At 40.7% G+C, this 288358-nt stretch overlaps 2 protein-coding genes, 1 long non-coding RNA gene and 1 pseudogene across 13 annotated transcripts in view; 3 read left to right on the top strand and 1 right to left on the bottom strand.

Moving 5' to 3' along the window:
* Positions 1 to 84420, top strand: part of cdin1 (CDAN1 interacting nuclease 1) — a 175811-nt gene extending 91391 nt beyond the window's left edge. For all 3 annotated transcript variants that reach the window (XM_033026960.1, XM_033026959.1, XM_033026961.1), the window contains 3 exons: positions 10664 to 10729; positions 38663 to 38768; positions 81665 to 84420. In XM_033026960.1, coding sequence (XP_032882851.1) covers positions 10664 to 10729; positions 38663 to 38768; positions 81665 to 81818 — 326 coding nt within the window. In that variant the 3' untranslated portion in view covers positions 81819 to 84420. The remainder of the gene's footprint in view (positions 1 to 10663; positions 10730 to 38662; positions 38769 to 81664) is intronic.
* LOC116976908 lies at positions 36358 to 37337 on the top strand (annotated as a pseudogene).
* Positions 84421 to 107364: 22944 nt separating the features above from the next.
* Positions 107365 to 231701, bottom strand: meis2 (Meis homeobox 2). 9 transcript variants are annotated; one of them, XM_033026955.1, is made up of 14 exons: positions 230496 to 231143; positions 229977 to 230206; positions 229199 to 229340; positions 228832 to 228882; positions 228090 to 228140; positions 227021 to 227170; positions 215886 to 216003; positions 197818 to 197868; positions 181458 to 181603; positions 152291 to 152367; positions 114875 to 114933; positions 112363 to 112473; positions 111963 to 112058; positions 109519 to 109694 (listed from the first exon to the last, which is right to left on the bottom strand). In XM_033026955.1, exons 1-13 carry the CDS (start codon positions 230505 to 230507, stop codon positions 112000 to 112002), a joined length of 1257 nt encoding a protein of 418 aa, XP_032882846.1. In that variant the 5' UTR covers positions 230508 to 231143; the 3' UTR covers positions 109519 to 109694; positions 111963 to 111999. The 9 variants fall into 9 exon arrangements, with proteins under 9 accessions (XP_032882842.1, XP_032882840.1, XP_032882841.1 ...); XM_033026956.1 differs by having other exon boundaries at positions 112363 to 112452; XM_033026951.1 differs by lacking the exons at positions 111963 to 112058; positions 230496 to 231143 and adding an exon at positions 231585 to 231701 and having other exon boundaries at positions 107365 to 109694.
* A 266-nt stretch (positions 231702 to 231967) lies between these two features.
* LOC116976906 lies at positions 231968 to 236884 on the top strand. Its single transcript, XR_004413071.1, has 2 exons — positions 231968 to 232783; positions 234792 to 236884. It is a non-coding gene; the product is annotated as an uncharacterized LOC116976906 (long non-coding RNA).
* The last annotated feature ends 51474 nt before the right edge of the window (positions 236885 to 288358 follow it).

Genomic DNA, 288358 nt, shown 5'->3' with positions numbered 1-288358 from the left:
CAGATATCAGATATGCAGAAGGCATTCCAGAATGAAAATAAATTACAAGTTACTTGGTCCATTCCTTGAGTGAAGGTGGAATCTTTCAATGTTTATATTAATAGAATGTTTTTAATTCTGTGATAATTGAGTACTTATTAAAAATTGTTCTGAAGAGACAATTCTGTTTTCGTTTGTCCTACTGCCACTATAAACGTTTGTCATTTAATACACATATAAAATAAATAAAACAAATTTTGCATTGCCTTGAAGTAAAAAATGATCACAACGTTGCTGTATTACAGCCACAAGACGTATTTCCGTACTGCAACATATGGCAAAAGTCATTGAATTTCTGTCTTTCCTTTTACAACATATTCCATTGCCTGTTTGTTGGTGTTGTCTCGTTGTATTGAGTAAAGGTTACATATTTTCTTGATTCTTGATACTTCCCTACTTATATTGTGCTTCCAGATTTCTGCACCTCAGCACATACTTACAGTACATTGAGCAAGAATGGTCAAAAGTAAAGGCATGGTTCCTTGGGATATAAGATAAAGTAAAGCATTGGATTTATTGAGCACTAAGCATGATGAAAATAGTGTATATCAGTGCGTCTGAAATGCATTTTTCTTAAATTAAAGGATTTTCTTCCACTGTTGGGGATAGAATATATGACTGTAGAGGTACCATTTAAAACACTTCTTCTCTCAACTCAATCACCCAGATCCTTCCATTCTCGACATTCAAGAGATCATCTTCCATCGCACGTGGACAAAAATGCTGGAGAAACTCAGCTGGTGAGGCAGCATCTATGGAACATCCTCACACGCTGAGTTTCTCCAGCATTTTTGTCTACCTTCGATTTTTCCAGCATTTGCAGTTCTTTCTTAAACAATCCTCCATCGCGCTGTCATTTCTAGCACAAGGCTATCAATTGGCACTATTTTCTCTTTGCAACAGCATCTATATTACCTTGCCAAACTCTTTCCTTTCACATTCAAATGCTGCCAATGCAAATTTGGACGTTTTATCCCATCCCTCTTCCCATGGCATTTAACACTAATTCCAGAAGAAGCAGCATTTTGCTAGTTCTACTGTCAACTTAAGAGTAGGTTACTGACCTCACAGGCAATCCCCTAATGAATAACCTTGATTAGTGACCCAACTCTATGTGTAGGAAAGAACTGCAGATGCTGGTATAAATTGAAGGTAGACACAAAATGCTGAAGTAACTCAGCGGGTCAGGCAGCATCTCTGGAGAGAAGGAATAGGTGACATTTCGGGTCGAGACCCTTCTATGTATTTGGTTCACAAAAAAAAAATAATGGATTCAGATTCAAAATTCATTATTGGCCAGGCATCAGTTGTCATTTACCAAAGAGTGCCAAATCTTTAGCACTATATGCACATGGAAACATTTCCAAACTTTACCTCTGGATGTCTTTCCTCTAACTTCTGAACTATGTGGCCGCCATAGTTTCTTCAACTTAAACAGCTTCTCTTCATCCACCCTAATAATCCACTTAATGTTTTGAAAAATTAAATCAACAATTACCTCTTAATCTAAATAATGTATAAAACAGTAGTAATCTGTGTGAGGTTTTCTTTAACTTTATTATTAGATTATTAGAAAATAGGTGCAGGAGGAGGCCATTCGGTCCTTCGAGCCAGCACCGCCATTCATTGTGATCATGGCTGATCGTCCGCAATCAATAACCCGTGCCTGCCTTCTCCCCATATCCCTTGATTCCACTAGCCTCTAGAGCTCTATCTAACTATCTCTTAAATCCATCCAGTGATTTGGCCTCCACTGCCCTCTGTTGCAGGGAATTCCACAAATTCACCACTCTGGGTGAAAACGTTTTTTCTTAACTCAGTCTTAAATGGCCTGCCCTTTATTCTAAAACTGTGACCCCTGGTTCTGGACTCGCCCAACATTGGGAACATTTTTCCTGCATCTAGCTTGTCCAGTCCTTTTATAATTTTAATGTGTTTCTATAAGATCCCCCTCATCCTTCTAAACTCCAGTGAATACAAGCCTAGTCTTTTCAATCTTTCCTCATATGACAGTCCCGCCATCCCAGGGATCAATCTCGTTAACTTTCTCCTTCTCAAATTGCAGATTAATTTATTATGATCACTACCTCCAAGCGGTCCCTTTACCTCGAGTTCTCTTATCAAATCTGGTTCATTGGACAACACTAAATCCAGAATTGCCTTTTCTCTGGTTGGCTCCATTACAAGCTTCTCTAAGAATCCCTCGGAGGGACTACAAACTCTCTTTCTTGGGGTCTTGAAGGAACCTGATTTTCGCAGTCTACCTGCATATTGAAATCCCCCATCACCACAGTGGCATTACCTTTGTTGCATGCCAGTTTTAACTCCTGCTGCAACTTACACCCTACATCCGGGCTACTATTTGGGGGTCTGTAGATAACACCAATTAGTGTCTTCTTGCCTTTGCAATTCCTCAACTCAATCCACAGTGACTCTACCTCGTCAGTCCCTGTGCCTTCCCTTGCAAGGGACTGAATTCCATTCCTCACCAGAAGAGCTACCCCCCCCTCCTCTGCCCATCTGCCTGTCCTTTCTATAGGATGTATAAGCGAAGAGGCTGTATGGGCAAAAACTTAATAGCCACTTCGAAAATGACAAAGACACACATCGCTTGTGGCAGGGATTTCATACCATCACTGACTACAAGCCCCCCCCCCGCTGCGGATATGCCAAAACGACCCCTCTCTACCAGATGAACTGAACGAGTTCTACGCACGGTTTGAGGTTAAAAACAGCACCCAGACACGTGCACTACTGCCATCTCCCAGTGACCAGTCGCTCAGGCTGTCCGCAGCCGGAGTTAAAAAGGCCTTTGCCAACATCAATCCACGCAAAGCTGCAGGGCCGGACAACATTCCTGGATGCATTTTAAGAGACTGCGCCGAGCAACTGAAAGATGTCTTCACAGACATTTTTAACATCTCACTCAGCCAGGCAGTAGTGCCCAACTGTCTTAAGAGTGCCACCATCGTCCCTGTCCCGAAGAAACCAAACCCAGCCTGCCATAATGACTTTCGACCAGTGGCTCTAACACCCATAGCAATGAAGTGTTTTGAGCGACTGGTTATGCAGCACATCAAAAAGAGTCTACCTGCCGACCTAGACCCACTGCAGTTCGCCTACAGAGCCAACCGATCCACAGAGGACGCAGTCTCAACAACACTGAACCTCGTACTGTCACACCTTGATCGGAAAAATACTTATGCCAGGATCCTCTTCATAGACTTCAGCTCTGCGTTTAACACAATCATTCCGCAGCAGCTGGTGGAGAAGTTGGAGCTATTGGGGGTTGATGCTGGCACATGTAACTGGGTCCTGAACTTTCTATCACAACGGCAGCAGACAGTCAGGGTGGGCAGTAGGACATCAAAAACCATAGCCGTGAGCACTGGCTCGCCCCAAGGCTGTGTCCTAAGCCCCCTGCTGTTTAGTCTGCTTACACACGACTGTACTGCTAGACTCAATAACAACTTCATCAACAAGTTCACTGATGACACAACAGTGGTGGGTCTCATCAGTGACAATGATGAGTCGGCGTACAGGATGGAGGTGGAGCTGCTCACAGGATGGTGCAAATCCCACAACCTCATTCTCAACGTGGGAAAAACTAAGGAGATGGTGGTTGACTTCAGGAGGGCGGGAAAACAACACCATACACCTCTGCACATCGATGGAGCTGATGTGGAAAGGGTCAGCAGCGTGAAGTTCCTAGGACTCCACCTGTCAGATGACCTGATGTCCACAACCAACACCACAGCACTGGTCAAGAGAGCCCAGCAGCGACTACACCCTCTCCGAAGACTACGTAAAGCAGGTCTCCCCACTACACATCTACGAACTTTTTATAGGGGGACAATCGAGAGCACATTAACCAACGGCATCATTTCCTGGTTCGGGAGCTGCAAGGCGTACGAACGGCACCAACTTGACAGGATTGTGAAGACCGCCAGCAGGATTATTGGTGCTCCACTCCCTTTCTTGCTGGACATATACAGGAAGAGATGTATCAACAGAGCCATCTCCATCATCAAAGACCCCTACCACCCATCGCATCACATATTCTCCATCCTGCCATCTGGGAAGAGGTACAGGAGCATTAGCTGCAAAACCAGCAGGATGCTCCTCAGCTTCTTCCCGCAGGCTATAAGACTGATAAACGGACTTAGCCCCCTGCCAAAGTATCGCGCACCAACCATCAACCTGGACACACTGCAGCAGCTGTCGATCGGAACGCCTGTTGATGTTTAGTAGAGAGTAGAGTGTTTAATTTAATTTGTTCATGATATATGTTTTTTTATTTCTAGTTATTTGTTGTTATTTGTACTGCACACTGAATGAGCAACGTTTTTTTGTTTCTTCTGGGTATGTGAGTACTCAGGAAAATGACAATAAAGATATACTGATACTGATACTAACCCTGAATATTAAGTTCCCAGGCCCGATCCTCCTGCAGCCATGTCTCGGTAATCCCCACAATGTCATATCTACCAACCTCTAACTGAGCCTCAAGCTCATCTACTTTACTTCTTATATTTCGCACATTCAAATACAATACTTTTAATTCATTACGCATTTCACCATTCACATCGATTCCTATTACACTTGGCCGTACTCTCCAATCCCTTTATGAGCTTTCTTTCCCATTAATTCTGGGGTCATTAACTATCCCTTTACTCCCTTTCCCTTTAACTCCGTCCTTGACTTTCCCATTTGACACACCCCCCCCCCCCCCCGTTAATTTGGAGCGCATTTACCATTCCAGTTCATGTGTTGCAATCTCTTTGGGTATATGGTGCAAACTTCCAGAGGAAGTAGCTGAGGTAGCTAGTAATAGCATCTAAAAGACATTTCGACAGGTTCATGGATGGGAAGGTTTAGAGGGAAAAGGGCCAGGGGTGGTTAAATGGCTTAGATGGGGCATCTTAGTCGCATGGACGATTTGGTCCAAAGTGCGGAGAATTGGTGTGGAGCAACTGTTGAAGGCCACAGTGATATGGGTCATCTGTTGGCTGACACAGACTGGAAGTTTTCAGTGGAATAGCAAGGCACCTGATTTGGAGGATTTTTCACAGATGCATGGGGGTATCTGTCCAGTGTTTAGTGGTGCCTACTGGAGATAGTCCATGAATCATAAATGTACAGGGGATGTCTGGCTGCTGCCTGGTAGACTTGAGCGTTGTGCTAATCTCATCATGCCAAAGATAGCAACCAATTTGCTGGCAGTTTCACATTTTTTCTTTCAAACCCTATTTTTGAATTCACCAGTTTCCAACTTTTACTTATTATTAAACCCTAATCGCCATACCCCACATTAGTTCTATGATGCAGTGTTGTATTGAACACACACAAATAATTCATCAGCTTTCTGCCATCAACTTGCCGTTTTTTCCCACTTGTTAAAAACTTGTTAAAGCTATTGAATTTATACTAAATTTCTGGAAATACCTTATTTACACATTTTTCTAATTTGCAGATTTTTTGGAGATCCACAGCAACTCACATTATATATTTAAATCCTTTCCTAATTCTTAACAGCATAATGTCATTGCCATCTGCTTACTTTTCATTATATTTTCTATATTCATTGAAGTTTAGGAATTTCAGAAGAAGCAGCAATTTGCTAGTTCCACTGTCAACTTAGGAGTGGGTTACTGACCTCACAGGCAATTCTCAAATGAAGGTAAATCGAATAGCACTGTACCTTAATTGGTACACGTGACAATAAAAGACCTTTGAACCCTTGAAGTTTTCACTTTTATTCACAGTCAATTCTTCTACCCCACGTCCTTATCATTTTCTATGACAAACTAAGTGTGTCACTATATCTCAACCCAATATGAATCTTATATTTTATTTCTGGAAGTTTCCAGTCCTAACCATCGTACAATTACGTCCCAACGATGCTGCAATTATGTTCTCCATTTTTAATTTTTATTCCAGCAATTCATTTCATTTGTACGTTCCATTGCTTGAAGCTGTAGAAAGTATTTTACTTGGTCTGCATTCCTGATATTTTACCCATTCTCTTTTTAAAAAAATTCCTTCATAGTCCTTTTGTTTTGCACAATTCTGTATAGTGCTCACCCCACTTTTATTTATTTTGCAACTATTATTCATATTATTGTTTTCTTGCCTTTGTTTGTCAGTTAAAGGTTCTTGTTGCAAGTCTATTTATCCTTCTCACTGGAACTATGGTCCTAGTCTAGTCCAAATCAGGTATTGCCAACAGTGTATTTCCAGTTTTCCCTGGTATTGGTACCATTGTCCCATAAAATTGAACTCCTCTCTCCCATTATAACTTCTTTAATCACTGTTTGCCATTCTGATTTGTTTGTCTCGACAATAATAATCAATAATAATCCTGAGGTTAGAATCCATGAGTTCTTTAGCTTAGCTCCCAGCACTCATCACAAAGCTGTCTTGCTGACTCTGATCTACAAGCTATGACTAAGATTGCAAAATGTCCATATATTTTACCCAGTCTGAGCTGGAGTGTTTCCAATTCAATGGCATTCAGCCAGGTACTACAATCCACATAGCCTGCTTTACCACAATAGTGTCAATATTATTTATACATAAAATTCATGCATTTATCTATGTTTTATGGTTTTTTGATATTAGATAAGGTTAAATGAGTGGGTGATGTTTTGGCAAGTGAAATAAAATGCAGGTAAAATGCAAAATTATCAATTTTGGCAAAGGAAAAAAAGACATATTCCAGAGCTCTCCAATGCAGAGGGATCCGGGTGTTCTAGTGCATTATTCGCCAAAGGTGTGTGCAGATGCAGCAGGCAAATGGGAAGTTAACAGTTTGGTGTCAAATGCTGGGGAAATTGAATACAAAAGCAGTGAGGTTATGCTTCAATTACATGGGGCATTGGTAACACCTGATCTTGAGCAATGATCGGCCAGTTTAGAGAAAGTTTACTCAACTAATACCTGGAATGAATGGAGGAAAGATTGAACAAGCTAGTCTTGATTCTGAAGGAGTTTAAAATCGAGATAGATGACTTGATACAAACACAAGTTTACAAAGAGTTTTGACAGCATAGATGTGGAGAAGATGTTTTCTTGTGTGAGAGAATCAAGAATTGGATCACTGTGTAAAATCCAGGGATTGCCTATTTAAAAAAAATAAATTAGGCAATTTATCTATCTATAAGGGTTGTAAGCCTTTGGAAATTTCTTCATTGAAGAGCTATGGGAGCAGAGTCTTTGCATATTTTGTGGGTTGAGGTTATTAGATACTTGATAAGCGTGAGGGTGAAAAGTTACCACAGACTAGCTGGAATGTAGTTACAGTCAGAACAGCCATGATTTTCTCAAATTAATGAAGCAGGCTCGAGGAGCCAAGTAGCCTATTCCTGCTCCTACTTTGTTTGCTGGCCAGCACCAAAAGCACAAAAGTTTAATCATTAAAAAAACAATCAACAGACCAGGTAACTGCGTTAATCACCAGCAGCATTGACTGCCGAACACCTGCAAATGCTATTATTCAACTAAATGCATGTATAACGTTTCATCCTTTGCTCTTGCTGATTACATGCTACAACTTTTCAAAACCTCTATCTGTAGCACACTTGCTCACTTTTCCCTCAGGCTTGCTTGTATTTGCGTTACTCGTCTTCCTGACCTTGATCTCCACTGAAATCCTACAAAACATCAGAAAACTTCTTTTGATTAGGTACTTTACAACTTTCTGCTTCAAAATTGAGTTCATTAATTTAACATCATAACCATAAGTTAAATCTACTTTTATCTTGTTTCATTATCATGCACTTTTGTACATTTGCTATTATTTTTCATTTTCTCCTACGTTCCTCTGACTTTGTACATGCTTAAAAATCCATTAAATTACTAAGTTTTAATATTTCATCAGAACAGAAAAAAAATAACTTCTATCTCCACAGACGTCGCTGGATCTACTACATTTCTAGTATTTTTACTCTGCACGTTAATTTGTGTCTTTATACTAAATCATCATCACGATTCATGTCAGATGTTAATCAAATGTTTTCGGTTGGCCTTCTAAATTATTGCAGGGCCCTTATGCAAAATGTAACTCCAGTCAGATGACCTGGGGAATAAATGAGTAATTCTTGCTTATGTGGCCAATCCAGATGATGGGACATGACCCGAAACAATGACGTGTTAAAATGATCATATAGTTAGATGTTCAGAGGTATGTTGACACATTTTTGTAATGCGAGATAAGAGAGATCTTATAGAATTGTTCTGCACTGTCGGAAAATTGGTAGAATCTTTTTCCATAAGGTCTGTACTGATTCTTTGTGGAGCAATCCTAGTCCTGTTTTCCTGGTGTTGCTTCCAAATATATATCCAATTCTATTTTGAAAGCTATGATTATATTTGAAAGCACCAGGCTTGCTGGCAATCTATTCCAAATCATAATCACTCACTGCATTAAATCATGTTTCCTCACTTCAGCCGTGGATCGTTTACTAATTGTCTGTGTTCTCTTTGAATACTTTGCCAATGGGAACAATTTTCACCCTTAATCCATGTGAGTTTATTTCAATGCGTTCCCTCTCATATCTCCTCTCAACCATCTCTTGACAAGAACAATCTCAGCTTCTTCAGTCTACTCTTCCAACTGAAAACCCTCAACTCTGAAACAATTCTTAATAAATGATTTATGTATCTTTTACAAGACCTTGATATCCTTTTTCAAGAACTTGATGGCCAGTATTGGATGCAATACTACTGCTCTGTCCAAACCAATGTTGTATGAAATTGCAACACATATATAGGCTTTGAGTACACAAGGAAAGGAAGTAAGTTATGAAGCTTTGGAGAAGGTGCAGAAGAGGTTGACCCGAATGCTGCCTAGATTAGAAGGTAGTAGCTATAAGGAGAGGTTGGACAAACATGGATTGTTTTCCTGGAACATAGGAAGTTGAGGTGAGCAGGGATAGAAGTATCTAAAATCATAAGAGGTTATGGATAGAGTAGACAGTCACAACTTGTTTCCCAGCGGTGGAAATATCAAAGACGAGAGGTCATTGTAACCATGTATGGTCTTTTCTTTGACTGGATAGCACGCGACAAAAAGCTTTTCACTGTACCTGGGCACACATGACAATAATAAACTAAACAAAATGAAACGGGTTGCGATCAGCATGGTATTCTTGAAAAACAGGGAACTAGTGCTTATTTATATAGTTGTATATAAATTCCTGGCTTCGTCATGCATGAAATAATGTGGCAAAGAATGCTTTAATCTGCAAACCTATAGGTGTAATAATAAAGAGATTATTTTCTGCATAAAATAATTTTTTGCACAGTTGTCGGGAGGATGGGTGAGAGGAAAGATCTTAGCATTTTAACACATAAGTTCATCAGTGTATTAAATACAATCAAACCATTCGTACCACAAGTTGACTGGGAGCAATGTCAAAATGACAAATACTAAATATTTCCTGATTCAAAAACACAGGAGTTACATTAAATGATTATAATTTATTTAACTTAAAATTGTTTTGACCTTGGAATTCTGTCACAAGACAACAAAACTGTCAGAGTTTCAGTACAATAGCCATGAAAGTGGTGTCCTCTACTGATAAATGGATTGGAAATTGGCTACCCAGCAGTGGAAATGGGCCATTAATTTTAATCAGAGGTGATGTGAAAAGGAGAGTAGGCTGTACCGCAATGTCAACAGCCCAGTAGGTGTTAAGAGAGACCACACAACCTTCTCTGTTACTTGTTTTAGCTATTAGTTTAGGTTGGGTGAAGACAGAAAGGCATGTCTGGAATTGAATGACCAGGTCAGCCAAAATATAATGGAGAAATCAGGTGTTGCAGAAATAATAACAGAGAGGCATTTAGATGCAAGGACGCTCTACTGACCAGACAACCACATAGCATAATGACAATTTCCAGTTGCAAATATTTTTATATTTAAACAGTATATAGACTTGCATGCTTCTGTATTCTTAGAATTGTGAATGCAAAAGATAATGTTTTGTAAAAATACGTCATTTTCTATCGTACCACTATTGAGTCAATAGGAGGAAGCGTTTTGATATGTAATAGTGGCCCAAAAGGTGCCTAAGAATGGCTTTCCAGTTTATATCCCTCAGGTTCTGAGAACCTTCATTAAAGAGATGTTATTTATTTTATTTGGCTATTTTCCAAAACTTAATGAGAGATTTTTCTGTTTCTGCTCTCAGGTGCACAGTATCACCTGGACAATGTGGATATTAGCAATTTGTCTCAGTGAGGATAATGTTGCAAAATTAAGCAAATTCATTCAATGTTGAGCACTGTAATCTTCCTGTGTTTTAACCTAAAAGTCACACCCTGGGGAAAAAGACAAGAAGCAGCCAAGATTAATATTTTATTTCCAAAGTATCATAATACAATTCCACACAAATTACTTGAATATGTACTTTGGAGGTTTAATAAGCTGTTCATACCTGTCTTTAATTTCATTCAATAAATCAGCTGTTTTTCTTATTGCGAAAAAAAGCTGGATGTAGCAAGAACATTTTGTTTCTGCTTTGATGTATCTTCTTCGTATGTTTTAGATATTTACCTAAATATTCATGTTTTACCTTTAACTTCAATATTCACTTTTTTTTTCAAATTTTATTTTGGCCAGATGAAGATCAACTGCGCACTAAAGGCTATGACAAAACACCTGACATTATTTTGGAGGTACCAGTTGGTAAGTTTCTGCAGGTTTACAAGCATCCAACCGATCATAAAGTTGTGACATGTGCGTATTTTCCAGTTGTTATATTTTACACATGATTGATAAGGTAGAAAATTGCATTGGAAGAACCATTATGAAGCTGTGACAATTGTGGTCACAATCAAACGGATCTGCTATTCTCTGCTCAGTATACCCTAGGTTATTAGTTCCCCTTACCCTTTGTAACAGATTTTTTTTGCACATTGAATGGTTACGGTCTGGAATACACTGTTGGGGATAGTAGTGAGAGGTAGATTGAATTATAGTATTCAATTGGGAGCTGGATAAGTACGCGAGAGTAAAGGATTAGCATGTGTAGGAAGAAAATGCAGATGCTGGTTTAAACCGAAGATAGACACAAAAAGCTGGAGTACCTCAGTGGGACAAGCAGCATCTCTGGAGAGATTAGCATGCTGTGGGAACAGGGCAGAGGAGAGGGTTAGCTGGTTTTGTCTTGAAAAGAATCTGTGCTGACTCACCTTGCCACACCATATATCTTCTTTTGTTGTACCATTTGTATTGTCCCAAAAATGCATTGAGTGTAACAATTATTAAAGATGTGCCATAAATGAATGCATGGAAAAGGGCAGGGAATTATATAATGTTTGTGTCTTTAATATAAATATATTTTTAAATAGCAGCTGGAAGTTATTTGAAAAAGGTACACAAAATTGCTGGGGGAACTCAGCGGGTGCAGCAGCATCTATGGAGCGAAGGAAATAGGCGACGTTTCGGGCCGAAACCCTTCTTCAGACTGATAGGGGGTGGGGAAAGAAAGAAGGACAAAGGGAGGAGGAGGAGGAGCCCGAGGGCGGGCGGATGGGAGGAGACAGCTAGAGGGTGAAGGAAGGGGAGGGGGGGAGGGGAAAGCACGGGCTAGCCAAATTGGGAGAATTCAATGTTGATGCCAAGGGGACGCAAGGACCCCAGACGGAATATGAGGTGCTGTTCCTCCAATTTCCGCTGGTGCTCACTCTGGCAATGGAGGAGACCCAGGACAGAGAGGTCGGATTGGGAATGGGAGGGGGAGTTGAAGTGCTGAGCCACCGGGAGATCAGGTAGGTTATTGCGGACTGAGCGGAGGTGTTCGGCGAAACGGTCGCCCAACCTACGCTTGGTCTCACCGATGTAAATCAGCTGACATCTAGAGCAGCGGATGCAGTAGATGAGGTTGGAGGAGATACAGGTGAACCTTTGTCGCACCTGGAACGACTGCTTGGGACCTTGAATGGAGTCGAGGGGGGAGGTGAAGGGACAGGTGTTGCATTTCTTGCGGTTGCAACGGAAAGTGCCCGGGGAGGGGGTGGTGCGGGAGGGAAGTGAAGAATTGACGAGGGAGTTGCGGAGGGAGCGGTCTTTGCGGAAGGCAGACATGGGGGGAGATGGGAAGATGTGGCGAGTGGTGGGGTCACGTTGGAGGTGGCGGAAATGGCGGAGGATTATGTGTTGTATTTGCCGGCTGGTGGGGTGAAAGGTGAGGACCAGAGGGACTCTGCCCTTGTTGCGTGTGCGGGGATGGGGAGAGAGAGCAGCGTTACGGGGTATGGATGAGACCCTGGTGTGAGCCTCATCTATGGTGGCGGAGGGGAATCCCCGTTCCCTGAAGAACGAGGACATTTCCGATGCCCTGGTATGAAATGTCTCATCCTGGGAACAGATGCGGCGTAGGCGGAGGAATTGGGAGTAGGGGATGGAGTCTTTACAGGGGGCAGGGTGGGAAGACGTGTAGTCCAGATAGCCATGTGAGTCAGTGGGTTTATAATGTATGTCGGTCAGGAGTCTGTCCCCTGCGATGGAGATGGTGAGGTCAAGGAATGGTAGGGAAGTGTCTGAAATCGTCCAGGTGTATTGGAGTGCCGGATGGAAGTTGGTGGTGAAGTGGATGAAGTCAGTCAGTTGTGTGTGGGTGCAGGAGGTGGCACCAAAGCAGTCGTCAATGTATTTGAAAAAGTTGGTTTGAAACATTTAACCAGATTGTGTCATTGCTAGTTTGGGATAGCTGGGTTTGAAAGCAATAAACATTTTCTCTTTTTGTTTTTGTAGTATTTGCTCATTGGCAAGTAGTAGCTGTAGATAATGTGCTGGAGTAACTAGGTGGATCAGGCAACATCTCTGGAGAAAATGTATGGGTGACGTCTCGGGTCGGGACCTGACCTGAAACGTCTCCCATCCTTGTTCTCCAGGGATACTGTCTGACCTGCTGAGTTACTCTAGCACTTTGTGCCTGACCTGCTGAGTTACTCTAGCATTTCAGTATATACCAGCATCTGCAGTTCCTTTCTACACACTCAAGTAGTCGCATTTTCAGCTTGTCTTACCAACAAATATTTTGAATTTACAAAGAAATATCATTAATGCACGATATCACTAACTCAAGAGTGATCATCACAGCTTATGATTTTGATATTTCTGTCATCCTGGAAAGTGACATATTGCCACAATCAGACAAACTGTTGAAAAGTCAACACTGGTTGAGTTTCTTTTGACTGATGTTGAGTACAGTCACTCTCTATGAAGGGGCATACTGTATCTAGAAAGTTTTGGCACAAGTGTGTAAGACTTGGGAGATACCCCAAATATTTAGAGAAGGACTGCATTCTAATTAGCTAACATTAGTTCAAGTTTACATTTATTGTTACATGCACCAATTAGTGCATTAAAAATTGAGTTACCATACAGCCATACGAATAAAAAGAACACACACATGATAGAATTTAACATAAACATCCCCACACAGTGGAATCAACGTTTCCCACTGTGAGGGAAGGCAATAAAGTTCAGTCATCTTCCTCTTTGTTCACCCTTGGTCGGGGCCTATTGAGGCCTCCACAGTCGCCGCAACAGCGGCCCGATGTTCGGGCCCTCTCGCCGCATGATGGAACTCCGGCGTCGGAAGAACACATTCAGCGGCTTGGAGTTCCGAATCAGCCGCTTCCTACCGGAGACCACGGCTCCCGAAGTCCACAGGCTGAGCTGGACGGAGCTCCAACACGGCAATCCTCGGCGAAAGATCCCAGGGCCCTGCATTATTAAAGTCAGTGCCGCCCGCGGCTGGAAGCTCCGCAGATCACAGCTCCACGGTGTTAAAGTCGGCAGTCCCAGCACTCCGCAGCTCCAACACAGCAACCCCAGTAAGGCATCGCCCGCTCAGCGATGGTACTTCAGTGCTGTGCCGCTGCTGAAACTGAAGCTCTGGCCGGTCTCCGGCAGGAAAAGGCCGCTCCAATCCGGATGGTAGGCCGCGAGGAGGCGAAAATGCGGCTCAGAGGACAGACGCATCCTCGACTAGGTAATGACTGAGAAAAACAGTTCCCCCTCACCCCCCATCCCCCAGATAAAAAGACTAAAAGACCTCCAAAACAAAACTTTTTGACAGACTAAAAATTTAAAAACGAATGAAAGGACGAACAGCTGCAGGCGTGGCTGCCATACTAAACGGCGCCCCCTAGAAAGCCCCTAGGCAGTTACCAGCAGAATCACAAATAAACTTCCTACTATTTTTCTATTGCCTATTCCACATTCATGTCCAAAATGTGCAAGGAAAGGGTGAAACCATTCATTCAACTACCTCTGCCGCTTGCTTCCACAGCACACCTCTCTCAGGAAAATTTCTAATGCACCTCGCATCCTTTAGACTTTAGACATTAGAGATACGGCTTGGAGACAGGCCCTTCGGCCCACCGAATCCTTGCCGACCAGCGATAACTCCTGTACACTAGCACTATCCTACACCGAAGAACAATTTACAATTTTTACCCGAGCCAATTAACCTACAAACCTGCACATCTTTGGAGTGTGGGAGAAAACCAGAGCACCAGGAGAAAACCCACACGGTTACAGGGACAATGTACAAACACCGTACAGACAGGACCCGTAGTCAGGATCTAACCTGAGTTTCTGGCGCAGTAAGGCAGCAACTCTACTGCTGTGCCACTGTGCCTGGAGTTCATATTAGTTTATGTACTGTACTATAACCTCTGTGAGCTCTCATTGCTATATCCTTATTCCAGCTCTAGGTTCCCTCAACACTTTCTCCACTATGATGCTGACCACCCAACCATCCTTCATGGTCTCTATAATCACCTAATTTGTTGACAGTTCTCTGTCCTCTCTTTATCAAATCTGTCATGGAACATTATCCAACATGGACTATGCCATAGTTCATTTACTGAAGTATTTATCCATGCTTTATTACCCCCATTTCAATGTATTCTTCGATAGCCCACTGTCCCCCGCGGTCTTCCATAACTTTGCTGCTCATGTCCTTCATTTTATCCATACTGTTTTTTAATCAGGCATCACTGGCAAGACCAAAATTTATTGTCCATCCCAAATTGTTCTTGAGAAGGTGATGGTGGGCCGCCATTTTGAACAACTGTATACTTAGTGAAGATACTACACAATACTTTTGGGGAGGTAGTTTAAAGTTTTCTACCCTGCAACAATGTATGAACAGCACAACATTCCCACGTCAAGAGGAGCTTGCAGGTGATGATGTTCCTATGAACCTGAACGCTTGTCCCTGATGGTGGAATAGTTTGTAGTTCATAGAAATTTAGTCAGAGTAGCCTCAGCAAATTAACTGCAGGGCATTTTGTAAATGATTTCACTGTGCACTGCGAATTGAGCAAATACATGTTTAGAATGATAAAGAGAGTAACAATCACGTGGGCTGCTTTATCATGCATGGTAATTAGCTTCTTGATTGTTGTTGGACCTGCACTAACCCAGACAATCGAAATTCATCATGGTTCTGACTTGAACTTTGTAGATTGTGGAAATAGTTAGGGGTGTGAGGAAGTGAATCAATCACTGCAGGATACCTAGCCTCTGAACTGTTCTTGACTTCATTGTATTCATGTGACTTGTCAGTTGAATTTCTGCTTCATGGTGATCTTTAGGATGTTGATGGTGGGATCTCTGCAATGGTGATGGCAAAAGTAAGTGGTTAGACTCTTTAATGTTGGAGTAGTCATCGTCTCGAACTTTTGTGGCACTAATATCACATGGCACCAATTAATGCACCCTAAGTCATGCTGTGTGCATGGCTGCTTCATTTGCTGAGAAATTGTTAACAGAATTGGGAAATATGCAAAGATAAGACACAAAGTGCTGGTGTAACTCAGCGGGTTGAGCAGGATCTTTGGAGAAAATGGATGGGTGAAGTTTCGGGTCGGGACCCTTCTTCAGACTGAAATAAAAGGGGAGGGAACTGGAGGTAAGAAAAGGCCAGAACAAGGCTGGGCCGGCAACAGATGACCAAGGATGGGTGGAGCCCATAATGTCCCATTGTTGGCTGTGGAAGAGATGATAATGAACAGATACATGGATGCGAACAGTGGAACTAGTACGATGACTAGGGTGGGGGAGAGGTAGGTACATGGGACGAGAATTATGCAGTACAGATAAAGCCTGTGTTACGGCTGTTCAGATAACAAAAATCCACATTTGCAGAATTCCCACATCACTTCCCAAAAATTTGAGGTAAGGAATAAAATTTGTTCTCATTGAATCTGTGGGGGGCGAAAAAAATTCCATAAATAAATAGCGGTTTTTTTCAACACTCATTCCTTGATGCATGTGCAAATGACACAGCATTACATTATGGAAAATCACACATTTTCTACGAATGCAACCCCCTTGAATGATGAAAATCCAGCAAATATATGGATTAACTATTTATGACAAGGGTGGTGATGCATTAAGAAATTTGAAGGTAAAAATCAATAAACAAGTACAGAGAAGCTGGAATCATTATAAAACTGATCTACTGAAATGTTTATTTGCAAGAATATAAGAAATTAGCTATTCAATCTTGAAGGTGAAATGCCCGCTAAGATGTATATAAACAAATAGGTAAAATGTTATGTATATCCTGCAAAAAGTAGTGAGGTGGTATGAAAATTAAAAAAATAGATCAGTAAAGCAAAAGTAAGAAATTAATAGAACAGAAATTTACTGTGCAGAAGGAGGCTGTTCAGTCTGTTGTGGCTATGTGATATCTTCAACAGAGCAAACTATAACTAATTCCATTGCCAAGTGGAACGGTGGACAGAGAAAATTGGAGGAAAATAAAAATTATCTTTATGCTATGAGGATGCAGGGTGACTTCGACAGGTGTGTGGGCAGATGCAGTTTAATGTGGATAAATGTGAGGTTATCCATTTTGGCGGCAAAAACAGGTAATAATAATAATAATACATTTTATTTTCGGGCGCCTTTCAAATCTCAAGGTCACCTTACAAAGATTAAACAGAAGAGAAAAAAAAACATATAGTCGGAGAAAAATAAATAATAAGGACATAATCAATACACAAATTAAAGATAGAAAGCGCGCCAGCGTCCACTCTCTCTTCCGACAGCCATCATGGACACAGACTAACAAAGTACCTTACAGACAGAAAAATCATCCCCCCACAGTGGTTACCACTGTGGGGGAAGGCACAAAAGTCCAGCCCCCAACACCAGTTCTCCCAAAAGTCAGGCCTATTAAGGCCACCGCTGTTGCCTCAACGGAGGCCCGATGTTCCTGGCCATTCTAGCCGGGTGGTCTTGCCCCGGCGTCAGGAGAGTCCTCACAGCGGCTGGGCCACCTGGAACTGCCGCTTCCTAGCAGGGGATTGTCGGCTTCCGAAGCCGACAAGGACGCACCGAGTTGGAGCTCCCAGGCTCCCGATGTTAATGTCGGCACCGCCCGCTCCGCTCCGCAGACCCGCAGCCCGGAGGTGTTGCTCTCGGCGGTCCAGCTCACCGGAGCTCCAGCGCGGCGACCCAGGCAAGGCATCGCCCGCTCCGCTCCGCGATGGCGCTCCAGCGCTGTGCCGCCACCGAAGCCGAGGTGCTGGGCGGTCCCCACCAGGAAACGGCGCTCCAAGCCCGCTGGTAGGCCATGAGGACAGGTCGACGGGCAGCCCAGAGAAAAAGCTGCCTCACCGACCAGGTAGGGACCTAGAAGTAAGGTTACCTCCTTCCCCCCACAATAAGAAGTCTATTTCTCCGAAAAAACGACAAACAAAACTAACTAAAAACTGGGGAAAAAATGAATTAAACGGACGGCTGCTGGTTAGTAGCCGTTTCCCAAGATGGCTCCTCCTCCAATTATGGAGGAGGAGGTAGGGAGATTATTATCTGAATGATGTCAAGTTGGGAAAGGGGGAAGTACAAAGAGATCTGGTGGTCCTTGTTCATCAGTCACTGAAAGTAAGCATGCAGGTACAGCAGGCAGTGAAGAAAGCTAATGGCATGTTGGCCTTCATAACAAGAGGAGTTAAGTATTGGAACAAAGAGGGCCCTAGTGAGACCACACCTGGAGTATTGTGTGCAGTTTTGTTCTCCAAATTTGAGGATGATCATTCTTGCCATTGAGAGAGTGCAGCTTAGGTTCACGAGGTTAATTCCCAGGATGGCGGGACTGTCATGCTGATACAATGGAGCGGCTGGGCTTGTATACTCTGGAATTTAGAAGGGTGAGAAGGGATCTTATTGAAACATATAAGATTATTAAGGGATTGGACATGTTAGAGGCAGGAAACATGTTCCCAATGTTGGGGGAGTCCAGAACCAGGGGCCACAGTTTAAGAATAAGGGGTAGGCCATTTAGAACGGAGATAAGGAAAAACTTTTTCACCCAGAGAGTTGTGAATCTGTGGAATTCTCTGCCTCAGAAGGCAGTGGAGGCCAATTCTCTGTTTGCTTTCAAGAGAGAGTTAGATAGAGTTCTTAAAGTAGGTATGTTGCAATACTTACCTTCAGCAGCGCTGCAGTTCTGCCACTGGCCGTGTGCGCGATTTTGGCGCGTTTGAGGGGGGGCGGGGTTAAAACGCGATTTTCTCTTACCTTGTCCAAGCGTTTGCTGAAGAATCGTTCCAACGTCGGTTCTGTGTCTTTTTTTTTTTAATTCGCCCGACAATTTCAACGCTGGAGTCATTTTAAAATCGGCTTCTAAAGCCGTAAACGCCGACAACGGGGACGGATTTCATGTAGGTGACAGGTAAAAGAAAGTCGTTTATTTTTATGTATACGAACCGGCATGCCGATCTGGGGGTATAAATCACCACAACCTCAACGTTCCAAATGGTCCCGTTCCAGTAAAATCAACTCGCAAGTTGATTTAAATGGCCATTAATTTACAGGTATTAAACATTAAATTCCTTCCATTTGGCCTATAAATCCATGACAATGAGATTTTAAAAACATGTTTTATTGTGAATTCTTGTGTGAATGTTATTTGGACACTTAGGCTATTTAAAAATGTTAATCTATTCTTAAGAAATTGATAGATGTTTAGATCTAGTAATTGAATTTTGTAATAAGCTACAATTAGGTAACTAACTAATTATGTGCATTAATTTCAAGTCATCTAAGTAAGATTGTTTGATATTTGTTTCAGAATGCTTCAATCTATAATAACTGAACATTTCTTTCAGTTCTCTTAATTTTTAATAAAGTTATAGGCTTTTGACTGTCCTCGATCACAGCTTTTGTGTTCAGTCAATGGAAAAGCAAAGCTTATTAAACTCCCATTGTTAAACAAGATGCTTATTTCCGAGTATGAAAATGGCCATAACTTTTTTAATACTGAAGATATGAAAGTGAATTAGGTATCAAATTAAACTTCTTTTTATGTTTTATCTGATGGGATAAATTACAGACTTGATTTTTAAAATCTCAAAATTTTGTAACATTGCTATTTAAAGATAGTGGAGTCAAGGGGATATGGTGAGAAGGCAGGAGCGGGGTATCGAATGTGGATGATCAGCCATGATCACAGTGAATGGTGGTGCTGGCTCGAAGGGCCGAATGACCTACTCCTGCACCTATTGTCTATTGTCAATCTCCCATATGTAGGCATGAAACTACTTAATTTGTAAATGCTTTGATCTATAATTCCAGGTGATAGTTGCCTTCAGATTTAGTATATTTTACGCAATAAGAACCCTTGAATTTGGGATTTGTGTCTGGAATCATTGATGTATGTATGTGGGCTTTCAATGCCTTTTTAACTTCACAGAAATGGCAAATTTATGGATAAATGTTCCTTGAATTGTTCATTTTCTTTTATTGTTTTCACCCAAAACAGAGATTAAATGTGATACTTTACTACCTTTGCTATTTTGAGTAACTGTTATTTTGACAGTTGGTATTGCGTACAATAGTGTGTCAGCCATTGGACTTGTACCCAAGGCAACATAGAATTCTGGCCTGTCCGCTGCATTAGAACAATGGGTAGGCTTCAAAAGAACTGTGAAAGATTAGGTGGACAAAGGACAAAGAACATTTATTGTCACATATACCAATTGGTGTAGTGAAATTTGAGTTGCCATTGCAGCACACCAATAAAATAAACACAACATTAAATAATTTAACATCTATATAATTAAAAGTCTAATCTTGACCACTTCCTGTTTGCGCTGTGTATTGATTTTAGAAATAACGCTACCACGTACGGCTGTGATTTTTGGCCATCTTACTCAGAGTCCCCCTCCGTTCATCAGGTGCCGAGGATTTTTCCCATCGATGAAAAATTAGTGATTAGCGATGAGTTATTAGTGTTTAAAAAATGTTGAGATTCTCTCTCCTGTCAATCATGCCGTGTAGGCCATGCCCCTTCCGGTGGGAGGGGAGGGGACTATAAAACCCGGACGTGTGTGCGTGGCTCAGTCTCTGCAAGATGGGGGAGGGGGAGGTCACGACTCTCTGTCTTTGGTGGCTTTGCACCCTGCTTGAAGTGGTATGAAACTGCACTCGAATTTGGTGGCCTTGCACCCTGCTTGAAGTAGTAGGAAACTGCACTTGAATTTGGTGGCCTTGCACCCTGCTTGAAGTGGTAGGAAACTGCACTTGAATTTGATGGCCTTGCACCCTGCTTGAAGTGGTAGGAAACTGCATTTGAATTTGGTGGCCTTGCACCCTGCTTGAAGTGGTAGGAAACTGCACTTGAATTTGGTGGCCTTGCACCCTGCTTGAAATGGAATTTCAAGGAATAGCCGTGAGTCAACTGCCAGCCCTCCAGCCGTGAGTGAGTGAGCTGCCAACACACCAGGCTTGAGTGACTGAGCTACCAGCCCAAGAATCCATTCGGCCCTCAATGTCCATACTAGCCCTCTGGAAACCAGTCCCTTCAGCTCACAACACCCATACTAGCGCTCCAGAAAGCCTCCCCCCACTGGCTACCAATATGGGAATTGGTGGAGAGGTGGAATATTGCGTTGGGGGACCAGCCCTCTCGTGTGAACATGGGACCCAACGGGTCCCACTTAGTCTAGTTAAACATAAAAACATCCCCCCACAATGTTTCCCACTGTGAGGGAAGGCAGCAAAGTTCAGTCCACTTCCTCTATGTTCACCCATGATCGGGGCCTATTGAGGCCTCCGCAGTCGCCGCTACGGCAGCCCAATGTTTCAGGCCCTCTAGCAGGAATGATGTAACTCCGGCGTCGGAAGAACATTCTTCAGCGGCTTGGAGTTCCGAAATGGCCGCTTGCTACCGGAGACCGCGGCTTCCGAAGTCCACAGGCCGCGCTGGTCAGAGCTCTAACACTAGCGATCTCGGTGAAAGATCCCAGGCTCCGTGGTGTTTAAAGTCAGCGCTGCCGTGGCTGGACGCTCCGCAGACCCCACAGATCCACGATGTTGTAGTCGCCAGTCAGCAGTGTAAGAAAGAACTGCAGATGCTGGTTTAAATCGAAGTAGACACAAAATGCTGGAGTAACTCAGCGGGTGAGGCAGCATCTCCAGAGAGAAGAAATGGGCGACGTTTCGGGTCGAGACCCTTATTCAGACTGATGTCAGGGGTGGGGGCGGGACAAAGATAGAATGTAGGCGAAGACAGTAACACTAGTGGGAGGAAGGGGAAGGGGATGGAGAGTGAAAGCAAGGGTGAAAGATTAGGGATGCCCTAAGGTTTGAAAAGAAATGTGCAGCAATACAAACTATTCATTAAATTCTAATTTTAAAATTGTTGTTTTGTTCCAGGACAAAATGTTCTTGTCTCCTCTCATAATTTCCCTAATTTTCTTCAATATTATAAACATCCATTAATTTTCTCACCTCGGGTAAGCATAACCCATGTTTACCCAGTTCATCTGAGCTCACCTTTTTTATTCTTGCCATCGTACACTCATTTCCCTGATGTTTTTACAAGAAAAATACAACCTTCTTGGCACATGCTATTCTCAGTCTTTAAAATCAGTGATGACCCTTGAACTACAAAAGGCTTATTTTATTGAAGTTCTCAATATCTTATGATAGAATGTTGCATCCTAAGAGATTTAGTAATTTATTGTGATCTACAAACTAGATGCCCTAATGCCATTTATCTCGATCCCCTTATTGAAATATTGGTTTACCAAAATGTAATACCTTTAAGCTGTATGCAAGTTACTGGAGTGAATTCTCGGGGATAAGATGTAATTTGGTTAGACGGGCTGATTAGGGATGGTCAGCACGGTTTTTTATATGGGAGATCATGTCTTATGAATCAGATTGAGTAACCAAAAAGATTGACGGCAGTTAAACTGTAGACTTTGTCTATATGGGCTTCAGTAAGGCTCTGCTTGGTAGGCGACTCTGGAAGATTCGATAGCATGGGATCCAGGGAGAGCTAGTTAATTGTATAGGGAATTGACATCATGGAAGGAAGCAGAGAGTGATGGTGAAAGGTTTTGTTTTTCGGATATTAGTCTGTGACAAGTGGTGTGCTTCAGGGATTAGTGCTGGGTCCCATTGCTGTTTTTGGTTTATATCAAACAACGTACAAGGGATGAGAAGTAAGTTTGCAGATGGCACTAATGTAGGTGGTATCGTAGATAGTGAAGATGGTTATAAGTTACAGCAGGATTTTGATCAGCTAGGCAAGTGTGCTGAAGAATAACAATGGGAGTTTAATGCAGATAAGTGTAATGTGTTGCATTTTGGGAGGTCAAGCCAGGGCATACCTTCACTATGAATGACAGGGCCCTGAGAAATGTTGTGGAGCAGAGGGATCTAGGAATGCAGGTACATAGGGGGTGGTTTGGGTGGGAAGGAACAAATTGACCAGGAAGTTACGGAGGGAATGGTCTCTGCGGAAAGCAGAAAGGGGAGGAGATGGGATGATGTGACCAGTGGTGGGATCCCGTTGGAGGTAGCGAAAATGTCGGAGGATTATATGTTGTAGGACGACAGATGGCACAATGGGCTAAGTGTTCGGCTGGCAACCTGAAGGTGGCCGGTTCGAATCCTGCTTGGAGTGTGTACTGTCGTTGTGTCCTTGGGCAAGACACTTCACCTACCTTTGCCTGGGACTAGAGACGGAAATTAGCTACTGATTGGCTACAATCTCGCATATTTACATGCAAATGTTCATTAATATGCACTGTCCCTATAAACAAATTAAAATTAAAAATTTTTTTTTTAAAGTATGCGACGGCTGATAGGGTGGATGGTGAGGACCGGGGCAGACTGTCCTTGTTACGTGTAGGGGGATGGGGAGTGAGAGCGGAGCTGCGGGATAAAGAGGAGACCCTGGTGAGAGCCTCATCTATAATAGAAGAGGGGAACCCCCTGTTCCCTAAAGAATGAGGACATCGATACCCTGGTCTGGAACACCTCATCCTGGGTGCAGATGCGGCAGAGACGGAGGAATTGGGAGTAGGGGATAGAGTCATTACAGGAAGCAAGGTGGGAAGAAGTGTAGTCCAGATAGCCATGGGAGTCAGTGGGTTTGTAGTAGATGTTGGTCAGTTGTCTGTTACCTGCGATGGAGATGGTGAGGTCTAGACATGGTAGGGAGATGTCGGAAATGGTCCCGGTGAATTTGAGTGCCGGATGAAAATTAGTGGTGAAATGGATAAAGTCAGTGAGTTCTGCCTGGGTGCAGGAGGTAACACCAATGCAGTTGTCTATGTAGCGGAGGTAGAGTTTGTGGATAGGGCCACTGTACGCCTCGAACAAGGATTGTTCGACGAACCCAACAAAGGGGCAGGCATAGCTGGGGCCCATGCGCGTGCCCATAGCTACGCCTTGGATTTGGAGGAAATGGGAGGAGTCAAAAGAAAAGTTGTTGAGGGTAAGGACCAGCTCCGCTAGGTGGAGGAGAGTATTAGTAGACGGGGATTGGTTAGTTCTGCGGTCGAGGAAGAAACGGAGGGCTTTAAGACTCTCCTGGTGGGGGGTGGAGGTCTAGAAACAGTGTTACCTTGTGTTATTTTATGCAATTGACAATGCCAAATGGAGGGAAGAATAAGTTAATGAAAATAGAGAGTAGGCATGATGCTGGATGTACTTAGAATATATTTCCATCTGTAGAATTCAAACATAATTAATAAATCCAGAAGACATTGCTCCATAGAGTAATTCCATAGAGGTGGAAAAGCACATTATAATGACGGAATGGAAGACTACACTATTTGTCATACATTTTTCATATATATGTGAACAATGGGATTTCTACATGGTTGTGTGCAGTATATTTAAACTTATCATGCGAAAGATAACATATAGCATGTAAAGCCATAGGACCCAGATATTTTAAATTTGGCAAAATCACCAGAGTTTGCATAGAAACTCATGTAAATTGATTACCTTTGACCTTGATTTTCATCTATGTAGGTTTGCAATAAAACATGAAAACATAAACACAATTTGCATTACAGAAATAAAATCTGTGATGAACCTGATGTTCTGTGGTTTTGAAATTCTCATTAAGAAATTTTAAATAACCATTCCGTTCAAATTGTGCTTTGTGTACATAATGCCAGAATGGTCATTGTGAAATTAGAACAAATGAGCTATAAACTATCTTTCTAGAGAAGAACAGCTTCAGTGCATTACTATATATGTAATATATATGTAATATATAGTAATGTGTTTAAGAAGGAACTGCAGATGCTGGAAAATCGAAGGTTCACAAAAAAGCTGGAGAAACTCAGCGGGTGCAGCAGCACCTATGGAGCGAAGGAAATAGGCAACGTTTCGGGCCGAAACCCTTCTTCATACTATATATAATATATAGTAATGCACAAGTTTGAAAATTGAAGTTTAATTGCCAGAGTGATGAATTTGCAGAGACTGCAAGAGACCAAAAAACACTGCTGTTGTCTTTTGGACTTTGCCCATAGTGTAAATATTCCCAAAACACATTCAGATGGGACATGGCAGGTATTGAACAAACCAGGCATCAAGTACTTGCCATATTGTCGATGTGAGGTTTACAGTTATCAGCCATATTGCACAGTTGCTGGATCTCAAATCCAGAAGGACTAACATACTTGGCCAATATGGCTTTCAACAGCTATCAGAGTGCAACATGCAACTTTTTCTGTCATTGGTTGCCTTTGCCTGCCTATCTGAACAAAATAAATCGTATAAATGACAGAATGCAAGTTTTTTTCTCATTTGGAAGATCTAAAAGTAAATACTTCAGCATTGATTACTTATATTATTTGAAATTTCTTTGAATGAGTTGAGAAATTATCATTTTCTGTTGGCCAAAATTGACATTTAATCAATCATTACATTGAAATACCTGATCCAAGATGGTTGGGTTCCAACCGCTGTTGAAGCCCGTGACCATCCTACCCATTGAAATTCCAACTCGACGAGCACACATACTCATCAGGTTTCTCTTTTTGCCTCACTTATTCTAGCAATGTTACAACATTTTGAGATTTTAAAATTCAAGTCTGCAATTTATCCTATCAGATAAAGCATAAAAAGAAGTTTAATTTGACACCTAATTCACTTTCATATCTTCAGTATTAAAAATGTTATGGCCATTTTCATACTCGGAAATTAGCATCTTGTTCCCTATTGCTTTTTCATTGACTTAACACAAAAGCTGTGATCGAGGACAGTCAAAAGCCCATACCTTTCTTAAAAATCAAGAGAACTGAATGAAATTTTCAGTTATTATAGATTGAAGCATTCTGAAACAGATATAAAACATCTTACTTGGATGACCTGAAATTAAAGCATATAATTAATTAATTACCTAATTGTAGTTAATTACAAAATTGACCGTTGTGACGGAAATAGTAATAAACACCCAGACTGCCTTGAAAATTCAAAAATATGATATTCTCAAGATCAGAACTTTAATATTATTGTATTATATGCTGTAAATCCGTAACAGGTAGGTAAATAAATTACAATTTTTAGCAATAGACCAAGTCTTTATGGAGAAGATCATTTGCTAGCTGGTATATTGGCATATCATAATCAGTGGCATCATCATACTCCTCAGATTGTAACCAATAAGCAACTCTGTACACCTTGTTTTTCCTCAACTTTTCAAATTTGGCATTGTAAACTACAAATGTTTGCTCTTCACACCACACATGACATGCCTTTCTGCCCACACTTTCCCATTAAGAATGTCCTGTAGATTCCATTTCTTCAGAAAATGATTTTTTTTTAAATAGCCTAAGTATCCAAATAACAAACTAATCCCATTCACACAAGAATTCACAATATAACTTGATTTTTAAATCTCACTGTCATGAATTTATATGCCAGATGGAAGGAATTTAATGTTTAATTCCCATAAATTAATCTAGAAACATCCACTCAATATAATTAAAAAAAAAATTTTTTGCACAATACATGGGACTAAAACTGATATTTAGTTAAAAATATTGACTATGGGTAGACAATAACACAAAATATAGACGATTTAGATGCTCTTATGACATGATTGTCCAAAAAAAAGCATTTAAATCATCTTGCGAGTGTGTTTTTCTGGAACGCGATCGATTGGAACGTTGCATTTGCAGTGAATTTGAACCCCATATCGGCAGGAAAAGCACTGCTGGTTCGTATGGGGCCCAAATCACATTTTCGCACCGTAAAATTTGATTAAAGCCATCCCAAGAAGCAGGTTTATATGTAAAATATACGACTTACATTCTGTTTTGTCCCGTTCATGCGATCCGTCACGTTGTAGGCGTTGAGGGCGTCAGAAGTTGCTTTTTATTTTAATGCAATTATTAAATTGTCTCGCTATTAAATAAATTAAAAAATCGGGAACGGAAGTCCGATCGATTGTTCTTCAGCAGCTAGCTGCCCGAGGAAGTCCGCCTCCGATAAGCAGGAGAAAACGGCTTTTTAATCCCGCCCCCCCCCCCCCTCAAAGGCGCCAAAGTCGCGCACACGGCCAGTGGCAGAACTGCAGCGCCGTTGAAGGTAAGTCTTGTAACATCGCTACTTATTCATTTTTCAGGATCAGGATGCTAACAAGGCCAGTATTCATTGTCTACTTAATTGCCCTTAAAGGTAATGGAGTGCTGCTGCCTTGATCCACTGCTGCCTTGAACTACTGTTGAAGGTATTCCCACATTGCCGTTAAATTCTGAGACATGGACCCATCAACAATGAAGAAATTGTGAGATATTTCCTAACTGCAGACCTAATATTTATGGCAGTGATGCTGTGGTTACGTTATTGGATCGGGAACATTGAGGCCTTTATTAACATTGCAATTATCAGAATTCAAATCTCAGCATCACAGCTGTAGAATATAAATTCAGTTAGTAATCCAGAATTAAAACAACCAGTTTTACTGATGATAACAGAATGCCCTTGGTTTTTCTTGATATCATGTGACCTTGTTTAAGGTTCTTGGGGGAACGCTGATCTATCTACTTGAACATGGTTGTGAATACTTCAGACTTTTCTTTGGCACTCTTGGTCCTTTCCATTTTTGTGGATGGGGATGTTTTTGTATTTTCTCTTTATCGATAGCTGATTATTGATTTAATCAAATTCACAAATTGTGTTTTAACATACTTCTTACCAGTCAAAGAAAGACACCAAGTGCTGGAGTAACTCAGCGGGTCAAGCAGCATCTCTGGAGAACAGTGTAGGTGATATTTCAGGTCAGGACCCTTATTAGTCCAGCATTTTATGTCTTTTTTTGTAAACCAGCATCTGCAGTTCCTTGTATCCACTGCTTACCAGTCAGTTATAGTATCAGATTGTGAAATCTACATTGAGGGTTAATTTTGATTTAAGATGTTATCAAAATATGTTTTATTTTGTAGTCACCTTAATATCAGACTAAACTATTTCAGAATTATCAATCAATGTTGAATCCAATTTTCATCTTTTTCCAAATGGAAAGTAGGTACCTTTTAGAAACATAGAAAATAGGTGCAGGAGGAGGCCATTCGGCCCTTCGAGCCAGCACAGCCATTCATTGTGATCATGGCTGATCGTCCCCTATCAATAACCCATACCTGCCTTCTCCCCATATCCCTTGACTCCACTAGCCCCTAGAGCTCTATCTAATTCTCTCTTAAATCCATCCAGTGACTTGGCCTCCACTGCCCTCTGTGGCAGGGAATTCCATAAATTCACAACTCTCTGGGTGAAAAAGTTTTTTTCTCACCTCAGTCTTAAATGACCTCCCCTTTATTCTAAGTCTGTGGCCCCTGGTTCTGGACTCGCCCAACATTGAGAACATTTTTCCTGCCTCTAGCTTGTTCAGTCCTTTTAAAATGTTATGGTTCCAAATACAACTAAGAATTGCTTTTGGACTTCCAGTGACTTACCCCCTTAATGATGACATAATACAGGAGCATGGTAGACTACTATCTACCTTACCGAAAGAAAGAAGCTCCAAAAATATGCAATCTGCTCAATATCATATAGAACATAACAAGCGATCTGATATGCAGTCGATCTGCGCCTATAGCACGCAACCTCTGTAGAATGTCCAGGCTTCCTCGATTGTATCACAGAAAATCACACTCAGCTACCAAGAGGAACGATGCAACAAGCCCAGCATAACACCATCTTTCCAATTCGCAATCAATCTGGATTTATAAACACACACTTGTTCTCACTGCTCAAGATCTCAGAAGATTCTACCTAAACGCTGTTTCGGCATACTTCCATTGTGCCCACAGTTTTCTCAAGAGCAGATGGAATTGATAATAAATATTGGCCTACCAGCAATGCCTGAAACTAATGAATGAATTAAAAATAATTACAGAAAATTGCAATATGTTGCATTTAAATCAATCTGATTCTTTGGAAAGGCAGGAGAAGAAGAAATGGCTTGACTTGAGCTGAAACTGGAGTCACTAATTAACATTTAATCTGCATTATTGGCTATCACTTTTCCAAATTTGTGCTGGCATATTGTTACTTGGGTGTTTTGGGTTAGGCAGCACTAATGTCTCAGAGTAATGATATCTTAAGCCCGAGTATTGAAACTAAGAGGCATTTGAATGGGAACATCCGCAGCTAGAGACAGATCCAGAGCACATTTTTATTGCATTACTGAGCGGAAAATGGCTTTTAAGTGCATTCGGTATTATTTTCAATTCATTACTACAATGATCTGAAACAAGGCATGACACGAGAGGCGAGTTTACTTGAACAGCCAGGGTATTAACACCCATGTAAAATAACTCCAATATTTCAATGTTTTTTTAATTAATTAATTTAAGAACTCATCTGGTGCCAAGGGAGAGACAAATTCTTTCTGCTGAGGTAAGAATGATAAACATCTAAATCGGGATGTAGGTTACTATAGAAGTGACAGTGGGAAATGGAGATAAAATGTGAGGGAGTTATTGAATTGAGTTTTTTTTGGAGAGAAGGGACCAAAAGAAGGATCTTCCTAATCAAGTCAGCAAAGGTTGAACTTGCTAATTTTACTTTGCCTAAATACCCACGTACTAATTTTACTTTGCCTAAAAATCCCCAAAGTGTTTTTTTGCCTAGCCTTCTGAATTTACTACATTTAATTTTAATTGTTTTCTTGGGATGTGTTAGTTTGTGAAATCTAAGAATGGCTATACCAGAATTCTACACAAGGGTCTCTAAATAATCCCAAATACAGGGGCTCTAACACTTATACCTAAACATATAATAAAATATGGCCTTTGACCCCCCCCCCCCCCCCCCCCTTGCCCCTCCTCCCCCTATAAACACATTTTGGAGCAGATAACCAGATACATAGTCAAAGATAGAAGTTTTTAAAGCATTTCAAACAGAAGGTGGAGATACACATCTAAATTGTATCATCTCTCAGTCTCTTTAATCATTTTCATAGTAAAGTTTAGATAATGCTAATCTAAGATCCATTGGAGGACCCAATTGTTGGGATTTAGTTTTTATGGTTTTCCTGGAATGAATATCAATTTTGAGCCATTGGTCCTTATAACATTTTCAACTAAATTTAAACTCCAAACTTCAGTTTACATTCAGTAGAAATATGAAACTGAACCATATGAAATAGTAAGATTAAACGAGAACTTACCAGTTTGAAGTTTGATCTGTATTTTATGAGGAGTTACGATGAGGGATTACGTGAAGAACCCGCTCAGTGCGCAGGCGCGGCATACTTCCAAGCAGCGGTGTGGAATCACAGATAGACACAGTTATTTGAAGTAAACATAGTAAAGACAAGGAGACATCAGTTTATTAGTTTGATGACACCATTGTGCAGATGCCGAGAAGTGTGTTCAGCTCTGGCTGAACAACTTCTATTCTTGTGTGTGGACTCGATAAGAAGAAGATTAGTTTGATCCATATAATGAGGGTGGGAGCGGAGGGCACGTAATCCCTCATCGTAACTCCTCATAAAATACAGATCAAACTTCAAACTGGTAAGTTCTCGTTTAATCTTACTATTTTACTTCGGAGTTACGTGAGTGACTACGTGAAGACTTCAAAGCTCTGTGATTTCAAACCGTGTAACAGTTTTATTTCACTCACTGCTGAAGTTCTTGAGGGAGGAAGTGTTATCGTAATCAACCAAAGAATCTGTTTGTAGAAAAACACAATGGTATTTTTTTTTAACAATAACAACAAAGAATTAAATTGCTCCCCTGGGCTTAAATTAAATATTTGCAGTCCGTAAATCTTTGCTGCAAATAAAACAGGTTTTGCCAACGGCTTATTATAAAATTTCTGAATGTCGTTTCCCTCGACCATCCTGCTGTATTCAGAATATGGTCAACCGGTACGTCCATTCTCTCGGCCGTTGACGTAGATGCTGCCCTAGTGGAATGAGACTTAAATGTATTAGTATCTATTCCGGCAGCCTTCAGTACCTGTTTGAGCCATCTTGAAATGGTTTGGCTCGTTACCCGGCCATGAGATTTCTTGTGGCTGACACATAAGGCTTTTTCACTCCCTCTGATATTGTGGGTTGTGTCTATGTAATGTTGTAGATGGGTCACGACACACAACCGTGGCTCTGGTGGGTAGGCCCGGAATACCACTACTGGATTAGCTGTTCCTGGCCTGCTTTGTTTCACCAGACCCTGTATGATGAATGTGATCTGATCTGGGGTGGCCACCATGTTGTCCAGCCTCAACTTGTGTAGTGACTGGACCCTCTGAGCGGATACAAGTGCCATTAACATGAGCGTCTTTAGTGTAGCTTGCTCGAGGCCGAGGGATCAGGCTGATGGCCATTCCCTGAGATATGTCAGGACCACACTGATATCCCAAATATGGGTATACCTGGGCTTAGGGCTTGATATTGTAAATGCTCTTCATCAGTTTTACCACCAGTGGATGGGATCCCATCGCCTGTTGTCCTGGCGCTGGTTTGAGATAAGCAGAAAGAGCACTCCGTGCTGTGTTGATGGCACTGTAGCTGATCCCTTCATCGTGGTGTAGATAGGCCAGGAACTCCAGTACGTTGGTGGCTGTGGCTGTTGCGTACGTTGTCCCTGTTTCCTGGCAGTACTTCTCCCATTTTTTGATGCTGGTTAAGTACTGCCTCTTGTTGGATGTTCGAAGGGATGCCGACATGGTGGTGATGGTTTGTTCGGACAATCCTAGTTCCAGGTAAGGTCTGTTCAAAACTTGCAACCCAGGAGTTTAATTTTCTCATGGCATGGGTGTTTAACTTACCTGGTAGGTAAGTAGCTGATAGCCAAATATGTCTTTCGACACACCCTTTCCAAATCATGTTGACCAATTTGTCGCATGATAACGATTTTATGCCGCCCATATGGTTAATATAAGCCACCACCATAGTATTATCAATTTGTAACCGAACATGCAAGTGCTGCATATTAGATACATATGCTTTTAAACCATAAAAGGCACCCAACATCTCTAGATAGTTAATGCCCAGTGTAAGTAGTAATGATGACTCTAGGTTAGTCCATCTACCACCTGTGCTGGATATGGAGTTAGTCGCTCCCCAGCCTGAGCACTGACATCTGTTTGAATAACTAAAGTAGGGTTAGTGATGATGATAGGGCTGAAACTATGCCAAACGTTTTCTGCCCACCACTGTAGCTCTGATATTGCTTCAGTGGGTAATTTCATGACACGATCATAGTGACCTGTATGTCATTTTAGTGCCTGTACCTTTGCCTCTGTAAATTTGATAGTGCAAAGGTCCGAATTGTGTAGCCGGAAATGCTGCTACCATTTCCCCAATTACTCTTGCTACTTGTCGAATAGTTGGTCGCTCGTTGACCATTAAATTGTTGCATGATTGTGCTAATTCAACCATTTTTGCCTTTGGCAAGGTAACAGTCATATGGACTGAGTTAATTGTGAAGCCCAGGTAGTCCATGATAGTGGATGGCTTCAACTTAGATTTATCTGGATGTAGGACGAACCCCAGAGTTTCGAGGAGCTGTTTTGTAGCTGATACTGCTGCCACAGCCAATTCCATCGTTTTCCCCTACTATCAGAATATCATCCAGATATGCCATGACAATATGTTTTTGTTTTCTTAGTATTGCCATGGCTGGTTTCAATATTTTGGTGAATAATCTTGGGGCTGAAGTTAGACCATTGGGCAATGCTTTGTACTACCATAGCTGTCCCATCCAGATAAATTTTAGGTATCTGCGATGATCCTTGTGTATGGGTACTAGATAGTAAGCATCTTTGAGATCAATGCTTGCCATGAAGTATCCTTTGGAAATCAGTTGTTTGGCAGTAACAAATGTCTCCATTTTGAAATGTATATACTTAACAAACTAATTTAGTGATGTTAAATCAATGATGATGCGACATCCACCATCTTCTTTTTTTTTTTTTTTTTTTTTTTTTTTGTCTGACGTGCTGGCGATGTTGGGGGGTGGCGCATTTTCCATGGGGTCCGCTCTGGGCCCTGATCTAAACAAGATCTTTGGGGATAAATGCGGTCCCCGAGCTTTCACCAGTCCCATATTGAGGACGTCGACTGGTGGATGCCGTGGGGTGCTGCCGCTTGGGTATTGTGGGGCCTGCCCTCATGAGGCTGAAAGTTTTCGATGCCTCTTCCATGTCCCTTACCTTTTTGGTGAGGTCCTTCCCGAATAACAGAGCGTCCGTCTCTGCAGCTGGGGCTTTGCATAACCCAGCAAATTTGGGATTGAGGGCAGGTCTTATGATATCCCGCCGGAAGTTTCAAACTGAGTGTTGCACATCAATGCCAGTACATCCTGCTGGCAGGTATCCATCTCCGTGCTGTCCACAGAACGAGCAAAAGGCTGTGATGGCCAACGTCAGGAGCCTTAGGATCCGCTGTAGCTTGAGTTCATGGTTACGAATGTGTGACCCCACATGCCCCCAGATTTGGCTGTTCACAGTCAGCACTCTGAGGCCTCACAGTTCTCTGGTGCTGTGTAAAGATCTAGTGCCTCAGAAAGTACCTTCCTGCAAGGGCTTATTCGAAAGATGATTTATGCTGGCCGTGTTTCGGTTCCAGCAGTCTTCCAGCACGTGGGGTTGCTACATAGCGGTCCATCACACCCAGCAGCTCTTCCTGCTCCTGCACCCCTTGCATACTCCCGATCTCGTCCGCCAGCCCCTGTTCCAGACCAGCCCAGCCCTGGTCACCAATGCTAGCCTCCAGTAATGAGGGAGCAGAGGGCAGTGCACAAGACACTGTGGAGGGGGTGCCTGATCTCCCTCCGCGAGAGCGCTCTTTTTGCGCATCCCGCTGGAGCTGCTCCAAGAGCCATTGGATGCAGCTCAGGCGGCTGTCTCTCCTCCGTTTAGGTGGAGACATGTCCCCGTCCGACGAATTGGGAAACACCGGCCGGTTGGTTTTCCTGGTGGATTTTTTCCCCCCAGTCCGCTGTTCAGGCGTTTAGTGGGACTGGGCTTGGCTCGGTGTCGGGGATGGTGGAGCGCTCTATGAGCGGTCCTGCCGCCTGCCGCTCCACGGCTCAGGCGGCTGTCTCTCTCCCATGCGGGTGGAGAGACGTCCCCTCCGATAAGTCGGAAGCTACCGGCCAGATGCCTCTTCGGCTGGCTATGCATCCAGCCCGCTGCTCAGGTACTAGCGGGCTGGGCTCAGCACGGTGTCGGGGAATAGCGGAACACCGGACCCGGTAATTCCTACCGCCTGTTGCTGCCCCCCCCCCTGCAATGGAACGCTCCTCCGCTGGAGTCGAGCGGGGGACAGGTTCTTCTAGAGCTTTTGTGCCTTGTAGAAGCGAGAGCGCCCCTCAAGCAGCGCGTCTCGCAGGCACCTGCTCCGAGAGCCGCTCCAGCGGCTCAGGCGGCTCTCTCTCCCCCCGTGCGGGGGGAGAGACGTCCCGTCCGAATTCGGGAAAACGTTCCTCCTCGAACGGGGGACAGTTTTGTTCCAGAGCCTTTTTCTCTGCCTGTAAAACACAAGCAGAAAAGGCTCCACTGTAATAGAAACCCGGCCTCAGGGTACTCACCTGACGGTCCGTTTCATTCTGTAGCGGGAGCGCCTAAATCCCGTTGCAGCCGCTGTTGCACTGCTGGCGTAATGCCGCGCCTGCGCACTGAGCGGGTTCTTCACGTAGTCACTCACGTGACTCCGAAGTAAAATCAGATATCTTTAATGCTAACTGGCAACAATCTTTTATAAAATTGAGAGCTATTTGTTTAAAGTTTGGAAAACTGAAGCGAGATCAGAATAAATATTTTCTCCACCCAGTGATGGATATCTATGTATAGAATAGAATTGCAGAGAATGAAATTATTATTCTATTAATTTAACTCTTTTCCAAAAAAGGGAGTGATAGGTAACAAAGTTTAAAATGGGGTTGGCTGGTACAGTGATGCACACAGTTTCACATAATCAAGCTCTATCTGTAGAAATGGTGGAGAGGTCGTTTTTTTTTAGACTTGTGAATGTGACGTGCGCAGCAGAGTGATTTGTAAATATTATTAAATGGAATTTAATCAGGAAATCGATTGCATATTTGCCATGTTAAATATAAAGTTTTTGATTTTGCTTCAGTGTCCTCCCCGTTCTGATACATTAGAAGCCCATCATGTACAGAAGGAGAACTTTACTGCAAATGAGAGATCTGGTTAGCCAGTACTGAAGGAGAACTGCATGAGTAGGGTCAGGCTCTTAGGAGTCTGAACCACCAAGACCTGATCCATTTCTGATCCACAAGGTCCTGGTGTCCCTATCTACCCAGCCTTGACTGACATTTTCCTTTCTCCCTCACCTCCAGGGCATCTCTATACCACACGAATCAAACCTGCCACTTGCTTGTTTTCCTCTGCTCAATCTACAGTGGCAAAAACAACTGAATATAGATTTATCGTGTTCAACATTCATTTGCAACATCTAAGGTCCCTTCTACTTATGAGGCCCTTATGTAAAGCACACTTGGCCTCATGGACATTGCTTATTCATATGTTTCTATACTGATATTTCAATATTATCTTGTTGTTAAATAGTTAGGCTGTGGAGGTGACTACAGAATTTAGGCTTTTACAAAGAATGACTTACTTCTGAATGCAGCATCGTGTGTGTTATACGAGAATTTTGCCCGAACAGTCTGTGACCCATAGCGCTGTGGCATTAGCTCTATGTTTAAAGCCCCTAGCGCTGTGGCCGGTAGTGCTATATTTAGAACCCATAGCGCTGCAGCCGACAGCTCTTTGTTTAAATTTTGACATGCTAAACCGACAGCGCTCTGTTTAAACCTTTGTGTGCCAAACTGGCAAAGCTGTGTGTATTGCTTTGCGTGCCGAGACTGTAGCGCTGTGTGTATTGGATTGCGCGCCAGGTCGGTAGCGCTGTATATTGCTTTACGCGCCAGTCTGCGGCTGATAGCGCTTTGTTCCCAAAGGGGGGGAGGGGCTTGCTCGGATGATGTTCCCTGCAATTGGTTATAGTTTGAATTTGGGAGCAACGCTATTGGCTTGGACTTACCGGCGGTTATTTCAACGGTTGATTTCTTACCTGTATAAAGGCAGGTGCCAGGATGCCATAAGTTAGTTTATGTACGAGAGGGTTACACCGAAGGGCTGAGTCGCGATCAGCGCCGCGGACTGAGGCAGAGAGAGAGGTGTGCTGCTGTAAAACGGACCCTGCGCATACCAAGACAAGTAGTGTTTTTGTTCGCTCTCGCCAATAAATCTGATGTGTTCATGTACGAGAGGGGTTCACCGATGGGCTGAGTCGCGATCAGCGTCGCGGATGGATGCAGAGAGAGAGTGGTGTGTTGCTGTAAATCAGACTCCACGTATACCAAGACAAGTATTGTTTTTGTTCTCGCTTGCCAATAAAACTGATTTGTAACTAAACAGAAGAGTGAGGCTTTTTCTGTTCTACTAGTCAGATCCTTGAACCTGTTCCCTTGTAACATTTGGCGTAGTCGGCAGGATCTGACGAACAGAATAGAAACTAAATAAATAGATTGAAAATAGCGGGCGGGATGGCGCTGGTGCAGGCCAAGCACCCCCGCAACAAGCTGCTACCCTCGGTGCAGGGGAGCCCGCAGCAGGTCATGCTGCAGGTGGGACCAAGAACCTTGAGTCTTTAAGCTCCTCTAATGCTTTTACAGGGTCACGAGGGAGAAGTTTACTGTTGTAAATTTCACTCATGTGGATCAACACTGGCATCTGCAGGATGCGATAATTTTGCTAAATTGGAAGGTCACAGTGGAGCAGTGATGGAATTGCATTATAACACAGATGGCAGCATGCTTTTTCCGGCATCAACAGACAAAACTGTAGCAGTGTGGGACAGTGAAACGGGTGAAAGAATCACGAGATTTAAAGGTCACACATCCTTTGTGAATTCATGTTATCCAGCCGGACAGCGACCACAGTTGGTCTGTACAGGAAGCGACGACAAAACAGTGAAGCTATAGGACATTTGGTAGAAGGCTGCAATCCATATATTTCAAAACATGTACCGAGTATTGGCAGTAACGTTTAAAGCAATCAGATTATCTCTGGTGTTATTAATTATGGCATTAAGGTTTGGGACCTCCGACAAAACAAGTTAATTTGTACCATGCGTGGTGCTACAGATTTTGTGACTGGTTTGAACCTGAGTGGGGTAAAAGAGAACATCACCAACCTCGCTGACCACATCCAGGAAGCCGTAGAGAAGATTTGAAGGGTCGGAGAACAGTAGCACGACTACAATCTCTCGGGAGGATGGTGGACAACTGTGGTGTACTGGGGACTATCCATTGGGACAATCTTGTTGGCCATAATATTACGACGTTGGATGTGCAGATTGGCATCACGACCACGTGGACTTTACTACAGCCTGTGGGCTGGATGTAACGAGTTAATCCCTGCGGGCCGGATGTGACGGTAACCAGACTGTTCGAGGGGTGGAATGTTATACGAGAATTTTGCCTGAAGTCTGTGACCCATAGCGCTGTGGCCATAGCGCTATGTTTAAAGCCCATAGCGCTACGGCCGGTAATGCTATATTTAGCGCTGCAGCCGGCAGCTCTTTGTTTAAATTCCCACGCGTTAAGCCAACAGCACTCTTTTTAAACCTTTGTGCGACAAAGTGCTGTATGTATTGCTTTGCGCGCCAAGACTGTAGCGCTGTGTGTATTGATTTGTGCGCCGTTTGTAGCGTTGTGTATTGCTTTACGTGCCAGTCTGCGGTTGATAGCGCTTTGTTCCCGGGGGGGGGGAGCTCACTCGGATGCGGGCCTCTGCCATTGGTTATAGTTTGAATTTGGGAGCAGCGCTATGGGCTCAGGACATATCGGTGGATATTTCAACGGCTGATTTATTATCTGTATAAAGGCAGGCGCCAGGAAGCCATAAATTAGTTTATGTACGAGAGTGGTTCACCGACGAGCTGAGTCGCGATCAGCGCCATGGACGGAGGCAGAGAGCGAGAGAGGTGTGTTGCAGTAAACCGGATCCCGCGCATACCAAGACAAGTATTGTTTTTGTTCTCTATTGCCAATAAAACGGAGTTGTAACTAAACAGACGAGTGCGCCTTTTTATGTTCTACTGGTCAGATCCTTGAACCTGTTCCTTTGTAACATTGTGTCAATTCTTTGTATGCAGCCTGTTTCTTTAAGCAGCAGTTTGATTGGCCCAACTCCGTATTTTAGTGAGGATGACTGGGGGATAAATGGCAACGTAGACACCAAAGATGATGTGTCGTTGCTGTTTCATTGAATCTGCATGTTCTGATAAAATGCAAGTTATCATCTAAATGTTCTGAATAACACATTGTTTCTTCCTGTTTTCTTTCTTTTGGATTTTCTTCTTAGATCGTTATTTAATTGAATTTCTGTTGCTTAAAAGAATAGATGATTGCATCTGAGGGGTAATGAAATAGAGCAATAGATTTAATTCAGTTTAGAGATACGGTGCAGAAACAGGCCCTTCGGCCCACTAAGTCTGCGCCAACCAGCAATCTCTGTATACTAGCACCATCCTACATTTACAGAAGCCAATTAACCTGCAAACCTGTACGTCTTTGGAATGTGGGATGAAACCAGAGCACCCGGAGAAAACCAACAGGGTCACGGGGAGAATGTACATACTCCAGACAGACAGCACCCATAGTCAGGATCGAACCCGGGTCTCTGGTGCTGTAAGGCAGCAATTCAACTGCTATGCCACCCTAAAGTATAGGATGTCAATTGTACAAAGCAGATGGGTTTCTCTGATAATGTAATGTTCCATGTAATGTTAAAGTATTTAATTGAAAATTGAGAAATACTGTATTAATATATTCCATTTATTTATAGCTGTTGAAGGTCATGTGATTCATTGGATTGAAAGCAAGGCCTCGTTTGGAGATGAGTATAGTCACCAATCTTACTTGCAAGACCAATTCTGGAGCTATTGGAACAGGTGCCCTGATTATACAACATTTCTCGTACAAACTGTGCTGTTTACGTGTTTTTTTTAGAGAAAACACTTTCCTAGCATAACATGCTAATTATGTTTGAAGGTTAAACCTAGTTTTGTTGAAATCTGCTTTGAAGTTAAATTCACCATATTTTATAAATCCCTGTCTGCAAAGTTGGCAACCATCATAGGTAAATGCTGTACAATAATTATTACTGGGATCAAAGTCTTCCAATCCATCTCATGAATTCTGTTAATCCTAAGAAACTGAAACAGGGAATATTTATTTCAGTTCTAAATGAACTTGCTTATACTTCCAGAAAAGTAGACAGTGGCCTACATTCTGTAGTTGTTGTGACAATGAAAACTATTGGTATTCACCATCATTATGCGTTGAACCTGACATCTTTGAGATTTCCATGCATGCTTGGTTTAACACAGAAATCCCTAAGTTGCTGTCAGTAATTCAGCCAGTTTTACCACGCGTGTGTTGCTTAAATTAAACAGAAGAAAGCTTATATGTGATTCCATACATGCAACAATAGAATAGGAATAATATTTGGAAACGGCAAAGAATCGGTCTGCACAATGCTTTGCACTGGTAAAGGGCAGAATTCAATATGTGGGAAAAAACTGTTTAAATTAGTTCCAAATATATCACACATTGCAATAGCTACAATATGAAATTAAATTAACAATCATTTAATTTTTATTGTAAAAAGCATGCATAACACAATTCATGAGTTTTGTCGTATTTTAAATTGGGTAAATCTTCTTTACAAAAAATGTAGTGTTATCAAGGTTAGAGATTAGTGAATTAAGAAGGAAGCTTGGTTCTTTTCCATTCAGCTCATTCCATGTTAGTGTCTTCAAAACAAATTACTTTCTTGTATAATAACAATGTTTATTAGCCATCAATTATTTTATTTCAATCCAAGATCTATTACTCTTCAGTGTTTGATGTTTAAGATTTTTTGATCTTTCAATATAATTTAACAGCTGAAAATTAGTTGGTGTAGCTTTGATCTTGTGGTTAACTCAAATTGAATGATTATGAAGATGAGTTGCAATAAGAACGTGGTTTATTCTTAGCATGGGTAAAACATGACCGCAAGGTTAGTTGTGAAGAAGAAATAATCTAAGAATTGAAAATGCTCAAGGAGTGATTGCAGAAGTATTTACTATACCACCAGTAGCTAAATCTAATGACAGGAGATAAATCTGTACAATGCACAATTTGCCTCCTCACTTATTATTTTGTTAAATGTAAATATTGGAGAAGGATAATTTTTGTATTGAAAAATGTATCTTTTGCCTCCTGGCATTAAAACATGCAGATAGGTGACCATTTATAACAAATTAGTTGACCATAATAAATGCAATCTTCACAACATGCTGGAAATAAAAGCAATCAAATTCTTGTTTCATGGGAGGAGGAAAGATGCAGGCATTGGGGGACAAAGCGTCTGGTGATGATCTTAAATGTGAGCTCGGATGATAAAATGAGGCAGATTATATTTTTTTGTGTCCTTATTTTATGGCCAAGATCTGGTTCTTCATTGCAAGTGTCTGCAACATGGCCATGAAGAATAGAATGCTGCCATGTTATGGAGTATGAAAGAGAGGGAGTAAAGCACTATGATTTCTAACACTTTCAGGATGATGAAAGTTACTACTGGGTGACAAACTATTTCACATATTCAATAATTAACTCAATAAATAAAGCCCTTTTCTTTAATGCCTCACTGTTTTCATATAATATTTGTGAGTTTACAGCTTTTGTTAAATTGGTGTCCTGGGCAGTATTTTTTTAATAGATGTCATAGTTTAAATTTACACAAAGATGCTTTCAGTCCAGAGTTGCATGCATAATTACCCTTGCAGATAAATCTGGGATAGATACGACTTCTTGTTAACATTTTTTACTTTCCCTGTGACACTATATTTTTCTCCTTCATTTCCTTTGCAATTTATTTTTCATGTAGTCCTCAAATCCCTCACTGCATTTTCCAGATTTTGGTTCTGATGGAAGCAAAAATTAAACATTAAAATAATCTATCATTGCATCACAAAGAAAAAGCTGGACTTTTTAGTTTGCCAAAAGATTAAGTAAGTCTTTTCAAAAGTTTGCCGCTTAGTTATATGCCCTGTCAGTGTTCTTAAAGACAATATAGAATGTTTACTATAGGAAACATTGTCAAAGTAACAGAATTCCTTATTTTTTATTTTGATAATTTTAACAATTCTCAAATGTTTAATGATTCCACTCATCTCATAATTATTTGAACAGATTTTGTTTAATACGATAGGTGTTTACTCTTAAATAATCAAGATCCAAAATCATCAAACTGCTGGATGATATCTCTCGATAGTTGTCAGTTTTTATATTGCGACCAATAGAACTGTTTCTTTTCATTGAGCAATTTATAATTTTGCTTAGAAGTAGCAAACTCTATACCAATTTAGCCACGCCGTAATTCAACTAAATGAGACTCTTCTGTTGGTCAATTGAATAAAATGTATTTTCGCTTCTTCCACTGCAGCCACAAAATTTTCTTTTTAGAAATATAAGAAGTGCGCTCTTGGTTTGTGGTTTGGTATAATATCTGGCATATTATAAAGTGCTACACAGTTACTGGCTCCTGAATATCAATACAATTTCAGATATAGAGAACATCAATTTAGTTATGTGTTCAAATCTTTCCATTTTTTTGAAAATATGTATTTCAGTTCATTCTGAAGGCACATACCAAGCCAAAAGAATTAGGATTTTGCAGTTAACCTCAAAATAAGGCCACTGACTTTAAAGTAAGCTGCCTTTAAAGATCTAATGATCCCTGTGACATTGACTTAAGGCCTTTGGTGCCATTAATGTATTAGTTCAAGGCAATAGAATTTTTAAAACTTACAGCACAGGAGTCTTCGGTCCATTGTTCCAATGTGCACTAAGCTACTTAAAATGTTTGCTCCAGAACCCCCATGGATTGTAAATTTTCAAATGCCATTTAGGATTTTTCTGCTTCCCTTACCCTTTTTAAGGCACTATACTTTAGACCACATTTGTTGAGTGAAATATTTTCTTCAACACTCTTCTGATTCTTTCCCAAAGAAAACAAAAAAAAAACAAATGTCTATTATTTGCCTTATTCAGGCCTTTTATAGTTTATACACTTCAATGAAGTCTTACCTCAGGCTACTTTGTACCAAAGAAAACAACCCCTGTCTTGATGAGAGAGACAAAGTATAGATGCAAGAATCTGATGCAAAACATCAACTGCTGGAAGAACCTGAAATGCCAATTTTGCCTCTATGGATACAGCACCGTCTGCAGAGTTCTTCCAGCAGTTTATTTATTGTGCAGCATAGATGATGTTCATGCATCCCTGCCAACATCCTTGGTAACTCTTCTCTGAATCCTCTCTATTGCCATCACATCTTTCTGATATCTACTAATTGAGACGCCACATTGGACTTTAGCTGTAACTGAGCCAATGTTTTGTACAGTTCTAGCATGACCTGTATTACTCCACCTATCAGCCAATCAAAGCCCCCTCACTTGTATCCACCTATCACTTGCCAGGCTTTATCCTGCCCCCATCTTTTTCTAGCTGTCTTCCCTGTACTATCTGTCTGAAAAGGAGTCCTGCCCCGAAACGTCACCTGTCTATTCCCGCCAGGGATGCTGCCTGACCTGCTGAGTTGCTCCAGCACTTTGCATTTTACTCTAACGTGACTTCCTTGCCTTGGTATTCAATACCTTGGACAACAAAGGCAGTTTGCTCAGATGCCCACTTTATCACATTACTACCTTGCCCTGCTACCTGATATGCACTCCAACATCCCTCTATTCATCCACACATTACATCTTTCCTTTTATTGTTAATCCCTTGCAATTTTGCACATTACTGTACCCGAGTTTATGGAAGTATTATTCAGAGGGGATGAAGCTGTTTTTGAGCCTGGTTGTATGTGCTTTCAAGCTTTTGTACCTTTTGCCCAATGGGAGCAGGAAAGAAAAGGAATGACCGGGGTGGGTAAGATCATTGATTATGTTGGCTGCTTTCCCATGGCAGCATGAAGTGTAGATGGAGTCAATGGTGAGTAGTCTGGTCTGTGTGATTGTCTGGGCTACATATCTGCAATTTCTTGTGGTCTTGGTCAGAGCTGTTCCCAAACTAAGCTATGATGCAACACAAGTATGCTTTCTACAGTCATCTGTTGAAATTGGTAAGAATCGTTAGAGTCATGCTGAATTTCTTCAGTCACCTGAGGAAGTAGAAGCATTGTATAGGGTTTTTTTGGCTGTAGTTCAATGTGCTTGGTCCAGGACAGGATGTTGGTAAAATTTATCCCTAGGAACTTGATGCTCTTGACCATCTCCATTTCAGCAATATTGATGTTGATTGGGGGCATATACTCCACCAAGCTTCCTGAATTCAATATCTAGTTCCTTTGTCTTACTGACATTGAGGGAGTGGTTGTTCAGCAGATATCATGCCACTAAGCTCTCTCTCTCCTTCCTGTACATATGTTCATTGTTCAAGACCCATCCCATTGCAGTGGTGTCCTCTACAAACCTGTAAAAGGAATTGGAGCAGAATTTTGCTGCACAGTCATGAGGGTGTAGGGAGTATAGTATAAATTGGGGTTAGGTAATCCAATATATGGTAAAATTGATAAAATCTGATAAGAAATTTATTGGGGTGTGTTCATAAGACCTGTGAGCTGATTATGTGGTGTTATTTTCTTTTTTTTAACTACAATAGTGCCTATCCAGTACTATCATTCATTGGGAGCATTTGATTTGATCAAATTATATATTCTCAACAATTGGCGTTGGAGTTTGAAATGGGTTTTCTAATTTACCCTGTAGATTTGCATAAAGTAGAGTTATTTTTTTGCTGCATATTGGCTCAATGTAAATACTGTGAAAATACAATGTACAGATAGATGTATGTTAAAGTCGCACCGTCAAACAATTCATTATGATAAATGCAACCCCAATGGTCCTTAATTGCAGTGCATTAATGGATGCCATCAAACCAGTAAATCACAATGAAGAATTATCCTGGACAGCAAAGCAGGAAGTAAAAAAGTTGTTTTTTTAAAAGTACTAAATATATTGAGGGTTGGGGGGGGGGGGGTGGGGGGCACAATTGATGAGAAACTGCAGTGTAAGCAGTTATTATTATTTAATCCATTAGGTCTTAAAGGAAAGTACAATCTATTTTCATGGGTTTTCTTAGGGCCCGAGAGCTTGTAATGCAGTAATTATGGTTAATTCCATAAAAATAGAAATTAACTTCATACGCAACAAAATATGACATTTTCAAGGTATTGTACAACAAGGATAGTTTGTGAATAGTTGAGGATTTCTGTCATTTTACTGACTTCTTGAGATTAACTGGAAAGGATTGATAACTAAATCTATATTTCCCCTTTGATCCTTTTTGCTATCAATCTGCATGAAGGGGCAATGTTATAGAATAGAACATGGACCAGAAGGGCACAGCAAAGGGCCCAGCAGCCTCTGATGTCTGTCAAACATGACGCCAAATTAAACTTGTTCCCTTTTGCTGCACAAGATCCATATTCCTCGTAACAGGCATATCAATATGCAGATCCATGCCCTGCGTATTGATATGCCTATTTAAAGGTCTCTATCGTATGTGCTTCCGCCACCACCCCTGGTAGTGGTTTCCGTACACCTACCACTCTCTGTATTAAAAATAAACCTGTCCTACATATCATCTTTAAACATTCCCCCTCTCACTTGAAAATTATGCCATCTAGTATTTAACATACTGGGGAAAATCTGGGATAAAGGTTTTGACTCTCCATCGTATCCATGCCTCATAATTTTATGAACTTCTTGCATGTCTCCCCAAACCCTCTGATTCTTCAAAGGCAACCGCTTTGTCAACCTCTCCTTACAGCTAATACTCTTTAATATCGGTACCATCCTGGTAATCTTCTTCTGCACATGATACTACAAATGCAACCACAGTTTCATAAAGTTGCAACATGACTTCTTGACTTTTATACTCAATAACCTGAATGATGAAGACAAGCATACCACAAACCTTCTTTACCACAGTATCTAGTTGTGTTGCTACTGTCAGGTAGTTTTGAACTTGGACCCCAAGATGCCTCTGTACATCAATTTTGTTAAGGATCCGGTCCTTATTTATAACGGCTAATTAACCTATGACCATGTCTTTGGGGTGTGTGAGAAAACTGGTGCACCAGGAAGAAACCTTCATGGTCACTGAGAAAATGTGCATACTCCATATAACCAGCACCTGAGGTCAAGATCGAACCTGGTCCCTGGAGTAGTTCAGCAACAACACTAACTGTTGCAACTCTGAGCAGTTCTAGGAAAGGTGTCCATCTTTCACTATACATACAGTGGCTTGCAAACGTTTTCATACCCCTTGAACTTTTCCACATTTTGTCACGTTACAACCACAAACGTAAATGTATTTTATTGGGATTTTATGTGATAGACCAACACAAAGTGGTGCATAATTGTGAAGTGGAAGGAAAATGATACATGATTTTCAAATTTTTTTACAAATAAAAAACTGAAAAGTGTGGCGTGCAAAAGTATTCAGCCCCCCTGAGTCAATACTTTGTAGAACCACCTTTCGCTGCAATTACAGCTGCAAGTCTTTTGTGGTATGTCTCTACCAGCTTTGCACATCTAGAGACTGAAATTTTTGCCCATTCTTCTTTGCAAAATAGCTCAAGCTCAGTCAGATTGGATGGAGAGTGTCTGTGAACAGCAATTTTCAAGTCTTGCCAGAGATTCTCAATTGGATTTCGGTCTGGACTTTGACTGGGCCATTCTAACACATGAATATGCTTTGATCTAAACCATTCCATTGTAGCTCTGGCTGTATGTTTAGGGTTGTTGTCCTGCTGGAAGGTGAACCTCCGCCCCAGTCTCAAGTCTTTTGCAGACTCTAACAGGTTTTCTTCCAAGATTGCCCTGTTTTTTGCTCCATCCATCTTCCCATCAACTCTGACCAGCTTCCCTGTCCCTGCTGAAGAAAAGCATCCCCACAGCATGATGCTGCCACCACCATGTTTCACAATGGGGATGGTGTGTTCAGGGTGATGTGCAGTGTTAGTTTTCCGCCACACATAACGTTTTGCATTTAGGCCAAAAACTTCAATTTTGGTCTCATCTGACCAGAGCACCTTCCTCCACATGTTTGCTGTGTCCCCCACATGGCTTGTGGCAAACTGCAAACGGGACTTCTTATGACTTTTTTTCAACAAGGGCTTTCTTCTTGCCACTCTTCCATAAAGGTCCGATTTGTGGAGTGCACGACTAATAGATGTCCTGTGGACAGATTCTCCCACCTGAGCTGTCGATCTCTGCAGCTCCTCCAGAGTTACCATGGGCCTCTTGGCTGCTTCTCTGATCAATGCTCTCCTTGCCCGGCCTGTCAGTTTAGGTGGACGGCCATGTCTTGGTAGGTTTGCAGTTGTGCCATACTCTTTCCATTTTCGGATGATGGATTGAACAGTACTCCGTGAGATGTTCAAAGCTTGGGATATTTTTTTATAACCTAACCCTGCTTTAAACTTCTCCACAACTTTATCCCTGACCTGTCTGGTGTGTTCCTTGGGCTTCATGATGCTGTTTGTTCACTAATGTTCTCTAACAAACCTCTGAGGCCTTCACAGAACAGCTGTATTTATACTGAGATTAGATTACACACAAGTGGACTCTATTTACTAATTAGGTGACTTCTGAAGGCAATTAGTTGCACTGGATTTTATTTAGGGGTATCAGAGTAAAGGGGGCTGAATACTTTTGCACGCCACAATTTTCAGTTTTTTATTTGTAAAAAAATTTGAAAACCATGTATCATTTTCCTTCCACTTCACAATTATGCGCCACTTTGTGTTGGTCTATCACATAAAATCCCAATAAAATACATTTACGTTTGTGGTTGTAACGTGACAAAATGTGGAAAAGTTCAAGGGGTATGAATACTTTTGCAAGCCACTGTATGTATTCTAGCAATTGAAGTCAGTATTTCAGTGTACTGATGCTGTATACTGACTATCTTGCTGTCATTACAACTGCAAAATCCAGGTCAGTTTTGTTTTTCACTTTAAAATTTAAACCTTTTTTAAGGAGTGAAACTTGCTCTTCAAAATATATTCGATTTTAATGCTAAGGTTTTATAAAATTATAACTATAAGAAATAAGATAATTTATGCACTTGTGTTAAAATGTTATGCATCTGAAAAGCACAATAAATAGGTTAGAATTACCGCTTAATTACCAGAGTACCAAGATACAAATATTCTCTCCCAAAAAATCTAAAGTCAGTACCCAATGACTACAACCAATTTTCTGATGGGAAATGTGCTACTGGAGCGAACTGAATTATGACAACTTTTGATATTTTACTTTAGGTTAGCATAGTTGAAAATATATTTTTGGAAATATGTCACATATGTATAAATGTGGTAATGTTATAGAAAGTTGGAGTAGCTGTATTTTACATTTGTGCTTTGGAAAATACACTGGGGAAACCTTTAGAAGTTGAGAGTGTCAAGCAGTTTGGAAAACTGCTCATGCATACCTAGCCTCTGTTGGTTTTATCAGGACTCTGTACACGAAGAAATGAAAGGTCATTCTTCTTCCTGTAGTGCGGATGGTTTGTTGACATATTTTGACACACTGGTGTAATGCTGGCAGGGTTTGACCTTAGAATAGCACCAAGGAGCTGTAGGTCAGTCCAAGGCTGCATTATTGGCAGCCAGGGTGAAGAAACCAATCGCAGGACTATTAATTTTCAATCGGAATTGGTGAATGGATGATAAATGTTCAGTCAGTGTTAGAAAGTTGTGTGGACACACACTTCAAGGATGCTTTTTTTTAAAGAATGTTTTTGTCGCTTCCAATCAGACAGCAGGAAATAGTTGGATGGGATAAACATTTCTAGGCCAAGAGGTTATTCCTATTAGTTGTCATTCGAGTATTAATTTATATTCAAGCCAGTCCTCCATTTCTTAAGACGAAGGATGGGGAAAAGAACCGATTTTAAATGCACTCATCATGAATCAGAGACAGATTTTTTATTTTGTTTTCAATAATCTATTGGATTGACATGAAATCCAGTTAAAGGATTGTGCATTGTGTTGCCGTGAACTAAAGAGGGTGCCAAGTGTCTAGAGTTTGTATAATTTTCTATACATTTATGAGATGTTTTGAATTTTAATGTGTTCATTTTGCATGGCAGATTGATAAAATAATGAGGCGGGGAAACATCAAACCAAAAACTGTCTGTTAGATACCAAACTGGAATAGTGCAAATGTCGGTCTATTACTTGGAGTTTGGTTAAAGAAATGATTTCCTACATTGTGTTGAATGCTCAATCCTCTAACTAATGTATATGTTTTAAGTTTTATTATCTTATCTCTTTCCTGCGTAGATGTAAGGGAAATTTAGCTGCTATATTGTTACATTTACAAATTATTTTTATTTAAAATCTTATCTAAACTATTGTGCTTGCTTACCTGAAATGATGTTTGTGTCCACCAAGGTGTGATATTTACTTCCTGTGATCTTAAATTCATGCTGTTTAATACCATGGCAATTAGATTTTTTTGTTTTATTTTCCCCCTCTGTAAATATTTGTCTATGGCCTTAGTGTTTCAATGTAGTCCCGTTACTGGAAGCTGTCACATGGTACAGAGAATGCCTTCAGCTTCTACTGCAAGGCTTCAGCTCCAATTTTCATGTTATTTTTCATTCAGATTAGACAAGCATCTGAGTTTCTGTACGATATGAGCTGACAGCATAGATCCTGTTGAGTTTGCCAAAGGCCTGGTCACACACACTCTGCTATGTCAAAGAATGTCAACCTCCAAACCTTACAATTCAGACCTATATGTAATTTTTAATTGACATTTACTTCTGACATTTTGAATGCATTCTTCATTGTTAAAATCACATTTCTACAGGAACAGTTAAAGATTGTTCCTTGAGGCTTGGTGCACTGCATCATTTCATTTAGACATTATGTCAGGTTAACTTCTGGAAGTAAAAGATGACATCCTTTTCTCTTGATTGGATAGATTATTTTCTCTAATATTTAAAAGGTATGGGATGAAATGTGCATAAATAGTCTGACAACATGAAGGGGTGGATATTTTGTACACCCATCATGTGCAAAAACATAATATAGTGACTTCAGCATCTGGTACTTTGTTTACAAAATATATTTCCTTTGATCGCTGCAAGAGTATAATGCATGTCCACTTTTAGTGCATGCATCTAAGGAAGAATCTTTACCCGGTGATGTTTGCAAACTGTCGACCAGATCCTGTGAACATTTAAATATACAAAGCGAGTCGTGACCATGTCTTCCTCTTTTCCCAGCCCAGCTCTAAATGGTGGTCACACGCAGGAGTACTATATTGGTGCCTCTAAAATCCATGCCCATTTTTCTCACAGCTCCATGTTTGAATCCACTCAATCGGGTTTTCTCTCTAGCAGCAGGACTGAAACAGTCCTTTCAGAAGGTTGTGAAAGCTCAGTTGTTGAGTATATTGAAGTTGAGATGATAGAATTTTGGACACTAAAGCTGGTAAGGATTGAGCAGAACGGTGAATGAGACACAGGACAGGCTATGTTAAATAGCAGTGAAGGCTTGTGTTCATATATTGTGCTCCTAATTTCTAATTTGGTTCTCTTAATCGTCCATCCAATATGACAACATGTAATCTGTCTGTCTTGGACCTTCCCGTCCATCCAATATGACAACATGTAATCTGTCTGTCTTGGACCTTCTCAATCTGTCTGCAGTTTTGACAGGTCTGACATCACCATGCACATCCATTGGCCCCTCTCCAATGTCAATCTATCTGGGTCTACCTTCAACTGATTTCAATCTTGCCCATGTGGTCTTGGCTCGCGTCTAACCAATTAAGGTAATCCATTAAGGATTCCCTTTTTTCCTTGGCAGCTCTACCTCTAGATTCTCTTGGGTATCTGTCTTTATCCCTTCCTATTTCTCAGTGATGTGGGCGCCTGGGCGCTGAGCCTGGCTCTGAGGGCGCCGACGGCTGATGCTCCTCTGGGGCACGCAAGAAGGGAGAGAAGCGGCATCCTCGAGATCCTGGGGAGGTGAGATGGGAGGGTGGGGGGATTGAGGGAGAGGAGGGAGAGGGAGGGGAAAGTGGGGGAGGGGAAGGTGAGGGAGAGTGGGGGATAGGGGTAGGGAGGGGAGAGGAGTTATGGGGGGAGGGAGTGATTGAGGGTAGGGGAAAGGAGAGATGAGGGAGGTATTGGGGAGGGTAGGAGGAGAGGGGAAAGAAGAGGGAGCAGGTGAGGAGGGAGTATGGGGGAGGAGGGGGGGAGTGGGGAATAAGGAGGGGGAATGGGGGAGGTGAGGAGGGATAATGGGATAGGGAAGATGAGGAGTGGGGGAGGAGGGGGGTAGAGAGGGGAGAGGAGTTATGGAGGGAGGGAGTGACAGGGTAGGGGAAAGGGGTGGGAGAGGTGAGGGAGGGATTGGGGGAGGGGAGGAGGAGAGGGGAATGAAGATGGAGGGTGAAGAGGAGGGGGGTGGAGTGCTTTGGGATGAGGGGAAATGAGCCGTGCCTTCGCAGTTGGGGGCTACGGGTGAGTGGTGGAATATTGCGTTGGAGAACGGATTGCGTTGGGGGACCCAATGGGTCCCACTTAGTCTAGTAAATCAATAAAAATGTAATGTTTTATTTTGTGTTGATAAGGAAACATTTTTTCACATACAAACACAGAGTACAATTTCAAATGCATAAAAAGTCATCAATTTAAGAATATAATTTGTGTTCTGTTAGCCATGAACAAGATATAACACTCAATAGAAAATCGACAGTTACCTTTTTATGGTTGTGTATAAAAAAACATGCAAAGTACTTTGTGTGACATATTTTGCCAGTCTTATCCTGCATCAGTATCACGCAAAGAAATATGAGGATACACTTCTGCCATATGCAAACCAAAAATGCTAAGCTGGAGAATGAAATTAAACTATTCATTTGAATTACAGAGGATCATTTTATATGTGCTCTTTTTTTTTGTACGAGGGGGGAAAATCTATCACCGTCCAAACTTATGCACACTGAGATGAGCTGATTGTGTTTTTAATCATTAGTTATTAAATTAGAATCAGCGGCAATATTTTCTCAGTTTATAAAGTGTTTCATTTTCCTACTGCTACAAACACTGTTCCTTCCAACATCCATCATTGAAACTATAGTTTGGCAAAATGGTAGCCTCATAATAACAAGAAATCGGTGGAGTGATGGGTAATGAAGCTTTGCGTGTGAAGACAGCACAAAAATGCTGTCGGGCCCATTGCATGAATATTATGGCAAGGGAATCAGTGAACTTTCTCAGCCATCAATCTTCTTTGTTTCCTTTTTCACATCCAAATATTTTGATAGATGTTCTGCTAATTGAGTTATCTATCTTTGTAACTATGAGAGTTGCATAAAAATTGTCCTCACATGCAACTGAATTTTAAGTGTATTAATGGACATCCCATGGATTTTTGTGAGATATAATCACCTTGTTTCCTTTATTGCTATTGTATTTTTCCATACTATCAGACAGAGCTCTTTAAAGTGTCCAGTGACTATTCAATTCGCTTCTTTGGCCTGAGATTACTACCATCACCATCTATCATTACCCTTTGATTTTGCCTTGAAAATATCTTCCTTTGTTTTAGGTATTAAATATGCTTTCTTCCCAGAATGAATGTTTCAGATCATGATATTTACATCTCAATTGTCAAATTATTACTGCATAACTCCTTTGATATGTTGCATTCTTATTCAAATAAAGAACTTGTGAATTCCTCATGGGTTGCACGTCAAAAGATGTCAGGAAAAAGAGATCTGAGGACTGATGCTATGGGGAGATGTTACCTACGCAACAATTTTTTGAATATGTGGCTCTATGATAAAGAGGTTATCAGTTGCAGAAGCGTCTACTCTGACCTTCCTGCGTCTGTTGTTTGAGTGTCTGCTCAGTTTTCATCACTAAGTTTTGATGTTTATTTAGACTTTATCAAAACTAATACCTCTGAAGTACTATACTAACAGTAATCACATGATCAAGATCATATTGAATATTATGAAGACTGGCTTGGGTTATGTACTGCAAGCAGTGAATTTGCTGGATGATTTTGAAGGCTATAGTTAGATATTTAGAGGAGAGAGGGATTTACCAGCACTGTTGTGTTTAGAGCATTTGAGAATATGAAGTTCTAACCACCTTGAAGCAGTCTGCTGCTGTCCAGAGTTAATCAGCTGCAGAATTTGTAAACTGCACATGTGTCAGAGTTGAAAATGTTAGCAGTCAAAGAGAAGCTTGAAAAGGTTATATCTGATAAAAGCCGTCAGCAGTTGACTGAAGTGATTTATGGGAATGTAATGGCACAAAATGCCTCATTTATCACTCGTGTGGGTAGGTTAAGGTTTCTAATGTCGTATGTTATAATCATTGACCACTTGGAATTGTCAAAATGGTTCAGCATTGACCTTCTTACTTCTCACTTCAAATTGTTCTTGTTTGTTAATGTAATTTTCACAGAGATTATATTACAGGCAATTTTTGTATGTTTTCATTTAAAACCATTCTCACTAAGAAGTTTTAAACAGTCCATCATTGAATTCAAAGCATCATTGACTATAGTTATTGAAATTTTAAATTAATTCTAATGTTTTTGAATTAATTTAATGCCATTAATGACAAAATCCTAGATGTATTTTTACATAAGAAATTATTCCGACAATGTTTACCTTGCTATTTTGATTTACTCAAAAAAAAATTCCAGATATTTCAAGTAGTTATAACTGATTTACTGAAGTTATATTGCTTGCAGCGAATTATCTTGATTACATTGGCTGTAGTCAGCTGCATTCAGCCGTTCAAACTGCATTTGCTGTGAAAAAAGGAATCTTGGGACTTACTGACATATTCAGAATATCTGGTACAAGATCTGAAGCCCCACTGATTTCTAGGGCCAGATTTAAGACACTTTTGAAAAAATATTTTTCTGCAGTTTAATATGTTATTTATCAGTGTTGTAAAAAAATCTCAGGATATCAAAAGCATTTAAAAACTCTTAAAATGACTTGCAGATTTCACAGCTGACAAAACTCTGCACCCCTCCTTTCTCCACTCATCTACCTTACCACCCCACCTCCAGATTTCTGGCTGTTAAGGTACTTTGGGGAAGGGCCTCCTCTCTATTCCACTGATAGTGCAGACATCTGTCACATCAGAGCCGCTGGACCCAGTGGAGTGGAGGGACACCTCCAGTCCAAGTAAGTGCAGGTATGCGAGGACCCCAGCTGGTAATCCAGGCGATGGAACAGTTCTGTTCTGCACAGCCTGGCCTGATTTTACATTAAACTAATGGTGGCACTAAATAAAGAAGAAAGTCAAAACCACTGCAGCAAAATTAATGAAAAGTCAGCTGTATAATCTTATCCAAAACTATTTACAAAAATATATTGAGCCCCTGATGGTTAGTGAATGCATCTGTTATTATTATTATTATGAAATTTAAGTTCATGTGACAGTGTACAATGCAAGTGAATACGTAATCAAAAGTGGAAAATAATATTCAGTGAATTTCTATGTGTAGAGATTGACTTCTGGACGATATAAAAGTATGATTTCTAGCTTTCTAATTTCAAAACTGTTTCTGTGGGGATATACTTTCTACACATAGTATTTTCTTGAAACCCATAATTGTTGAAGTTGCTGCCATAGCCCAGAACTACATATATACATGACCTGTGTGGTGAGAATCAAATTAGGATGATTTCCATTCTTAAGTAATTCAAATGCACCACAAAATCTGTATAGATTTCTAATAACAACCAAAACATAAATTGGAATAAGTAGACACAATAAACTGCAGATGCTAGTTTACAAAAGATTGGAATAACTTGGTATAAAACTATTTACACTTATGAAGTACCTAATTACATGGTGTAAAAATAACTTAAACAAAATGTCTGCAAATGCAAGAAGTTGAGTAAGTTTTAATCTTAACTCTTCAAGCAGGGAAAAATCTTTTCAGTATCCAAATAAAAGTTAGGCAAATAAAATCTTGTAATTTAATGCATTACAGAAGTTAAGTATGAACATAAGGTAACATTAAAATAATTATGGATTACATCAATTGCTCTACATGAGGACTGTTGTAAATTACTGCAATGTAAACAGAAAGCACGTTAGAAGTTTTCCTAGGTAGAGTTTTCCTGCTGCTTTTTTTTAGCAAACTCAAGGTTATTGCCAATGCCTAATTGGCTCTGCAATGATCAAGAAATTAAGTTTGATTCTTAATGGGGTAATCATACAATTTTTTCCTATCTCAGCCTAAATAAAACTCACTCTTTAATTAATTGAAGAAAGCTGCAATCCAAAATATTTCATCACATCTCACCATCCAGTGGATGTTGTCACACCTCCAAACAATCTACTTTATCATTTCAAAATGTCACCTGTACAGTTGATTTCACCAGATAGTGGATACCAACTTAACATAATTTATCTACTATGGCATTTCATTCTTATTTTTATATAATGTCCAATTTATTTACATTTCATTCAATCAAGAAAACGAGGGAAGCCTACCCAAATTAATCCATGTTCCATTTCCTTATTCACACATTTTTGTGTTGATACCTCAAATCCATGTCTATCTTGTCTACAACTCCCCATTAGTTTACTTTGCCTGCTCACAGCACTAAATTGGCCCTAACCAAAACTAATTCATAATCTCTCCCATCTGTCTGCATGATTTGTTGTTTCATTCTTTAACAGTGGCACTCCATTGCTTTAGACTTCAGAGATACAGCATGGAAACAGGTGCTTCGGCCCGCCAAGTCCATGCAGACCAGCGATCATCCCGTACAGTAGCACTATCATACACACTAGAGACAATTTACAGAAGCCCATTAACCTACAAACTTGTATGTCTTTGGAGTGTGGGAGGAAACCGGAGCACCCAGAGAAAACCCATGCAGTTACAGGGAGAATGAGCAAACTCCATACAGACAGTACCTATAGTCAGGATCGAACCCATGTCTAGCACTGTAAGGCAGCAACTCTACTGCCATTGTGTTGCTGTTCAGTTCAACGTGATTACTGCCTTTGGTTGTATCCTTACCAAGCCAATCGTAACCAGAACACTGTCAAGAAGACTTTCTGTTCCTGCTTCTCCATTGTTCTTCCAGAGTGCCCTGGAATGTTTCATTGGGCTTCCCCTTAACCTGATCTACATCTTGTATTTGAGCAATGTCATCTTGAGCATGGGATCACCTTTATTGTGCATGTTGAGTAAGATTTAGTTGTTTTTCTCCACCATCCTTCTGGACCCTCCCTCTGTTTTTCTCATTTTTTCTCCATCTTATAGTGATATGGTCATTCACGGATAAGTGGCAGTTTATTGCAGTTAATCTCTGAGATTACTAATGTTATCATTTAGAAATACTATGGCATCTGCGCCAAGGACTGGCAGATGGAATTTAACTCAGGCAAGTGCGAGATGTTACATTTTGGCAAGTTAAACCATGACAGCCTTTACACAGTTAAAGGTAGGGCCCTGGAGTGTTTTATAGAACAGAGACACCTTGGGATATTGGGCCATAGTTTGCTGAAAGTAGCGGCGCAAGGTGGTGAAAAGGTGTTTTCGGTCTGAGCATTGAGTACAGGAGTTGCGACACAATGTTGCAACGGTACAACTGAGTGGTGAGACCACTCCTGCTCTCCTTGACATGATCTGAGGTTAATGTAGAATGTTTAACCCTAATGGCTTCATGACTCCACAGATTCCATTGATCTCCTTGACATTATCAGAGGTTCATGTAGACTGTTTCAATCTTAACATCTCCAAACTGATCTTCCATTCCCAAATACTATCCATGCCCTGCATTTGCTGCCAGCTAGCTGTAAGCCCTCCTGCACCTGCCTCCTCACCCCATTATATCTGTTGCTTAAGCACTCATTTCCAATTTTTATAGTGCAATTCTCTTACAGCTGACATCTCTTTTTTGTGCAAGTATAAACTCATCGAAACTTTTGCATCCACAAGCCATTCCAAAAGAGAACAATGTGTTTAGAATTTTCTGAACCATTTATATTCATGAATTGTACCACAATGGAATAGTTTTCAAATGACTGCACATGTAACTTTCTTGAAAATTTACGCTTGTTGCCATTTTTTGCCAAATTGGCCTTAAACAAGATTTAGATGAGGCATGAAGATCAATGAAAAAGTTGTTAGAATAAAAAGTTGCTCTGACTGCTGGTAGCATGAAAGAACATGACATATTGCAGAAAGATTCTGCTTGGGAAATATCATCTGGGATGAGCTTTGGATGATGAAAAATCAGCATTGATACTCCACATATAAAGAAATGATTGTGCAAATTGTGGCAATATCACAGCTTGCCACAGACACAAGGCATCTGACAGTAAATACTTTATCTTACTGTACATCCTCAAATGAAAAGATATTTCTGATCCCATCTCCGAATGCTGCCTTGCCTTTCCCCTGAAGCAGTTCCCAGCATCTCTTTTTCTTCCATGTAGAACAAGAGGTCGCAGGCTGCCAGTTTACGGAGAAGTGGTATCCATTAACCGCTTAGAGACAACGGATGTAGAGTCATAGATTACACAGCACAAAAACAGATCCTTTGGCCCAAATCGTCCACGCCGCTTGTCCCATTTGCCTGTATTTGGCCCATATCACTCCAAATCTTTCCTACCCTTGTACCTGTCCAAGTATTTCCTCTCCAGCTTGTAAAAACATTGGTAAGATTTTATTTCATTTGATTTCATAAAACAAATCAGGACCACAAAGCACCCTAAAGTGTCCTGTTGCTACTTCTTTTGAAGTGCAATATCTACAATGTTGGAAGCATGGCAGCTAATTGTATTCTGCAAAATTATATATAAATTATACATAAACTATACATAATTTGCACAAAAAATTCTTAAAGAAAAACTGTGCAAAAGAACAACACATTAGAGCAAAAACATAATTAGAAAAACAGCAGGTCCATTGTAGTGCAAGAGTGTTCCATTGTCCAGATGGGTTTAGGGTTGTGTAAGTAGATAGTCATTGAGGTGGAGATGTCATTTTATATAGAACATTTTAGTCTACATTAACGTATATATTCCTGTTCATTTGGTGATGATGTCCATATACTTTAGTCTGTCGTGATAATTTGATGAATGGAAATAATTTGTCAGGTGAAATTTGCCCGATCTCTGCATATTGACCAAATATGGAGAATCGTGGAAAAGCTAGTTATCATCGCTTCTGCAAGATAAATATTCACAAACTACTCTTCCTACCTTCTGAGTACAAAGCGTTTCATCGTGAAGCTGAAATGACTGCCTTTAGATTTTATGCATTTTGAATGCAGTTTCTTTGTGAACTCAATCCTTGCAGTGTTATAGATAGTGTATTAAGATAAGATCTACAAAAATGATCTATTAAATAATTGACATACAGCCAATTTATATGGGTTTACCTGTATACTTGGCAAAATCTTTGCTTGAATAATTATCATAATTTAAAATATTTTAATTTTTTAACCTGGTATACTACGAGCTTCTGCTATATATTGTATTAGTTTTATGTACTATCAATTTTATTGAAATGAGCAAAATTTGACAAAAGAAAATCACTGTTCTCATGAAATAGTTATTGCAAAAAATATTTTAAAAGGAACTCATCTCCCATTTAAGTGGTGTAATATTTAAGTCTAGCCAAGCCAAATAAAGTGTACAGCCTTTCAAAATATGCATAAATCCACGTTATTGATTTGAAATACAACCAACTGAACTGCATCTAAACTTACACGAGTTCTAACAAGTAACAACAAAAATTCTTTGGAAATAAAAATCCTTAAATTTTTTTTAGGAATTTCACTTGCATGGATTCACATGGATTCTTAAGCATGTCGTGTTCAAAAATTGTAATTTTAATGCTGATTTTTAGAAAGTGAATAAAATATCAAAGATATAAGTTTTAGTTATTCAAAATATTTTAAAAAATAGAGCATACTTTAAGGTCTCAATATATTTAAATATAAAACATTAAAAGTTCTTAGGGGTCAATGATAAATATTATTACGTTTAATTATATCTGTTAATTTAACTTTGGGTTTCTAGATAGGCAAAATAAAATCTTATGTTTTAACATAGAGACAATTCTCTGCCACCTGCTTTTCATTTTTACACTCCTTAAAATGTTGAGGGGACTGAATGGTATTCTAACACATTTAAAACATTTCTCAAGTTAAATTCCTTAAGTGGTTCATTTTATGTATACACACACACAGTTAGCTTTGTAGTAAGTGACAGTGAAATGCATTAAAAGCCTTAATTACAGGGCAAGGGGAGAGAGAAAAGTGCAAGTCTCTCAGCAGATGATCATTCAATGGTACACCGAAGGTTAAAAATGAGCATTCATGCGTGATTCAAAGAACTGCCAGGAGTAATATAATGCAATGCTCCATTTTGGGTCTTTGAAGGCTTTACTGTAAAATATATTTAATTAAAGTTTAATCCATGTTCTATTCTGTAGATAAGCCCCGGAATGCCTTTATGTTTAACTTTGTCCAAAATCCCATTAAAGGACTAAAATCTTGCAGAATAGGTATGGAAACAAGCTGTATACATACCATAATAGACGTATTTCTTACGATTGCAGTCTGTATGATAGAAATCTGATCTGCAACACCTTTTGTTTTTATTTCTTATAAATAATTCAATAAAAAGTCAAAGATGTGCTTTTTTTCTTTATTGCTTTTAGCTATGGAGCACCTTCAAGTCAGACTAATTGATAGGCAACTGCTTTGGTGTGGTTTGAATGGTATTGCTGTTGGCAAGCTTGTAGACAGCACAGTCTGTTGTTTATAAATAACCCTGACTTATTCTTGTTTTAGAGCCCAATGTCCCTTCCACAACCTTGTCCTTTCCTGTGTAGGTTTGTTAGCACTGTTTGCCTTCACCTCAGTGCACAGCAATCAATTACACTGGCCAGTTTGTTGTCGCGGTGAAATACACAAACTGCAAGCTCTTACAAGACGGCCTCTTTTTCTATAACAAACTCCTCTTATTAAAGGTGGAATGCCGCCAATAAAAAAAAGGACCTCTGAGTCCTTTTAATAAAGATTTTTAGCAACTTTTTTTTATTGTTAAGCAATTCAATCTTTTTTTAGTGAATTGACTTTGTATCTAATAAAGCACAGGGGATGTTGCTGAATAGCAATGTACCCATTGAGCACGATTAAACAGCATAAACAAAAGAACTGATATTTTACTGGATTCCTTTTGCAACCAATTTTGTTTCATTACCTCGTCAAGGAGTTGTCATATTAAATAAAAGCATGAAAATGTCTTGGTGCTCAAAAGGTTAAGCAGCCAACTTTGTTGAAACAAGAGGTCAACTAATTGCAACTTTTGATTAAATCATTCAGTATCGTATTGTAAGTCGCCAACTGCACAAAATGTGGACTTTCATAGTTAACGGTTGTGGACAAGTCTTAATGTACTAATCATTGTAACCTCCTGAATCTGGTTTGTCTGCTTTCCTGTTGGCCCGAATATCAACTTTAACCTTCAACCTTCTCATTCATGTATCACTACAAATAAAACTGCAGAGATTTGACAAGAGGATATAAAATCACTGTGCCTGAGATCTACATATGATTTTCTTTAAGTTAAATTTAAAGGTTCTGTTACCTGTTTTAAAATGTATTCATATAATTTTACTTTTTTTGGACTTATTCTATAGTAGAATTAGATTTGGTCTGGTAAATATCCTTGTGTATACTTTGATACACATCTATCCAGATGCTTAATACTTTGTTCACAATCCTATTTAAGTTTGCATTCCCAGCAGAATCAGACAGCCACATGTCTGAAAGGTTTTATCACCTATCAAGAAGACCAATGAATTTACAAGATGGAATACATTCTCATACTTGTATGCTTACTACATACTGTACAGTTTGTTACATGAATACTGCATTCTAGCACAGAAAATCCAAAAGGCTCTGTGAAAAACAGTTTTTGATCAGATCAGTGACCAGGTCTGTTAAGTGTTTATAGATAGAGGTAGTGAAGCAGAAACTTGGGATAAGGACCTCTCATGTCGACTGCCTGACCACTAACAAAGCATGATCTGTGGTCAACATGCAGCAGCAACATGGTACATGCCATCTAGAAGTATGCACCTAACCTCGCCCTCCAGATGAAAGATATGACATGTTGGCAAAGGCCCAGTTGGACCCTAATTAGGCAGGAGATTTATTTAAAAAGCACCGTTACTTTTGTTGTATTACCTGCGTATGTTTCTACATTTGCCTCTAGACGGTTGCAGCTGGACGAGTGTTAACAGTTCTCTTGTCAGACGATTTGCCTTTGCATCATTATTTCTTTCATGCAATAAAATCTCAATGAAACCCATGGCTTATGCCCTTACTTTTTAAAAGTGAACAAGTTTTTGAGGTGACCATGTGCTTATGGGCTGCTAACAAGATTTATCAGCCCAAAATGCTAAAAATAATCATCAAATATGGCCAAAATATTGCTTATGATATCAAATCAAAAGTTAGATTTCATTTTGTCTGCTAGCTCTTGTTCTGACAAACTTGTGGGTCACATTTATCATGGATGTATACTGAAATATTGAAAACACAATATGTTTGGTTTCAAAAATGGGGTAACTATACCAATACATTTGCAAATGAAAACAATAAAATAAGGGTACATAAATAATTTCTTCGCTATATTTACTGTTTAAAAGCTGATGGTTAATAATCACACTGGCTGATCATGTCTTAATGTTATCATTATACATTATAATCATAAATACCCTGTAAAACCTTGAATTTTGATTTACAGAGCAGAGCAAAGCATTTGGATTATTTAGGTAATAGAAATGAAAATGAAGTGGAGAGGAAAGCCTGTATAAAATCTTTCCTGTGAAATCACAAAAATGATTGGTATTGTTGCAACAGTAGTTTGACTGGGTGCATCTTTAATGTCTATGAATATTTGTGATGCATGCACAACACATCCCTCTTTGAGATTAATGAAGATTTCTTTCAGATATTTAATTTTTATTTTGGATAACTTCATCAAATGAGCTGTAACTAATAACTTTTCTTAACTATCCATTGGCAGACCACTGTTGGGTATTTGAGCTTTACTGTGCCTTTACATTACTCTATGGCTTCTACAATGCTAATGCAGTTCACTATGATCTATATTAGTACTTTATTACCCCTTTTGAAGCAAACCTTTTTTTGCTGAAATATTGACAGTATTCACATTTACATAGATGACAGCCCAGAAACTGAACAATGACTTCTGCAATTGCCAAAGTATTCTGAAAACTGATAAAAGCAGAAATATAGCTTTTGATGGATATGGTGTGCATACATGATTTGTGAAACATCTCCTGCTGTCAGAAGCTTGGAATTCACTGAATATTTTTTTGTGTGCTTGGAGAACCCGAGATTAACATCATAGCCATCTCTTTAGATTTCAGCATTCAAATCTTACATTTAATAGCTTTTTAAAGTTTTTTTCTAAACAGCAATTAGTCTCATTTATTGCAATTTCCAAGTGCCAGAAGTTCCTCATTGAATTGCTGTTTTGTTCATATTTGGCTTTGGCTTTGCTGCATACTCATTAAAGGACCAATTAATGTCACCTTTAGCTGAAGACTATTCATTTTTATTGAGAAAATGACAGTTGCTGCCATGAGTGGTGCAGTGTAATATGCATTAATTGCCCTGTAACACTGGTAATTACAAGTTTTTCAGGGCTCTCGGTTAACTGTCACGTCCAGACTGGAATGCACCAAAATAGATTACTCATTAAAGAAACCTGTCCTGTTTTCCATTCTGTTCCCAGTGTTAGTTTAAAAAAAATAATAATTCTGGTTCTTGTACAAATAGTTGCCATGAGCAATTTCCTGTAACAACTTCCCTCAGATAGGTTTTTCAGCCATCACTTCATACTATGGTCAGCAAAGAGACAGGATGCAATTGGTGCTGGCGATCATGACAAAAAGTCAAATAGCAGTAAATGGAGAAGGCTTTTAAAAAAAATAAATTCCAACTTACAAATTTAATTCCGATTATATTTGTTGTATAATGCGGAGAATATGTATTGATGTAATTATATTATTAATATAGGTATAAATGGCAGTGCATTGTTCACATTGTTTATGTGGCCTAATCGAAAAAAATACAATGCATTAATGGCTGTTTTGCAGTCAGTATTGTTAAAGTGTTCGCTTTTTTCCTTCCCTTGCATTTGAACACAACAAAGAAATACAAGTGGAGAGACCTTATCTTTCTGACATCTGTGAAATTCACCAGCAGCAGTCATAGTTTCTTTTTATCTCCGCATAGTACTGAACTAGCAAATGAAAATCTTTATTTTAACACCTGCTTTAGGCACTCCAATTTTTCTTCCTTTAAATTAATTTTGTCACGGCCTTTCAAATTCTCTTTCACTGATGGGATAATGAAAGTAGAAGGCACAATTTGTGCTGACCAGGTACCAACTGCCAGTGCACAGCTGAGCATAGTTAGAGGAGAAGGAGCATCATATCAATGATTTAATCATTACTGTAGTCATTAATATAAAAAGACCTTGGTGTATTTATCTGTTTTTATTGGCATGTATTTATCGAATTGTTTATGACAAGAGTAATTGGGGTAATTTTAGACATTGAAATTACCTGTCAGCTGTATGTAACCACACTCCTTTCCCCTCTGACAAATGGTGACAACTGAGGGACCCATAGCATTACTCATGATGGCTTCTCTAGTGGTAATAAGGACAATAGGGGCCTGGATAATTTGACATGGACAGCCTTCACAACAAGAAACCAACTAAATGACTGTCAGTGGGGGGAAAGGAGTTGGAAAACTAATGGAGTCCCCCATGGCGCTCTGACAGGGAGATGAGGCAATTTGAACGGAAAGTGAAAGGCCTTCAGTTTGTCAAGTATTTAGGGCCATCAGACAACAGCTAGAGGCTGGAACCTGACAATATATCTGAACTGTGGTAGCAGTTTCATATAGGTCAGTTACATCATAATGACTGCCCCACTTCCAAAGCTTCTACTTTGGTGCCATACTTCACCCCTGACCAGGCACTGTGATCTTGCACTCATGCACAGTTATACACAGCAGGGGTAATGGCTAAGGTTGCAAAGAGCCAGAAGAAGCGATGTGTAACTTTAAAGCATTATTCAGACAAATTTATGTAATAAATTACTTGATATAATGGTTTAGGAATATTGTCAGAAGACACTGGTTTAATAGAAAAGAATGATTCATGGTAATTACACCATTTCTGAGTGTTAAAGGTATTTTATTTGTACTTTAATTAGGAACCTTTGCTTATATTCCACTGTATACTTAACTGTATAAAATGAACAAATGCGGGAAGTATGTAATTATGTAAACTACTGGTCACAGGCAACAATACATTAACACTTTATTTCATGTTATAAGCTAACCATAGAATTTACACTTTCCAATTGCAAATTATTTGTATGTGCGCTTGCTGCCGTCTTTAAAACTGAATTGGGAATCTCATGATATAACAACATGGAAACCTGGCTAATGAAACCAACCCATGTGGAAAGAAATTGACCTAAAACTTTCAATAAAATCAAAACATTTGCAGCACATTCAAAGATTTCCCTGAATAATTATTAAAAAGCACTGAATACCCAGGAGTTAGAGCAAAGCAAAAACCAAAATGAGTAAATGGAGAAATAAAAATAGCTTGTTAATTCAGATGTCAATTATAGACTTTTAAGTTTGATTCATTCTCTAGAATCTCTTTAAATATATTTTCTATTTGATATGGAGGAAACTATTTATAATTTAAGTCTGGGTTAAAACAAGCAGGTGATTCAATATCTAAAATAAAGTTTAATTCATGATCTTGCATTTAACACCATTGCTAAAATGCTGTTCCAACATTGTTTTATTTTGTAATTTTATAACATACGGTTTAAGAGCCTTGGGGCATTGTAATAAACTAAAGACTTTAATACAAATCTAACCGTTGGTTTGTAGTGCAAAATTAGAAAGAATGTTGTCAATAGAAAGTATATACACGCGTATAGTGTTCTGTGTGTTCTGCTATTTCAATTACTCTTTTATAAATAATAACTCTGTGTCTAAATAGTTAATTATTGCCTCCCAGTAGTGTGACTTTACATGCAATATAGTGAGTCGTATTAAGTGTTATCATCAAAGCTGACTTGAACATGTCGATGCTTTTATTGTATCATACTTGCAATTAACCAACAAAAAAATTGTGACTGTGGTGTCTAATAGGTATTTCAGATTAAGTACTGCTTCAGAAACAAGACACAAGATGTGTAACTTTCCCACAAAGCAATACCGTCTGAATCAACTAGTTTTGTTCTTGTTTCTTTTAACCAATGTGTAGAAATAATTTTGTATCTGACACTAAAAAATTTCCTTTGCGCAAAATAAAATACCCTGTAATAATTTTTGATGACCTTCTTGACATTTCCATTTTTATATAATTTTAAAGCGTTTAAGTTGTAACATTTAACTTACTAATTTATTTCTGATTTAATTTTCCAGATACTGTATATCTCCCAGTTCTAATAAATGACATGTGTCTTTAAAAGACCTACACCATCTTTTTCTAAAAGGGCTCAATCAGCCATGAAATGGGTAATTGAACATTTGTTTCCACAACAAATTCCTAAAAATACATTGAAATTGCATTTATTTAGCAGCAGCTAAAATGTTAACTGCATGCGTGAAATACATCCACAAATGCTGATAATATCTGGCTAACATCTTCCCCCATTTTGTTATAATAATATCCTGGAGCATTGCTGAATAACTGATCTGTGCAGTGCCCCTCATTTCTAAATTATGGTTTGAATTAGTTAAAAGCACGTGTTACTGATTTGAGCCAAGAATTTTCATTCTAGTTTACCAGAATGCCAGCCTGGCACGAACAAGGTCTTAGCTAGGTCAATGCTTAGGGTAAACAGCTTTCTAAATCCTGCCCATGTGAAATCTTGTATAGCTTAGGTCAGGTCAGTTGGCTGCTGGCTTGTAGTTTTCTCAGCCACTGATTGGATTAGCAAAGCATTTATCAACTAAAAAGAGTCTAATACTTGACCTGCGTTACTCCATGTTCAACTCTTTCTGAAGTTACATTCCATATTTACTGCTATTTGTTGAGTGCTGCATAAGCACTGGTGTTGATTAAACTAAAGGTTGGAAAAGATTTCAAAATAAATTGAAGCCAGATTTGAAAGGAATTAGACTGGCTAGTGATGTTTTGACCTATCTCAAAAAAAGGAAATGGCAAAGTGTGTATTGAAGACCTACTGCTGTCCTCTAATGGATCAATAATGATAGCTGAAGCTGTTGGTTCTTCTAATCGGAGTAGAGGAAACCCCCTAATGCCAGCAGCAGGCTAGCCCAGACCAGTCCTGCAGCCTTGTCTTCCAGCACCAGGTAATTTTACAAATTACCTCTGCCCATGATGATGGGTGTTTGTTGGTATTGAACATTAGAGATGAGTGGTTAGTGGCTGCAGAAGCATTGCAGCCTAAAACCACTCTGTAGTTAGTCTATTTTATGTGGGGAAGGATGATAGAGGGATGATATTATTGAAAAATGTTTTTATTTTTGTGACACATAATTTAAACCAGAAGAAGAATCCGATAGTGGAAAAGTGAACCCGGCTGTAAGCTGTTTTGGCCACAATTCGAATGGTGATTGGAATCACTCTGAGCAATAATCACTATTATTACAACATAAAGAAAGTCATTTTTTTCCAAAAAGATTTGGTTTACATCAGATTTGCTCTAGTGCTCTAAAAATATTTCCTATTTCTGTTATTTATTTTGTAAAATAAAGTACATTAATACTTTAATCTATTCAATTCAATGCTGCATTATTGTGATTTAAAATGTTGGCATGATTACCTTTGTTCTATCATAATTTCAGTAAATACTATTTTCCTTATATTTGAAAAGTTCCATCTTTCCAATACAAGATACCTTTACCTTAAATGTAATATTTTGTCTATTTAAAATATAATTTTCTCATTATTTAAAAAATCAGATTATTTTTCAACTAATATAATAAATGTGAACAGTGCAAGGTAAACGATAACTTGATAATTGATAACTGCATATATACAGATTCATAGAAACATAGAAAATAGGTGCAGGAATAGGCCATTCAGCCCTTCGAGCCTGCACCGCCATTCAATATGATCATGGCTGATCATCCAACTCAGTATCCTGTACCTGCCTTCTCTCCATACCCCCTGATCCCTTTAGCCACAAGGGCCACATCTAACTCCCTCTGAAATATAGCCAATGAACTGGCCTCAACTACATTCTGTGGCAGAGAATTCCAGAGATTCACCACTCTCTGTGTAAAAAAATGTTTTTCTCATCTCAGTCCTAAAAGATTTCCCCTTTATCCTTAAACTGACACCTTGTTCTGGACTTTCCCAACATCGGGAACAATCTTCCTGCATCTAGCCTGTCCAACCCCTTAAGAATTTTGTAAGTTTCTATAAGATCCCCCCTCAATCTTCTAAATTCTAGTGAGTACAAGCCAAGTCTATCCAGTCTTTCTTCATATGAAAGTCCTGACATCCCAGGAATCAGTCTGGTGAACCTTATCTGTACTCCCTCTATGGCAAGAATGTCCTTTCTCAGATTAGGAGACCAAAACTGTTCGCAATACTCCAGGTGTGGTCTCACCAAGACCTTGTACAACTGCAGTAGAACCTCCCTGCTCCTATACTCAAATTGTTTTGCTATGAATGCTAACATACCATTCGCTTTCTTCACTGCCTGCTGCACATGCATGCCTACCTTCAATGACTGGTGTACCATGACACCCAGGTCTCGTTGCATCTCCCCTTTTCCTAATCGGCCACCTAAGATTCCTAAAATTGTTCTCCAGTGATGCTGACTAACCTACTGTTACTGCAGCTCTTTGCATCTTTTGTTTTGTAAGCCAGCATCTGCAGTTCCTTGTTTTTGCCTCCTAAGATTGTTTTGGTACTGAACATTTGGGAGTATGGCATCTGAATTCTGTTCCTAATTGTGAACGTTTTCTTGGCTTCTATCTCTGTGTCTGTTTGTAGGGTTCATTAAATTCTTACCTGAACAGTTTCATAGTGCCATTTTACAATTCAACTTGATATTTGTATCTTACTGGCTATATTGCATCAAAAGCAATCTGCATTCAATCATTTGTTAGCTGTAAAGCTCTTTGTTGAAAGAGATGTGAAAGCTACCGTATAACCGTGTCTTTTTTTTAAATTCCACTAATAATTCTACTAATGAAGGGGGGCACAGTGGGAGAGTTGCTGCCTTACAGCGCCAGAGACCCAGGGTCGATCCTGACCACGGGTCTTGTCTGTATGGAGTTTGCACGTTCTCCCTGTGACCACGTGGATTTCTTCCGGGTGCTCTGATTTCCTTCCGCATTCCAAAGATGTGCATGTTTGTAGGATTTAATTAGCCTCTGTAAATTGTGCCTGGTGTGTAGGATAGATCTAGTATAGGGGTGATCACTGGTTGGCATGGGCTGAAGGGCCAATTTTCACTGCATCTCTAAATTAAACTAAACTAATAAGATTAAATTCCTAATTGAATATTTTTCAAGCTTGATGTAGCCATTTCTAAAAGAAATTACAATTTCCTGCAGTAGTTATCATTGTGAGTTTTGTGAATAAGATTCCCAATTTGTGTGTTTGTGATGATGAACAATTGGATTGCGATGCTCCGGTTGCAGAGAAAGAAGATGCTGACTCCCAAGCAGAGCAAGGTGCAAGACATGGAAGAACATTATTAACCTTGTTGTGCCATGTTACACCAACTACAAACTAGTTAAAGCTGGAATTAATCATTATTGTACTGAACTACACAATACAATACAATTTATTGTCATTTGAGCCTCAGTGAGGCTCAAACGAAATTCTGTTTCCACAGTCATACAAACAAAGACAATTTCCTAGACATACACACAATTTAATTCACACAAACATCCATCACAGTGGACCCACTGTGATGGAAGGCAAAGTCTTTTCTCTCCCCTGTTCTCCATGTCTCTCCCGATGTCCAAGCCCCAGGCGGGCAATGATAAGTCCCACGGCCATTTTAGGCCGTGCCGGGCGATTTATAGCCCCGCTCCCGGTCTAAATGTCACAAAGTTGGAGTCCCCGGTGGGCGCTGGAATGTCCCACGGCCATGAAGACGTGCTGGGCGATGTACGACCCCGCTCCAGGTCGTTTCAACCCCGCGACACGGGCTGGAGAAGTCGCTTTGCGGGAGCTCCGGGAAGCGGTCTCTCTCTCCCCCCGGACCCGCGAGCTCCCGATGACCCGACAGTCCACCGGACCTGCGGCTGCGGTGCTGGAGCCTCCGAGCCCCAGGAGTCGAGTCGCAGCAGTGAGTCACCACCGCTCCCCACGCTCCGAGGCCGGCCAGCCCCACGATGGTGAGTAGTCCGCAGCTCCGCAGTCTCCTGAGCCCCCGGGTCGTTCAGGTTGGAGGCCGCTCCACAGTGCTAGGCCCCAACGACAACGGAGACCCGACAGGGAAAAGGTCGGGTCTCCCGGACAGGGAAGAGATTTTAAACGGTTCCCCCCGCCCCCCCCCATATACACATTTAAAACTAGTATTAAAAAACACCAACACTACATTTAACTAGACAAAAAATAAAAAAAGACAGACAGGCTGTAGGGGCCGCTGCAACGGGTGCGTCGCGCCGCCACATCATGTCCATTTATGATATATAAATATTATGATATTTATGATATATAGATTACAATATGCCCTAAGAAAACTTAGCAGGTTCCATGTACATTATCCATAATTTAGCAAATGTGCAACAGAGCTATAGTTTTTATGCCTGCTTAAGATAAAGATAATACCATCTCTACACCCAAATGGAAAATTGTGTTAAAATGGAGAAAAAGTTGCCAGTCCACAAGTTGCAAAATTGCACACAGATCAATGAAAGAGATGACCAGATTTATTTCAGTGCGAAAACAAAATGCTGAAATCTAAAATAGAAATGCAATATGCAGAAATGAAAAACAACTAAATGCGATGAAAGGTCCAAACAAAACATTCACTGTATAGGTACTGTCTGCCTTGCTCTGCATTGTCAGCAATTTCTGCATTTATAACCCGTTTTAGTAGTGTTGGTATTCTGGCACCCACCAGAGTTATGTGATACCGATATAGCAGATATTAGACTATTTTCTTCCAGTTGATACTACAACACATTTTAACTTGTTGTGTTGCAGATGTTACACTGTAATGTAAAAATGCATCAAGCGACCCAGTGAGTTTCAAGACAATGCAGAAACAGGATCCCAGTGATTTCCGAAGGACCATGTGAAACTGACCAAGTGTGTATTAAGGGAATGTGGGGAAAGAGGAACCAGGTGTGCTTTTTAGGAAATGGAGGATACAGTATCCCAGTGGATTTCAAGGAAGTACTGGAGCTAGGGCCCTGGCATGCAAAACGATGAATGGGAATCTGCACACAGGGAGCCAGATGCCGTGAACCATCAGGATTTCCAAAAAAGATGGTATGGTAGATTATTGGAATTGTCCTGCCATTGTTGACCTGAACACTGAGGTATGAGGGAAGTTAACTACTCCCCTGCAAATAATGGAATGAAGTCTTACATTTCTTAACATTTCTATGTTATGTGACTCTTCTGACAGTATTTTAATCACTGAATAGTAAATTGTTGAATCAGCACTGCTTGTACAAGTCCCATGAGTTTAGTCTGACTCAATGGCAAGATCTCTCTGGCTGAGCCAATGCCAATATTGCCTCCCCCTGCACCTCTCTGCCACCAATTGCTGGTAATTTTTTTATTAATATCCATTACAAAATGCTACTGCTTTTATTTCTTTATCTACGTAATTCAGGGAAATGTGCTTTACTGAAAATGTCATGCATGCTGGTTGATTCCTTTCCCCAACTCAAAGAACTATGGGAGTGATCAGAATTTGATTTTCCCTTTCTTTGCTGATACATGTCTTGAGTGCTAAATGCCGGAACCTGGGAACTTACTGTTCTCATAAAATTGAGTGCTACATCAGGCAACGGGAAAGGTAGGCTTAGAACTCTGGCAATGTAGATGCTTGAAACAAAGTCTAGATCCATAGGGGAGCTGAAGATTTAACCTGAGATTTTATAAATATTTGTGCAAAATTTCTTGAAGCGCCGTTGATTTAGTACCATCTTGTACAACGGTTGCATCATTCAGGAAGTTGCCAAATGTCAACAAATCAGGTGTTTCGTATTTTAACATTCAATCACAGTGCTGACATGGTCAGCATCAATCTTTACTATTTTTAATAGTTTGTCCTCTCTGTCCTAAACCCCTGACAGTCTCATATTTATATCCTTTTAGTTTGGAGCACTCATGAGAAAAGTCTGTTTCGACCAATTCTAATCTGTCTCTGTTCAGATATATAAAACACAAATAGAAATGTGTTGCTTCTGTTTGTTTGTTCTGAATACATTACTCATTTCTTCTTCCCGAATAAGTACAGAGCAGTTCAACATTCTGTATGTTTTTGCATTTTCAACTAATTGAAATTGTGAGTTGATAATCATAAAAGATTTTCAATTAGCTTTTTGCTATGTTTTTTATCCTGGAAAGGGAATGAAACCCAAATTGGACAAGAGCTTTTGAATGTCCACATGAGGAAGGCAGCATCTAAAATTCTCATTGTTGTGTTCTTGTCTCCTGCTCTCACAACAGCAGACTCCCAAGAAATTGTTGATTTTATATGTGAATTGCATTCCTCCACATTTCTGAGCTTTATGGATGGCTTTGTAGTCATCTTGCTTGTTCCTTGTAAGGGGGAGGAACTGAAATTCTCCTGCGACTGTTATTTTTGTACTATTGCCTATTCTGAGAAGAAAATAAAGTGGCACAAAAATATGCGTAAGACTCTGTTTTTTATGGACGTTGCAGATCTCATTCTCTTCTGACGGTATGTTTAGCGGTTTTCACAAGGCCCCATGTCAAGATTCTGTGCAGGAGGATTGCGTTTTTTTTCGAGGGTCGTTGAATTTTTCTAGTTTCATAAAATAATTAGGGTCCAATGTTATCATGCAGAATGATCCTGTCAATTTTTTTTTCAAAAAAAAATCATAATTTGGCTATTCACCACTTGGAGCACCCATTATTTTTATTATTTGGACGTTGGGGCAGCCTGAGTGTTGTAGCTCGCATGTAATGTTTGCGTGAATTGATATGATTATCTGCCACAGTTTCAAAAACTCCAAAGGCAAATCCAGGAATGTGAAAACTTATTTTAATCTGCCAAATATATCCCCCTAATTGCATTATTTTCCATAGGATAACTCATTGTCAAAAGTGGAATATGCTCACAATTAGAATGCAACTTCTCTGACCTCTGGGGTTCCTGCTTGCCATTCATTGAGCTTGTGCTTATTCAAATGGCACATCACAATATAGCTCTTGTATCTTCAAGCCAATCCTGAAGGAAATAAACTATATCTCTGTATTCTCTTGCCTCACGTTGTACCCTTGGGGACTGATCATCTAATTCAGCTCTCCAATTAATTTTAACTTTTGTTTATTTTATCATTTAAAAAAATCTTTAGTCTGCTTAACTATTGGAAAACTGTCATAGACCTGGTTCATTCTCACTCTGTGTCCCATCATCTAACTTCTGTTTAAAATTAGAATGTTTTTTTTAATCATGTGAACTCCAGGATCAGATTCTATTGCTGAGCTATGCATGATTATAGTGGCAGTACATGGGAAATATTCGTAAAGGTAATGATGCCTGTCACTGCTGAATGGGTTGTGGTCCTACTAGGTGGTCTTACAGATCTGGGATTTGTAATGGTTGTGGCATCCATTTAAGGGCCACATATATTTTGGGTGGTAACCTGCATGGTACGCATGTCTATTACTTGAGACTAGATTGACTTGAGCCTTACATTGACACTTAGATTTAGTGAAAATATAATCCTTCATTGTGCAGCATTCTTTGAATGTTGAGAAGCTAAGGGTTTTGCAGGGGCGGCACAGTGGTAGAGCTGCTGCCTTACAACTCCAGACACGGGTTCAATCCTGACTATTGGTACTGTCTGTACAGCATTTGTACCTTTTCCCCTTGTCCGCATGGGTTTTCTCCGGGTACTCTGCTTTCCTCACGCATTCCAAAGACGTACAGGTTTGTAGGTTAATTGGCTTCAGTAAAATTGTAAACTGTTCTTAGTGTGTAGGATAGTGCTAGTGTAGGGGGTGATTGTTGGTCGACACAGTGTCAGTGAGCCGAAGGGCCTGTTTCTGCGCTGTACCTCAAGTCTAAAGTAAAATCTAATATAGGGGCCCTACTAACAGCTAGTGAGCAGGTACAAAACCAATTTAAAAAGCTGATATGCCGTTACTTTGTGGTTGATGATATCTTGAGGGAAAAGCTGTTTAAAGTTTTATAAAGTTCTGGTCAGACCTGACTGAGAGCACTCTTCCCTTCAAAAAATTGTTGAGGCTGTTTGAAAAGCTTTCTAATCTCTAACTAAGAGATTCTTATTACGTAAGAAATATTGAACAAAGGGAGGTAAATTGGGTTGAATTACCGATCAGCCACGATGGAAATAAATGACAAAAAAAGGATGTAAGTGCAAAATTTCTATTACTACTAATTTACTGAGTTAACAATAATCTCACTTGGTATCCGTTTCAAATTGGAATTTGTTAATAAAACACAAAATGTCCTTCTCATGACAGCATTATTAATTTCAATTAGTGTATTTTATAAGAATGAGCTTCATGACATTATAAATATCTTCCAAAACTACTGTTTAATTAACCAGACCAATATACATTTTTTTTAAAGTGCAGTTTGCACATACTGTTCAACAATATAGCAGTTTATAGGGAGGGCAAACATAATGCAAGTGACAAAACATGGCCACATTAATGTTTGAAATGAGCATAAAGCCATGCTGAACAATGTGAGCAAGTATGCGTTGCCTATTATCCTGATAAAACCTCTGTTTAACATTGCAATGTATATCCACATAATGCACTGGCATACTGTGTGGTGGTCCCCTCAAGGGAAGCTTTTGACTTTGGGTTCTTTAGGAGATACTTTGTGTTCCCCATAGCAATGCTTTAAAGCTTCTTTAATTCTGGCAATTTGGATGCTAGGGGGCAGTGAAGGCTGCAGCTTGCTCCAGAGACCATGGAGGTAGTTTTCAATGAAGACGGTTTAAATTGCGTGATGTAGGAGGGTTCAACGCATTTCGAGAATATTGTAGAGGACATAACTTCCTGAAGTTTTCCTTTCTTGCTTCTTTACACAAACAGGTCTGAATATCCTGTTTGTGAATTTATCTGGCACTTTTAACTGCCTGTGTGGATAACAGCCAGGTCCCAGATGTCAGGGGAAAAGGTTGTAAACGTGCAAGGCACTCTCCGATTATGTAGATATCATCTTGCAGTGGCCTTGAAATGGCCTTCCAGTTCAAACCCTAAAAATAAACACCTATTAATCATCTGATGGTAACATTCCTTGACCACTGCTTTGAGTATGGAGACCCCAAATCAGCTTCCTGCAATAGCTGGCCTCATACACCCTGTCACCCAGGATAAGAAACAGTTTGCGTGGCAATTTTTTTCCTGTAAAGAGACTGGCTCTAACTAGTTGTTTTCAGCCATCTCTAAATGGCCTTTCACTGATATATGACGCAAAGTCTTTGATACTGCACAATTTACGCTTTGTCCATATTCTTTTGGAGAAAAAATAGCAAGGAAAAAACAAACTTTGTCCTAAAATTTTGTGACTAATTTAATCTGCTGGCAGGAGTGATACTCAGCCTTGAAAATAAAAAGCTTTTCTGTTGAGAAGGCACACCTTTCTATTTCTCTTAAGTATGTTTTGATTGATTTTTTTTCTCTCTTTTTTCTTGTAAAGGGCACATTTGACTTGGGTGGTATTTCAATGCCATTTTTCTTGTGTTGACGTTATTGTAATTAGTGATTCTGTGTGTAACCACACAATTGTTTTGCTTTGAAATCTTACTAATGATGATAAAGGCCATTGAAAACTCGGTCATTAAATAAAAAGCTACAAAAAGGAATGTTAAGGCATAATGCAGGTGCATGTATGATGTATCTATTCAGTACAACACGGTGTTAATCAGGGAGAGAGAGATGTGGCTTGCTAGTACATAGAGGCATTCAAGATTTTTTTACAGAACTGTAAACTTGAGAATTATTTGGTGAGGAGATGGATTTTTTGGCTTTAGCATGGAGAGTGTTTTAAGGACATTCTCTGGTATTAAGGGACATGAATATCTGGCAGTGTTGTAGTTCTAGAGGAAATTTTGACAGTCATGGTGGTGATGGAAATGTTTTTCACATATCTGCGACTTTGAGAAAAAAAGCTTGTGGTCTACCGAGGGAAATGTGTAATGCTGTGGAAGTGCTGTTTCACTGAATGTGTTGTACCTGTGTGATAGGCACAATTCTTCAACAGTTTGTACAGTGAGTTCCTGATCTCAACCACATTATTGGATAGCTAAGTGATTCAGGCTGGGTGAAAAAATATGGTGGTCCATTCATGCTTGCTAGCTAGCTAATTATAGAGGTTAAATGATGAAATAAGTTTTCCAATCTAATCTTTCTGCCGAAGAATACCAGGCAACTTAATGAACACTGTGGAGAAAATAAATAATATCAATGTTTTTTATTCAAAGTGCGGCACGCTTATAAAATAGATTCCTTAGTATTTCTGTTCAAGATCACAACACAGTTGGCTAAATCATGCTGCTTGTTTAATATCATTGTGTTAAATTGATTCTTAGTGCTTTGTTTACTCACCGGAGAAAGAAATCTAACTTTGGTTTGTTTAAAGACAGTTCCCTTTTGAAGTAGCTTAGAAAGTGATTGTGTTTCATTTTATTTCTTGTTCTCGTAACCTGCTCGTGTAGGATGTGGCTTGTCGGTGCTTTTGTGTGTCAATTCCCAGATTGGAACAAGCCATATACAGACCTTCCATCTTTAAAGCATACTGGATCCATGTGAAGACTCCACAAATTATGAACAGACCAAACAAAATTCCATCTTGATTGCACTTCAGCATGTAAATTGACCAGACGCTCGCCATTTGAAAGAGGGCATAAATAACGCTACTGAAAAGTTCATAGAGTGTGCCACAGATGTAAACGTTTGAGACGCTGTTACATCTTTTATGAAATAATGTTTTATTTCATAACTTACCTACTGATATCAGTAGAGTTGTGCTCAATTTTTTTTAAGGACATTTCATTTCTTAGATAGGTAATTTTCAAACTCGCTTTTGTTGATAATAACATCAACAAAAATATGTATTATTGAGTGCTCAGGATATGGGTTTATTGAAGCAAAATAGTGCACAACTCATCTCATTTGACAAATTTTATTTGGCTAAATTTACCACCTATTTTCTTTCTATTACATGCTTAAAGATTTGTCTGCAAATTTGCATTGTATTCTGGCAGTGAACTCAGTTCAGTAAGTGATTGAAAAGTACTTATCTGAAAACCCTCCAATTGCTGCAGATTAACTTATTCCTGAAAAACTTGACACAAATTTACCCACTTTCTCCAAAATGCTCACTCCATTGTCAGTTGGTTTTGGTCTTGCATTCCCAATTTGGGCCCTTGCAAACACTGGAGAGCTTGGCAGTCTACTACTAGTCCTAGTTCTTTGAAATTACCTGCCAATGTTTATCAGACTGCTTCACCGCTCTTTTTATTCTGTCATCCCAAAGGGAACTTGCAAGTTTCTGTTGAAAGGTCACCGCAAATGCTGCCTGACTTGCTGAGTATTTACAGCATGCTATGTTTTATTTAAGGTCTGTGGTAGGATAAAACATAAGTAAAAGTTGAAGGGTGTGGTTCAAAAGATCATGTGATAAGAGTAGAATTTGGCCATTTGGCCCCAAGTTTACTGCGCCATTCAATCATGGCTGATCTATTTCTCCCTCCTAACCCCATTCACCTGCCTTCTTCCCAGAGATGGTTATGGTGCAACAAGGCATGAAAGATGTGTCTAGAGATGTAAAGGACAATAGAGTGTAAATGAAATTACTTAACACAAGTGTTGATTCCAGAAGGCTATTACATGCCTAGTCAAAGGTTAAGGTGCTGCTTGCCAAGCATATATTGCACTTTATTGGAGCAGTACAGGTGCCCAAGAACAGAGGCAGAATTCAAGTAAAAGGACTAGAAGCTCAAGGTCTTATATGCGCACTGAATGAATTTGCAAAATGATTATCTAATCAGTATTTGGTTTGCTGAACATGAACATATTATCACCAGAATGCCTAGTGGAAAGGGCAGGATCGATGGAATTGAAGGTAGCATCATGCTGAAGTGTTCAAGGATAATCCTTTGAATGGGGTGGCTGGTGGGAAAGAAGATGAGGTGCTTCATTTCATGTGTATTTACCTCTTTGACCAGACTGCCATGTGAAAATGAATCCAATGCTCTCGTTGATTCCTTTGTTAACTTAAAAATTTAAGTGCATAGCAATCCCTTAAAAAATCCATGCCAATTATCACAGTTTGATCATAGTATAAGACGCTGACGATGTTGGAAACTTGAGCAAAAAAATCAAAGTGCTGGAGGAATTGGGCAGGTTGGGGGGTGGTGGGGGGAATTGTCGATGTTTCGGGCCATAAGAGCAGAATTAGGCCATTCGGCCCATTGCGTCATTCTATCCCCCCTCAACCCCATTCTCCTGCCTTCCTGTAACCCTTGACACCCTTACTAATCAGGAATCTGTCAATCTCCGCCTTAAAATATCCAATGTCATGGCCTCCACAACGGTTTGTGGCAATGAATTCTACAGATTCACCACCCTCTGAGTAAAGAAATTCCTCCTTATCTCCTTTTTGAAGGTGAGTCCTTTTATTCTGAAGCTATTCCCTCTGGTCCTAGACTCTCCCACTGGTGCATCAGGTCTACTCATATATTTCTTAGTCAATTTCCAAGGATCCTAAACCCTTTAATATATCCTCTTTCACTACGTTTTGCATGGGTTGATACCATAATCTCAGTTCAGCAATATCAGCATCATTCCTTTTTCTGAACAAGATCACCAACTATTCATGAAGAACATCTGCTTCCACACACAGTTTTTGATTTGCATCCTTATCAATGTTTTATGATTCCTTGCTTTTTATGTACTTATAAAAGATCTTTGAAAATTTTTATTTTACTGGGTAATGGTATTTAACATTTCATATTTTCTCTTTGCTCTCTAAGCTTTCTCTAGTATTAGACTCACCTTCAGTCTTTGAGAATGAGTAGGAAGGAGCAGTAATGATGGCCTGGCCCAGGTTCACCAGGGATATATGAATAGAACAGATATAATGACTATCTGATGTATGGAAACACAGGAGGTGGTTATATTTTGTAATAAAATATTACAAAGAGTTTTGATGAAGTGCATCGGAAATGTTTATTTCCACTAGTTATGGGTCATCAATTTAGAGTCACTGTGAGAGTGACGTGAAAACCTAGAATACATTTCTTTACCTAAAAAAATTGTCATTAAGAGTGAAAAGGTAGAGAAAGTAAAGACGAAAGCAATTGACAGTCGGGGGTTTGAGGAGGGGTAAGTGAGTTATGGATAGTGGAGAGCAGGGCAGTGGAATTATTTTTGACTTGCACTGGTGAAATGCGAGCCCCAAAAAAACCAAGCTGAATGACTTCCTTTTCTCACTTTTCTTTCCAGTGAATGTGAACTGCTGTTTATTTGGATGCCGACAAGCTCAGGCTGTTGCAATTTTGGGCAAGCAATATTGAAAGAAGTACTAAATTGCAGCAATCAGAGATATGTCTTTCCACAATACTGACATTAAACCAAAATGATATTTTCTGTTAATTTTAATTCACAACAATTTTTATATGACACACATTAAACTCCAATTGTTTGCACTGTGATGAAACCTCAATCAGCTTGAAATGTTACTGTGAATACAAAGCAGATTTTGTACACCAAACGCTGAATAATGATTGTTCAGATTATAGAGTTAATAGAATAAATACTTTAAGTTATGTGGAAGCCTATGATGCATAGTTTTACTCAGCACCAACCACACCCAGACCAAGTAAACAACTTGCCACAATTGAGTCAAATATAGTCAGCTAAAATTAATTCAGCAATGAGTGTACACAAAGTTTTTTATCATTAACCATTTTTTAATTGAAATCAATAGTTTAAAAATTCCAAAAGACACAAACAAAAAATGCAATTGAAGCACAAAAATCTAAACTAAAATATGGACAGTGTTGCACTCTACATGGCAATGCAGTCATTATAAGAAATTGACTTGCATGTTCATCATGATTCAATACCTGAGGCAAGATATGGACAGCCAACAGTATTACTGAAAATATGATAAGGTAAGAAAACTACTGTAGTTAGCCTTGGATGAAATGGACGGCGATTATTCTGGTGCAGTTGTGGCAGCACTGATTAGGACCGCTGTACTAAGTTACAGAATTGTATTGAGAAAAATGTTCAATATGAATCGCAAGTCACAAAGTATAATTATTCTTTCAATACTTAACTATTTATTGCTATTTATACAAAAAGTTAACATTAAAATGTGTGGTTCTCATTTGCATTTCAGGTGTATATTTGCCAAGATCGTGAGTTTGTACAAAATTAATCTAAAAGGGATTTATCTGGAATATCTGTGCCACTGAAATGCAAATTATTTGAGATAGAGGTTAATTATTCGTTCTTGAGCAAAATTATGAGAGACATGAAATGAAGAATTGATGCAGCAAAACTTTTTGTACATTGAGTGATATTTCAAACCGAAATAGTGATCTCATAGTTCACATGCAATTTTTAAATGCTTAAGTTTAAATAGTCTTATATTTGACTGACAAAATCGTCTAGGACGTAAATCAAACAATCATTTCCAAAGAAGGCGTGTTCAAAAGTATTGTTTGGACATCAAACTATTTTAAAATGTGCTGCTGAAAATAAACTTTTAAACTGGTTGAGACTTGTTACGCAACTTTTTGAATTGCATTTTGGATTTTGATTACTTTTATTAGACTAAGATGTATTAAAAATGTTGCTCTGACATGGCATTATTTGGCATTTTTCTTTAATACTCAAATTTAAATTATCACTAATTTGACTATTAGCGATTTTGTACAGGCAGAATTCTTCTTCTCGTGTGGTAGATTGTGTCTAATGTGGCCAGCATTTATACGCACATGGTTCAATTGCTCTAAGCAGACGGCCCTTGAGATGGGTAACAATTACTATTGGACACATCATTAGGATGCTAATTCATGTTTACTTATTTGTATTTGGTTAATCTGTAGTAAATAATCACTGATACATGTTTTATACAAAATGTTATACCTGACATGCTTACTTTAAAACTTTCAAAGATGTAGTTATTGATTATTATTAATTGATACTTGACCCCTGACTTGCAAAATACTTAGATCATTAGTTGATCGTTCCAGCAATTATTTATAATCATGTTTCTTTGATATAAGCAGAACGGACTGGAACAATTTTTTTTTTAAATAAATTGCCTTGTGTCATTAATTGCACAATTGCACAACAATTGCATGAATAGATATTTTCGCTTCAGATTTGCTGTGTTATGCATTTTGCATTTGTTCAGTGCTGTATTTTTGCACTGGAAATTTTACACAATACTAGAAGACGGCTAGAAGTGTGAAGATTTCAACAGTAACATAGCATTTCTGTCTGATGACCTCTGATTAGCAAGGATGTTTTACTAATTTGACTGTTTGTAGTTGAGCATCAGAGAAAGAATTCACCAACTTGTTTGGTTGCTCATTGGTAAAACAACTCTGATTCCGAAGTACAGACCAAGTGGTGACATGTTCTGATTGATAGTGATTGCATCTTTATGAACTCTTGCTGAAGGTCCTAACTTCCTGATGGGTCAACTATTCCACAGGGCTACTTCCTGAGATTGCCTGGTGGGCTCAGCATATCCATTTAAAGGCTATGTCACAGTTCCGAGATTTAGAACATGTTTTTTAACCACCACTCTAGTCAGTTGGTCTTATGTACAGTAACAAAATTGCTAGTTGAGTACAACACTAAGAAGGATTGAAAATATTGAAATATTTTAATTTTTATATTTTCAAATATTTTTGTTTATTTCCATGCTTTTGGTCCCAAAATATATTTGTGGAGTGTGCAAAAGGTAAAACCCTTTCAATTTGGCAATAAGTCATGTCTCAGTACAGTTTCTTGCTGAAGTTCAAAGTAAATATGCAACCCATTAACTTTTATGTTATTTTCTTACTTCCCCCTTCACAATGAAGCTGCAACATTGTCGTACTAGTTTACTGTCTTCACAGAAATCCTTTGGTTATAATTGTGCCTTTTGGCACACTTTCCCAATAGTTGGGAAGTCACAGCCAGTCAGGCAGATTATTGTATCCTCGTGCAAGGAGCACAGAGAGACTTCATTTTCTTGGAATACTAGATGTGTTTGAGAGGGGAGAAAAAAATGTTTCCAGGAAATTCAGTGTTGACGAACATGCTATAGCACTACAAAAGGAAAATTCTAACGTTGCAAAATGACCCGGAAACTATCCAAATGGCAATATGACTTCAAAATAACACTGCTGGACCTATTATATTGGCCACTGTTACCTTGCACAGGATGAAACATTGGTGAGATTTAAATGTTTGTTGATCTTGGCAGAAATAGCTGAGGTTTTGAGTGTACTCTTTAATTACCCATTTTCATGGAAGATGATCTTGGGCACTTAATCTAACTCATCAGATTTAGTAGCTGCCAATAATGTTGATTAGTCTGAAACACCAAATGGTGGAGTTGTGCCATCTAGCATTCAAATTCTTGTCCCAGATAAGACCCTTGATTTTATTTTAAAGACAAGAGATAAAAGAGATGTATATCCTATTGCTTTAAGTCCATAAATACAACCTCTGCTTTGCAGATTACAGTCAGACCTGGCATGATATTATTGAATTTAAAAGCAGGCTCGAGGGGTTGGGTGACCTACTCCTGGTCCTAATCTGTACGTTCTTGTATCAACTGCCCAGATTGTAATCGCAGGTCCACAATCCTGCCAACTAGGAATCCTTTGTCCACTTGTCAGGAATCTAACTGCCTTAAAAATATCTAAAGACTTCACTTCTGCCACTCTTCAAGATATGAATTTAAAAACTCTGCCCTGAGAGAAAAAATCCAGGACAATGACTCCTGATTCTGGATTCTCCCTCAAAAGGAAATATCCTCTCCACATCCACCCTATCAAGGTCATTCAAGATATGCTGTAAAAAATGTCATTTTAATTCTTCTAAACCCCAGTGGACACGAGCCTAACCTGTTCTATATTCTTCATATGGCATCTTGCCCATTTTGGTTATCCATGGTCAACTTTCTCACAATGACTTTTTCTGTTTCTTATTAGCCAATCGTCTATTTATGCTGAGAAGTTGCCAAATAAATCATGAGCTTTTATTTTCTGCAGTAACATTTGATGCAGCCCCTTATCAATACCTCTTGGAAATCTCAGCACAGTACATGCTTTGTCATAGGACAGCAACTTGCATATGTATATTTTCACTTTGGCAAAGCTTTCACCTTCAACGTGTGGAAAATGTAAATAAAGCAGCCAGGGAAGTTCAATTAATACAGCCAGACTTTCTGAATGGAATTTAACATCTTTTACATCTAATTTTCAGATTTGGACCCGGATTAGTGATCTACTGGTGCGGATTTATTAAGGAGTTGGACTGTCATCGTGAACGTGGAATATTATTAAAAGATTGCTTCCCTGAAGACATTATAACCTTCCACCATACCAGAGCCAGCATTGACAGTGGAAAGAAGAGGTGAATCCGGAAGTAATTTTGCCTTCCTGCAGTGCTAACTACTGGCAACATCTCTCCTGAACTTTAGTTGAACTCCTGCTGCCCTGGGTCACCATAATACCTCTTTAGAAAAACACATTGTGTTTCTGCTTTACTTCAGCAACACACTTCTGTGAGCAGCCAAGAACTGCAGACACATACCTCCCATTATCGGCATCCCAGTCCGTGTCAAGACTTTATAGATAGTTTAATCTTTCTACATCCGAACTCTTTCCTCCACAGAGAAGAGAAAAATTCTGCCACTGCAAAAATAATTAATTGAAAGCTTTGTGCGAGGCAGACAAATGAAATCGTTTATTTTAAAGGTTTGTTTAATTAATTTTATAAAAGAAATGTTGCTCCATTTTATCTGTTCCACCGCGGGAGAAAATCTTAACTAGCATATGCTGTTCTGAAAAAGATTGCCAGAAAGACGGAAGAAAGTGTGTGTTCAAAGCCTCCTTGAAAATAGGCAATATCCCCTCCCACTCTTGGTCATCCCTGGTCTATGACCATTCGACATAGAGAAGGTGCACTCAGGATGATATTGAGGACCTTATGTCCATGTGTCAGGACCTCGAGGAGACCCTAAGTAGGTGGCAGAAGAAATATACCACCTCACAAACTACCTGCACATCCGCCTCCAGACAACATTTACCCTATCAGTAGAAGAATCTGCTAACAGCCACCACAGAGCCCACAAAGAGTGAAAGCGTCATCCTCAATCCCAAAGAATTGTAGAAGAATGGGAAAATTATGATATATTACATAACCTTAAAAAGGTTTAAAATTCTTTATCCTTATTCAAATTGGCTAATTAAAACCTCAGTTAAGATCAATTTTGGTTTCATGTCAAAGTGATAGATGATGAAAATGTGATTTGAATGGGTAATGTAAAAAATGAAGGAATGAAACTGCAAACAAGATACTTCAAGTGAATTTACCTGTTCAACGGCAGGAATGTAACTTAGGTTTTCAATTTGAGCAAACTTTAAACTATCTAAGGTGCATGACAATGAATATTTGAAAATCACGTTTTTTACATCAATTTTAGTTTCCTTATTCAGTAAAAGTTTTATTGAGCGATTGTTTGTGATAAGCATGTGCGTGTTAATTATTGATCCTCTATCCATTGGAAAAGCATGATTCCTAAAATTAAAGATTGCCTGAAGAAAGGTAATTACGATACTGGTCTCTGTGAGTTTGGCAAAATATTCTACTGTGATCCAGAGCAAAACACTTTCCACATTTTTGACCACAAAACTCAACAAGTGGAAGAAATTGGACACTGTACTTGCTTCATAGTATCAAACATTTACCATGGTAAAACCGCTATAGTGCACTGCTTGTAGTCATCTAGTTTAAAGAGACTTTGAGATAAACATCAAAAAATGCTCTGTGCTTTCTGATTTTAATTGGCTTTCTGATTTTAATTTATCCTGAAGTTACAACCTCTTGACTTTCTTGCCAGCTATTGATTGTAACTGTTCTATTGAACACTATGACTGCTTTTTATAGACAATGTGTTCTGTTAGATCTAAGTATCACATACTCGTGAGTTTGCTGTCTGCTATGCCTTTTTGCTGGTCTGTTTTATAAATAGAGCTAAGTGTAAGTCTTGTACACTGTAGTTAATACACTTAAATGTTTGGTACTAACCCAGACTTGTCCTTTGACAAATTATTACAATTTTATGCGCAAGTGATGTTTATGGAGAAACTGAGAGCTTACTAATGCACAAATGTAAAATTGCCCAACCTCAGAGAAGTGCATTCTGATTCCTTTGGAAAGACAAGTGTTGTACAATTATAAAAGAGCTCCTCGGAATGCCAGTGAAGTGCCTTTGCTCCAGAAAGCTGCATTCATATCATGTCAGTGTTTAGAGGATGTGTTGGGACTGCTAATGGAATAAAACCAAATGCACTGTTCTGTTTTGCATGGTGTGTTGACTTATCCACTCCAGAGAAATATGTAACAGAAACAAAAATGTGTGTCAATTTATTCAATAGATATGATCTTAGTGTGGATATTCCTTCTGAAACTTAGATCCATTGCATTGAGGGCTTGTATTAAATCTCCTCCAGCCCGTGGCTGCCCATTATGAAGGAATAAAGCTGCAAAAAAGTTGATTCAAAATTGCTACATTTTATCCTCTGTTTCTGTATAATTGTAATTTGCCTTTTTTTTTGCTAAAAATCACTTTTCTTCCACAATAAATAATTTTAATTTTGCTTGTGAATTTGCCTTGAAAGCATTTAACGCAAGTGGGTAACAAAAAGGCATCTATTATGTCTTTAAATGTTGGAATACTTCAAGCCTAGAATTCACAAAGATTTAACTCATTCAGGTTACAATTTTAAGCTTAAAGCTATGAGGATATGAACTTCAAATAAGAAACTATTCCTAATTCTGTAATCTTTTAAACCATAATTGTAAATTGTAGTGCATTATTACAAAACACTTTTTAAGAAAAAAGTTCAGTTTGGTCTCTGCCTTTCCTCTTATTGTTTAAATGTGGCTTCTATATAAACAGCAACTCGGGTCATCTGTTTCAGCAATTGATCATTAAACCTTACTTAACACTGTAATGAATCATCTCAATTTGTTTACTTTTTCTTAACTTGAGTCTGATTACTCCCATTCCCTTTTCTTCTGAAGGCCTTGATTATGGTTTCATAGAAGCCAGTGCCTTCCAGTACCAGACCCAAGTGTGTGCTATTCCTCTTTGAGCCTCAACAATCTATTGCAGTCAATTGTGCCACTGTTCTTGCCAAACCCAATCTTGACCTCACAGCAGGAGGTCGCTAGAACAGTGCCCATCAGTCAATACCAAGACTGATTGGTCTCTATCCATTGTTCCTTCCGAATGAGGAATGATCTATCACCAGGTAGTTCTCAGCCTACGCTGCTTATCAAATCTGGTTATAGCACAGAAAAATGCTATACACCCAGTGAGTGCCGACACCCTCTAATGCATCCCATTCAATTTTATTTGCAGCTCTTGTGAATATTTCCTGCATTTTTTTTCTCAACAGCCTATTCAGTTCCCTATTGAAAGTCCTGCTTGATTCTCTTCCCAGCATTCCTGCCACAGTGTATTCCTGATCCTATCCCCCCCCATGTAAAAAAGTTTTATGTTCCCATTCTCTATCTTATCGTTTCTCTTAATATCCTGAAAACTTTGATTAAATTAGTCCATAATCTTCTACATTTCTAGAGTTGTAACTGTAGTTTGTAGTATCAGTCCTTGCACTTTAGCCCTTGTCAGCAAGGCAACATTCCTATATGTCTGTATTGCACTCACTCCAGATCTGGTATATCCTTTGTAAGAGTGCTGCTCAAAACTGAACCCCATATTCTGGCAGTGGTCTAACCAGAGCTTTATTCAGCTGTAACTTAAAGTGCAAATTCTGGAAATTAAGTTTTAGACTGAAAAATTTAAAGTCTAGTATTGTGCATGAAGATGCCAGAATTTCATTGGCTATTTTAGTTATAGTCAATGCCCGTCGAAGATAGTTTCATGAGTTATGCTTGTAGAACTTGTAGATTTTAAAGGGGTGGAACAGTGGCACAGCAGTAGTGCTGCTGCCGTACAGAGACAGAGACCCGGGTTCGATCCTGACTACGGGTGCTGTCTATACGGAGTTTGTACGTTTTACCCATGACGGTGTGGATTTTCTCCAGGTGCTCCGGCTTTTTCCCACACTCCAAAGACGTACCGGTTTGTAGGTTAATTGGCTTTTGTACGAATTGTAAATTGTTAGTCTGTAGGATAGTGCTAGTGCACAGGGGTGATTGCTGGTCGGCGGGGGCTCGGTGGGCCGTAGGGCCAATTTCCGCGCTGTACCTCTAAACTAAACTAAATTTTCTCTCCACTCATGTTTTTAAAAGGGTGACCAAAACATAAGAATATCACAAAATAGGAGCAGAATTAGGCCACTGGGCCCTTCAAGCCTGCCCTGCCAATCAATGTGTCACGGCTGATCTATGCTGGCCTCAACTCCTGTACGGATACCCATAACCGTCAATTTCCCCATCTTTCCAGAAATAAATTTAGTACGTCTTTCCAATAAATATGCTTTAACATTCCTAGTGCATGAGTCAAGGTTGCCGTCACCATTAGTTTCAAGCTTCCCTTCACTTCTGCTTTTCACTATACAGAAAGTACTTTGTTCTGTCTTCTAGGTCCACAAGGTGAATTGCATTACATTTTTCTTCATTGAAAGCTATTTGCCAAATTTTTGTCCCTTCACCTTATCCCTAGGAATTTCATAGTTCCACATATACTGCTTTAAAACCTACTATTCAAAAAATTAATAGCTATTACCAGTGGTACTAAGATTAATGGTTTGAGAACGGTGGCAATAGGCAAAATAATTCAATGTAGTATTGGAAATCTGAAAGCTTGCATATGTTATTAATTAACTTCCCTCAATATCTCACCATTATCATTACTCACTCTGGATTGATTTTATTTTTTGCGAGGAATATCTGAGTTGTAAAGAGAAGTATATTTTTTCTAAGAACAAAGTCAATATTAGCATTTTAACCACCTTCTTAAAAGTGAAGGGTTCTATCTTGGAAAGAATTCATGTTGATTAATTTCAGATTCTATTGAACACCTACAATGTGAAATGAGGCTGAATTTGTCGCAAATTGTTTATGCTTAAAGAAGGATGATAGAATTGAATGCAAGTTCATTGGACTGGGTTTTGCTGCCAAAATAACTGGTCAATGTGGATACAAAGGATACAAAGGACATTTATTATCACATACACCAATTGGTGTAGTGAAATTTGACTTGCCATGCAGCACACAAATAAAGATAAGACTCAACATTAAAGAATTTAACAATAAACATAAAAACATCCCCCACAATGGTTCCCACTGTGAGGGAAGGCACAAAGTCCAGTCCCCATCCCCTTGTCCACCCATAATCGGGCCTATTGAGGCCTCTGCAGTCGGCGCTACGGTGGCTATGTGCACACCATTAACTAGTATAGTTTAGTTTATTATTACATCTACCAGGAAACAGTGAAAAGCTTGTTTTGTGTTATCCAGTCAAATCATACAGTACATGAGTACAATCATAAGCAAGTAAAAAAAGAGAAACAATTATAGGTAGATCATCTTCTGGAAGAGCATGCAAAGAGTCACCCTGTTCTGGTGCCATCTTGCAACTTTCAAGTGTCTAAAGTTTGGTCAAGGCCTACGGAGATGTGTAATTTCTTATTTTCTCACTTTAAGGCCTGGTGTCCTGGCAGCACTGGCCCAGCACAACGCTGTTGGTTCCTTTTACCACTGCTCCCTGCAACTGCTGCAGGTTGTGCTCTCTCTACTCGCTGCCTAGTTGCTGTGGGACGTCCATTGGCCACCTCCACCAACACCGCGATCTGCGTACATTGCAAATGCGCTATCCATGGCCTCCAGCAGCCACCTCAATGCTTCCGTGCGCAGAGGTCGCCACATCCCACTAATGTTGCTCATACATTCTACAACCTCGCAATCCTTTGTGCCTAAACAAATTTCTCACACTCTGTCCTACTTTTAACAACAAACCCATGCCTCTCCATCTCTGCCCCTCTCTATCTCTACCAACAGTTGCTCCCAGTCTCCTTTATTCTTTGGTTTCTTTTTGCCTATTGCTAAGTTTCTGCATAATACTTTTTTTAGTCAAAGACACAATATAACAAAGCAAATATCTGCATTTAATATTGAGATCGGGCAGATAAAGAGTTATTCATGAATCTCACTTGAATCTGATCACGACTTTTTCAAATTGAAAGGGGGCATCAGTCTTGCACAAATTCTCATTCTCAATCTAAGTACCGGGGTAAGTTGAATGTAATTCTCATGTTATTGAGGATTTGGTCGATTTCAGTCCAGTTCTGCTTCAGGAAAAATTGCAGAAAATGTACACCTGGTGCTTCAGTCTTCTCTCTGATTATTAATCTCAAGGTAATGGTCTAAGGATTTTAAACATTAAAATCAAATGTTTAAATGTAGAAACAAGGAACTGTAGAAGCTGGTTTTCAAAACAAAGACACAGAGCTGGAGTAACACCATCCCTGGAGTACATGGACAAGTGACATTTTGGTCAGGACCCTTCTTCAGACAAAATCAAATCTTTGATCCCTCTAATATTTTAACTTCTCTATCCTTTTGCTTATACAATTTTGGAAGAATTTTGCACATATCAAATTTTAACTTGGAATCCATTATCTTTAGTCTCACCTGTTTCTTTCTCGAATTGTATTTGATTTCAACTCTGCACTCATTTGCAAGGTTAATCATTTTCCCGCTTTGCTTTTTTTTCCTTTGATCCATCAAGGCATATATAGATTAAATATATTTTGTTGCATTGAATTTTGTAAATATTAGTTCCACATATATCTTGTAATGTTTATGGAGGACATCCATTTATACTCATTGATTTGATTCTTGAATAATCCTGTGGTCAGCTCCAATGCTCGTACAATGCACCCACCAGGGGTTGTACGATGACAAAAAGGCAGCATATATAGTTAGACTCCAAATTCAAAGTGATCAGTATTGTGTACAGATTCAGACTTCCAGAATTATCAAGATGCATTTTGATAACATACCTGATACCTACTTGATATATAGAGCTTGATAGCGAGATATTAAATTGAAACTTCATATCTTCAAAGCCAGCTCGATAGAACTATCTGCAGCACCTTATATAATTCAAGCCCGATTGTAAAGTTATTTAGGCTATGTAACTCCAGAACAGTTTACCGACCTCTAGAAGTAACCAGAAACTATCTCAAGCTGCAATGCATGGTAAATTTCAGCAGGATATTAAGTATAAGTTTAGGGTGACATTGTTTACAGCACCAGAGATGATCCAGACTTGGGTGCTGTCTACAGAGTTTGTACGTTTTCCCTGTGACTGCGTGGGTTTTCTCCAGGTGCTCCGGTTTCCTCCCACACTCCAAGGATGAATAGGTTTGTGGGTTAATTGACTTTGGTAAAATTGTAAATTGTCCCTACTAGTGTGTAAGATTGTGTTAGTGTACAGGGTTATCATGGACAGCACGGATCCGAAGGGCCCGTTTCTACATTGTATCTCTAAAGTCTATAATTGCAGTGGTTTGGATCTTGTGGTTGGATCTCTTTGCTATTCATTCTTATTACAGCTGGCCATAATTTTGAGCAGCCACCTCGTCTCTGTTCTAAATGGCTTACCCCTTATTCTTAAACTGTAGCCGCTGGTTCTGGACTTCCCCAACATCGGGAACATGTTTCCTGCCTTTAGTGTGTCCAAACCCTTAACAATCTTATATGTTTCAATAAGATACCCTCTCATCCTACCAAACTCCAGAGTGTACAAGCCCAGCCGCTCCATTCTCTCAGCATATGACAGTCCCGCCATCCCGGGAATTAACCTTGTAAACCTATGCTGCACTCCCTCAGTAGCAAGAATGACCTTCCTCAAATTGGGGGACCAGAACTGCACACAATACTCCAGGTGTGCTCTCACTAGGGCTCTGTACACTAGGGCTCTGCAACGTTTCGGGTCGAAACCCTCTTCAGTCTGTATTGGGTGAACGTTTTATATCCTTCATGTATTTGAATGTTGAAGCTTTCAGCAATATTTTACATGACAAAGTTGCAGGGAAGCAGGGTGACTCAGAGAATTCCACTGATTCTAGTTGCACAATTTGAATCCTGATATTGTTGGCCAATTTCTACAAATAATTATGAGTGACTGACAATCTCGCAATTAGTCATCCAGCAAATCCAGGCAGAATTCCATAACTAGAATTAACAATCTCATCATGCAACATTGGAATATTGATACACAACCTAGCCTGTTTTGCTTTGTTAGAAACGGCAGAATGCTTTCAAATAACAAGCTTGGCCAAGATATTAAAGATTCCATTGGTAATACGAGTGAAATATATAGAACAAATAAAGGTGCATCATGTATATGTCATAAAGCGTGGAAACAGGCCCTTCGGCCCAACCTGCCCACGCCGACCAACATGCCCCATCAACAGTAGTCCCACCTGCCTGCTTTGGGCCCATATCCCTCTAAACCTGTCAATGTTTCTTAAACATTGCGATAGTACCTGTCTCAACTACCTCCACCCACCCACCACCCTTTGTGTAAAAGAGTTACCCCTCAGGTTCTACTGCAGTTGTACAGGGTCTTGGTGAGACCACACCTGGAGTATTGCGTACAGTTTTGGTCTCCTAATCAGAGGAAAGACATTCTTGCCATAGAGGGAGTACAGAGAAGGTTCACCAGACTGATTCCTGGGATGGCAGTACTTTCATATGAAGAAAGACTGGATAGACTCGGCTTGTACACGCTAGAATTTAGAAGATTGAGGGGGGATCTTATAGAAACTTACAAAATTCTTAAGGGGTTGGACAGGCTAGATGCAGGAAGATTATTCCCGATGTTGGGGAAGTCCAGAACTAGGGGTCACAGTTTAAGGATAAGAGGGAAGTCTTTTAGGACCGAGATGAGAAAATCATTTTTTACACAGAGAGGTGAATCTGTGGAATTCTCTGCCACAGAAGGTAGTTGAGGCCAGTTCATTGGCTATATTTAAGAGGGAGTTAGATGTAGCCCTTGTGGCTAAAGGGTTCAGGGGGTATGGAGAGAAGGCAGGGATGGGATACTGAGTTGGATGATCAGCCATGATCATATCGAATGGCGGTCCAGGCTTGAAGGGCCTACTCCTGCACCTATTTACTATGTTTCTATCCCATTAAATCTTTCTCCCCTCACTTTAAACCTATGTCCTCTGGTTCTCGATTCCCCTACTCTGGACAAAGGACTGTGTGTGTTTACCTGATCTATTCCTCTCATGATTTTGTATACCTCTATAAGATAATCTTATGTAAGATTTGTGTTGACCAACTAAGAGTTGTGGTTGTATCTTCCAAAAAACATCAATAGTTCGCTAAGATTGTTGCTCATATCTGTAGCCAGATAATTGTAGTCTATATTTTTATGGTATATTTACATATTCTTCATAGCAACCAGGTCAAAATATGGGTAGTTATTAATACAATTTGCAGAACAATTGCAATTGTATATAGCAACACTTATAACAACCAGGACTTGAAAATGGCTCTAAAAACTGGCGACTCTGTATACTGTCGCAGTGTATAGTAGAAACATAGAAACATAGAAAATAGGTGCAGGAGGAGGCCATTCGGCCCTTCGAGCCAGCACCGCCATTCATGTATAAATGTACTACATTTGTACTCTATCTGAGGCATTTATCTAAGATGTATCTAAGTGCTTATGTATAGTGATACGTACCGATCTGTATAGAAAAATGAATTTCATGGTACAGGTGGCAATAAAGTACCATTGAACCTATAAGGATTTATAACATCTTAAATTGTGGTTTTTAAGTGCAGTTAAATTGGTTTCATCAAGATGTGGAATTTAAAGCATAAAATTATCACACCCTACCCTAGTGGCAGCCAGCCCACTGTATAATGCTAATTGTACTTTTAATTACAACATTATTAGGCATTAGCTAGGGAGAGTAAATTGGGAGCAGCTGTTATTGAGTAAGTCCTCATCTGAGATGAGGGAGTCGCTTAAAAACCAACTGATCAAAGATCATGACTGGCATGTTCCAGTCAGGAATAGGGACAGGGATGCCAATGTAACGGGGCCATGCATAACGAGAGAGGTTGTAAATTTGGTCAAAAAGGGGAAAAAAGCATACATAGGGTTTAAGAAGGTGAAATCAAGCAGGACTTTTGAGGAAGCAGGCAGGAAGGAATTCAAGCAGAGAATTAGTAGGATTGAAAGAGGCCATGAAACGTCTGAAGCAAATAGAATTAAAGAGAATCCCAAGGCTGTTTATACATACGTTAAAACAAGAGGATAACTAGGGAGAGGATAGAACCACTGCAGGTTAAAGAAGGCAATTTATGCTTAGTCAGAGGGTGTCGTTGATGAGTACTGAATGAGTACTTTCCGTCAGTATTCACCAAGGAGAAGGTCAGAGAGTCCATCACACAGACCAGACTCCCCACCATTGACCCCATCCACACTTCAGGGTACCTCAGGAAAGCAGCCATCATAATCAAAGACCTTTACCATCCCGATCATTCTGCCTCATCCCTGCTCCCATCGGGTGAAGATATAAAAATTTGAAAACTCATGCCACCAGCCTCAGGAATACCTTCTTCCTCTATGTTATTAAACTTCTTAACAAGTCCTCCCATAAGCCAGAGTACAGTCCCAATTTCCCACCCTACCTCATTGCAGACATTGGGCTTTTTCTCTAGAACGATTATACTACCATGTAGAGAAACTATATTCTGCACTCTGATATTTTTTCCTTTGTTCTTACCATTATACTTCTTTGGCTTGATTGTATTCATGTATAATATCTGATTTGATTAGATAGCACGCAATCAATAGCTTCTCACTGTATTTTGGTGCACGTGACAATAATAAACCTAACCCGAAACATTGTCAAGAATGTACCCTGGTGGCACGGTGGCGCAGCAGTAGAGTTGCTGCCTTACAGTGCTTGCAGCGCCAGAGACCCAAGTTTGATCCCGACTACGGGTGCTGTCTGTACGGAGTTTGTACGTTCTCCCCATGACCGTGAGGATTTTCTCCAAGATCTTCGGTTTGCTCCCACACTCCAAAGACATATAGGTTTGTAGGTTAATTGGCTTGGTATGCATAAATTGTCCCTAGTGCATGTAGGATAGTGTTAATGTGCGACGATCACTGGTCGGTACGAACTCGGTGGGCCGAAGGGCCTGTTTCCGTGCTGTATCTCTAAACTAAACTAAAAAAAACTAATGTAGATACTCTTGAGATTATTAAACAAAATGACTATTTCCAGAATTCCAGACTTAGGAGAAGGACAATCAAACTTGTTCTCCCAGAAGGAAGATAAATCAGGGACTTCAATGCAGTGTTTATAATGTTGCCGGTCATAAGGGGATAAACAAGTCATAAAATTGAAGTTGTAGTAATGGAACTGAGAAACATGATTGTTAAATTGGTAAACTCTGGAAAGATCAGAAATTGGAAGAAATTTGGTTACCCAATAATAAAGTTGTCTCGCATCAAAAATGGTTCATGAATTATTTCTTGGGACAATGAATTGTATCTATCCCAAGGTGGAAAGGAACCTTACAAGGATAAATGTATGCATATTAAAAACACAACGTATGTAGCCTATAAACCTCCTCGCTTTTTGTCCCTGAGAAGCGTCATCTGTGGAATGCAGTCAGGCAGCTTTTGAATATGTGCTGTGCTTGGAGCTCAACATTTTTAGGTGCTACATGACCAAGAAGTTTTATGTTTTTAAATAAGTGTTAGTTTTCTGTAAATTGTGCAGAACGCTATGAGCCCTCATTGCCTTTAAGAAATTAAAATATATTGGTGAGAATAAATCACAGTTTGTACTGTGTTGGTGTGTTTATAAGGGACAGGTTAAGCTTGCAAATTTGGCTCCATCAAACCCCCCGCCCCTGTGTCAAATTAAAGCGCCTAATGAACAGTGAGCAAACATGGGCAGAGATCCCTGACGATCAATGTTAACCAATGTTATGTATTTGCACTTCATTTGAGACATATACAGTCATACAGCGTGAAAATGGGCCCTTTGGCCAAACTTGCTCACACCAACAAACATGTTCCAGCTACACTTTTCCCATCTGCCTGCGTTTAGCCCATATCCCTCTGAACCTATCCTATCCTGGAATCTCCTACCAGAAATGGGTGAGAGCTTTATAACAACTTAATGGAATTTGTACTGTTTTCTGAGCTGAATATCAAATATATAATGGCATATCGAATATTAGCTCTGCTCAACTAAATTGTTACGTAAGTTTGTTTGTGTCTTACTTATTAATATTTAAGCAATCTGTGATGAAGCAACTCTGCTCTCCAATGACTTTGAAGGAATCTGCCCGCAAATATCTAACCATCACTGAGTCAGACTTTCCTGCCATTAGCTGTTGCCAAATGTCAATCAAAGGGGTCGTTGGTGAAGAACAATGCTGATGTCGTCAGGCCGACTGAGCAGCCAATTGAAATACTCTGATAGACCATAAATATAGAAATAAAAGGTACATTTCTTCAGTGAATAGTTTAGTTTAGAGAAACAGCGCGGAAACAGGCCCTTCGGCCCACCGAGTCCGCAGCGACCAGCATTCCCCGCACATTAACACAAGCCTATACACACTTGGGACAATTTGCACTTATACCAAGTATACAAACCCACTATTTCTTTCCAAACTCCAGCAAGGAAAGCAGCCATACCTATATATATGAGCCTTGAAGCTAGAAATAAAATATTACTAGCCTAAGTGGGACCCGTTGGCCACCAAATTCAAATGCAATTTCATACCATTTCAAGCAGAGTGCAGGCCACCAAATTCAAATGCAATTTTATGCCATTTCAAGCAGAGCGCAGGCCACCAAATTCAAATTCAAATGCAATTTCATACCATTTCAAGCAGAGCACAGGCCACCAAATTCAAATGCAATTTCATACCATTTCAAGCAGAGCACAGGCCACCAAATTCAAATGCAATTTTATGCCATTTCAAGCAGAGCGTAGGCCACCAAATTCAAATGCAATTTCATACCATTTGGGCTTTCTACTCCTGCCCCCCCCCCCCCCCCCCCCCCCCCCGGAAGGGGCGTTACCTTCATCATGGTGATTGACAGGCGAGATGACCAATCAGCTGATCTCAAGATTTGTTAAACATTCATAACTTTTTTATTTTTCATCGATCGGAAAAATCCTCGGGGCTGCCTCACTGGAGGACGACTGTGAGTAAGATGGCCAAAAATCACAGCGATATATGGTAGCGTTTTTCCTAAAATCAATATTCAGCGCTGACAGGGTCAAGATGAGACTTTTGGTTATATAGATTACATTTTACATTAGTTTGTTTTAATTTTTTTTTAATTTTCTGTGACAGTGGCACAACGGTAGAGTTGCTGCCTTACAGTGCCAGAGGCCCGAGTTCGATCCTGACTAGGGGTCCTGTCTGTCCAAATTTCTGTACATTTTCCCTGTGACCGTGTGCATTTTCTCCAGGTGCTCCGGTTTCCTCACACACTCCAAAGGCATACAGGTTTGTAGGTTAATTGGCTTCGATAAAATTGTAAATTGTTCCGAGTGTGTAGGATAGTGCGAGTGTACGGGGTGAGCTGGTTGGTGGGCTGAAGGGCTTGTTTCCGCACTGTGTCTCTAAAGTCCTAAGTTATGCTTTATGTTTCAATCTGAATGGAAACCAATATCTAGTTCGTGCTAGAGTCCAGTTTTGCCCTCGTGTTTTATGCCTCTAGCTCCAATCTAGGCTGCCACTGGGGACATCAGTAAATCTGCAGTGCACAGATGTATAGAGTAGGTGACTGATGCATTGTTTGCCAGAGGTAGCACTTAACTTTCCCCATGGACAGCCAACAACAGCATGAGGGGCCACAGCATTTTTCAAGTAGCAAGGTTACCCAAGGTCCAGTGTGTTATTGATGGTACCCAAATGGCCCTGTGTGCTTCAGTGTACAATAATTGTTCATTCATGACTGCAAAGGATTACCCCACTATTAATGAGCCACCATCTGCACAGAAGCATGCAGGTAAACGTCTGCAGCTTAAGCAGCATTTCTCATCCCTTTGTTTTAAGGCAATATGCAATGCCACCCAGAAAAAGAGAGTGTAAAATTAGTTCCCAGGAGATTAATTTTAAGGCCTGCAGCTCAAACTCATGAGTCTCCATAGCAACTATGTCCAGGTAAAATAAGGTACGCTCATCCACCAAATTTATCCTCCAATATGCTATAGTGTTTGGTAATAACAGAGACCCTGCAACACAGTATAATAAAATAGATGTTGCTGAGATGAGAAAGTTATGCAACTGGAAATACCAGACAATGATCAGCAAAGATATGACATGGTAGGAGAATATATTGAATTAATTGCTACTGAAACATACTGTCAGGTACTTGTTTGCAGGTACTTGAGGAACCACATTACCACATTCTCAGTATCTATCCACTCATTAAGGAGCAGTGCTTCCAATTCTTCCAAATCCTGAAGAATACATCTTCACCTACAGTAACATGACATTTACTGAGCTGCTGCATGTGTCAGCCCTTGGCAAAGTCCGACTCCATAGCAAGAAATATCTCCAGAGACAGTTCCACTGAAATAAATGCAAGTAAATGTCCATCCTGTGCTTATGAACTGTCTGTTTAGTTCCCCATACAGTGTGCATTTGGTCTACCTAAGAGTACCTGCATAATACATACAATCAAGACTATCTTTCCAAAGTCACCAGCTCCAACATTTCTCCATCTGCAGTAATTGAACTATTCCTGACAACTTCACAGCCAAACACTACAATGAACATAGTGATGGAAGAAATTGCCAATACGTCATTTATCTAGCACTTGTTCACCCCCAACCTACTTACTTATACTTTGGTTGGGCTAGCCCGTTTTTAGGTCTTGGGTTAATATTTAGACTTAGAAGCTAGATGTCAAGAAGGGAAAAGAATAGCCCTTGCAATCAAGACAGCTTTCAACCAAGTGCTGCAACGAGGTACGAGAAAGATATGATATACATTGGAAAATCCTTTAATAGCCGACAAAGGAAGATAATTGTCATTGTTGGTGAATCAGAGAAGCAGAATATTGGTGTTGCAATGCCATCTTGTTGAAATCTCTTCAGCTATCGGGGAACCCAGAGTAGGGAGATCAAGAACCAAAAAGACATAGGTCTGACGGGAAAGATTTAATATGAACCTGAGGGGCATCTTTTTCACACAAGAGTGGTGGGCATATGGAACGAGCTGCCAAAGGAGGTAGTTGAGTCAGATACTATAACAACATTTAAAATACATTTGGACAAGTGCATGGATAGGAAAGGTTTAGAGCGACATGGGCAAGTGCGACTAGTGTAGACAGGGCACCTTGGTCAACATAGGCAAGTTGGACCGAAGGGTCTGTTCCCATGCTGTAGGATTTTATGTAGCTTTTGGCATCATGGGTTTAAGTTTCACTGGACAGTTGGATGCAAATAAGTGAATAGGTTCAAGAAAAATTAGACATGAAAACAGTAATGAATCGGGGTCATCTCACTCGCTCAGATGTGTGTCCTCTTCAAAGTTTCGTTTCGTTTATTGTCACATGTATCAAGGTACAGTGAAAAGCTTTTGTTGTGTGCTAACAAGTCATGCATGATTACAATCGAGCCATCCACAGTGTCCAGATGCATGATAAAGTGAATAACGTTTAGTAGAAGATGAAGTCCAGTAAAGTCTGATTAAAGATGGTCCAAGGGTCTCCAATGAGGTAGATAGTAGCTCAAGACCACTCTCTAGGTGTTGGTAGGATGGTTCACTTGCCTGATAACAGCTGGAAAGAAACTGTCCCTGAATCTGAAGGTGTGCATTGATGATAGTTTCCTCTCATTTCGTGGACTACCTTCTGCGAGTCAATTAGCAAAGGTATGAGTGAATACATGAATAAGTCGCACAGTCGACTAAGTGGACAGAACCTGTTACAGAGGAGACTATTTAAGAACCAAGGGAAGAGAAATGTACAAGGGAGTTTTCTTTTCCAGTGCACCCTTCTCCACAATAGCCAGTCATGAGAAGCACTTAAGGTTCTATAATCCCATAACTCCAATATCAATATATGCTTTGTAGATGGCAGATGGTGGAATTCCTTCTAAAATGCAAGCTACCAAAGAGAAGCATTATTGACACTGAGAAGCTTGACTCCAGTGTGTAAATTAGGCTGACCCTGGAGACTGAGGCAAGGTCAACAAAGTAAAGGTTAGATGAATGCCAATGACAAACTGCCAAAATGAAGGCCTCAGACCAAAATTAGAGCTTCACTGATAGGATTGTAAAAAATGTTGAAATATCCATTGCACAAATGTTCTATCTGTATTTGCATCATGCATCAGCTAAACCCAGCCTTTAATTATTTAGCACTGTTTCCACACAATGGTAGATTTAATCCAGATAAATAGTAGTATAACTATGAAATTGGTTGCCACCTGCCTAGCTAATGGGTTGGAATGAGGAAACAATGGGAACTGGCCCTGTTGAAGTTGTATTCAGTTTTGGGAAAGAAATATAAAAAGGTGTTAGCAATATTACTAATTGAACATCTTCAGATGACAAGAAAGTCGATTCAAAGGGAGAAGAGCATGCAAACAGGAAGGTGATGAGTGACTATGAAGTGATGACAGTGAGCCGAGCTAGAAAATGGAGAGAGGGAAACATACCCGTACTTCCTGAATACCAGCAAGTTCTGTAGTGAGCAGATTAAGTTGCAGTGGGCAAAAAATGTTCTTCAACATGGATCAAGTTGGCTGCTGCGGATTATATTTGGGAAGCTAAAAGGTCATTCGCAGATTGGCAGATGACCTTGAGGGAGCAGGTAAGGCCTGAGCTGGTTTTTCCACATTCCTGCTTACATTTTCTGTTGCCTTCATGTCGGTACAGGATGGTACTCAAAATGTAGCAGAGTATTCTTGAGACAACTTTAAATGCATAAATTAGAAAAATGAAATGCAATTGTTGGCAGAGAAATATGCACTCGGGAAGGCATATTTATGTGATATTTGAAACTTGGCGGTTGCAGAAGTAGCCTCCAGTAAGAAATGATTTTCACTTTAACTAATATGATTAACTCTTTCACCACTTATTTAGTAGAGAATGGAAAAGGCAGATAGTATGGGCGCTGTAGTTTTAATGAAAGGTATGCATATGAAGGAATCCAGCCCTTTGTTTTTATTTTTGTTTTCTCTGCTTGTAGATTAGGTAAGTTAATTGAACAAGTCACTGACTGCTGTTAACATGGGGGGTGGTAGGTGCAGGAGAATGGGCAGGGTTTAACCAGTTGTTCAAGCAGCTGGGCATTTTTCTTCCAAAAACAGTCAAAAGTTCAAGTCACAGCAAGCCTGTCACTCACTGTCCCTCACTTCGGGAGCTGGCTCTGGTCTGCTTTCTGCCTGATGACCAGATGACTTGTCTCTGGGTCCTTTCTTCTCCACTGGTGACTGGGGGTGGGTGCTGCACAAAACTGAGTGAATGGTGGGCTCATGCTCTGCAGACCCCAGCTCCTTTGCACATATTTGCAAGAGCACCGTGGAGTAAAGGGTTGCACTCAGTGCTGTAGAGCGCACGCGTGAGAGGAATTAGCTCCATCGGTCTCACTCCCACAAAGTTCCCATTTTGTGGTGGCTGCATTTTGCATAACACAACAGCCCTGGAGAACCCGTGGCTTTTTCCCAATGTCCTACTTCCATCTGCAGGTGTGTGGTATTGAAACCAAAGAGTAAATATTTGAGAGTGTAAAATAATCTTCAAAGTTTTACTTAAATGCGGATTCTTTTTTTTTCATCCTTAGGAACATTATTTGCAAACATTTGCACAATGCATTAGACATTTCCAAATACCTGAAAGTCGAAAGTGACATAGGTAGATGGAATATCACTGAGTAAACCTGGATCATTGAAAAGATGGAACTAAATTATTGAGAATTGTGTCCTTTAGTATGACACTATCCTGGTAAATGATTTAATGTACTTCTGTGCTTATTTCCAACTCCATTACTCGATTCGTTTATGAAATAGTCATTTAAGATTAATTCACTATGGTATCAAAATTGTACAAGCTATGTTCAGTGCTACTTTTCATGAAGGGTGAACTATCCCCTGCCACTAACTGTTATTACACAACTATATATTGCTGTCAGCTGCAGTCTTCAAAGCTTAAAAAAGTTCCTGACACCAGCTATTGCTTTTCAGCACCAATGCTTCCAGCTGCTAACTAGATCTCCTCATTGCTAAATATCTCTTCCCTGTAAAACTTCCTCTAGCATCCATTTTCAGTGGATTAATATCTCCTGTCATTGTTACTGAGCGCTGATACTTAATATTGCTACCTGAGACATTTTGCTTTAAAACATTCTTTTCAACATTAAATCAAAGGTGCAAGCGTTGTTGCTATTTAAACATTTCATTTAAGGCAAATTGCATTATTTTTTCTCAAAAATACAGGGAGTTATTTGCATAATGAATAAAGTTTTTTTTTGTCAATGAAATACTCTGATCTCTCATTCTGTGACTGTCCTGGATTAAGGCGCATCAAGGCTCCCAACATTTTTTTAAACTCCTGTGCCTGGATTATGTGTTTCATTCAACCCTTAAATTGCTTACTTAAATTTCTCAAGCAGAACAATCAGAACTGTGGAATTCAATCACATAAAGCTGCTAATATAGTTACTATGGATCACATTTTCCACTGATTTTTTGATTGTGGGAATATTTTTCTAACTAACACTTGATGCAACTTTGAATGAAATGGTATTTGGAATTGATTAATATAAATGTCACAAATAACTTACAACATAACTAATACAAGCAATTATTATTTGCAATAGTATTCTCAGCATCACAGTAATATTCTGAACGTTACCTGATCCCACCACCCATCTTTGTCCAATAATGTAAGTGCATCTCACTCTTGTATTATCGGATCTGCAAAATCATTGATTCTTATAATTTTCTGAGTTCTTGATTCTTATTTTCTGATTTAGATTGTTTGTTTCTGGTCTCCCTAATATTAGAAGTGTACTGATATGTTCATGTTGGATCACTTGTGACAAAGTTGGATTTTGAGCATGATTGAGAATGAGTTAAGTTGAATTGAACGTTAATATTTTTACAGAATAATGTTTCGTCGTACTTTGAATCGTATAATTACCGGGGCTGAGGGAGATAATTCTACCGAGCACTTCCTCGGCCATTCAAAGGATAAAACATGCTGCATCTAAGCTGTTAAAAACCACAGCAATCTTGGTATTTGCTGCAACCTTGTTTGCTTCGCGAATACTACGTTACAAACTAGTATGTGACCGTTAACAAAATAATTTACCAGACATACTGAAGAAGGATCTCGACCCGAAACGTCGCCTATTCCTTCGTTCCTTAGATGCTGCCTCACCCGCTGAGTTTGTCCAGCTTTTTTGTCTACCTTCGGGTTTTCCAGCATCTGCAGTTCTTTATTAAACAATTGAGCATGAGTAGTGTTGTGACCCATCCACTTTTAACCAGCGAGGGTATTGTTAACTGGTCAGGATATTCGCAGAGAAGTGCCCAGACTGATATTTCAACTCAAAATACCGATAATGTCCTCACTATTTGCTGAATATATTAAGACAACTTGATGACTGATTTTGCCTGTACATTGGGAAAATGATTGGCATCCTCTTTTTAATCGGTAATATGAATGTACTTTAAACATTTGAATCCATTATTAAGATTGCATGCAAACAGATCTTGCAGGTATTTTTCTAATCGTGGTTTAGAATTCGGGTCTATTACTGGTTTATTACTGAAACCAAACGCAATGTTTCGTGCGATTTGTTGATTCGTGTTCACGGCAGTGTTGTTGGAATTTGCACTTTGCAAATAACAGGGTTTTAATAAAAAAATAAAGTGAAACTGTGCTCCCATCCTTTCAAAGACGTCCCCTCTAAGCAGCGTACCGCACCAAGCATTACTCGGCTAGATATGCATTTTATTGATAAACTATATGTGGACTAATTGCACAGGTAAACACGCCACCCCCGGAGACTCGACGGCACTATGGTTCGCTGATGTTCCAGAATATTAACTTTCAGCTACGATGCCAAGGGCAGCTTTCAGGTACAATATCAGTAACTTTTGCACCGAAACAAACCGGTCATGCGATTTGCAACCAACCACCCCTCCGAAGCCGTAGCTTGCAAAGGATCGGAGGGTTTGCATTTGATTGTAAGCAGAGTCGCGATCGCACCTTGATATGTTTCCACACATGCGAGTTTGTTTGGAAATATAAAACCGCAATCAGTGGGAGGAAAACCAAATAATCAAAACTATTTAGGATAGTTAAAGATAGATACTGAAACAAAAGTGTTGCATTTGCAAAACCTGCATCTACATTTTAACAAACTTGTGCATGCATTGTCTGATCGATTTGTACGTGCATATTCCAGCCCATGTGTGTGTGTGTGTGTGTGTGTGTGTGTGTGTGTGTGGGTGCACGCACGTGATTAAGAAGTAAAGCTGCCGCGATCGCTAGCAATAGGGAACGCGGCGATTGCTCTCACTCCCCCCCCCCCCCGCCCCATGTGCTCGGCTGCGGGTCAGTTTCACGGCTCGGCTCGGCGGCGCAGGCCCCGGCAGCAGGGGGCGCTCGGAGGCCGCTGCCGCCGCTCGCTCTGCCCCGCTGCCCGCTGACTCCCCGTCTGACTCCCGAGCAAAGCCAAGATTGTTACTTACAGTTATCATGAGATCTTTATGCAATTAATACCCGCATTAGCCACCAACTACCCGCGGGATATTTATAACCTTTTTTCCCCCTGCATTGAGGGATTAAAAAAATGAATGCTTGGTAGGAAATAACAAGGATTTGAAACGATAAATTATCAACATTTTTGCGCCTGTTAGTTCCGCTGGTTCGAACACGATTTATTTGCAGTGCCCTGCGACTCCCGGAGCTATAGACTGTGTTTATTTTCACGGAGTTGGTCAAATGTTGACAACCTTTTAAGCCAACATAACACCCAAGATTAGTGATGAGAAACTAATGAGGAAAGAGAGGGTCTTCATGCAAACCTCGCGCCTGGGGCTTCTAATTAAACCTTAGATTGGAAATAGCCAAGATTCCTCAGCCGCAAGCTGCAGGCTCAACTTTATCTCAAGTTTTAGACGATGCTCCTTTTATTTTATTTTTGCAAGATATATTTCCACCACCAAAGCAAAAAGGGAAGAAAGCTGCAGCGTATTTTGCTGAGCGGGCGGTTCGATCCGTCGCTCTTGCCTTGAGCAAGTGTGATTTACTAATTAGAATATTTACATCATTAAGTCGAGGAGAGCGATGAAAAATATCCGTCACTCATTCTTCTCCAAGGTAGACGCACTGGAGAGCGTGGAACTGTCTCTAATTCAAAAAGGCAGTCGGGCAGAAAAGGCTATGAACATTATCCTGCTAGTTATTAATCAGTACTTCTAATAGCCCGACGTTTTGCTTATTCCAGCAGACTTTAATATTTATTTGTAATATTGATTGTGAGTATCCTTCACACGAAATAGCATACATTTTTGATTGGCCGTGTGCGATTTTATAAATCAAATTGCTAAAGGGAATTTTTTTAAACTTTATTTGCATTTCTTTACAAAAAAACATATTTTCAATTCTCGGTTAAAAGACCGCAGTCGGATAGCGTGTATGCTTAATGAGTCAATGCAACGGAAGCTTTTTGATGATATTCGTTCCCCTGCATTTCTTGACTGTGTTTGTTAAAACTCGAAGTCTCCTCAGAGTCAGAAATGTTACCTGCAAAGATAGAAAATACTGAAAATAATAGCCGGGATTTTATCATTACCACCACCCCCTCCCTTGGGCCCTGGTCATCAAAAGCAAATAAGAGTTGGCATTTACGCACTAGGGATAATTATGCAAAATATTTCGGAGCTTTCTGTGGGGAATAATCTGTTGACGCTTTTTTTTTAAATAACTTTTTCAGAATAAGAACGGACGTACAGTAATCTGATTTATGCCGCCAGGAAATCCACATTTACTGATGAAGCTATGATTGCAGTTTAAGGAATACAGGGCTCTTTCAACATTCCTACCATTTGCCTCTTATCTTTACCCTAACGGTTTCAATTACGATGGCGCAGTACATTACAAACGCCGACATCCCGAATCATATTGTTTACATCCACATTGCAAGGTAATGTATTGCAAAATGTCTTCATATATAATCCGTTGGATAAAAGCTTATCCAGCCTTCTTAAACGGATAAAGGAGATAAAAACGTGATTCAAGTCAGATCTGTTCCCCGCAAGCCTCAATTGAATGGCTTACATGATAGAGGTTGTCCTTTGCACTGGTTTCAATATTTCTCAGTGCGTTTGCCTATGTTGTTACACGCATACCTCTTTCCCTGTAAAGGTGTTGCTCCAGAACAGAGACAAATACAGATTGACGTCACTTATATTGATGTATTTTATGACCGATACACACTCCTATCAGTTTCAATGTGTATCGTTTCCATTACTTTTTAATGAATCGTGCTGTGGTACCCGAAATGTAACGATATACAATGTTCCTATCGTTACCCACCGGGATATAATCCATGGTGTTCATGGTAAAATGATGAGAGTATAATTTGTTAGGGGGGGATGAGGTGTGGACTGATTTTGAAACCGATATATAATGTGTAGGCTGAAGAAAGAATGAGCTGGAAGCGAAGCAAAACCTGGTCTTAAAGACATTCTGACATTTCCGGGAACAATCAAAATAAGCTTCGTTGCACAGCGGAAAAAATACCAATAAGTCTACAAGGTTCATCTTGGGTAAACATGAATCATAATTTACCATACCGACGCATATATAAAGATTCTAAAGCACATTATGGCGAAGCTGAAATTTGGATTTAATACAAACTTATAGCAAACCTCAGTTTCCCCATTGACAATTCTTGCTTCTGACGGCTTCTGACTGAATGCAATTCGTTGTTAAATATGATCGCACAACAGATGCAAAACTTATTTTTTTTAAAGGACGAAAGGTACTCATTTTTATCTGCATTACATTGATTTCGCTTAAGGGAAGCGACATTGAATGGTAATAATATAGACACAGTGTCCACCAATGTGCGACAAATATCCATCGCAGATTTTTTCGGTAGGATTTCATTCAGACAGCAACATGGTCCAAAAACATAGTATTAATCCGATATTTGTCTGCGCTGGCGCTTTGGACCAGCAATCTAATTAGGATGTATTTTCAAGTGTAACTTGTCACAAAGTCAAACTTGTCGATTAGTATCAATAATTTTGAAAAAGAAAGATTCGCATTCGTTCTCAACTGGTAAATATTTTATGGAAATTTATCAAAGTACCCCCGAGGCCAAAAAAGAAACCTTCCTTAAAATAATTAAAGAATACACACACTTAGAGAGAGGTTGGAATCAAAGCTGACATTTTAAAGCACAACAAAATGTATTTCAGACAATCGTGCATATGTACAGCGGGGGTCACACAAGTGCAGTCGGAGCATTTATTGCATTGATTTAGTCGGACTCTGAGATAATAGCAAGTATCCTCAGAGAAAGCGTTCACAGGTAATTTGTCATAACTTCCGTGAGAGGCGGTAACACAATCCGAATTGATTCTTTTTCTCCTGTTCATATTGGTTATCTGCGGACTTTTTCAGACGTCGGAATAGTAACCTTGGATTTCTGAAACTGAGGCTGAATCCAAATGTGAATCGAGTTTGTAAAGAATCTTTTTTTTTGCTTATCTTTTGAAAAGAGTAAAGAAGTTTTTTTTTGTTGGAGGCGTTCGCCGATTATCCCATGCCTGGCTCCCGTTTTCATTGATCATTCCATATGAGATAATGCAATTATAAACATCAATAGGAGGTTGCTGCGGGAATCATTATCTGGTGACAGTGATAAATGATCTCCAGAAATAGCGGCGTTTTCTCTGACCCACTCTGGGCTCTAGGGGTTGGGATACAAGGAGTCTCCATAGTAACATGTTTACAGCTAAAATGGTTGGTTAAAAATTCCAAAATGCAGAAAAGTCTTTATACGGGCTATTCAAATTTACAACAGCTTTTTTTTCTCCTTTGCTGGTTTTAAAACATTCTTAAATGTAAACGAGTCTGTAGCAAAATAAATTAAGCGCTATTGCTTGGTCATTTATTTCAGTATAATTTATTTGGGTCTGGCTCTGGCAATCAATTCTTAAGAAATGTGATGACTTTTCTTGTTTTTTTAAATGTGAAAAAATATAGTTTTGCATTTGCAGTTGTCAATTATGTAAATGGTATTTTTGTTGGACTTGGCTTTTTTATAGATTTCCTCCCTTAAATTACTTTAGTGGAACTGCTTGTTTCATTTTAATCAATTTCCCCAAGAATACATTCAGCCGTGGAGTCGATACCAAATCTTTATCAAACTTTCCGCTTTCTCAAATCCGACCAGACAATCGAGAGAACTGCTTCGTTTCCGTCAGCACAAAACCCCGTGCTCTGACGTGTTTTATTGTTCATGGACAAATATATATATATATCAACTCTGCTTTTGTAAACGTGAAATCTTCAGTGTCCCACGTGCACATTTTACTGACAAACAAATAAACCTCTGATAAAAAAATTGCACTCTGCTTCTTTGTTTTAAAAATCAGATGATAATAATATCCAAGAAGCAGGATTAAAACACACGGGGAGATGCAATAGAATGCCCTAATACCGGACTTATTCGGTATCCGTGTGGTTTTAAATTTAAGAGCATCTGGATCTCGGGACCTTTTCAGAATTGAGCGACAATGCAGTTGCTCATTTTGCATCATTCATTGAAATTTGTAACCCAGCCAATATGTTATAGAAACGTGTAGCAAATGGACTGCACTCCGCACATGAGTCAGAGAGATATATTTTGTTTAAATGTATTAATTACATGCACAACTGAAAATCTATTTACTCCAAGTAACGACGGGTGAACGCTCAGTGTCTCCCCCGCCCACCATATTTTAAAGGTCCCTTTCAGCAATAAAGGTAGAGGAGCAATATCTCACCTAATTGGGCGCAAGCACCGTTCTTTCAACCTGAGCTCTTGCGGCGGGGAGCCCGGCACTTTAATGGGGGGGGGGGGGGGGGGGGGGGGTGTGAGGCGACACCAGCAGAACAGTAGGAGCATTCACAAATGCATTTGAATGCAGGGGGTTGATGAGGGGAAATGTGGAATCGAGGGTGGAAATTTGGCCTCCTCAAGATTGACCACTTTGTTTAAAACAAAACAAAAAAAAACCCTCACGTTTCTGGAGTAAATGAGTGAAAGGACGTTCTCATGGCATTTGGGAGACTCGAGCAAAGACATATAGAGCAAAGAGTAAGCTTGAACAAGATTGACCACTTTGTTTAAAACAAAACAAAAAAAAACCCTCACGTTTCTGGAGTAAATGAGTGAAAGGACGTTCTCATGGCATTTGGGAGACTCGAGCAAAGACATATAGAGCAAAGAGTAAGCTTGAACCCGCGAAAAAGTTTAATCGCAGAGAGTGAGACCCGGGCTGGTGCAGAAAATGCAGCGTCTGTCCCGCAACTTTGCAGTTGCGACGTCGCCGGAGTCTCGGGTTGTGTCTGAACTGATGGATCCGGCAATGAAATGATTGCGACCGAAGTTTTCTAAACTGGGGAGTTTCTAACACGTTCTAGCCGAACACCATCAAATGGTCAGACACAAATTGCTGGAGTAACTCCGCTGAGTTACTCCAGCATGGTGTGTGTTTTTGTTTGTGAAGCAGCCTCTGCAATTCCTCGTGCCTACATCAGATGGTCAGATTGCAAACCCCGAATTGCCACAATGCCAACATAGTTCGCACAATTCAAAAGACTCAGCACATTATATAACGGCTAAACATCCACCCATTACCCTGTGCGGAACACATGTTAATGGTATCAACCCAGGCTCTGAATGTTTTTAAATAAACTTTTATTAAGAAGCTCTGTAAACAAAAAGGAGAAACCTCCAGGGTTTTAGATACAATATAACTCACTTCAAATGCTGGCCAATCTGATTTTCCATATTTTCATAAATACCATAATTCCCTCCCCACCCACCACCACGCTGACTTTGCAAGAGTTCCCGAATAGTTTGGTTTCACGGCCAGAGGGGACATGGAAAGAGGGAGATTCGGTTTGAAATTAAATTATACTGTACATCCTCACGCTGACTAGTAGATGGGAGGGGAGACTTCGAATGGGGAGAAGGTGTGCGCTGCCCCCTGAATTTAGTTTCCACGACTTTAACCAGTGAAAGCAAATCCAGGAATTTGTGACGGATGTAATCATTGCAACACGCAGAGAAAGTAAATTCTGCAAAGTTGGATTTGGCAGCTGGTATCATTTAATAAAAAGTATTTTCATGAAATCCCAAGCCTTTGACTAAGATATTGATAAATTTAGTAGGATTCTTTATTCTCTCCGTGAGTGTTGGTGTACAAAACGCTGTAGAACACTTAGAATTATTTTTTTTGTACAGAAGATACCCTGTTTATATATTATATAAACCCTCTTAAATACGCCACAGGTTTCTTTCAAATGAACCTAGGTTTCCCAGTTGCTGTTCTACAGAAAGGAAATAAATGTTTCCTTCTTTTAAATCGAACAGTGGCCATGTCTGAACAAGTGGCAAACATATCTTTCAAATATGACCATTTTCTGGGATTAAACATAAAATAAAAACCACATCAACTGCTTGCGAGCAGCAGCAGCAAATAATGTGAACCGTACAGGACTGAATGAACCCAACATTATATTAAAAACAAAAACAAGGAGTCCTGTAAATGCAGACACTTCTGGTAGAGTCCATTGGAAAGCCTCGAGAATGGTGAAGTCATTACAGGTGTGTTATCAAACAGAAAAAAAAAATCTAAAAATGAAATATTTATTACGGCATTTGTGACTGAACACCTTTTAAACATACGTCACAGTCTTCATACAAGTACTTATGTCATCTGACAAAGCTCGCAAGGGTAACAGCATTTTCTTCTAGTGACACGTGCTGATAAAAGTAAGGAATTCATTGACATACAATACCAATTCCACAGCAGATTTGATACTAGCAAAACATTCGTTATTTCTCATTGAGGTAAACACATAGATATCTAACATGTAACAATTAATATACTGAACTCTCTGTACCAAGTATGTTACAGTATTTTTTTTGTTGTCTTTGCTTGTTCCAAGCAGTTTGAGTTCATTTAAAAAGGTCTTTCTTTTGGTGCAAGACCAGCTAAAGGATATTTCATTTAAGAAAATTCCACCCAAGAGCATTCTGAATAGTTCGTGTGACAACATTTTCTCAATGCTGTGACCCACAGCCATAGGAGGAAGCCGCTACTTCATCTTCAGGGGTTCATCGAACAAGCTCTTTGAGGAAGAGTCAGTCCAGAACATAATCAGACACAGGCCATTCATTTGGATTGAGCGGGCCTTATTTGATCCAGTAAAAATCAGTTATATGAGTGCATTCTTAAAACTTGTCACCTAGTGCTGCATCCAAAAAATCTCTTACGGATCTTCACTTTAGCTTCTTCCTCTATGGCAGCTTGGCTGGACTTGGGCAATCTGGTCGGAAACATGACTCCATTTGCTGTACGAGGACAACCATTTTGGGAACAACACACATAGTGTGGAAAAAGGATAACTTTCTTTCTAAAAACTATTGGAAGCAACAGAAATAGAGTGATCAACAGAAATGTACAAGTTTAACTTAGTTCCTATATTTATGCTACAGTAGTAATAAATCTTTCAGTCTTTTCCAGAGGAACTTTACATCGGAGATAAGTTCGGGTGAAGAATGCCTTTGGCTTCACGTCAGCCTTGGCCTGTCATTGGTCCTCTGTCGACGTTGAGAGAAAACAAAATCACAGCTCATCTGGAATTCCATTAAGTGTCAACATCTGTTGAAAGGTTAAAGTCTTACATTTGTGGTTTTCTTTTTTTATTCCCTTATACTATTGGGCATGAATGTCCATAACTTGCCCCCCCACACTGGGGTCTACAGGATTTAACATTGTGGGGCTCTGTGCTGACATTGGCATTCCAGGGTGAGGTGGGGGTCCACCATGCATCATCATGGCCGGGTGATGTGGGTGACTTGGGAGATAGGGATGCATTGGGGGTCCATGTCTTAACTGGGCAGGGTGTGGGGTCATCTGGGGAGGAGTGTAACTTGGCTGTGCCATACTCATACCCATAGGACCACCCTGAGATACATAGTCCCCTGGCATGCCTTGTAAACCTGAAAAGACAAGAATAAACAAACACAATGTGTTAACATTAAGAAATAATTCTGCAAAAGCATATCCTTATGTCTCATTACTGGTTATTTGTACATGTCTCGACACATCATCTCTATACGCATTGGATTGCAGTAATATTGATGTATTACGTATCACTGTATTACATAATCGCATGTGTTTTATAATAATAAATCACACTGGACAAGTCAAAATGATTAATTTAATCACCATGTGTTCAATTTTACTCATGGGTCACAGGTTCATGAAAGAATGGAGGATCAAGTTTCGGGCAGAAAAAATACAGGAAACAATAGAAAAAGTGAAAATTAAGTAGAACCAGAGAAGATGTTATTAAAATGAACACGGCAAGTGGTCAGGAAGGCATCAATGTGAAGAAAATCTCTTGCACGGGATCTCTCTTTTTCGTACATGCAATGTCTCCTAATTGTTTTTTAAAATGTCTTTTTAGGAAATTCGGTGAAATTATTTCATTGCGTTATTTGAAATGTTTCAGGTGGAGTTGTGTATTATGATCAGACTGCCGCTACAGATCTAGCCTTGCAGCGCCAAGGAAGTTGGGGAGAGGGTCAAACCTGAGAGCGTGGGATGTAGGCATAAGTGCGAACGATCTGTCAGTAAATGTCAATCAGATCATAGTGTCCGTTCATCTTGCTAGAATTAATTTTAATATAAAATGGCTATTAATATAATGTCTAAACCACAGGATATCAACTTTACCTCTATTCATCCACTTGAATTTGCCAATAGAATTGCATGCAGATGGTGTTTATACCATAAACTGGTAAACTGAAGTCCTATAAATTGTTGCCATTGTGTTAAGTGATTCTGCAGATTATTAGTAACCATGCTGGCATAACCATACTGAGACAATAATACAGTCTGCACCGTGTAATAAGTCCCACTCAGTCCTGTTTATTCCAGCACAGCAGCATGCTCACTGGTTGATGATAATTAAGTACCAAATATACCATATTGTCTGGCTGCATAATCAAATAAAGGGAGGATAATATTGTTAGTATTAAGCCATTAATGTAATTGGTTATGAAGCATAAAATATGTTATGTAATTAAATAGGCCAGAAATTATATGGCCTACATTAAGAATTACCCAAGCTGAGAAAATGCTGTTTCAAATACTGTTTTAGGGAACATTGTTTTTAACGTTCCATTTTGACTGCATTAGAGAAACACTGTAAGAAGGAAGGAAGGAAACTGACTGTAGCTGGTGCATCGTGGTAACCCCCGCAAAGATCATACGTGAAACTATAAGATCGTATTTTATATAACCTGAAACAATCCTGTTAGGTGACTGCAAGGAATGTCATTTTATTGACAGTAGAATATACAACTTACAATACAAAAAGATTGAAGGCGATTTAATAACAAAATAATCTGCCACTCTTTTTAAATGTAAGCATTCTGCTCAATGTGTGCAAGGAGTTTCAGTTATTAAATAAACCTTATGGTCGGATGCCTCAACGATGTGATGTATTGGTGTTTGCTGTATCCGAATCCCTCAAACATCACATGCATTGGACACACTCCATCTGATGGATTATTTAGACGGTAGCCAATCAGCTCCGCTGGCAATTCCATTCCTTCACTTGCAGTCATCTCTTAATATCTGCCACTGCTTCTTTTTACAGTTTCCTGACTCTTTTTTTAATATAAATCTCACACAGGAGGTGATGGATATGCCTAAACGGGGGGGGGGGGGGTGGGGGGGTGGAACCTCAATGAGGAATGTTGTGTTACCAGTGCCATACATACATCCAGACTATAGATTGCAAACCGCAACATTTCATCTTTACATAAGATAATTCATGCATCGATCGTTTCCTGACAGATTTATGTCACTCAAAGGACAGTCTCACTTCTTGCTTTCATCGTTTCATGAAGCCTGGTTAATTTCTCTTAAGTCAATTGGGTGCCCCGAAGATGTTTCTTTTCCCTTAAACGTCCCGATTGTTCATTCACTGCTCGCGTTTTTATTCGCTGTGCTCCATAATTAAAACAAATGGCTTTGCAGACCTCATTTGCACTGTGTATGGTAAATGAGCTAGTTGACCTTCTGCAGTTTGCGGGATAGGGTTGAATGTTCATGGGGCAAACTATTGCACTGGGCCTTCGTTGGAGCAGCATGCAAGTACGGGCAAGGCAAAAAAAAATTTGGAGGAATGGGTGGGTGGGAATTAAAAAAAATGTAACTACAGTAATAGATAGAATAAACAGCCCGGTCGTACTTACTTCCCCGGTGCTTTGCGATTGGTAAACTAGATGAAGGTTACATGTAGTGCCATTGCCCATCCATGCCCATATTCATGCCCATTCCACTCATAGGTCCTAGAAGGGAGATAAAATCCAAGAAGATGCCAGAAAATCAGCAAGGTCGACTATTAGATAGTGAAAGAGACCCTTAAAAAATTTTTTTTTTTTGTATTTTAGGATCCGTGGGGTGGACAAATTCCTCACAAATCTCTTGTCTGCAAGATTTGTTTCCCCATGGGTGCAAAGAAGACAGGCAAGGCAGGCAGCAGGCAAGGAGGAACCCCCTGTGATGATAGGGCATGAGAGGACATGTGGATGGGAGGGGGAGGGGAGGTGATGACGCTACACTTAGGGTGTGGGCCAAATGCACTCAGCTTACCAGCGGGCCGAATTCCCATATGTTGCTGGCCATCCAATACAAAGCTTCCCATTGGTTGGCCTTCTGGACTGTACGCCGCTCCTTGGCTTACTGAAGGATCAAGAAGAAAACCTGATTGTAGTCAAACGTGGACACAGAGGAGAAAGAAAAGACATACCAAACAATCAGCAGTTACTCCTGAAACAGCAGACACAGTATGTTGTTGAACAAAACACATATACACGGAATTTTAAGAAATAAATCAAGCCATCGTCCACCAACCCAACGACCCCCAGATTTAAACATTCCCAGCAGCAACAAAACATATCAAAGGTGCAACTTTATATCGCAAAAGCAGAAACAATGGAGTACTCCAAAGTACAGTTCCTCTCTCAGTGCCTAGAAGATCTGAAAACTTATTTTGTCCAAGAATGAGGTATTCCTCTGCTTGTGCAGCCAATGTCACTTAAATTAAAGATTACTTAGTCGGGTATTGTGCCCTGATTGTCCCATGATAATTAACTGTGACTATTGTCTACACCTTCTCTAATTGCACTCTAAGCATGAAGATACCCAGCCAAACATTTAATGGATTCATTCAATCAATACTATCAAATTACATAAAACTAAGAATAGTGTTATGAACGGCATGCAATTTATGATGATTAAAAATAAATTACACAGGCAGTTCCTTAAGTCCTTAATTTATTAAATGCATGCTGCAGTGTGGGTCTGACATTTATAGATCAGATTGATGGGATCAGGGAATTTCACAGCGAAAGGGAAGGCCATTCAGCCCACTATGCTTGTGGCAACTCCCTGTCTGTACCTCTATATCTTCATGGGTTTTCGTTTTAAGCTTTAAAGCTGTAGCTTGAGGTGACTTCTCTCAATTTAGGCAAGGAAGGTGACACTAAAAAATATTTTTCAGAGCTTGAGAATAGGGGAGAAAAATGAAAAAGAAAACAGCCAAGCCTACCAGTCTCAGTTTCTTTCCAATATGCTGTTCTTGATTGTATGTAAGTAATGATTTGGGGAAATGAAAGCATTGGGTTTTGGCAGCTATGCCTCTCCCACGCATGAAGACATGAACTCGGGCAAGGTACTCAGAAGGCACCTGTAGACCCAAATCCCAGTTAGTCAGTGCCTTCAGCAGAGTGAGAGAGGAAATGTTCCTCGCGCTAGCTAGGATTGACTGAATTTTGTTATGCAGCACTGACAATACCCTGACAAATCAAACCAAATTTCCCTCTGGCTGTCACAAAAATCCAGACGTTAGCTCTTGCCCAAACTACTCTGTGCACACCACGGTATCATTCCTGATCCCCAAGAAGCACGTTTGACAAGTTGTACACAATTCACAGAAATAAAAAGCACTTTACATATTGAAGTAAAGCAGCGGGTGCAAATCAACATCAAATCAAAGCAGTGTGAGTGACAATAAAAGGCTTCAATAAAGCTTCTGGCAAACCAACACAGAAGCATACAACTCCATGGTCGGCACAACATGCTTGTAGATACAATTTTGTGTATAAGCCAAATTAGAGCAAAACTGTCCCAGACTGAAATTAAACATTTTTTATCATGGGATTAACAGAATCTAAAAAGAACATAATTTTACCCTGGTTATTTAGGTGGTTATTTAGTTTAGTTTAGTTTAGAGATACAGCATGGAAACAGGCTCTTCGGCCCTCCAAGTCCATGCTGACCAGCGATCCCCGCACGCTAACATTATCCTACGCACACTAGGGACAAATTACAATTTTACTGAAGCCAATTAACCTACAAACCAGTACGTTTATGGAGTGTGGGGGGAAAACAGAGAACCCGGAGAAAACCCATGCAGGTCACTGGGAGAACGTACAAGCTACGTACAGACAGTACCCGTTGACAGAATCGAACCCATGCCTCTGGCGCTGTAAGGCAGCAACTCTACCGCTGAGCCTCAGTGACGCCTCAGTTAAGGGCTATGTTTTCTGCCATGCATCCAATGTGGCAATAGAGCAATAAAATGTATGACATGGAACACTATGCAATACTCAAGCTTACTTTTTACTTTAGAATTACTAACTGGAGCAATATGTTTCAGAGGACTTTAACAGTAATTATTTTAAGGGACCCACCGTTATTATTAACAGTAAAACAAACAGAAGCCAGGGCATAATAACAGTGTGTTTACCTAGGAGTTGTGAGCAGTTAAGAAAGGCATCAGTGGCAGAGAGACAACCAGTGATTTCTGCAGTAACGGCACCCAATCAGTAAGTTATTTGTGGTGCGAAGATATTTGCCCAATTACCCTTATTAACCAGAGATAAAAGCAGCCTTGGGAAAGTGAGGGTAGGGAATTCCAGTTGGCATCGGTTAGTGAGATTTCTCCCTGCACCAGAATTCTGGATAGTTAGCTCTCCCAGATGGTGGCCTGCCTGCCTGCCTGCCTGCCGGGATTATTTACCAGGTGAAGGGACTCCTGATGAATAACTTGATGAAGATTTGTGCCTGCAGGACTTGAATACAGTTACTACTTGAGACTTGCCTGCTCGATTGGACTGGTCGATCATGGGTTGTACTATTCTTCTCCTGGCATTAATGAACCTAAAAGAAAACAGTAAAAGGGTAGATTTTACTCCTCAATTAAAAAAAAACAGAGTTGCTTTCTCCCCCCACCCCCATCCCACTCATTTTGATTTGTTGAAGGCACAGAAATAAAATCAGCTGTCCGTTGTGTCATCTCTTGATTTAAAGTCCTCTTACGGTCAACCATTTTAATATATTTAGTTGCCTGAGATGGAATGTCTGTCGGGGCAAAGAGGCACAAACATGGTAAAAGTTCATTGCTTCAACCCGGTTGCTTTCTTCCGAGAGTGGTTGTAACACCCCTTCCAGCTGTCCATAAATGAAGACCAGGCTTTGCCACTCTCTGCTTTCACAAGGTATTGTTATGTCAGCAAGCCCATCAATTAGGTTGTCTGAAGTTTTATCACCACAGCAGCAAATAAGTGCTGGTACAGAAAGGCTCCTGCTTATTCGCAGCCCCTGCAGTTTTAGACTGTAAAGTCAAAGGGTCATTTGGAGGTTAGTGACTGGCAACGCTGACCTTTTCAACTGAGATTTCCACACCCAGGGCACAAAAAAAAAGCAAATGCCCATCAGAACGAGGGGGGGGGGGTACTAAAAGACATGTGCTCAGAAAAACAGACAACTTTTTTTCCACGAGTCCAAACATACGCTTTTGATTTTATACTGAAAGATACATCTACGCTTATATATTTGTCATTCTGGGAGATAAAAAGGTGGAAACGTATCCGAAATGGAGATGGGGCACCATGCACTTCCATTAAGGGCTTTAAAATTAATCCTCTTCTAGACAACCTACAGTTGCAGACTGTTATATATTTTTTTAAACGTTTAACAATCATAGTGCATCCAGCGCACCATCAAAGTGCCGCAGTTATGAAAAAATTGTGACAACCTTGGATTTTGCTTCTGATTTGACAAATTATGATACAGCTTGACGGTCTGTCACTGTTACCAGAAAATTGCCACATTCTTGTTCTTTCCAAAAAAAGCCAGATAAAAATCGTTTCATAAAAGCTATTTGAAATTAATCATTGCAGGTCTGGTTTTAATTTAGCAGTCCCGCCTCCCAGCAGAAACTGCACTCACTCCACCTCTCGAAAAAAAAACCCTCGTATTTCTTACTATCTAAAATGTTCGCAAACTCTATGCAGGGGCCAAATGTTTGCATTTGAAATGAAGCCAAACTGCTCCACTGTCTTTTATGTCCAACTTAGTGCAAGAAACACAACTCATGCGAATGGCATGTAACAAATGTCTCATGGCTGTGGAATTGGGGGATGGGGAGTAAAAAACAAGAATGAACCAGGAGCCCAAAAAAACATATGATTCCATGACTGATTTTTGATGCAAAATAGTCATAGACAAATAGCTTATTATTCTAAAGTAAACATTCTTATTTCAGAATGGACCTTCTAACTGAATTGTAATAATCTTGCCAATGTTTTAGCAAGTGCATTATAAAATATTTTCTATCTATATACCGATTATTGAAGGGAAGAATCCTCTATAGATTTGCATTTTATCTTGTTGTCAAAAAATGTCACCCAACACAATTACTTGTCTTGCCTAAGCTCCAGTTGAAAAGCTGCTTCAGGCATTAAAACTAGCTAAGCAACTGAAGAAAGAGATGTTCTTCAGGGAAATAGCGAGGGTCCTTTTAACAAGCAGCGCAGATATCATTAAATCAAATCATCAGTAAACAAACATCTGTTCGACAGTCAGAATGCACAAAGTGACCCTGTGCAGAACGAGAGTGTTTCAGTTACGATTACCAGATCCAAACGAATTCAATTTACCTCATGTTCACACTTGCCATCAAACTGAATGGCGGTAAAGAACAAAGCAATATTAAGTTTGTGAGCAACCCCGGATATCTGCAAATATTTTTTTGACTTCAATCGATGGACTTTGAAGGCACATCTAAATGGAGATCATGTGCAAAGAAACAGATGGATCCAAACAAGCCCTCACTCTGGACATGAGGACGATTTTTGAGTTTGAGTTTCATTTACTGTCACGTATGCCGAGGTACAGCGAAAAGCTTTTGTTGCATGCTAACCAGTCAGTGGAGAGACTATACATGATTACAACTGAGCCATCCACAGTGTACAGGTACATAATAAAAGGAATAAAGTTTAGTGCAAGATAAAGTACAGTAAAGTCCGATCAAAGATAGTCGGAGTGTCTCGAATGAGGTAGATAGTAGCTCAGGACTGCTCTCTAGTTGTTGGTAGGATGGTTCAGTTGCCTGAAAACAGCTGGGGGGAAAAAATGTCCCTCAATTTATGGGAGGTTTTGCGACAGGAATTTTCAAATGAAAACTCTTAAACAAGGCATTTGTTTTATTTTTGGCTGGATGGAATTGAATTGTTGGCGGTTGTTAGACTCCCAATCAAAAGTTCCAAGTCTGAAAGCTGCCTTTAAACAAGGTTGAAGTGGTTGCTCGTTCTCGATGAGGCCAGTAGATGGAGCATTTGGCAAAAGCAGGGTATTTTCATCCATGTGGGCAGAAAAAGTGGAAGAATGGACCGATCCACTACATTTTGACCAGTCACGGAGCAGCAACAGCGAAGCCTACAGTTTAGTCCTCTCAACCCTTGGCCGCCAGCAAAGATGCTGCAAAAAAAGTGCAAATGCAGGCCATGCCCAAGTTACAGCAGCATTCCCTTGCTGTGAAATGTTCGTAACCCGGACAGTTCACAGGTCGGAAAGATGGCCGCGATTCGCATTTCCACATAGCAACCCCTCGGCAACTGGCAAATCCAAGCCACCGGTCTCCCAAAAGGTTGTCCGTACGTGAGGGCTATACTTGGGGGACCATAAGCTGAGAAGGACCTGTAGTGATGGGCTGAGGAGGTAGCAGAGAGACAGACTTGGCCAACGTTCAATACAACATGAAGATCTCGCAGTGGTTCTTAACCTAGGGGCCGGCACCCCCTATCGGGGTCGTTTGGGGCTTTGCTGGAGGTCATGAAGAGGACACAAATTTGTTGAGCCCATGTTTAGGAACCTAACAAAGGTACATACCACATACCACATACAGCATTTTGTTCATGTATGTGCGTACTGGTGCTAAAAAGGTTAAGAACCACTGAGTGAAGGAAGGAACTGCAGATGCTGGTTTACACCGACGATAGACACAAAAAGCTAGAGTAACTCAGTGGGTCAGGCAGCATCTCTGGAGAAAAGGAACTGAACCACACTGGGCAAGTGCATCAGTGTCCGCTGAACAAGAGGGTGATAGGAAGTGGGAGGGGGGGAGGGGGGGAGGGAGGTGGGGAGGAGTATTGAGAGAGGTCAGCACTCTGTCAATCCAATTGAAGCGGATTCAATGTTGAATTTCCGAGGAGAATTACATACTTCTGAAGAAGGCAAGAATTGCAGAAATACACGGGCAGAGAAGGGTCCAACCAGTCAGGATGCTACTGCACTGCAAGTTACAGCAGTCTGAATAAGGGTCCCAATCTGAAATGTCACATATCCATGTTCTCCAGAGAAGCTGCCTGACCTGCTGAGTTACTCCAACACTTTGTGTTCCTTTGGTGTGAACCAGCATCTGCAGTTCCTTATTTCTGCATGTTTCACTAACCTCTTGTTGAAAAAAAATCAAAAATAACTCTATATAAAATGGAAGCAGTTATCTCTCCCTTTTGTTTTACAACTGATACCCTTGTTATAAGACCCGATATTCCTTTCCCCGGAATCACCTTTGCAATTAACTAGGAAATAGCCCCAAGTGAGTAGAAATGGAGTACAATCTGCTCCTTGGCCGTTGGTGACTTTAGTTCCTGGTGTAGGGCTCAGAGAAACAAGGAGATTAAACCTGTCTCTTTAATATTCAGTGACACCAAATAGCTCTGGTGTAACATGTGATACCAAAGCATTATCACAGCCCTTTGATTTATTCAGCATGCATCGTATCATTATAGATAATACCACCTGAACAGACTGAGCAAACTGTTATCAATAGAAGGTTACCTCCTCACATTCTTTCCAAACTGAGCCCAAACTGACACTAAATGGTGTATATTTTGAACTCTGGGCTAAGATTCAAGTAACACAGCCATTAGACTTTAGAGGTTTAGAGCAAAAACAGGCCCTTCGACCCACCGAGTCCACGCCGACCAGTGATTTCCCACTATCCAAAACACTGGGGACAATTTACTATTTAACAAAGCTAATTAACCTACAAACCTGTACATCTTTGGAATGTGGGAGAATCCAGAGAAAACCGCTAAAACCCATGCGGTTACGGGGAGAATGGACAAACTCGGTACATACAGCAGCTGTAGCCTAGATCAACCCCGGGTGTTTGGTGCTATACGGCAGCAACTACCGATGCGCCACTGTGCCGCCCATCCACTGATGCTAAAAGATGTATATTTTGTACTCTGTGCTAAAATTCAAGTAACACAGTCATTAATGATTTTTAAAAAAGTGCTGCAGTAACTCAGTGGGACGGGCGGCATCTCTGCAGATCATGGACAGGTGACGTTTTGGGTCAGGACCCTTCTTCAGACTGATTGGTGTGAGGAGAAGAAAGCTGAAAGAAAAGAGGGGACAGGAAAAAGTCTGGCAAGGGTGAATATTGGTTTAGATAGGCAGATGGTTGAACGAAGGCCAGCGATGATGAAAAGACAAAAAGCATGAGTAAGGATAGAAGAGACACAATTGTGAAGCCAGAAGAAATAATATAGATGGAAGGGGATTGGAGGAGGGGGAGTAGAAATGGATGTGAATCTAGGTGGAGGACAGGAAAGAGAGGGGGTAAACAGGGAGGGGGGAGGGAGAAGTGGGGACGGTTCTTTGGAGGTTTGTTACCTAAAATTAGGGAATGCATGATGTCCTATGTGGCTGGGACAAAGATAATCTATCCCTCTGAAGAAGGGTCCCAACCTGAAACATCACCTATCCATGTTCTCCAGACTGACCCTCTGAGTTACTCCAGCACATTGTGTCTTTTTTGTAAACCAGCATTTGCAGTTCCTTGTTTCTGCACACTGTCCTTCCCTTTTCTTGACCTTTGACAGAATTGACACCATTTCCCTTTAACCCATGTTCAATCGAATTCCATTCTTGTATCTCTATTTATAAGCAGAGGAACACCTATAATGATTGTGTGCCCACACTGTTACTTCTGTGACCTAAGTAGCTATTTTTGTTCTTTGCCTATTTCTTATTGACCCCCTGATGGCATCACCTGGAGGCAAGTGGTCTGTTTCCATGCATTCATTGAGAACAATCATCTCCTCCTCACCCTTACCTCTCTTGCCTTTCAGTTATCAGTGCGGTTATCCAATATCCTGGATCACATCACAATTTCCTCCACCTCAATTTTCCGAGTTTTGAAGTCCATCTTTGACTCCAGTCAGAAAACTTTCATTCAGGCACTACCTGGACAATGTTTGCAATCATGATGCCTCTCGAGACGATTGTCCAGCTGCATCTTTGCCATCAACTAGACTAACTATTCCACCTCCTTAACACTCATGAAATCATAAGACATGCAAGCAGAATTAAGCCATTTGTTCGGCCCCATCGAGTCTGCCCCACCATTCACTCATGGCTGATCTATTTTTCCCTCTCAACCCCATTCTCCTGCCTTCTCCCCGCAATCTTTGACGCCCTTACTAATCAGGAACCTGTCAATCTCCGCTCTAAAAATACCCAATGACTTGGCCTCCACTGCCGTCTGTAGCAATGTAGTCAACAGAATTCACTGGTCGACTCGATCTCTGCCTCAGCTCACTCACATTGTTCCTTAGATCATAGAACAGTAGAGCACAGGAACAAGCCCTAATCTCCTTGCCTGCACATAACTCATATCCGTCCATTACCTGCATATTCATCTGCCTATCCAAAAGCCTCTTAAACGCCACTATTGTCTCTGCCTCTTCACCCCTGGCAGTACTTTCAGGACACCCACCACTCCTTGTGTAAAAAGCCTGCCCCACACATTTCCTTTAACCATGTTCCCTCCCACCTTAAAAATATGCCGTCTAGTCTTTGACAATTCCATGCTGGGGAAAAAGGTTCTGACTATCTACCCTGTCCACTCTACTGTATGCCACTCAGAATTTTATAAACTTCTATCAGGTCTCCCCTCAGCCTCCGATGCTCCAGAGAAAGCAAACCAAGTTTGTCCTATCAACCCTTATAGCTAATACCTTCCAATCCAGGTAGCACTCTGATAAACCTCTTCTGCACGGTCTTCAAATCCTCCTTTGTAACCTCTACACTTGAATATCACATTCCTGTCCATTATTCCTTGTTCTAACCTCCAGAAATTAGTTCATCCAAAGTTCTATTACCTAATGTTGTCGTACAGACAAGTCCCGTTTGCTCAATATCCCTATTCAGGCATTAGCTCCTGGCTGTGCAATGCCTCAATTGTAAAGTTCTTATCCTTATATGCAAATTCCTCAATACCCTCAATCCTTCCTACATCTGTAATCTCATCCATTTCGAAAGTCCTATGATAAATGTGTGCTCTTTCAATATTTGCCCCTTGGTCATCCCCAAACTTAATTGCTCCACATATGGTTGTCATGCCTTCAACTGTCAATGCTCTAAGTTTTAAAATCCCTTGAGGAATCTATTGAGACCTTCCTTGAAACCTATATATGTGTTTGAACAAGCTTCTGGTCTCTTGTTCTGGAGTCTCTCCCTAAGTTGTTAGGTCCTGTGAAGTGAATTGGAAATTTTGTTATGTGAAAGGTGCCATATATTGTTGCTGTTGCCTTGATTAACACAGGACATGCTTGACGTTTTGATTTGAAACAGCAGGAACAGTAATGCACACTGGTGTGTGATTATCTGAAAGCTAGACCCGTGCTGTAAAATCCAACAGGTTTCTTGCATCTGAAGAGTTCATAAATTCATAAATTATAGGAGAAGAATTAGGCCATTCGGCCCATCAAGTCTACTCCGCCATTCAATACTGGCTGATCTTTCTTTCCCTCTCAACCCCATTCTCTTGCCTTCTCCCCATAACCCCTGACACCCTTACTAATTAAGACTATGTCAATCTCTGACTTAAAAATATCCATTGACTTGGCCTCCACAGCCGTCTCTGGCAATTAATTCCACAGATTCACCACCCTCTGACTAAAGAAATTCCTCCTCATCTCCCTTCTAAAGGTATGTCCTTTTATTTGGAGGTTGTGGCCTCTGGTCCCAGACTGTCCCACTAGCGGAAACATATTGTCCAGAGCTTTGGTCTTTAAAAAAATATTCTTTATATTTTATTGAGAACATTGAGAAACGGTTATTTTTTTTAGCAGGAAGAAGTTTTACTAGTGCTCAAAGAGTTGTAGGCGTGGTATAAATAACACCTCCGATCTTGAGCAATGCAACCTTCTTCATGTACGAGACTCACTAGCAGGCTAATGTGTTGTGTCCCTTTGGGAGTTGATTCAAAGCTCTGTAGCCACACTCCCTTTTATCAATCAAAATATGGCCAATTGAGATTATCAGACCAGGCAGATAAGACTGTTTTCTCTCCTCCCAAGAGCCACTAATGGTGTGGGCACATGGGGAACAAAAAAAAACCTCCAGATGAGGAGCGCTTGATGTGCTCCTATATCACATCACTAAGTAATGCACCCTCCTCTCACCCTTCCCCCATTCATTTCTCCCTGGCGTACTCCGTGTAATGGGCTGGACTAAATTACTAGGTTTTTCTTTTTACCCCCAACCATTTTTATTATTTACATCTGGTAGTCTCCTTATTATAAAGTCTCTCTTGCTCCCCTTGTACACAATTGCACACAGAGCTGCAAACCATTATAGTCCCTCTCAGCATGAGAACTTCATACTGTCTTCAAACAAATAATTACAGGCAAGGTTAAGGGGTCACATGGAGGTCATATCTTTGGATACTCATCAGAATGTTTACATTAGTACCAACAGAGGCTCATTTAACATGCAGAGATTTAAAAAATGTTTTACTGATGTACAAAGGTAAATGGAGCAATTTTAAAATACGGGACAAAATTTGTAAGGCCAACTTCCAAAACCATAATACTGAAAAGTTTCCATATCCTCATGTTTAATGTATTCACCAAATGATCTCGACAACACTAATAGTTCCTCTGCCATTACCATTAAAAAGGAACACACAAATCTGTATGGTGCCTTTCTCTGTATGTAGGGTTAACATTCCCATACATTTGTGCCCAACTTTTATTGAACTTAAATCTCCTACAACCCTGTTTTCTGCTTCACTGACTCCACACCACACCTGGCAACATGCTCTTATTTTTAGCAATCTTGCCATGAGAAAACTTTTTTAGCCAAACCTTATTTATCTGGAACAGAGCCCAAATTAGATAGTCACTTCTTAAACAAACCCTCTTCCAAAACTAGTTGTTTAACCGGTTTGTCAAATCTTGCTGATAACCGGAATCCAGCCTACAAATACTATGTTAATTGTTCTATCACAGAATGAAAAGCTTAAACCGATGTGCTTTGATATTTTAAACAGCACTGTTCAAATCTATGGTAAGCAAAATTGTTAACTGATCATGTTAAATGTTAACGCAAGCTGATTTCTTGTTACACTAAAATTGAAATGTTCGAAGTTGAAGGAAAGTGAAAGAATTATTGATTTTTTTGGTAAATTTTCTACTGAACAGGCCTAAATGCAGTTCAAACCAAAATGACATGCAAATATTATTTGCAGATTTAACAGTCTCTGGAGATGGATGCACCTGTCAACTTAATCCTTCTTGCTGCTTCTTGGAGAATTTTTTGAGAATTAGGAATACCCAAACTCAGAAATATTATTGTGCAGAGTGGACAGTCTTTCCAAATGTCCATCCTTGTAAATTATTTCACAAAAATTTGGAGAACTCCAATGAGATTGATCCAAATTCCCTTATTTGTTATATCCATGCCATCCAATTCGTCCCACCAATCTGTTGTCACAAACTTGCCTTGCAATTTTCTTTAGACTTTAAAACTTAAAAGATACAGTGCGGAAACAGGCACTACACTAACACTATCCTACACACTAGGGACAATTTTTATCTAAGCCAATTAACCTACAAACCTGCACGTCTTTGGAGTGTGGGAGAAAACCGGAGGACCCGGAGGAAGCCCATGCGGTCACAGGGAAAACGTACAAGCTCTACACAGACAGCACCCGTAGTCAGGATCAAACCCGGGTCTCTGGCGTTGTCAGGCAGCAGCTCTGCCACTGCGCCGTTGTGCCACCCCAAGTAATCCTGTAGTTTCCTGTAGTCTGAACAGATAGGTTGCATAAATAAGCATCCTACCTAGCAAGACAGGCTAAAAGAGTTGGGACTCCACATGTTAAAGATGCATAATTTTAGGGGTGAACTGTTCAACTTTTATAAATAGACTTTTGATTATGGCGGACTCAAGGTTTAAAGGGGTCAGACAGGCAATGGAACTTAGATCATACCAGCTACGATCCTACCAAATGGTGCAGGTGCCTTGAGGGCTTTCTTGGCCGATTCCGAGCCCTACCTCTTAGTAGACCAAGCAACTACTATGGTCAACTATATGGTTCTTATAGTTGGCCAATATGGACCATATAGTTGTCCATATCAGAAACTAAGTTGAACGCTTGTGTGCCTGTTGACAGTTGATTCAATCTTTATAGATAAATCCAATGGAAACATTGCAAGTGTTGCTTCTCTCTGGAAGGTATTATTTTGCTCTGCATCATTTAATTTTCCTCTTCCCGTGGCCGAGCACCCTCATGTGAGTGATTTCAGTCACTTTGACAAGATAGCTCAGGTCGATCAGGAATCCAAAATGTGGATTCCATTTTCCCTGTTTCCCAAGAGAAAAAGGAATAATATGCCAAACTGTCACATCACATTTAAGAAATATGCCCTTCTACAATTATATAAGGTTTTGGTGATAACACACCTGGAGTATTCTACACAGTTTTGGTCTCCTTATATAACAGAAGGAAATGCTTGCGACAGAGAGAGTGCAGCAAAGGTTCACTAGATAGGTTATTGGATTGCAACTCTGTCAGAAGAAGAGAGCTTGGCAGTTGGCTTCCATTCTCCTCCACCCCCCTCCACTCTCCCCCCTCTCCCTTCTGGACTCGCACCTGTTTCTTCTGTCCCACTCCCTTTCCACCAATATTCCTTCCTCTAGCTTCACAGTTCAAAATTGTTCAATCCCTTTGTCTCACACCTTCTGTCTTTTCATCTCTAACCTATTACCTGCCATGCGTTGTCCTGCTCCTCCTTTCTTCCCGCTTTCTTTTCCCACCCATCGACAATCAGTCTGAAGAAGAGTCCCGACCTGAAAAGTCACCTATCCATGTTCTCCAGAGATGCTATCTGACCCGCTGAGTTACTCCAGCATATTTAGTCTTCTTTTGCAAACTAGCATCTGCAGTTATTTGTTTCTACGTGTCTTTTTTCTCCATACATCATATCCAAATAGAACTCCTGAATCACAATAAACTGCTAAATATTATTTGAGTTTGAGAGTATGCTCTAACGAGTGTCAAGCTCATCACTGTTATTCTAGGGTTGTATAGCATGGATTTCATTTACCTGGTGCTTTTTTCCCTTGTTACCCAGCAGGGGGGTGGGGTGCCTGCAATCATGTGCAGTGGCAGCCTGGTTCGCCGCTGTGAGAAGATAAGACTGTTCGAAAAGCTTTTGTAACTTAGTGGGCACCAGGAATGTGGCGACTCTTTGTATACTGCCTAGGTGAGGTCTGCTGTATGATTTCACCGGATTGTATGCAAAAACAAAGAATTTCACTGTACCTAGATACATGTGGTAATAAAGCATCATTGATTCATTGGAGATTGAAATATGAGGCTGAGGAATTCGCTCCTGGTTCGCTGAGGTAAGGGATTAATACACATTTTCATACCCATCTCTAGCAATGACCCAGAAGGTGTTGTGCACTGTAAGTGATTCCCTACATGCCCGTTGTACATTACACCATCTCAGTCATAGACCACACCACGGCAACCCGGTGGCATCCAAAGGTCCAAACCAAGGTTAGTGGGGGTGGAACAATTGGAGCTCATTGGGGAGGGGTTTGAAACAGATGTGGCATCAGAGAATCAGAGACCAGAGAGGGCTGCTTGTGGAAGACTGCATTCAACCTCAATCAGGTCCAAGGGTGAGTCGAGTTCAGCTGACTGGAGACCAGCACCACTGGGTTAGTAGGAAGTTGGTTAAGAATGGGCTCTTGGGTGTAATAGTGTTGGAAGATGTTGTTAATTTAAGTGGTTAAGGTGTTTGTGAAAGATATTGGGGTATTTGGAGATTTGTGGAGGTGACAATTATGGAATCAACTAGGGAATCAGTGAAATGCTGGTCAGAATTTCAGATGATTGTGGGAATGGGGCCGGGGGATGGGGAATATGGATTGGCAGTCCAAAAAACAGAATGTAATGGGACTGCTATCAGTCCAAACCCAGTCGGCCACAGATGCGCATAACTAAGGCAGTCACTTCTCAGAACAACCACGTGCAGGAGAAACATTTGACGCCATTCAATTGTTCATGGCACCCTGGTCCTTTGCACAATGAATCTTGCAGTGAATGGTTCTCCAGCATAACATTGAGTGGGCCTATAGCAGTTTAACTATTTAATGCCCCGTGACAGTCACTGCTCAATGTCTGGCTAGGGGTCCCAAAACCATGCAATGAACCGATCAGAATGAAATAACTCAGACCATAACAATTTTCTCCTCAGGAAACAAGGTTGCCGGTTTAATGAAAGAGTAGGATGCATGCTGCAATATTCTCAGCCTGGAGACTGACAAGGCACAGCTTTGTTGTTTTGATCCCCCTTTCTGCCGTAGTTAAGCAGCCTTGTTGCACCAAACCGGCGCCTGACTGAGTACTCCTATTCATTTACTGCAACTTTTTGATGGACTGCTCAGTATTAAGGGTGTATCATATTTCTTGGTCCAAAGTTAGGATGTTCTGCGCTCCTGTTAGTTGCTGGGATACATTCAGTTTTGACACTAATAACAGGTCAACACCAATAGTGCCTTTTTGCGGAATGCCAGATGTACATTTTAAACAAACTACAATCTAATTTGCTCTAACACTTGATGCCAAATCACAAAGGGGGAGGTCCACCCACGGAGCAGGAATCCCTGGAGCCACTTCTAAACCAACGCAGGTTTGAGTTGTAAATGTATTTTTTGAAAAGTAAAAACTGGCTCATGAAGTGATTTAAATCAAAGAAGTGATTTAATTTTGGTGTTGTTCCTTATGTTATGCTTTTATGTGGCCATGAACTCTTTGACACAGGTTAACACAAAGCTAGCAACATCTCCAGAGACAAATACCTTCTATGAGGGTTTCCCACCACCACACAAATCATTACTGGAAAGTGCTGGGGAATCAGTAACCGTTTCTCCAAGGACTAACAGTATGGTTCACACTACTGAGGACTGAAGGGTAATTATCAATGGGAAAAGGCAAGAATAAAACAACAGCAACAATTTCAGGGATGAGGCCTCGGCGGTGGCAGCGGTGAAGCCTCGCGACGACGATGCCTCGGCGGTGGTGAAGCCTAGCAGTGGCGGCGGCGATGCCTCGAGGGTCGACTTGTGGTCGATGGTCGATGAGAGCGTGGAGAACCACCGTGAGGGAGGAGGGGAAGAACAATGGAGGACCTGGCGTGGGGGGGACTGCCATGAGGGGGGAGGGGAAGAACAATGGACAATGGGGGGGGGGGGGGGACGGACAAATGGACAATGGGGACCCGACGTGGGGGAACTGCTGTGGTAGGGGGGAGGGGGAACAAAAGGGGGAGCTGGCGTGCTTTGTAACTTTGTCAGCGCCGTAGGTGGCTGCTATTTGTATACATTGTGTATGCAAGCAAAGAATCTCACTGTGCTTAATATTCCTATTCCTATTCTTTGGGCAGATCCATGGGATAGCAGAACATTCCGCTCATTCTTGGCTGACCCCAAATATGGTAGATACAGTACTCTACATCATGAGTGTATGATTATGCGTTTTCCTACATAAATATAGACTTTAGAGATACAGGATGGAAGCAGGCTCTTTGGCCCACCGAGTCCACGCCGACCTGCAATCACCCCATACACTTACAATATCCTACACACGAAGGACAATTTACAATTTTTAGAATTTTACCGAAGCAAATTAACCTACATGTTTTTGGAGTGTGGGAGGAAACTGGAGCACTCGTGGAATACCCACACCGTCACACGGAGAATGTAAAAAATCTGTGCAGACGGCACCCGTAGTCAGGATCGAACCTGGGTCTGTGGGGCTGTAAGGCAGCAACTCTGCCGCTGTGCCACTGGGCCACCCGTGCAGGTTACTAAAGTACAAACGGTGACAATATACAAGTTTACGTATAGAAAGGTGATTTTGAATCGCTATGGTGGTGCTTCACATAATAGACACAGAGAATTAGTTCCAAAGTCTATTAACAGTCTTGGGCTTGCATTTTCTCCATAAAAGTTGTTTGCGAAGTTCACTCAAGATGGGTGTACCGCCAGTATGATTGCCACATTCAAAGGAAATGTGAGAAATTGCACCACGAGTTTTTAAGTGCAGAATGCCAGAATCAGAATCTGTCAACAGCCCCAATGCTAACAGCAATTTCTCCTATATTTGTCAATGCAGCAACAGGGAAGGTACCCCATTGTAATCCATCATATATCCCGAGAGACGAGACAAGGTGCTATATAAATGCAAATTTTTTTTATCTTTTACTTGTGATATATATCAAGCAAGAAATCAAGATGACTAGCATACTTTGGTCAGGTCCCAACTTGTTCTTGATTCATTCTGGTACAGCCTTTCCTGTTTTGTGCAAATCTGCGTTTGAGCAATGATCCTGTCTGTCTTCCCCCTGGGATATAGGGTGAAACTAGTGTATGTCAGCAAATTCTTTAACTCATTGTGGGTGCTTGAATTTTAACATGGGATTATATTGAGAAAATATCAATTTAAGCACCCGAAAAATTGAAGTAATTTCCAGGCAAATATTTAGTATTTTTTAGTTTAGAGAGATAGCATGGAAACAGGCATTTCGCCACCCCATTCACATTAGTTCTTAAACCTGTTTTTTTTTTTTTTTTTGATTCCCTTACCCTGGTTAACAGACATTCATCCTATTCCCCTCATGAATTTATACACCTCTATAAAATCACCCCTGAGTCCCCTATGCCCCAAGGAATAAAGTCCTAGCCTGTCCAACCTCACCCTAAAGCTCAGGTCCTCCGGACCTTATAACATCCTCATAAATCTTCATAATATTCCAAATGTAGCCTCACCAACATCTTGTACGACTATAACAGAGTTTTACTTTAGTTTTTTGTCACGTGTACCGAGGTACAGTGAAAAGCTTTTGTTGCATTTCACCAGTCAGCAGAAAGACTATACATGATTACAATTGAACCATCCAATGTGTACAGATACATGATAAAGGGAGTAATGTTTAGTGCAAAGTAAAGTCCGGTAAGTCCGATTAAAGATAGTCTGAGGTACCAATGCGGTAGATAGTAGCTCAGGACTGCTCTCTAGATGTTGGTAGTATGGTTCAGTTGCCTGATGACAGCGAGGACAAAACTGTCCCTGAATCTGGAGGTACATGTTTTCACACTCCTGCACATCTTGCCTGATGGGAGAAGGGGAGAAGAGGGAGTGACCAGAGTGAGACTCGTCCTTGATTATGCTGGTGGCCTTGCCGAGGCAGAGTGAAATGTAGATGGAGTCAATGGAAGGGAGGTTGGTTTGTGTGAAGGTCTGGGCTGCGTCTATAATTCTTCGCAATCCCACCTTCTATACTCGGTATCCTCACTAATGAATGTACCAGCAGCCTTCCTAGCTGTTTGTAGATTAGGGAAGAAACGTGGGCTTATGGAGTATATAAGTGTATGATGTGAGCGAGCTCACTGGACTTCACCTTGGGCTGGGACTGGAATGGTGCCAGGACCCTCGAGTTCTCTACGCCAGGCTACAGTGAAGGAGTCCCCAGTGTGCAGAAGATTCGGGACGTTGCTACCAACTGCCACTCCTATCAGTGAAGACCGAATGAGCAGAAGACTTGCGATTAATTTAATCCTTTCTAAACCTTTTACTGTATTTCACCATACTTTAATAACCAGAATTTATTTGTAACTTTGGAGTGCTCTTTCTCCATTATTGACCCAAATCCTCAAAACCTGCCTGTATGATTACAAAGCCCAAATCATTTCTACATTCAAAGGAAATGAGTGGTCCCGTTACCAATCTTTTGGTAAGCTCCGCTGAACACTTCCCTCCAGACTGTGACACAATCTTTCATGGATCACATCTTGTTTCCTATTACCTGGCCAATTTTCCATTCCCATTGCCACCGTCTCTTTAACACCACAGACTTCAATCTTGATCAGGTGCCTATTATGTGGTATCTCTCGAACGCCTGATGGACTGATGGACATCAATATATACCATAACAACCACATTTCCCTCATCAACACTCACTGTAACTTCATCACATGAACCTATCACGTTAGTTGAACATGATTTGTTTTTAATAAATCCATGTGGCTTTCACTCATCAATCCACACCTGCCTAAGTGACTACTAATTCTGTCTGATTAATATTAGTTCAGCTTCGAGATATAGCTTCAGCCCACCGAGTCAATGCCGACCATCGATCATCCATACACTAGTTCTGTTATCCAATGTTCACAACCTACACACAAGAGGCAATTGTACAGAAGCCAATTAACCTATAAGGTTACATGTCTTTGGAGTGTGGGGTGAAATCGGGGCACCCGGAAGAAACCCACGCGGCCGGTCACAGGGAGAAATTACAAACTCCATACAGACAGCACCCATGGTCGGGATGGATCCAGGTCTCTGGCACTGTAAGGCAGCAACTCCACCGCCCTGCCACTGTGCACTGACACTGCTTATTGCCAGAACCTTCAATGTCATCCGATCTTAAGCTGCCCGGTCGGTTATAGTTCCTGCGGTCACCCTTTTTATATAAGGCTGTAATATTTGCAGCAAGTCACTGCTCAGCCATCACTTGTCTGGCAGTGTATGACCAGAGCCTCTGCAACTTACTCCCTCAGTTCGCTCAACAAGCCCAGGGCAGCACAGTGGCACAGCTGGTAGATCTGCCTCCCACAGCGTCAGAGACCCGGGTTCGAACCTGACCTCAGGTGACGTCTGTGTGCAGTTTGCACTTTTTACCTGTGTAGTGACAGATTTTAATATCGTTTCAAGGATTTAGTCCTTTAGTCACTTTAATTGAAGATAGGGGATCAGAAGATAATGGATACGCACCCACAAGCTCTCCACGAGACATTCAATGCCGTCGAAAGATAAATCTTCCAAACACAGTCTCTTGATTAATAGTTTCTTTATTGTAGTAGTAAAACCAGTAAGATATTCATCCAAACTTCTTCTTGTGTAAGTACATTTCAATTCAATCGTGGTCATGCTCGTGCATGGTCAAAAGCTATGACCTCTCCCCCATTCTTCTTCAAACTAAACTAACTACTAGGGAGTCTGCACTAGAATCCCAGCCGTAAACACGCCTCAGACTACGTATAAATCCCACCCACATAATTACAGGCAGATAAAATGTAAAGGTAACTGGTTATAGTTATAACATACTGAGTTAAGCTAAATGGCTTCTACAACCTATGTGACCGTGTGTGTTTCCTTCAGTTTCTCCAGTTTCCTCCCACATCCCAAAGACACATCCCAAAGGGTCGGTAGGTTAATTGGCTGCTGTAAATTGCCCTTAGTGTACAGAGTAGATATGAAAGTGGGATAACATAGAACCTGTGTGAACAGGTGATCGATGGTTACTGTAGACTTGGTGGAACTTGACCAGATCTTTAGACTGGTTTAGTTAATTACTGTCACGTGTACAGAGGTACAGTGAAAAGCTTTTTGTTGTGTGCTATCCAAACAAGACTATACCTGATTACAATCCAGCTGTCCACTGTGTACAGATAAAGGATAAATGGTGCAACATTTAATGCAAGATAAAGTCTGATTAAAGATATTTCAAAGGTCTCAAATTAGATAGTTGTGGGAAGGTCAGAATTGCACTCGAGCTGGTGAGAGGACCATCCAATTGCCTGATAACAGCTGGGAAGAAAATTTCCCTGAATCAGGAGGTGTGCATTTTCAAACTTCTGTGCTTCTTGACTGATAGGAGAGGGGAGAAGGAGTGACTGGGGTGAGATTCATCCATGATTATGCTTGGCCAGTGCCTTCTCATTACAAACTTTTAGCTCATCAAGAATCTCAATCACAGTTTCCTTTGTTGAGACTCGAGCTACATTTTACTCCGTGACTACTCATTTGGAACCATAGCCAATGTCCTTCGTCTCCACGAGTCAATTTCCTGTCCAATATCTTATCAGCTCCACAATCCTTTTTGATTTACTTACCCATATAATATTTTGGATTCCCTTTTATGTTTGTGGCCAATCTTTTCACATGCCCATAAATGTCTCACTTGTAAATTGCCCCTATAGTGTAGGATGCGAAACTAGGATGACATAGAACTAGTGTATAGGTAATCGATGGTGTGGATTCGCTGGGCCGAAGGGCCTGTTTCCAGGCTGTATCTCTAAACTAAATTAGAAGTAAACTAAGTGGAGCAAGTACTTGGTTTTCACTTTCATCATCAAGCCTGGCATCTGCTGTGCGCTTCTCTTCTCTGTTCTGATTTAATCTCTACTTCTGTTTTGGTCATCCACTGAGCTCTGACTTCAGTTTCCCTCATGGGAATCTAATTCAATTGTGGCTGAAACATCTGCACTTTAACAGGCTTCCTCTGTTCAATTACACTTTTTGCCTGCCCAGCACTGAATTCAATTCATCCAACCTAGATTTGTTCTCATGCCAATGAAATTGGCCTTTATCCAATTGATTAGTTTTACCTCAGAGAGGCTGAGATTATTTCCCATGGCTATTCTACACGTGATATTATGATCGCTCTTTCCTAGATGCTCCCCCAGTGGTACTTGTTCCACTTGGCCTGGCTCATTTCCCAGAAACAAGTCGAGCAATGCTGTCTTCCTCACTCAGCCAGAAACACACCGAAAGAGAATATTCTCCTGAACACCCTTCAGGATCTCATCCCTTACTTAGTTCCTTAAGTTATTGCTGCTCCAATCTATATTCATGGAGTTTGGGGTGGCACAGTGGCACAGCTGGTAAAGTTGCTGCCTTGCAGTGCCAGAGATCCGGGTTCAATTCTGACTACTCTCTGTATGGAGTTTGTACGTTCTCCATGTGACCACATGGGTTTTCCCCGAGTACTCTAGTTTCCTCCCACACTACAAAGATATATAGCTTTGTAGGTTAATTGGCTTTAGTAAATTGTAAATTGTCCCTAGTGTACAGGATAGTGTACTTCTTGTGTATTTGATCTATTTGTTTGTGCACGTCGGGTTGATTGCATTAGTTGAAACAGGGTGGACCACGTGAAGGTTCCAATCTCCCACCCCAGGATAGTGTTAATGTCCAGGGGTAATTGCTGGCTGGCGTGGACTCGGTGTGCCGAAGGGCCTGTTTCCATGCTGTATTGCTGTGAAGCAATAATGGAATGACCTTAGTAACTTTAAAGTCTCTTAACATTCCCATCACTTTAAACTTTAAAGTCTCTAAAGTCATTCCATCATTGCTTCACTGTGTCCATTGTGCATCTCGGCAATTTTCCTGCAGATTTGCTTATCAATATCCCACCAGCTGGTGATCTACAGAACAATCCCAATGATCGTAATGAACCTTAACCAGTGAATATGAGGTCCACCAGAGGGTCCAGGCATGATGTGATGACACTAGTGTAGATGGGGCATGTTGGTCGACGTGGACAATTTTGGTTGATGGGCCTGTTTCCACGCTATCTGACTATGGCTCTATTGATGTATTCATTGTAAGTGACCAGTGATCACCCCGTACACTAGCACTATCTTACATACAATTTTTACCATAGTCAATTAACCTGAACTTCTTTGGAGTGTGGGAAGAATCTGGAGCAGTGAAAACCCATGTGGTCACAGGGAGAACATGCAAACTCCATACAGGCAACACCCGTAGTCAGGATTGAACCCGGGTCTCTGCCACTGTAAGGCCGCAACTCGACAACTATTCCAATATGTCACCCCGAACCCAATCCTACCTGAACCCATTTCATTTCCCCCACATTACCCACCTCTAGATTCTACCCTTCATTAGCATACTGGGGGAAATTTACAGTGGTTAATTAACGTACCAACCTGCACGTCATTGGAATGGGGGCTGGAACTGGGGCGTCCAAAGTGCACAGTCACAGGGTGAACACGCAAACTCCACACAGACTACACCAGAGGTCAGGATTCAACTCAGGTCACTGGAGCTGTGAGGCAGCAGCTCTACTAGCTGCACCACTGTGCCGCCTAAATAGGGATGAAGTGAATGTGTCATGGTTTGAACAACCAGCTATGTCTGTAATTCATTTGTAGCATAATATTATAGCCCAATAAAGAACACAGTCTCCCAATTGACGATTTGGGATAATTAATCAGCAACATGCCACATTCAGTCCTTAGCTGGAACTATAATAGTGGATGCTAAAGACAGTCTTGAGACACTCGGATTAAAACTAGAAATGTTCATTTCACTGGAGCAGGCGATTAGCTACAATAATGGACAAACCCTGAGAAAATTGGGCAGGAATGACATAAGTACATTAATACAATAAGTGGCAGGACCCTGAGGAGCATTGATGTACCAATGTGTTTCACACTGTGTTTTTGATTTTCTGTTTTTGGATTGAATTCTGTTTTTAATTTGTGTCTCTGTGATGTCTTTTTTACCTGTTCTATTCCGATTATATGTTTTTATTCCGATTACTATGTAAGGTGTCCTTGAGATGTCTGAAAGGCGCCCATTAAATAAAATGTATTATTATTATTATTACCAATAGATTTTAGGGTGCAAATCTATAGCTCCCTAAAAGTAGCAACACAAGTAGATAGGGTGGTAAAGAATCTGGGTGCTTACTTGTCCAGCAGTCGGGGCACTGAGCATAAAGGTCGGGAGGATCTGATGCAGCTCCATAAAACTTTGGATATACATTTGGAGTATTGTGTTTAGTTTTGGTTGCCCCATTTCAGGAAGAACATGGAGGCTTTGGAGAGGATGGTTTGCATGATATTGTCTGAATTAGACAGCTATAAGGAAAGGTTGGACAAATTAGTATTGTTTTATTTGCAGTGTCAGAGACTGTGGTTCAACTGATGATCATATATAAAATTATGAGGAACACAAATAGGATAGATAGTCAGAGTTTTTCCCCCCCCCATTTTTACATTTTTAGCGTTAGTTTTTGTTTTAGAGATACATCATGGAAACAGGCCCTTTGGCCCACCAAAGACATGCCAACCAGCGCACACTTGTACACTAGTTCTATCCTGTACCCCAAAAACCTGCACATCTTTGGAATGTGGGAGGAAACTCAAGCAGTCACAGTCAGGAAGAACGTACAAACTCCGTACAGACAGCACCCGTAGTCAGGATTGAACCCGGGTCTCTGGCAATGTAAGGCAGCATCTCGACCACTGTGCCACCGCCTCGAAGTATCTCAGTGACCCCACCAGCCACCCTTCCCCTCAAGATCCCTCAGTGACCTCACTGATCGCCCCTCACTCAAGTTGCTTCAATGAGCCCAATCATTAGTCAAGTCAAGTCAAGAGAGTTTATTGTCATGTGTCCCAGATAGGACAATGAAATTCTGGCTTGCTGCAGCACAACAGGATATTGTAAGCATAAATACAGAACATTACTTTAATAGTAATGAGTAATTGGGGTCAAGGAAAGAGTGTTCACGTCACGGCCCCGTTTCCACCAATCTTTCCACCACCACGCACAAGAAGCGACAAGACAGACACCATTGTGTGCAGATGCTGAGAAGTGTGTTCAACTGTGGCTGAACAACTTCTAATCTTGTGTGTGGACTCGATAAGAAGAAGACTGAGTAATTCCCAGGGAGGTTGTTGCTAGTCACATGCTTGTTCTGCAGTTTCCTGTTCGCCAGCTCCGGGGGCTTTATGGGTGCTGTTGAATAGAGATGACTGCTGCCTATGTTGGGAATTCTGCCCCTTTGCTTCTGAGAGTCCCATCGGACCTTCACATGCTGAGACCTGCAGAGAGCAGTTCTAGGTTCATAAGTTATAGAAGAAAAATTAGGCCATTCGGCCCATCAATTGTATTCCACCATTCAATCATGGCTGATTTCCCCCTCAACCCCATTCTCCTGCCTTCTCCCCATAACCCCGACACCCGTACTAATCAAGAATCTGTCAATAGCCGCCTTAAAAATATCCATTGACATGACCTCCACAGCCGTCTGTGGCAATGAATTCCACAGATTCACCACCCTCTGACTAAAGAAATTCCTCCTTATCTCATTTCTAAATGTAGGTCCTGTTATTCTGATTCTGGTTCTAGACTCTCCCACTAGTGGAAACATCCTCTCCACATCCACTCCATCTAGGCCTTTGTTTTGTTTCGGATTACTCGAAGGTTGCAGCACAACAGAATCTAACCTTGTGAAAGGTTGTTCTAATGTATTTCTTCTAGACCTTAATCTTCAACCTTAATTTCCCTCCCCCATGGAGCAGCTCTTAAACCATGATACACTTTGCTGGTGGCACACAGCCCTGTTGCAGGGATTTGGGATAGGATGGAGATGATGGTCTGAGTGGCGGATTGTTCTATGTTTTACCCCGAGGCATTTTCCATGGATTATTTCCCTCATGGAATATTCAGCCTGTCTGCAATCATTTGATAGGTTTATATCTTGATATAATTTTTATTGATCAGTTGAAAATGCACAACTGTGGCACTCGATGTGAATGAAAGTTTGTGAATTGGCATGTTTGATTTTAACAACTGCATTTATCTGCATATTCTTGTCTTCATATTTAATCTCTTTCATTCATAAAGTAATTTTCTACCTCCCTAATGTACTATACTACCATAAATTAATCAGAACAATTTGGCTTGTTTAAAGAAAATAACTTTGAACGCCTATTATTTAATTGATCTTTTAATTAAATGTGTTGATATTTATATCTTCCTAAATTTATCAATACTTAGATATTTTCAAATTAGTTTTTTTTTTAAATTGGTGCATAATTACAGCTCAAATGCACCGATTAGACTTAATTTAATAAATATTTTGTGCTCTAATAAACTACTTGAACTAAAGTAATGAAAAAAATCATATGCAACAGTATTGAGGTAAAGTTAATTAAACTGTAATCAAGGGTTTTAGCATTAATTATTAATACGTTTTCAAAGAAAACATTGCGTTTCAAAACTTCAACGCAACTTGTAATTCGATCCAGTAAACCTTACCCTAGACTTGAAATGAAATATATTTAATAAGAATGGTTGCAAAATAGACTTTTGTCTGTCGCTTATTATCATTTAAGTGGAACCTTTTGCGTGGGCAAGTAGATATTTTAAAAATCTTGCCAAAGAATAGGAAGGTGAGACAGAGTAATTACAGTTGCAGGGAATACAACAAATTAAATAATGCCTTGACTGTGAAAGCGTGGGAGTTGGTTGACAAGTGAATAAAAATAAAATAATTTGAACCTTAACGATTGAACACCTTGCTTCATTCCAGAGGTAAACTTGACAATGGTTACAGTATGGCTTAATAAAAGAAGAATCACCTATTAGCAGACTAAGTTTGGAGAGAAAATAAAACAAGCTCAACTTGATGGTGCAGTAAAGGGTTTCACATACTGTAATTTACACTTCCAAGTTTCCTTCAGTTATTCCAATTAAAGTCATAGTACATTTTATTATTAATCTTCCCAAAGATATTATGGTCCAGTTATCATCAGCAGTAGGCCAGCTGTTAGCTGTCTATCAACCACCTGAAGTGGACAAGCTGAGCAGGAGCAAGAATGTCATTCCTTTGATCTGGCAAAGAGCAGCTGCTGATTTATGTACCAGGACTTTGTTCTTCTGTTCTATTTTACTTTCTTTCCTAAGGCAGAACCATGAAATCTGGTGGAAAACTGCATTGTTCATTGCAACATCAACAAGCTCTGACAACTGCAACAGGCTTTCGTTGGCTTCAAGACAGCTCTCAGGCATCTCTTCTGATGCTCACCTTTCTAGATTCAGTTGTTATTGTTCAATTTAACTTCTGTACATTGAATGGACTGTGGCCAACACGCCTGGGGCATAAACACACCTGTATGAAAGGAGCCTTATTGTGGCAACTATCTCGTCCAAACTACATACATACTCCCCATTTCCATACTAAGAAAGAATGCTCCATCCTCCCCTATGGCACTTCTTGCCTGAAGTGCACTTCATATTTCTGCTGACCTGTAAAGCCTTATCCACAGTCAAGAGCATTTTTCCTTTTTTATTTATTAAGGCTATAAGACCTAAAGAATGGGGATTAGAGAGGTAACTTTATATTTGGCTGTCTGTCAGTCACAAAACAAATATTCTCTCAGGATCCACAGAGCAAATCAGAGTGAAGTTTCCTTATTGGGGTTAGTTCCATTAGCCCAGACCCAAACATTTTAGTTTGACATGTATATTGCTGAAGTAAATTCCACTCTTCACCCTCCACACATATCACCAGCACACAGCATTCAGTAGATGCAGTGTTAGGCTGGCTTCTCATTTACAGAGTGCATGGTAGATGTTTTTGCAAAAAGATTTCTGGATGGACCAGTGAACGATTATCTTTGTAGATAAATCTGATGTGGTTAAGATGCTTCGCTATTAATCATCCATGATGATAAACTCTTAACATAATCAATACCTCACTTTTATGCGACGGTGTTAGATTACTTGATTGAATTAGAGATTATATTAATGGACTTAATAAATCCTGAACTCAACATGTAGAGCGATGAGTCTCAAATTTTATATTAAACACAAGACAATCTGGAGGTAATTATAGTTTAAAAAAACATTGTGCACAACACAAGCAACTTGAAAATAGCTTATTATTTTGAACATGGCTCTTCATATTACAGAGAAGTAAACCATATATTTGATGCCATCTTATAGTCAGCTGCTTGGTCTACCTTACAAATCTTTGAAACCACTAGTTCAGGTCAATAAACTGAAGTGCCTGACCTCCAACTACTCTTGCAAGTGTCATTTAGAATAAGAGCAGTGAATCACGAACAGAGTAGAAAATATCTCAATTATGGGACTGATTGACTCCATAGAGAGTTGTTGCTCTGTCATTACTGTAGACAGGGAGCAGCCTGTATTGTGTATTAGCAGAGCTTAAAATTATTTTCAGTGGAACAACAGCAGGGCAATTCTATACAAGGGTAGAGTGATAATTATTTAATCAATATTGTCGAACATCATTCCTACATTCAACAGCCTCCACTCAGAGATAACACAAAATACCAATTTCATTCTGCCTTAGTTTCTGTACTATTTACATAAGGATTTGTCTACAAGTTCTGATCTTCAGCAACCAAATCAAAATGTGCAACCACAGTTTTGCAATGAAATTAAACGGCACTTTTTTTTAAATGTGCACAATGTGAGATGTATTTTAGGGCACATCATGTAAAGCAAACACTCAACATGGGATTTGAATCAGTTAAATCTGTACCTACTGGTAGAGCACTGGATCAACCTGACTTCTTGCAGATCCCAAGGCAAAACCCACAAAGCCTAACTGTCAAGAAAACGCAAATGAAAGGAGATACTGGTTGTAGAGTGGTGTGTCAGGTTCATCCCTGAGGCCAGCGAATTGTGTTTTCTGAGTCGTCTGACATTAATAGTGCATAGAGCTCTCCCTCCTTTACACTCATGTTAGACCTCAAGTATGTTTGTGCGAAAGCCTCTATCCTCTGACTATTTGTTTCAATTAATGGAATGGAATTAATTGAACGGACGAAGTTCTACTTTAAATTATCCGTAGATAGCACTCTTTGTATGCCCAACTTCTAAATAGAAAATCATTCCCTTGTGTGATTTACATCACACATGATTTTACAATATTTTTCTTACTTGTACTCTACAACCTCTGTCACTAAAACCCAAGTTTATCAATTAAATAAAAATCCATGCTAGTTTGAAGTGACTTGCCCAAATGACCCAGTCTCAGAGCAGAAGGATAAATGTGATATAATGAGCTACCACTGGTTTCCTAACATCTTTATGACTGATGTGCATTTTTCAAAATAGCTTCTTCTCCAGTTGCTGAAATTGTATACAGTGGATTTACATAATACTGCCAAATATCAACATAATTAATGTGCACGTCCAATATCCATGCCATTAAACTATGTCAATACATTAGCTTTCCACAAAAAGCATGAATAATTTGTGCACATTTAGGCAAGGTTAAATGATGGTAGCAGAACTAACCTAAAGAGGGTGCTATTTGAAACTTGTCAACCTTCCCCACTGGATTTTTCAACTTTCTTTATCCCCATTGTGGCCCTGATTATCGAACAAGTGACTTATCTTTCAGCATTTACAGAGAGACAGAAGGAGTCGACCTACTTTGATAAAACTTTCATATCCAAGCAAAGATAAAAGATAATGGATAACCTTGAGGTGCTAGTTCCTAAATTTCTCAATATTTAACGATGTGAATTTTTTGGGCTGAAGAAAAGGGACCTGTGTATAATGAGAGGACTGATTAGTACTTTTTAAAGCAAATTCTAAAATATAGTTAATCATTAGGTGCGCAACAAGATTGGAATATAATTTGAACATTTGGCTCGTATTTATGGGAATATTAAGCTGTTCCATTCCCCTTTGCAGACCTATAATGGTTTGACCAATAGAGACCAAGGTTTCACACACAGGGGATCAAAAACTGATGTCTAGACCTAACCACTTAAGACAGGTGACTATTAGTCCTAGTCCCCATGGTGACTGCCTCTTAACTGTCTGTCTGGTCTACATTAATATCTTAAGATTTTTTATTTATAAACTCCAATTTAGAAAAGGTGCCAACTTAAGCCATTCCAACTGTGCTGCAGAGATTAATTTTCTGTAATACAAACATTTTATTTTAGTAACTGGCAGTCTTAAGCAAAAGTAAAGACTTCTCGAAGCAGCCAATGACAATAGTTTTCCATTCCTGACATTTAGAAATTATAGAGCAAATCTCAACCATTAATTGGCACATTCACTAATTACCATCCATATCAGAGGATCCAGTGAGGTTTGATAACATTAGCCCTTCTGTGGATTCTTCTTTAATTCAATTTATCTTCACCTTCTACCAAATATGGTGTTCCACCTTAAATGTCTGTATGCCACAAGCAGACTATATCGCTGCTTTGAGTGTTACTGATAGCCTTTATGAAATGTGTTCTCGCCTGTGAAGCCAGCAGGTCTTCTGTTTGGTAAACAACTACAAGCATTTCAAATCCCTTTTACACCATTTCTCTCCTTTCTTCCTGACATAGTGAGTGCTAATTACAACCCTTTGAAAAATATAGTATTTTTGCACTATCTATACCACAGGAACAGTGAAAATGGATAACATGCCACGTATAATGGAAGGAATCTAAAAGTGAATTGATCGTTCTGGGAATTCTGTCCAATTGTACCCCAGGAGCGGGAGAGACTTGAAACATTGCCAACTAGAACAGGTCAGCCAATGGTTTTTGCCCTGCCAGTTATAAAGAAGTCTTGCTAAACTCCCAGGGCTGTAAAGATGAGCGCTGGCTCGGAATAAAGTTTAACCATATTCTACCAAGGGCAAATTAAACAGGAAAATAAGGTGAGTTTAGTTTATTGTCACATGTACTGAGGTACAGTGAAAAGCTTTTGTTGCATGTGAACCAATCAGCGGAAAGGCAATACATGATCACAATGGAGCAATCCACAGTGTACACATACAGGATAAAGGGAATAACGGGAATAACGTTTAGCGCATGATAAAGTACAGTAAAGTCCGATCAAAGATAGTCCGAGGGTCTCCAATGTGGTAGATAGTAGCTCTGGACTGCTCTCTAGTTGTTGATAGGATGGTTCAGTTACCCCATAACAGCTGGGAAGAAACTGTCCCTGAATCTGGAGGTGAGCGTGTACTTATGTACATTTTGCCCGATGGGAGAGGGGAGAAGAGGGAGTGGCCGGGGTGCACTCTGGTCTCTTCAACAGAAAAACTACCACCAGTAAAGCTTACTCGCAATTCAATCATGTTTTGGAAAAGGAACATCAGCAACAGGAGAAGCCCATTCAGCCCATCTTCACTCCTACATTGCCCTTTGGTTAGATCCTATCTGGTCTTCATTTCAATTCCATTTATTTGACTTGGCTCCGTCTTGCTCAATTTACACTTCCCTTCCAAAGTTCTACCAATCTCAGTATTCAAATTACAGATTTACATTAGCTTTAGTACTTTAGTTGAGAGATACAGCACGGAAACAGGCTCTCCGCACCGACCAGCGATCACTCCGTATACTAATACTATTCTACACATTTGGGGCAATTCACAATTTTTCTGAAGTCAATTAACCTACAAACCTGTACGTCCTTGGAGTGTGGAAGAAAATCCACATGGTCACAGGGAGAAGGTACAAACTCCATACAGACAGTACCTCTAGTCAGGATTGAACCTGTAAGGCAGCAACTCTAGCCCTGCGCCACTGGCTGCCCCTCTACATTTCCCGATTTGATGGTTTTAATTCTGGGTTCCATCATTTTCAATACCCTCTATCAATGGACATAAGTTTCCTACATCACGTCTGTAAGCTCCTTCCAACATTTTGAACACTTGAATTGTCCACATGTCCATTTATACCACGGGTCCTTGTATCCTTTATAAAGGATAAACCCTAACAAGTAAAATTTTGAATTTAAAGTTACAGTGCTTTTTAATGCCAATCTATTTGAGCTTTTGTGTTAAAAATGGAATTAAATGGTTTAGAGGGATATGGGCCAAATGCGGGCTGGTGGGGCTAGTGTAGATGGGGAGTCTTGATCGGCATGGGGCAAGTTGGATCGAAGGGCCTATTTCCATGCTGTATGACTCTATGAATGTACAGTACCATGTACTACTGACCATGTAGATGCTCTGCATAAGGCCTCACCTTAAACTAATGTTATACTGCAGCAGATGTGAGTCTAAATGATGGGTGCTTCACTGCTAGGAATGGGCATACATCACAGGGTAGATTGGATTTGATGGCACCTTTAAATTATAGAGTGCAATTTGTGTTGAGACTAAGTTAGACCCTGTGTGCACTGAAGCTAACTGGATGGCTTAAACTATAAATCTTACACGATGGGCAGGTGCTGCCTTGAAGACTTCTGTATTCCGCATATAAAAGGGAACAGCGAGTGGGAGTTGCTTCAATTGGCGATTCAGTAAGGTAGTTCCTAAACTCAAGTGCAGAATACATGAAGACTTGTGATAATGCAGACACCATCAAAAAGAACATTTTATTTTACAAAATGTAATGCAGAACGCACACAAGTGAAAATAGATGCTCTTTCCCCCTCACTTAGCTGTTTAAAAGCGCAGCCTACCACATTGTTCTTTATATCTGCTTTAGCGAGTTTTATTTTGACATTGTTTTTAGTGATTTGCTGTGAAATATCAGACTGACTGCTCACTCCAACCCCTCCTCAACCGCTTCCCTCAACCACTTCCCCCAACCCCCCCCCTCCCACTCCACCCCCAGCCCCAATTGCTCCTTTTTATAGCCTTCGTTCGATGGCCTTTTCATCTCAGTGATGCTGTCGTTGGTCACAAATCTCACTGCTATTCCACTGTGACATCTTCACTCCTTTGCTGCTGCTCATTAACAAACAATACTGCTGTGAAATTGGTTTAATGACAAAGTAATAAAATTGCTATTCAACTCACAGATTGCCCGAGGCTCCTCGAGCTCCTACAAGGCTTACACTGTGTGCCAAGATGCATTAAGCTGCTTATTTGTGTACACTGCATCCTTCACTCTGTTTTAGTCTATTTTTCTCTGTCTATATTCAATACTGTTTCCTTGCTGCCTCCCACCTTAAAATTAACGTTGATTTATGCGTGTAACCTGTGCCACATTGACTCGCTGTGCTACATCACACGGCTGGTACTATAGATATTCATAAAGGAAACATGGGCCCTCAAACAAAGGAAACAAACCATTAAATATACAATTCTCTATTTAGATTTATCACAATATTAGCAGATAATTTTGACCTATATCTTCTCAAATATGTAATGTTTCCAATCTTACTTTTTTTACATCTTAATACCTTGCTCACAAGTATTTAAGGGCCTGTGTTGGAAAAGGCTTCATAAATTTTTGTTTACAGAACAGTGATTTGTGCCATTGATGCCACATAAATTTATGGTTTTAAATCGTCATCATTTAAATGGTTAAATTAAACCATTTAACCATTTATAAGTGTTTAAAATGCCACCATTTCTTGCTTGGCAGGGAATGTTGATGTTGTATTTACTATGCCTTGACAATTTTCTTTACAGTAGAAAGTGAACGTAAATGCATTATGGCTAAATCCCTCCAGAGAATGTTAAATATACACTGTTGTTCGGTGATGGATGAGGTTTCTCTGAACTGTCCCCACCATCATATATTGGCACAAAATGCTGGAGTGACTTAGCGGGTCAGGCGGCATTTCTGGAGAAAAGGAATAGTTGACATTCTTCAGACCGCTATCACCTCCCCGCTATCACCTCCACAAGATGACATTGCTCCTTTAAATATCAGTTTGCCTTCTCGCTTGGGCTATTTGAAGATTTTATTAATACAAGATGTACGTATACCTACAAAGCTGTTTTTGCTGCCACCTGTTTTTCATAACGAGTGCCCATTTTCTAAAACTACTTGGTTACCATTTCTAGAGGCCACCACCTCCCCCCTGATTTACTGTTGATGGACAAGAGTGAAATAACCAACCAGCTATGGAGCAGGTGGGTAATTCTAATTATAAGCAGCCAACATTTTTATTGCTATAATGTAAGGAACTCTTACGAGTTATTTGAGCTTTTTTTTTTTTTGCTTGTTTCCCAAAACAAGCCTTTTGGCTTTTTTGAAGCAGCGGTTTGGTTTGGAACAGTTCTGTTCAATGTGCACAAGGAATGCCTGGCAAGAGCTTCATGGGGGAGTGAAATACAATAGTCATGTGGCCACAAGAGGCAAATGGTTATTGTAGGGGGAGCAGCTGATGGGTAGGCATTGAAGAAAAGGGTTTTATAACCAGACAAGTCAAACAATGTGAGAGAGCAATCTGAGAAGGAGGTCACAAATAGTCTGGAGGAGGTGGTTCGAGAAGAGACAATTCATGGTGGAAATGGAGGAACAAAAATTAAAGCACAGCACACAGTGGTGCAGCACTAGAGACCCAGGTTCGATCCTGACTTCGGGTGCTGCAGTGAGGAGTTTTGGCGTTCTCCCTGTGACCATGTGAGTTTGCTCCGGGTGCTCCGGTTTCCTCACACATCCTAAAAATGACCGGCACGGACCAATGACCGGCACGGACTTGCTGGGTTGAAGGGCCTGTTTCCATGCTAAATCGCTAAGCCTAATAGGTAATGGGAGTACAGGGAGGATAGCTGAGGCAGGATGTGATGTTTCCAAGGAGCTATCCAATTGCCGGGTCTTGTCTATGTCTTTCCACATGTAGTCATGGACTGCCTCATGTACTGTGGAATTACAATGGAATTAAACATTGTGCAATCATCTGGGAACAACCCCACTTCTGACATCTTGTTGGAAGGAAGATGGTTGATGAAGCAGCTGAAGATGGCTGGGGCTAGGACATGGCTACGAGGAACTCCCATGGTGGGGTCATCATATAGGCAAGATTGGCCTCCGTAGCCACAACCATTTCCCCTTGTGTGACACATGACGCCAAGTACGCAAGTGTGTGCTGCCCACTTTGATGCAACTGCAAAATTGCCATAACTCAAATTACTCTGTAGCATCCTGGCTAATATTTATCCTTAAACTGACGTTATCGGAGAATGTGGATAGGTGATGTTTCGGGTCGGGACCCTTCTTCGGATGGATTGTAGGTGGGGGGCGGGGAAAGAAAACTGGGAGAGAGGAGAGGAAGGATAAATCATGGCATGTTTTTTCCTGCCTCTCCTCTCCCAGTTTTCTTTCCCCCTTCTCCCTACCAGCAGTCTGCGAAACTTATCCAGATTGGAAACATCATATATCCATGGTCTCCAGAGATGTTGCCTGGCCTGCTAAGTTACTCCAGCACTTTGTGTCCTTTTGTGTCAACCAACATTTGCAGTTCCTTGTTTCTATTTGTTAGAAAACATATTTTCTGATGATATTCAAATGGCAATTTTTGGGAGATTGTCAAATGCAATTAACTAACAGGTTTCCTTCATAACAACAGCAACAAAGAGTAGTAGCCAATTTTTTTCAGATGGCCTGATTTTGGAAGAGGTGCCAGTTAAGGGCAGAAAGCATTGGTACAAGGTTAATGTTTCAAGTGAATGATCTTTTATCCGACATTTCATCAGTTTGGATTTGAACCGCGTGTGGCTTCACTTTGCAGGGGTTCGTTGAGATGGGAAGACGGATTATGTCCACCAATTGTCTGCAGAAACAGTTCACATCCAAAGACAGTTCTGCTGATGCTGCACTATTTTGGATTAAAAGTTTTGGCTCATGTAAGGCTTATTTTCAGACAAGCAGATGAAATAACTGCCAGGGGTTTGGATAAAGAGGATGAAAGATGGATTTGAGTGGATATAGTTGATCTTAGTTTTCTGGATAGCATCATTGAGGGTCATAACACAAATGGCAACAGCAGAAGTAAACCACAGAAGGAAGGTAATAGTAAGTAAAATGATTGACTGTTCCTTACGAGCTACCAATCTTGTATTCAGTGATAATGTCTGTGTCTCTCTGTCAGAAGACTATGGGTTGGAGCAAATAATGATCTCAGGTGGAATTTACAAAATTTCACAATCATAGATTAGCCAACAAAGGCAGTAAATTTCTTCACATAAACGAGCCAAAATGCATCCCTCAGCCTCGACACCAAGTAGATTATCTGGTCACTTATGTCAAAGCCCTTTCAGTCAAATTGACAGCCACATTTCCCTAACATATTCAAATGCAGGCAAGGTCTGAGCTTCACGGGTGGCAAACTATAGATTTGATGAGGAAGTCTTGGTATGGATCAAATCTCAACACACATGAGCAGTTAGTTGGCAGGATGCAGCAAAGATTTCAAAAGTGGCAATGCTCGGGAGATGCGACGGAACATAATAAGCATCTGGACTAGCTAAGATCAGATGCTACAAGTTCTGAGAGAAAAAAGCACTTGAATTATGTCAATTCAAGGGAAAATTGGAACAGGAGCCAGCAACTGATTTTTTACCTTTATCTTTGTTTAGTTTAGGGATACCGCACGTAAACAGGCCCTTCAGCCAACTGAGACCACGCCAATCAGCGATCCCCACACACTAGCACCATCCTACACATTAGGGACAATTTGCAATTTTTACCAAAGCCAATTGACCTACAAACCTGTATGTCTTTGGAGTGTGGGAGGAAACCAGAGCACTAGGGGTACCCATGCGATCACGAGGAGAATGTACAAACTCCGTAAATACAGCACCCGCAGTCAGGATTGAATCCGGGTCTCTGGCGCTGGAAGGCAGTCACTCTACCGCTGTGCCACCGTGCCGCACCATCTGACTCAGATCACCATTAAGGGCCTGTCCCACTATACGAGTTTACCCAAGAGCTCTCCCGAGTTTAAAAAAAAAATCGAACACGTGGTAAGTACGTAGAATGTACGTAGCGGGTACGTCGGAGCTCGGGACGTCTCTTAGCGGCTCGTAACGCTAACGGCAGGTACTCGGGAAATGCGGTAAGCTCGAGATGTTTTATCACCATGTTGAAAAATGTCCACGAGAGTCCCGAGTACCTACGAGCGGCTATTACCGTGAATCTCCGAGTTCGAATCTGGGGAAACTCGGGAGAACTCTTGAATTACCTCGTACAGTGGGACAGGCCCTTCAAGATCAGTATTTGCGAAGTAGTGATTACAATGACATTGGATGTGTTATTCAAAAGAGAATTAATAGTCACTTGTTGCTACAGTATCTTCGTTAAAAAAGTCAGAGCCATCCCTTGGACAGCACAACAACCAAACAACAATGTTGGCAACATTATCAGCACAATGATTCAATTTTACCAAGTGCCTTCAGGTCACACAAGACACTAGTGTACAATTAAGGCGGTTATTATAACCTTTTGTGACTTTCCTCGCTATATGTTCCTACTTGGCAAATTCTGTAGTTGCAGCTCAGAAGTCAGTAAATGGAATCCATGTGCTGTTTGCATCATCTCAAGTTCGAGATGTAGCAGATTGCAGTATAAACACACTGGAATATAAGTCACTGAACTCTAGTGTTCCTCTCATAGCAAATTGATAGCATAATTTTATTATGCTATGAACAATGACTACAGGGAATGTGCAAGATCTGCACAGCTCTACATATAATCCATTTGACTAAATGTAACACTTCCATTAGATGAGTGTATAATGAAAGCAGTACTGGATGCCAGCAAGGACTATAACATTTCAGTTTTCAGATCTTGTCAAAAGGGCACACAATAAATCATACATATAGCTTATTAAATGTCATAGGCAGGTGATCCAACAGGGAGGACAAGGGGGGTGCTTATATTGCAAGATGACTTCCCTGTCATGTGATATGTATTCTTCAGAGCGCTAAGGTCAGAAATCCTTCACATGGATTTTAATAAGCTACTTATTACCGTCTTTCAATGCTAATTATTTGATATATCCTTTCGGTAACCATCTATTAATATTGAAGTGGTAGCCATATTTTAACAATGATTGGGTAATAACAATCATTGTTCATTTTTATATAATTGATAATGTAATTCCACTGAAGAAGTGGGAAGATTCTACTGTTGGGGCAGAATAAAAATCTAGAAAAATTTGGCTATTAATTTCCACTCTCGATTTTAATACGTTGTGAGGATAAAAAGGACCATTTTATTTTCATAATGAAATAAAGTGATTTCAAATTGCCAATGCAATAGCATACCCTTGTAGGAGATCACAAAATCCGATTAATTACAACATTAAGTATTAAAATAAGAATTTATTATAAATATCTAAAATTTCTTAATGAAAGCCAAATTTATAAGTAAATCAAACATTAATTTAAAATTATATAGTGGAGAAAGGTAATCTCGTAAGTTGAATTATCAACCAATATGTATGCTGAACGAGGCACGTGAATATTGTGGCTCTATGGACAGCTCGAAAGGTTGTTCTGCAGTAAATGATTCCCCAATGCCTTTTCACCATATCCTGTCCACAAGTCAGGAGTGTAATGGATATTCTCCTCATGTCTGATTAACTTAGCCCCAACAACATTTAAGAAATGCAACATCCTCCAGGTCAAGACAGACCATTTGATTGGCAACCTATCCATAACAGTCACTTCCTCCATCACTAGTGTGCTGTGAATGAATGTACATCATCTGTAAGATACACTGACGCAACTCACCGCGCCTTCTGACACGGCACCACCCAAGTCTGCAGCATCTTCTAGCAACTAGAAGTACAAGGTCAACAAACACATAAAAACACCACCACCTCCAACTTGCCCAGCAAGTCACACACTATGTTTAGCGGGATATGAACCTTACCCAGGTAGGTGGGACTAGTGTAGATGGGGCGTCTTGGTCGGCATGGGCAAGTTGGGCTAAAGGGCAAGTTTCCGTGCTCTGACTCTATGACCATCTTGACTTATGCAGCTTGGATCAATATTCTGTGACCTCCTTCCCAACAACTCTGAGAGCACCCTCACCAAACAGAACGCAATGATTCAAGTGGCTCAACATCACCTTTTTCAAGGGCAATTAGGGATGGGCAAATATACAATAAATTAATAAATAAAGGTCCTGTCTCTTGTGTCATGTCAGCACTATTTTAGGCCATTAGCAATTATGTTAGTATTAACTGAGACAAATACAACTGCAAGCCTTTAAAAAAAAAATCAGTTCATGATATGCAGTTTTACACTCAATAATGTACAGCACGTAATCCAGAAAGATATACTGAATCTGTACATTAATGCAAAATTTGGCATCTGTCATCATTCATCATATAGGATAAGATAAATTTCACACCATATGTTGATTCTTGCCAAAAGCCACCACAATATTTTCCCATGAGTCACAACTGAATCCAAAGATGTTTTCACAACAATCAGATAAACTTAAAGAAACAGTAATTTGACACTACAGAGGAAAACCTCAGTCTTCAGGTATCATGTGATTTCAAATCCCATACAGTACTACAATTCCTCTAAGTGAGAGTGCCCCAGAGAATTAAGTAAACCTTTCTTTCTAAATTTAGAACTGAAACAAAAGACAAAGCTAAAAATGCTGTTCATTGTACATAAAGTAGCCTTTTATCTTGCTATTTATCATTGCCCAGGAACATTTGCAACATTTCTAATCACTTTATCCTGAATATTGTCTAATATTCTTTTTTTTATTATTGCCTCTAGCAAATGAAATTAAGTAGATGGTAAGGAATCGCAAACACGTTTCCTGCTGATGGGAATGATGCGCCACTTGCTGTATCAAAACAGAGCTTCCTCCTGACCTCTCCAAGCCTTGATTGTGCTGCTGAGACAAAGGAATGATTCAGCATGCCCTTTCATGTGGCTGCCTCAAACTAACAGCGTCAGACCACTAGCACTGACCATTAATTTGCTGATATCAAAGAGGAAAATTCTACAAATTAATTGGGGCACTTCTGCAAAACACCCTTCTACTTGGGAAACAAGAACTTAATTTGACTGATTTTGGTTGAAGCTATTTATGAATCCTTTCCCATTTTTAATAGTGTGCAGTCCCTGCACTTTACGATGTCTAATGGGACTATGATCTGGCACTTGGTACCCCATGTCGAGTGTTTACAAACATAAATCCTTGCGTCCCCTTCGACTTTCGGTGCTGTATATCTAATTCTTGCTTCAAAATTGACAATGTCAGCTGATAGCTCTGAAGCTTTTGATGTTTGGGTGGCTGAGCTCTTAACGTTATCATTTCTTTAGGAAACATTAAATTATTAAGTTGGAACAAAATGTACCATATCTAGCATAACATAAACTGGCAAAATTAAAATACTTAACTGAAGCAGTAGCTTTAAATGTTATCTAACTCACTGGCTTCACGATACCCTTTCAAAGAAGGATACAAATATTGTACTTCACAAAATGTGTTATTCTGATATAAAACAACTTGGTAATTTTTTGATCTTCAATACAGCAGTTTATTTCTGCATAAGTCAGCCTGACAGAATGTGGGCAACTCAATTTTCTGCACTGTAGCTAGGCACATTGCCTTTTACGTAGTGCTAGCATGAAAAGGCCGTGGCTAAGCTTTGGTTACTGGTGTAATTGAAATGCTATCCACACTATAGGGTGCATTAAAGTCAGATAACAGCAGTTCCTGTGGCCAATTTAAGTAGCTTGACTTCCCTAGGAAAAAAAAAATTGCCTGACAGATAAGGCAGACAAACTGGCTAATTCTCCAGGCATGTCTCTCATTGTGATCCTAGAAAAATGAGAAAAAAATGAATCACAGAACCACAAAATCAATTGACCCTCAGGTTGCTCATCAGCCACGGAGTCCGATAAACCTAAAAGCTTCGTTAATGTCTGCCTGCCTGTATCCCATAGATAGAGCACTTTGTAAATGAACCTGCTTTGATAAATATATTACGGAAAGCTGCGAATAAAAGGAAAGTCTTCTCATTTGTAAATACAACCTCTGCTACATGGAATTATAATGATAAAATGGGGTTCCATGTAATTAAGTTTGTATAAGACCTGAAATCCGTGCAAATACCTTCCCTGAATTTTGAAAGGAAACTGTCAGTTCAATTAATCTGAACATCACCCGAGAATGTACTGAACAAAATTAAGCTGCAGATAAAGCCCGGGCCAGTATTTTGATAAGTAATTCCTGTATCATTTCTTTGGTACTGTGATCATTTCATTTAATCCAACCTCCCCACATCTCCCCCACTCCCATTCAAAGTTACGTGTTAAGCCATCTACAAAGGGACAACTAGTATTACTACTGTGGCAGTAATCCATCGTATCGCACATGTAAAATGGGAAAAAAAGTATACTTTTTTTTTTAAATGATCAAAAAGGAAAATCAATATCCCATTCTAAATATGGTTCTGAAATGGGACAATGCAAAACCTTCTATCCAGGCCGCCACAACCAAAGTTGCATTTTTACGTGTTAAATAGTTTCGTATCACCCAAAAATAATAAGGGGGCTCGTTACAAAGCATAGCACCTTTCCATAGAGAGAAAGCATAGGAGAGATAAGTCACTCACCAGTTGTTGACTTGTAGGATCGTGAGTCCTGTGTCCTGGGCTAACTGTTTCTTCTGCTCCTCTGATGGATACGGATGCTGTGAAAAATAATAAGCATCAGTCATGAGAAGCTTGGAACCGCAAAACAAAAGCTGGCACTGATTAAATTCACTCCGACTACAGAAGGACAGTGTTTCATTAAAAATATCTCTGCAAGGAAAGAAAGTAATGCTCATCTAATATGGATTTTTTTTTTAAATGAAATAAATTATTTTGATTGCTGGGTGTTGACACGTTTTTGGATCAGCCTCCAGCCCTTTTGAAAGCCATGTAATTGCAGGAGGTTTTCCTCATCTTACCTTGTCCATATTAGTAATGACCCCTTGCTACTACTAAACCACTAATAGTTTCAGCAGCAGCGAATGAAATGAATAGGATGAATCTAAATTCACAGTTGGTAATTTGCATTGTATAAGGCTTCCTTAGCCTCTTGGACAGCCCTTGGTCATCAATCCTTGGCTGTCAGTTGCTGCACTCTGCCACAGTGATAGATATGCTTCCTAACACCAGAATTCATCCAAACAATGTGATTGTCATTTATTTTAAACTTATTAATGAAGATAATTAATGGCTCAAAAAAAGTACAAGGATATATTTTTGTGGTAAGAGTAGGGAGGGAACTCAAAAGGCTTACATCATAATTTGTGAATGGTTGAAATGCATGTTTTGGAATCATTTCTTAGTAAACCTCTAGTGGCTCAAGTTTGCAGCCTCAAACATACTGGTTATTACGTGTTGTCAAAATATGCATTTCCCCTTTCCATCTAATCCATCAATATTAGTTCTTGCTGCAATGGGGCCAGTATGGATGACAATGAAGTGTCGGTATGAAACCAAGACTAGTGATTGTAGGAGAAGCAAGGCATCGTCAGGTAATGCAGTTCTGCTATGCATATGGCCATTTGAAATCTCTAATCCAGTCATTTCTGGCATAGCCATCCTGTAGCAATTGAGGTCTCCCAGTGGAATACATGCTAGAATATAGCAACAATGATGATGGATCACTTCATCACTGTGGAACCAGACTGTGGTGAATTAAGGACACAGGTCGTAGGTTTGGCTGTCCTGAAACCACTCTGTACTGATGAAGCTTTCACAGAGGTGTAAAATGGTAGCTACCCAGAGTATGACATTTTTCTTTTAACCAGATATTAATTTTCATCTTTCCTGCTAAAAATTAAAAACTCTACGCCTTAAGTCATTTTGCCAGCAATAGTTACAAATGATTTTTGCTCTAAATACATTCTATTGGATTCCACATTGGAATTTTTTTGCACAAGATTAATTGTATAGTCAATGTAAGCTGCACTGAATGTGGATCTAAGTGTTACTACTTCCTGACAACAGCCAAAACAGGCAGGAATGCATGACTCACTTGGGCTCACAGACATGTACTACTAAACATGGAGAGAGAGCAAAGCACAGGCATTCAGACTGCAGCAAATGGCTCTACTTGCTCGCTGCCTTACCAGGGCTACAGGCCGCACAATGACAATAATGGAAGCTCCAGCGAAAGGCCATCGTGACGGTGTGTCTGGAGAAATGAAACAGTTATCATTTCTTACACTGCAAAGGTCGGGATCATAAGCCAGTGGCTGTGTAATGTTACTGTGAACAGGGTTCCCCCACAGAAACCAGTCGCTGCCCCCTCAACAATAGCTGGCTTTCGCTGCTTCTTTTCTCTGGCTTCCAGCCAGATGCCGGTTTGGTACACCATTAATTTATGTTCAGTGAATTGATGCGGGTCTAGAGAAATGTTTTTTCATCAATTTGCCTTCCAAGTTGAAACTGCGTCCTGCCAGGTTTTGAGTTGATAATGTTAAAGGCATATATTGAAGTCAAACGGTGAAGTTGAGGTAAGTTTTGTTGTTTCAAAAAGGTGCTAATGCATGTATAATGTGATGATATTCAAATACCCACTTATTTCCCTAACATGCATCTCTCACAAAGGAGATTATTTTTACTGAATGTGGGTGTTAATCTATAAATTGCTACTCTATCATAAATTCATGGAAATAAACAGAGATAGCCCTCTGACTAAACATCAACGCCAATGCAATGGGCTGTGCATGCATTGTAAACCAGAGTGTCGGCAGAGTCAAATCTAGATACATCAGACAAACCCGACGTCACACATGCACAAAGAAATCGGCCTTACATCATGGGTAGTTTATTCCATAAAATAATCACAACTTTTCACTGTAAACTTGAACAGGATTGTGCCTGGATAGTGGAGTGGATGTGGAGAGGATGTTTCCACTAGTGAGAGAGTCTAGGACCAGAGGCCATGACCTCCAAATAAATGGACGTACCGCTAGAAAGGAGAGACAGAATTTCTTTAGTCAGAGGGTGGTTGGTGAATCTGTGGAATTCATTGCCACAGAAGGCTGTGGAGGCCAAGTCAATGGATATTATTAGGTGGAGATTGACATTCTTGATTACAAAGGTTATCAGGGGTTATAGGAAGAAGGCAGGAGAATGTGGTTGAGAGGAAAAGATAGATTAGCCATGATTGAATGGCGGAGCAGATCTGACGGACCGAATGGCCTAATTCTGCTCCTATAACTTAGGAACTTATGAAAATAAATGCATAACATGAAAACATTGGTAGAATTAAATTTAATGAATGCTGAAAATTTCCCTACAATATTCACAAATAATCGTACTTGTAGTTTGTTAGCATGCTTGGACACAAACCCAGATAAAGATTAAAATACCGTGTGCATAATTGATTACAACCAAATACCTTGTGACCCAGTTACACCGCATGTTTGATGTTCATATGGTTAGATTTTTCACACCATACCAATATGAACTATGCGGTGGAACGTTGCAAATTTTGCAGAAACTGCTAATTCAGTATAAGTAGCAAATTCACTGGAGCAACGACAGAACAAATGGAGGGTGTAACCGTAACTGTTCCTTACAACCATGTTTAAATTCTGCTCCACTTACGCAGTTTGACAGAGACCACTACGTTAAGCGCCATTCTCTACACAAGATGGAATGAAAGGTGCAAGGAAAGATTATCCACAGGAGTAAAAAAAAATAGACCAGTTTAAACCACCTACTGCTCCTCACTTTAAACAAAACTGCTAAAAAGCACTCAATAGAAAGAATCAGCATAATTGATCCCAAGCACTGATGACCAGAGATGACAGTTCCATCCTGTCCCCTAAATTACTGGATCACTGTAGCCAGAATTTATGAGAGTCAGACAGTGGACCTCACATAGCTCACATATTAGACCATTAGGCATCTAACTACCTCTGAACAATTTCAATGCATTATCTCTCTTTCTCCCTGGGGCACAAACTTCACTCTTCCATACTTTTAATATATTTTGTCGGCACGAAGCAGATCGAGTTATTACATGCCAGCAGAACGCAGCAAACACTAGTACCCTGGCTTTGTGTGCTGCAGTTGTGGTCTCAGCATATCCACGGACTGTAAAGTAGGATAAATACTCACACAGTAAACTTTATCTCGCGATGATCGGTATACTCTAGAGCTAGAACTTGATTTGTTTTCACACTGACCATAGATCAATCTCTTTCCTAGAAAGAGGGCTCATTATTTTTGTTTACAAGTCAAGCGCACAAAAATCCACTTATCTTAATTTCATAGAAAAGCCTGCAGAAACCACAAGTAGATGAGTGGTTTCCACATGAATTATCTCAAGTCAGTGGTTACAAGGCGTCCCATTAAAAATCTTTGCATACAGCTCGTGAAAGAAAGAATCCAGTCAGACGACGGAACAATGGACTGTCAACAGAAAAGGATTGACACATCACTACCGAGCCAAGAAGTAGTTATTGGTGGATAGTTTGCCTCCCAAGGTGGGAGATAGGGACATCCAGGAAAGGAAGAGAAGTGTGTAGGAAACATAGAAACGTAGAAAATAGGTGCAGGAGTAGGCCATTCGGCCCTTCGAGCATGCACCACCATTCAATATGATCATGGCTGATCATCCAACTCAGTATCCTGTACCTGCCTTCTCTCCATACCCCCTGATCCCTTTAGCCACAAGGGCCACATCTAACTCCCTCTTAAATATAGCCAATGAACTGGCCTCAACTACCCTCTGTGGCAGAGAATTCCAGAGACTCACCACTCTCTGTGTGAAAAATGTTTTTCTCATCTCGGTCCTAAAAGATGTCCCCCTTATCCTTAAACTGTGACCCCTTGTTCTGGACTTCCCCAACATCGGGAACAATCTTCCTGCATCTAGCCTGTCCAACCCCTTAAGAATTTTGTAAGTTTCTATAAGATCCCCCCTGCAGATGCTGGTTTACACTGAAGATAGACACAAAATGCTGGAGTAACTCAGCGGGACAGGCAGCATCTCTGGAGAGAAGGAATGGGTGATGTTTCGGGTCGAGACCCTTCTTCAGCATTTTGTGTCTATCTTCAAAGGAAGGTAAGTGTTAGAGATAGTCCAGGTGAATTTGAGAGAAAGGGTGGAAGATGGTGCTAGATGATAAAACTTGATGAGAATGCAGCACCAATGGAGTGAAAAGGAGTTGTCCATGCGACTACAGGCTCCGTCTGTATGGATTTGTATGTTTTCCCCGTGACTCACGTGGGTTTTCTACAGGATCGCTAGTTTCCACCCACACTCCAAAAACGCCCACGTCTGTAGGTTAATTGGCTTGGTATAATTGTAAATTGTCCCTAGTGTGTGTAGGATAGCATTAGGGTGCAGGGATTGCAGGTTGGCGTGGACTTGGTGGGCCGAAGGGCCTGTATCCGCGCTGTATCTCTAAACTAAACATCTCTAACAATCGAACCAGCATCTGCAGCCTCTTGTGAAGAAGTCCATCAAATCAAATTGAAGAAAGTTATGAATTATAAATGATTAAATCATGGTATCAGGATTGATTGTTTTTTAGGGGAAGAGATGCAGAGAGAAACTAAAGAGGTAATTTGGATAATTCTTCAACATTAATTTAACGCGGCAATTAGTTCAACTTGGCATCATGTTCCGCATGGCCACTGTGGACCAAAGGGTCTGTTCCTTTGCTGTACTGTTCTATGAGAGGTGCAGTGTAAATGCTGGTGGTATTTGCCAAGACAACAATGATATAATACACCATGAATACTGGCAGGGAGCATTTGTGCTGAATGACCTAATCTATGTTGCACATTCAAAGTTCTGGGATTGAGGGAATCCAATTTGAATCTGCGAATTACAGAGTGTGGTAAATGCACTGATACTTAAAAACTTGGCTGAAAAAAATTATATAAAGCTCACTCCAATTCTTCTGGCCTAAATGTTGGCAAACAGGGATGAACGAGCTGAAATTGGCAATAAAAGTGTAGCAAGAGATCATGTTTAAGTCGAAGAACTGGGGGAGGGAGTCAGCATCGAATCTAAATTCAGCAAGATTTAGCCAAATATAGACCATTCCAATCTTTAACTATTATGTGAACTCACTAATACCTGGCATGCACTTGTACCTGGAATGTACAAATTTGTTCTTAGCAGAAGGGCTTGAAAACCCTTTTTCTATAATCGTAGCCACTGCACAAAAAAAGCACAATGCTGGTATGTTAAAGACTAAATATCCCCCAACGTGAGAAATGACAAAATGGTGATGATAAGCTTTATCCAGTTGTTGGGGAGGATGGTGGTTCCTTATATATTGGGACTGGAATTATACTGAAGTATCACAGGAGAGAGGTACTGGGCAGTGAGAACGGAGGCACTGTAGAGGGAAAGAACACACAAGGAAGTCTGGATCAAGGAGACTGTAATGGATAGCGGCCAGAAGCATAGAGATATCTTGAGAGAGGCACAGCTGAAAGACGGCCTGGGAGTTGATTGAGAGAAGTGCTGGTGATTGCGATGAGGAGCTTTAGACAATGTTAAAACTCGCCACAGATTGCAGGAATTCCAGACGCAATTTATTGTCGAAACTGTTTTAAATCTACGTCAAATCTTCCTGGTTCAAAAGCTTCAAGCTTGTGACACTCGTCTCCGGTAATGAATACCAAAGCTTGTCAACAGTAAAGCAGAATTCAGAAAAAAGCATAAAAGTAATAGCAAATAACAATCCCAGTAATCAGTAGAATATGTGAAATTTAACCCCAAATTCCGATAATCACAACATGAATTTGGGATTGCAACTTCTGGGTGCCAATACAATGGCACCGTTTATATGACTGCACGGCACACTATTATAACAACTTAATTTTAGTTAGTTCCATTTAGAGATACAGCATGGAAACAGGCTGTTCGGCCCACTGAATCCGCACCAACCACCGACTAACGATACACTAGTTCTATCCAACACACGAGGGACACTTTAAAGAAGCAAATTAACCTATAACCTGCAGGTTTTTAGAGTATGTGAGGAAACCGGAGCATCCAGAGAAAACAGAGAGAACATCCAAACTCCGTACAGACAACACCCGTGGTCAGGATCGTACCTGGGTCTCTGCCGCTGTATGGCAACATCTTTGCCACTGTGCTGCCCTTTAGCACTACAACTTTAGGAACAGTACTGAAGAAAGTGGATCTGATCACTAGTAATAAACATCCTCATAAAATGCAGCTTTTATGTTTGGTATCATTATGTTTGGTGGAAATGCAATGCTTGTTCTTGTGCTAAATGGGAACTATTTAGCATCAGTGGAGGAGTGGGAGTTGGACTAGTGTGCAATGAAAATTTGTATTCTTGGGCGCTGGTACATGTGATCCTAAGGAGACTCATGAAAGAGATGCACATAAGCCAAAGTCCTTAGATACAGAAGGATTAAATTTCAGAAGATTATGTTTCTATTGGGGATATCAAGATTTAAAAGCCTAGAATGATCCAACCATTTATCATAGCTGTGTAGCTATAAAGCTAACGACCTTTTCTACATCAAACGCTAACTTCAACTGCATGTGAAAAGTCAGCACACAGACTGGACAAGCTGCTTAGCACCCTACTGACGGAGCAATTCTCAAGTAAACCCAGGAGACACTGCATTTAAATCAGAATGAACCTTACGTACTGCATTCTCTGTGGATCTATAAACATAAATGGTAATTTGGATAAGGGTTAGCCAGCTAAAACAAATGTAATTTTGTATAAACTCAATTTGTATTTTAAGTGCACTTCAGTATTAAAGAAACGGCTCACCAACTGTCATTCCCACCACATAAAAGCTACTAAAAGGAATAAGAAACAAAATATTTTTGAACATGCATGCAGAACATATATTTCAGTTCTTACCTATTATCGCTGACCTGAACTAACAGCATTTGCTTCTTTTCTTTCACTAGTGGTTTTCCCAGTCTGGCCTAACAGGAAGTCTAAAGTGATCCTGACTCCTCCCAGGAGGCTGTTCATCAGCTAGCTCAGCTTACAGCAATAAAAAAATTGGTAATGTGCAAGAGTAATTGGTAATGCGCATTGGTTTCTATCAAATTATCTTTTATTACAAAAGATAATAAAAGAGCAACTGTCCTACCACATCGTGGCGAAGGCTACTGATCTTTTATGTCTCCTTGTCATTAGCATGACAATACTCATGTTCAACCATTGTAATCATTACCAATTCCAGTAATGCTGACTAAATTGTTGCGCACACCAGCGGGTCATTAGCCTTTGAGCTGGATATATAATAGGTCTGAAACAGATTTGATAAACCCCAAGTTCTTTCTTGCTGACAAGTGTCTTCATTCTTTTCAACAACTCTCAGAGCCGTACAGGAAGAATGGAGGGGTAGGCGCTAACTGAAGCAGCCCTGAAAGCTTAGTAGGCATATGCTGAATTGCTGTCGACTAACAGTGGAAGACAGCTGTTGGTTTTTACTTGGCATCAGAATAATTAATGAAGTAATCAAGCTATCAACTGCAGGCTTTGACCAGCAGGCATTACCTTAACTAATGCCTTCAAACTAGGCACCAGTTGTAACTGCTACCGGGGAGAATAATCCTTTTTTAAAAAATATTAGAGAGTAAAGGAAACTCAATTGCCTCAAACTGTTACCCCTGTTTCCTCTGCTGTCTGTCTGCTGTGTTGAACAGCATTTATTGTGCTTTTAATAGTGAAGGATTATTGGGATGGAGTGGTGGTGAGACCACAAGACAGGATTTTCAGCATTCTTAGATCTGTTCCTCTTGCTTGAGCCAATGTCTGACCTGGCTGTTACTAATATTCATGTCTAGTTGCTCCAGAAAGCTGCATATAATCTTCCTCTCCCTAATTCACATCGACACATTCGTTATTCAAATCTGCACATTTCGTCAGCACTGTTGTAACAGTTTTAAATCTGTGTGCTGAAGATATTTTCCAATGCATCTTTTAACCATATCCTTTTAATAACCAAATCTAGTCTAAATCAGATGCTAATCTGATCTATCAGTCTTCAGAAAGATGCTGCATGGCCAAGGGTACTACGATTTGTGATGTGCAAGGTTGTGATCCTACTTGCTCAGGTTTCAGATTAGTTAATTGTCATATACACCAGGGTGTGCAATGACATTCTTTGTACACATGAAGATCACAGTAAACAGTATACATAGAAGTAATGATCAATACAACAATGACGCGTGCAAAACAGCAGAATGGGGGCAAGATTGTAGTGCAAAATCTAAGTAGAGAACAAGAATATTAAAAATACAAAACATAATACCTGAATGAGGTTGAGTTAAGAGTGGGTGGGCCGAAGGGCCGATTCCTATGCTGTATCTCTAAAGTCTAATTCTGTACTCAGTTCCTAGTGCAATCAAGACAGTTTGTAATTTCAAGTTTACATCGGAAACAAGCCGGCAATGGCGGCGGTGCTTACCCAGAAGGCCACGCGCCGCAGAAATTGCCCCAGATACAGCTGAGACAGTTAATACTACTGGTGAGTTATTTCAGGCAGGGGATAAGGGTGGGGGGGGGGTGTGATTCCGACTTACGTTAAATCTGATTTACGTTCAATCTGATTTACGTAAGGATTCACAGAACGTGACTCTTTTGTAAGTCGGGAAGTGCCTGTAGATGGTCACACCTCTGGAAATAGGGAGTGAAAGAGGTGATTGGTTCACAAGTCGGATAGCGGTGGGAAAGAAGCTGTTCTTAAGTTGAGGCATCTGAGCTTTTCAGCTCCAAGTGCATTGTCTGCGGTCAGTAAGAGGGTTTCTTTGTACCAAAGGCTAAAACTGAACTATGTGGGCTGGCGTGCATCAAAAACAAATCTTCAGCTGAGCCAGGAATGGGACGTAGCAAGCGCGGAGACGCAAATCCGGCAGCCAAGTCTGGTTGACATTTGAACTTAGGCTTCCCCTCAGGGGCGAGTTTTCCAGTTGTTGGCCAGCAGTCTGCAAAAGGGAAGTAAAACTACTTGGGCTTGGCATTGCTCAAGGGTGCCTCCAGGTAAATCAACTAAGGAGAGAAACTGACAGCATCTGTTTGCAGCATTTTATCCTCCCCGCTCATATAGGTGAAAAGGAGGTAGAAAAGATCTTTCTTTTACTGAAAATAATGCTGGGTTTTTTCTGTTCCAAAACATGCAATATTTTTCACAAATCGTATAGTTGTGATCGTTAAAGAACAGGGGGAGGTTCACATGAGGTCTTGAAGGATTTCACTATACAGCACAGAAAATCTGCTTTTTATGTAAGTTATCAGATTCAGGCTGAAAATAAAGGCAGAACCTAGGCCTGATAAAGGCCAGAGCAGCTTTTTTCTGCTTTTCACTGTGTCAACTTCCTTTGTGTGACCCTGCCTACTTGGTGCTGTAATAGGATATCATAGAGATTCTCCCCTGGAATTGGCAATCATCACCTGAAAAGCAATTCTGTTGACTTTGGGAAGCACTTCAGTGGCTAAGGAAGTTTAGCACTCTCTCTCTCTCTCTCTCTGAAGCGCACACACATGCACACATAGAAAACTATTTACCCACCTGCACAAAATATACAGGCACACACAAAATGCACACATGCTCACACAGCACGCTCAGCAGCACAAGCTGACATGCGCAGGAAAATACGCAGCCACATGCATGTGTTCATACACACAACCCAGAAGCATGTAAGCGCAGGAAAACACAAAGTGCTGGAGCAATTCAAAGGGTCAGGCAGCATCCCTGGAGGACATGGATAGGTGACGTTTCGGGTCGGAACCTTTTGACCCGAGATGTCACCGATTCATGTTCTCCAGAGATGCTGCCTGACCCTCTGAGCTACTCCAGCATCGAGTGGCCTTTTTTTTGTAAACCAGCATCCGCAGTCTCTTGTATCCACATGGGAAACACAGATGGTGAAGTAAAGGGATCAAGTATTACACGTCTGAAAGCCAATACCAATGTGCAGTCATCAAAATGCAGTTTGCAAAACCAACTTGCTGGAGTAACTCAGCGGGTTAAGCCGCATCACCGGAGAACATGGATAGGTGATGTTTTGGGTTGGGATTCGTCTCCAGCTTGTTCTTCTACAACACACAAGCTCACATGGTCTCGCAAACACACACATGCACACGCACATACACATTCAGACACACACGCGCACAACACCGAAGCACGCAAGCAAACATGGTCAAACGCATGGTCACGGAACAGCAAGAGTGCTGTCTGTACAAAATGTTCGTGTACTGAAGAAGGGTCTCGACCCGAAATGTCACCCATTCCTTCTCTCCAGAGATACTGTCTGTCCCGCTGAGTTACTCCAGCTTTGTGTGTTTATCTTCAGTGTTAGTGTACTGGTTGATCACTAGTCGGCACGGACTCGGTGGGCCAAAGGGGCCCCTTTCCGTGCTGTATCTCGAAAGTCTAAAGCATGCACGTTTACCTGCACATGAGTGGCATTTGCAGTTTCCACCCTCCCTGCCTCCAAACTAAACCGAATATGATACACACCAGGACACTGCAGGGTGGAGAATTGCTCAACCCTACCTCGGTAGGCCATGGCTTTTAGTCTTCATGTAAATCAGTGCCTGTCACTGCATGCATGATTCACTGCTCAGAGTGAACTGTTCTGTGACGAATGAGTCCTGCTTAATTTGGCAGTGATTATGCAGGCTGCTAGCCCCCTAAACCCCTTTGAACTTGTAATTGCTGCTGGTTTAAATAATGAACATTAAGGTGGGGGGGGATCTCAGAAAAGTGTGGATAATTACAGGTTTTTTTTTCTTTTCGCTGGCAAAGGGTGGCTGAGGTGACTCTGACCCGGCGGTATCAAAGTAGCCTGCGCAAGATTGCTTTGACACCAGGAAATCTCAAGAGCCCTTGAGAAAGGAGGAGCAATGGTGGCAATGAATATTCATGTCAGACCCTGCTTCCACCTCTGTTGCTGTCTTGCTTTCTATTTCTTTTGTGGTAAATTAAAGCAGCTCACAAATATGTAACGTGCAGAAAAGGAGCGCTTTAGTAGTTGCACTCTGTGACGTGCTCAGACGTCCAAAATTATTGTACCATTGAAAAGAAAATCTGTCCAAGTTTGAGGTAACTTGTACTTACATAGTTTTGCATGACACGTCACAACTGATGTAGAATGCACCCAAATCAAAAAAACCTTTCAATGCACTAGGGTCGTGTTTAATTTCCAAGTTAATCAGTGAAGATTTATAGCAGCACAGGCAAACTAAACATTAAAACTCTCTGTGTCTGTTTTTGATTTTACTACTTGCCTCCCCTTCATTCGACTCCCCTCCCACCCCACAGAATCCTTCTTTGTCTATTTGCACTTTTGCTCTGGATTTTCTTTATCCTGGTGTGAGACGAATATCAAAGACCTATGCTATTTGTAGGCCTCCAGCGCATAACAACATCTCAATGGTACATTTTTAGAACCTGCGTCAAAACATGGCACCCAATGATTAATGGCCACTACATTGAAAGCAGTAGCCCGTCAACGACGCCCTCCAGCAAGGCTGCGGAAGAGTACGCAACCCTGCTCTGCTAAGGTTGGCGCTGCCAAAGCATCCAGACCCAGAGGATGACTGACACAGGAAAACACTCAGCTAAACTACCAATCCTAGCACGCGTTGCCAATTCAGGCGCACATCGCCATACCTTCTCATTATATTCCACATAATCAATAGTGTCCATGTGATTGAAAGAGGAACATAGTCGAAGCGATCTGGGGTTTCAGTGCCGAAAATGAAAGGTCATCGTGGTAAAGTCATTTTCTGGCTATTTCACGGGAGGGCTAGTGAATTCTTTATCTTAATCTTTTCCATTTTGATCTTGCATTGTTGGAATATTAAGTGGCAGACACTGCCAGGAAGGTGAAGATGGATTAATTAAAAAGCACATTTAGGTGCTAGGTGAAAATTTATTAATGTGAAACTACATAAATTGTACAGAAATACTCTTAACTTTAAATTTAGAAAGCTTTTCTGAAAGCGTTTCTCTTGTTACTTTTAGTTCCGTTTAAAACACATCCTACAAGAACTACAGAGGATCCAAATAGAGGGATAGCACCGATTTTTCGGCAACTGAAAACAGGCCCTTCGGCCCACCGAGTCCGCGCCGATCCCGTACTACCCCGCAGGATAATACACGAGCACTATCCAACGGACAATTCACAATTTTTTTTTACCAAAGCCAATTAACCTAAAAACCTATATGTCTTTGGAATATGGTGATACCGTAGCACCTTGGGAAAATCCACATGATCCTGGGGAGAACGTATAAACTCCACACAGACAGTCAGGATCAATCTGGGGTCTCTGGCACTGTACGACAGCAGCTCCAGTTCACTGGGTGGCCACAGATAACATTGCGGGCTGCGGACACTCCTTCAGGCCGTGTGCCTCCTTCCCAAAAGAGTTCATTCACATTTTATATTCGTTCTATTTAAGTTCTAGTAATCTATGGAGCTATAGAGGTGCAGGAGGGGTATAATTAGTGGGTGAGAGGTGTATTGTAGAATTATAATTATGTGACCTCTGTTGGTCTGGCAAAATGGACTAAGGGTGCCAGAAAAATCAGTGGTGGGCCTTTAGTTTAATTTAGTTTAGAGATACAATGCGAAAACAGGCCCGACATGCCACCAAGTCTGAACTGACCAACGATCATCACACACTAACACTATCCTACACACACTAGGGACAATTTGCAATTTTACCAAAGCCGATTACCCTACAAGCCTGTACATCTTTGGAGTGTGGGAGGAAACCGGGGCACTTGAAGAAACCACATGCAGGTCACGGGGAGAATGTACAAACTGTACGATCATACAGACAACCCCCGTGGTTAGGGTCGAACCCGGGTCACTGGCACGTTAAGGCAGCAACTTACTTCTGCACCACCGTGCCACCCCAACCTGCAGCTGTTTAGAAAATAACGTAAATGACAAGCTGACATTTTAATAATTCTGCACTCTATATTTTTAGCAACCAGTCTCTTTGAGGGACATATTCTATTGACACGGAAAGCACAGATTAGTCTTCTCAGGTTTTACAGTAAGTACTCTATTGTAGGAAAGGGAACTGCAAGCCTTAGTTTCAAAAAGCTCTGAAGGTAAACCAATTCCTTGCCATGCTCAGCAGTTCTTATGCTGTCTCCTCTTTATGTTTCATGGATAAAGTCATCAACAAGCAGAGATTTTGACTTCTTCTAGCTCAAAAATATTTATTCTCTTTGAAGTGTAGCTAAGCTAGATTTGGGATTTACCTAGGATAGCACTTGATAAAGAAAATGATCTGTAAAGCATGAAAAAAAAAGCATCTTGCTATTAAATGAGAAATAAATGCTCAAGACATTGTAATAATTCCAGCTGTATTATAATTCAAGCCTTTGCCAATCTTCTTGTAGTAGTCTCTGTACAAATGAATCATAGATTAGCAGCCAAGGTAAAGCGATAGCCATTTCAAATATGTCACTTAACCTGGTATAAGCCAGCCTCTTCTCTGAGAATGCATATTTATACTTTTATTGTAGCAACCAGCTGAACACTAGGATCAAGCTAAGCTGAGAAAATGCGGCAATAAGGACCAATTTTTCTCCTCTTCTAGCTAAAGATATTTCACACCAATTAGAGGCAAAATTGCGCTCACTATTGGTGTCGTCAGCCTATAACTGAGCTCATTGAGAAGAAAATAATGAAAATAATGTCAAACTAGTTGCGAAATGAACTTAATTCTGATATTTAAAGGCACTGGAAAAAAAAATGAATTAAAATAGTTTTTGACAATAAGCTCGGAGTTTTGCTTTTTTCCCCCGAATAAGTTGACCCAATTATTTAAAAGAAAGACATTGGGGACAGGATCAGGGCTGTGTGGACTGGGGGTGCTGGGAGAGCACCATTTGTATTCACCAACACCATAACTTTGTCGGCACCAGAAATGTGGCAACATTTGCGTACTGCCCAGGTGAGGTCTGCTGTATGACTTTACTGGGTTGTATGCAAAACAAAGCATTTCACTGTACCTAGGTACATGTGACAATAAAGTATCATCCTCCAAACTACACTGTGCTAAATAAATGATCGTTCTGGCATCACCCTGAGTCCTCACGATTGCCAAGGTGTAATTTCCTGCAACTTGGATCTAAGAGGGTTTAAATGCCAAAGATAGACACAAAAAGCTGGAGTAACTCAGCAGGCCAGGCTCTGGAGAAAAGGAATAGGTGATGTTTCAGGTCAAGACCCTGGCTCAGACTGAGACTAGGGGGAGAGGGAACCAAGAGACACGAAAAGGTACATGGAGCAAATTAGTGAAAGATATGCAAAAAGTCAGATCAAAACCAGGAACAGTGGTCAAGCTTTTTGCGTCTATCTTCAGTGTAAACCAGCATCTGCAGTTCCTTCCTATGCATTTTACATGCCTGATGACTTCTGGCCCTATAAAATATGTAGCTGGATGCCCTGGAGCAGTTCAAGTAACGATTCAAAACGAGTAGATTTCTAAACTCGTTGCAGAGTTCTGTTTAATTTCTCTTTTTTTTTGTGGTTAAGAAAGGTTAATTACTGCAATCTAGGAAGGGTTAATGGCTCCCATCTCCTAGCTTCATGACTTCATGTGAGAGAACAGGACAAAGACAACAGATGGCAGACAGTGTTTGACTTCTGTCCTTTCCATTGTTACTGAAAAGGCTGCAGAACCTTGATTGATAAAAAGCAAAGGCTTTGGTGGCCTTGGCCATAATTATCTGATAGCTCTGTGACGGATGAGCCCTGGAACATTTACTTTTCTATAGACATGGTCTTTGACAAGTGAACTGTCCCTAGGTTGCTATGGGTGACCAAAGTGCTGACATCGAGCCCCTTCACCACACAAGTACATGACAAATGAGGCTAGCGGCCTCAATCCATTTTGAATCTCGGGGACTACCACGCCTCACCCACTGCCCAACAGAAAATAATCTACCCAATGGACATCAATGGGTTAAATTGAGACTACTGATTCCAAACTTAAATTTGCATATGTTTAAAAGAAAGCAGACATTCATAATAAGTCGAGGTACAGCTGCTTTTCACAATCTTGGCAGATTGCACCATCTCGTCAGCAACGCTGCTTTTATTTACTTGTTTCTCCCACCCGGCAAAGCCTGATAACTGTACAAAACAACCTTAACTTTGGCAATTATCGAAGTAAACAATAAGCTGATGTGTTCCAGCTGCAGAAGATGCAGCAGCAGCCTCGCCAGTCGAGCTGCTGTCCACTCTAATGCAACATGGCAGGCCTGCTCCACCACTGCTGCAAAAGAGCAGCCCGTCATCAAGGGTGTGCTATAGCTCTGTGTCCCCGCTGTATTGGGCGGCCTAGTCTTTGTGTCAGGCAAACATCCTCCCCTTGGTTAAGGCTGCCTATAGTCATGCTGTAACATGGTTCACTGTCAGCCTAACAGCTCAAAGGCCATGTGTGTTGTATCAAACTTAATGATAATTTTCATCACCAGAGTACTGCCATGGCAACAGAAATAGAACTGTGCCTATGACGAAAATTGGCTATAACTTATGTTCACAAACTATCAATTGTTTTTTTTTCCCTCTCTTTGCGCATTACATTTTGGTGATCTTCCAACTTACCTCTCCACTCCTGCAATTTGATTCAGGCTGGGTTTGAATAAGAAACTATTTGAATTTCAACTTCCAGCTTTACACAAAGGACTAATTTCAAGGAACTCGTTGAGGCATTTCATTTGGGAGGGATTTTTCTTTTAACCTTCTGAAAAGGAAACAATTTTGTTCCAACAAAACCCCCCACTTTCCAAGGGGAAGCCCAAGCGCTTGAAATAAAAGGCATCTCAATGCGCTGTTGCAACAAAGATAAGGACACCTCTGAAATTTGATGAGAGTGTTTACAAGGGAAGGGTCTTTGTGTCTGAGCACTTCCTGCTTCCATTCTGTGATCAAATATGTTCTTTGCAAATCATGTAGGAGAGTACTTGAGTGCAAAGGCAAAGGGAACTAAGGGCTAATTGAGTGGTTTGAGGGCTTCTCAATGTATCTAATTTAAGGACCTCTCTCTCTTGCAGCCAATAAAAATCACCCTTGGCAAGATATCTCTCCTGCTTGCTTTCGAATGTAGTTTAAACCGAGTCAAAGCAATAAGAGTTTGCTGATTATACTCAACGGCAAGGTTGCTGAGCAAAATCGATAAAGGAATGTGCCAGGTTCAATTATGTTCCATTGTGATTTAATTTGCATGGCGGTGTGGGGAGGGGATGTAAATGTCAAATACCTGCATTTCCAAGTGCCCTCCGAGTGGCATGTGTCAAGGTTGCTACTCTATTCACAAAATGGCGCAAAACTTAAGTTACTTGCAGTTCAGTGTTTAGAATTCAAATAAACAACACATTTGCACGTGAAATAATCGCCTCTATATTTCATTAGTGTTCACTCTCCTTCACCCATTATAAGATGCAAGACTTGAAAAACGCTCGGCAGCAGCAGAAAACAAAAGTCTGTAAAAAATGAATACAAACTACTTTTTTCCCCCCTCTATGCTGCATTAAACTAACTGCCTGGAATTGTTGTGGCTGGCCTTTGTTGTTTTTGTCCCTTAGAGTTGTCCAGAGGAGGTGACAATGGCTCAGAGTTGAGAACATATGTAAAAAGACCCCTGTGGCTGTTGGAAAAGTTGCTCATGCTGCTTGGGTGTTTGAAAAATAACAACCAATGTTCCTTTCTTTCGACAAAACTAATGAATGCATGAATGTTAGAATGCAGCAGCAACCCATTCAGAGTGGAAAGCCTGAGCACCTTCCCTGTAAGAGTGCATTCTGCATTGGTGAAATACATTTGCTTAACAAATTAAATTAATGAGATAATTCAATTAGTCTTTTTGATGTGAAAATACTGCTTAAGGAAAGGATTACTGTAGTGCAGGGGTAGTTTGGCCTCTACAAAGAGGTGAATGTTGAAATAATGCATTGAAAATAAGAGGGGGACAATGATGTGAGTTTTGCTCTGAATTCTGCAGCGACTTGAGTTGTGCACTTGTTTGCATTTGCACGGGCCAGATGGGGAAATTCTCACATTACTCCAGTTGCACGGAAACAAAATCGTTCGTCAATAAACTGGGAAATGTCAAGGCTGAGCAGGAGCCAAGCAAAGTAAAAGTTTCTGACTTGCGTGTGGAAGGAGTGTTCTGTTCGGCGCTCCTGCCAAGGCTTTTTACACAAACAGGCAGCCATGCTCTTTAGGACAAGGAGGGAAAACCTCCCGGCAACTTCCTCTGCAATGCTCGCTCCATTCCAAATTAAAAACATTTTACAGGTTACTAAATCTCCAGCTGAGGTGATGTAGCAAAGAACAGCTGTGAAGTAATTTTGATAATGATGAGAATAATAAGCACATGGCAAGGTTCAGGGCTTTGCTTTGCAGCTTCAGTGCTCCTGAATAGATAAAAGTGATTAAATACTCCTGATTATCCCTGACCAATATGTAATGGATTTACAGCCCTTTCAATTAGTCAGTATTTGCTTAGGACTCATTATTTTGTCTTTGGTTAAGTAATCAGCCTACAGACGCATGTTCTGTCTAATTCCTCTGTGCAAATGGGCACAGGGCACCTGACCTCGAGAAAGGCCATAGCTGCAAGGCAGAATACCCACTGCTTCCACAGAGCAGTGACCATTCTGGTTAATCCTGACCCCTGAGCCACAATCAATATACCTTCATTTACTAATAATGTCTTCACATCAAAGTGACAGATAAGAAACAGGGATCCAATATTCACCATTTATTTCGCTATCTCTCTCTCTCTCATTTTTGTTTTAAGTTGCAAAATAGTTTTGAGTTCCAATAAGACTTTTAAATGGTCTGCTTTATTTTGCATCCATCATCGAAACAGGAAAGCATTTTGCTCTCTTCGAGTTGCGATTCCGCCTTAGTATGTGCATTGAGAAAGGATTAAACTCAGAACCTTACAGCTGAAAGGTTGGTAAACAGATTTCTGTGAGTTGCTTGTTCTCTCCTTTCTAAAGTTCTCCAATAAGAACAAACATTCATACAAGTTCTGAACACTTACACAGTCAACACTTCACAAGGAAAATATCTGGAGGCCAACAAGTTGCTCCATTACCCTATTAGCCTGGTTTAGAACTGCTGATTAGAGGCAGCTCAGAGGGAAGCATTTTAATATATACCTGCCCCTCATGTGATGTTATGACTACCCACTGAAGTGGCAAAGTGAATGGAGAATACTGTCATTAATCCAATCTACTCAAATGCCGGATGCTACAAGAGTGCGTCTACCTCACATGATGAGAGGAAGAGTTCACACGTTGGCTGTTCCTGGACAATTTCTATGCAGCAGTGTCACACCATAATAAAAGGTAACAAAAAGTTACACAACATGCTGGAACAGCACCTCATACAGTATTTCACTTGGGCAGTTCACAACCCAGCAGTATGAATATGATTCCTCTAATTTCAGGTAGTCCTTGCATTCCCTCTCTCTCTGCCCAACCCCCAATTTAGTCATCCTGCTGGTTCCACTGTTCACATTCATATACCCTTTCGTGATCACCTCTTCCACAACCAACAATGGATCATTGTGGCTCCACCTTTCCTTGGTTATTGGTGCCGGCTCTGATTTGTTTTGAACCTTTTCATACCCCTAGTTTCACTTTCCCCTTCTCAAGAAGGGTCTCAACCGAAATGTCACCCATCCAAGTTCTCCAGAGATGTTGCCTGACCTGCTGAGTTATTCCAGCAGGTACACAAAATTGCTGGAGGAACTCAGCGGGTGCAGCAGCATCTATGGAGCGAAGGAAATAGGCGACGTTTCGGGCCAAAACCCTTCTTCAGACCTGAAACGTCGCCTATTTCCTTCGCTCCATAGATGCTGCTGCACCCGCTGAGTTCCTCCAGCAATTTTGTGTACCTTCGATATTCCAGCATCTGCAGTTCCCTTTTGAACACGAGTTATTCCAGCAGATAGGCACAAACTGCTGGAGTATCTCAGTGGGGTCAGGCAGCATCTCTGGAAATAAATACGTGTCATTTCGGTTGAGACCCTTCTTGAGACTGAGAGTCAGGGGAAAGTGAAACTAGAGGCATGAAAAGGTTCAAAACAAATAAAGAGCCGGCACCAATAACCAAGGAAAGGTGGAGCCACAATGGTCTGTTGTGGATTGGCTGTGGAAGAGACAAAGTGAATGGAGAATACTTTGCATCTCCCATTATCATCATATTTGCCTCATCTATCTGTGTTCCCCAGAGATGCTGCCTGATCCGCTGACTTACTCCAGCACTATGTGTCCTATTGCATATTAACCAGCATCTGCAGCTCCTTGTTTCCACACAACAAGAAGTCACCAACCTTCCAAACATTCAGGGCAATTAGTGGAGAATATGGGCGATTAAAGATTTGTATGCAAGGCAATTCGTGGGGAAATTAACGCTTACAAAGAAATAAAATTCAACGGTGATGCACGTCTGTGTGTGAACACACACAGGGCCTGGCTTAACCGTGCTGTAAAACTAGAGCCTACTAAAGTCACCGTGAAATTAGATGCTGGATAAAAGTTTGAGAGTGAGTTCTAAAGGGATAACAATCCCAATATTTCTGGGGTAGGTGCAGGGGAGGGTGAAAATACCAGTTCTGCAGAGGTGCTGATGAATTTAACAGCAGCTCTTTATTCTGGTTAATTTCTTCATATTCCAAGTTGACCGATCGACAGAGTAAAGAGGTAACCGGCTGTAGGACGGACAGTCACAGAAAGCCAGCCAGGGAGATGCCGGGCACCCTTAGCAACCTGGAGGGAGGTGGGGTGCAAGATAAAGTCTGGGATGAATGGGAATCAGAGGGTATTATTAGCCAGGGGGTGAAGAAAGAAGCGCTCAGGCTGAGAAGGAAAAATAATGTTCTGGGTTGGGAAACAAAGCAATCAGGAGAGAGATTGCTGGAATTCATGGGGGGTAAGAGATGGGAAGAGAGAGACTTTTTTGGAAATGGCCAGAAATCACATTCTGCTGTGAAGAACTGGAGAGGGAGAGAGAATAACAAAAAGAGTGAAAGGAATGCCGATTCTGGAACTGGAGGGTAGATGGCCTCCATCATGGCGTGGTGCACAGATTGGCGATTGGGAGGACAGAGTTATTGGGCGGTCTGGAGCTGGAGTGTTGGAGAAGAGAGAATATTCCTCCCCATGCAACTGAATCCTTGACCTCATCAGTTGACCTCAATTGTTATGAATTGAGAACAATATCTCCTCATTGCTGAACATCTGCACAGGGCCAACTCAGGGCTGTGTGCTCAGTCCCCTATTCTACTCTCTCTCTCTCTCTCTCTCTCTACCCATGACTGTGGAGCCAGATGCAGCTCCAAAGCAGTCTTTCAATTTGCCGATGATACCACCAGCGTTGGAAGAATGTTGAGTAATGACGAGCCAAAGTAGAGGAGGGAGATCAATAACCTGGTTGAGTGGTGCTAGAACATTAGCAAGACCAAGGAGCTGACTGCTGACTTCAGAAAGGGAAACCTGAGAAAACATCCACCCATCAACATTGGCGGGACAGTATTGGAGGGAGTCAACAGTTTCAAGTTCTTGAGCGTACACACCTCTGATGATCTCATAGGTTCATAAGTTCTAGGACCGGAATTAAGCCATTTGGCCCATCAAGGCTACGCCGCCATTCAACCTGGGTTGATCTATCTTTCCCTCTCAACTCCATTCTCCTCCCTTCGCCCCATAACCCCTGATACCCTTACTATGCAAAAATAATTTCACAGTGCAGTTGCATATGTGACAAATAGAGCACCATTGAAACATTTAAGAATCTGTCAATCTATGCCTTAAAAATATCCATTGACTAGACCTTCACAGCCGTCTGTGGCAATGAATTCTACAGATTCACCACCTTCTGACCAAATAAGTTCCTCCTCATCTCCTTTCTAACGGTACGTCCTCTTGACCTTCCCCTGGAAACATCCTCTCCACATCCACTCTCTCCTGGCATCAACCATGATCTGAGGGAACACAGCACTGTTGAAGAAGGTGTATTGACGATGAGAATTTAAATCCTGGTGCTGTCTGTCCTCTTGAGTGGGATTAAGACATTTCAGGGTCATTTTGAAGAATAGAAAAATTATGTTGGTCCCCTGGCCAATATTTAGCAACAATCAATATCACCAAGGCATGTGTGTAGGAAGGAACTGCAGATGCTGGTTTACACCAAAGATGGACACAAAAAGCTGGAGTAACTCAGCGGGTCAGACAGCATCTCTGGAGAAAAGGAATAGGTGCCGTTTCAGGTTGAGACCCTTCTTCAGACTGAGAGTCAGGGGAAAGTGAAACAATGGATATAGACGGTGATATTGAGAGATATGGAAGAAATGAATGAAAGATATGCAAAAAAGTAACAATGATAAAGGAAACAGGACATTGTTAACTGTGGGCTTAGATGAAAACCAGTTACAGACAATGACACTCACCAGGGCAACAATGAAACCAGGGTGCAGTGACTAGGGTGGGTAAGGATGGAGAGAGAGGGGATGAAAGAGTTACTTGAAATTAGAGAAATCAATAGTCATTCCGTTGGATTGTAAGCTGTCCAAACAAAATATGAGGTGCTGTTCCTCCAATTTGCGTTTGGTCTCTCTGACAATGGAGGAGGCCCAGGACAGAAAGGTCAATGTGGGAAGGGGAAGGGGAGTTAAAATGTTTGGCAACCAGAAGATCAGGTAGGCCCAGGCAGACTAAGTGAAGGTGTTCAGTGAAATGATCATCCAGTCTACGTTTGGTCTCGCTGATGTATGAGTCTTAGGTTGTTTTTGGTCTCCTAATTCGAGCTTGCCTTTGTCAGTTTCTGGTTTAGTTTAGTTTGGAAAAGGCCTTTGGTCCACCAAGTCTATGCTGACCAGCAATCACCCACATACTAGTTTTATCCTGCCGGATTGATATAAAGGAGCATAACTCCATGAGGCCCTGACATTATGTTTTGTTACAACAAAATAAATAGAAGTTAAGCATGTCCCACTGGGTTTCATTTTTCAAGTAGATCTTCCTTTTACGTGAGAGTGTGCTACGGATGGGCAGGGACAAGACTGACTGTTTTAGACCTCGCCCACCTTTAAGTTCCTTTGACTCCAATGCAAATTGTGGGCTGTACAGTGTCGCAATAGTAGAGTTGTTACCTCACAATGCCAGAGATCTGGGTTCGATCCTGACTACTAATGCTCATCTGTACGGAGTTCGTACGTTCTCCCTTTGGGCTTTCTCTGGGTGCTCCAGTTTCTCCCCACATTCCAAAGACATGCAGGCTTGTAAGTTAATTGGCTTCTGTAAAATTGTCCCTAGTGTGTAGGATAGAACTAATGTACGGAGATTGCTGGTCAGCGAGGACTCGGTGGGCCCAGGGCCTGTTTCCGTGCTGTATTTCAAAAACTAAAGGGGATTGTCTCCTCTTACTCTGATTTATCATATTTACCCCAGTCTGCCGGCAGATCCTTTCTCCCGCTACTAAATCAGCAAGTACTTACAATTATAAGCCAAAAATAATAGCAATAATCAACTAGCATTTACCAAAAAAAGAAAAATACATGGAATATCAGTGAAAATCTATGTCTACGCCATGTTATTTGAACCATTATTTTACATTTCTGCTCCTGTAACTTCTCATCATAAATCTTTGAGCCCTTTGTAAAATCTCTCATAAAAAGTACCGAGAGATTGTAATGGGGGTTTAAAAGGAAGAATCGCATTGAGAGAGTCCAAGATATAAAGTTGCAGTTGATGTTAAACAACTGTAAGTTTCTGTTTAAGTAACCATATCTATATGATTCAGATACCGAAACCATTTCATTAGCAGTTTCATGCCATATGTTAACTGTGTAATTGTAAAATATTGCCATGGACTAAAGGTATCAGGTGAAAGCATTAACCACATGTAAGGCTTTACTTCAAATGCTAATTGCAAAAGGTAGTACCGAAGTCTGACTAATGTATCAAAATCTTTTTGACCTCTTTCTCTGTTACCTTGTTCTGAAGCCATGTTTCCTTGATAAAGTTTGATGACAACACAAGGACAGACACAAAGTAGTCTACTGACCGACTACTGATAGACTACTGACCAACATCCACTATAAACCCACTGACTCCCACGGCTATCTGCACTACACTTCTTCCCACCCTGCTTCCTGTAAGGACTCCGTCCACTACTCCCAATTCCTCCGTCTACACCGCATCTGCACCCAGGATGAGGTGTTCCACACCAGGGCATCGGAGATGTCCTCATTCTTCAGAGAATGGGGGTTCCCCTATTCTACTATAGATGAGGCTCTCTCCAGGGTCTCTTCTATACCCCGTGACTCTGTTCTCACTCCCCATCCCCCCACTCGTAACAAGGGCAGAGTCCCCCTTGTCCTCATCTTCTACCCTACTAGCCGTCACATACAACAAATAATCCTCCGTCATTTTCGCCGCCTCCAAAGTGATCCCACCACTGGCCACATCTTCCCATCTCCTCCCTTGTCTGCTTTCCGCAGAGACCGCTCCCTCCGTAACTCCCTGGTCAATTCGTTCCTTTCCCTTGCAACCGCAGGAAATGCTACACTTGTCGCTTTACCTCCCCCCTTGACTCCATTCAAGGACCCAAGCAGTCTTTCCAGGTGTGGCAGAGCTTAACCTGCACCGCCTCCAACCTCATCTATTGCATCCGCTGTTCTAGATGTCAGCTGCTCTACATCGGTGAGACAAAGCATAGACTTGGCGATCGCTTCGCCGAACACCTCCGCTCGGTTCGCAATAACCAACCTGATCGGTACCGGTGGCTCAGCACTTCAACTCACCCTCTCATTCCGAATCCGACCTTTCTGTCCTGGGCCTCACCCATGGCCAGAGTGAGGACCACCGGAAATTGGAGGAGCAACACCTCATATTTCGCTTGGGCAGTTAGTACCCCAGCGGTATGAACATTGATTTCTCTGATTTCAGGTAGTCCCTACTTTCTCCTCTCCTTCTCAGCTCTCCCTCAGTCCACTAGCTCCACCTCTTCCTTTCTTCTTCCCGCCCCCTCCCCCCCACCCTCACATCAGTCTAAAGAAGGGTCTTGACCTGAAACGTTGCCTATTTCCTTCGCTCCATAGATGCTGCTTCACCTGCTGAGTTTCTCCAGCATTTTTGTCTACCGACAGACACAAAGTGCTGGAGTAACTCAGCGGGTCAGGCAGCATCTCTGGAGAAAAAGGATAGGTGACGTCTCGGGTCAGGACCCTTCTTCAGACTGACCTTTTGAGTCTGTCAGGAACTGACTGTTCCTGGTAACGGACAGCACATCTGACACAGCTGTCAGACCTGCTGCCTAAACAGCTCCAGCGATCCGGGTTCAATCCTGACTTCAGGTGCTGCCTCTGTGATATGTGCAGGTTCTTCTTCACCCAAGTTTCTCCTGGGTACTCCAGCTTCCTCCCACATCCTAAAACATCTGGACTGGCAGATTATTTGGGACTTGCTAAGTGCACCTAATTTATAGGAGAGTGGTAGAATCTGTTGGGAATTTCTGGGAATATACTGAGAATAAAGTGGGATTAGTGTAGGATAAGTGCAAATGTGGGTTCGATGGTCACCGTGGACTCAGCGAGTCCAAGGGCCAGTTTACATGCTGTATGACTGTAAGCATAAGGTGAGTTCACGACTGGATGGGTTGGGGAGGGAAAGTGAGAGAAATTTAAACTTGTTCTAGCCGCACAGTGCACCATGCAGTGGGGATTACGAGATCAGGAAATCAGGAGAGAAATCTCTGGCAATTTTTTCCCTCCCCATGAAGGCCTCAGGATGCTGAAGTCATCTGTACTGTCTGAATACCAGGCTGCTGCAGATAAAATACAAAGCCACTGCAGCTGGAGGTTAAACCTGGAACCTGATCAATGTTCCTTGCTTCCACATCCACGTGGTATATTAACCCAGCCGGCTATTAAGATTTAGCATTTTATCAATCCCTGACAACCACACAAATATTTGTACATGTACCATGAATTATTCAGCGCAATTGTTCAAATCCAAAGACACCCACGTTAAATGTCATTTAGGGAGAAACAATCAAATCAAAGACTGGGTCTTAAATTTTTAGCAGCTTACTTCTAAGAATCTACATTGACATATGCTTCAGCAAACCCATCCAGTTAATGTTACATTCCCCAATTTAATATCCATAACAGCTCAATGAGATTTGATATTACATTCATGACTTTGCAAAAAAAAAGGCTGTTTACCAACCAAGCGTTTGAATTTGCAGGTGGAAAATACTGTTGCCATAGTTTGCTTGCTGCAGGAATGAAATAATACATTTTGATTAAAGGTATTCAGGTGATGACAAGAGCTGTACACTTCAGCGCACATGCTGTTATAAAGGAAGCAGCTGCTTCACAGCTGTAGCTCTGGACCCATATACAGTACAAGGCATCTCTGATCTTTCAGTAGATGCAATGACTCAACAACTACATCTTGGTTCACATTAAAGCCAATGTGACTAAACAAATGAGTTGCAACTTTGTGTTTCAGATAGGAATAATCTTTATTTGTGTATATATAATCTTTATGTATATATATATATATATATAATATATAATATATATATATATATATATATATATATATATATATATATATATGTGTGTGTGTGTGTGTGTGTGTGTGTGTCTGTGTGTGTGTGTAAACACACACACACACACATTTATAACATATATGCATTGATATATGTGTGTTATAATACACACACATATAATACACGTACATAATACACATATAATGTATACATTTATATATACATGCATTTATATAACATTTATATCTATATGTGTGTGTGCGTGTGTATAAAGTGTTTACAGTTATTTTAGCAGAAAATCCTTCTTGTTGTTAACTCTTTGTGAGCCGGCAATGAGAAAATGTAAGAAAATTAATAGGTGAGTCTCCTTATGGGTGTATGGGAACCAATAGTTTTTGAAGGCATTGATGATAAAAAATAAATAATTAAAGGAAAATACAGAAGGCAAAGAGTGACCATTAAGGGGCTGAATGCTCCCATGTACTTGCTGGTCTCAATGGATTGGGATGGGGTGGGGGTTGCTGACGTGTATTACACCAGAGCACATCCTTTACCTCCATCTTGCCCACTAATATGTAAGGCCTTGCTTGGGACACTGCATGGTCAATGATGCTAGGGACAGGCAAGTCCAGGATAAGTGGTACCCTTTTTTTCCGTTCACCAATATATTAATTTAACATGAGTTGAATTTCACATAAAACGACCCTCTGCTGAAAATCAGGCTTTTCTTTCTCATGTTACATAAAGGGTGGTGGGTGTATGGAACGAGCTGCCGGAGGTGGGAGTTGAGGCAGGTACTATCGCAACATTTAACAAGCATTTTGATAGATAAATGCATAGAATAGTTTTAGAGGGATACGGGCCAAACACAGGCAGGTGAGACTAGAATAGATGGGGCATGATGGTCGGAGTTGGCAAGTTGGGCCTAAGGGCCTGTTTCCACGCTGTATGACTCTTTGTCTATGACTGGAGCCCTAGAGGATGAGCTGCACCTATTTTAGCTGTGGTGAAATCTTGTTGTGTTTGATACAACCACTAAATTGTGCTCTCAGAAAAATCACAGTAAAATTGGTTAATGGCCACAGACATGGGTTAAACAGGACATCTGTTTCTCAATTCAGATCAGCTCCCAAAACATTGTTGCACATCAGGGAAGTACATCACACTTTTATAGCATTTCACTACCTCCTTGATATTTGTGTGACTATTGCACTCTCCTCTCCTCTTATCCGACACCCTTTGTCTCTTACTCCAACCATCTGCCAATCAACTCCCCCTCCCTCACATGTATGCATCTATTGCATCCAGGCTTTGACCTGTACCCACCTCTTTTTTCAACCCCCCCCCCCACTCCAACCAGTCTGAAGAAGGATCCCAGCCTAAAGCGCCACTTGTCCGTTCCTTCCACCAATGGGCGGCACAGAAGCACAGCTGGTAGACCCCAACTTCCATGTGGAGTGATGATCCCACTGCATGGCTGTAATCATCCCACTGATCGTCACTCATCTCCATGGCAAAAGCCTTGGAAAACCAATTGATCATGTGAAACTTCCCGTGGGAAGTGGTGGCCTGTGAAATCTCTGTGTGGGAGTATGCTTTTCACTGATGGGCCCATTGTTGCTTCCCACTCTGATGTCCCACAATCACACAGAGTGGGCAGCCATGGCTACTACACTGCCTCCAGCCATGCAGTGTTGCCACCAACTCACCTACTGCATGAGTATCTTGTGAGCTAAATGTTGATGGTTTGGCACAGTGGTGTGGCCAGTAGACATAGAGCCGCCCCGGTTGCAGTTGCTGCCTCAGATCGCTAGAACAAGGTTCGTCCCTGACTACGGGTGCTGTATGTACAGAGTTTGTATGTCCTCCCTGTGATCGTGTGGGTTTTGCCTAAGTGCTCCGGGATCGTCCCACGTCCCACAGATGCATGGGTTTGTAGGTTACTTGGTCTCTGTAAATAACTTAACTAATCCCCGTCAGTGTAAGCACACCGAGCAGAGCTTCAAAGGGGCTTGAGCAGTTTATAGTTCATTTCTCAAACTGCTACTATGAGCAGGATCCCCCTTAAAATAGTAAGAAAAGCAACAAATGAACACAAGGTGCTTCTAGTCTGAGTGAGACTGTCCCACAATTGTTGGGGAGTTAAGCTTTAACGCTTCAATTTATGTCACGCTGGGCAAAAATGGGTCGACAGGATTATGGATGTCAGCGTGTGCTCCCTTCATACCTGCCTATGGTCAGGTCTGCAAATATCATACTTGTCCGGTTCAGATTGGCCATTGGTACAATTTCACCCAGAAGTAATCACCACCATGATCCCTTCCTTGAAATATCAAATTGTGATATTAATATTGGGGCAGCACAGTGGTGCAGCGGTAGAGTTGCTGCTTTACAGCACCAGAGATCTGGGTTCGATCCTGACTATGGATGCTGTCTGGAGAGTTTGTATGTTCTCCCTGTGACTGCGTGTGTTTTCTCCCAGTGCTCCGGTTTCCTCCCACATGCCAAAGATGTGTAGATTTGCAGGTTTATTGGTTTCTGTAAATTGTCCCTAGTGTGTAGGATAGAGTTAGTGTACGGAGTGATTGCTGGTCAGCGCGAATCTGGTGGGCCGAAGGGCCTGTTTTCACGCTGTAAAGGCATCTATCTGACCCAGTTGCATAATATCTTCACTTTCCTATTGACTCAACGCTGAATTCAACATCCAAGATTGTCTCATCACAAAATGTGCAGTATTTGTTAACCTCGGTGTAAGTAAATGCCCAGGAAGATTGTATGTAACGGGTTAGCCAAAATGAAATAGAAATTAGCAATATTCACAACTGAAGTATACATCTAAGCCAATAATAAAAAACAATAGATTGGAAACTTGACAGAAAATGACACCCCTGACCCTCTTGTTCGAAAAACATGCTCTCCCAGAAGCAGTTTTCAAAAAATATTTCTTTAACATTCAAGACCAGAAGTAATGTTGAATGATATTGAAAAAATGCTTCACTGTCTTATGTTCTTGTGAAGTTTGTCATCTGAGAGAGTATGTTTCGCAATGCCCATATAATCTCGCGCAGAGCAGTACTTTAATGAGTTGAACATCCAAAGGAAATGGAACTCAATGTTCGCAGATTACAGAAACGTTTTCTCTTGAACTTTAAACTCTATTTAAATCAGCGTCAAGGAAATGTATGATTTTTTTTTTTGCACTGCACATACCGTGAGGTGCTGGAAGAGCCACGCTCTCATAATATTTGTAGCTACTTTGGGGAAGATGCCTCGCTTTTTCTGTCGCTTTTTATCTTTGTCTGGGTCGTCATCGTCACCTGTGCCTGGCGAAGCCACACTGTTGTCTAACCCATCACCTGAAATCACAGAACAAAAGGGGAAACCATCACACATTGTGAGCATCCTACAGAAAACATGTAAAGTAATCAAATCTGACTCGAGCTGGTTTAGGATAAGGCAAGCTGATAACATTTCTCATTAAAATATGGGGGTGTTATGCAAATAATATTGAATGCAAGGCCCCATGTCTCCCAATCCTGTTTTGATAAACTTCACATGAACACACATGTATCATTAATTCAATTATTGCAGTGCCTCTGATGGAGAGAAGTAGCCCTCTGTCAAGTATATTTATGTAGAGTTTAAAAGCTTCCATAACAATTTCATTTTGATCTGACTTTGCGCCTTAAATATGTGGGATGGGTTGGGTGCAGGTTTTCCAAGTGAAACTAGATAAGGACTTGAAAGCCAAGAAATAAGATCCGCGCATTGTAGGGATTTTTGCATAAGGTGTAAGTAACTGTATCATGGTTCACTACACAGAACAGATCAGAGTTCATCATCGCACCCTCCCCCCACAGCATTTGCATGGAATGACACCCTCCGTCTCCTTGCATCACTGCTTTCCACTCTCGTATTTAAGAGAATAAGGTACATTAGATACATGTATCAAGGCAGGGTGCATTCTTTAAATCAGGAGTTACCTCTATCTACTCTCACCACTGTTCAGCCTTTCCTTGCATTAATTGTGCATTTGCAAAAATCATTTACTTTTAACAGTCATAGTTATTTTTCTTTACCCTCAGGCAAAAATGCCTTGAAAGCCTGCCTAGAGGGCATCTAAATTATGTATCTAAAAAAACTCTGCACCAAGGCATTCCTGGTCTCGTACTTTCTTAAAATTCATACGTGCTTGTCCTCCTGTTTTTGAGAGGCATCAATCAGAGCACCTATATATATCATATTTCCCCATTAATATTTGAACCAATAACATTAAAAAGAAAGAAGAAAGAAGAGACCCAAAGTATAATCAAATGCAAAATAAATGAAGGATACTGAAACAGCGTTGGATTTTTTTAAATATTCAACGCTATGTTTTCTCTTGCACATCATTTGCCTAAAGCCACACGAAAGAAGAAAACAGAGAAGCATAGAGTTTGTGCTCCCTGCTGATGTTTAAGAAGCTAAAGTCCTGGAAGGACATCTGGAAATAGCGCTGAGACTGTGGGTTTTGTAATTTAAGAATAGACATTCATTAGGAGTAAATGCCATAAATCCCTTGCTAAGTAAAAACCTTGTTCAGGAAAGCCTAAAACAATAAACTTAGGACTCTGAGTAGCCAGAACCACATAGCTTCCTAAGGAATGCTACAAATGCAGCAGCTAATGCTACAACTGTCCTTTGGTTATGTGATTACCAGGGTTGGTGGCACTCAGCACTCGCATTAAACACGGATCCTTTTCTATGTCAACTTTTGTGCTAGTTAACAGTTTTGTTTTACCACTGTGGCCACAACAGCTGAGGGGGGGGGGGGGGGGGGGGGGGGGCGGAGACAAAAAAAAGCCACAGCAAAGAGTTGGCAGATTAATTTTATTGACATTTCCATTTTCACTGCAATGTGATACCCTCCATCACGTTGGAGAGGCGACCCCCAGTATTTACAGACTGACAAGTCACTTCATTACAGTCACCCAGCCCCAAGGCAGCGCGGCTCCCTCCATCTGCACAAATGTCAGCGCACAAACCCTTCATCTACCACTAACTTTTGTTACCTCTCCACGAACGTGAATCATGACGGCGAGCCAAAAAGGTGGAAATAATCATAAAAATGATGCTGGACCAGAAACATTCGTAGAGCCTCATTACAATTGCCGAGCGCAGAATGCTGGTGATTTACACCCTCTTCCACGATGCCAGGAAGGAATGCTGCAGGGCAAATTTTCCCAAATGCTAATGGCTTCTGACTGCTTCTTGGCAACTATGGCATTTTAACCTGTGCGTATGTCTACTCCAAAACAGAAAGTGGAAATGTCTTATCATCTGTCCGTGTGACACAGATGGAGAGTGGCTATTAGGAGTCAGCCACTGGGCCTCGGGGATCTGAGGTGCTGTGCTGTAGCCTAGGGCAGTTTTGGAAAGCTGTGCCTGGGGAGAGGAAAAAAAATCTACGCCCAGAAAAAAAACCTGGTATCAGAAGTATGTATGTGCACACATTAGAAAATGAGATGGAGAAGAAAGGAAAATGAGCTGATAAAAATATTTTCAGATTTAATAGAATATTAGTTTATTATGAACTATCTCAAGTGAATCCCACATAACCGTATTAATTTAGCATAATCGGTAATGCATCAAATTTCAAGCTTTAATACAGTGGTAAACATAGGTTAAGAGAGTGTGCTGATTTATTTGGTTGTTTGATTTATTTGTTTTTCTTGTGAGTAATTTTATTTTCTTGGCTTGCTTTATCTGTAATACTAGGGTTAATTTTATTTTCCTGCATAAAATGTAAAACTTTCCACTTAATATGCCTGAAATGGCCAGTACCTGAACCCTTCATTATTAGACTCTCTTTCCACCATGCTGTGTTGCACGCTTCTGCTCGTTACAATTGAATTTTTGTGTAAGGTTTATTTTGAAGTGACCAGATATTAAGCAGGGCACGACATGCTGCTCTGGAGTTCAGTGTAACAGCTGCACTTTCTTTTGTTGAATACAACGTTTACGAACTGTGTGGGTTTTCCTATGTTAAAGAGAAGACAGTGACCCATGCCACCTTCTTTATCCTCGAAGGAGCACTAAAAATCACTCCTCATGGGCTTTCCCCAAGCTTCTCTGGCCCAGAACAACCTCCCACCAACACTCCCCCACCCCTTGCTCCACTCCCCCACCCCTCAAGTAAGGGAAAGGAGATGTAAAGGTGGGGGGAGGGGGGAGAGAGGGGAGAGAGAGAGAGGGAGAGAGGGGGGAGAGAGAGGGGGGAGAGAGAAGGGGGAGAGAGAAGGGGGAGAGAGAAGGGGGAGAGAGAAGGGGGAGAGAGAAGGGGGAGAGAGAAGGGGGAGAGAGAAGGGGGAGAGAGAAGGGGGAGAGACAAGGGGGAGAGACAAGGGGGAGAGACAAGGGGGAGAGACAAGGGGGAGAGACAAGGGGGAGAGACAAGGGGGGGGAGAGACAAGGGGGGAGAGACAAGGGGGGAGAGACAAGGGGGGAGAGACAAGGGGGGAGAGAGAAGGAGGGAGAGAGAAGGGGGAGAGAGAAGGAGGGAGAGAGAAGGAGGGAGAGAGAAGGAGGGAGAGAGAAGGGGGGAGAGAGAAGGGGGGAGAGAGAAGGAGGGAGAGAGAAGGGAGCTGAGAGAAGGGGGCTGAGAGAAGGGGGGAGAGAGAATGGGGAGAAAAGGGGGGGAGAGAAGAGGGGAGAGAAGGGGAGAGAGAGAAGGGGGAAGAAAGAGAGAGAGAAGGGGAAGAGAGAGAGAGGAAGGGTGGGAGAGAGAGAGGGAAGAGTGGGAGAGAGAGGGATGGGGTTGAGAGAGGGAGGGGGGGGGGGGGAGATAGAGGGGGAGAGAGAAGAGAAGGGATTTTATGCTCCATTCTCCTCAACTTTTCAGGCGGTATAAACAGCATTTAGCACATTCAACCCCCAAATGACTCCAAATGCTCAGAGCTGCAGGGGCTCATCTTTTGTTAGTCTCCCTCTATTTACACAGGATTTGCGCAGGGCTCTCCAGTGAAGAGACCACATGTTACTGACAGAAAGCGGCTTCATTCACAACACATCAGGCAAAGAGGCTGTAGCCATTGCTGCTCCGTGCTGAGGCAGGATTAAGCCTCTGGTAACACTGAGCCTAAAGACTTGCTAAATGATAAACAAAATGTGCATGCTGCTACTTAAAATCAAATTAGGCAGAGATAGATCATAATATAAGCATGCAAGGGCTACAAAAGTAGATTAAGGTATTAGATCTGTCTTTAAGCTTCACCTTCCAATGAAGCAATGCAATATACCTCACCCATTCATTTATGCAAATTCCTTTCTGCCTCTCTTCATAGGGCACATTTATAACTAGCATGAGCTGTGGCCTGAAAGACACAGAGAAATGTCTGCTATATTAAGCTGCCCTTGAATACACCGTATAAAACGTTTCCATTTGTCCAGCAAAGAAACCAAGTCAGGCAACAGATCAATAATGTGACCTGGAAGCAGAAAGCTGGGAGTGAGTTGTACCTGCTTGGTGCTAAATGGTTTTTCTGTAGGTAATGGTTGCCCAGTACTTGTATGTTTGAATTGTGAATGTGTGTACTTTGAGTGTGTTTTTTTTTCATTTCACTTGTAAAATGTCGCTACTAGTTCCTATAGAGCAGGCTTATTAACTCAAATGTATTCACTAATTGGCTGTCAGGCACAGAATAGGCTTCAGATCCCATTATAATCAGTAAGAGAAAAAAAAAGAGACCAGTATTTTTAGCAGGGAATATTCATTTTTGTAAATTATTTGGGAAAGGTGATGTAAACTGATCTACAGCGATCATCTAGGAATTTTAGAAAAAGATACCCGAGTCAAATTCTTACATTTCACTTCACTTAGCCACCTCAGAATGCAAATAATATGCACAAATGACATCGTCATGCTGGTCACAACATACTTCAAGAGAACATCGGGAAGATCAAAGCCATTGCTTCCAGCCTTAGCCTAGTCTCCATCTCATCCCTTGGTAACATTTGCAGATGGGACCATGCTAACCATTTAGACTTTAAAGATTTAGCATGGAAAAAGGCCATTCGGCCCAATGAGTATGTGCTGACCAGCGATCACCCCATGCACTATCTTACAAACTACGGACAATTTTTTACAATTTACAGAAGCCAATTAACTTACAAACCTGAACATCTTTGGAATGTGGGAGGAAACCGGAGCACCCAGAGAAAACCCAGGGGGTCACAGGGAGAACGTTCAAACTCCGTACAGACAATACCCATGGTCAGGATCGAACCCAGGTCTCTGGCGCTGTAAGGCAGCAACTCTACCACTGTGCCAACATGCTGCCCTGGTTGCAGTTGCTGCCTTACAGCACCATTCTGCCAAGCTTCAGTTGACCTGCCTTCATAATGTCAGCTGGTTTAACATCCTGTCCAAAAACATCTGTCTTTAGATTCTGGATTCAGATTATATCCAACCACAATCATGCCATGATGACATATTCAGCCACCACATCTGGAATCATCCTCCTAAATCCAAACAGCCCCCCTTGCCTCTTTCCTAGCCCCCACTCACTCATCTTTACTATTGACGATCAATCACTCTACACCTCCATCCCCCACCAGGAAGGCCTTAAAGCCCTCCGTTTCTTTCTCGACTGCAGAACCATCCAATTTCCCTCTACTAACACTCTACTCCACCTAGCGGAGCTGGTCCTCACCCTTAATAGCTTCTCCTTTGACTCCTCTCACTTCCTCCAAGTTCAAGGCAAAGCTATGGGCACCCGCATGGGCCCAGCTATGCCTGCCTCTTTGTAGGGTACGTTGAACAATCCCTGTTCCAGGCGTACACTGGCCCTATCCCCGAACACTATCTCCATTATATTGATGACCGCATCGGTGCTACCTCCTGCACCCATACAGAACTTATGGTCGTCATCAACTTCACCACAAATTTTCATCCTGCACTCAAATTTACTTGGACACTTACATCTCCGACACTTCCCTCCCCTTTCTTGATCTCACAGTCTCCATCACAGGAAATAGACTATTGACTGATGTCTATTACAAACCCACTGATTCCCACAATCATCTCAACCACACTTCTTCCCACCCTGCTTCCTGCAAAGACTCTATCCCCTACTCCCAATTCCTCCATCTACGCCGCATCTGCGCCCAAGATGAGGTGCTCCAAACTAGGACATACGAGATGTCTTCATTCTTTAGGGAACGGGGGGGTTCCCCTCGCCCATCATAGATGAGGCCCTCACTTGTGTCTCCTCGGTACCCTGCAGCTCCACCCTTGCTCCCCCTCCCCCTACTCGCAACAGGGACACAGTCCACCTTGTCCTTACATTCCACCCCATCAGCCGTCGCATGCAACCGGAATTTCCGCCACCTCCAACGGGATCCCACCACTGGCCACATTTTCCCATCTCCACCCCTTTCCGCCTTCCGCAAAGATCCTTCCCTCCGCAACTCCCTGGTTAACTCATCCCTTCCCACCCAAACCACCCCCTCCCCAGGCACCTTCCCCTGCAACCGCAGAAGATGCAACACCTGTCACTATACCTCCTCCTTCAACTCTCTCCAGGGACCCCGACAGTCCTTTCAGGTTAGGCAGAGGTTCACTTGCACCTCCTCCAACCTCATCTACTGTATCCGTTGTTCAAGCTGTCGACTCTTATACATCGGCGAGACCAAACGCAGACTGGGCGATCATTTTGCGGAACACCTTCACTCAGCCCGCGTGAACCGACCTGATCTCCCGGTTGCTGGACACTTTAATTCTCCTTCCCATTTCTACACAGACCTTTCTGTCCTCGGTTTCCTCCATTGTCAGAGTGAGGATAAATGCAAATTGGAGGAACAACATCTCTTATTTCGCTTGGGCAGCTTACAGCCCAGTGGTATGAATATTGATTTCTCTCACTTCGGGTAGCCCCGGCATTCCTTCTCTCTCTATCCCTCCCCCACCCAAGTTGCACTAGCTTCTCATTTTTTATCCTACAAACAGCTTGGCATATTCAGCCACTGCATCCGGAATCATCCTCTTAAATCCAAACAGCTCCCCTTGCCAAAACAGGCCCTTCGGCCTACAGAGTCCTCGCCGACCACAATCACCCATACACTAGTTCTATCCTGCACTCAAGGGACAATTTACAGAAGCCAATTAACGTACAAACCTGTGCGTCTTTAGGATGTGGGAGGAATCCGGAACACCCAGAGAAAACTCACGTGGTCACAGGGAGAACGTACAAACTCTGTACAGACAGTACCCATAGTCAGGATTGAACCTGTGTCTCTGGCGCTGTAAGGCAACAATTCTACCGCTGCGCCACTGTGCCACCCTAATGTTCATCTGTGCTCTTGGTCTTTATAACGTGTAGGCCTCCCTTAATTTCTGCTACAACTCTTCCCACTCTGAGGAATATCTGGGCCTGCAAATGAGCAAAAGTTAGCACGAGTCTGTCCAGAAAACATGTTTTGAAGTCTTTGTCAATGTTAGTGTTGGGAAGCGCAAGGGAGGGGTGAGAGGGCCAGGTGGGGTTGTAGAGAGATGCTAATGCTTGGAGGGAGAGGCATTTGGATTGGACAGGGTGGTAATGGGGTTCATTTGAGTTTATTGGATAGACTTCTTCGAGGACCAAAAATAAAAGCTGGAAAAGATGAATGATGTATCTCACATCCATTCCATCCTCTCTGCTGTCAGTTTTAGCCAGTTCAGTTAAGATTATATTGTGATGCATATGTCACCATCAGCTCTCAACATGCTCATTAGTTTAGTTTAGTTTATTGTCACATGGACCGAGGTACAGAGAAAAGCTTTTGTTGCTTGCTAACCAATCAGCGGTGTGACAATACATGATTACAATCGAGCCGCCCACATGATACATGATAAAGGGAATAGCGTTTAGTGCAAGATAAAGTCCAGTCAAGTCTGATTAAAGATAGTCAGAGGGTCTACGATGAGGTAGATAGTGGGCATATTAATTGAGTCCACAGCTGCCCAGCATTCAATGTAGGAATCACACTGGGAAAAGCATCGGGAGGTGGTGCTGGGGAGGGCGTTTTGGAGCAGCACCGTGGGAGTGTGGCAACCTCTGGCCAGCCACCGCTTTAAGCCCACTACACCTACTCACTCCACTCCCACTTGGTATCCAGAGTTAAATTTGGTACCTTCGGCTTTAATATTGCACTCACAGTGCAATCATCATAAACGTGACACCTAGTTCTCAGTAAGTGATCACCGCCACACTTCTTAATCGGGATTGAATGCTCCTGAAGCCATTTTATAACATTGTGACATGATTCAGTGTTGCTAACAAAATTATTCACCCGATGAACAAGACTGATGTAGATTAGAGACACGAGGTGGGGATAACTCAGCTCTGCACAGTAAATTGAATGACCCTTGATGACTGAAAATGGCAATATTGCCCCTGTCTGCTTGCTCTCCCCATCTGAGTAGCCGCCAGGTGTTGAACATGTATGTGTGCTCACATAACCATGTTGCTATCAGCTGTGGGGGTGGAACAGCCTCTAGTGATGCACGTGAAGCTCATCAAGAGTTTGGGTTCTTGCAATTTGTGAAATATGTTAGTAAGAAATGGGAACATTAACTACTAAATCTTTGGACATGGGGATATTAAATAATATTTTTGCATTGCCACAGGTATAAACGTCTTGGCATTCTTTCCATTTTAGAGTCATATAGAACAGAACAGTGCAGCACTGGAACCACAATGTTTGTGTTGAATATGATGCCAAGTTAAACTGATCTTATCTGTCTGTACATGATCCATATCCCTCTATTCCCTGCACTTCCATGTGCCTATCCAAAAGCCTCTTAAGCACCACTATCATATCAGTCTCCACCACCACCCCTGGCAGTGTGTTCCAGGCCCCCACCACTCCCCATGTAAAAACTATTTGTCCCACACATCTCTGTTTACCTTATCCTATATAAGGCAAAAATAAGCCATTGACCCACCAAGTCCACACCAACCTATTTGCACTAATGCCATTTTATTCTCCCCACTTTCCCATCAACTCCCCCTCCATCCTATCAACCAATGGCGTAATGGGACGATTTATAGTAACAGATTATCCTGACAGCCTGCATCTTTAATTTAGAGATATAGTGTGTAAACAGGCCCTTCGGCCCACTGAATCTGTGTCGACCAGCGATCTCCATACACTAGCACTATCCTACTCACTAGGGACAATTTACAATCTTTACCGAAGCCTATTACCCCTCAAACCTGTACGTCTTTGGAGTGTGTGAGGAAACCGGAGCACCCGGAGAAAATCCACGTGGTCACGGGGAAGAAGGTACAAACTCTGCTCAGAGAGCATCTGTGGTGAGGATCGAACCCGGGTCGGTGCCGCAATTCTAAGTCACTGGGATATGGGAGGAAACAGTTGTGGTAGTCACAGGGAGAATGTGCAACTCAGTCGATGTCAGAGGTCAGGATTGAACCTGGGTCACTTGAGCCGAGAGGCAGCAGCTCCCTAGCCGTGCCGCTGTGCCCACAGATTTGTTTATAATGCAATGTGGTTCTTCACCTGGTGAAGTCTGTCGGCTGCATGCACATTGTGTCAGCTCAAAGCGACAAAGAAGGGGATTTCCCCAGGATAATAGATTTCGATGTCTAAAATTCTCTTCACACACCTAATAAAGACCTCAGTCCAAAAGAGGGATTTTGCAGTTTAACTGCCCCACCCCATTTCACCAAGAGAGGGGAATGAACGATTCTGCCGATTCAACAGAAATTATACTAATTGGCCCCAGAGGTTATCTAGGTGCCTCGTCTCAAAGATACCATTGTTTCCAGTGCATTCAGCTGGAACAGCAATAGTCCAAATCGTCCTCACATCTCTTAAAAGCAGGTTGTCTCCTTGCAGATAGCTGTGGCATGAAGCATTTCCGTCTAATATTGGTTTAGTCACTTGATACCCTGCTTTAGTTTGCAGCTTCCTCAGATCTGCATTTAGCCAGCTTTCTTTTTTTTTTTAAAGAAGTGGTGATTCTAGGTGTTGCAGTCCTAATTAGTGAAACTAAGCCCGAGGAAGGAAATCTGGGTCATATTAAATTAATTGAAATGAGCGTGAAAATTAATACAGCAAAACGCATCAATTTTCTGGAAAGTGCTTTCGGTTCTTGCAAACCACTAAAAAAAAAAGGTGGGCATTCCATAAAGCTGTCAGCTTAAAAAAACCTGTTAGCTCAAATTCGGTTCTATCTGTGATACTAGCTCTGAATCAGTTTGGCCTCGACCCAAAACATCACCTATTCCTTTTCTGCAGAGATGCTGCCTGACTTGCTGAGTTACTCCCAGCTTTATATTGTCTAGTTGCAGATTCAATTGTTTAAATGACAATCAGTTGTGAGAATTATTCAGTACAGTTTAATTAATAATGGCTCTCTCGCTACTGTGTGCAAACTATCGCATCCAAATGTCCGACTTGACTCCAGAGTAGAGTTACAAGGTGTTGGTGTAAATAGATATGAAGGCTTATTAATCGTGTAATTTCCTCGAAGAAATAAGGGATTAATTGGAGTACTAATGAATTAAGGGTTTACAAATCAACAAGTCAACCATCAGATTCCAGCCTCTCTCAGCATATACTCATCAGTCCCTGCCAAGAAGTTTCCATACATGTCCTGAAGGCAGGGAACAAAGGGAGCAGAACTGATTACAGCTATGTTCACTGCCTTGCTGTCTAAACTCTGTTTGGCTTCCTAATGAGTTCACTAAAAACCTAATTCATCTCCCATAACCCCCACAACCCTCCTTGAAATTCACCATTATGGAAATTACAGATGAAACGTTTACAGACTGTGTTCAAATTACTGTTTCTTTAACAGGCAGGTCCCTGACCCTGGAATTGTACAATAGAGGTTTGTCCGGCTTGAAACCAATCAGTCCTAAATCCACTGAAAAAAGGGGATGGAAGGAGGTTAAGACTCTTTCTCATGGCACCGATGATTGTAGCACTCAATCCCTCCCCTGCGGTGGATGGTGAAATTATGTGGAAATGGCACGGATTTGATAATTTATCAGATAAAACTGGAGAATGAAGAAAGGTTAAAACCACATGCAGTGATGGTAAACAGATTGAAACCGACTAATGCAAATTCCCAAATCATTCACGAGGAGACTCCCTCAGTTCCTCATTACGTGAAGCCAAAATGATCCTCGCTGCATCTAAGCTGTAACTGAAAGATTACAGAATTGATGGCTCCTTGGTTTAAAATGCAGCTGTTTTATTCTGCTTTAGTAATTAATTCTTTTTCCAATAGCGTATTGATTAAGCGTAGACCCTGATAAAGTTCAAACTGCAAAGTATCTCCAGTGGTTTCCCCAGTTGCGTGGAAGAGTCAATGAAAACTTCCTCCCATTCTAGCCGCCTCCTTAGAGCGCTGATCGAGTGAACTGCACAGTTTTTTACTCATAAATTAGTCAGGCTGTGTGGAGCTGTGTTAGCTGATCACTGCTTTTGTCTCTTTGCTTTGCCTACTTGCTTTGCTGTTTCACTGTCCTTTGTGTTGTCAGATATAAAGTCAGCGTGCAGCTGCTTCACTAAGCCGGGACCAACACGAAGAGCGTTTCATTCAAAACTACATTTTATTTTGCACAGCTGTATTCTGCACCCTTCCACTCTGTTAACAACCCCCTCCCTCCTCATGCCCTACCACTTCCTCACCAAACCACCCCGCCCCCTCCCGCCACCCCTGTTCAAACTTGGACATCAGACCTTATGGGACTCAAGTAGCATTGGACTTGGAACGCAAGCATGCAAGAGTTGCCCATGCCTTGATGAGGCCCTTCACCCATCATCCCACCTCCCCTTGCCCCCCAAGCTCTCAACTTGTCAAGGTAAATACCTGGTGCCCTTGTAGCATCTTCAGTTTCAGTTTAGTTTTAGTTTTGGAGATACAGTGTGGAAACAGGCCCTTCGACCCACTGATTCCGTGCTGACCATCGATCACCCACACACTAGTTCCATCCTGCATGATAGGGACAATTAGCAGAAGCCAATTGTGAAGCCAAGGCCGAGAACCAAATTGGCTTCGGTAAAAAAAATAATAAATTGTCCCTAGCGTGTAGGATAGTGCTAGGGTAGGGGGTGATCGTTAGTCAGCACGGACTCAGTGGGCTGAAGGGCCTGTTTCCGCGCTGTATCTCTAAAATCTAAACTACACACTTGCGTATCTTTGGAATGCGGGTGGAAACCAGGGCATGCAGGGAAGACGGGAGAAGGAACAAACTCCGTACAGACAGCACCCATAGTGAGGATCGAACCCGGTTCTCTGGCGCTGTGAGGCAGCAACTCTACCAATGTGCCATGGTGCCGCCCAGTTGTGCCTGTAACTTACAGTCCTGCCTGTAACTTAAAATATCAGTTGGGCAGAGTTGTTCTGCTGCTCGCCTCTTGCACATCACCATCTCGAGGCAACATCAAATGGCAGGTCAAGTGCCACATATTGCTGGCTCTGGGCCAAATCCCACCCCTGAATGTTCATAGTCTGAGCCCAAGGACCTCGCATGTCAGAGATCACAAAGGTAATATTCCCAGCAGCTACAAGAAAATAACCTTGAACATGGCTGGTAATGACTTAATAATGTATGGGAGGAATGTAAATTCCCAAAAGAACAGGAACTATTTAGTGCAAATGTATGCATGTTTTAACTTGTGTATGCCCCATAATGATATACTGAAAATGCTGCACATTTGGCCAAAAGTGAATGTTTCAGACAAAAAGAAGCAGGTGCCCAAATTTGCAGTAATCCTCGTCACATGTTCACCTCTCACCCTAGCCATTTTCTGAGCTCTAACCTTTCACTTGAAGGCTAACCTTCAATTCACTGAGCCAAGATTAGCTTGGGAGTCATCTCAGAAACTAAGTCCACAGATAGCTCCATTTATTAAACCTGTTGCCTGATTTATTCAGTTTTAAGTTGTCGGAGAATTTTGGTCGTTTCCTCCTGTACATTTTTCAATCTCCTCAAGGCCATAAAGAGCAGTTGCATTCCCCCACCTCCAGAGCATTCTTTACAGGTCAAAAGGTCAACATTCACAGATGTCTGTACCAGGCACCAATTGTTCTATTGACTGTACCCCAGGATACATGCAACTTCTGTTACCCATGGAGTAGGCTCTCTTTAAATACTCTGATGAAAAATACATAAGATCACACATCATTCTTTACAAACCACATTCCACAATCATTTCCAAAAGGATTGTTGAACTTCAATTATTGTAATCGCCTCCACTTAACCAGGTGTAACAGTTTAAAACAGTTTAAGAGCTTTATCTATACATTTTGCTTTATGTTAACTCTTTGGTTCGAGTAACAATTATTACCATTTTTGATTAACTGATTTTTTTCCAGCGGAACTTTAACATTGTATAAATTTCTGAAAATAATTAAGCCCTGACTTTGGTAAATTCAACTGGATTTGTGATTCTTTGATACCTTTCAACACCAAATGCTTAACCACAACGGCTGAATGTCTGGAATTTTGCCCCAGTACATCATGAATAAAGAGAAAATTCTATTCATAGTTCTCTTGCATGTGTCTTTCAGTAAAATATTTCATAGTTTCTATAGTCAAATTGCAAACATTTGGTGTTCATAAATGTTGTGCAGCAATTAATCCCATCTTTCAAATATCTTTTGGTGGCATCTCTAGAGATTAGTGTACTGTTCTTTCATAGCAGAAGCAAGATAGTGGTTTATAAAAATAGAAAATTGATTCCAATTAAACTTTGACAATTATCAAGCTATTCTCTTTAGCTGGGTTTGAATCTGGTTGGTATCGAAGGGCTAGAAAATATTTTTTTTAAATATAAAGATAAAAGCTGCAAGATCATTGTTTCAATATCCAGCACGGCTGGAGCATTGCTAATAAATGCGGAGAGTTGATTCAAAACACTTGCAGCAGATAACTATTGATTTACTAATGGAGTGTCTCAATGTGCAACTAATAATGGAGGGTTACTTCACACATGTAATCGGTAATTCATGGTAGGTCATAATCACGAAGTTCGATACTGTTTGAAATTAACCATTGCTAACAACTAAATTTATGCAGATGTTGCATGCAGCTTTGCACGATGTGCCCACATTAATGCGAAAGGTATTTTAACCTCAGGCTTAAATGGTGCTGACAGAGAATAAGAATTTACGGCAAGCGGGGTTTATCCTATTACTCTAACTTATGAAAAATACCTTCAATTTAAACTGTGTCATCTTTTGAGAAGCATGTAAATATACTTATCTTTACATTTGTATTACTTATTTTTTTATGAGAAGAAATGTGCACCAAGATGATCTAATAAGTAGTGAACGCAGACCATCCATTGCATCAAGGAGTATGCTTAAACATGAATCTAAGGCCAAAATGCAAATATGTAGAGTGCTGATTAATGCAACACTCTGGTAACAAACACAAAGTCTTGCATTTTATTCATTTGAACTGCATTTATTTGCACCATTGGTAAATACTGAACACAACAAGGTGTACAAAATCATGAGAGGAATAGATCGGTACACGCACAGTCTCTTGCTCAGAGTAAGGGAATCAAGGAGCAGAGGACATAAGTTTGAAGTGAGGGGAAAAAGATTTCATAGGAACCTGAGGGGAAAACTGTTTCACACAAAATGGGGTGGGTGTATGGAACGAGCTGCTTGAGGAGGTAGTTGAGGCAGGTACTATCACAACATTTAAGAAACATTTGGATAGGTTTCTGGATAGGACAGGTTTAGAAGGATATGGGGCAAACGCGGGCAGGTGGGACCAGTGTAGATGGGAAATGTTGGTCGGTGTTGGCAAGTTGGGCCGAAAGGCCTATTTCCACGCTGTATGACTATGAACAAATGCCAACACTCTTTTGCTCTGATGTATCTCTTATAGCACAGAAACGTTTGGGCTCAAACTTTTAGTAATAAACATATTCTGTTTCAAAATAAGTTTTTGTAATAATATTCCTTCGAGGAACAGAATTCTTAGTTGAGCATGTTATTCCAAATAAAACTATTTTACTTTTATGTAATGTGAATGTCCACAATGTGCTAAATGCTTTCTATAAAATGAAAATATTAAACCTATGCGTATTTATTTTTATGTTATTAAAAAGTTGATGTTTCTATAAATAATTGGTCACATGAATACTACTAGTCTTGTCTCTGTCAACAGTAGCCACAAGCATTTTGTTTACAATGTCACAAATAAAATTTAGCTTCAGTGCAACTTCTTGGACTGTGAGTGAAAGTTGGAATTTGGAGGGGCACCAAAGTTTATTTGTTCCACATAACTAGATTAAGTGCCTTACAGGATGCCTGTCGTATTCATTCCAATGTGGAAAATTTACCCCCAAATATGCCATTTATAGTAAATAACCAGCTAATTTATTAAATATGTTCTTCAAAATGAAAACATGTTCTCAGTCCAATATTTTCCCCAATCCAATTGTAATATTTTTAATCTGGTTGCAATTTAAACTTAGGATTCTTCTGTACATGAAGAAAGGCTCAATAAGAATAGCTGTCCTTTGAAATGGCTTGGAGGGTTTGTTAGAAGAAAGGGTAAGGGTGCGATTTGCTTCTATTCAGGCAGTTGGAGTACTTGTATTGCAGTCATAAAATTTATTGAACCAGAAATTGTTTTGGGCATATTAACTGGACTGAAGTCAAATGTGTTTATGTTGTGGTTGTGCCACAGGGATGGATTCACATCAGCTCCACGCTGCATTCTGAATAAGAAGGGGAGGGGACAGCAGATGGATAAAATAAGCAATTAGGCAGCCACATTTTAGCATTGATTTCAAATTTTGCTGCTAGCTGGGAATCAGAAACATTTAGCTTCCAGGTAGGAACCCGACTCTAATAACTGTATTCTTGAGCTGAGAAACTATGCTTTCATATCATTCATTAAGTTACAGACACAGAGCTCAGGAAAAGAGATAACATTAAAATAAATGGAAAAATACACAAAGCATATTACAGCTTAAGATCCATAAGAGATTTTATGTGGTTGTAAGAAATTCTAAGTGAAATGGACCAGTGGAGACAAAGGAAAACCAAACAAAAGTCACATTTTCAGTTCTGCTTTTGGTCTAATATAAAGATTTTCTCTCAGTTGGTTCATTTGTGAAAATTGGATGCATTAGAATCAGCATTATGTCCAAGGTTAAATATATATCTATAAAAATGTTTAGATGGTTCACACATTATAAAGATTTAAATCAGTAAGAATGAGGCCATTTATTGTTTTATCATGATCCTGATTCACTCCTGAATGTTGCATGCATTTTGCTCTTGGCGAACACGTGCAAACAAGTTGCTACACAAAAACTAAACACATTTTGAAGTAAACATATTTACAGCTTTTGGACAAAGGTACAGCTAAAAGTCAACTGAAAGGGATCATTAGAAAGAGCATGCAGAAGACATTTGTTTTACTTAAAAAAACAATCAATGTTTTCACAGATATATATATATATATACCTTTAATAACTACTAATACACTACACATTTATCTTTGGTTGTTACATGCATCATTATGACACTGTTGGGTATAAAATAACTGACCTAGTAGAAGATGGCAAAGATGGCTTTTCCTTTGCAGAACACCGAATTTATCTATCAAGTAACCAAAAAGAAAGATTGTATTGGAACTCAGCCAATTTGTTAATTTTCTTGCAATATAAATAATTCACCTGATCATTCTCGTTGTTAAAATACCTACATTTATTTCCTCAAAATGTCACTATTCTCTAATTTACTGCCAGTTTGCATCATTCAGTACAATAACACCTCATATTCCTCTTGGGTAGCTTCCAACGCAACGGTATGCCCACTGAAATTTCTAATTTTAGATAACCCCCCTCCTCCTACCCTACTTCCCCCACACCCCCCTTTCTCCCCCCCCCCCGCCACTCTCCCCTGTGCCCGACTTGGACTCGCACCAATTTCTCCCCCGCCCCCCTCCAGCTACATTCCTACCTCTGCCTTCACAATTCGCAACTCTTCAATTCTTTTGTCTCGCACATTTTTCCATCTCTGGCCTTTGTCCAACTATCTGCCTATCAAAAAACACCTGTTCACTTATTACCTGCCATGCTTTGCCCTGCCCATCCTCTCTTCTAGCTTTCTTCCCCTCCCCCGATCCAATAATCTGCCTGAAGAATTGTCCCAACCCAAAACACCACCCATCTATGTTTTCCAGGGATGCTGCCTGACCTGCTAAGTTACCTTAGCATTTTGTGTCGTATTTTTGTAAACCAGCATCTGTAGTCCCATGTTTCAACATTTTAACACAACAAGACACATTGGGCTTTGCTGTCAATAATAATCCCCAAATACACTCTCGACAAAGCCTGTTGTGGAATGGTCAAGTCGTCTTAACATCTGCCTGCATGCGTTTCCTTGAATGAATTGGCCTTCTCATTCCTAACATTGGCCAATGATGTTCCAGCCAAATCCAACCTCCACAGTTTTGGGGACAGAGCCTTCTCCAAGGCAGCTCCCAGGCTCTGGAACTCCCTCCCCCCAACTGATCCGCAATTCCGTGTCCCTCACCATCTTCCAGTCCCGCCTCAAGACCCATCTCTTCACCTCTGCCTATCCTTAGCCCCACGTCCCCCTCCCTTTTCATCTGTGCTTGAATTGCCTCATATTGTGTTTTGAATTGAATTCTGTCTTTAATTTGTGTACTAGTCATGTCTCTACTATTTATTTCATTCCGCTTACATGTTTTTCCTCTACTTGCTAAATTTTTGTAAGGTGTCCTTGAGACTCTTGAAAGGCGCCCATAAATAACATTTATTATTATTATTATTATTATATTGGGAAGTGGGATCCCCATGATTAGAATGCATTAAACATGTCATTGTGAAGTATTTTCTGTTATTTAAGTGTTGACTAAAGTTCCATTAAATATATTTCTGCGATAAAGTGGTATCAACCCTATTTCCTAAGTATTGCTTACATTGCAAGATATTTGCCTCCAGAAGTCAAAGTAACTTCATTATTTTTAACAATGCTCAGACTCAGCTAAACATCTCAAAGAAATGCATATTTGGATATATACACTGAGTTCTCCATTACATGATCAACCTTTATAAATGAGCCATACAGCTGACTTACAGTGCCCTCCATAATGTTTGGGATAAACTCATCATTTATTTATTTCCCTCTGTATTCCACAATTTGAGATATGTAATAGAAAAAAAAATCACATGTGGTTAAAGTGCACATTGTCAGATTTTTATTAAAGGCCATTTTTATACATTTTGGTTTCACCATGTAGAAATTACAGCTGTGTTTTTACATAGTCCCCCCATTTCAGGGCACCATAATGTTTGGGACACATGGCTTCACAGGCATTTGTAATTGCTCAGGTGTGTTTAATTTCCTCCTTAATGCAGGTATAAGCGAGCTCTCAGCATCTAGTCATTCCTCCAGTTTTTCAATCACCTTTGGAAACGTTTATTGCTGTTTATCAAAATGAGGACCAAAGTTGTGCCAATGAAAATCAAAGAAGCCATTATGAGACTGAGAAACAAGAATAAAACTTAGCCAAACCTTAGGCTTACCAAAATCAACTGTTTGGAACATCATTAACATGAAAGAGAGCACCGTTGAGCTTACTAATCACAAAGGGACTGACAGGCCAAGGAAGACCTCCACAGCTGATGACAGAAAAATTCTCTCTATAATAAAGAAAAATCCCCAAACACCTGTCCAACAGATCAGAAACATTCTTCAGGAATCAGGCGTGGATTTGTCAATGACCACTGACCGCAGAAGACTTCATCAATTGAAAAACATAGGCTACACTGTAAGATGCAAACCACTGGTTAGCCGCAAAATTAGGATGGTCAGGTTCCAGTTTGCCAAGAAGTACTTAAAAGAGCAACCACAGTTCTGGAAAAAGGTCTTGTGGACAGATGAGACGAAGATTAACATATCAGAGTGATGGCAAGAACAAAGTATGGAGGAGAGAAGGAACGGCCCAAAATCCAAAACATACCACCTCATCTGTGAAACATGGTGGTGGAGGTGATATGGCCTGGGCATGTATGGCTGCTGAAGGTACTGGCTCACTTCCCTTCATTGATGATACAACTACTGATGGTAGTATCATAATGAATTCTGAAGTGTATAGACATGTCCTATCTGCTCAAGTTCAAACAAATGCCTCAAAACACATTGGCCGGTGGTTCATTCCACAGCAAGATAATGATCCCAAACATACTGCTAAAGTAACAAAGCAGTTTTTCAAAGCTAAAATTGGTCAATTCCTGAGTGGCCGTCAATCGTCCGATCTGAACCCAATTGAGCATGCCTTTTATATGCTGAAGGGAAAACTGAAGGGGACTAGCCCCCAAAATAAGCATAAGGTAAAGATGGTTGTAATACAGGCCTGGCAGAGGATCACCAGAGAAGACACCCAGCAACTGGTGAGATCCATGAATTGCAGGCTTCAAGCTGTAATTGCGTGCAAAGGATATGCAACAAAATACTAAACAGGACTACTTTCATTTACATGACATTGCTGTGTCCCAAACATTATGGTGCCCTGAAATGGGGGGAACTATCTATAAACACTGCTGTAATTTCTACATGGTGAAACCAAAATATATAAAAATGGCCTTCATTTAAAATCTGACAACGTGCACTTTAACCACATGTGATTTTTTTTCTTCTACAAATCTCAAATAGTGGAGTACAGAGGCAAATACATAAATGATGGGTCTTTGTCCCAAATGTTATGGAGGCCATTGTAAGTTCACTTGCCCTTTCACCCACTGACCAATAGGTACGATTCTATATTTTAATTTGTCAAATTAATTTATTTCTTTTTTTTTTAGTTCAATTTTTAATTTTACACAGTGTGGAAACAGGCCCTTTGGCCCATCGAGTCCATGCCGACCAAACATCCCAAAACACTATCATTATCCTACACACTGGGGACAATTTACAATTTTTACCGAAGCCAATTAACCTACAAACCTGCATGTCTTTGGAGTGCGGAAACCAGAGTACCAGGGGAAACCCACGCGGTCAAGGGGAGAACGTACAAACTCTGTACAGACTGGATCGAACCCAGGTCTCTGGGTATATTCAATCTATCTGTTGCAACCAAATCATTTAAAGTGACAGTCTTTTTAGAGCACATATTCCAGCCGCTCTTGCAGTTAAGGTTTGCTTTGCCTGTTGTGAGTCTAATTTTGGTCATTTTTCCTTCTGTCGGATGTTCGGCACAGTTAATGTGAACTGCACAGGCTGTTCTACTGAGTGGACCTTTTCCACAATCCAACTGATAATTACATGCCATTCGAAGACAAAGATAACACAGATCATCTGAATACTGCAAAATAAGGATGACGTTAGCATCTTGGCCCAATGTCAGATGTGCTTTTCTTTTAATCTAGAGTTTGGGGGCATGTGACGTGGAAACTAATGCTGATCAATTTGTTTAATCATCTTTTGGAACTGATCCAGGTGCTGCTCTCTGCTGAAAGCTGCACTAGCGAGATCAATCTTACTGTTTACAGGACCACTGGTTTCGAACATGCCACTGGAACTTTCAATAAATGGCTTGGACGCAGCAGTTCATTCTCACAGCAGAGAGGATGAAAGTTAAAAACTATATGCATTAACTTTACTTCTCCCCATAGGATCACATCATGAATAATTTAACTTCTCTTATGCTAATTGGATCATGAAAGTATCCTTCTCTTCAGATTCACCACTCTCTGCTTTCACCAGAAACCCACCCCCCAGTCTCTCTGCCCCACCCCCCCCCAAAATCTGTCCAGAAAGACACAAAGTGGAACTCTGCTTTATGTGAAGTATATGACTTAAGATACAGGCTTGCGATTAGGAATTGCCTACAATACGGTATCAGAGATGGTCTGCAATAAATTTCAATCCAGCATTCCTCGAGCTTTTCATTCTAGAGTGGGCACTTTTGTTTTGGCGATTCCCAGCACAATTGTAGCAAGGGCGCCTGTACGAATAATGGCTGTCATTAGTTCAGAATAGAAAAGATCGAAATCCATTTTCTTCCCCTTTGCTTTTGTTTCGGAATGCGAGACAATTCACCTGGCAGGCTTATTGCAAACTGCCTATCAATTTAATGTATTTAAAAACAAAATTTAAAAAAAACTTGCCTTCATGTCGCATTTTCACATCCTCACGATGTCCCAAAACCATCAGAGTCATTAAGTCATAGAGTCATATAATGTGGAAACAGGCCCTTTGGCTAAACTTGCCCATGGCGACCAACATGCCTCTTCACTAGTCCCACCTGCCAGTCTTTGGCCCATATCCATCTAAACCTATCCTATCCATGTACCATCCAAATGTTTATTACACATTGTGATAGTACCTGCCTCAATTACCTCCTCCAGCAGCTTGTTCCATACACCTACCAAAGTAAAAAAGTTGCCCCACGGGTTCCTATGAAATCTTTCCCCCTGACCTTAAAATAGAGCCAATGAATCCCATCTGGATATATGCCATTATTTTGATTTAGAAAGCAAATTGGCTGAACTCGGTGCCACAAGCACTAATGAATATTTGTTAGATTATGTTGGTTAAGGAGTAAAAATATTAGCAGTACAGGGCGAGGGCATTCCTAATGCCCTCTATAATGGGATAGGCATTGAGACTAGCAGTCTAACTTTAGACATGAATATCCAATGTGGTGCCCATTTAAAGTCAACGTCTACAAATGGGAAGGGAGGAAACTGCCAAAGACAAAACATCTGCTGTAGTACTGAGCAGGGGAAATTCTTACTCTGGTAGTGGGATGATTGGATTCATTTTGTATTATCACAGCCCGAAGCGCGCGCGTGACTTAAGTATTTCAAGATGTAACTGCGGCTTTCAGTGTTCAAAGTAATTATAGAAGAGTCATCTTACAAATGCAAAATGCACATCCATGTGACTCAGCACAAGAATCCCGATTTCCCTTTTGAATCTCTACCCCTTGGCTCTTCTCACTATTTGTTTTTAATCTATGTTCTCCTGGGATGTGGGTGTCACTGACTATGTCAGCATTTATTATCTGCAGTGAGACGCTCAATAGATTATTTCCAAAGACAGCTATGAGTCAACCACATTATTGTGGGTTTGAGTCACATATTGTCCAGGTAACAAAAGCAGATTTTCTTTTCTGAAGGACATTTGTCAGAACAGATGGGTTTTTAACAACATCCTGATCATTTTATGGTAAGAGTTATGAATGCTAGCCTTTTGTTGCAAAAGTATTTAGTGAATTGAACCTTAGCTGTCCATGATGGGACTTGGATTAATGCCTGCAGATCATTTGTCCAAATTTCTGGATGCTAGACCAGTCCTCTGACCTAGTGGTCCTGCTTAGTTTCACTGTTCGTATCCCCTTGTAATCAACTTTTTTACAGCCAACAATGGACCATTGTGGGTTCCATCTTTCCTTGATCATCGGTGTTGGCTTTGATTTGGTCTTTTCATATTTTGCATTCGTTGTACCTTTACATACCTCTAGTTTCCCTCTCCCCTGATTTTCAGTCTGAAGAAGGGTCTCAACCCAAAGCTTCACCTGTTCCTTTCCTCTAGAGATGCTGCCTGACCCGCTGAGTTACTCCAGCATTTAGTGTCTATATCTATGATCACTATGCTCAAATCGCCTCACCATCCCACCGTCTCTCTATTAAGATATTACTTGAAACAAAACAGTGCTGGAGTTATGCTGCGGGCCTGGCAGCATCTCTGGAGGACATGGATAGGTGACATTCGGATCGTGGTCCTTCTTCAGTCTGAAGCAGGTTCCTGACCCGAAATGTCACCTATTCATGTCCTCCAGAGGTGCTGCCTATCATGCTGAGTTACTCCAGCACTTTGTGGGGGTTTTTTTGTAAACCAGCATCAGTCTGAAGAAGGGTCCATCTTCAGTTTGAAGAAGAGTCTAGACCAGAACCGTTACCTATCTATGTCCTACAGAGATGCTGCCCGTCTGCTGAGTTACACTTGCACTTTGCATTCTTTTTTTGTAAACCAGCATTTGCAATTCCTTGTTTCTAAAATATTACTTAAGTATGACTGTGCAAGCTTTCTGTCATCTATCTTCATTTCTCCTGTGAATCACCTTCCAATGTTATGCTGAATTAAAGGCATCATAGAAATACAGCTGTTAGTGACAACGAATCATCCAGATCTCCGGTTCATAATGCACTGGGTATCTCAAGCATGGTTGCCGTCACAACCACCTGTTCAAATGGCTGTGGCAGCAGTGAAGATCAGCATATGGGGTTGAGCTCTGTTCTGCTATATAGTGCAGATGGTGGGGGAAGGTGGTGGTGGGGGGGGGGGGGGGGGGGGGGGAGATGGGTTTGTGCATTAGGGAGGCTAGAAAAGGTTCAGTCAATGTACAGCTTCTTGTCAGCAGTCATCAGACAAAGAATACTAACCACCAGCAAGAAACATGTACTGGGAAGCAACCCAGACCATCACACAAACCAACCTCCCTTCCATTGACTCCATCTACACTTCACACTGCCTGGGCAAGGCCACCAGCATAATCAAGGACGAGTCAAAATAAGGGAGTCAAGATCATCCCGTCAACAGCCCCTGACCCCGGGAGAACAAAGAAGGGGAGAGATTTAACTTTTTTTTTCGCCTTCCATCACAGTGAGGAATGTGGAGGAGTCACTGTGGTGGATGTTTATGTTAAAATGTATTTTGTGTGTTCCGTTGCTTTTGATTTGTATGATTGACTTGGCAAATTAAATTCCTCATATGTTGCAAAACATACTTGGCTAATAAAGTATTATTGTATTGTATTGTATTGTCTCACCCCGGTCACTCCCTCTTCCCTCTCTCATCAGGCAAGAGGTACAGAAGTTTGAAAACGCACATCTCCAGATTTAGGGATAATTTCTTCCCAGCTGTCATCAGAGAACAGTTCTCTCATCGGTTAGAATGCAGTCCTGACCTCCCATCATTTGTGACCTTTAATTAATGGGACTTTATCAGTTCACTAAATGTTGTATCCTTTATCTGTGCACTGTGGATTGATCATATATTCATGTACAGTTTTTTCTTTGACTGGACAACATGCAAACAATAGCTTTTCACTGCACCTCGGTACACATGACAATAATAAACTAAACTAAAATAAAATAAAATAAATTACGGGGCCTGAGAATTTACCTTCGTCACTGTCAGAGACAAACAATCTAATACACAGCATTCAGCAAATAATGCGGTCGAAGTTAATTTCATTGATGTCCTGAAATTACTCTTTGCAGATTTTATGCCACAAATGCTCAGTACCTTAGTGTAGCCTGAATATTCAAAAGGTTGCCCTTACTAGAGGGCAGATGAGCAGACCAAGCAACATCAAGAGCTAATGAGTGTGTTCTGAATGGAAAAATAGGCAGAGTGCTGGAGTAACTTGGTGGGTCAGGCAGCATCTCTGGAGAACATGGCTAGGTGACTTTTTGGGTCAGGATCCTTCTTCAGGTTGACTGTGTGTGTGTGGGGTGGGGGGGGGGGGGAGGCTGGCGGATGGAAGGGAAGAAAGCTGGAGGAGAGGAAGGTAAGAACAAAGGCAGGTCATAGGTGAATACAGGTGATTGGACAAAGACCAAAGATAGTGTGAGACAAAAGGATTGAAGAGGCGAATTGTGAAGCTAGACGAAGGAATGTAGATGGAAGTATCATGGAGACAGATGAGATTCACAGACAAAATATCAGCAGAAGGTATATGGAGATGCACAATTTAGCACTGGTGTGAGTTGAATACTATGAGGAGATTAACAGGAACAGGGGGTGGAAAAAGGATGACTACAGAAAGGATGATCTCAATCTAGCTCATTATCCCAAGAGAACTGATGGCAAATTAAAAAAAAAAAAAGTCTTATTCACTATCAAAAATACAAGGTTGGGAAAGAGCCTTGCAAAAAAGTAACAAATGTTAAAAAAAATATTCCCCTAAGGTATCAGTATTTAGGATTAATTACAGCTCTGCTTAAACTACGGAAAATCTTCTTGCCTGGTGCTGAATGCATTCAAACTAAACCTTTTAAGGAATGGGTTGCTTTAATATGTGTTAGTTGATAAGCTGGATTATCAATCCTTCGCATGACAGATTCTGCTTTACAGCAATTTCTGCCAATTCTCAGTAGGAGGATTACTCAATTGCTGTGTACAAAATGGCCTAACAAAAATGGATTGAAACAAAATGTCCCTTTACAACAATCATACACCGATTCTGTCAACATCAATTGTTCTTTGATGCATAGCTAATGACTATCCAGCTCTCTTTATCTCTGATTTTGATTAAGTATCTCATTTCTAAATCAGTATCCTGAACTGGGATGCCAGGGTGACACCTAACTACATTCTGATAATTATTTAACCTTTTTCTGCCACTGCATTGTGTTGGCCAACTAAGTAAAATTAAAATGATTTTTTACTAAATCAGACTACATCCAAAAAAGACACGTGTTGAAGTAACTCAGCGGGTCAGGCAGCATCTCTGGAGAACATGGAGCAGCAACGTTTTGGGTCAGGACCCTTTTTCTGACCCGAGAAATCATCTATCCGTGTTCTCCAGGGATGCTGCCTGACTCGCTGAGTTACTCCAGCACTTTGTGTCTGTTTTTGTAAACCAACATCTACAGTTCCTTGTGTCCACACAAACAAAAACCTATCCAGTGAGTTTTCAGACACCATTTAATTAAAGTCTTAGTTGTGTGCATATAGTTATGTACAGAATATTACATGGCATTTAAATTAGTAGAAAACATTACTGCTTATAAAAGTGCAACTGAAAAAGGGATATTCTTAATATCTTTTCCTTCAGTAATAAAACATTTGGATCGTGAGAGTTTTCCTAATTTAAAAAAATGCATACCAGGATCAACATTACTTGTCAGGTTTTTTTGTTTCATAACTTGAAATGTTTATTTATTTAGTTTCCCTTAACAACTCCATATCAGATTGCTAAGCAACGCTTTATATTATCAATACATTACAAGTCTAGAAACCATCTATTGGGACACACCCATAATACTTATTTTTTAACATTACTTCAGCAACAAGACTAAAATGGAATTGACATAATGCAGTGACAAATTGCTGAAGAGATTTCATTTAAGAGCATCCTGAAGAAAGCACTCATCTATCAATAAGGTTGGGTGTTATAAAATGTATTCTGATCCCAGTTTATAGTGAACCTATTCCTCAGGCAACTCCTGTCAATTACAGAAAACTTAACAATTCCAGTGATGCACATATTTAACAACTTCGAATGTATGCCTGTGAATACCATGAGTTTACTATTAACTGTTGGAATTTTTAACCTGTTAAATATAAGGTAATCTCTGTAGCCTAATTAGAAGAGAAAGATCAGAAATTGCAAGATGTTCATTTTTAACATTCAGAATCAGAATGAACCACATCTTGAATTACATGACGCTGTCAGAATTGCGAATATCATCCCTTATTTTATTTAAATATATTTATGTATAAAGGTATGTTTTTTTTAAACCAGCTTTCAGCTCATCAAGGAACACAAAGTGTACAATGTGGAACCACAAACAATATTGTGAAGCACTGCAATTATAGAGAGCCTGGTGTCAACAGAATAATAGGTTGTGATATGGTTAAAAGGTCCTTACTCTGTTGAAATAGCATGTAAAATTGATGGCTGAAAACGTGAAACTGAATGCAGTTGTTTTTATAAGTGATCTGGATAATGGTGGCAGGATAAAAATAATCATGCCGCTAAATTTTTTAAAAGACTAACAGATCTCCCACACTATGTTCAAATTATGTTGAATAATAGAAATGTTTTAAAGGTCAGAACTAGCTCACCACAAAGTGTAAAGTGTAATACTTTGCTATTAAAGTGGAGCCTGCAAGTGGCAAGTGGTATTCTGAAATATACATTACTTCTACAGCTGCCAGCGTTTTCAAATATTGCTCCATGCACAGTGAGAGGGCATTCAGCCATACTTCAAGAATACAACAGAATGTGCACCCTGAGAATATTGCCAAAGGGAAGTTAAGAAACCCATCGTCACACAGACTGAAATGTCCATAAATAATCTGGTTGCTGATAGAAATAATTTAGTTTAGTTTAGAGATACAGCGCGGAAACTGGTCCTTCATCCCACTGAGACAATGCCGACCAGCAATCACCCATACACTAGTTCCATCCTGCACATTAGGGACAATTTACAGAATCCAATTAACATACAAACCTGCACGTCTTTGGAATGTGGGTGGAAACCGGAGCACCCGGCGAAAACCCACATGGTCACAAGAAGAACGTGCAAGCTCTGTACAGACAGCTCTGGCAGTCAGGATCGAATGCCAGGTCTCTGGGGCAATAAGGCAGCAGCTCTACCACTGCGTCGCTGTGCCGATCCTTTTTATATGGAGCCGACTAGTGTCTGAAGAAGGGTCTTGACCCGAAACGTCATCCATTCCTTTTCTCCAGAAATGCTGCCTGTCCCGCTGAGTTACTCCAGCATTTTGTGTCTATTTAGTGTTTAAATAATCTGGACAAATAATCTGAAGATGGGTCCCGATTGAAATGTCATCTATCCGTGCTCTCCAGAGATGTTGCCTGACCTGCTGAGTTACTCCAGCCCTTTGTGTCCTGCTGACATTTGAAGATCATCAGTTTAGGGCAAAAATATGGTTGAGGATGTGAGTACCATGTTTCCTTGTTTTTGCTTGCAGTGTCAAAATTGGGCTGTTCTGAAATGTATTTGCACAGAACACGGAGGGTGTGTCTATTATGTGTCACTGCATTTCATTGTCTCTGTACTGTACACTGACAATGACAATTAAAGTTGAATCTGAATCTGAATCTGATTAATTGGTCAAACAGGTCACGGTAGACTCGCTTATTTGATGTCAAAGAGCCACAGTGCAAACTTGTTTGAATCTGGATATCACGGAGGGATTTAGTCACCCTATATTTATCAACCAGCTATCCAACCTCAACGTACAACTTTAACAGGCACTGCTTGCCTTAATAACACAAAACATGAAAACGTCTAAAATAAAACAAAAGGTACAGATGGTAGCCTGCAATGATCATAAACAACCTGAGGTTTTACAGAGTATAACTGTTATTTATTGTGAAATTTTAGACATTGAAATGTGTTTCACATGGCAGTGCAGAAGCACAAAGTATTTTAGAGCCATTCTGTATCAAAAACAAAACGTGACAGCATTCAGGTAGCAGATTTAATACTTCAAAACAGACAGATGTCAATATGTATTTCACTTTGGTCCTAATTATTTGTTCAGGCATCAAGAGCTGGACAGCATGGAAATGGACACTTCAGCCCAACATGTCCATGCCGACCTTTTTGCTCATCTATGCTGCAGTAATCCCTCCTGGGCTCATTACAACTATATCCTTCCATACTTTCTCTTTCTATGCCATGTTCTCTGTATATGATCATTTATTCAACAAAAAAAAAAAACAGGGCCTTAGTATAAGGTACCAGTTTTTGGGAAATAATTCTTAGCAGGAATTGGTGAATATTTATAAATTTAGCAACCATTAACATAAATGCTGAATTCATTAACAATATTTCAAATTCTGGAAAGGGGAAGAAATTATAAAATGAAATTATGAAATGACATTGATTTTTTAAATTTCTGCTAGACCATTCCCTGTATGTGGAACTTGTTATAGATATGACTATAGTTATTTCTAAATCCTGAATGTAAAGTGATGAATTAAGCTATACAGGATGTTGATTCTGTGCTAATCGTGAACAATCTATTTCCAAAATAATAGTGGTTACCGCACAGCAGAGGACCAGTAGCCTTTCAGACAGTGAACCGGTTTAATTTAGTTTAGAGATACTGCTCGGAAACAGTCCCTTCGGCCCACTGAGGCAGTGTTGACCAGCGATCTCCATACCCTAGCACTATACTATACACTAGGGGCAATTTACAATTTTTACCGAAGCCAAATTAACCTATGTCTTTGGTGTGTGGGGGGAAACTGGAGCACCCGTGGAAAACCCACATGGTCACACGGAGAATGTCCAAACTCTGTACAGACAGCACCCATAGTCAGGATCAAACCCAGGTCTCTGGCGCTGTAAGGCAGCAGCTCTACTGCTGTACCACTGTGCATGGTTGCATGGATAAAAAAGAGGGTTCCCTACTATTTGTTGTGGTAAACAATCATGGAAAACTACACTTTTGTTTTAGAGTGACATTTTCTCATTGAATGACTCCACTGCGATTTAAATTCAATCTGGACATCCAGTGCTGTTTGTGCGGAGTACTCACATTCTACCTGTGATAATGGTTCCACATCCCAAAGACTGGAGAGGAAGTTTGGCCAATGTAAATTGCTCCTGGTGTAAATTGGTGAGTGGTAAAATATGGAGGGGGCTGGTGGTGGGGAAGTTGATGGGAATATGAGGAGAATAAATTGGGCTTAGTGTAGGATTGGCTATTCGATGGAGTCAATGGGCTGAAAAAACTGTTTCCATACTGTATGTAGAAACAAAGAACTGCAGATGCTGGTTAACACACAAAAGGACACAAAGTGCTGGAGTAACTCAGCAGATCAGGCAGCATCTCTGGGGAACATGGATAGGTGAAGTTTCAGGATCTGACCCAAAACATCACCTATCAATCCATGTTCTCCAGAGATGCTGCTTGACCTGCTGAGTTACTTCATCACTTTGTGTAATTTTGTCCATACTGTACGGCTCTGAAATTCTCTTTCCTCGTGGATACAGACTGTTTATCGCAAGATACTGAAACAGTGATGCCTGTCCTATTGGGACTGAAATTACAATTAGGTTAAAAAGTAGTTGCGGATTCCATTAGGTCTTTTTCAAACAAATATATGTCATTGATGATTGCACACAGCAGTTATCAAAACTCTTTTTTGACACTCCTTTCAGAAAAAGAACCCCCCATTAGTATTTAACAAGATCTGTTAAAGGCATTATTACATGTTTTGGGGGCAAAAGTACTGTTCTGATCAAAGGCATTAAACATGATGTTTGTTCCATTATAGTCTAATAGTTTGCAGAGAAAGTACCGGTGATTACAAGGCTGGGAATCTCTCGCAGAAGTCGCCCTTTTCTCAATTACTTGCTGAGCATGAAAACTTGGTGCAGGCCACTGCCACTCATTTGCTACTGCCTTCCTTTCCCACTGCTTACTAATCATGCTGCGTTACCCCTTTCTCAAGCCCAGCACACATCTTGGCTCCACCTCAGGAGTCATCATTGTTTGCTCAAGAACCAATGCACAAATCATCACCAAACGGCCCGCAGAGTCTGACGGTGGTGCAGCGGTAGAGTTGCTGCCTTGCAGTGTCAGAAACCCGGGTTCAATCCTGACTAAGGGTGCTGTCTGTACCATATGGTCACAGGAAGAACGTATAAACTCCATATAAACTTCATATCCCATAATGAGGGCATAAACAAAAGCTTCACCTAAAACTTGGGTAAAATGCATTTTAGCATTTGAGTAAGCTTCAAATTGCAATAAACAGGGGAAGGCAATGAATCTGCTTCCTATCAGTCAATGGCAGGACAGGTATAGGCATAAATCTGCATGTTTCTCCTGTCGGGGAGCAGATGAGCAATGGGCTGCGGGTTTGTGCATGGACAGCTGTTTTGGTGATTTCCCGGTTATTGGGACACTAGGTCACCAGTTGTCCCCTCAATCATACTGCTCACCCCACCTCATTTCCTGCATTGCATGAGAAACTCTGGGATGCAGGTTTGGAAGGGTCATCAATTTTGTGGCTTTATAGACAGTCAGAGATTTCCACCCCACCTGCTTTTCTTCATTCAAATTTCCGATCAAAGGTCCCGGATGTGAAACATTAACTGTTCTCCTTTCTACAGATGCTGCCTGACATGCTAGGTGTTTCCAACATTTATTATGTTCATATTATGAGGGGGGACCTCATTGAAACTCACCGAATAGTGAAAGGCCTGGATATAGTGAATGTGGAGAGGATGTTTCCACTAGTGGGAGAGTCTAGGACCAGAGACCATAGCCTAAGAATAAAAAGATGTACCTTTAGAACGGAGATGAGGAGGAATTTCTTTAGTCAAAGGGTGGTGAATCTGTGGAATTTATTGCCACAGACACCATCAATGGATATTTTTAAGGCGGAGATCGACAGATTCTTAATCAGTAATGGTGTCAGGGGTTATGGGGAAAAGGCAGGAAAATGAGGTTGAGAATGAAAAATAGATCAAGTCAAGTCAAGTTTATTCGTTACATACACATATGAGATGTGCAGTGAAATGAAATGATTAGCCATGAATGAATTGTGGAGTACACTTAATGGGCCGAATGGACTAACTTTGCTCCTATAACTTATGAAATTATATTAGTGCCCATAGTATTTTGAATTTCCATCCTATTGCTGGTGTAACAAGGGGAATATGCCAGTGCTGTGTAGTAAAAACAAGAAAATAAAATGGCACTATGAAGAACTTACATACAACATGCAGAAGTACAGCACAGGAATAGGCCCTTTGGCCCATAACTTTAGTGCCGAACATGTTACCAAGATAAACTAATCACATCTGCCTGCACATGATCCAGATCCCAACATTCCCAGAGCGGGTGTGAGAGAGAGCGGGTGTGAGAGAGAACGACAGACATTTGTGAATAGAAGGATAGGCTTACATAGAAGAGTGTATTTATGGAACATGATCAAAGGCGAGGGTTAGCAACACAGGATTACTTCAGTGAGTGGGTTAACCTGTTGAAAACACTCAAATCCAGTTATAGATCATAGAAAGTGCAGCACAAGAATGGGCCCTTCTGACCACAATATTTCTCCAGAACACGATGCCACGTTAATCTGATTTTATCTGTCTGTGCTTGATCCATATCCCTCTATTCCCTGTACTTCCATGTGCAAGTAATAGAAAGACAATATCTCCTCACTTTTTATTGAATTTTACTTTATTAATTGTGCAGTAACAAGAGAGGATTTAAGAAAAACTAGTCAAATTCACCTTGCAGTTGCTGTATAATGGTGGGGATGGGATGGTTATCAGTCCTTGGGAGAATTTTCACGTTCAACTTTACAGTTTTCATTTTGTTTTGGTTATCTCCTTAATTTGAGTTTTGCATATCCCCGTAAACCCATTACTCGTTTTTTTACCACTTCACCTACACAGAATTCCTAAATGTCTCAGGAAAGAGGAATGATAGAAGAAGCAGATGTGTATCATGTACACAGAAGCTATATCATTGTCCTGTAATGTTGTAATGTTATGCATGTACAATATTTTCCTGGATTTCATGAATTTCATACTGTATTTAACTTTGAATGAAGGTGCTTGCTGTCAGAATCCCATGACACTGTAAATGCCTTGTGGGAACTGTATGATTTATGTCTTGCATTAAAAAAAATATTTTGAAGTAAATATGAAACAGTAGCCCATGTATTATTCCACACATCTGACTACAGAAACCCCCCACATGAGTGAAGAAGAATAAAGCTAGCACTGAATGTGCAATGTTTTATGCTTAAATTTGTTGTTTTTTGACTTTTTGAGTTTGTCTTGAACTTAATAGTTTATCATTCAGTCTGTATATCACTGTTTGCCCTCAAGATATAAAATGCAAACGGTGTTCTGTGAAATAAAAGTCAGGGAATTCCAAATGATTACTGTCATGTACGTATTTTAGAGAATTTGACAAGGTTTATTTATATTTAGGTTGAGCATGCTGAGAATAACTTTTAACTACTGTACCGATATTGGTGTATTATTTTGGATATCTCATTGATAAACAAATGACAAATAATATTTTAAAATCTATTCTGTCTACATTTCTACAAATTCTGCTTTGAATGCGGGCACAATAGTGCATATTCAAAATATTCTTCAAACAGGCAGATTACTCTGATATTGTGATTCACCTAACAGAATTTTTCAACAAATTTTGCTAGATTGAAGGACATGGATATGTGGATATGCCTTTGACTTCTGAAGCTGTATTTGGTGAACAGCAATGATTCTACACATGCCCGCACTCACGTACAACACGCACACACACACACCAACATACACTCCAGGAGGCAGACAGGAAAACTCACTTACATTCGCACACTCTTTCACTCACCCACACACGCACACACACTCTCACTCGGTCACACACACTCGGCTCACATGCACACTCCCAGTCACACACACTCGCTCACACGCACACTCCCAGTCACAGACACTCGCTCACACACACACTCTCACTCACACACATTCTCACTCACACACGCACACACTCGCTCACACACACACACTCTCGCTCACACTCACACACAGGCTCACACACACACACACACACACAGGCTCACTCACACACATACACACAGGCTCACACGCGCTCACACACTCTCACTCACATACACACTCTCACATACATGCACTCACACACACTCACACACACACATAATTGACCACCTACCCACCCACCCACCCCAGGGCCATCTCGTTCATGCTCCAGCCTGCATTGTGCTACCATAACTCAGCAAACCCACTGCAAACCAGACAGTTTTGAATTTCAGCTGGGACCTGGACGACCTGTTAATGAAACTGCATAAGGGTAAAAACCTACAGTGTTGAGTTATGCCTGTGTTGCAAGCAGACTTGGAGTCAAAACGCTTCAAGCGTTAACGTAATTGCAAGAATGTGAAAAATGAAGCATCAAGCTCCTGAGCAAAGCAAAAGGTCAAGCCCGAGCCTCTCACAACACTGCTCTGTGGAAGATGGCCTCATTTTACCATTTAATCAGCCTCATGCTCTGTTGTCTCCATAATTTTTTTAACCTATTAAAAAATTGCAATTAACTTAAAAAATTGCACTCTGTCTTCAATAAGTGACATTCACTAGCTTTCCATGTTAAAATATGATCTGTGGCATATATGAAAAACACTGCACTCAACCCAGAAGACAGTCAATAAGTGCTCAGCAGATTGCAGGTCACTTGAACTTATGCATGTAAAATAATCAATACTTCTCGAAGATTAGGTTTTCAGGATCTTCAGAAATGACACCGAAAACAAATGTATGGCACCCATAAATACCAACTAGATAGGATTTTTTTTTGTTCCTGCTTGCAGACCAAATTCAATTAAAACCACAGTTTCCCTATATAATAGTGCTACAGTCGTACAGCACTTATTAGTTTCCACATCATAGTGGCATTACCCTAATACTGCAATAATTCATATAACAAACTAGTCACTACCGACAGAGCAACATCAAACAACTGAGGCTTCTCCGGAAAGTGGATAATGTCACAAAATATATGGTACACTGTGACCTTTGCCTCTTGAATGGATTGGGTTTATTTATATGATCCAGAAAAAAACATTATTCATATTAAAAGACAAAAGGCTGCAGCAGCACTCATTACTTAACCTGTTACCACTGTTTCCATATTAACTGCCGTATCCTTTCCTTCATGCAAGTTATGTCAGTAGTTTAAAGAAATTGTTTTCACTGACAGCTTCTCTGCTGTTATGTACCCAACCCCTCTGATATTGATGTTGGTTTTACGATGCACGCGGTCGTGGGAACCTGTGGTTTGTTTAGTCATGCCTCTGATGATCAAGGAAAGAATTCACCTCTTACCCTGCTCGCTGCTGTTGTCCCCACTTTGGGAAGCATGTCCCCCACTGGAAGGTCCCGGTGTGCCTGCGGAGTGTGTGGAAGTAGCGTCATCGTGGTCTCTATTCCAAGATGATGGGTTCTGATACGAGATATCCACCACAGGGTGTTTCCAGGTGGTATTCCCAAAGCAAGTGCGGAACACAGAGAACAAAGAAAGGAAATAAATTAGCAACACAAAAGTACAAGCAAAATGATAATTTTTCTAAATGGAATTAATTTCCTTAATGACATCTTCCTAATGCTTGACAACAGCTATTGTTCAGGCAAGATTAACAATATACTAATATGAAAATTAGGCTGATCTTCAAGGACCATTGTGGTCAGTATTGTTTTATTATGAATGGGGTAGCACAGTAACGCAGCAGTAGAGTTGGTGTCTTACAGCACCAGAGACCCGCGTTTGATCCTGACCACAAAGGGTGCGGTCTGCATGGAGTTTGTAACTTATCCCTGTGTGTGACCGCATGGGTTTTCTCCGGGTGCTCCAGTTTCATCCCACACTCCAAAGACGTACAGGTTTGTAGGTTAATTGGCTTTGGTTAAGTTGTAAATTATCCCTAGAGTGTAGGAGAGTGAGGTGAGCTGAAGAGCCTGTTTCCAGGCTGTATATCCAAAGTCTAAAAATCTAATAATATTTTGTGTTATCTTTGCACTAAATGTTATACCATTTATCTTTTACCCGTGCACTGGCTAATTGTATTCATGTATAGTCTTTTCTCTGATTGGATAGCATGCAAACAAACAAAAGCTTTTCACTGAACCTTATTACACATAATAATAAACTAAACGGAACAATATTTTGTTGTAAAACTTAACTAGGGGTTATAGAGTCTTTACCGCTGCATTAAAAGGCAGGTATAATATTAAAACCGCGCAAGATATTCACTGTTACTTGTCTTGATGCTGTTCTTTTCCATTTTGTGATGTGGAGGTATACAGTTTATATATTAGCGCCATGATTAATGAGACTGAATACCACAGCTTACTGCTGAACTGCAGAATGTTAGCTCCTCCTGCCCCCCCTCCCCTTTCCTAGTTCTTCATAAAGCCATGCCTCTACTTAAAGGAAAACAGGGTTTCTACTGTACGGGAAGGACTTTATCAGCACCACATGAAGGCAGGGAAAAGATGGAATTTCCTTTCACAGACCAAAAAAAAAAGAGAAAAATGACACGTGATAAAGATCAGCCTTTGGGCTCAATCTGTAAAACTCAACACCTGCACACTATCATCATTGCCAACAGGCACTTCGACTTGTGAGACAGCCCGATGTGTACAAAGCCTACAGTTAAAAAGAATGTTGCGGTACAAAGTGAATAAAATAATTAGACAAAACAGTTCGTCATAAAAATATAAATACTGGTTTTCTTTAAAACAAAAAGGCAAGCTACAAAGAGCCGACACTAATAGCTCCAAATCAAACACAGAATAAAGTGTAAATCTCAAATCAATAATTTTACCATTGTGCAGACGATGGTGGAAATAAAAACCAGATGAATCTGCAAAAGGATGAATGTTGACTAGACACAGAGCAGCACAACCACAGCAACAAATTAATGCAGACCGTAAAATAAAAGCAATACTCTGCAGCAAGCTCAGCCTGGATTCTGGAGGGTTGATGACCAAGAGAGTCCCTTTTTATCTCTAAGCTAGGAAACCACTCAAGCAGCTTTGAGCTCAAGGCAAACAGTAGGCAAGAACTCTTCAGGCCGCTGCAGACTCTTAGCGTCAGCTGTTTGCCGGATGGTAATCAGATAGAGAGCTATGAGAATGAAGTGAAAAAGAAGGAGACAATAGCCCTGCGTGAATCTGGTTCAGTAACAATGCAGAGCTAGAACCTTCCTGTAGAAACAAGACAAATGTAACGAGTTCACCTTGGTGATGGTTTAAAGGGGTGCACAAAGTGCATCTAATTTTGTGCACTGGCAGTTCTCTTAGGTTACTCTTGCTATCACTCTTTAACACAGATACAAAGATTATATTTGCAACTCAATAACATTTCTTCTATATTCCATTCCAAATTTGAACAGAAACAAATTAAGTGTTATTGTAAATGGTTTAGTTAGTTAGTTTAATAGTTAAGTTTAACGGATGCAATGTAAACAAACATAAAGAATAATATTTATTGTAAAATTGGAAATACTTATTTCAGAACAGATAACTTCACACACCAGTCTGAACGGTGGTCTTATCATCAGTGTGCATCCTATCCCCCTTTCCTACATTCCACAATGGCAATGGCTGCATTACTACCAAGCACAACATACAAACAAAAGGGATACAACAAACATGGAATGATTCCAAGCATTTGCAAATAGCAGGCTACAATGATTCACAACACTACCAATACATTTCCCACCATCTCCATCACATACCCTCCAAACGCATTCCTAATTGAGTTAAAAAGAGTTAAAGAGAGAATGCCTTGCTGAAGAGTGAATGCAGCGCAATAATAGGAGCGCAAAAATAGATACAAGAAGCTATGTCTCCAGGGATAGTATTTTCTATTTGCTGGTCTACAGACTCACAGCTGATAATGCAAGTTGTAATTAATATAAAAGCAGGAGACAATATGGGTAAAGCTTGTACTGGCTGGGCCACAGGAGAACATTTTACCACCATACAGTCCCTGTCATTTACACATCCTATCTTCCGTAGCAAATGAAATGTTGCCACTGTTTCCCCTCTTAGAAGCCTGAAACAGATTTAGCACAGACACTTAATTTTGCTGGGGGAAAATGTTAAAAGAAAATTAGAATAAGAACGGAGACAGAGAGAATGGATATCAAAGGGACTCAGAATGAGCATGATAGAGAGAAAGAGAAAGACAGAAAGAAATAAAGAGATCATAAAGACTAGGAGAGAGAGAGAGAAAGAGAGAGAGAGAGAGAGAGAGAGAGAGAAAGGGAAAGAGAGAAAGAGAGAGAGAGAGAGAGAAAAAGAGAGAGAGAGAGACAGACAGACAGACAGACAGAGAGAGAGTGACAGACAGAGAGAGAGAGAGAGACAGAGAGAGAGAGACAGAGAGAGAGAGAGAGAGAGAGAGAGAGAGAGAGAGAGAGAGAGAGAGAGAGACAGAGAGAGAGAGAGAGAGAGAGAGAGAGAGAGAGAGAGAGAGAGGTAGAGAAACCAAGAGTGACGGAGGGAGAGAAGACCTGGTCTCAAGGCAAATTAAAAAATAATTTAATATGTTTGCCTTTTGTTAGTGGGGTGCATTCATCATAGTGAGCAATGTAAATATCTTTACCAGCCACACTTTATGAAAGAAAGCTATTTTTGATAATAAAATGATGCATCATTCGTCAAACTCTCTGTTTGGGAACACATTTTTTCAAATCATGTTTCTTAAGTTTGTGAACTTTTCTTTTTAATATTTATATCGTACTTTAAAGAATTTTGTTTGATATTGGAAGTTTCATATTTAATAAATTCGGCATGCCCTCAGTAAGGAATATATTTCTTTTGTCTAACTACTACACACATTAAAGATAAAAGGCCAATTTAGGCAAATTAACCTTGTGTATTTAAGTGTACCACATAACGTATTTTTGGACTCTTTCGTTGAAGCGTTGCAGTATTTTATACTAACTGGTAATAATATCAATTTCAAACGAACATAAAAAAGAATTTGGTTCCAGAGGTATATTACACAACCACTTAGCACTTAGCACATGCCATCAAATGATTAACTGTGAAATAATAATGAATCTACAGAAACCAATCATTAAAAAAAAAGCCATCTATCTTTAAATTACCTAATCTGATAAGATTTTTTGATAATGAATCACCACAATACAGATTGCCCTTATTTGGAATAAAAACAGCCATATCATTACTAAAAGTAGATATTTACAATTGTATATTTCCTATCAATAAAGCGTTAACAGTTTTTTATAAACCAGCATCTGCAGTTCCTTGTATCTAATAATTCAATAGTGGTACAAATATTTTTGCCTATTTTTGTATATATTTCCTTAACATTTAAAATGCAATGCCTACATAGTAACTAATAAATCCATTAATAATAGTAAAGAAAGTTAAAAATAAATTCAGGTATGCACGATTACAAGGAATGATTTGCTGGCAATGACTTTAAGGTTGTAATTCAATCTTGGGCTCCTAATACTCATGGACTACTCGAGCTTTGCTCTTGTGTTTGTGACATCATCATAACTGTGCAGTAGGATTACTACTTTATATCTCCGCACCAGAAATTGACTTGATTTTATTGTGGGGGGTAGTCGAGATTGTAATTAGTAAATAACAATTACGGCTTTTCATCTATTTTCCTTTTTTAAAATGCAATCGAAATTAATAGTGTGGCAAAAATCACAACAATGGAATTACCACTTTACTAATCTATAACTCTTTGAAACAGTGTTCCCTGTCCCCCCCCCCCGCAAATGTAACTAACTGACAATTTTAATGGTTCTAGGGCAAGGCAGGTAGAAGGTTTAATGTGCAAATCAATTCCAATTTTAAAACCATGCAATAATAAATAGCAACAGTTCTTATGGCCAATAAATAATTACATTGGCTGATGTTAGTATCAAGGGTGTCAAGAGAGTAAAAGCAAATGTGTGTATGTATCTAACCTCTCAAACTATCCAACTAAAATGTGAACAGTTATTTGCTTTTTTGGCCTATATATACACATGCATACCTTCCCCCAACAGCCTCAATGAAGTACTAAAGTGTAAAATAGGGATTTCTGAGAAGTAGGTAGATTCACAGCTGTACTTAAAAATGGTCTCCAGAACATGCAGCTGCCCCTCCTCAGAGCGCTATTTGCTGACTGCTAAATATTTCTGCCATAACCCTGTTTTACCTTTACCCAAAACTATAGCAACAAATCTGAATCACAACTTGATTGGCTTAGACTTCGTAGTTTGCAAGGGGAAATTAAACCATATTATTACAAGTTTTACTTTGAAATATCTATTCTATGCATTTGCACTGAAAATATTTCACATTGATATACTTTACTAAGCACAGGAATTCAAAATGCATTACCTGCATCCTCATTTTACATTTCATTACAATTAACATACATCCATAATCAGGTTATAAACCTTTCTTTTATTGGTAATTCATTAGCTGTCACCTATTTATCAGGGTTATGCTAAGCAGTACTCATGAGTGAATAGTTTGTCCTCATGATCAAACTAGGCGGAGAAAGCTATTACTTTCACACTTTAAAAGCATATAAAAAACATTTGCTTCTCCTTTGTCTATAGAGTGAAACAGCAGCAAGAGTTTAAGCATTGCCAATCCTGAACTCCTACTGTTTAAAACTAGTGTTAACTCAAAATCCTTTGCCATGCAGGCAGCTGCGACCAGAGCATTCTAATAGGCAAAGCAAAATGGTCTCCTTAAAAATGGCTCTGCAACTATTTTCTTTGCTTTCTGTCATTTTGCGAGCAACAGCAGAGGCGGGAGGGTTTTGCTATTTCTATATCTGCCAGCAGTATCCCTGTCAAAAGTGCAAGGCAATTTAAGCTAGAAAAAATATTCACTGGCAAACATTCAAAGGAATGATACCAAGCAACAAATGATTTCATGCAAAACAAATTAAATGTGTCGACATAAGCATAATCATCATACATAACACGGAGAAATGTTCATCAACTTTTCATTGCTGAATACACTTTCTAATGCTAATCCTGAGCAATTTTGCCAGAAGGATGACATTATTGGATCTAATTTTTTCCCCCCCAAATGCTCTTCATTAATGGTGAAAAATAAAATATCTAATTGGGTTGTTAGAAATTTACCATGGCATGTGCGCACAAGGTGTAAGCAAACTGTGATTTCACTGTTTTCCTTTATTTGGTCATTACAAACTAATAACTATGACATAGATCCAAACAACTGCAGATGCTGGATAATAAACAAAAGGACACAAAGTGCTGGAGTAACTCAGCAGGTCAGGCAGCATCTCTGGGGAACATGCATAGGTGACGTTTCAGATCGAGACTCTTCTTCAGATAACTATAATAACTAGTGCATTTCTCTAATGATGTAAGACATAAGTGAGTTTCTAGGAAATATTGAAGAATTGATTTCATTTTTCAATTTCTAAGTGTTTAAAATGTATTGTAATCCTTTTTAAGTAGTTCACTGTAAGATTGCAAACCGCATTGTGGCCTCTTAGAGAAATATAAATTGTATTTCAGTTATAGCACATCACTGCAAGCATTTGATACCCAAATGAAAGGTTAGAAGCTCAACTATCAAGACTCCATACCATTTGAACTTTCATTGTGGAGTGATTTCTGTCACTCTGTAACCAGACCACTAGATGGGGCATTATATAATTTAGTAAATTACTTCATCAAAGGGTGAAAAATGCACCTTAATAGAAATCCACCCAGAAACCACCTCCCACCCACTATTCAGAGTGCAGTACTGACAATCATTTTGCACGAGTCAGCATCCACCCAAAAAATCTCGCCTGCTAAACAATTATTACTAGACGTAGAACAATGAATGCATTGAAGGTAATGGAAGAAAAATGTTTGAGGAGAACAATAAAATAATTACCATTGCACAAAGCACTTAGATAATTGTTTCCTTGGTTCAGAAGGTGAGTGGTTGAGCAGTAGAGCTTGGAACTCTGCCCCCACCACCCCACTAATTTTATCTACGGCTGGTGATAATTAGTCAATCTGGATGATAAAAGTTGCCCCATCGGTACTAGATTGGCAACAAAAGAAAATTCACTTAAGGTTTCAGGGCCTGATCTGGAACCAGGAACCTTTGCTGGAAATTTCCGTGCATGGATTTGGAGAAGGTCAGGATTAATCTCAGCTCTGATGTCTACCATGACTGTGAAATAACACGATTTCACAATATCTGCCGGTCATTGGAAGTATTATCATTTACATGAGATGCCAAGAGGTTCAAGTATCAACGCAACTATATCCTTACAAGGATATATCTTCAGTTGAGAGAGAACTAAGGTAATTAGCAGAATAAAAGTGAAGTACAGAGATTGCCTGCTATAACAATAAATAATGTACCTAAACCCAGAAACTACGTAGAATAAATTCATATGCAGTTATGATTTTGGATGAGTGCAATAATATAAAAACTACGCTGGTGAGCAATTGACATTCTTTTGCTGCAGAATAACAATTGGATCTTTAAAATGCTAAGTCCACCAAATTCATTGTTAAAAGATAATTCTACATATTCATAAGACTGTTAATGTGCAAGGATACCAGCTGATCTATATCCCATGTAAATAATAATGAAATTAAGGAGGTAATATGAAATATGAAAGCATACAGTTATTAAACATTTTCCGTGATGACTTTTGGTATCAAAACTATCACTTATAATCTCCATGCACTTTTCAACTGAGCAACACCTATAGTTCCCACACTTAAAAGGGCTGCCTAACCATTAATGATGTGCCTGGAAATGTGAAGCAGATTTTGTTTTAAAGAACCGTAACAAAATAAAATGTACGCATGGAAGAGGTATTCCTTAAATAGAATGTCAATTAAAATTCTTATTAATTTGCTGAAAGTATTTTGTGAAAATGTACTTGAGAGGGAGGGGTGGGGGGGAAACACTGTTTCTAACTTCAAACCGACGGGTGTGTGCCTTTTGTCGGGTAGTTCGCAGATGAGTGTTTATACAATGTGGGAGCAGAGAACTAGTTACTTTAAGAATACTTTTAGACCATGTCCCACCCATATTGCTCATGCCTGTGTACATGTAAAAACCTGGGTTGATTAGTATATATATTTTTAAGTGTGATACAGTCAGAAGTTATAGTTTGCACGATGTTAAAAAAGAAAAAACACACAAAATTGGGTGTTTTGCAAATAATTACAATTTTCAATGTATCTGAATTGGAATCTCAAAAATGAATAGATTTTTGGCTAAGTTATGTTGGGTCTGTAGATTATACTCATTGTGGTTAAATATCAACACTATCCAAAAAAAGGTATATGCAAAGGAAGAAATGAATGAAATAAAATAGAAAAGTAAATACAACCCGCCCATTAGAAATACAACAAAGTTTCAACAATTCTTTAGGAAAATCTTTTTATCATCGAAAACAGCAAAGACAGGTGTGGATGTTAGATGTTGAAATGAGTTAAAAGCAAACTGAGTAAGATTTCTACTTCAAGCCTAGTAAAATATAATTTAAAATATAGTCAAATCATGACACTTAAAACTGTGAATGAATGAATAATAAATACAACTTTGCCGAGTCGAAAGGGCATGGCTGCACAATACCCTACTTTACGTCTCAGCGATAATACTGTATGCATATGCTTGCTTCCAACTATCCCTATCCACACACAAAATATCTTCATAAGGATTTAGTAGTCATCAAGCAGTTGTATCTTTCTCCCCATGTGGCAGATTGTCACCACTGAATAGGCAAGGAGAGGTGTGTGCTTTCGGGGTGTCAGGCAGCTGTCACAGATCTGTCACTTCTATAATGAAGGCAATCCTAGCTCACAACAAATTAAAACACATTTCCTTTCAATCGGCGCTATTCAAGATCTAAATCAGTTCAAACACTCTAGCCATTTCATGTGCAAATAAAACAATACAGTACATGCATGGATGAGAATGGCTACACACCAGGTAAACAGAGAAGACTACAAGCTGCTTCAGATCCTTTGAAATACTTCTTCATCACCATCAATGCACTAACTTTCACCAGCTGAAATTTAGCTTTGTCTTATTACTGAAAATCCATATCAAAGGAAAAAGAAGTCAAACGAAATTAATTAAGATCTTCAACAATCACTTATACCTTCCAGTGCCCTTCCTGGGATCAAAAAGACATAAGTAATTGTAACAAAGGTATGAGAGAAAGATTTTCATCTTTTGTTTGCTGTTATCTCTATTTTCTTTATCAGGTTCCCTAACCTACTCTTCCCTCCCTCCTGCAACCGATCAGAGTATTACCAGAAATTAATGTACAAAATATTATCACCAGAAAAACAAATTGCAACTGTCCCTTGAATTTTTTTTTTAATACTAATGTTTAATTTCTTTCAAATGTAGACAATATAGAGTGAAAAGAGCAATGTATGATCATAATCCATTTCACAAGACACCAAGACTAGTTGTGAATAATTTTTATACAGCTCTTCATCACTCTGCTGGTGTTCCGGTTGCTCAAATTAGTGCCCCTTTGAAAACAAATGGCAGGGGGTTTGATGTAAAAATGTTCATAGTTGAAATCACCAGGAAATAAAGGCTCTAAATTATAATACTTAATGAAGTGGTAAAGCCTAACGGGTGCGAGATAAATGGGTTGTTATATTTAGTCTGTTTTGTGTTCAGAATGTTGCACCACTGTAACTAAAACTACAGTTATCATATTATCAAAATGTTAACCTCCCAACCTCATCCCATTATAGTGTGTAAATTAGAATTTTTTAATGGAACACGGTAAATTGGCAATAGCATCTGCCATCTGCCAGTAACTTAAACAGGCTAGTTTATCTAATCTCTTCAGTATAAACACTAGTGTGCTACATTTCTACACATCAATATGAATTGAGGTACTTTCCCATTTTGAGAAAAAGCAAATACCATTTTGTATTGAAAGTCAAATATAATCCCCCTCACAACTATTCTGCATGGGGATATGGTCACATTTTCCATTATAATCAAACTACAATTGTGATTGAAATGCAAGATAAAACGTTTATTAATCTGATCCAGTTTTACAAACGAGGTCCTGATAAAAGAATATAAAATGCATTAAAATGTCATCCAATTGTTCAGCAGAGTTTCTTATTGGTTTTTGTCTTCGCCTGCCAAGAAAGCTTCACAAGTCTATTGTTTCTTTTATAGTGGAAAAATACCTACTGCGGTCATTTAAAATTGCCCCATAATGCGTTCCTCTCGGTTTTAAGACACTCGTGAATTTGAGAAGCAGATCCTATATTGCGGTCTCCCTTGCGACCGAGGGGGTTTTCTAAGTACAATAATGCGATTTCCACACCTACAGTCCTTCCCCAGGTAACCCTTCAAATGCTTCAGGGAGACAGTGAGATTTCAAGAAATTGCAGCACTTTTCTGATTCTCTCGGGAGCATGCCTCTACTTTAGTGCGCTGAACGCGACTATCAGTACTGTCCCTCTGTGCGGCCAGCTGACAATCTCTCGCTAGGTATTCGCACGACGTACAGTATGTCATTTATACATGTGCAGCGTGTGTTCCAAGCTGACTGAAGACCAGCTGAAAACTTCGGTGTTCCCCATTTCAACCTTCACCACACCTGCTGCCTCTTCGCGCCGATGCGAGGGGACCCCTCTAAACACATACACAATTCTTCCTAAAAACACCGCAACACTCGCAGGTTGACTATGCTGCAGGACAAACGTCAAAGCGTGACTCTACTGCCGTTAACTTCGCGGTATCGTTAAAACGAATCACTGACAAATCCATATAAGGCGACTGTGTCAATTGAATCTCGGCATCCTAAGCACATTGGCCAGGTATCGATCGGTTTGAATAAATGAACACATGAAGCATTTTAATGCACGTGTAAATGCTCCAAAGAACTGTTCTCTCCAACCACAACCGAAAACACATCTTTAACCGGAACATTAGAAACGATGTGACTGACGCCAACAGACCCTCCGTAAAAACAGATATTTGCCTAGAGCGCTCAGTGCCAAATTGCGGGTTTTATTTTAAGTATGCAAACCCTCTGTTTCCAAAACCTCACAAAACATAAAGAATTCCCTCCTTGCAACTTGCATCGGTTTCAGTCTCTGACCCCGCCACGATTCTCCGGGCGGTAATAAACACGGCAATCGCTACATCTGGAAAACTTGGAATGCAAAAGTTAACAGCGCTCACTCCAACCCAACAGGCCTTGAAACTTCACATTAGATGCATCTTTAAAAAAAAGCAGGGATCGCCAGTCAGCGCTTGTGGAACTTTGCAGCGCCGTAATGCCAAATTCAAGCAGAAACGCGTTCGCAAGTCTCTGGTGCCAAGAGACGAGGTGGAACCTTACAGAAAGTCCACCACAGGTAAACAGTCGCGACAATTTACAAATAACACATAGCGATCCATGGCTGTAACCAAATGGAAACTGCACTTACATGTTCCGCTAAATTAGTCGACGATCCGGATAGCTCTTCGTGGTCAGATTTTGAATTCCCATCCCGCTCGTCGATGACTAAATCTATTGGCATTTTTCCTTTTAAACAACTAATGTACCGATGGCAGAAGTTATCACACAGCTCGTGGACCTGGAGGCAAAAAATAACACAAACAATCAGATGGCGAAATTTCAGAAACTAGTGTTCGCGTGGGGAGGTTGGGATAGCAGACATTATATTTAAAGGCGAGGAAACAATACTGAAATTGTTCGTGCTCTCAGAATTCTCCAGAGACTGGAGCAACAGGTATTTGAAACAGGACAAAAATATGCAGTTAACATTAGCAAATAACCCTCCGCATGAAACGACCCATATCATCTTACTACCCATTCATGCTCTCGTTAGAAATGAAATATATTCTGTTCATATCAGAGAGTTGAATAAGACGGGGCATCTATCTCTACATTATCGCTGGTATTGCAACGGCCGAACACGTCGTGCAATTGCTCACAGTGTTTCATTTGATACTTTGCTTTAAAATACTTAGCAATGACTTGACTTTCCTTACTGCGAACAATAATAATTGTGAAGCGGTTACAGCATTGTGTATTCTGTTCGCCCCAGTAAGTTAAACACTTCAGCGACTATGGAAATCACTTTGCAACACTGTAAAATGAATGTTGCATTCAAACTCAAAGCCACATCAAAGAAACACAGCGATCTGCAACTTAAAGTCGAGCACTTATAAACCAAGCACCCTCTTTTATTAAGAAATCAGCGTTTTAGCCCTTTGAACCTGCCCGGTATATTTTGTTTGGGGTTTATGTGAGAAAATCAAACGCCGTTAGTGAAAAACAGCCAATGCTCCTTCTTTTAACGTCACGTCAATTTTTATTTTTTACTACGTCTCCTCAAATAATTCAACAAAATAGATGTTTGGTTTATATGTTTCATTCACAAGTAAGCACGGTTTTTTGTATAGTATTTAAAGCAGTGCGCGTTCCCACTGCACAAACGCATTTACAAATGTAAGAGATCGAAAAAAAAAGCAAAAAAAACCAGATGTTACCTTTTCTAACTCCAAGAGATGGAACCTTAACACTTGTATAGCTTGAATCATCTGTAAATTTATCACACATGTTAGACATGCCAAACAGAAATACTAATCATTCTTTAATTCTTTGGTAGACTTCTATGGCGAAAGTAAAACTTTAAACATTTCAGCCGTGCAGTTTACATTGTTTTTTTTAATCTTTCCAAATCCAACGTTATAGCATTCAGTTCTGTTATGAAATCTTTTCGTGTTCCCCATGTAATTTTAAACGGGATAAAACAAAAGTTTGCGGGTTTCTTTAAAAACGCTCTTGGAACTAAGAGGCTGTCTCAATCGGGACGACAAATCTCTATACGTGTTTGAAGTCGGTTTTTGGCTCGTTTAAAACCGAAATCGGTGGGGATTTTGCAAAACGATCGTGTCGAAAGTGCGGGAAATGCTGAAGGGGCTCTTTCTTGCCGAGCGGTTTCCTGAATATCCCCAAACCTCCCGCGGCTGACGAGCGGGGTTGTGATGCATGTGTTACGCCGGTAACATTTCATCTCATGTGAAACGCCACTGAAATAAATTGGGAGTTATTTTAGGGCCACGCTAATTAAAATCCAGCAAAAGGGTCATCCTTGTTCTAATAGTTACACGAGGCGGTGTTTTCTTTACAGACAGCAACCCACGTGTACTGTGTGTGTGTGTGTGTGTATATATCTGTTATATATATATATATTGTGTTATAAAGATAATACAATGTTGAAAGTCTTACCAAGTTATCCAGCTCTGGATTTGAGGAGAATAATGGCTTTTCTGCGCGAACCTGAACGATAAGGGAAATAAATTAGCTTAATGCAATCTATGCATTAAGAGTTTGAGAACTTATCTTTAAACACAAGGATAGCCTTGGCGTCTCAAAAGGCAAGGTACACTTACTAAATAAATAGAATGTGAAACACAATTAGTGTATAAATGGTATGTAATTACTTGTAATTTGAGACATTTATTAAAATATTTCAACGTTCCACGAGGAGACACCTAAACAATTTACTGTTCACATTTAAGGAAATAAAATGAAAACTGCTGCAAGCGCTAGTGTGGTCTATCTGGATTTGTAAGGAAGAAGATGAATTGTAGACCTGCTTTGCGAATACTGCTATGTCCTCGTTGAAGGAGTCAGACGAGCAGACGTCACCGCCTGCCACGCCGGGTTCTCGGGGTGTGCAGGTCGCTAACTCGCATTTCTCAAAAACCAACGCTAACAGAGGAAATAAAGGATGCCTGCAAGACAAGGAGGATTTCGGTCAATTCTTTTCGGTCTTGCAGTACATGAACCCTTTCAAACTATGTTATGATTTCTTTTTTCATTTCAATAAAGAGAGTTCCCAGCCCTTCCTTCTATCTGCATTTCTTTGAGGAAACCCCCTGCAACTGGCTCACAAACTGATCATTCACGACTGGAGAACTGGGCTGCTACTAACGAGCACTGGTTAATATTGTGAATTATATATTAACAAATGTATATAGTTATTCACCCCTCCAAGTTAAGCAACAAGGCAGCAGCCATTTTGAAGTAAAACATAACTTAGAACAGAAACAGTGCAAAAAAAAAACTTGCAGCTTCCGGTCACTACAGAAAGCTACAATCATTCACGTTGGTGAATGGTAAAACAAAATCTTCACGTGCATGTGAAACAATATCACGGCGGATCCGACTGCACTGCATGTCAGCAAAATAGTGACACAAAGTTCAGTGCCCCGTGCGTGCATGCTAAAACTTTTCAAAACAACTAGATACTTTCTAACCCTCCCGAACTTGCTCTTTTTTTATTTTGCTTTCTACTGAGTTGTTTATAAACAGTTTTCCTTTTACTCTCTCAGAGGAGTGTCAGTGTTCTTATATATTTTATTACCTACCCATAAATTGCATCTTTATCTCGCTTTAGGGCATCGTTGACAGCGGAGCCCATGCTCGTGGGCATGACATTAGGATGAGGTGTATGTGGCCCGTAGTGTTGGCTATGGAGCGGTGGTCCGTGGTTGAGGTGGTGAACTGGAGGGATCGGCCGGGGGGCGTGAGGATCTCCGTACATGGACGCCGGGACGCCAACTCCATCCATCCCACCGTAATGAGCAAGTTCATCGTACTGCATCGAAGAGAGCAACATAGGAGCAGGAAAGGTGGTGGGTGGGTGGGTGGATAGTCGGGAGGTTGGGGAGGAAAGAAGAAGGGAGAAATATTGTAACAGAATTGCTTTGAAAACAGCAGACCTACGATAAGCATAACACCCGACCGTGCATATAATAGTTTGCATTTAAACCGATCTTTTTTGTTGTTGTTGTACATGGGCCGCCATCATCATTAGATGAGAAGAATCGAACAGGCCCCACCGATACAGGATTATCCGATAGGTGAGTGCTGCAGATTAAACCTACCCTTTGCGCCATCAGCCTGCGCTCCCACACTCGTGGATGTGCCGTCTCTGTAATATCCCCCAGTTCGCCTTAGTTGTGATTGCACGAGATCCCTTTATTTTCCCAATCCAGTTTTCGACTTCTGCTTATCCTCCAGTACCGCAGTTTAAAGCGGACCCAGGGAAGGAAACTTTGCCTTTTTCTCTCTCTCTCTCTCTCTCCCCTTGTTTTCTTTTCCAGAAGAAGCGAAAAAAAAATGTCAAGCCAAAAAAAAACACTGAAGGTTACGATCGGCCCGTCAACAGCCTGCTTGTAACAAAACTGTCGTCTCTCATGGCTTTTTGCCACTCCAGCTGTCAATCAAAGCAGGGTTGTCAAGGTATTGAATGAATGATGTTCAGCCGTTGCAACAACTCCGCTGCCTTGGACCGCTATCTTACTGTAAGAAGAAACGGCGATGAAAACGTTCACGAGGAGTTAACAACAAAAAAATAAGAGAGAGAATGGGGTGAAAAGCAGCCTCGGCTTCTTTCGTGGCTTTTTTTTTGTTGTTTGTTTGAATAAGTGGCTGTCAGTAAGTATTGAGGAGGTGGCAGGTTGGTTGGTTACAGAGTGAGTGTGTTGTCAGTAATAATGCGCTGGCAGCGCTGAGCGGCGGCGGCGGGAGAATGACGGAACCCGGAAGTAGTGTGGCCATAGCCAGTCTTACGCCAACCAGTCTCTGATATGCAGAGTATGCAATCCGGACTGCTGCAAGTCATAGGGGGGGAAGCCGAACAAAAATCCCCAACCGCATCCCGCCCCCCTCCCGCACCGGCACCACCTCCCAACCCCCTCTCTCCCTTCCCAATAAGATTAAAAGACAAGATCTCTAAATCAATCAGCATTGTGTTATCCTAACAAGGTTCACTGTCCCGCTTCCCTTTTCATAGCAAGCACGATCTTGGTGACAACAACAAAAAAGTTGTCGGCTTGTTAAAATATTTCAAAACTTCCCAAAGTGAGCTAATGACTACAACGCCGCGGCACCCTTTCTTAAACTTAAGCCCTCTTGTAATTCGCACTAATGAGATCCAGCGGTTAAAGAATTTCCACACTTGCCACACTTACAAATATAACATAGGCAACCCGTTAAGTCGTCCCATTTACGAATGACCAGGACACGAGCGGACGTGTTGGGATGGAGGTGCTTCAGCAGAACGGCGTCGGTTTTATTTGAGTAAGTGGTTAGTTGCGAAGTTCAACAGGCTTTAACATTATTTTGCATGCAGGCACTCTGTGTGCAAGGTTGTTTTCCTCCGGTTTACTTTTCCTTGCTTTGTTGTGGTTTTGCAGTGTTGCTTAAGACATTTATCACGGTAATCCCCCATAATGGTGCGCCTAATTGTGTGGTGTTATTTAAAAAAATTAAGTGCGCTCCCCGCACCCCCTTGAGCACAAATGAACTTTTCCAACAAAAAAAAAAGCTTTTGCAGGGAAAGTAATTTTGTGCCGCTCGTCCAATCCTTTTGCTGGATCCAATTCATGCACCCAGCCGTACATCATGGCAGTCAATTATCATAGCTTCATCTGATCATCAATCACAGGAGATGCTCGAAGTTAAGGGGCGGAGCATTAGTCGACCCATCGATTGCAGGAGTTTTGTATTTTCCCCCCCTCGTTCACGGTCCCCTGCACACAAAGGCCAAAGCGGACTATTCCGTTTAATATTTGCCTTCATCAATAGACACGCTGCCTTTTGTGCATGTGACATCACATATCGACGGTTCCACAAAAATGGCAAAATACATTGTCTACGGGATATTTGATTTCCAAAATTAAACACGAATCACGACTTTGTCAAGGCAGACAGAATATGTGCACTTTATTTTTTTTTTACGGACACTTGGCATAAAACAATGCAACTTTAGAGGTCAATAAAGCAAAAAAAAAGATGAATGATTAGGAGGATGATGATGATAGTGATAACCACAGCAATTAAGCAGTTTGATTAAACGAGGCATCATAACAACAATGATGTTTGTGAAAACACCCCTCATATAAAAAGTAAGATAGTGCAGCGGTTGAGATACGCCAGTGGGCATTCCAACACGCTTCTGCCTGAGTTTACCAGGGAGTATTGACAATGCAGGACACCGCCGAAAATCCGCTCCCAAAATACTTTTACGCATTGTCCCCCCTCTCTTCTTCCCCCGAAAAGAAAAAAAAAAGACGTCCAGCTACTGAAGACCAAGCTGCCTTCCGAGACGTTCTTCAAATAATACTTTTCTGGTATACTGTGCTAGCGACCTGTCCTCCTGTACAGCGTGGTAAGTGCAAGCGAGTCTTTAGCAAGTGTTTCATTAATAAGCATTTATTCTTAGATACAAATGACAACGTTGTCATGGTTTTGCCTAAACGTGCGGCCACACATTTATGATTGCTCTGTTGTAATTTGCGTTATAATGCAGCAAGGCAACGCGACGGAAGATGGGTGCATGTAGCGCGGTGGGCTAATGGGTGAGACGCTCGGGTTTTAATTGAAGGAGCCACACATTTTCACCTATTTGCTAACGGTTGCAAGCGTTTCTGAACGGAACCCGAAACAGGGTACAAGTCGTTTGTAAAGTGCGAAACCTTTATGAAGCAATAAAGCGACGAGCTGGTAGCAGCGATGAGTAGGGGTGTTCTCAAGTGATAAATAAAAGTAAATGTTGTGTGACAGTCATCGGTGACTATTGAAAATGCATTTGTTCCGACTCATTTTTTGTAAATGGGTTTGACTGCGGCATCGTACCGTAACCATTTATATCTGTTGGAATATGTTGCAACTCGTCGAGTTGCAGATTAAATATTCCAACTGTACTCGGGCACAGATCTGTAAACTATATTCAGAAATAGGTAATTCCTTTCAAGCATGAACGGGGGATTCTTTTTTTTAGCATCTTGCAGGTCATCTGCAATGCTTGTGATATTTGCCAAATAACAATGTTTTAATCTTAAAGTTTCACAATCAGATTTGTGTGATCAAAAAAAAAAGTTTTGTTATAATTTCTCTAATTTCTAGCCAATATTATCAGAAAACGATTGGATCTCAGGCAGAATTTACAAAGGTCGGCAATAAGCAAGGCGCGGGTTCCTCCATATAAAGATGGTTTTCACCCGTCGTTTTATCGATGGGAATCTATTTATATAATGGTTACATTTCTTTGTGTGTGCAGAACGGAAGCACTTTAACGTAAACCGCGGCCTCACGTTTAATAAAGATTCACAACAGACAACTAGAAAGTAATAGTATTCAAATACAGACTATCAAATCGCGAAGAACATTTGTGTAAATTGCTTCGATGGTTTTCAATAAGAACCAACCCCATTACCAGACAGTTTTTTGTGACGATTTATTCCTGAATACATTAAATCTTGTTTGAGTTTTTTTGTTTCCCATAAAACTTTGGATTGGTTTCTGTTCTGGAAAACATTTTGGATGTCCAGTTCAATATATTCACTGTTTTGCAGTTTTACATTTATACTAATCTATACGTCTCAACGGGAATTTAATACTGAAATAAAGGATTTCCTATGTGTTTTCATTAAGAGATGGGACTTGAATAGCTGCCGTTCAGATAATGTAAATCTGTGCTATGTTATGGAGTACATCTCCATCAACGTGCAGATAGTAGGGGACAGAAGAAGATTGCTTTAACAGCCGGTAAAATTTCATCTTCTGGTGTCACATTGGGGTCATCTTGGGGTTAGAGCTATCACTGTTCAGTCTGACTAGTCCAGCTGTGTTGAGATTCATTAAGAGTACAGTATCTGTTTCAAGAAAAACAGCACTAAGACAATCAGAGGGGGAAGGATCCCGCTGTTGTTGAAACTACAAGTGCGCCGAACGAAATGGTAAATTATCAAAACTTCCTTAAATCCGCCACGAAATCCGCCAGAAACGCGCCTTGCCCACACCTCGCCCCAACCCCAACAGCCACATCCCTCCATTGTTTTTCAGCCCCATTTTAATTAAAAACATTGATACCATTCAGATTTACTAAATGCTACATTGTGTTGCTGAGCAGAACACGTCCACAGTATGCTATTGAGTAATCTGCTTGTGTCGCAGAAATAAAACGCATTTTCAATTTTAAATGAAAATCATCATAAGGTGAAGAGAAACGTATTCTTCTAAACTAAATGTTTCATCCGTGTGAAGATATATGCGTGATATTTATTCCTGAATACACAAATGCATGGATATATTACTTATAACCCGACTAAACTAAAATAGCTCTTTATATATCTTGTCAATAACGCCAATAACGATAAAATGTGTTTTAACTTAAGGTATCACGAACCGTCAATGGAGTGTCGAGTGACAGAAGCTCATAACAAGGAAGGAAAACGTAAAAGAAGACGATGACATTACGGATCTGCAATTATTTTGGTGATCTCGTTTACAAAAGGGATAGGTTTGAGTTTTCCCGACATTACCCACGGTTAACGCTTTCTTTAGTTTAATTTAGATTGTCTTTTATTCTACGATTATGTGAGTGTGTCTTTATTGCCGGTTCGGGCGTACATTGTTTTTCCCCTGACTATGTAAATTTCTTCATTTCTTCTCAGCAAAACTTTGGAGACTTCGCTTGCTCGGGTAAAGAGGTAAGACACGGCAGTGAACCCAAACATTTGCATTTTGTGGCTATTTCAATCAGTCACTTTATTCCAGAACCATGTTACCTAAATCGCTAAAATAGTAGAGTTATAGCTTGCTTAGTTTTTTAAAGAATCATAAACCTCATTTTATTCCACCCAAAATAGGGATAGGAAAAAAGATCGCGGGCGATTACGTTGAACTTCTGTTGACCCCAATGCAAATACGGCTTTAACAAGCCCTTCTCACTGGGTCTGATGTGAAGTCGTTACCTGCAAACGGCCGCGTATTAAACGCATTCCCTTATACTGCCCCAATCTCGGCAAAATCAACTAAACCGAGAGATATGAACTTTTGTAAAGTGTTCTGCCTTGGTGGGCGATTAGTTCATCCGAAGGCACTTCTTTTCGACAGCCCTTTAGCGCTATCTGGCGGGGCTGGGTGTAGTAATCCAGTTACTAATATATACTCAACTGTATTCCCCGAAATATATCAGAAAGCCTTGTAGCCGTACAAAGTTTATTTACCAGCAGGACTGGGTCAGCGATCGTTTTTTTAAATGAGCAGATTATATTGTACGCATTGAATCTAATTCAAACACAGTTCAATTTGATAACGTTGCCTCCAACACGCCAATGATCTCATTTCGTTTTCATTATCGAGAGGGTAAACTTTTCGATGACCGTATTACCATGCAGCCTGGAATGTTGAAATGCGTGTATTTTGCGATCGCTGCATTGCCTATTCGCTGTTCTACGTACTTTTATCTTCGCCTCACCTCCCAAAGTAATTGATTTCAAAATTAATACATTTTTTTGTTTTGGGAGCTAAGGGCGGTAATTCTAAATTGTCAGAACTGATTGCCGATATTATCTTTCCTCCTTAAGTGCATTTTAAAAGATATCACACATAAAGACTAATTATTTTGATCGCACAATGCCTGACTGCTTGCGAGGGAGATCAACCATGCATGGCTGAAAATTTGGAGGTCACTTTTGCGAGAACTTTTAAATCGCTATCGCTGTTGTGGAAATGATAACACCACAATACTTCGCCCACACAATGCTCCTTCCGCACGCGAATCGCGCATGAAAGCATTTTAAAGAATCGTTACCTGTTTCGTGAAGAGTGTTAATTTCTTTGCCGGGGGGGGGGGGGGGGGGGGGGTTAGACGAAACGTATTAAGGGTATTTAGCTGAATTTTTTTTTCTTTACTTGGCTGAATGTTTACAATCATTCATTCGGTAATATATAAACCCCTTCCAGTTTACGTGTTGTTTATTTATCACTCGCAAGACAAGCGGTATTTCTTTTTAGCAATGTTTTACATTAACCGAATAATGGAAAAAACAAAACAGGCCGATTTAGGTAGTTATTTTGGATGTTAATAGACTATGCTTCTCTGCTTCTTAAACACAAGCTTGTCGTGTTTATAAGTAGTGGGATCATTTAATGAGTGTCATTAAAGCGTGTTTCCATTGCAATTATCCCTGGATTAGAACCACCAAACCAGGTTAATTTGCAAAAAAGCAATTAGTGCCGACTGTAACAAAGCAACGAGCAAATCTTTATGGACTTTTTGTAATAGTCTTGCGATAAATTCCGCCCTTTCCCTATCTTGTGCATATAGCCCTTTTAATCTTGTACAAAAAGGAACGCTAATTTAGTTTCATACAATGCTTAACATTAACATATTACAGCAGCTGGTTTGTGATTTTCCCTTCTTTCTGTGGCGCGAACGCGTATGTTTTATGTTCTTATCTTCAATAAAGCTATTTTAACCGATTTTGTCCTCGATGGTTTGACCTAATTAAATGTAACTTCTTGTCTATACGCTATTTTGGGTTGCACTGGAAATTGGTTGCAAATGGCAGTTATTGAAATCACGAATCATTCTGCTTCATCTTTGCAGACACCCAGGAGGTAAGGGTTTATATAATAGGCAGTTTTATTATTTTAATATTATGATCAGTGCAAAACTCATAGAGCGTGCGTATTATTTATCGGTACATGGAACACTGTCGGGGCTATTCTGGGGAATCCAATTCGCTATTTTTTCTAATCCTATCTGTACACTTTTTTCATTATCTTTCCATTTTTATGCGGCAATATGTTTCGGCACATTTGGAACATCTAGCGATTATATTCTTTAAACGTAAAAGGATGACTTCAATTTGAAATGTTTGATCTTTTGAAGCAGTGATGAATATTAATTTTGCATTAATTATAATTATTCACTTGTTAACTTCAATTTAGCTGTTAATGTGACTTTGAGCAATGAAATATCACTTGATTATGTTATTGTATACAAAACATGCAAAACTATACAGATTTTTAGACACCATATTGTGATTTTGACCCAAGCAGAGAGAAAGGATGACAAATATTTTGTGATTTTGTTTATTCCATTTTGCCCATACTATTATAAATTATAAAATAATTCAATTAGGTCCGTCATAGAATTTTACCAAAAAATACTTTCATTCACTTTAATGTACGTATTTTAAAAAGTTTTTCTTGTGTGAACAGGCATATAGTAGCTTTAAAAATGATGTGTACAGTTTCCTATGTGATCCAAAAGAGGACAATAACTACGGCTCCCTCGTGTAAGGGAAGAACTTAAGAACAGACGGAAATCTATAATCCATGTCCTACTTCGAAAGTCTTCGTTTTAAAGCGAGAATGCAACCCACCACTACCCGACTGAGAAAAAGCACACAAAAAGTTTTTTTTAATGCAAAGAAACGCCAGGTTGTTGAGTAAGCAATAAGGCGGTGGATGATCTGTTGTTTCGTGAAGGTCAGGTCACGGGCGAGCTTTTCTCCCGCAGATCATTAGGTGTAATTGGGTAAGTTTAAGTGGACTTGGGATGCCTGTACTTAAGTTAATAGCAATGACCTTCTTGTGGCTGCCCTGTCCAACATTATTCATCGTTGCCAGGCCGATTTGAAAGCGATTCCCATTCTGGCTTTCCAGGGGTATTTCAGAATACGACCCCAGTAATGACATTGCGGGAAATCCCATCACATTTTTTGTTTGGTCATTAATATGAGGCAAGAAAAGCAGATAACATTTAATCTGAGTACCATTGTTAATCAATCAGAACAAACGTGCACTTCAGCGGTAAATATTGTATTGATTCATCGAATTACAATGCATGTGTACAAAGCGCATTGGACTGCATTACAATATACAGTGTAAGTTAAACTATTTTAAATAAAAAAAACATTCCCGAATGATGCACTTGCTATTCGAATCCCGTCTGTTACTTTGAAAAATATAAACTGAGTGTCATTTTTCCAAATGCAGATTGACATGGAATATCGATTTAATTACTAAATGAATAAAAATAACTTAGCCAATCAATTGGTCTCTCCGCTGGCTATCACGAAACTTATGTTGCCGTCTCATTTTTATTGAGTTAAGTAAACGGGAGGAGGGAGGGAGAGAATACGCACGGAGTGCGAAGTGCGAAGAAATGCAGTAGATCAAATTTGATTACATTTGGTCAAAAAACTACCTTTTTAACTCAGATTCGTTAGAATCTGCTCTTCGTCGATTCCTTCAGGTTCCTATTATAGTTGTGAAATATTTATATATATATATATCGTCTTGCTGATGATAAATCAGAGCAACGGCATCTACAGGCTTCGAAAACTGTACTTTGGTGTGATTGGGAAGGGATACAAGCATTTAATCGCGTTCCAGCGAGTTCAATCGGTTCCATTAGCTTTTAAAGATTCGATGAAACCATTGTGGTCCAGTGCATATAATTGACGAAACATGAAACGTTATTAAACACTAGGCTGTGTCATTACATTCTACAGTTAGGGACTCGAACGCAATGCACAATAGTGTAAATTGAAATGAAAATATAAATGAAAGTTATTACTTAAACTGTTCACATAATTTTGCCATGGCATCTAAGGGCAAAAATAACAATGCGCATCGAAAAGAAACCAAGACCATTTTTAATTTGAAGATAGACGCAACCAACGATACTAGGGACACAACGTGGTGGAGTAACTAAGCGGGTCAGGCAGCATCTCTGGAGAAAAATTGATAGGTGACGTTTCGGGTCGGAACCCTTCTTCAGACCCGACCCGAAATGTCACCTACCCATTTTCTCCAGACGTGCTGCCTGATCCGCTGCCTTACTCCGGCATTTTGTGGCTCTCTTTGGTATAAACCACCATCTGCAGTTCATTTTTATTACATTATACCATTTTAAAAATGTTATTAGTTATTTAAAATAAAGCAATTTATAGCTAATTATATATTTCGATTTGTGCCCTACCAGTCGTTATATAAATGTGAGATTAAACCTATTCTGGGTCTGTGTAGCGAAGGGTGCTTCCTCTTTGACGAGCTGTGTGGCAAAATATGGCCTCTTGCGACAAGGTGCTGCGAATAAAAATGGTCTGTCCTTTCTACACAAATGCGCGTCTGCCTTTCCTCCGCCTTTTTGCGTATCGAGAGGGGATCTCACCAGGTTTCTTATCTAAGCTTTGGTTGCTTACAAGTGCATCCCTGTTCTGAATGTAGAACTAAAGAACTGTAGGTGCTGGGTTATACACAAAAGGACACAACGTGCTGAAGTAACCTCTGAAGAAGGGTCTCGATCCGAAACGTCACTTATCCATGTTCTGCCTGACACGCTAAGTTATTCGAGCACATTGCGCCCTTTCCTGTTCTGAATTATCACCCCTTGAACCAACCCTTAGTATTCAAAATGTTGCTCGTAGATTAAGATCACTATCACACACAGAGAAAACATTCTTTCGTTGGATAAAGTAGGGTCAAATAAATGGAGAATATGTGTGAGTAAAGACTTGGATGCAGCCTGAGTAGGTGTTCATCTTGCGGCACACATGGGAAATCCAACAAAAAAAAAAGACACGAAGTGGTGGAGTAACTCAGTGGGTCAAACAGCATCTCTGGAGAACATGGAGAGGTGACGTTTCGGGTCGGGATTATTCTTCGGACCTTTTCGGGTCCCGACCCGAAATGTCACCTACCCACGTTCTCCAGTGATGCTGCCTGACCCGTTGAGTTACTCCACCACTTTGTCTTTATTTTTGTAAAAAGCAGGTGGCGAGGTGATGGGATTGAGTATAACCTGTCTGGAATATAAAACGCGACTCCCAGTGCAAGGTCTCCAAGATGCTGCTTGTGCAAAAAAAGAGGCACGGTGCTCGAGTAACTGTGGGGCAAAGGGATAGTTGACGTTTCGGGTCGGGACCCTTCTTCAGACTCAAAACGGACTCAAGATTTAATAAGGGTCTCGACCCGGAACGTCACCTATTCACGTTGTTCAGAGATGCTGCCCGTCCCGCTGAGTTACTCCAGCATTTGATGTCTATCTTGGGTGTAAACCAGCATCTGCAGTTCCTTTCTACATAAGAATTGGAGAACATGATTTCGTGCATCTCGGCAGCCACTTTAATAGAGGTTCCCGTGAATTTGCGCCGGGTGGGAGGATAAAGAGATAGATATTACTATCTGATCCTACTTTACTACGTTTCCTTTCAATATCCATAACATAAATATACTCAAGGCGTTGCTTGAGTTTTTTTTACCCTCCCATCCCAAAGCAGATGGCACTTGGCGTATCACTCGTGTGGAAAACAAATAGGGTTTGGGAGAGAAATGCAAGGGCCAAGAAGGACGATGGTCGCACCGCCCGAAGCATCTAAACGCCAAGTGGCTGACACACCTTAGACATTTGTGGCGCCGGTGAGGCGCGCTCCCGGTCACAACGCGCGCTCCCGGTCACTCCTCCTCCGCGCGGCCCGACCTGACCCGGCCGCCCTATGGCGGGGAGCCGCGGGCGTCGCGAGCTGCAAGTCCCCCGTCCTGAGGCCACGTGCCACGTTGGTCCCCGTCTCGTTGCAAAACCATGGGCGCGGCCAAAGTGGAGCGACTGGTGCTTCTTGGATGTCTTGATGGATAAAGTGGGTGGTTTGTGCCGTATTCGGGAGCGTTGCCGCACAGTGCATTGCATTCACGTTTTGGAAGTGCAAAGCTTGGAATTGGTGTTTTGTGAGCTGCCATTGGACACTTAGGTTTCGCCTGGTGTTCCCGCCACGGTTGGATGTTGGCAAGGGTGTTAAGGGCCTGTGCCAAAGGCGATTTTTCAGCGGACTGCCCTCGACTGTCGAGTTCGCGGCAGCCGCCTGAAAAACCGGGAACTGGAACGGCGACTGTCAGAGTGGAACACACACACACACATACACACACACACACACACACACACACACACACACACACATACACAAACACATCGCAAAGGCGGGGGCCAGGGCAAGGTGGGGGGGGGGGGGGGGGGGGGGGGGGAGAGGGATCACTGTCTAAAGCCAAGGTGATACAGACACACACCGCGATGAACAGGAAGGTTAAGACGGCTAGCACACTATACGTTTAAAGGATGGGGGAGAAGGGGGGGTGAAGGAATGGAGACACTTTTAAGAAGCCAGACAACTTTTAATAAGCCAGAGATACACAGCTGTGAAGTTCGGTGGGCATTTAACATTACCGGTCGGTTCTCCTTGGTTCTGAAAACTCGTGCTTACATTTTGTTCCCCCCAATGAGCCAATGAAAATGACCGGTCAGCAAAGGTGATTAACTAAAACTACCTACAACTACCTCGACTACCTATGGCGACCCCACTACAACTGCACCTGCGACTACAAGTATCGATTTTCTCCATGGTGACCAATTTTTGTCGCAGAAAATGTTTCAACATGTTGAAAAATTTGCGGCGACCATACTGAGGCCGCGACTAGTTCCCAGAATGCGGGAACTCCTTGCGACCATGAAGGCGACTCACCAGAGACCACCAGCGAACATGTGGCGACCACGTGGCCATCATGTGGTGAGCGCAGAGTCTCCTGCCCTCGCCTAAAAAGTTGCCTAAGTGGGACAGGCCCTTTAGACACGGTGAGATTGTGTGTTTTCCGCTCCTTCCCTTCACTTTGGTTACCACATGGTTTTCATCGCTGCAGTTTCGTTGGCAGCCAAGTTTTACCATTCTGCCAGTGCTTGACTTTTGTTGCAAAGACTGCCCCAGAGAGATATGGATGCATCCATGCCCAAAAGTTGCTCGTGGCTTATACAAAAAAAATATTTTGTTTCCAGCGACTTGGCACAGGAGAAACTGTTCTTACTAACTTTACCACCGAAATTCAGGTCGGTGTTCATTCATCCTCCATTAGGATCCAATGATTTGACTTTGACAGGAACAGCATCTCATCTGGTGTCAAACCTCTGCGGAATGTTTCTCGCCTCTGTTAAGTTCACATTCGCATCAGACCAATTCCAGATCCATAGTTGAAATTTAGTGCAATAGTGCATTGGCAGGACAGCTTCAGTGCTGCAACTAAGTAGTTAGATGTGTACACACTGATTGATGTCAATAATGGAGCAGATGGCACTGCACTTGACGTGAAATCCAAAAGGGGTTTCATGTGCAAAATCTAGAGCCTTGTCATCAATATTGGTAAGACTCTAGTCTTGCAGAAGGTAGAGCTGCAACTTATTCAGCAACCCTAAATAAATTAACCAAAGTATGTTACATTTTAAGAAATAGGGAAAAAACCCTGTAATTGCTCAGAGTATACCTAACTGCGTTTTCCAGGAAAAAAACACTGACACCATTCCACACATGGCATTAGGTATTTTCTACATCTATCGAAACCTCAGAGTAAGGGTGGATGCTGCCTGATCTGTTGAGTTACTCTCGCAATTTGTGTCCATCTTTGACTGGTTTGTCGGATGAAGAAGGTATTGGTGACTGTTGGGCTACAACATAGTGAGGGTGATGTATCATTATTGAATGCCAGTAGCTTATTCTATATTTTAAAGATTTTATGTTGTGAAGATTCCATATTGCATCCTTTATTGATAATTAAAGATTTTTCAGTCAGGTGTGACAATAGCATCTCTTCCCACTTAGTAAATCATGACCGTGGTTTTCACATCTTTTTAATAATCCTTACAAGCGATGTCCTTTGGGCCCTCCCCATTCTTAGTCACGTGTGTGACCAAAAAGATGAAAAATTGTGGAATACATCTCTTCTAATTCTGAAAGCATTACAGGTATATTGTTTTGTACTGCATATATGATTCATAATTTTTCCGTTTATCAAGTGAAAATGTTATGTTATGCTGACATCTTCGTGATGACACCTGGTCACGTGTGTGACATTTTGGTTCACTTTCCAAAGAATGGGCCTTCGGCAAGAAGATGACGCTGTTCCAAACAATGTTTTCTGAAAGTTTCCGACCAAGGTTCTGTATTGTCCACCACCTGTCGGCAGCTACATTTCAAAGCTAATGTTTGATAAGAATATGAAAATATAAAAAATAAATAATCAATTCACAGGATATCAATAAACCTTAAGTAAGCCTCAACTACCCCCTCAGTTGGTCCTTTCCAAGGAGAATCATGTGACCGGCACAGATTATTTTGTTTAAAACAAACTTTTTTTAACGTACAGTAAACTCAGGCTTGCTTTAATTGCAAAGTATTGAATTGAATTGAATAAATGTTATTGCCAAGTCAATGCCAAACTGTAATCCCCCTAATCCTGTTATTGTACAAATGTCATTTAATTTTATAAATTTGTTGTGGTAAAAATGGGAGGGATAATGCATCAATGGATATTGAAATGGAAGAAGTAAAACTATTGAAAATCCCATTTGTATTCATTCTTGGTCGATTAGTGTAACATTAGATAGATACAGTGTGGAAACAGGCCCTTCGGCCCAACTTGTCCATACCGGCCAACATGTACCAGCAACACTAGTCCCATCTGCCCACATTTGGCTCATGTCCCCCCCAAAACTGTCCTATCCATGTACCTGTCTAACTGTTTCTTAAACATGGGGATAGTCCTTGGCTCAACTACCTCCTCTGGCAGGATGATATTGGAATTAGATTAGATATGGAATGACTAACATCAAGAAATACCACCATTGCATATTCCAAATAATGGCTCAAATACATTTTAAGTTTTCTGAAAGGATGGATTTTTTTGCAGTCTATGTATTTTTAAAAGGTAATATTAAAAAAAATTATTTATAGCAATCAGCTAAAGAATACCAATGCTGCAAGGTGGAATGGTTACTCAGTCTTCAATAGCTTTTATCCAGCACACTCAGCAATGAAATAAAATTCAGTAACACCCCCATGCTTTCATCCTGTGTGAGTCTCACATCAGAAGAATCTTCATGACTGCACTAGTATGCCTCCTTTGATTTTTGCTGAAGCTTCCTTATAGTGCCTTGCAAGTGAGATTCACAATTATGCACTGGGTTAAGAGCTATTTTGTGACTCAATTGTATTTCTATTAGCAACTAAGTATGTGTCACAAAGAAGATCTGCACCTGGCAAGAAAGAGAGCGAGAGGATGGAAACTTTAATCCGTTCAGCTTGAACTGGCTATTGACCTCTATATCAATTTTGGAAACTCACTTCTTAGTTTCTCCTTTTAATTTCAGAAAGTCAAATCTACTAAATGCGCAAAGTTAGCTGGGATATGCAATTATAGAAAGAAAATTATGGCCAACTCCCCATCTAATTTACAAATCAAAGGAGGATTGAAATTGGAGCTGGAGGAAAAAGGCAAAATATCATAACAATACATGGGAGTAGTCTCCTATTAGATTATTCACAATAGACACTTTGAATTAAACAAAAGATTTTCAGGATACATTGTGCCATAAGATATACTAACTTTTTTTCTTTTTGTAATGTTTGCCGTTAATTGTGAGCTAGATCTTTAGAAGTGTCAAATGTATAAATTAGGATCTATAGATATTCATTCTTAAATACATTAAGGTGCGTTGAGAAATTTCAGTGTAAAGCAAGTGCAAAGTTTCAATATAATTACAATTTCCACAGTATTAAGCAATAGCCACAGCATGTCTATTCCTATCACAATGCAACTATTTCTGGAGTAGATCAAATTTAAAGATGCTCAAATATCTGATTAGCATTTACTGCTGTTTATAAAATTAGTTGAGAAAATGTCAGGATTGCATTCCGATAAAGCTGTTACAGGTTTTGAAATTAGTCTTGGTCATATTTTGCAATGTAAAGCTGTTAAGGTTCGGCAACCCACCCACCCTATTGCTTTTTGAAAAATATTGGATTTAGGGATACAGACCATGCATGGGAAAGCATTAAAGGTGGTCCATTTGGGAGCTATATTTCTTGGTGTATGTTTAATGCTATTTCATGATCCTATCATAATGGGAATTTAATAGTGAAAGTAATTATTACATATTCCATGTGACACAACCAAGCTATCATTGGTTAGTCTGAGTTGACTAAGATACTAGCTGGGCCAATTATTAAGGATGGATTTGACAGTGAGGGTTTTTTTGCATGGATAAACTTATGCATTATAGGTTGCATTTGAAGTAAGGTTTATTTCTGTCCCTGATTCTAATAACATTTTGTTATGCCTGTCTCATATATTCTCTTCTAAATATTAATTTGCTATAAATGACACAGCTATAAAGATTAATTGTCATTCAGCTGGATGCAATTCCAACACATTTTAATCAATGTAAGCAACGTGATATTTTTAAACCACTCACTCTGAACCTATTACATTATGCATTTGATTGGATGCACTATCAATTTCAACACGCAGTTACACTCTATGTAACATTCATAAATTAGTTTATAGACAGAAGACTTTGTTGCAGCTTGGTCTGGTTGGTGGTACTTTCTATTCTAAATCAAAATTTTGGGAGTGGGGTGTGATTGGTGATCCATATCCAAGCTCCATTTTGAAATTTGAGCTAATGACCTATTCCAATGAGCTTTGCTTAAAGGTGCTTTTACTGTGAAGTGCTAAATGGAGTTCCCCCTGCCTGACTGGATCACGCGTATCTAAAAGATTCCTTCTGGTTAGATGAAGAGTAAAACGCTTTTCAGGTTTCTAGCCAAGATTTGTTAGATTACCTGATTATTTGTTTACTTTCATCCTTGAAATGGGGATATTTGCATCCAATGTTTTCTTACAGATGATGCAACTACACTGATTTTCATCAGTATTTTCCAGGACCCCGATAATCGGAAGCTGAGAGAAGATTGGTGATTGTAGGGCAAAGGGTCACGGACAGGTGATGTTTTGCCTCGTCAAGTCAAGTTTATTGTCATGTGCACAGGTGAGGTACAGGTATAAAGAAAATATTGCTTGCAGCAGCATTACAGACACATGGACTCAGACAAATGCACAAAACAAACATATTTACATAACATTTATTTAAGAAAAGAAGACAGCAAAAAACAAAATGTTAATGTAAAAACATAATTAGAAAAAAACATTAATTTACCAGCCCGTGTCAGAAGACTACCTCAAATTTCTTTTTTGTTTCATTTTGGTAAAGATCTGTAATCAGGTAGGTTTATCTGATGAACAGCAAGTAAACGTCAGACCGCAATAACCATCTTCACCCAATGAAATGTAGGAGTCGAAAGAAGCTGAAAACCTCCAACTCTGTCAGACAACCAATTGTCAAGAACAGCCTCCAAGGATGCTTGGGATGGCTCCTGCCGGTAATTTGGCCACCTGACTACTGGGCTGTTTGTTAGATTTTCCTTCACTGTAAGATGAAAAAAAGGTTTAAAAATAAATAAAGGTATGAGATCTTGGTCTTAGAATTGGTTGAATCCCATTTTCTGGGCTTTCTGTGTTATTCAGGTTCTTATTCCTTCTTGCCCTTTTGGGAGATAGGGTTTAGTACAATAAGGCATCCAAAATTATGAAGACAAGTTTTGTAAGTTTAGTTTTATTCCCAGAAAGCAGAAGGTTAAGTTGAGAAATCTCAAATGGTGAATGGATTCAAATGTTGCGGAAACAGAGAAATGATTTCACCAGCTTCTTCTTCTTATTGAGTCCACACACAAGATTAGAAGTTGTTCAGCCAGAGCTGAACACACTTCTCGGCATCTGCATATAATGGTGTCGGTCTTGTGCTTCTTGTGCATGGTGGTGGAAAGATTGGTGAAAACAGGGCCGCGACGTGAACACTGTTTCCTTGACCCCATTTCACCAGGTGACGGAATCTATAATAGAACACTGTTTAAAATTAGAGATAGCCCATTTTAGTTTAGTTTAGTATTGTCATATGTACCGAGGTGCAATGAAAAGCGTTTGCTGCGTGCTATTCGGTCAAAGAAAAGACTATACATGATTACACAGTGTACGGATAAAGGATAAAGGATAGAACATTTAGTGCACGATAAAGTCCGATTAAAGATAATTAAAAGGTTTCAGATGAGATAGATGGGAGGTCAGGACCGCACTCTAGCTGATGAGCGGATGGTTCAAGTAGCGCTTTTGTGTGTAAGTGGTTTTTGAAATCTGAAACTCTTCCCAAAAATAAAATGCCCACTGGCTTGAAATTGACCAGTATTGGTATTTTGTTAGACAACAGTATCAAAGGTATGGTGGAATGGAAGATAAATTAAAGCAAAGTCCAATTAAGGAATGATCTGATTAAAAGGTGGAATGGGATTGAGGGTTTCGGTGACCTGTCCCTCTTCCTTTATAAGCTATTTGATAACGGAACAAACATATCCATAAAAGCTAATTCCTTATTATGGAAACACAAATGGTTCACTAATTGTCCTGGACAGGGAGCCGACCGCCCACTAAATTGTTTGGCCTTCTTGATTCCAACCCCACAATAAATGGTAGAGTTATAATGCTTTCAAAATAGTCTGGCAAGTCACCCAATTGTAAACAATCATTTCAAAGTTCAATTATCTAATTTGATGTTTTTGGTACCTTGCTGTACGTAAACATTGGCAATTTTCCTACAAATCAGCTACAGCATTAATTATGCATCCCTTGTCATCTTCCAGTTGATCTGGTTACATGAAGCTACCTTGCCTAGAAATGCCATTAAATGATGTGAGCTTTTAAAAACACTTATTTATTGAAAATGGCAAAAAGATACAATGTGAAACAAAAACACTCGAGTTGCAATATTTCCCAATTGCTCAATTCCCATCCTTTTCACCTATTTTTTTTAGCTCTGCATTCATACTGCCCTAATATCTCTATTTGTGGTAGATACAAAGTGATGGAGTAACTGAGGTCAGGCAGCATCTCTGGAGAAGATGCTGTCTACGCAAAGTAGAGAGGGGGGGGGGGGGGGGGGGTACTGGAGTTAGGAAATGGCCAGAACAAAACCGGGCTGGCAACAAATGACCAAGGAAGGGTGGAGCCCATATTGGCCCATTGTTGGCTGTGGAAGATGTGATAAGGAAGGAATACAGGGATGCGAACAGTGGAACTAGTAGGATGACTAGAGTGAGGAGGGAGGTGGGGGAATGCAGGAGTTACTTGAAATTAGAGGTTACTGTCTAATAAAGCAGTAATAACTGTCTAAGAGTTACTGTCTAATAATAGCAGTAATAAAGCAATGAACCATTCCCTCCACTATAGTATTGTTAAAATGCTCCAGTATTATGTTAAAAAGTAATCTTCCTCGATTTTAACTGAAGTCTCCTCCAGCACAGAGGCCCCTCTGCAGCCAAGTTGATTCACTCCTTAAGGTATCAAAAGTACCTATAGCTCTGGATTCACAAAGGCAATAAGACCATGCAACACCCCAGCTGCAGGACTGGAGACCTTTGTGCCAAAGCTAGCTGTGCCTCTAGCCCAGCTTATCTCATATATTCACAACAGAAGCACCCACCCCAAGATGTGGAAGATGCCCACATATGCCCTATTCACAAAAGCAGGATCAACCCAATCTGGCCCAATGAATTTTCTCTCAATCCTAAGCAAAGTGATGGAAGTGTTGTTAACTGCAACCTCAAATGGCACTTATTCACCAATAACCTGCTTACTAATGTCCAGTTTGGGTTTTGCCATGAACATATCAGCTCCAGATCTCATCACAGCCTTGGTCCAAATATGGGTCAAAGGCTAATTCCAGAATGTACTGTCCTTGAAATAAAGAGAGTATATACCAAGTGAAGCATCAATGTATCCTGGTGAACTCAATGGGCATCAACAGGAAGGCAATCCAATGGTTGTTGTCATACCTTGCACTAAGGAAGATGGTTGTGGTTGTGGGAGGTCATTCACCCAGCCTCAGAATATCACAGCAGGAGTTTCTCAGCTGTTTCCTAGACTCAACCACCTTCAGCTGCTTTATCAATAATCGTACTTCCATTATAAGGTCAGAAAGGGGGATGTTTGCTGACACCTGCACAACATTCAGTTCCATTCACAGTCCTTTGCAAATAAAGTTGCCCTTCCGAGCAGCATGACTGGAGCAACCTCCGGACATGGGATGATAAGTGGCAGGTAACATTCAGACCAAAAAAGTATCAGATAATGAACATCTCAAAAGAGACATAGTATAGCTACCTATCTGTTGCACACAATAGCTTTACCATCACCACATTCCTCACCATCAATATCCAAGGGTTCATCCTCCCTTTTTCCTTCTTTCTTTCCCCACCCCCCATCAGTCTGAAGAAGGGTTTCGGCCCGAAACGTCGCCTATTTCCTTCGCTCCATAGATGCTGCTGCACCCGCTGAGTTCCTCCAGCAATTTTGTGTACCTTCGATATTCCAGCATCTGCAGTTCCCTTTTGAACACTTTGTCTACTCCACTGCGATATCTCTTCAAGGTATGCCTACTTTGAAGAAGTTCTCCTCCTCTCTCCGGAGACAGTTTCACAACCTCCTCTCTAACTGCACACCTTCTGTGATCCCCCCTGCCCTCCATCATCATTGACCAGAAAATCAACTGGATCTGTTAAACAATTACCATGGCTATAGCAGTAGGTTAAAGGCTGGGTTTCCTGCTACAAGTGATTCACCTCCTGCCAAGAATTTTCTACCAGCCATGGTGTGGAAGGATGTGGAAGGGCTCAGTACCTACGAGGGTAAGAGAAGAAGTTGAAGAAAGAAAGGAAGAAAGAGAGAAGAAGGAAGAAAGAAAGAGGAAGGAAGAAAGAAAGAGGAAGGAAGGAAGAAGGAGAAAGTGGGGTGCCTCCCTGCTAGCTGTGTTCTCCCATCACAGGTTCTAGGAAGACTGAGCCACTGGGATAAATCAAGACCACCAGTGCCACCGTGTGGTAAAGACTGAGTTGCCAGGAAGCAGCCCTGGACAGCCAGTACCCCTGAATGGCTGGAAGAAACCTGAGATGCCTGTGTGTCTTCCTGCCAACATACAACGAGGGACTGCGCACACACACAGAGGCAAAGACTGAACTGCCAGGATGATCCTGTAACTGCCAGTGTCACCTCTTCAAGCCCCAAAGCTGAGCCACCAGGATAAGCCTTAGCTTGCCAGCGCCTTCTCTCGAGGCAAGGGTGAGCTACAGGGAGAAGCCTGAGGTTGCCAGGTCTCCTACTTGGAACCCAGGACTGGGCTGTGGGACAAGTCCGAGATCTCTAGCTTCCCCGCACATGTGCCCTGACGGTGACGGACAAAACCCCCATACAGTCCTGAGTTTCCTTACCACTGTAAATAAAATATATCACGAGTTCACCCTACTGCGAGCGTTGGGGCGATCACTGCCAAACCCAGCATCATTTCTGACGCCACACTATTTAATAAAAGTAAACATAGTGAACCAGTTTCACACAACAAGTTTTCTTAGGGGTGGTATGGTAGGTTGAGCTGCAGTATATAAAAGATGGTGAAACCCAATGACAAGCAAGCAATAATATCTTCACTGTCAGCGTCTAGGAGATGTTTGACTCCAAATTAAATAACTGGAAAAGGAAACTGTGGAAAGTAGCCCCTGAAGGAGGCATCAGACAGTTGCAATATTAAGGCAGTCTTGGACCAGAAGAGTAAAAAGCGGAATCAATATAGGTTGAGATAACAATGACAAAACCACGAGATGAATTAGTTTATGGGCTCCCAAGTAACAACTGCATGATCACTGGAGAAGTGTTAATGAAGAGATGAGAAGAACCTGCAGCAAAGTTAATATATAATTGTGGGGATTTAATTGCTATATAGACTGAGCTAATCAATTTGGCAAAAGTAATTTGGAGAATGAGTTAATAGAATGCACACAGGTCAGTTTCCTGGAACTGTACATCACAGAATCAATCAGGGAACAGATTATTTTATATCTCGATGTGCTTAGGGAGACAGGGTTAATTAGTGACCTTGTAAGCAATCCTGTAAGGAAAAGTGATCATAATAACATTTTTATTCTGTTTGAGTGGGACACAGTTCGGAAGTCTTGAACTTCAAATAAAGTAAATGTTGTCACGAGAGAGTTAGATTTAGCTCTTAGGGCTAAAGGAATCAAGGGATATGGGGAGAAGGCAGGAACGGGGTTCTGATTCTGGATGATCTGATTGTGGATTCTTGCCATAGAGGGAGTACAGAGAAGGTTCACCAGACTGATTCCTGGGATGTCAGGACTTTCATATGAAGAAAGACTGGATAGACTCGGCTTGTACTCGCTAGAATTTAGAGGATTGAGGGGGGATCTTATAGAAACTTACAAAATTCTTAAGGGGTTGGACAGGCTAGATGCAGGAAGATTGTTCCCGATGTTGGGGAAGTCCAGAACAAGGGGTCACATTTTAAGGATAAGGGGGAAATCTTTTAGGACCGAGATGAGAAAAACATTTTTCACACAGAGAGTGGTGAATCTCTGGAATTCTCTGCCACAGAAGGTAGTTGAGGCCAGTTCATTGGCTATATTTAAGAGGGAGTAAGATGTGGCCCTTGTGGCTAAAGGGATCAGGGGGTATGGAGAGAAGGCAGGTACAGGATACTCAGTTGGATGATCAGCCATGATCATATTGAATGGCGGTGCAGGCTCAAAGGGTCGAATGGCCTACTCCTGCACCTAATTTCTATGTTTCTATGTTTCTATGATCAGCCATGATCATATTGAATGGCAGTGCAGGCTCAAAGGGCCGAATGGCCTACTCCTGCACCTATTATTCTATGTTTCTATGTTGTGTGAAGATCCATCATGGGGGCAAACCTTCAGAATGTCTCCAACCCTGATGGTACATCTGGCTGCATTTTTAAAATCAGACCAGGCCAACTGGTTGGAGTTTTTGCAGGCGTCTTCAACCTCCATTACTACGGTCTGCGGTTCCCACCTCCTTTAAATGGATATCAATAATATGAAGAGTAACCTGGCATACCTCAGTGACGACCTGCCGCTGGCATTAAACAATGTAGTGATGAAGTGCGTTGAAATCCTCCAAATATACACTGGCACCAACCCCAACTCTTTTTCTGCTACATTGATGACTGCATCGGGGCTGCCTTCTGCACCCGTGCAGAACCCACTGATTTAATTAATTTTACCACTAACTTCCACCCTTCCCTCAAGTTCATTTGGACTAGCTCTGACACCTCACTCCCCTTTCTTGATCTCTTTGTCTCCATCACGGAGGACAGACTATTGACTGACCCACCAACTCCCACAGGTGTATGGGTTACACCTCCTTGTACCCTGCTTCTTGCAAAGATGCTATTCCCGGCTCTCAATTTCCATGTCTCCACCATCGCTGCTCCTAAGATGAGGCTTTCCATTTTAGGACATCTGAGGTGACCTCTTTCTTTTAGACATAGATGGCTGCCTCACCTCTGTTTACTCTGTGAGCTGTAGTTCTGCTCTTCTCCTCCTCCCAGATGGAACAAAGACAAACTTCCCCTGGTCCTCAGCTTTCACCTCACCAGCCTTGCATCCAACACATAGTTCTCCAACATTTCTACCACAGATTCGGGAAGTGGCAGCGCAGCCGTGCAGCTGCGGCTCGCCTGCAGTCCATCTGTCTTTTCCTTTTTTTTTGTTTTCTTTTGCCTTGTTGGACGTATGTTTTAGTTTATTTTTAGTTGTGTATGTGTGGGGGGCAGGGGAAACTTGTTTTAGTCTCTTCCTTCGGGGGGACGCGACCCTTTTCTTGTCGTATCCCCGTCTCCGTCTGCGCTGAGGCCTAATCGCGGAGCTGGCGGCCTCCAACTGGGACCGACCTCGAGACTCTGGAGGCAGAGCCAGGACTCACCATCGCGAAGTTGGCCAACTTCGGGGCTGTGGTGGCGCTCTGGCGGCGGCCCGACTTCGGAGCCTCGGAGGCTTAGGCCCAGTGGATGACAACTTCCCGCAACAACAGTTTTGTCCGCTGGACTGGAGGGCGGCAGCTTTGTCCACCCCAGGCCGCGGAGTTTGAACCGGCCCGTTCGCGGAGCTCGGATTCTGCCGCGGGACTTACCATCACCCGGCGGGGGGGGTGGGGGGGGGGGCCAACATCGAAAGCCTGGATCGCCTCAACGCAGAGGGAGAACAAGAAAGGAAGAGATAAGGACTTTAAGACTTTTGCCTTCTATCACAGTGAGGAGGTGCCTGGTAGACTCACTGTGGTGGATGTTAAACTGTGTTCATTGTGTGTTCTGTTATTTTATTTTCTGTCATGACTGCAAGGTACGCAATTTCGTTCAAACTAAAAGTTTGAATGACAATAAAGGAAACTTTGCTTTACTTTACTTTACATCTACAGTGATCCCCCCACCAGTTATATCTTCCTATCTCCACCACTTTCCACAGAGACTATTCCCTCTGCAACATTTTGGTTAATTCATCCCTTCCCACTCAAACCACCCCCTCCCAGGTACATTCCTCTCAATTGCATGAGATGTAACACCAGTCCCTAAAACATCCTCCCTCAGATCCATCCAGGGACCCCAGCAGTCCTTCCAGATGAGGCAGAAGTTCATGTGCACCTCCTCTAATCTCATCAACTGCATGTTGGTGTTCCCAATGTGACCGCCTTTACATCGGCGAGACCAAGCATAGACTCAGCAACTATTTCGCTGAACACTTTTGCATGGTCCACCAAGTCCTACTGGATCTCCCAGCTGCTAACCATTTTAACTCCTCTTCCGATTCCCATATTGACCTTGTTGTCCTGGGCCACCTTCGTTGCCAAAATCCCCAGGACCTGACAATGTTTCCCCCTCTACTCTTAAGCTCTGTCACTGCTGGCGTCCTGGTGCCATCGCAACAACCTAGAGCTCAATACTCTTAAGACAGTGGAATTGATTGTAGAATTTAGGAGAGCTCCCCCTCCCCTCACCCCACTCACCATCAACAACACCACAGTCACATCTGTGGAGTCTTTTAAGTTCCTGGTAACCATCATCTCCAAGAACCTTAAGTGGGGGGTTACCATCGACTCCACAGTCAAAAAGGCACAACAGAGGATGTACTTCCTCCGGCAACTGAGGAAGCACAATCTGCCACAGGCAATGATGGTCCAATTCTGCATGGTCATCGTAGAGTCATGGTCTGGTTTGGCTCAGCCACCAAGCACGACACCTGGAGGCTGCAGCGAATCATCCAATCAGCAGAGAAGGTTATTGGCTGCAACCTTCCCTCCATTGATGAACTGTACACTGCAAGGGCCAGGAAGCGGGCGGGCAAGATCATCTCTGACCCCTCTCACCCTGGCCACAACTCTTTGAATCACTTCCCTCTGGAAGGCGACTCCGGACTGTCAAAGCTGCCACAGCCAGACATAAAAACAGTTTTTATCCACGAGTGGTTGCTCTACTCAACAGCCAAAAATCTGTAGCCCTTTGATCTGGTATCTTGTTGGTTCACATGCTTGATCAATGGTGTTTTATCATTAATGTTTTATTATTATTAATGTTTAGTGTTTTCTGAGTCATTCGTAACTGTCACTGTATGTCATGTTGTTACTTGAGGGCGGAGCACCAAGGCAAATTTCTTGTATGTGAATACTTGGCCAATAAACTTACTTACTTACTTAGTTACTTACTTACATGCAAATTGGAGGAACAGCATCTTATATTCCTCCTGGGTAGCTGGTCAACAGTTTGAACACTGAATTCTTCAATTTTAGGCAATTTATTACAAAAACCTCCCCCTCTTTTCTCCCTCTCTCTTCCCTGTTCTCTTGACGCACCCATTTCTCCCCTCCCCCTCCATCTACTGTACATTCCTGTCTCTGGATTCACAATTCGCAATTCTTATATGCTTATCTCACACCTTTAGTCTTTTCATCTCCGGCCTTTCCAAAGCACCCTCACCTGCCCCTCTTCCCTTACAGCTAGCTTCCCCCCACCCCTTCCCCACCACAATAAGCCTGAAGAAGAATCCCAACCCGAAACACCACCCATCCATGTTCTCCAGAGACGCTGCCTGACCAACTAAGTTACTCCACTTTTGACTTTTTAAGTGTTTTAAGATTTTGGTTATGATGCATATTAACATCTACCTTAGTAAGCATCGAGACCCACCAAAATTCAGCCGCTGCAATGACAGATCAACAGGGGATGCGATCTCACTAGCTCTCCACTCTGCACTGCGCCACTTGGATAATAAGAACGTGTACGCCAAGTTGTCATTCATGGACTATAGCCTAGCGTTCAATACCATGATCCACTTCAAACTTGGCATCAACCTCAGGGAGTTGGGTCTTTGCTCATTCATATGTAACTGGATCCTGATGTGTGTGTGTGGTTGTTGTCTCCAGATACTAGGGAAGAAGGAGATTCACTGGACTGATTGCTGGGATTAATGGCAGTGTGTTATCGTGGTTGCCTGGCTGGAAGGAAGCTGTCTGAGTTGCCTCCTCACTTCTCTTGCCTGCAGCTGATTTCCTCATAGATGATGACAAGGTTTTACAATGCAGCAGTACACCATGTTCCTCCGATCCAATTGTTTCAGCTTTCCAGTGGTTCTTGCAATCAGATTTGATCGTATAGCAGGGAATTCAAGCATGTGCATTGTTTGCACATTTGTGTATCTCTCTCTCTCTCTCTCGGAGTAGAAGGAGAGAGAGAGAGAGATAGAAGAGAAGCGAGAGAGGAGAGAGCCTTATACAGAGGAGAGAGAGAGACCTCTTTCTCTTTACTACGCCTATACTGTATCTCTATCTCTCTCTCTATCTCTCTCTCTCTCTCTCCCCCTCTCTCTCGCCATCTCTCTCTCTCTCTCTCTCTCTCTCTCTCTCTCTCTCTCTCTCTCTCTCTCTCTCCAGCTTTCTCTTTCTCGCTCCGTCTATCTCTCTATCTCTCTCTGTCTCTCTCTCTCTCTCTCTCTCTCTGTCTCTCACAGTCTCTCTCATACACACATCATTCACTCCTGTGGGAGTGCCTGTTAATGCTTCATAAGACAACTATTTTAGTTCCTGGCATACTAGTTACTGCAGAATATGGCAATTTTTAATAAATTCTTCAACCAACCAAAACTAGGGCAGCCAAAGAGGCCAATCATCATCTAACCTAGATATTACCTTTAAGTAGTTCTGCCATGGAAACAGCATGTCCCCCTTTTTGCTAAATGGGTGTTCAGAAAAAAGAGGTTAGTATATGGCATGACCTGGCTGGGTCGGGATCGAATCAGTCTATTTTGCAAACTTTTAGTCTGAACTCGTGCTCTTTCCAAAATAGTTACTAGTCCCACGGACACTTCAAGTAAGCATCATGCATAGATTGACAGAATAGTACAATCTCATAATTCCCAGTGTCCAAACATCTGCATTTTTTACCCATTGGTGAAAAAAATTGTTTTTCTGTGTACATATTGGCTATTTAACAAATCTGACAGCATTTGCACAAAGTAGTTTCCACTTAGTTTTCAATATTTCATTTGTTTAGAAAGAAATTAGTGAATTTGACAGGAATAAGTAAAAAAGATTTTAATATTATGCACATTACAAACTTATTTTATTCCATCACCTTTGTATTTTGAAATAACACATTTTCAGATCGGAATATGAAAAATGTTTCCATTCACATTGTAAATTGCTGACGGCCATTAAAAAACAACTAAATTTAAGGTTTTCCTTAAATTTAGTTCCTTAATAATATTCCTATGATCTATGCTTTCAAAATGGCTTCAGAGCACAAGAAATCATACTCGTGAACCTTCTTATTGTTACAGTCGATTTTGGACTTGCAGTTTTTGTAATTTGTGCAGTCAAGATTAATGAATAAATTTATTATTAATTGAAAACATTCAATTAAATGAAATGTTATTAGGTCATTAAATTGTATTGCCTTGGTATGTGCTGCCTTCATGCCTTTGAAGAAAGAAACGTAGTTTAAAAAAAGGAACTAAACTGTTGGTGGCAGAGCTTTAGTAGTAAAATATAGATTGAAGGGCATAAAAGTATTATATGGCTTCAGTATTTCATGTTTATGTGTGTCCAAGATCACAATTTTCATTTTGGTTGCAGAATTTCAACTAGACCCGTTGTGCTTTGGTATTCTGGTAATCAAGAGGCATAAATTCAGAAGTAATAACATAAGAAGGAAAAAGAAAGACTTTCATTTACAAAGCATCATCATATTATTTTCAGAATGATTCAAAACTCCTTCCAGTCAATTAACGACTTCCTGATGATTAATTCCTATCTTGCTTTAGGAAAGGCAGAAGCCAATTTGCACACAGCAATTTACCACAAATAGCAATGGTATAATTCCTAAATAATCTCTTTTATTAATGGTAGTTGGAAGATAAATATATGCTTCATGAACGATCACAAACACTGAAACCAGATATGCTCAAGTTGAAAAAGAGCTGTTGGCGGTGGTTTTTGCGTGTACTAAATTCAATGATTACATCGATGGCAAGCTAGTGACCATAGAAACGGACCTCCAACCACTGGTCACTATACTGAAAAAACCCATACATGCGGCACCAGCAAGACTTCAAAGGATGATGTTAAAGGGCACGTCCCACTGTACGAGGTAATTCAAGAGTTCTCCCGAGTTTCCTCTGATTCGAACTCGGAGAATTACGGTAATAGCATGCTTGTAGGTACTAGGGGCTCTCGTGGACATTTTTCAACATGTTGAAAAAACTTCACGAGTTTACCGCGTTTCCCGAGTAACTGCCGTTAGCGTTACGAGCCGCTAAGAGATGTCCCGAGCTCCAACGCACCCGCTACGTACATTCTAGGTACTTACCACGAGTTTGATTTTTTTTAAAACTCGGAGAGCTCTTGGGTGAACTCGTATAGTGGGACAGGCCCTTAAGACTTCAAAATTACAGCATTATCCTCATTTACAAATGTGGAAAACAATATACCCAGCAGACATTCTGTATCATGTTTCCAGGAGATCCACAGCCCCGCATGCTGTTGAGGAAGACAGCTTTGATGTCATCGTCAATCACATTTCCTCTTCTCGCTTAGAACAGCTTATGACGCAACTTTGCAGACAATTACCACTATCATCAAACATGGATGGCCCAGCAAACAACACATGCTTCCGCATGCTGTTCGCCCTTATTTTCCTTTCAGAGATGAATTAACCATTGAAGATGGGGTCATCATGAAGGGCCACAAAGCAGTTATTCCTTTCCCACTACAAAAGTAGTACGTCGGCATCATGCACAGAGGGCATCCTGGGGCAGAAGCCACGATAAGAAGAACAAGGGGCATAGTTTTCTGGCCTACAATGACAGATGATATCAACCAAGAGGTACAATCATGCCCTGTGTGTAGCAGTACAAAGTCACACCAGAGGAGCGAACCACTTCTGTTGCATCCAGTTCCAGAACTGCCTTAGTCCACAGTGGCAACAGACATCTTTGAATGGCACAATCAACAATACATGGTGCCAGTGGACTCATATTCCGGCTGGTATGAGATTGACTTGCTTCGTAATACTACTTCAGCAGCTGGTCATTTTAAAACTAAAGAGACACTTATCAGTTCATGGGGCACCACATACCCTCTTATCAGACAATGCTGGACAGTTCACAAGACAGCGCTTTAAAGGCTTCGCTACACAGTGGGACTTCACTCATGTTACCAGCAGCCCAGAGTATCCCCAATTTAATGGGTTAGCTGAACGAGCAGTCTGTAGTGCTAAACAACTCATGGAGAAATCTTACAGAGACAGATCAGGTGTTTTCTTAAATCTCCTCAATCTTAGAAATGTGCCACGTGACACAACGCTTGGATCTCCAGCACAAAGACTAATATCAAGGCCAACACGTACTACCCTCCCAGTCTTGAGGAAACTGCTCAAACCACATATGCGTCAGACTCAGGAGGTTCACGCCCAGTTTCTCACATCTAACTCCCTCTTAAATATAGCCAATGAACTGGCCTCAACTACCTTCTGTGGCAGAGAATTCCAGAGATTCACCACTCTCTGTGTGAAAAATGTTTTTCTCATCTCGGTCCTAAAAGATTTCCCCCTTATCCTTAAACTGTGACCCCTTCTTCTGGACTTCCCCAACATCGGGAACAATCTTCCTGCATCTAGCCTGTCCAACCCCTTAAGAATTTTGTAAGTTTCTATAAGATCCCCCTTCAATCTTCTAAATTCTAGCGAGTACAGGCCGAAAATGGGGTTGAGAGGGAAAAATAGATCAGCCATGATTGAATACCGGAGTAGACTCAATGAGATGAATGGCCTAATTTTGTTCTTATGTCCTATAGATTCCAGATGCTGGAATCTGGAGCAACAAAAAATCTGCTGGAGAAACTCAGTGGGTCGAGCAGCATCTGTCGATGGTTGCGTTTTTGGTGAAAACCATTTACTGAAGAGGGAAGATAACTAGTGTAAATAAGGGAGAGACAGGGATGGAGGATGTCAGACATATGATGCCAGGTAGGAGAGAGGGATGGATGTTAGGGGGTAGTGGCTGACATATGATTGATGGAGTCAGGTAGAAGAGGAAAAGAAAATGTAAGGAACAAAAGAAGACAGATGGAGCCAGGTGAGGAGAGGAGGGTGAAGGTGAAGACTGCTGCTGGAAGATGATAAGGGGCTGGTTACAGCGGTAGAGTTGCTGCCTTACAGCGCCAGAGGCCCGGGTTCAATCCTGATTACGGGTGCTGTCTGTACAGAGTTTATATGTTCCCCCTGTGACCTGCATGGGTTTCCTCTGAGATCTTTGGTTTCCCCCCCACACTCCAAAGATGTACAGGTTTGTAGATTAATTGGCTTGGCATAAATTTACAATTATACTCAGCCAATAGTGTATTTATGCTAACCTAGTATCTGTAGGATAGTGTTCGTGTGCAGGGATTGCTGGTCGGCGCAGACTCGGTGGGCCGGAAAGCCTGTTTCCGCACTGTATCTCTGAACTAAACTAAACAACAACAAAAGCTGCCAGTGCTGGAATTTGATATGATTAGGGGAGAGGTGAAGGGCAGATGGAACTGGAACCCAGTTGTGGGAATGAGGAAAAGCCTGGGGGTGAAATGGGTTCAGTTATCCAGGACTGTAAGTTCTCACCTCAAGAACAAATGCAATGGAGGCGGAGAAACTGGGAGAAAGTGATGGCAACCTTGTAAGAAACAAGATGGGAGGAGGTGTAGTCAAACTGTGTGAATCAGAGGGCTTACAGTAAATGTCAGTGGATAGTTTATTGGAGACAGAGAAGTCTAGAAAACGGAGAGAAGTGTCAGAAGTGGTCCAAGTGAATTTGAGCATGGGTGCAAGTTGGTTGTGAATGTGACAAGATTGATGTGTTCCGCACAGGTGCAGGAAGCAGCACCATTGTTATCATCAATGCAATGGAGAGGGAGCTGGGGAATGGTGAGGGTGAAAGTTTGGGATAGAACTGTTCCACGTACCAACAACGTTTGTGGTGCTGTCAATGGAAGGGTATTTGAACAAGCAACCTCCTCATCCAAGAATTTTACCAACAATACTTCAACTGGCTGAATCACTCTGTGGATTTTCAAACAACGATTTCACACAACTTAAATAGCTTGGGGATGGCACAAAGTCAGTGTTGGAGAAATGAAAGAAGAAAAGAATGATAAAGTGATGATACCAATGCATTGATGAGGTTAGGGCACGTTGTAAAATTCCCATGTTGTTTGTTGATTTAGTTTGCAGTTTTTTTGATTTAGAATGTAGTTTTGTGCAAACAAGCAACTATTACACCTAGCTGATAATTACTTGTCAACTCACCAGGCTACACTTTTGGTTTTCCATTAATTAATGTCCCCACCTTACCATCTAAATTAAGATAATTTACAAAGGCTACCAACTACCAATCCAAAACTAGTGAGGTGGAATAATTACAAGTTATTGTTAGTTACAGATAGAGGAATGAGTGTGAGACCTGGCTTCTGAATCCATAGCATCCCCTGTTGTGAGCACCAGTAAAAGCATCAGTGCAATGATGAGTAGTGTGCATTGTCAGAGGTACTGCCTTTCGAATTTGGCATTAAAAGATGGATCTGCCTACTCTCTTAGATGGAAATAACAGATCCCATGGTACTATTTTGAAGTCCAGCAAAGGAATTAATCCCCAATGTTTTGGCTAATTGGTGTTGGCATTTGCAAATATTTTCCCCAAAATGGTATCAACAGGTCATCTAATAGCAAATGCATTTGAAAAATGTGGTCTTCCCCTTGAGTTATAAATATTGAGCATTATAACTTCTGACATTATGGAAGAAAAAACACTACACCATTCTTCCTTTCCATTAACATGTTTCCAAAAGTTGGATGCCCATGAGCAGTAGTCTATGTGAATTTGAATGTACTTCTAGATCCATGGTTTTCACCTTTAGCAATGCAGCAGGCATTGGACACGTTGCTTCTTGCTCATTTTGATGCAGCACTTAGTGCTATGCAACAATGGCATAAAAAATCCAGTTCAACTTCAGAAAATTCAGTGAAATAGGAAGATTAATTTTTGTATTGGATGATTTTGTAATTAATTTTTGTACTGGATGATTTCCACTCCATAAGTGTACAGTTTTGTTGAACTGCTCAACACAGTAGTGAACATTCTTCATATTGATCACAAAAACATTAACTGATTAAAATAGGCATGTTATTAATTAATCAGCCACATTGGTAAGAGCTAAATAAGCAAATGGATCATGTTAGATTAATAACTAAAAATAAGTAAAGGGGTAGAAAATGCTAGAAATAACTCAGAATCATCTTGTGTTTTCTATAATTATTCCTTTTTGTCACCTATCAGCATTCCCCCACCATTCATTTTGTTCTTTTATGCCCTCCCTTCATTCCCAGCATCTTATTTATTAAATTCTGACTTTTGTTATTAACCTGATACAATAGCTTTGTTTCTCTCTCCACAAATACATTCTGGCATATGGAATGTTTACAGTGTTTTCTTTTTTTAATTCAGGTTTTTATTTTTATTCTATATTAATAAAAATGAAAATACAATGCTTGATTAAATGCATTTCAGATTAGAATATTGAAAAAAATGTGTATGGGAGGAATTGTGTCATGGCATTTATAAATCTTATAACAGATATGTGTTGGACCCGAATAATGACCTAGGGAATCAGAAAACAATAATACCAGAAGAGAAAAGCTATTTTGTACACCCATGAGAATATTGAAAAATGCGAAAAAATAAAGTGTTAAAAACAAATACAACTTTATCTAACATAATGTGTAGATTTACCACGTTCAGTACAGATTTTGCCAGTTAAGGATAATTTTGTAGATATTTTGAGAGTCTGAGGAAAAATAACTAAAATATACAAAAGCAATTTGCAAAGTAGGTTACAAATCATTAGTGTACAGGTTGGTAATTATTGGTTCTTTAGTGTTTATATTAACGCAGTACTTGGCAACCTGAAACTTTTCCAAGCATCCATAAACTTAAACCACGGAAATTAAGTTGTTTAAGAACAACACAACTAAAACTCGTTTCAAATCTGCTTTAATGCTGCCTTTTAACATAAGAAATTGGACCCATTGGATTCTGTTTCTTTAAAAAACAATTTGTGAATGTTAGCTTTCCAGCCAGATGGTGGTAGTTAGGATTTTAGAGATTTTAAAGTTGCCTGACAAGCTTGCCTGCTTCTGCTGGAGGTAATTTCATCAGTTCTCAACTCAGATGTCTGTTGAACATACAGTTACAGGGCAGACCATCGAGTTGGGAAAGGAATCTAGAGGCATCTTTTATAAGTGCATTTGCTGATGACTGAGCAGTAGATACGCTGTCCCAGGTGTAGCCCCCTGGAGGGATTGTCCTGCTGGGCTGTTTATATGAAGTTTCGTGGTGGCAAAAGCTGCCACAGGGGCATAAAACAGGAACATTCTGTGATTAAAAATAAATTCTAGCAAACCACAATATCATTTTGTCATTTACTCCTTTAGGCTTCATCTTTTTTTTTCTGACTACAATCCAGCAGTCCCATTGGTTTCAAAATTCTCATTCTTGATTCAAATCTTTCCCTGGCTTTACTCATCCTTTCCCTTTAATCTCCTCCAGTTCTAAATCCTCCCACGGTCTCTTGTGTTTGCCTAATTGCCGTCTCTTCTGTCTCCAGATTTTTTCATCCCTGTGCCTTTTTCCGCCCAAGCACCAAGTTCTGGAATTCTCTTCCTCTCATTCCTTCATTTCAGAAACCTATCTCTGAAACTGTCCTGTCATAATAACTGCTAATTTGGCTGGCTGATCATTTGTTGTTGTTGACCATGCTCTAAAGCATGCTTGGACCATGCTTGGACTTTGTTAGAGGTACTACAGGGGCAACACAATGGCACAGCTGTAGGGCTGCTGCTTTACAACTACTGAGACCCAAGTTCAATCCTGTTCTTGTGTGCTGTCTGTACGGAGTTTGTACATTCTACCTGTGACCACGTTTTCTCCGGGGGGCTTCGGCTTCTTCCCTCATTCCAAAGACGTGCAGGTTTGTAGGTTAATTGGCTTCTGTAAAATGCCCTTGGTGTGTAGAATGCGAAAGTAGTATTACATAGCACTAGTGCATGAATGACTGATGATTGGCATTGACTCGGTGGGCTAAAGGGCCTGTTTGTACGTTGTATCTCTACAACTAAAAAATAAAAATCACTTTTGCCCTGTTTTTTAACCTGGAACTGTTGTTATTATGCATGCTCTTTATGCGGGGATAACAGGCACTTTGGATATAACTAAACACCTTTTTAGATTTCAGCGCAGTTTGCAATGGAACATGATTACAAACTGAAAATAGTCAAATATTCCTCCAAAACTTCTAAAATAAACCAAAGGGTGAATAGGTTAGAATGATTGAAAAGTGATTTGGTCATAAAGTTTAAATTTTTTTTTAGAATTGTTGGTGAAAGATTCTGGGGGATAAAATCTCTCTTTGCATACACAGAACTTTGCTTTATTTTGAATCAGTTCATGATAACTTTTATTGCAGAGCTTTCATGAATATTAAACGTAATCTGGAGTCAGGTTGAATGCTTTCAATCTGAAGATAGATCTCATGTTTGTGGGCATTTGCGGGTCTCGCAAGTAACAGAACTCTGAAGTGAGACAAAATCTGCATCATTAATCAACCCGTTATTCTTTTTTCCTCCCACCAGATTACTTCTCGCACATTTTCTGAAAGCACTGAAACTACGCTGTGGCACCAACTAACTCTAGTGCAGTAGATGAACAAGCAATATTCAACTGGGAGACTAAATTGTTCATGTTCGCAGAGTTTGACTCTGGGATCCAGAGCTTGCCCTCATCAATTTCATTTCCCATATTGTTTCTTCTCGCCCTTCTTCATTCATATTTTTAGGAAGATCCATTGGATTGATGTTTAAATTAAGTGGCAATACAATACAATACAATAATACTTTATTAGCCAAGTATGTTTTACAACATACGAGGAGTTTCATTTGCCAAGTCATCCACAATCAGTACCCCGTTCCTGCCTTCTCCCCATATCCCCTGACTCCGCTATCTTTAAGAGCTCTATCTAACACACTCTTGAAAGCATCCAGAGAATTGGCCTCCACTGCCTTCTGAGGCAGAGAATTCCACAGATTCACAACCCTCTGTGTGAAAAAGTTTTTCCTCATCTCTGTTCTAAATGGCTTACCCCATATTCTTAAATTGTGGCCCCTGGTTCTGGACTCCCCCAACATCAGGAACATGTTTCCTGCCTCTAGCGTGTCCAAACCCTTAATAATTTAATGTGTTTCAATAAGATCCCCTCTCATCCATCTAAATTCCAGAGTATACAAGCCCAGCAGCTCCATTCTATCAACATATGACAGTCCCGCCATCCCGGGAATTAACCTTGTGAACCTACGCTGCACTTGTCCTTCCTCAAATTTGGAGACCAAAACTGCACACAACACTCCAGGTGTGGTCTCACTAGGGACCTGTACAACTGCAGAAGGACTTCTTTGCTGCAGAAGGACTCCTCTTGAAGGCCACCATACCATTCGCTTTCTGCTGTACCTGCATGCTTACTTTCAGTGACTGAAGAACAAGAACCCCTAGATCTTGTTATACTTCCCCTTTTCCCAACTTGACACCATTCAGTTAATAATCTGCCTTCCTGTTTTTGCCACCAAAGTAGATAACCTCACATTTATCCACATTAAACTGCTTCTGCCATGCATCCGCCCACTTATCTAACCTGTCCAAGTCACCCTGCATGCTCATAGCATCCTCTTCACAGTTCACACTGCCACCCAGCTTTGTGTCATCTGCAAATTTGCTAATGTTACTTTTAATCCACTCATCTAAATCATTAATGTATATTGTAAATAGATGCGGTCCCAGCACCGAGCCTTGCGGTACCCCACTAGTCACTGCCTGCCCTTCTGAAAGGGACCCGTTAATCCCTACTCTTTGTTTCCTGTTTGCCAACCAATTTTCTATCCATGTCAGTACCCTACCTCCTATACCATGTGCTCTAATTTTGCCCACTAATCTCCTATGTGGGACCTTATCAAATGGTTTCAGAAAGTCCAGGTACACTAAATCCACTGGCTCTCCCTTGTCCATTTTCCGAGTTACATACTCAAAAAATTCCAGAAGATTAGTCAAGCATGATTTCCCCTTCATAAATCCATGCTATCCAAATGTGCCGCTATTTCATCTTTTATAATTGACTCCAGCATCTTCCCCACCACCGATGTCAGGCTTAATGGTCCGTTTCCTGTTTACTTTCTCCCGCCTTTCTTTAAAAGTGGGATAACATTAGCTACCCTCCAATCTACAGGAATTGATTCTGAATCTATAGAACATTTGAAAATGATCACTAATGCGTCCACAATTTCTAGAGACACTTCCTTAAGTACCCTGGGATGCAGACCATCAGGCCCTGGGGATTTATCAGCCTTCAGTCCCATCAGTCTACCCAACACCATTTCCTGTCTAATGTGAATTTCCTTCAGTTCCTCCGTCATCGTAGATCCTCTGGCCACTATTACAACTGGGATTTGTTTGTGTCTTCCAAAATAAAGACGGATCCAAAGTACCTGTTCGACTCGTCTGCCATTTCCTTGTTCCATATAACCATATAACCATATAACCATATACCAATTACAGCACGGAAACAGGCCATCTCGGCCCTTCTAGTCCGTGCCGAACACGTATTCTCCCCTAGTCCCATCTACCTGCACTCAGACCATAACCCTCCATTCCTTTCCCGTCCATATAACTATCCAATTTATTTTTAAATGATAAAATTGAACCTGCCTCTACCACCTTCACTGGAAGCTCATTCCACACAGCTGCCACTCTCTGAGTAAAGAAGTTCCCCCTCATGTTACCCCTAAACTTCTGTCCCTTAATTCTCAAGTCATGTCCTCTTGTTTGAATCTTCCCTAGGCTCAGTGGGAAAAGCTTATCCACGTCAACTCTGTCTATCCCTCTCATCATTTTAAAGACCTCTATCAAGTCCCCCCTTAACCTTCTGCGCTCCAAAGAATAAAGACCTAACTTGTTCAACCTTTCTCTGTAACTTAGTTGCTGAAACCAAGGCAACAGTCTAGTAAATCTCCTCTATTTTGTTGACATCCTTCCTATAATTAGGCGACCAAAATTGTACACCATACTCCAGAATTGGCCTCACCAATGCCTTGTACAATTTTAACATTACATCCCAACTTCTATACTGAAAGCTCTGATTTATAAAGGCCAGCACACCAAAAGCTTTCTTTACCACCCTATCTACATGAGATTCCACCTTCAGGGAACTGTGCACAGTTATTCCCAGATCCCTCTGTTCAACTGCATTCTTCAATTCCCTACCATTTACCATGTACGTCCTATTTTGATTTGACTTGCCAAGATGTAGCACCTCACACTTGTCAGCATTAAACTCCATCCGCCATCTTTCAGCCCACTCTTCCAACTGGCATAAATCTCTCTGTAGACTTTGAAAATCTACTTCATTATCCACAACACCACCTATCTTAGTATCATCTGCATACTTACTAATCCAATTTACCACACCATCATCCAGATCATTGATGTACATGACAAACAACAGTGGACCGAAGACAGATCCCTGTGGCACCCTACTAGTCACTGGCCTCCAACCTGACAAACAGCCATCCACCATTACTCTCTGGCATCTCCCATTCAGCCACTGTTGAATCCATCTTGCTACTCCACCATTAATACCCAACAATTGAACCTTCTTAACCAACCTTCCATGAGGAACCTTGTCAAAGGCCTTACTGAAGTCCATATATACAACATCCACTGCTTTACCCTCATCAATTTCCCGAGTAACCTCTTCAAAAAATTCAAGAAGATTAGTCAAACATGACCTTCCAGGCACAAATCCATGTTGACTGTTCCTAATCAGACCCTGTTTATCCAGATGCTTATATATATTATCTCTAAGTATCCTTTCCATTAATTTGCCCACCACTGAAGTCAAACTAACAGGTCTATAATTGCTAGGTTTACTCTTAGAACCCTTTTTAAACAATGGAACAACATGCGCAGTACGCCAATCCTCCGGCACTATTCCCGTTTCTAATGACATTTGAAATATTTCTGTCATAGCCCCTGCTATTTCTACACTAACTTCCCTCAATGTCCTAGGGAATATCTTGTCCGGACCTGGAGACTTATCCACTTTTATATTTCTCAAAAGTGTCTACTTCCTCTTCTTTGAATTTCATAGTTTCCATAGCTACTCTACTTGTTTCCGTTACCTCACATAATTCAATATCCTTCTCCTTGGTGAATACCGAAGAAAAGACATTGTTCAATATCTCCCCCATCTCTTTTGGCTCTGCAGATTGCTGTCCACTCTGACTCTCTAATGGACCAATTTTATCCCTCGTTATCTTTCTGCTATTAATATAGCTGTATAAACCCTTTGGATTTACTTTCACCTTACTTGCCAAAGCAACCTCATATCTTCTTTTAGCTTTTCTAATTTCTTTCTTAAGATTCTTTTTACATTCTTTATACTCCTCAAGCACCTCATTTACTCCATGCTGCCTATAATTATTGTAGATCTCTCTCTTTTTCCGAACCAAGTGTCCAATTTCCCTTGAAAACCATGGCTCTTTCCAATTTTTACTATTTCCTTTCAACCGAACAGGGACATAAAGATTCTGTACTCTTAAAATTTCATCTTTAAATGTCCTCCATTTCTCTTCCACAGCAGAAGCAGGGTGACTATCCCCCACTGCACATAAATGGAGAAAGAGTCTCAAGTTTCAGGTTCCTGGGCACCCACATCTCAGCAGATCTCAGGTGGCCAACTAACACGCACTCCCTGGTAAAGAAGGCACAACAATGGCTTTACTTCCTAAGATCTTATAGCATCTTATAGAATCTTATAGAAATATATAAAATTATAAAAGGACTGGACAAGCTAGATGCAAGAAAAATATTCCCAATGTTGGGCGAGTCCAGAACCAGGGGCCACAGTCTTAGAATAAAGGGGAGGCCATTTAAGACTGAGGTGAGAAAAAACTTTTTCACCCAGAGAGTTGTGAATTTGTGGAATTCCCTGCCACAGGGGGCAGTGGAGGCCAAATCACTGGATGGATTTAAGCGAGAGTTAGATAGAGCTCTAGGGGCTAATGTAATCAATGGATATGGGGAGACGGCAGGCACGGGTTATTGATTGGGGACAATCAGCCATGATCACAATGAATGGCGGTGCTGGCTCGAAGGGCCCAATGGCCTCCTCCTGCACCTATTTTCTATGTTTCTATGTTTCTATCACTCAGGAAAGTCAACTTGCCACAACAGTTGCTCGTGCCATTCTACCGTTGCTCCAGAGAGAGTGTCCTGACACATGGCATCCTGGTATGGTATGGCAACAGTTCTGCGGCTGACAAGAAGGCTCTGCAGAGAGTCATCAATACAGCCCAGAAGATCACCAACACACACCTGACTGCCCTGGAAGAGATCAATAGCTCTCGTTGCCTGCAGAAGGCATCACGCATCCTAAAGGACTCGTCTCATTCCGCACATCACTTGTTTGCCCTTCTGCCCTCAGGAAAGCGTTGCAGGTCCATCAAATCACACACCTCAAGATTAACAAACAGTTTCTACCTCAAGGCCATCACCACTCTGAACTCTGCACTGAACACACAGCCCCCATAGCCAATATTTTGTACTGCCACAACACCATACTGTGAAATATTGCACATTCTGACTTGACGACGTTTTTCTTGCCGTTTTTGTTGTTTTCATTGTCGATATTATTTATCTGTTACGTTGGAGCTCCGCTCGGGCAGTGTGTCTGAAATTTTGTTGTATGTATTTACATTGACAATAATGTGTATTATTATTATTATTATTATCATTAGTTAAGGTGTAACCCATCCCTTCTGTACAGGTCACCCCTACCCCAGAAGAGATCCCAGTGGTTCATAAATCTAAATCCTTGCTCCCTGCACCAGCCACACATTAGTTGACTCCTGTAGCTGGCGGTCGAGCCCTCCGCGTTGGGACGATCAGCTCCTACATTGGAGAGGAATCTCAGCTCCCCCACAACGGCGATCGGACCCCGGATCAGGGCTGGTCGAACTGCTGCGTTGTTGCAGCTTCCCGACTCGGTCTCTCCCGAGACTGCATGCCCTTGATGGTAAAATCCGCAGGCCGCGGTTGGAGCGATCCCAGGGAAGGGATCAGCCCCGATGGTAAGTCCACGCCCCATGGTGGGACTCAAAGTCAGTCCCAAGGAGGCCTCCAGCTCCAAGATGTTAGGCCGCAGAGCAACCGGAGATACGACCCGAAAACCAATCGTATCTCCAGTAGTTGACTTTTGACTTTTTCCATGTTTCAGTTCAGAGATCGAAGCCAACCATTGCCGCTGAACTTCTTATAGGTAGAACATGCAATATACTCAATTACTTTAAGATTATTATCTTTGCACTTAAATATAACATTGAGAAATCGAAGATCTGGATAGAGTGGATGTGGATAGGATGTTTCCAGTAGGAGGAGAATCTAGGACCAGGGGACATAGCCTCAGAATTAAAGGATCCTTTAGGAAAGAGATGAATAGGAATTTTTTTAGTCAGAGGGTGGTGAATCTGTGGAATTCATTGCCACAGAAGCCTGTGAAGGCCGTCAATGGATATTGTTAAGTCAGAGATAGATAGATTCTTGATTAGTACAGATGTCAGCGGTTATGGAGAGAAGGCAGGAGAATGGGATTGAGAGGGAAAGATAGATCAATTGTGATTGAATGGCCGAGTGGACGATGGTCTGAATGGCCTAATTCTGCTCCAATCATTTATGGACATGAAGATACAGGATGGCTCAATGATGAAGAAATGTACCTTTCATTTGCTAAAACAATGTGACTTAATGAACATTCTGAAAAGGGCTTTTCTTACATCCGCATGTTGCTTTAGCCTTTTAGAGGATTACTACCTAATTGGAGCCCAATGAATGCAAAATTGACCAGACTTTAACTGCATTTGTTAGGCTGAGCCAGAGGTTTAATTCTTGGGTCACTTTTTAAGCTATGGATATTCACTTTAAATATTTCTTGTTTTTTGTTAAAGGAAAAGATGACAGCAAAATACACAAATCTAATTTCATGCTGTTTTAATTAGTTCAGTTTAACTATTATCTGCCAGCTCTACAGTTGTACATGATTATTTTTATGGCAATGAATATAAAAATACCAAAGAGGCATGCAATGCCGAGGAGTTATAAACTATCACTTGACATGTAATGTCTAAAGCCTTTGTTCAAATAAGAATTGTTAACAAAATACTTGGCAAGGTTGAAAATGAAATAGAAATTGCAGGGAGCATGATAGTAACTGAATATAGTGCTCTTTTACTAGCCACCTGATGTTGAAACAGACAATCCCTCAGGAACCCAGTGCACCTACTTGACATGGCACACAACTTGCATGTGACATTGGTATGAGAATCTAATTCAGAAATCTTTTGAGCTTTCCTGTAGATCAAAACAAACTAAAGCAGTGAAGAGTATCAAGAGACATAATTGGATGTAAACAGATGAAAGGAATACTGTTATTCAATTTACAAGCCACATTTGCCATTGTCTCATTTCTAAAGCTCCCCAGGTTTTCACTTCCTCTGATGAGTGTAGGCTGGTCCCAACTGTACAGGATTATTTTATAACGTGAAATTGTCATCTCTGTGGACTCTTCTGTCCATGAGCACACACAAAAATAATTACTCTTTCATCAAAGTTTAATTATGTGATGCTATTAAAACCTGACAAAAGGCTGAATATTCATTTTTAGAAGACACAGGGTGTGTAGCAACCATCACAGCAGTTAACATTTTGTCGTGTAGTTGTGATTCTTTGAATTTACCATTCCTACTTGATCAGATTATTCTCAAAATTATTTTATGTATTATATGTTGATTCACCATAAAGCAGAAATCTTAGACAATACCTACATTAGAAAAAATGGTAACATGATTATTCAGTCGCCCAGAGGACATTATATTAAAATAATGTAAATATATGGGTTGGTTAATCCTGTGATAACCCGATTTAAATGCCATTTCCCAGTAAAACTATGATTTAGGTACCTTCAGTTAAATAAACACACTTTGTGTAAAAGTAGATCTTGATCTTTTATCAATGTTTTCTCATCAAGTACAGCTATCTATGGATATCAGCAGATACACGATACGAGATTAGACAAAGCCGAGTATGAGAAGATTGTTTTCTCATCATAGGGCAATTGGAAGAAAGCTGAATGGCTTGAAGAAGTTATTTGTATCAGTTTAATGTAGGATCTCAAGCACAATCTGCTTAGACAGTCAAAACGTCTTTGGTAGCCAACATCATAACACTTCTTGCAATTCAGTAATAATATACACAACCAAAACTTCTTAGAAGAAAATAAAAAATCTCATACCAATAACATAGAGATTTCTGAGGTTAGAATCAACGAGCACTTGACATACTCAATATGAGCAAGTGAGATATCTTAACAACAGTTGTAAAGAGTGAGCAGATGCATGGCAGATGCGGTATAATGTGGATAAATGTGAGGTTATCCACTTTGGTGGCAACAAAGCTTTGGTGGAAGGCAGATTATTATCTGAATGGTGTCAGGTTAGGAAAAGGGGAAGTACAACGAGACCGAGGTGTCCTTCTACATCAGTCATTGAAAGTAAGCATGCTGGTACAACAGGCAGTGAAGAAAGCTAATGGCATGTTGGCCTTCATAATGAGAGCAGTTGCGTATAGGAGCAAAGAGGTCCTTCTGCAGTTGTACAGGGCCCTGGTGAGACCACACCTGGAGTATTGTGTGCAATTTTGCTCTCCTAATTTGAGGAAGGACATTCTTGCAATTGAGGGAATACAGCGTAGGTTCATGAGGTTAATTCCCGGGATGGCGGGACTGTCATATGATGAAAGAATGGAGCGACTGGGCTTGTATTCACTGGAATTTAGAAAGATGAGAGGCGTTCATAGAAACATATAAAATTATTAAGGGATTGGATACGCTTGATGCAGGAACCATGTTCCCGATGTTGGGGGAGTCCAGAACCAGGGGCCACAGTTTGAGAATAAGGGGTAGGCCGTTTCGAACTGAGATAAGGAAAAAAAAATTCACACAGAGAGTTGTAAATTTGTGGATTTCTCTGCCACAGAAGGCAGTGGAGGCCGATTCACTGGATGCATTCAAAAGAGAGATAGAGCTCTTAGGGCTAGTGGAATCAAGGGATATGGGGAGAAGACAGGAACAGGGTACTGATTGTGGATGATCAGCCATGATCACATTGAATGGTGGTGCTGGCTCGAAGGGCTGAATGACCTACTCCTGCACCTATTGCCTATGTGTCTATGTATCTATGACTTATCTTCATTCACCCACAATCTGGAATGGAGAATGGGTAGGAATCATGGTTTGGTGTGATGGACATAAAAGGCTAAACTCAACGGGTCATGCAGCATCTCTGGAGAAAAAGGACGGGTGACATTTTAGGTCATTGGTAATATTAATGCCATGGATTTTGAAGCTCTCAACTATTTCCACATCCACACTATTGATACTTCATGGAAAACAACAGGAATTGTACCCAGTTTTAAAGAACAATTTGGAGATAATATATTATGAAATTCACCGCACTGTAATCATGCTACATAATACTTCTGTCTCCTCATAATTTTTCAGACCTGTATCTAAAGTTATTGATTCCATCACTTATGACTTCCCTCACAATTCTGCAAATGATTCTGCCAGCTGGAAATGCACCATATTGGCTTTGAGTTTACGGTTATAATGATGGCAAATTTACAGCATTGGTCCATAAAAAATGACAGCACTCTCCAGAAAAAGCAGAGTGAAATGTGGAAACATAGATATTGATCTCAATGATTGTCTTTTCCTTGAAAGGATGTGCCATTGCAATTTCTGCAGGTACAATTAACAGAAGATCAGTAATTTGACATGAGCAACAATATTCTTTGTGTACAGAGACTGAAAGAGTTCTGAATGAGAAAGACTATAATGGGATTTCAACAGAGTACTGACGTGTACATATTGCTGCCTTTCTGGTCCTGAAAATCTTTTTTCTCCTATATCTGTGGATTATTACGTCCTTGGACAATTACTTATAAGTTTATGGACATTTTATTGATTGAATTGAAAGATACAGCAGGGAAACAGGCCATTTGGCCCACTGAGTCCAATGTTATCCTGCTTTTGCATCCACTCCCTGCACACTAGAGGCAATTTATAGAGCACAATTTACCAACAAGCTTACACGTCTTTGGGATGTGAGAGGAATTGGAGCACCCGGAGGAAACCCACATGGTCACAGGAGAGAACTTTCAAACTCTGCACAGACAGCACCAATGGTCAGGATCAAACCCGGGTCTCTGGTGCTGTGAGGTAGCAGCTCTACTTGCTGTGTCGCTGTGCTGCCAAGAAAGTTTAAATATGTTTATTTATATGATTTTTCATTTTGTGTATGTTCAAATCTTTGTTTTGATTTCTGCAAAACAAACTATAAAATTGGTTAAGAAAGAACTGCAGATGCTGGAAAAATTGAAGGTAGACAAAAATACTGGAGAAACTCAGCGGGTGAGGCAGCATCTTCGGAGCGTAGGAATAAGCGACGTTTCGGGTCGAGACCCTTCTTCAGGTGCTGTTTACATCCTGATTTGCTTTTCATGAGAATTTCCTGGTCTGTTGAGCTGTTCAATCAATGATTGATGACATTAATATTATTGGATATGACATATCTAGAATTTAGACATTCATTTAAACCTTAGACTTTAGAGACACAGCATGGAAACGGGCCCTTCGGCCTACCGAGTCAATGCCGAGGAGCGATCAGCCCGTGCACAAGCACTATCCTACACACTTGGGACAATTTACAATTTTACTAAAGCCAATTAACCTTCAAACATGTACATCTTTGAAGTGTGGCAGGAAACCAGGGCACCCGGAGAAAACCTACACAATCACAGGGAGAAGATATAAACTCAGTACAGATAGTACAGTAGCAACACTACTGCTGCATCACTGTTCTACACAATATTGGCTGCAGGATGTAATTATTTCAAATCATAGATATCGGGAATCCATATGCAAAACTGGCTACAGTATTGTAGGGGCGGCACAGTGGTGAAGAAGTAGAGATGCTGCCTTACAGAGCCAGAGTCCCTGGTTCGATCCTGACTACGGGTGCTGTCTTTACGGAGTTTGTACGCTTTCCCTGTGACCGTATAGGTTTTCTCTGGATGCTCCGGTTTCCTCCCACATTCCAAAGATGTGCAGGTTGTGTCGGTTAATTGACTTCTGTAAATTGTCCCTTGTGTCTAGGATAGAACTAGTGTAAGGGTGAATGCTGGCCAGCGTGGCTCGGAGGGCCGAAGAGCCTGTTTCCACACTGTATCTCTCAAAAGGTAAAAAAGGTAAAAAAGAACTAAACCCACCTAATCCTTGTGTGAGCGCTGAATGCCATCATTTTGACCCTGATAATGAAATCTAGGTTAACCTATGTGTTCATTCCTCACTTCAGAATATAGCAAAAGCTTTTGCTCCCACTGGAAGCTGGCCATTTTGTTGAGGATTACAGAAACTCTCACTTATTTAAAATAAGTATTTAGAAAATGAAAAGTTTTATTTTTCAATAAATACTCAAATTAAGATCACTGTTAAGCATTTCCTAAAAACTGGCTATTTAATTATTATAAAATTCTCACATACACACAAAGTGAGAATGTGCCTTTTCCTCCCACTGCAAGAAAAGGTGTTTGAAAATAGCAGAAATCCACACACATATTTCTCATGAATAGAGATGGAAAGGCTTTATTGACGATAAGCACGTGCATGAATTGGCTTTACTGAAGTAAAACACAATATGAATAAATTGTAATATTCTATAGCTATTCCATGATTCAGAGTCCCTGCAGCAAAGAGAACAGATCTTCATTACTACTAGCAGTTAGTGCCGGCCACAAACATGCAATGCCAGTCACTCTTGGCTTTTGATCACCCTGCCAATCTTTCTTTCAAGTGTGCTAGGTGTGTTATATTCCAGTAATGTGGAAGCAAGACAGAGCTCTCTTAGAGCGGAAGAAGAAATGTTTTGATGGAGGAGTGGAAGTTAACAATGGCTACAGTTTGTAGATCTGCTGCATTTCAGAGAGGAGCTTGTTTTTTCATGTTAGCTGTGATGGCATTTTAATGAAAATGTACCATTGTAAATCAGTGAAGGATGCAATTGCTCCTTTTTGTTCCATGCAAAAGCAAATTGCAATTAACTCAAGTCATTCACAATAATGAATCTAATGTGAGCATGTCTCTTGCAATAACCACTGCATAGGGTGTCTGTGATGTTCAGCATCAAATGCAACTTCCATGTGGTTCTGGTTCTATTTCAGTTCAAGTCCTGTATGCTTTTGGGATTTACATATTCAAGGTTTCAAGGTCAGTTTATTGTCACGTGTACCAATTAAGGTACAGTGATAATCGAATTACCATACAGCCATACTAAAAAAAAGCAACATAAACATCCACCACAGCGGAATCCCCACGTGCCTCACTGTGATGGAAGGCAAATAAGTCCAAACTTCTTCCTCTTTATTCTCCCGCGGTCGGGGCAGTCGAATCATCCACAGTCGGGACGATCGAAGCTCCCGCAGCCGGCGATCAAAGCCCCTGCGTTGGGGCGATTGAAGCCCACGTGTCGGGGTGGTCGAAGCTCCTGCGGCTTGGAGTTCCCTAGGTCGGTCTCTGACAAGAGTCTGCGAGCTCCACGATGTTAAAGTCTGTAGACTTCCGCGGTAGAGCTCAGAGGTTGATCCCTGGCAAAGGGATCGTGGGCTCCATGATGGCAAGTACGCAGGCACCCACTGTGGAGTTCTCGAAGTCGGTCTCCAGCGAAGGCCGCCAACTCCTTGATGTTAGGCTGCAGTGCAGACGGAGATACGATATGGAAAAAAATTGCATCTCCGAATTGATATTGAAGTGTAAGGCAGCTATGAATCCTTTATTTGGCATTTGAACTGATTGGACATGATTGAGCTTCAACTGCTGCAATAAATACGTAAGCTTAGAAGCTTAGAAATCGCTTGTAGATACAAAGAAATGCAGATGCTGGTTTACAAAAACGTCACAAAATGCTGGAGTAACACTGCATCTCTGAAGAACATAGATGGGTGACGTTTCGGGTTGGTGCAATTAAAATTAATTGATTGAAAGACACGGCATGGTACTAGGCCCCTCAAGGGCCTGTCCCACTTGCATGCGATTGCGTGCGTTTGGCGCGACCAACCGGAAGCGGAGGTCGCGTGAAGTTCGCGCTAAGTTCGCACTAAGTTCGTGCGTGAATTCATTTACGCATATAAAGGGGGGTTGCTGGCTGCTATTCCATGATCATCATGGAAGAGATGCAGACTGCATTGTTGCAACAGCAACAGAGACTTCTGTTAGCAGCAGCCCTCATGCTTACAAATCAGCTGGGCAGGAGGCGGGCCGACTGAATTTGGGCATCGCACGGCGTTGGGTGGTGACGTCATCACGCAACGCCATGCGCTAGGCGTACGATGTCAAGACACTGCGTACGCTGTCAAGACGCTGCGTACGACGTCAAGACGCTGCGTACGACCGCAATGCGCCTGCGTGCTTACGCAGGCCGACAGACCGTTGGCGAGCGAAGATTTCGGTCACTGCAGGAATTTCGGAGCCCCACGCGATGTCGGAACCAGCCCCGCACAACTTCATACCCCTCCGCGCTTCTAAGTGGGACAGGCCCCGCGCGGCCATATGGTGCCCGTATGCCTCAAGCGACGACGAGGTCGCGTAATTTGCGAGCCAAGGTCACGTAAGTGGGACAGGCCCTTCAGCCCACTGAGTCTACGCCGACCATCAATTACCTATTCACACCAGTTATATGTCATTCTACTTATGCATCCACTCCCTACACACATAGGTACATAGATGCATAGACAATAGTTGCATGAGTAGGCCATTCGGCCCTTCGTGACAGCACCACCATTCAATGTGTTCATGGCAGAACATCCACAATCAGTACTCTGTTCCTGCCTTCACCCCATACCCCTAGCGCTAAGAGCTCTAACTCTCTTTTAAATGCATCCAGTGAATCGGACTCCACTGCCAACTGAATCGGAGAATTCCACAAATTCACAACTCTCTGTGTGAAAAACTGTTTCCTCATCTCAGTTCTAAATGGCCTACCCCTTGTTACTAAACTGTGGCCCCTGGTTCTGGACTCCCCCAACAATGGGAACATGTTTCCTGCATCTAGCATGTCCAATCCCTTAATAATTTTATATGTTTCTATAAGATCCCCTCTCATCCTAAATTCCAGTAAATAGAAGCCCAGTCACTCCATTCTTTCATCATTTGACAGTCCCGCCATCCCGGGGATTAACCTCGCCCACCTACGCTGCACTCCCTCAATAGCAAGAATGTCCTTCCTCAAATTAGGAGACCAAAACTGCACATAATACTCCAGGTGTGGTCACACCAGGGCCCTGTACAACTGCAGAAGGACCTCTTTGCTCCTAACATCAACTCCTCTCATTATGAAGGCCAACATGCCATTAGCTTTCTTCATTGCCTGTTGCACCTGCATGCTTACTTTAAGTGACTGATGTACTAGGAGACCCTGGTCTCGTTGTACTTCTCCTTTTCCTAACCTGACACCATTCAGATAATAATCTGCCTTCCACCAAAGCTTTGTTGCCACCAAAGTGGATAACCTCACATTTATCCACATTATACTGCATCTGCCATGCCCACTCACGCAACATGTCCAAGTCACCTTGCATCCTCATAGCATCCTCTTCACAGTTCACACCGCCACCCTGCTTTGTGTCATCTGCAAATTTGCTAATGGTACTTTTAATTATTTAATCTAAATCATTAATGTATATTGTAAATAGCTGCGGTCCCAGCACCAAGCCTTGCGGCACTCCACTAGTCACTGGAGTAAATGTAAGACCAGATCACTTGCTTCCAGTTTCCATATTCAACTGTTCACCACAGGAGTTCCTTGTTTACTTAATTGGCCTTGGATTCAGAATAATTTGAGGTGCAGTGATAAGTATATGACGGTGCTAATTTACTGTAAATGTATTTAATGTATCTGTTTCCAAATGGACATTACCAAAGAGTTTAAGAGTAAATGCGTCTGAATCTTCTTAAGTGGGTTACAATGATGTTACATAGAAACATAGAAAATAGGTGCAGGAGGAGGCCATTCGGCCCTTCGAGCCAGCACCGCCATTCATTGTGATCATGGCTGATCGTCCCCTATCAATAACCCATGCCTGCCTTCTCCCCATATCCCTTGACTCCACTAGCCCCTAGAGCTCTATCTAACTCTCTCTTTGTTAAAGTTTGATTTGATATTAAAGCCTTATATGAGGTGCTTGCACCTTGGTTGACTGCTGACAGAATATATTGCACTGTCTATTTTCAGGAATAGCTGAGAATTATATCCAGAACCCAGATTACATTTCCCTCTCACTTAACATTTATAAAAATGGATTAAGCTTGTTTTCTCAAGGATATGGCTGACCTAGAATGCTGTCATTTTACCTACATAAGGCACGTATATTTTGAAAGTTTAATTGTTAAACAAAAGGTCTTATTGTGCAATCATATGGTGTTGTAGATTAATTAAACACATTTAAACATTTCTCGGGATTTCTATTTGTTGCTTTTGGAATTCATCTGAGTGTTCATCAACAGTTAAGGCCATCCTGGGGTCTCTAAACCTCAGTCCCACACTGCATGATGTTTTTATGCATGGACTTATTGGGAAAGCACTTTAAAAAAAATATTTTCACTCAGCAAACAATCACACAGGAAATTAACTGCCCAGCATGTTTTGTATGTGAAACAGCAAATGAGGATTCAGAGCCCAGTCTCAGAAACAGTTTAGCTGTTATGCCTGTTGACCTCCAGAATTAATTTATTAAAGCACAGGAGGAATTTATATATGTTTTGTGAGAAATTATTCCAATAGATTGGCTTGCCTACTGCCGAACCCATAATCGTGCATTGTCTTACAAAAAACGCTAGAGTACATGCCTTTTGAATTTTTTTCCATCTATTGATTTAGTGGAGATCCCAATAGTGTGGACTATAGAACTTTTAGAAACACAACTATTATTAGTGAGTGGACATGAAATGGATTTCAAGAGACAGAGCTGGAGAGTGATTGGAAATTAATTTATTTTTACTTACCATTGTTTTAGCCATTTAGTTGGGGTGGGAGATTGCAACCTTCACGTGGTCCACCCTGTTTCGACTAATGCAATCAACCTGACGTGCACAAAGAACTAGATCAAATAGAACAAGTTGACCTACAACTTTAGGCTGTGCACGCCAAGAAGAAGAAGCCATTTAGTTAAGTCTTGGTATACTGCCTATAAGGATATTAGAACACTTAAGATTCAAGAAACCCATGCAGGCATTGCATTACTTTGTGATATTGATGTAAAATTATGGTTATCTTTAATTTATTAATAATGAACATACTTCTATAAGACAGTGCGTTCACATCATACAAAAACATAATGCAGCTAAGTTTATCTGAAATATAAACAGACAAAACTGTTAAGCTCAATGTTCTAGGCAGTGTCTGTGGAGAGAGCTGATATTTTAACTTTGGTGACATTTCATCAGTGATCTCTAACATTAACTCTCTTCCTCCATAGACGGTAACTGAAATGGAAACTTTCTTTGTTTTGTTTCAGAATTCAGTCACAGGGAGTTTGTTTGTTTGATCAGAAAGTGGGGGGGCTCAGCAGAAAAATAGTTAATCACGTTATGGAAGATCGGAGATCACTCTAAGAATCAACAGAAAGTAAGTCTACTTCAATTCACATTGTCTGACTGGTGCATTGCTGAGACTGGTATTTCAGACACAAGCACCACACCAGACTAGGTTCTAGAAGTGAATTTATAGTAGTAAAAAGAACTAATCTTATGGTTGGATGAATTTTGTCAGTTCTCAGCAAGGCCACTGGATGAAGCGCAGAGCTTGAAATTAAAATAAAATAATTACTCGCAGCTCAAAAGCAATAAGTCTTGTAACCTCTCTTTTGAAGAACTAAATTTAGATTCTCATCAGACATTAAAAACACAGCGATGTACATATAATTTTTGTATAAGATTTTAATATTATCCACATTTTAGCTGTTAGTACCTGCTACTAGCAAATTAATTCTGGTAATCAAACAGGCAAAAATATTCAAATTTGCAATAAAGTGAAAGCATAAGAAAAAGATGTGGAAACAAAAAACTGTAGAAATCAGTCTATTTCTAACCTTACTATCCCTAGTCAAATTATATTTCTTCACATTAGATTGTGAAATGACTTCAAGGGTTACAGACAATCTATAAAGCAGTTCTTTCTACTGAGCAAGGATGTCTTGAGAACAAGTATCACAGATACAAGAAAAAGGAGGAGCAAATACATTTTCATTATTTTCTATTAAATATTATTTACTGTTTAGTATTATAATCCCTTCTGTAAAGTGTAAGGATAGGCTATTGTTGAATTATAATAGACCATTCTGATATTTCACACTTTGTTTATAAATCAACATTTCAGAGGATAATGCTTGTTTCATATTTTTCACTTCTGGACATCTTGCAAAAAATAGAAGTAAAATTACAAAAAAATTACAAATTAGAAATTAAAATAGCTTCATTAGTTTGGTGAGAATGACAGCTATTCTTGAAAAGCTGAACTTAATTTCCAAAATGGAAATGGAAAGCAGTCAGTTACCTACAAAATAAAGGAGCATTTAATCTTGGAAATTATGAATTTGGCATATAATGTAGCTGAAATAATAAGCTGATCTTCTGTGTAAAAGGATTGTCACTCAAAGAGAACTCCACCTCTTTCATTGTTCATCTTCTGAGCTAACAACAGTCAGGTTTCTTCATTCCTTTCTGTTCATTGTGCTGAAGGAATCTAGAATCAAAAGGTTTTGTACATGTTTGAATCAAACCAGAAACACCTTATCTGATTAATTGCAGAAGTGGCTACTTTGAGATAGCTCATTATGTTTGTAACAATGACACAACAACACAAATCAAAAATGTTATTTATCATATGTTTTATGAGCATTAAGAATTGATAGAATTGTGCCAGAAAATCTTGCTGTGCAATTGATAATTATTTTTGGCCTAAAAAAACATAATGATGATAATTTTTGCTTGTTCTGAAATTCAATATAGTTCTGTCCAGGGACCCCAATAGCCCTTTCAGGTAAGACAGCACTTCACTTGCATCTCTTCCTACCTGGTCTATTGCATTCAGTGCCAATTCCACGCTGGTGATCGTTTCACTGAACACTTCCGCCCTGGTCGCCAAGGTATGCTGAAACCTCCAGTTGCAAGCATTTATAATTCCCCTTCCCATTCCCATATAGGCATTTATGTCCAGTCTTGGTCATGTCTTACTAATTTGATTCAGTTTTTTGAAGAGATGACAAAGGTGATCAATGAGGGTAGACCAGTGAATGTTGTCTACATGGATTTTAATAAGGCATTTGATAAAGTCCCCATGCAGGAAGATGAAGATGCACAGGATTCACGTGACTTTGGCCATACGGATTCAGAATTGGCTTACTCATAGAAGACAGGATTGTGGTGGAAGGGCATTATTCTGGCTGGAGGTCTGTGACCAGTGGTGTTCCATAGGGATCTATGCTGGGATCTTTGATGTTTGTGATATATATAAATGACTTGGATGTAAATGTAGATGAGCACATTAGTAAATTTGCAGATGACATCGAGATTACTGGAGTTGTGGACAGTGAGAAGGGCTATCAAAGTATACAGTGGAATATATATCAACCACATAAATGGGTGGAGAAATGGCAGATGGGGTTTAATCCAAGCAAGTGTAAGGTGTTGCACTTTGGGAGGTCGAATGTAAAGGTTGATGGCAAGACGCTTAACAGCATTGATTGCAGAAGGATCTTGTCGTCCATGCCCATAGCTCCCTGAAAGTGGCAACACAAGTAGATAGAGTGTTGAAGAAAGTATATTGTATGGTTGCCTTCATTAGTCTGCATTTGGACCATTGTGCGCAATTCTGATTGTTCGATTACAGGAAGATGTGGGGGATTTGGAGAGGGTGCAGAGGAGGTTTTCCAGAATGCTACCTGTATTAGGAGATATTACCTACAAGAAGAAATTGGACAAACCTGGATTGCTTTTTCTGGGATGCTGGCGATTGAGGGGAGACCTGATAGATGTATATCAAGTTATGAGATGCATAGATAGTTTAGACAGTCGGAACCTATTTCTCAGTGCGATGGTGTCAAAGAGGGCATAGTTGAATTGAGAGAAGCAAAGTTTAAAGGAGATGGCCAGGGCAAGTGTTTTGTACTGTGGATGGGGGGTGCCTGAAACATGCTGTCAGGAGTGATGGTGGAGCCAGATATGGTAGTGATGTTTAAGAAGCTTTTAGATAAGCACATGGATATGCAGAGAATGGAGGGATATGGATCGTGTGCATGCTGATGAGATTTTTTTTTATCAAGGCACGAGACTTGGCCCAGGCATTGTGGCCTGAACGACCTGTTCCTATATTGTACTTTTCTATGTTCTATGTTCTAAAATCTTGGTCTCCTACACTGCCAGAGTGATGCTACATTCCAACTGGAAGAACAGCACCTCATACTGCATTTGTAGCCTACAGCTCAACAATGTGAGCATTGAATTCTCCAATTTGTAGTCAACACCCCCTTCCCTTCCCCTCCCCCTATGTCCCGGCCCCTCCCTCAATAAGCACCCATTTCTCCCACCACTCCTGGCAACCCATTTGTTTACCTTTCTCTTTCGCTCATCAACCACCCCTCCCCTTTCTGAGTCCTCCATTTCCCTTTTGTCCCTTTCTTTCCCTTTTGTCCCTTTCTTTCCCTTTTACCCGTATTTCTTTATATTTATCTTCTCTTTTTACCTTAACTGCCACCCTTTTGTTTACATTTCATCTCTAACCTTTGGCACCATATCCACCCATCTGCCAAACACACACCCTCACCTGTAACCACATATCAACTTGCCAGGCTTTGGCCCATCCTGACCTCTCCTTTCCAGCTTTCTCTGTTGGTCTGAAGAAGGATCCCGACCCAAAACACCATCTGTCCATTACCTTCATAGATGTTGCCTGACCCGTTGAGTTCCTCAAGTACTTTTTTTTTGCTCAAGATTTCAACATCTGCTTTCTCTTGTGTCTCAAGAATGAAGTAATTGTTGGCACATTTTCAACTACGGATCTGTGTAGAACCGTCTGTTTCATCTGAGGCCTCTATCTTGGGATGCAACTGAAGATTTCATTGGTCGACGACTCAATGATTCAATGATACTTCAACGATAATTGACTGGAGTAGTGATTGATACCCTCTTGCTTTGCCATTCCACTGCACCTTTTAGGTACAGTTGCATCTCTATTTGATGCAATACTATTTGATCAGGTTAGCTCCTGCTTGGTTTTGCATTTTCTTATTAATTCTGGAATTCCAAGAAATAGATTGATGTGGATAGGCACATGTGAGATGAGCAAACCCAAAGAGTTCTTAACAGGATGTGATCATACCCAAACCCTGTATACGCTGCATCAAACAACTGCATGGGCTGTATGGGCTTGGGTATGTCAGGCAGTGTGGGGGTGTGCTCTGCAAAGTGAACATAAGAAGTATCTGCTGCGGTGCAGCCAGAAGATTAGTAGTTAAGAAGTCGGTAATTTCAAGATGCATTTTTATCTCTGGTTTAAAATAGTACTTGTCCTTAACAAAGAAATGCATTATTAAGACAATTCGCTGAGCCAAATTAAAGGAATTTGAGAAAAAAATGCATAATATAGCTGCAACAAAAATAGAGAAATGATGTCCAATTGTTGACCTCTACTGCCTCCACAATACTTCACAATGTAAAGCTGAAGCTGATTCAAGACTCCCTGAAGATTTAGTGGTTAAATATGCCACATGATGTGGTGCCGAGCCATAAACACAGGAAGACCTGTGGTTCACTCTCTGGTCTGTGATGAGTTAGTTGGTCTCAGCTGGACTGATTGTGAAGCTGCTATAATTGGCTTCAGCAATACTGGGCTCAGAAACTGAATGTTAGTCAAGTCTCCCATTTTGATCATTATGTAATGACCTTACAGGAAAGTGTTTGCATATGGATGCTGGATAAGGAGAAAATTGAGTTAGAATTCCTCATAAATATGATGTGTCTAAAGAATACCATCTCTAATGGTCCAAATGTTCAGATGACCCTGAATAGAGTTATTTGGATCTGTAAAGATCAGCCAACTAAAATAATAGCTACTTGCACTACAAAGCCATTCTGTTGAAGCGCGTATTCAATATTTTCATTACAAAAAGAAAGACATTTCAAAAGAGTTTTTATCCCCATTGGTATCTATCCATTCACGTCTTTTGGCTTGATTATTTAAATCTGGTCTTCTGAAAACTTAATATTTTCTTTACAATCTGTGATCTAATGTTTTGCAGAACGAAAAGTTAGATATGCAGACAAGACTTTGATACTGACGATATGGAAAAAAATCTTTACAAGGCCCTACATTATATTGTGGAATATGTTGTGAATCATCAGAACAATCATTGTGTTCTGAAAATATAACCTTTATTATCAAGATGGTAAAATTACCTTCATCTTATTTTTGTTATCCTAATGGAGCAAAGAAAAGAAATAGGTTTCTTATATAAGATACAACATAATTTTGAACTTAATTATGGATCTGAATTAAAGATTTAGTTTTGATGCCAATATTCATCACTTCACTTAAAAACAGCATGAGATTTACCTAAATCTTGTAAGATATAACATATTTTAGCATTTGCATAAATACAATATATAAAACTTAAAAAACTTAAGGAATAATTACAAGTAAAATTGTATATAATTAATCTATTGTTTGTTTAAAGGGGGAGATTTTATTTTTAATGAGAGACATAATGATTTTCCCAGTCAGAGATTAAAGAAACATATAATACAAAAGTGATTTATGAGTGGAGAAAAATTAAAGCACCCATTTACGTACAGTTTAGCGTTAAGGTGTTTTTTGTAAAATTTTTGCCCCTGAACATTCACTGCTTGTGTCCTCGCCATATCTTCCTCTATTTATATTTTAACAGTAGACATTTTGAATGCAGAGTGCCTGAATATCAGTGCATAATCTTCTGAACATTTTGTTTTTAATATTCGGTAGTAGTTAATTATTAAAACTAGGTATTTGAATTATAAATATACTAGTTATGCCACAGTAGCAAGAACAGCCACATAGCCTCAGGCAATATACTTCCAGTATCCATTATCCTACTGCCTTCATTATGCTGCCTCCTATCTTTATGTCTTTTCTAAAAACACAGAGGCATCCTTTCAAACAAACCTTGCCCCTCCCTTGGCCCCCACCACTGCACTCCACTTCACTACCCCCCCCCCCCCCACCTGTCCCCCTCCCCTCCCAAATGCCTCCAAAATCACAAACCCTTCTCAATATGTATGGAGGCCATTTCCTTGAAGTGGGATGTCATACTTGTCCTAAATATAATAAATTGCTGTCTTCAAGGCATTTCTGCATCTAACACACTCCCCCAGAATTCTGCCTGGTGTTTTTGAATGTGCTGGGCTGAGTCAGAAATCATACTGCAGAAAGCGATATACAAGGAATTATTAACATTGTCAGGAATGAGCCAACTAAGTAAAAACAGCAACAAGGAAAGAAAGTGCTGTTGATGTATCAGAAACACAGAGCAGTAAGTGAATAGTAACCTGAACCTAGTTTGCTTTATCTTGCTTCCATTTCAAGCCTAAAGAGACAATAAGAAAAGGATTGCAGAAAACATGTCAAACAGTAAAAGATTCAGCAATGATAAACACACATTCTAAGTAGCATACATTTGTATTTATTTCATTGTCTAATTTTGGGAAATAAAGAAGGGGATTTTTGAAATGCCACATATTTGATATTGAAAAATGACGCACAATTAGACCATGGCATAAAGGCTGTGCACATAATTCTTTTGAAGATGTTCTATCACTCTTTCACCTTGACTATCATGTTATTCACAAAACAGTAGTAACTTGATTGATTTTGCCTATTTCTGTATTGTTCAGCATTTTCCTTTTGAAAAAAAAGCTGTTGAAACATTTACTTAGATCAGTGTATGTAGGAAAATATGAATGATATCACATTTTCTCATCTAGTATATCATATATTTATTTAAAGCCAATTGCAGCATTTTCAGTGATATTGGACAAAACTGCTGAAAACTTACCATGAAGCTGTTTATTTTAAATGATGCACCTTCACTTTTGCGGCTGTTGTATAATGTGTGGCTTTCATAAAATATTACTGATCGAAAATGCCTTCAATTCTCAGTGTTGTTCTTTTTAGGTTTAGGTTTATTATTGTGACATGTACCGTGGTACAGTGAAAAGCATTGTTTTGCATGTTATCCGAACAGATCAGATAATACTATCTATAAATACAATCCAGTCAACTTTAAATACAATAGGTAGAGCAAAAGGGAAGATACAGAACGCAGAATATAGTTTTCAGCATTGTAGTGCAACAGTTCGATAGACAAATTCCAATGTCCGCAATGATGTAGCGGTGAATCGAACTGCTTATGGATGGACTGTTCAGAAGCTTGATAACAGAGGGGAAGAAGCTGTTTCTGAGTCTGGTGTTGCATGCTTTAAAGCTTCTATACATTTTGTCAATGGGAGCAGGAAGCTGGAATGACTGGGGTGGGCCATGCCTTTGTTTATGTTGGCTGATTTTCCAAGGCAGCATGAAGTGTAAATGGGATCAATAATGGGAAGTCTGCTCTGTGTGATGGACGAGCCTCCATCTAGAAGCTCTTTACACATTCTCTTTGCTTTTAATCCATGAAAGTCAAGGAGATATTAGTTTCCTTGATGGAAACTAAATAGCAACACTTTTTAGTTGTTACGTGAAAAACCTAATGCTCAAAATTGTAGTCCAAAGTGCATACATGCATTTCTGACAGGAATGCTGCAGCACATAATCTTGGTGAAGGAGCTTATGTTTGCCAATTTAAAAACAACCCAAAATGTAGGCAGGTTGTCATGTCCATGAGTGTGCAACACTGACTGGATGACACACACATCCTTTGGCTTGCTTCAACTATTCACAGCTGATCACAATAATTAAATGGAATGACGGACCTCACTGTCATAATTTTCAGGGAACAGAAGCTAATAGTAAGTAAAAATAGGAAATGGTGAAAATATTCAGCAGGTCACGCAGCACCTGTATTTGGAAACTTCATCCGATTTGGAAAATAACAAGGAGCAAGTCAAAACTGTGAAATGTAGGTAAGACTTGTTCCAGACAACAGAAGCCAAAAGCAAAATGTAGGTCGATGGTAGGACAGGACCGCTCTTTAATTGGTGATAGGGTGGTTCAGTTGCCTGGGCATCAAGGTTAACTTGCTTCCACTGAGAAGTTCCATGCATGATTTATTCTATTGCCGTGTGGCCTTGACAGAGCAGAATGGTTGGCTGCAGGTCTTTTGGGAGCTTTACTTGTTTTGAAATA

The sequence above is a fragment of the Amblyraja radiata genome, chromosome 9 (genome assembly GCF_010909765.2).
Source record: "Amblyraja radiata isolate CabotCenter1 chromosome 9, sAmbRad1.1.pri, whole genome shotgun sequence".
NCBI lineage: Eukaryota > Metazoa > Chordata > Chondrichthyes > Rajiformes > Rajidae > Amblyraja > Amblyraja radiata.
Note: the sequence above shows the minus strand (reverse complement) of the source record. Positions and strands in the feature narration are given on the sequence as shown.

What these genes read in the sequence shown, in the direction of transcription:
- meis2 (XM_033026949.1), bottom strand. An exon ending in TAGCAGTATTCGCAAAGCAG is followed by an intron (nt 228,883 to 229,198) that starts GTCTACAATTCA and finishes CTTATCGTTCAG; the next exon opens with GTTCGCGCAGAAAAGCCATT. An exon ending in CGACTAATTTAGCGGAACAT is followed by an intron (nt 216,004 to 227,020) that starts GTAAGTGCAGTT and finishes ATCTCGTATCAG; the next exon opens with AACCCATCATCTTGGAATAG.